The sequence below is a fragment of the Panthera leo genome, chromosome A2 (assembly GCF_018350215.1).
Source record: "Panthera leo isolate Ple1 chromosome A2, P.leo_Ple1_pat1.1, whole genome shotgun sequence".
Classification (NCBI taxonomy): domain Eukaryota; kingdom Metazoa; phylum Chordata; class Mammalia; order Carnivora; family Felidae; genus Panthera; species Panthera leo.
Genome location: NC_056680.1, coordinates 95,186,542 through 95,399,093, shown reverse-complemented (window position 1 = coordinate 95,399,093; position 212,552 = coordinate 95,186,542). Strand labels below are relative to the sequence as shown.

General features: G+C 37.5%; 1 long non-coding RNA gene, 1 other non-coding gene and 2 pseudogenes across 8 annotated transcripts; 3 read left to right on the top strand and 1 right to left on the bottom strand.

Moving 5' to 3' along the window:
- The first annotated feature begins 16,439 nt into the window (after window positions 1-16,439).
- LOC122213170 lies at window positions 16,440-32,557 on the top strand (annotated as a pseudogene).
- A 6,991-nt stretch (window positions 32,558-39,548) lies between these two features.
- LOC122207711 lies at window positions 39,549-201,200 on the top strand. 7 transcript variants are annotated; one of them, XR_006196979.1, is made up of 6 exons: window positions 39,549-39,681; window positions 59,722-59,861; window positions 103,063-103,177; window positions 170,734-170,815; window positions 188,181-188,288; window positions 200,285-201,200. It is a non-coding gene; the product is annotated as an uncharacterized LOC122207711 (long non-coding RNA). The 7 variants fall into 7 exon arrangements; XR_006196980.1 differs by lacking the exon at window positions 200,285-201,200 and adding an exon at window positions 197,017-197,067; XR_006196983.1 differs by lacking the exon at window positions 170,734-170,815.
- On the bottom strand, window positions 101,491-102,031 carry LOC122207702 (annotated as a pseudogene).
- On the top strand, window positions 196,264-196,372 carry LOC122214629. The gene has a single exon (XR_006200009.1). It is a non-coding gene; the product is annotated as a U6 spliceosomal RNA (small nuclear RNA).
- Window positions 201,201-212,552: the final 11,352 nt, after the last annotated feature.

Below are 212,552 nucleotides of genomic sequence, written 5' to 3'. Positions count from 1 at the left end.
GATAAACAAATTGGGAAATACTGACAAAAACAGAATACTATTCAGCAATAAAAAGGAGCAAACTAATGATACATGCAACACTAGGACCAATCACAATGACATTACATTGAATTTAAAAGAAGCCAGTCACTTGGGGCGCCTGGGTGGCGCAGTCGGTTAAGCATCCGACTTCAGCCAGGTCACGATCTCACGGTCCGTGAGTTCGAGCCCCGCGTCAGGCTCTGGGCTGATGGCTCGGAGCCTGGAGCCTGTTTCCGATTCTGTGTCTCCCTCTCTCTCTGTCCCTCCCCCGTTCATGCTCTGTCTCTCTCTGTCCCAAAAATAAATAAACGTTGAAAAAAAAAATTAAAAAAAATAAAAAATAAAAAATAAAAGAAGCCAGTCACAAAAGAGTTCATACTATATGATTCCTTGTATATGAACATTTGGAAACTAATCTATGGTAAAAAAAAAAAAAACAAACAAACAAACAAAAAAAAACCAGAAGAATGGTTTCCTCTTCAGGGGGTTAGGAGTAACCAGGGAGGGACATGCTATTACAGAAATGTTCTATGTCTACATTGGGGTGGGGGGATGCTACAGTTTGTCAAGCCATTTGCCAAAACTTTACATTTAATAAACATGCACTCCAATTCTATCTCAGGGAAGCTATAGCTAAAATAAGAGTAGGAAAAGTGAAAAAGAGAGAGAATAGCAGAATGTTAATAGCTTTGAAGCTGGGTGATATATACAAGGGGGTTCATTATGCTATTTTGTTTACTTGGTTTTTATTTGAAATTTTCCAAAGAAAAAGGTTTTAAAATTATGCTAAAAGTCTGTTTAATGATGTGAGAAAGAAGCTATATTTTGCTGAGTAGAAAAACACAATATTGAATGGCCCATGCTTCTACTGTTGGACAAATATTTGCCTACCCATAAAACACTGGGAGATTTTACACAAAAGTGTTAACAACTTTGAATGGGGGTATAAGATCCAGGTGTCTTATGTTTTTCTTTCTTTCTAGCTGTTTCTGATTTTTTTTAATTGAACACATATTAGTTTTTCAATTAAAAAAAATAGGCCATAGGGGTACCTGAGCGCTCAGTCGGTTAAGCGTCTGACCTCAGCTCAGGTCATGATCTCATAGTTCGTAAGTTTGAGCCCTGCATTGGGCTCTCTGCTGTAGGCAAAGAGCCAGCTTTTGATCCTGTCCTCTACTCTCTCTGCCTCTCACTAGCTCATTCTCTCTCTCTCACACACACACACAAAATAAATAAATAAAATTTAAAAAAAAAAGAAAGAAAAATACACAGTAAATGTTACGTTAAAAAAAATAACCAAGATGGGAATGCAATCTGGTGTAGACACTCTGGAAAACAGTATGGAGGTTCTTCAAAAAACTAAAAATAGAACTACCCTATGACCCAGCCATTGCACTACTAGGCATTTATCCACGGGATACAGGTGTGCTGTTTCAAAGGGACACATGCACCCCTATGTTTATAGCAGCACTATCAACAATACAAAGTATGGAAAGAGCCCAAATGTCCATCGATGGATGAATGGATAAAGAAGATGTATATACATACAATGGAGTATTACTCGGCAATCAAAAAGAATGAAATCTTGCCATTTGCAACTACGTGAATGGAACTGGAGGGTATTATGCTAAGTGCAATTAGTCAGTCAGAGAAAGACAAATATCATATGACTTCACTCATATGAGGACTTTAAGAGACAAAACAGATGAACATAACGGAAGGTAAACAAAAATAATATAAAAACAGGGAGGGGGACAAAACAGAAGAGACTCATAAATATGGAGAACAAACTGAGGGTTACAGGAGGGGTTGTGGGAAGGGGATGGGCCAATTGGGTAAGGAACACTAAGGAATCTACTCCTGAAATCATTGTTGCACTATATGCTAACTAATTTGGATGTAAATTTTAAAAAATACAAAAAAAAAAAAAAAAAAACAAGAACAACAATGGAAAAAAATTAAAAGTATTGTTCCTAGATACTCTCAAACAATAAGAAAAGAGGGGAAAAGAGCGACCAGGACCCTTGGATAAAACCTGCCTCATAGGCTAAGAGGATTCTTGGTATTGTAATTTGGCAATACTTCCTTCATCAAAGAGAAAGAGGAACATGATAAAATGTAAAACCTTTGGTGGTTTGGTTCCTAAGATAAATTTCATATAAAAACAAGAGAAAGTAATAACAGCAAGAGATATTCTACAAAGTCTTTCTTGGTCATGAAAATTTTTTCTGTGCTTGCTATTTTATAATAATTTTATCAACAAATAGGGAAAACACCTCCTCACACCATCCCCACAAAGACCACAAGTGAATTAAGAGAAAAACATTGAAAAGATGTTATCCAGGGAGCTTAACTTTAAGTAATCTTCTTTTAAGAAAGGGGTCCTCACTGTCTGGATTATGAAAATAATTTCTTTTTTAAAAAAATATTTATTTGGGGAGGGAGCCTGGGCAGCTCAGTCAGCTGAGATCTCACAGTTAGTGAGTTCGAACCCCACATCAGGCTCTGTACTGACAGCTCAGAGCCTGGAGCCTGCTTCAGGTTCTGTGTCTCCCTCTCTCTTTCCCCTCTTCCACTCACACGTGTGCATGCTCCCTCTCTCTCTCAAAAATATACATTAAAAAAAATTTTTAGTATTTATTTTTGAGAAAGAGAGAGAGAGAGAGTGCAGGGGAGTGGCAGGGGCAGAGAGGGAGAGAGAATCCCAAGCCGGTTCTGCGCTGTCAGCATGGAGCCCAACTTGGAGCTCCACCTCACAAACCATGCTATCATGACCTGAGCCAAAATCAAGAGTTGGACACTTAACCAACTGAACCACCCAGGTGCTCCTAGCATTGACTATATTCTTTATGCTATGCTTTTTATTCCTGTGACACATTCATTCCATAATTGGAAGTCTGTATCTCCCACTCCCCTTCACCCATTTTGCCCATTCCCCCATACTCCTCCCCTCTGGCAACCATCAGTTTGTCCTCTGTAATTATAGGACTGATTCTGCTTTTTGTTTATTAAAAACATGGGCAGAGGATCTGAGTAGACATTTTTCCAAAAAAAAAAAAACCATACAAATGGCCAACAGACACATGAAAAGATACTCAACATTTCTAATCATCAGGGAAATGCAAATCAAAACCCAATGAGATATCACCTTAGACCTGTCAGAATGGCTAGTATCAAAAACACAAGAAACAAGTGTTGGCGAGGATGTGGGAAAAAAGGAACCCCCATGCATTGTTGGTAGAAATATAAATTAGCATAGCCACTGAGGAAAACAGTATAAAATTTCCTCAAAAAATTAAAAATAGAAATACAATATGATCCAATAATTCTACTACTGGGTATTTGCCCAAATAAACAGAAACACAAATTCAAAAAGATATATGCATGCACCCCTATTTTTATTGAAACATTATATGCAACAGCCAGGATGTGGAAGCAGCCTGAGTGTCCATCAACAGACAAATGGATAAAGAAGATTTAATACACACACGCACACACACACACACACACACACACACACACACACACACACACACCGAGGATATTACTCGGTCATAAAAAAGGATAGACTATTTTTAAGAGCAGTTTTAGGTTCACAGCAAAATTGAAAGGCAGGTACAGAGATTTCATATACTTTCTGCCTGCCTCCCACACACATATAACCTCCTCCACTATCAATATCCAGCACCAGGACAGCACGCTTGTTACAATTGATGAATATACACTGACTCATCATTATTACCCAACATCCATATTTTACATTAGGTTTCACTCTTGGTGTTGTATATTCTATGGGTTTTGACAAATGTATATCATATATATACATATACATATGTGTGTGTGTGTGTGTGTGTGTATAGGCATGAATCCACCATTATTGTATCATTCAGAATAATTTCATTATCTTAAAAATCCTCTGTGTTCCACCAATTCATTCTTCCTTTCCCCACTAACTCCTGGCAGCCATTGATCCTTTTGCTGCCTTCATGGTTTTGCCTTTTCCAGAATGTCATATAATTGGAATCATACAGTAAGCAGCCTTTTCAGATTGGCTTCTTTCACTTAATAATTTGCATTTAATATTCTTCCATAGCTTTTCATGGCTTTACAGATCAATTCTTTTTAGTATTGAATAATGTTCCATTGTCTGGATGTACCACAGTTTATTAACTCATTCATCTACTGACGTTTGCTTCCAGGTCTGGCACTTATGAATAAACCTGCTACAAACATCAGTGTGCAGGTTTTGTGTGGACATAAGTTTTCAATTCCTCCGGCTAAATACCAAGAATTGCAATTGCTGGGTTGTATGGTAAGAGTAGGTTTACTTTTTCAAGAAACCAACAAGCTGTCTTCCAAAGTGTCTGTACCATTTTGCATTCCCACCAACAAGGAATGCGAGTTCCTGTTGCTGTACATCCTTGTCACCATTTGGTGTTATCAGTGCTCTGGATTTTGGCCATTTGAATAGATGTGTAGTGGTATCTTGTTGTTTAAATTTGCAATTCTGTGGTGCAACGCATAATGTTGTCCTTTTTATGTACAAATCACAGATATATAGTATATCTGTAGTATTAAATTTTCAAGGGGGTAGGAGAACAACTAGGTTGTTCCTTAAGTGGGCAATAATGAGATTTTTAAAAAATTAATAACTGGCCTGGTGGTCAGAGAGGCAGCATGAGGAAAAAGACACAGGACAGAAGAGAGGGCTAGCTCATGCTGAAGGCCTAGGACCTGGCATCACAGGGAGTCTGAGCAACTATATATAAGGTACTGGCATAAAACTCAGTATGGAGAGCAGAGCAGAAGTTAATTTTCATAACTTGATTGTATTACTCAGGGTTCTACAGAGAAACAGAACCCATAGGATAGATAGATAGATAGATAGATAGATAGATAGATAGATGTGTGTGTATATATATATATATACATATATACATACATAATATATAAATATGTAAACATTAAAAAATTTTTTTAATGTTTATTTATTTTTGAGATGGAGAGAGAGATTGAGACAGAGCACAAGCAGGGGAGGGGCAGAGAGGGAGACACAGAATCCAAAGCAGGCTCCAGGCTCCAAGCTGTCAACACAGAGCCTGATGTGGGCCTCGAACTCAGGTGCTGTGATCATGATCTGAGCCAAAGTCAGGTGCTCTACCAACTGAGCCACCCAGGTGCCCCAATACATAAACATTTAAACACACACACACACACACACACACACACACACACACACACACAGAAAGAGAGAGAGAGAGTCACATTATTTAAGGTCTCTGTGCTTCAGCTTCTTCTGCTATAAAATGGAGATGATAATAGCATCTACCTCAGAGGATTGTTGTGAACAGTAAGTGCATGATAAATGTTTAAAAACCATGTAAAAACAATGTGAATCAACAGTGGAATGTGGAAACAAAAAGCTAACTGAGCACGCACAATAAATGCTAGTAGCACTTGGTGTTAATTTTTTAAATGGTGACTATTTTTGTCACTCTCACTCAGGTAATTCTCTACCTAACCTGGATACTGACCTTAAAAAGATAAATGTCTGGAAAGAGCGCAAATGTCTATCGACGGATGAATGGATAAAGAAGATATGGTATATGTATACAAGGGAGTATTACTTGGCAATCAAGAAGAATGAAATCTTGCCATTTGCAACTATGTGGATGGAACTAGAGAGTATTAGACTAAGCAAAATTAGTCAGTCAGAGAAAGACAAATATATGACTTCACTCATATGAGGGCTTTAAGATGCGAAACAGATGAACATAAGGGAAAGGAAGCAAAAGTAACATAAAAACAGGAAGGGGAACAAAACATAAGAGACTCTTAAATATGGAGAACAAACAGAGGATTACTGGGGTTGTGGAAGGGGGGATGGGCTAACTGGGTAAGGGCCACTAAGGAATCTACTCCTGAAATCATTGTTGTACTATATGCTAACTAACTTGGATGTAAATTAAAAAAATAAATTAAATTAAAAAAAAAAGATAAATCCCTGCCATGTGGCCATCTAACCCTGATCTGCCCTACAGAACTAACCTAGATATCTTAGCATTTATAGGGAGCTCAAAGAGTCCCTGTAAGCCATTCCTTCATACTTGAAAACAGAGATGGATGATGAGTCCACTGTGGAAGGCCAATGAAATACCAGCATAAGCTCTTCTCTACCCGGAGCTCCACAAGCTTTCAAGAGCAATAAAACTCATTATTCCAAAGTATTCCAGATACTCAGAGTATCTGGGAGTTTGTCTGTAGCCAAGACAATAGGGCTCTCTGCAGTCCTCAAAACTCTCAAGTAAAGAAGAGATTTTAAATTTTGGATTTTTGACCAAACAGACCAGACTGTGGTGGAGCAATGACTTACCAAAAAACCATTTCAGAGAGAAAAGGCACTTCTATAAACTCAGATCTAGGAAAACAAAACTGAAATCAGCTTCCTTCCCCCACCTGCCAGTTTTCAACACGCTCATTTCTGAGACACACCCTGGAGTTTCCGAGCCAAGTGAGAAGCAGAGGATAAATAAACTTTCGTAAAAGCTAGAATGAAGAAAATATTTTTCTCTAACATTGAAGGAGGAAGGAAACACAAGATATTAGATGTTCTCTGCACTGAAATACATGATTTTCCCCTCATTTATGTAGAAGAAATTTGCAAGACAATCTGGGTTAAGTATAATATCTACTATTAATATTATTGTTACTATCACAGCATTTCGTTGAATAGGGAGGAATCTACTTTTCTGTTAGAGGATTGAAATATACCCCAAAACAAAAACAATATTTTGAGCCTAGAAATTCTAGACTATTCATTGCTGTGACAGGAGTCTGCTTTGTATTAGTTGAAAAATGAGTCATAACATTCCAGAAAAGATGTCATTGAAAACAAGAGGCATTTTTATTGATGAAATCCCCCAAGGCATTAGCAGTATCTTCAGAAATAACATATGATGAAAATTTAAAAATGTACTTTACATTAATCAAACATATCTTCCACCATCTACTCTAAGGAGTAGGCATCTGCCATAAAATAAAACTCAGATGTTAGTGTCAGGTGATATATAGAGAGTGACAGACAGAGGCAGAGGCAGACAGAGACAGAGACAGACAGACTACCACAGGAAGTCCTTGAAATTATGGCAGCTTTCTGTTCCTGGTAAAAATCCTAGGTTTATGTCTAACTTCCCCCAAAGGAACAAGGTGCAAGAGAGTATACGGAGGGGGGTTACATTTCTCAATAAAGGCCTGATTTTCAACTGTCTTTAAAAAGCTAGCAAACCCTACAATTAACACTACAATTAATAAATATATGTGTGTGTGTGGGCGGGGCAGAGGGGGTGGCGCTGGGTCACTCAGTTGGTTAAGCGTCTGACTCATGGTTTCCGCTCAGGTCATGATCTCATGGTTGGTGGGTTCGAGCCCCATATCAGGCTCTGCGCTGACAGTGCAGAGCCTGCTTGGGATTCTCTCTCTTCCTCTCTCTCCTCCCCTCCCTCACTCACACTGTCTCTGTTTCTCTCAAAAACAAATAAACTTAAAAATATATATATGCAGTTATGTAACAAATTGTGTTTCCTTTTTTTATACTCATTGCTGAGCTCAGAACTAAAATTTCAGGCCATTATAGTAAAGCATATATAATTGAAAACAATTATTTTAGACACTAACTTTACTCCATGTTTTCACCTTTCTTTCCCCTCTTACTTTTCTGCCATTAGCCTTCCCCCGATTTTGTTACCCGAGGGCTTTTGTATATGTGTGATCCCATATCACTTTCTAAACTATGCAATAAGCCATTTCTGGAACAAGGGATGGTATAAAGAGATCACGACTATGTGAAATAACGAATGGTGGCATAAATGGAGAAAACTCAGATGTTAGCAGTCATTCTTCCAGTATATATTCACCCAGGGTGTCATCTTCAACAATTTTTTGAAAAATTAAGTTATTGAAACATACTCCTATCAAGACTCTGACAAAGGCTATAAGATAAGCCATGTGAAAGTGAAAGCTGTTTGATCACAATGTAAAGATCCATAATCTGGTAGAGAAAATCATCGAAAGTCATTCTTTTTTCACTTGTTCACATTCCCGACCATTCAGGACTAGCTTCCCACCTCCCAATTCTTATATGAGAACCTGGCTTTTCATTTGTACATGTGTATGGTGTGCAGCTTGTGCATAAGGGCTGAGCTTGTATAACTGTGACAGAAAGTCAGAGAGACCCCCAAGAGAAGTATACTGGCAGGATGGGGCAAGAGATTAGGCATGGCGAATTCAGGAGCCTCAGCATAGCTGGCATCAGAGTGATCAAGAACTCCTGATTTAAGTGTTACATTGGTGTGGGTGCAACCAAAGTGAGCTGCACTTTTACAGGGTGGAGTAGATGGCACATAGTGGATCTCATGGATACATGAAAATGACTTAGACAGTAGAGTAACTGGAGGAGAGTCTGGTAAAAAGACATTGAATCAACAGTGACATGTGAAACCAAAAGCTTTCCCATAATCTGAGGCTGCAGTTGTAATTCTCCAATGAAACTTTTAGACTTCACATGCCCAGAATTGAATTAATCACTACCCTTGATTGCTAATACACCTTCATTTTTTTTAATGCAAGTACCTCTTTTATTCATCTGTTTATCATGTATCTTGAGGCATCATTTCCTTTCAAATGAAGTATAATGTTTATGAAAGGAGCAAATCATAAGGGTACAGCTCTATGAAATTTTTATGTGTATTCATCAGCATAACCAGTAACAAGATCCACACATAGACATAAATATTTTTATCCTATCAGTTTTCCTTGTGTCCCTTCCCAGAAAATATCTTCCTCCCAAAGGTAACCACTACTTTGACTTCTGCTGCAATAAATTAATTTTGCCTGTTCTTAAACTTCGTATAAATGAAGTCCTACAATGTTTTCTATTGTTACTGGCTTCTTTCACTCAACATCAGACATGCGAGATTCATCCATGTTGTTGCCTGTAACACTCTAATCTGTTTCTTTATAATTGCTGAGTCATAGGATCAGTGTACATTTAACTTTATTGAAACTGAATTGTTTCCAAAATTGGCTGAAACAATTTATATTCCTACTAACAATGTGTGAGAGTTCTACTGACTCCACCTTGCCACCAACATTTGGTATTGTCAGTCTATAATTTCAGCCATTCTTCTGAATAGTATTACCTCATTGTAGTTTTATTTTGCATTCCCATAATGCTTAAAGATTTGGGAGCACTTCTAGATTCCAATCCATCATATCCACTCATGTGACTGTCAAAAGCCCCACTGGTTTCTCTTCCTCCCAGTAGGCCAACTCTGATTCTCAACTCCAGCCCAGAATCAGCAAATGCTTCCCTAGCAAGGGATCTTCCCTCTCTGGCATTTTAGCTCATCCAGTCCTTATCATCAAGTCTAGCTACAACTGTATAATAACTTCAAAAATAACTTTTATAATTTATCTGATTTTTTTCTATTTGTTGCAGTGGGAGTGTTGGTGGCCTGCTGTGATCTATGATATCACATGGGTAAGTGGGAACTTTTCCATTTCTTCTTGGGACATTTTTAATAAGTTATATTTTTCAAGGAATGTTTTCAATTTATTTCAGTCTTCATATTTATTCAAAGTTGTCTGCAATTTCCTCTAATCCTTAGAATTTTTACAGCATGTGATATTGGTTAGTTTTGTCATCATTTTTAGTTCTTGGTTACTCTTCACAGGTGTGTCAATTTTATTATTCTTTTTTAAATGTTTTTATTTATTTTTGAGAGAGAAAAACATAACGCAAGAGGGAGAGGGGCAGAGAGAGAGGAAGACACAGAATCCAAAGCAGGCCCCAGGCTCCGAGCTGTCAGCACAGAGCTTGACTTGGGGCTCGAACTCACCAACTGTGAGGTCATGACCTGAGCTGAAGTCAGATGCTTAACAGACTGAGACACCCAGGCGCCCCAATTTTATTACTCTTTATCAAGGACAACTTTTGGGTTTCTTTGATTCTATTATAATTTTTGTTTCTATTTCATAGATTTCTGTTCTCATCTTTATTTTCTCCTTCCTCTACTTCCTTCAAGTTTATTCTATTCTTCTCTGAATTTATTCAGTTGATATTTAGTTCATTCAATTGAAAGATTTTCAGTCCTTCTTCTAATTTTATAAAAGCATTTAGGCCCTAAATATCTCTCCAAGTATTGTTGACACTGTATCTTTCAAGTTTTCAAATGCAGCTCGCTTGCTTGCTTGCTTGCTTGCTTGCTTTTTCTCTTTCTTTCTTTTAGAAAGAGAGTGCGCATGCAAGGAGGGGAGAGGGGCAGGGAGAGAGAGAAAATATTTTTTATTAACTTTTTAAAAAAATTTATTTATTTATTTTGAGAGAGAGTTGGGGGCAGAGAGAGGAGAGAGAGAATCCTAAGCAGGCTCCACACTGTCAGCATGGAACCCAAAGCAGGGATCAAACTCATGAATTGTGAGATCACAACCTGAGAAAGTTAAGAGTTGGATGCTTAACCAACTGAGCCACCCAGGTGCCCTAAGAGAGAATCTTAAGCAGGCTCCACGTTCAGTTCAGAGCCCGACACAGGGCTCAATCCCACGACCCTGGTGGGATCATGACCCAAGCCAAAATCAGGAGTTGGATGTTCAATTGACTGAGCCACCTAGGTGCCCCCAAGTGCAGCATTTTAAATAAAAATTGTATATATTTAAAGTGTTAAATATTTAAAATCATATTTAAAATCATGTTGTCATGATGAGTTAATATGCATATACGTAGTGAAATGACTATGACAGTCAAGCTAATTAAATATCATCCATCTCTTCACAGTTACCATTGATTGTGTGTGATAAGTGTACTTGAAATCTATCTCTTAGATTTCAGTGTTCAATACGGCATTATTAGGTACAGTTTTCATGCTTGTACATTAGCTCTCTAGCTTATACATCCTGGAGAACTGCAAATTTGTACCCTTCGACCTATATCTGCCCATCTCTTCCCCCTCCAGCCCCTGGTATCCATCATTCTATGCACTTTTACCTTGTTTTGTTTTGTTTTTAGAGTCCACATAAAGGTGAGATCAGACAGTATTTATGTTACTCTTTCTGGCTTATTTCACTGAGCCTAATGTCCTCCAGGTTCATCCTTGTTGTCACAATGGCAGGATTTCCTTCTTTCTCATGGCTGAGTAAGATATAGCACATCTTCTTTATCCATTCATCCACTGATGGACACTAAAGTGGCTTCCATATATTGACTATTGCAATGAGCGTGGGGGTATAGATGTCTCTTCAAGATCTTGATTTCATTTCCTTTGGATATATACTTAGATGTGGGACAGGTGGATCATATGGTAGTTCTATTTTTTATTTTTTGAGGAAGCTCCATACTTTTTTTCATAGTGATTGGACCAATTTACATTCCCAGCAACAGTGCATGAGGATTCCCTTTTCTCCACCGCTTCACCAACACTTGTTATCTATTGTCTTATTTCTTTTTCTTTTTCTTTTTTTTCCTACCATGGTTCTGGGGCAGGCCGTATGCCTGGGTCCATGGGAGCCAATCTAGAGTTTGGGTCTTATGGGACCTGGCCCACATTGGGGCAAGTTGAGAGTCTAAGTCCACAGGATCTGGCCCGGTACTGGAATGAGGCAGGAACCTGGGTATGTGGAAACCCACCTGGGTCTACAGGGACTTTGCTATTAGGATTAATATTACATTATAAAAATGAACTGGGAAATATTCCCTCTTTTACTGCTTTCTAGAAGAGATTGTGTAGAATCAGTGTTAATTATTTAAATGTCCAATAGAATTCTCCAGTGAACCTATCTAGGCCCGGAGATTTTTCTTTGGGGGAGTGTTTTTTTTTTTTTTTTTTTTTTATTAAAAATCGAATCTTCTATAAAGTTATGGGACTATGCAAAGGATCTATTTCATATTGAGTGAGTTGTGGAAGTTTGTGGTTTTTGAGAAATTGGTCCATTTTAATTGAGTTGTCCAATTTATGTGTTTGAAGCTGTTCATAGTACTCCCATATTGACCTTTTGATGTCTACAGGGTTTTAAATAATACCGTTTCATTTCAAGTGTTGGTAAATTGTGTCTGCTCTTTTTCATTCTTTGTCAGTTTTGGTAGAGGTTTGTCAATTTTAATGATCTTTTTTAAGAAAGCAAATATTTGTTTCATTGATTTTCTCCATTATTTTTCTATTTGCAATTTAATTAGTTTCTGCTCTTATCTTTATTATTTCCTTCCTTCTGCTTGCTTTGGGTTTATTTTTCTCTTCTTTTTCAAGCTCTTCTAGATTTTTGAAGCAAGAGCTTACATGATTTTTCTTCAACTTTTCTTTTCTAATATACACATTTATCACTAGAAATTTTCCTTTCAACACTGCTTTAACTGTGCCCCACAAATTTTGTTATGTTGTATTTTCATTTTCACTCGTTGCAACATATTTTTTAATTTCACTTGAGACTTTTCTTTGATCCATGAATTATTTAGGAATGTGTTGTTTTAGTGTTCAGCAATTTTCCTCTTAATTTTCTGTTACTAAATTACTAATAAGATTCTATCATGATGGGCAAACATATTCTGTATGATTTCAGTTCTTTAAATTGTTGAAATTTGTTTTATCATTTATCTTGTGCACTTGAAAAGAATGATATTCTGCTGTTGTTGGATGAACTATCCTATAATTGTGGTTTGGAAGGTATTGGTTGATGGTGTTAAATTCTTCCATATCCTCAGTTATATTCTGTCTAGTTGTTCTATCAATTGTTAAGAGAAAAGTATTGAAATATCCAACTATAATTGTGGGTTTGTCTAAGATAGTAAGTTCTATCACTGTTTCCTTCAACTTCCTTCTTTGATGCATACACTTTTAGGATTGCTATGTCATCTTGTTAGATTGACTTATCATTATATAATATTCCTCTGGTTATTTTTTTCTCTGTAGTCTACAATCTTTATCTGACATTAATATAGCCATTCTTGTGTTCATTACATATCTTTATCCATATTTTCACTTTCAACCTGTCTATATTATGTTTCGAGTGAGTATCTTACAAAAAGGATATAGTTGGGTCATATTTTTAATTCACTCTACTAATTCTGCCTTTTAATTTCTATATGTAGGCAATTTATATTTAATATAATTATTCATATGTTGGGACTTATATCTACCTTTTTTTTTTCTGTTTGTTCTCTCTGGTTTTCATTTCTCTGTCTTATTTTCCTGACCTCCTATGGTAACTTGAAATTTTTTTTACAATTCCACTTTTATCTACAGTGTTTTTGAGTGTATAATTTCATATAGCTTTTTCTAATAGTTGCTCTAGATGCTACATTATACATACATAACTTTCAACAATCTAATGGTGTTATTTTACCAGCTTGAATGAAGTGGAAAAAATCTTACTTCCGTTTTCACCCCCTTACCCTACCCCACTTATAATTATCCATATATATCGTTATCTTAAATATGGCCACTACATACATTTAGAACCATATCAGACAGTGCTTCAATAATCAAACATAATTTAGAAAACCAAACAAGAGACAGCTTATTATATTTACTAACATTTTCACTTAGTGTATTCTTTTTTCCTTCCTAATGTTTCAAGGTTCCTTCTCTTATCATTTCCTTTCTGTTTGGAGAGATTCCTTTAACCATTCTTCTAAGGTAAGTTGTGTAGATTATACCATTTAACATTCTTATCAACAGTGCATAAGGGGTCCCTCCAGTTTCTCAATACCGTAACCAAGACTCATCATTTACTGTTTTTTAATAGCAGTCATCATAATGGATGTGAAATGATACATCATTGTGATTTAGGTTTGCATTTCTCTAATGATTAGTGATGTTGGTCATTTCCATATACTTGCCTGGCATTTGTTTATCATCTTTGGAGAAATGTTTATTCAAGTCCTTGACTATTTTTTAATTGGGTTATTTGTGTTGTTGAATTGTAGGAAGTTTTTTTATATATATTCTGGATATTAACCCTTATCAAATATATTTGCAAATTATTTTGCAAATATTTTCTCCTATCCCATAGCTTGTCTTTTCATTCTGTTAATTGTGTTTTTTGCTGCACAGTGTTTGAATTTAATATAGTCCTACAAAAGGCTACTTTTAAAGTCCTACTTTAAATCTAAAGCAATTTTCCCCTTCCACTCTTTTTCTCTTCCCAATTTATTTTATTTTTATTTTTTTTAATGTTTACTTTTGAGACAGATAGAGCACAAGCCGGGAAGCGGCAGAGAGAGAGGGAGACACAGAATTTGAAGCAGGCTCCAAGGTCTGAGCTGTCAGCACAGAGTCTGAGGTGGGGCTCGACCTCGCTAATGGTGAGATCATGACCAGAGCCAAAGTCAGACGCTTAACTGACTGAGCCACCCAGGTTCTGCTTCCCAATTTTTTTTAAATGTGAGCATCTCAATCTCTAAAGGCTAAATTATTGAAAGAAATTTCACCTCACTTTTTTTAGAAGGCATTACATCTTCTAGGTTTCTGGTTGTCATAGTGTTGTAAAGAAGTGAAATTTCTGCCAATTTTGCATATCTTTGCCTATTTGGCATTAATATAGATGTAAGGTATATTTTATTCACTCTCTATGCATACAGGAGTTATTAACCAAAAAAATAATAGGCTTAACTTTGGGCCATTGCTGTGTCACCTTTATGTCTGGAAAGGAAGGTAAATCCAAATCTGAATTTGTGTCTACCACTCTGAGGCAATATTCCTATGTATTATATCACAGAAGTGGGCATATATTATCTACTTGCCATAATTCCCCAGGCTTGTCTTCTCTGTTTATATGATTTATTCCATGATGGTTTCACTGGAATGGTTCACATTTTTTTTTGGAGCCATTTTTGGATCATACTTAGAGCTGACTATCATTATTTGGAATTTATTTTTTCTAACCATTAGTATGTTTCTATAACTCAGATTGCCACAATTTTCCAGATGTGAGATTTCCAATTTGTAGATCAAATAGCAATTATTAACCAGAAATCAGTCGTTATCTATTATTATGTGAAAAATCACTCTGATATAATAGTAGTCTCCAAGATCACTACCCAGGAAGCTATCTCAGAAGTCACGGAACAAAATGACTCACAGATCAAATTAAGATGCTTAAGGAAAATACCTTATTAAATCAATTAAAATACACAACAAAAAGTAGAGGGGAAGAGATGGGTAACATGCTTTGGATAAGGCACAAGATGGGTAGAAAGATCTTATTACCTGAGTTATGCAAGTTCATATATCCTCTCTCTGCTATATCAGCATTCTCCACTGATTGTGTAATTTTGAGAACCAGAGTTGAGGTCTGTCCAAGGCAGTTCCACAGCGGGAGACACCCTGGGTTGATACATACATTTGCTCTAATCAGAGAGATGCAGAGGGACACATATGCCTGACCACAGCTATAGCTCATCAATTAGCCTGACAAGCAGCTGTAGATCTTGCTTGTGTTCCTTGAGTAGAGGGTACAAGGGATCAGAATGGGTATCACCACTGGGTGACCCAATTATGACCTCAAAGTATCAAATGCTTCATGTGTGTTATGAATATTTGATATCTATTTGGTCCTTCTATTCCTTCCTATGTTTAACACTCATATGCTCTATTTACTTTATCTACATCTATCATAATATAATTCACAAACCATTTGCTTCTATACTTAGTTTCTATGTCCTCCTTACTTCATTCAACCTTCTCTATTTAGTTTCACACATCCTTTGTTTCTCTTATTTTCCACAGCTGAAATGAATATTTTTTAAAGTTTATTTACTTATTTTGAGAGAGAGAGAGAGACAGAGACAGAGACAGAGACAGTGTGTGAGTGGAGGAGGGTCAAAGAGAGAGGGAAAGAGAGAATCCCAAGCAGGCTCTGCACTGTCAGCACAGAGCCCAACATGGAGTTCAATCTCACAAACCATGAGACTATGACCTGTGCCGAAATTGAGTTGGACGTTCAGCCCACTGAGCCACCCAGGTGCTCCTGAATTGAGTATTTTTAAATAATACAGTTAACACACATTATAGCAAACAGCCATTAATGAGGATGAAACATCTCTCTATATATTGACCAGCAGTATCCCGAAGATACAGTTAGTGAATAAAGCAAGTGAAGGAAATTGTGTATATTATGTTGCCCTTTGTGTGAAAAAAAGTGCTTATGTATTTGCTTGGAAGTATTTTTCTGATAGGATATGGAAGAAACTGGTAATGGTAATTTCCTCTCAGGAGGATAATTAGATGGCATGTGTATCTTTTTAAACATTCTAAATTTTATATGAAATTTTTATAATTTTATATATTTTTATATAACCTTTTAAAAATTAGTTGAAATTTTACTTATAAAAATACTAAATAATTTTTCTTTTTCTATATACAGCTATCAGAATGGCAATGCCACTGAACCTACCAGAAAATACAGATGACTGAACAGAAGATATAAATTGATGTTTGGAAAGTCATAGAATTAATCAAAAGCACAGGGAAATCTTGACTGCAAAAGATATGCATAGAGTAATCTTGGAAGTGGTTAACTAAAAATCACCTTGTTGATATGGGCATAGCACATGGATGAGCTATCCATATAGAACAGCTATTCAAATAATTGCAGAAAACATCCTCTGAAGATCTTGGTCAGACATGTAAGAGGGAAAAGGTAGTAAAAATGTTCCTAAAATACAACATTTGATGTAAGAAGAAAATGGAGAAACTTCAAAGCAAAAGCAAAATGATACAGAGAAATCAGTTATGGCTAATGCCTCTACAGTGGGTACAGTCACTAAAAACTGAGTTCATGGAAGATGAAATAGATGACACAAAGGAAAGGCAGCCATCCAGAGAACTGACATGTGTATCATATTTTTTTGATGAATTTGTAATCCATATCACTACAAATCGAATTTTAGTCTACAGCATGAAACAGGACCACCACTCAATCTCACTGATCCAACAAATTAATTCAAAACCTATTTGTGAAAATAGAGAAACAGCTGCAGAAGAGATGTTAAGGTGAAATTTAGCAATGAAGTTTTCCAATTTGCTTCAGGTTGTATGAAAATTCACCTACTAATGGCACCAACCATTCATTTTGGAGTTAAAGGCAAACCCTATGGAAGAATTCTTTACATGAAAGTCACCAATTTCACCAAAGAAGCCCTCATTGACCATTTTAAATTGATGATCCACCAGTATTTTAAAGACCATCAGGTCCAAAAAGCAAAGAAGTACATTTGAGAGCCAAGATTTGTAGACGTTTTACTGCTAAACCGTAGGTATCCTGACAGATTTGTATTGAAGCGAAGGTCATTACAAAGTACTCTGAATATGAACAAGATTATTTCCATACTAAAATGCAAAATCACAACAACAGAACATGGAAACTAAGTCCAAAATATTCAGTCTTCATGTGAGATGGGCCAGCTCTAAAGACATCATGAAAAATAATGCAGATTTCAGAGCATTTAGATTTGAAAGCACTGTCAGAGTCTAGAAAAGAGGCAGAAGAAACATGCAAAGTAAAAACGAATAAAAAAGAGAGTAAGGGACCAACACTTGCTAAATTATTGACAGGAAATCAGGATTTGTTTGATAATTCATTCAAACCACGACTAGTACACATTCTTGTGACAAATAAATGCCATCTGAATCAAATAAAACACTTAGATTCCCTAAAGGAAATTTAATGACTTGCTGTGTTGGAGTTTAATCCTAAATCTGTGAGAAGGGGGGTAGTCAAAGCTTACAAAGAAAGCCAAGAAGCAAATCTTCACTTTCCAAATCTGTATGTGTAGGGGGAAAAAATACAAAATGAGAAGATTTCTAGTCTGAATCTTTATCAACAGCCCAGCTGGATTTTCAGCAATGGCAGGTTAGACCTTAACAGTGAAAAATATAAACACTTAGATCCAAGTTCCTTGCAAAGAGAAAAACTGTTTCTCTTTATTATTCTATTACTCTCTTCCATGGATGACCTAAGAGACCTCCTCCTTGAGACCTTCTGTGCTTTCTACCAAGATCTCAAAGGAATGAAAAATACATTGTATATTTGTGTATACTCACATATGTGTCAAGGATAGAAAGGCCTACTCAAAACAAGACTAATAAACCAGCAAAATGAGCTATCAAGCTAATGTGTTTCTTTTTTTTTATTTTTTTTTATTTTTTTTTTATTTTTTTTTTTAACGTTTATTTATTTTTGAGACAGAGAGAGACAGAGCATGAACGGGGGAGGGTCAGAGAGAGGGAGACACAGAATCTGAAACAGGCTCCAGGCTCTGAGCTGTCAGCACAGAGCCCGACTCGGGGCTCGAACTAACGGACCGTGAGATCATGACCTGAGCCAAAGTCGGCCGCTTAACCGACTGAGCCACCCAGGCGCCCCAAGCTAATGTGTTTCTGACTTAAGTCTTGAAGAAATAAATGGTACTATTCTTCAACTAAAATCTGTCACTCAATCTTTTTGCCATCTATTGGTTCATCTAACTGTCCTTCTAAAAAAAAAAGGAAGAAGTTGTCATGACTGTTCTGGAAATTCTTTGTTAAAGTGAATATGAAGACACTGTCTTAGAGGACAGAAACAAAGTATTTGAATTCTAGGCATCAGAAGAGGAAGACTTCTATCGAGGTGGGAAAGTATCATAGTGGAACTTCAACTTTTTTTCCATCAAAAAGGATAAATATGAAAAACTTGAAGCGGTGGTTCAAAACTGGGCAAATTCTTCTAAACCAATATGTGCCAATAATATTCATTCATAGCATCATCCAGGTTGTGGTGGGACTACCTTGACTCTGTGTATTCTTTGGGAACTAAGGAAGAAATTCAGATGTGCTATGTTGAAAAACAAGACAGGGGATTTTTCTGAAACTGGAGAATAAGTGATTAATTTAAACACCTTTGGGGCAACCAACCATCAGGAAAACTTACTTGAACTGCTCCTTATTGATGATTTAAAGAACAAAATTATGTCTATTTTCTCCAGGCCTCTATTAGCAGTAGCTAATAGTACATTTGATGTGAGAAACCTCCAGTGATCCTAACTTGCATGAAATCACAGACTCCTGTAAAAGGTACAAAGATCTTGGATGGTAATGCTCTAATACAACAACTATCTGTCAAAGAACAGAGCTTAAATTGAAAAAAATTGAAGTGCAGCATAAAAACTTTAAAGATTTTTGTTTCTTCATGATTGTGAAAAGCAATTATAATAGAAAGTACATAGAAAATGTGGCTAGGAATATCCTGAAAAGACAAAATACTTCTACTGGGAAACAAAGCTCTTTTCTTTCCTGACTCTTCCTAATTCATATATGCCTGATACAACCATTTTACTATCATAGTGTGAAAAATTCTTAAGAATCATAAAAAAGAAGGTTTTCTGGGGAACAGAAAAACTTGAAGGCAAGATAGCACCAACTCAAGGCATTAAGGAATCTACTCCTGAAATCATTGTTTCACTATATGCTAACTAATTTGGATGTAAATTTTAAAAAGTAAAAAATAAAAATAAAAAAAAAATTTTTAAAAACAGGAAGGGGGACAAAATAGAAGAGACTCATAAATATGGAGAACAAACTGAGGGTTGCTGGAGGGGTTGTGGGGGGGGAATGGGTAAATGGGTAAGGGGCATTAAGGAACGTACTCCTGAAATCATTGTTTCACTATATGCTAACTAATTTGGATGTAAATTTTAAAAAATAAAAAATAAAAATGAAAAAAAAATTTTTTTAAAAGCACCAACTCTACAATTCAGATAAAAACAGAGGTGGTGGAATGTGGGAAGTACTATGGAGTGCATATTATTCATCCTTTGTATGCCATTTGCTCACTGGAAGAATTGAAGATAAACTCTCTCTCCCAGTTCACCTCTCTGCACAGCCTATCTGCTGAGTTCTGTAGCTCAAGTTATGCGGATTGTTGTGTTAATCCTCAGCTCAATTTTCTAGGTGTTCAAAATGGTTCCGTGCTGATCTAGCTGCGTTTCAGAGATGAGACAAGCTCAGGGACTCCATGCTGCTCTGCCATCTTAATTTCTCCTACTGTTGTCCATTTCTGATCCTTTTTTAGAAAATAAGCATTGGCTAAAACAATGTCCTCATATCTGAGGTCATTTTGATCTTCTCTAAAAATTCCATAACTATCAAGGAAACTGCAACTAGGGCTGGTATTTGCTTGAGATTGTGGTAATTTATTGTCTAGAGATGAGGTCTTACCAGCTTCAAGTAATAAACTTATAGAGATTCACATTCTCTGACTGTAATGCAAGTTTGAAACGGCTAATGAAAATAACCGAATAGAACCACCTCTATATATTTAGAAGTTATATATTTAGAAGTTAAAAAACAAACTCATGAGCTAAAGAGAAAACCAAAAAAGAAATTTCAAAGTGGTTATAGTTGAATAAAAATTTAAACATTACATTTCAAAACTCGTGAGATGCAGTGAAAGTGTTGGATGGTAAGAAATGTATGGCCTCAGGCACCTGGGTGGCTCAGTCAGTTAAGCATCCGACTTTGGCTCATTCATGATCTCACAGTACATGAGTTCAAGCCCTATGTCGGGCTCTGTGCTGACAGCGCAGAGCCTGCTTGGGATTCTCTCTCTCTCTCTCTCTCTCTCTCTCTCTCTCCCTCTCTTTCTCTGCCCCTCCCCCACTTGCTCTCATGCTCTCTCTCTCTCAAAATAAATAAATAAACTTAAAAAAAAACTTAGAAAAAAAGAAATGTATGATCTTAATCACTTATTCCAAATAAGAAAAGAGTGAAAAGTAAACAGGTATAAACTTCAAAAGTTATAAAATAGACAATAAACTCAAAAAAAATATGTGTAATTAAAAAAACAAAATGAGGGGCGCCTGGGTGGCTCAGTCGGTTAAGCGGCCGACTTCAGCTCAGGTCATGATCTCACAGTCCATGAGTTCGAGCTCCACGTCGGGCTCTGTGCTGACAGCTCAGAGCCTGGAGCCTGTTTCAGATTCTGTGTCTCCCTCTCTCTCACCCTCCCCTGTTCATGCTCTGTCTCAAAAATAAATAAACATTAAAAAAAATGAATGAATAAACAAACAAACAAATAGCAGATCAGACCTATAAATACAGTGAACAAACTAATAATTGCTAGAGAGAAGGGGGAGAGGAGATGGGCAAAATGGGCAAAGGGGAGTGGGAGATACAGGCTTCTAGTTATGTAATGAATAAATCACAGGAATAAAAGGCACAGCATAGAAAATATAGTCAATGGTATTGTAATAGCATTGTATGGTGATAGATGGTAGCTACACTTGAAGTGAGCATAGATAGCATAACATAGAGATGTTGAACAGCTACGTTGTACACCTGAAAATAAAATAACACTGTGGTCAACTGTACCCAAATAAAAAATCATTATTAAAAAAATTGTCTTTCTATAAATGAGCCACAAACACATGGACATCAAAATAAAATATCAATACCTTTTGTAATCACTTAAAAAAACCTGAAATGCTTAAGTGTAAGTCTAACAAAACATGTGCATAACTCTTATATTGAAAATTACAAAATGCTAATGAAAGAAATCAGAGTTCTAAATAAATGGAAATACACGCTATTTTCATGAATTAGAAGACTCAATATAGTAACGGTATCTATATATTTTTCCCAAGTTGATATATAGTTTTAATGCAATTCCTATCAAAATCCTCACAAAATTCTTTGTAGATATAGACAAAATTGTTGTAAAATTTATACAGAAAGGCAAAGGAAGTAGCATAGCTAAAAACAATTTTTAAAAAGAAGAATAAAGTGGGAAGAATATATTTGACTTCAAGACTTAGTGATCAAAGCCATGTAGTGTTGGCAGAGAGATAGATACACCAATCAATGGTACACAATAGAGAATTTACACATAGGTAAATACGCTCTACAGATTTTTGACAAAGTCGTGAAAGTAATTCAATGGAGGAAGGATAGCCTTTTTGACAAATGGTGCTAGAGTGATTGGACATCCATAGGTTAAAAAAATGAACTTCAATTTAAACCTCATACCTTATGCAAAAATTAACTCAAAATTAACCAAAGGTTTAGGTTTAATAATAAATATTTTAACTTTATAAAATTATAAACTTTAAGAGAAAAAAGACAGGAGAAAATCTTTGGTATACAGGCAAAGCCTTCTTAATCTTGACATCAAAAGCACCATCCATGAAAAGAAAAATTGATAAACTGGACTTAATCAAAATAAAAAACTTAGTATGAAACATCCTATATGAAGGTGAAAAGACAGGATACAGAATAGAAAAAATATTTGCTAACCACATTATCTGACAAAGGACTAATATCCAGAATATATAAAGAATGCTCGAATCTCAACTGTTAAAAACAAAACAAAACAAAACAAAACAAAACAAAACACCCATTCCAATTAGAAATGGGCGAGGGACATGAAAAGACATTGAAACACTTCATTCAAAGAGGACTATAGATGGCAAATACGCACATGAAAACATGCTCCACATCATTAGCCACTAGGGGAATGTGGACTAAAACCACAATGTGTTATCACTACATACCTATCAGAATGTCTAGCATTAAAAAAAAAAAAATAGTGCCAATACTAAATCCTGGCAGAATGCAGAGAAACTCATGCATCACAGATGGGATATAAAATAATATAGCTACCCTAGAAGACAGTTGGGCAGTTTCTTAAAAACATAACTGTGCAACTAGTATGCAACCCAACAATTGCACTCCTGGGAATTTATCCCAGAGAAATGAAAACTTACGTTCATCCCAAAACCTGCACATAAATGTTTAAAACAGCTTTATTCATAATATTCCCAAACTGGGAACAACCCAGATGTCCGTCAACAGGTAAATAGCTAAACTAGAGAACCCTCCATATGATGAAATATTACTCAGCAATAAAATGAAACAAACTATTTACACACTTAACAAATTGGAGAATTGGCAGAGTATTAAAAAAACCTGATCCCAAAAGCTTATATACTGAGTGGTTCAATTCATGTAACATTCTTGAAGTTATAAAATTATAGAATTGGAGAACAGGTTATTGGTTGCCAGGAGTTAAGCCCCAGTCTGGGGAAGTAGAAAGAAAAATGGGTGTGATTATAAAAGGGTAATAGAAGTGATCCTTGTAGAGATAAAATTATCTGTATCTTGACTATATCAATGGCTCTCTGTATTATTTCTTAACAGCTACATGTGAATCTGTAATATTCCCCTCCAAAGTTTTTTAATTTAAAAAAAGTTAAGAGAATACTATCAATAATTCACACCAACTTTGAAAACAAACAGTAAGTTTATATATAAATTTATATTTACAAATTTATTCACATATATATGTTTATATACATATATATAATTAAGTTTCCTGAAATTGTATGTAAGCCTGTTTGGCTTAACAGTTGTCTTAGTAGAAAGGCTTAAAACCATGATTTCAGTTTCTTTTTATTTTTATTTATTTATTTATTTATTTGAGAGAGAGAGAGAGAGAGAGAGAGAGAGCAGAGGAAGGGCAGAGAGAAGGAGACAGAGAGAATTACAAGCAGACTCCAGGCTGGCAACACAGAGCCCAACACAGGGCTCAAACTCACAAACCACAACATCATGACCTGAACCAAAAGGAAGAGTCAGATGCTCTGAGCCTACTGAGCCACCCAGGCACCCCTCAGTTTCTTTAATAGTGATAAGACTTTTCAAACTTACTTTTTTAGTCAATTTTGTAAGTTTTCTATAATTTAGGTAACCTTGAATAAATGAATTAATATATACGTATATATATGTATATGCACATATGTATGTGTATAACATACATATAATACATATGAAATACATGTATAAATAATATATATGACTTAAAATAACTGTTAATAGCCCCTGGAATGTTATAGCACTGCAGTTCCTTTCCTCTGTGGTAAACTTGGGTGGGATACAGTGAAAAGAGGTGTACTTCCCGGTTTCATACTTCTGGCATTTACAACTTAGAGGGAAAACAGTAACTATAAAGCTCATGGAATTAGTCAGTGCTTGCTAGGCTCTACTGATGGAATGAAGAGAATGACATGCTCAGGTCACTGCAGGGTCTTAGAAGCTAGAGTTCACTGTCTAACACCCCACGGCTCAGCAGTTCTCTAATCTGAACCATTGTTGAAGGTTTTAGAAAAATGAAGAATAATTTCCTCCTCTACTCTATGTTTAGTTCATTATTTTGCATTAGCCAGCATCCAAAACATGTTTGTTAGTTGGTAGATTTTATTCTCCAAAGGTTTTTTATGGTTCTAGTAACTTCCATTTGTCCATGGTTCTGCTCTCCACCTTCTTCACTCTCCTTTCTGCCCAAGATGCTCACCTGTGTGGACCACATCAAAGGCATACTCACTCTCTGGCTTCCAGTTGGGGTTGGCTGTTTAGGAGGCCTCAGTAAGAAACTAAAGGGAAGGGGAAGAGTAAGATATTTATTACCCTGCTTCCTCTTTGCAAAGTCACCTTTCACCTCTTTGCACATCTTTCTGGTTGTGCTCCTGACTAAAGGTAACTACTTCTTCCTAAATTTTTTTTAATGTTTATTTATTTCTGAGACAGAAAGAGAGACAGAGCATGAGTGGGGGAGGGGCAGAGAGGGAGGGAGACACAGAATCAGAAGCAGGCTCCAGGCTCTGAGCTGTCAGCACATAGCCCGACGCGGGGCTTGAACTCACAAACCGTGAGATCATGACCTGAGCCAAAGTCGGTCGCTCAACCGACTGAGCCACCCAGGCGCCCTTTTTTTTTTTGTTTAATTTTTTTTAATATTTATTTATTTCTGAGACAGAGAGAGACAGAGCATGAGTGGGGTAGGGGCAGAGGGAGAGGGAGACACAGAATCGGAAGCAGGTAGGTAATTACTTCTTTCTAGTGAGACTGCTTGACAAGACTCTCTCTCCTTTTGGACTCTAAAACCTCTCCGTGTATTCATTTCTGTAGGCCTCACGGGGAACAACTCCACTGCCATTAAGCTCAGGACAGTGCTTATGGTTTCCTGCACTAACACTTCTGGGTATATTCCCTTAAATTATCTTCCCCAAATTATACTAGTTTGCATGTGCCATCTATTTCCTGCTGGGATCTTACTGATTTATGTATGCTCTTGGCCTTGTCCTGAAGCATCTCCTAGGGGCTGGATGTGATTAACTTGGAATGAGGTCAGCCAGTTCCAAAAGAGATGCAAACCTTAAGGAAACGTCTCATTTTTGGTACTATGAAGCCTAGAGTCTCAGGCTCTCCAAAAATGAGAAAATGGGAAAAATTTGCATCTGCCTCCTTTCTTCTTTCCCACTCCTCAGGTCAGAAATTCTGTATAACCCTCCCTTTACTGACTGCTGACAGTAATTTTATGGAATGTTTTCTAATCCTTGCCCTGAAGAACCCAAAATTTTAGTGGAGGGTCTTTGAGGAAGAAAGTACAGTGAAAATGAAGACAATCTCAGTAGGTACAGCTTTCCATTTTTATCCAGAACACTTTTCATTTTGTTTACAAATGTATATGCTCTTGTCCCATATAAATTTTTATTTGAAAAAAATTTTCATTCCACCAATTAAAAAAAATTTAACCACTGATTTAATTCACTTAAATAGGTAACCACTAACAAATCAAAACACTTTAAGTTTCAAAAAGAAAACTCTTAATGGTAGAACTTCAGGTAATAACAGAACTTCAGGTAGAATTGGTAACACTGTGGAGATTTAGAACCAGGTTATTCCAGTCCAATGTACTTCATGTTATATCTAGTTACTAGGAACAGCCACTCAAAACCCCTGATGATTCATTTCTTTGTCGACAGGGAGGCCTCCTTGCTTATTTACAAATCCCAACCTCCAACTGAGTCAATCTTTATCCATTTATTTTGATCTTCCTCTAGGAACCCTACCCAGGCTATGTGGTAATCAGCCTTCAGCATATGATATCTGGTATAATTTAGTGGCTTTCAATTTGTGAGTCACAGAATCACAGAAACGGAGTTGGAAGAGGTTTGTCAGTGTCACTTAGCCCTGCTCTAATTTCCCTGACAATTCAGGTGGTCACTCAGCCACCTGAATGCTTAGCAGGTAACAGGTAAGGCCCTATTTTGCCAGGCACTCTACGTGTGAGAGAGTTTTCCCTGTATTAATTTCAAAATGCATGTCCCTGTGCATGACACCAGTTAGTGCCAAGCATTCCTTCCAGAACAAAGAATAGGTCCCCTCACTATTTACAAGACAGTTTAAATATTAGCCAACAGTAATCATGTCTTCACTTAAAATAATCCACAAAATCACCCATCATCACCAGATCTAAAATTATGAGGACATGTGATCGTTTCCAGACCCATCGCTATGCTTGTAGCTCATTCCTGGCTGTGCTCCAGTTTTCACTTCATTCTTAAAATTCATGCTCAGGGTAGAACAATTCAGGAGACATGTTCTAACCAGTTGAACCCATAGGCTACTGTGCTATATAAACGTTAAACTGCCTAATGTCACCAAGACTATACCTGTCTTCTTTTTACCAGTCAGTAGACACCATGATCCTGACTGATATTGAATCAACTACAACACTCACATTTTTTTCACGTGAATCCTTACAAAGCCAGGTAACTCCTGTCCTATATTGATATCTGAATTCAAATCTCACAACGTAGACACACTCATCCTAGTATTCAGGTGGGGAAAACTGCACTCAGAGAAGCTAAGTATTTTGCAAAGGTCACACAATTAGTAAGTGGCTTAGCAGAGATTAACTCCAGATCTAAATCTGTATATTTTCCTCATCCATTTACTCCTTATGTGTCAGACATTATTCCAAGCCCTGAGGATAAAGTGCTGATGAAGACATGTCCCTTATGGAAATTATATTCCAGTGAGCAATATGACTTACAATCACAAAAACATTTAAATGCAAGTAGGAATGATACCAAAAAACACAGGAGAGAAAATGAATAGTCAAAAATGTAAACAACCTGGGTGTCTGGGTGGCTCAGTCAGTTAAGTGACTGACTCTTGATTTCAGCTCAGGTCATGATCTCATGGCTCATGAGTTTGAGCCCTGTCCTGTGGGGCTCTGCCTGCTTGGGATTCCCTCTTCCACTTTCTCTGCCCCTCCCCGGCCCACATGCCTGTGCACTTGCTCTCTCTCTTCTCTCTCTCAAAATAAACTTAAAAAATATAAACAGCCAAAACATATCAAATTTTATACTTTAAATGTATACAATTAAGTGTGTGTCACTTAACCCTGAAGTTAAGGGGGGGAAAGTGCAAGGGAGTTCCACTTCCAGTTTAGATGTAGGATAGACCATCCTATGCATGCTAGCAGGAAAACACCAGATAAATTTAAAAGTATTCTTTTCATTAAAATTATAAACAGCAATGGATGCTTTTACTCTGAATGAAGTACATTCTTCAGAGGAGTAAGCTCCTCATACGTGAGCAAAGAATAGCAGTCACTTCTACACCTGGGGGGAAATGATTAGGCCAGGTACAGTCAGAGGAGCAAACTTTCCAAGGACAGGGAGAAACGAATCCCATTTTCAATGACAATGTGGAGGAACATGGCAGATCAGAATCTGGAAGACCTCCAAAAGCAAAAAAAATAAATCGTTTAACCTGTGAATCCTTCCCCATGGTAATTTTTGCTGAGTAAGTGGGACTGGGAACTAGAGTAAAGAACAGACAACAATTTTTCAGTCTCTTGTAGTCTTGTAGTGTTTGAATTCCTGACCCATACTGAACTTGAACTCCATTTTTTTGGTAGTAATAGCATTAAAATTTATTATCTTAACAATTTGTAAGTACCTTGTATCTGTTGAGGTACATTCCTTCTATACCTAATTTGTTGACAGTATTTATCATGAAAGAATGTCAAACTTTGTCAAATGTATCTTTTTCTATATCTATTAATATGTTTATATGGTTTTTATCTTCCATTCTAATATTGTGGTATATTTTATTTTTGATTTGTGTATGTTGAACCATCCTTTCATCCCAAGGATAACGCCACTTGATAATGACGTATAATTCTTTTAATGTGCTGTTGAATTTGGTTTCTAATATTTTGTTGAGAATTTTTACACCTATGTTCATCAGGAATATTGCCCTGTAGTGTTCTTGTAGTGTCGTTATCTGGCTTTGGTATCAGGATAATGCTGGCTTTGTAAAATGAATTTGGGAGTGTTACCTCTGCTTCAATTTTTTGGAAGAGTTTGAGAAGAATTGGCATTAATTTTTCTATACACGTTCAGTAGAATTCACCAGTGAAACCACCTGGGCCTGGATTTTATTGGGGGCTTTCTGATTTTTTACTCAACTCCTTACTCATTATTGGTCTGTTAAGCTTATTTATTTCTTCATGATTCAGTTTTCATAGGTTGTGTGTTTCTAAGACTTTATCTATCTCTTCTACATTATCCAATTTATTGGCTCATAACTGTTTGAAGTAGTCAACTTATGATCCTTTGTATTCTGTAGTACCATTTGTAATGTCTCCTCTTTCGTTTCTGATTTTATTTTTTTGAGTCTTCCTCTTCTTTTCTTAGTCTAGCTAAAGGTTTGTTAATTTTATCTTTCAAAATAAATAAAGCTCTCAGTTTTATTGTTTTTCTGGTCTCTATTTCATTTATTGCTACTCTGATTTTTTGTTGTTATTATTTCCTTTCTTCTGCTAATGTTGGGGTTAGTTTGCTCTTCATTTTCTAATCCTCTGAGGTGTAAAGTTCAGTTATTTTTTTGAGATGTTTCTTTTTTCTTAAGTCAAACATTTATTGTTATAACTTCCCACTGCTTTTTGCTACATATCATGAGTTTTAAATTTTTGCATGTTGAATTTTCAAATTTGCATATTGACTTTTTGGATTTTTGTATGTTGTGTTTACAATTTCACTTGTCTGGGGATATTTTTTATTCCCATTTTTATTTCTTCTTTTACCCCTTGGTTGTTCAGGAGTGTGTTGTTTAATTTCCACTTACTTGTGAATTTTCCAGTTTCCTCCTGTTATTGATTTCTAGTTTCATACCATTTTGGTCAGAAAAGATACTCAGTATGATTTCAATCTTTAAATTTGCTAAGACTTGTTTTGTAACTTAACATATGCTCTATCCTCAAGAATGTTAAATGTAAACTTGAGAAGAATGTGTGTTTTGCAGCTGTTGGATGAAATGTTATGTATATTCCTGTAAGGTACATTTGATCTAAAATATATTTCAAGTCCAATGTTTCCCTATCAATTTTTGGTCTATACGATATGTCTATTTTTGAAAGTGGTATATTGAAGTCCCTTACTATCATTGTATTGTTATTTTTCCCTTCAGATCTATTAGTATTTGTTTAATATATTTAGGTGCTCTGGTGGCAGATGAATATTTAGAAAAATGAATTTCAGGGGCACCTGGGTGGCTCAGTCAGTTAAGTGTCTGACTCTTGGCTTTGGCTCAGGTCATGATCTCATGGTTCATGGGTTCGAGCTCTGCATTGGGCTCCATGCTGACAGTGCAGAGTCTGCTTGGGAATCTCTCTCTCCCTCTCTCTCTGCCCCTACCCTGCACAGTCTCTCTGTCTCAAAATAAATAAATAAACATAAAAAAAGAAAAATGAATTTCAAAATAATAAAAATTTTTTTAAAAAATCTATGAAAGTAAAAGTACAGTCTAAGTGGGAGATAATCCTAAGACAGGATATTAGAAGCTATAAAAGAAAATATGCATACATTTGTCTATGTAAAAGCAAAATAGGTTTTTACTCGTTCCAAGACTGTTGAATTCCTATTCTGCATTAGTTCTAGACGGTAGGAATGTAACAGTGAACAAAACACAAAATTATCTGCCCTCTCAGAGCTTGGATTTTACTAGAGGGAGTCAGAAAATAAACAAATAAGCTTATTATTTAGTATATCCCTAGTGTAAGCCTAAGAGAAAAATAAAGCAGAGAAAGGATATAAGGAATGGCAGGCCGGAGAGTGTGGATGAAAAGTTCATTACAATTTAAAACAGTAGGTTCAGGAAAGGTGTCACTGAAAAGGTGATTAAAGTAAACTGAACCCTAGCTTTGAAGGAGATAAGGGAGCAGGTCATGTAGAATCCATCAAGCAGAAAAGACAGTAAGCACAAAGACCACGAAGCAGGAACAGGCTGGAAATATCTGAAGAACAAAAAGGAAGCCAGTGTAACTGGAGCAGAATAAGCAAGTGGGAAAATGAAGGGCATGAAGTTGGATGGTAGATGGAAGCCAGACCTGATGAGTTTGCATAAACCATGATAGGACACTGGATTTTACTCTGGGTAAGATAGAAACCATTGAGTCCCTCTGCTTGCTTTTATCAAAAATTATCACATTAGCAAAGTTTTGTTGAAAGCAGCAATCTTTTTTATTTTCTCAAGACTTTGAGAGTAGACTAGGGGTAGAGGAGAGGGTGGGCAGGAACAAGGAGGGAGATAGGGAGACAAGCTATGGGCCATGGGCCATTGTGATTATCCAAGCCAGAGAAGATGGTGACAAAAAGTAGTCAGATTCTGGTGTATTCTTAAAGTGTAGTCGACCGAATTTACTGCCAGATTCAATGCTGGTTGGGAGAGAATGAGAACAGTAGATGATGATTCTAAGAGTTTTAGCCTAATTGGAAAGATGGAGTTTCCAGGTATTTATTTTGAAAGAGAGAGAGCACATGAGTGGGTTAGGGCAAAGAGAGAGAGAGAGAGAGAGAGAGAGAGAGAGAGAGAGAGAGAGAATCCCAAGCAGGTTCCACACTGTCAGTGCAGAGCCCTGCTAGGGTCTCAAACTCATGAACCATGAGATCATGACATGAGACGAAATCAAGAGGCAGATGCTTAACCAACTGAGCCACCCAGGCACCCCAAGATGGAGTTTGCAATAACTGAAATGGGAAAGACTGCAAATAGAGGTGATATTGAGGGAAGATCAAGAATTTCATCTTGGCCATAGCAGGTCTAAGATGCATATAAAAGCAGAGACATCCAAGTGAAGATGCTGAGTAAGCAGAGGGATAAATGAGCTCTATATATGTAAATGTTTGTATATATGTAAAAGTATGATACAGGAATATTTTATACATTGACAAGAACAAGACCCCCCCTCCAAAAAAATCCAGTATAAAAAGGGATGAATGAAACAATAAATTACAGAAGGAGAAATCAGAATGTTCAACAAACATATGAACAGATGCTCAAAGTCAGTAGCAGAAAGAAAAATGTGAATCTCAATATAACAAAGAGATAATGAATCACACCTATCAGATCGGCAAAATTTTTGAAAGATTGTCAGTAGTACGTGTTGGCAAGGACGTAGAACAAAGGGAACACTGGTCCACTGCCAATGGAAATGAAAATTGGAACAAGCACTAGTGCAATCATTTATCAATACACTACAAGCTGAAGATGTGCATGTTCTAGTCCAGCAATTCCACTTCTAATTATATTCCCTTCAACCACGGATCTTCAAACCAGAGTACCTGTGTTTTTGTGGGGTAGATGGAAGCCTTTCAATGCATACCAGGGCATGGGAAAATAAATGAGTTTTAGACTTTTAATTTTCATATCTATTCTTTCCTAAAAGTGATCTACATAAAAACAATGCCTGCTCCATTCACTCTAAGACTCATATAATTTGTTCTGTTCGTCCAACCCTTTTCACAAACATCCTTCCCACTCTACAATGCTCAGAGTATTGACTTACCAGAGCAAACCACTCCAGAGCCCTGTTTTCCTTTGCTACAATAACTGGTAACACCCCAGATAGAAGCAGCTCTTTCAGCCTGGGGCCCAAAGTGGAGATAATGTACAGCAGAGCCCAGCTAATCCAAGAATGCAGGTTGAAAGATAATGAAACTTTGTTGTTTGAAGCCACTGAAATGTGCGGGTTGTTTGTTACTACAACATAAATTGCCTATCCTGGCTGATACAGAGACATGGCTCTTCCCTTTCTAAATTTTATTATGGGGTCCAGCCCAAATGTAAAAACCTCAGGGGCACCACATAAAGAAGCAGTTTGAGTTATTGGTTTCTTCTTTAATGATTGACTAATGTACTGTAATCCAAAGGTCTTTTTGTGCCTTATGCATATTTGTTTTAAGATAGAGAAGCAGAGTGTTAAGAACAGGATATTTTGGCCCATGCTAGAATGTCATGAACTTACATAGTGGTGTAGGAAGATGGGATAAATGACGTTCATTTTAATGATTTCATCCGTTTGGCCACTCTCCTGTTACCGCACAATCCTTCCTGAAGAAAGTCCCATAAGAGTCATGCAAGGAGAACATTAGTAAGAAATAATGAATGCCAAAAGGGGTCTTCCCACATATTTATGTGTAATTTACTCTTAGCAACTAGTCTCAAAATCCTCGGAGGTGCCTTCATTTGAAAAGAAAGGAGTCTTTAAACTGAAAGCTGAAGCAGAGCAAGGAAGTGATGCTGCTTCATTTACAAGAAACCGGAAAGATGTTCAGAACTACTTCACGTTTCAAAATTTATGGCATGGAATTAGGAATGACAACTGAATGGCTATCTTTCAGGTTCGATGTACGTTGTTTGATATAAACTTACTGTGCCTCTTACTACCTGTGTAAGTGTTCAAGGTGCTTCTCTGTGCCTTGGTCTCCTTGGCTATAAAATGGGGATAAATTGGGGCACCAGGGGGTTCAGTTGGTTGAGCGTCTGACTTCGGCTCAGGTCTTGATCTCATGGTTCATGGGTTCGAGCCCCACACCAGGCTCGCTGCTGTAGGCATGGAGCCCGTTTTGGATCTTCTGTCCCCTCTCTCTCTCTCTCTGCCCCTTCCCTGCTTGCACTCTCTCTCTAAAAAATAAATAATCTTAAAAAAAATGGGGATAAATTACAGGAGGTATCTCACAGGATTGTTATGAGAAATAGATCAGTTAACATTTGCAGAATACTTGGAACAGAATAAACACTATTTTTATTAAACAACCAATAAATTAGTAAAGAAATATTCCATGAGATGGTGAAAGCATATTTATCAAATTGTATTATGTATTATTTATACCACTTATATAATTATATACCACTTAGTAATAATTATATAAGTTTATATAAGATGATCTGATGTCACCTTACAAAATGTTTCTGGTTCCTATTAAATTGTGGTTCAATATATTTACAGCAAATATACCTTTATTGTTTTAAAGACAGATATGATGATGTCTTTGAAAGCATTAAAATTATTTTAAGTTTTTTACGTGATTTCCAAAAGATAAAAAAGAGAGTTCAATAAGCAAACACACACACACTTTCTTACCAAAAGAAATTCCATGTCTTTGCTTACTGCTTTTCACATATATCATGCTATTTTGGCTACATATTGTGTATTTCAAATTAAATAATGAAAAACAGTACTACTTACTACTTACAAAAAGAATATTTTATATTAGAGCTATATATATCACAGTAACTTCCTCTTTTTCAATAGAAAAAGATACACTTTTATTTTTCATTGGCTTTCATAATATACCTTGAAATGTGTATTAACACATGTTTGAATTTTAAAAAATGAAGTCACGCTTTTTCTTTTTTTTTTTTTAATATATGAAATTTATTGTCAAATTGGTTTCCATACAACACCCAGTGCTCATCCCAAAAGGTGCCCTCCTCAATACCCATCACCCACCCTCCCCTCCCTCCCACCCCCCATCAACCCTCAGTTTGTTCTCAGTTTTTAAGAGTCTCTTATGCTTTGGCTCTCTCCCACTCTAACCTCTTTTTTTTTTTTTCTTCCCCTCCCCCATGGGTTTCTGTTAAGTTTCTCAGGATCCACATAAGAGTGAAAACATATGGTATCTGTGTTTCTCTGTATGGCTTATTTCACTTAGCATCACACTCTCCAGTTCCATCCACGTTGCTACAAAGGGCCATATTTCATTCTTTCTCATTGCCATGTACTACTCCATTGTGTATATAAACCACAATTTCTTTATCCATTCATCCGTTGATGGACATTTAGGCTCTTGCCATAATTTGGCTATTGTTGAGAGTGCTGCTATAAACATTGGGGTACAAGTGCCCCTATGCATCAGTACTCCTGTATCCTTTGGGTAAATTCCTAGCAGTGCTATTGCTGGGTCATAGGATAGGTCTATTTTTAATTTTCTGAAGAACCTCCACACTGTTTTCCAGAGTGGCTGCACCAATTTGCATTCCCACCAACAGTGCAAGAGGGTTCCCGTTTCTCCACATCCTCTCCAGCATCTATAGTCTCCTGATTTGTTCATTTTGGCCACTCTGACTGGCGTGAGGTGATATCTGAGTGTGGTTTTGATTTGTATTTCCCTGATAAGGAGCGATGTTGAGCATCTTTTCATGTGCCTGTTGGCCATCCGGATGTCTTTAGAGAAGTGTCTATTCATGTTTTCTAACCATTTCTTCACTGGGTTATTTGTTTCTCGGGTGTGGAGTTTGGTGAGTTCTTTATAGATTTTGGATACTAGCCCTTTGTCCGATATGTCATTTGCAAATATCTTTTCCCATTCTGTTGGTTGCCTTTTAGTTTTGTTGGTTGTTTCCTTTGCTGTGCAGAAGCTTTTTATCTTCATGAGGTCCCGATAGTTCATTTTTGCTTTTAATTCCCTTGCCTTTGGGGATGTGTCGAGTAAGAAATTGCTACGGCTGGGGGCGCCTGGGTGGCTCAGTCGGTTGAGCGCCGACTTCGCTCAGGTCACGATCTCGCGGTCCGTGAATTCGAGCCCCGCATCAGGCCCCTGTGCTGACAGCTCAGAGCCCGTGTCTCCCTCTCTCTGACCCTCCCCCATTCATGCTCTGTCTCTCACTGTCTCAAAAATAAATAAACGTTAAAAAAAAATTAAAAAAAAAAAAAAAGAAAGAAATTGCTACGGCTGAGGTCAGAGAGGTCTTTTCCTGCTTTCTCCTCTAGGGTTTTGATGGTTTCCTGTCTCACATTCAGGTCCTTTATCCATTTGGAGTTTATTTTTGTGAATGGTGTGAGAAAGTGGTCTAGTTTCAACCTTCTGCATGTTGCTGTCCAGTTCTCCCAGCACCATTTGTTAAAGAGACTGTCTTTTTTCCATTGGATGTTCTTTCCTGCTTTGTCAAAGATGAGTTGGCCAAACGTTTGTGGGTCTACTTCTGGGGTTTCTATTCTATTCCATTGGTCTATGTGTCTGTTTTTGGAAGTCACGCTTTTTCTATCAGAAGCTTTAATTTGGCCGATAGCTTTGCAAATTAAGTTTTAGGCTGCCATTCTAAGTGGACTCAATTATATAAATCTATAGTTCTAAGATTTTGATGAAAATATCTTTAAAACATGAGATTATGGATGTTTATCAAAAATTATCATATATATGACTATATATATATATATAATATAAATATATATATATATTTAACAATATATTTATTTTCCCCAAACTTTCTAGTTATATTGGTTTTACAAGACGCCTCTAAGTAAAACAGCAACAAGTATAATTTTTCCATAGGACTGCTAAAGACTTTTTGGTGTATTTCCCAGAATCTGAGAAAGTGAATGACTATAATATCTGCATGACAGAACATTTTGTAAATCAGGTTGTTTCCAATCTTTGCTTTCAACAAAACTGAAAGCAGATCTAATTGAGTTGTCAGCTGACAGGTTATTAACATTTATGATAGATAATTACATTATTTTTTACAGTATGACTCATTATAAGTTCAAATAATTGACATGGTTCTAGCAAAATACTCTATTCTCATCCATTTTTTTATATGAACAATATTCTCAGCAGCTTCAGCTATAAAAATAAAAAGCAGGAATAGGATTGGTGCTGCACTCATAGTTTTCTAGCAATAATAATTATTTTTCCATAGATACATAAACTAATTGAAAAACACTCAAACATATTTTACCAAATATGGTTTTGGTAAAATTTTAATATTTATGCTTAATAACCATTCACCAAAATAATTATGTTGCCTTGACCAATTTTGTACTGCTTATAATGGCACAAATAGCTCAATTCAGAATGAAATGTTTTACCACTCAGAGTCTTTTGGCCACAGAGAAAAAATGTCTACATTTTGATGTATATTTTGTTGTAAGGAAATATGATAGGGCAATAGAGAAAATATTTTCAAATATCAAACAATGCATTAGGATAAAACTCTGTAGAGTGTATTGGAAACCCGCATTGAAGCTGGAAAGGGAACAATGTAAAATTTCAGACTACTACATAATAGAACTTCTCATGTAACTTTATACTGATGGTGTTGGTGCCTATCAAACTCCTTTGATATTTGTATTTTTTGAACAGTTATATTTTAAAATATCAATATTTACAATAAACCAAATATCACATCATTTGCTACAATTCAAATTTTAAATGAAAACATTTAAATACTATCACTAAAGAGTGCAAGAAATTACATAGTTTGTCAAGATTATTTTAGGGGGTACATCAACAAAAGAGTTGCTTTAAAGAAATTCTTACACCTGTGCACATGGAGAAATCGAAAGAACATCATTCTAACATTGTTTGAAATAAGAAAAACTTAAGGAGAAACTAAATATCCATCAACAGGAGAATAGGTAGGACAAAAATGTATATATGCACATGGAATACTACTGTACAGGAATTAAAGTGGTGAACCAGATGCATGTCAACTAACACGAATGGATGTCAAAACCATAATGTTGATAAGAAAGATATATTATTCATATAGATGTTTAAAATAGCAAAACATTTAAAACTAGAAAATACAGAAAAAATGTTAAAGCAAATATGGAATTAATAAACATCTAATTCATAACAGAGGTGAATCCTTGAGAGAAAGAGAAGGAAAACTGAGATTGAGGAGGGATACACAAAGACTTCAACTGAATCTGTCCTTTTTGTTTTTTTCTTATTTAATAAACCTGAGGCAGTTACAGCCAAATTCTAGGGTTAAAACTTCTTAAAGCTGGGAGGAGGGCACATGAGTGGTCATACACATACTTGCACAGTTGAACGATTTCATGATAAAAAAGCTAAAAGAAAATGATAGTACAATGTATCCTAAAATAGTGGAGAGAGGAATATACACATATATATATACTGTATATATATGTTATATATATATACAGTATATATATATGTGTGTGTGTATATATATATACATATACAATGGATCATAATAAAAAGAGAAAGAAAATACAGAGAAAACACAGTAAATTTAAAAAAACACAAAATGAGATTGTGGAAGTAAGTTTAAATATATCAATAATCATAGTATTTGTAAAGAGAATAAACTCACTATTGAAAGACAGAGATTCTCAGATTTTTTTAAAAAATTTTTAACATTGGGGCGCCTGGGTGGCTCAGTCGGTTAAGCGTCCGACTTGGGCTCAGGTCACGATCTCACGGTCCGTGAGTTCGAGCCCCGCGTCGGGCTCTGGGCTGATGGCTCAGAGCCTGGAGCCTGCTTCCGATTCTGTGTCTCCCTCTCTCTCTGCCCCCCGCCCCCCGTTCATGCTCTGTCTCTGTCTGTCTCAAAAATAAATAAACGTTAAAAAAAAATAAAAAAAAAATTTTTTTAACATTGTATTTTATTTTTTGAGAGACAGAGAGTGACAGAGTGCAAGCAGGGGAGGGGCAGAAAAAGGGAGACACAGAATCTGAAGCAGGCTCCAGGCTCTGAGCCACCCAGGCGCCCCAGACGTTTTTAAGCCAGCCATGTAAGGCTTACAAGGGAAACAACTTAGACAAAAGGACACAAAAAGGTCAATAACAATAAAAGGATTTAAGAAATACCCAGCAAGTAATTTCCCAAGGGAAGCTATTGTGGCAATACTAATGATATATAAAATGGAACTTAAGGCAAAAGGCAATAATGAGGACAAAGAGAGACACTACATAATCTAAAAGACCATTTCACTAAGATTGAAAAGCCATGAATTTATGTGCATTTAACAGTGTATATACAGAAAGCAAAAAACCTGACAGAAGTATAATGAGATGGTGACAAACCACAATCATAGAGGAAGATTTTTACCTTATTTGTATCACAATATAATAAAGTGAGTAACTCCCTCACGCCTCAAATCCTTAAGATATAGAAAACTTGGGACAACCAAATTCACACTTATATATAAGAACTCTGCAAAAACCAAAACCAAACCAAACCAAAGTATATTTTGTTTCTGTTTGCACATAGAACAATGACAAAAAGCTAGCAAGGGCTGGCTTTTAAAAGAAGTTTCAACAAATTCCAAGTCACCATCACACAGATCACATTCAGTTGGCAAAATAAAATTAAATTAGAAAACAACAATAAAATAACAATTTTTAAGTACTAACATATCTTTGAAAACTTTTTTTTAATGTACTCTTAAAATAAGGAGAAGGGACTCTCAGGTCCTATCAGTCCAGTGTCTAAAATAACTGATGTTAACTTTGAGTTGATGTTAAATTTGTTAAGGTCCACCCCAAACAACGGCAATAACATGTAGAATCCACTAGATGTCAGTGTTACCTTATATTTATTCTCAGTTGCTTGCATGGTGGAGTCCAATTACAAAGACCGACCAGTCCAAAGAATTAGATTTCAGACGCGGTCCTAAGCCCCTTAGAGTTCACTCAAATATCTATAAATAATATTTGTAGTAAATAATTTTAATGTGCTATACAAATGTAAATTTTTATCACACAATATTTTCGTAAATCTCTTTCTGTGTGCTTCCCATATTTTTTTAGCTTGCTAAAGCAGTTTGGTATAATTTTATAGGCCTTTAAAGAGACAAAGGCAAGACAAAAAGTATTTCCCATTGCTTTGGGAACGAAAAAATCCCTGTAAATTCTTTAATTCATAGATGGGCATAAAATGAGTTCCTCTTAGAAACAGCTTCTGATAAAAGTAATCCTAATATTAAAAGAGATCTTGAAAAACCATCTATTCTAACTGCCTGTATCTTAAAAACTGATAAACGGGTGAGTATTCTATTTTTAAGGCCTGCTGGGAAGGAAATCATCAGCCAGGAAGTTCTTCTTCCTGTCTAATCTAAATCCCTCCTGGTGAAGTATAATCCCATTTCCTTTAGTGTGAACCTTTCTGGTGAGGATGAACGAATAAACTGCCCATCATCCTCATGTAAAGAATAACCCTTTACATTCTAGAATACGTGTACGTTATACTCTACCCACCCCTTAACTGTGGGGGATACGTTCCAAGATCCCTGGTGGATGGCTGAAACTGCTGGTACCACTGAACGCTATATATGTTTTTTTTCCTGTACATAGATTCCTATGATAAAGTTTAATTTATAAATTAGGCAAGGTAAGAGATTAACAGTAATAACTAATAATAAAATAGAACAATTACAACAATATACTATAATAAAAGTTATGTGAAGGTAGTCTCCTTTGCTCTCAAAATATCTTATTGTACTGTACTCACCCTCCTTCTCGTGATGACACGAGATGATAAACTGCCTGCGGAGATGAGATGAAGCGTGGTGAATGACGTAGGCGTTGCGACAGAGCGCCTCAGAACGCCGACCATCTACTTCCGGACCATGGTTGCGGGTGGGAAACGGAAGCCGCAGAAAGCGGATCCGGGGATAAGCGGGGAATACTGAATGTGAGGCTCTCTTGAACTATAAAGTGGATCTCAACAAGGCGAGCAGCGAACGAGCAACCGTCAGGTAAAGTAATAACAACCCCAAAGTTACCGTTGTCACAGAGACTAACAGAAGCCCTGTAATGTAGGGTCCTTGAAGTAAAGAGATGAGTTCTTATCTCCGCTCTACTCCACTAGCACTCTGGGTTACCTTAGAGGGTTGGATTAAATATATTCATGATTGAGGACTTACTATGAGCAAGGTGTTTTAATTAATCCTAATAACTCTTTTTTATGTTAATGTTTATTTATTTTTGAGAGAGAGCGTGAGCGGGGGAGGGGCAGAGAGAGAGACAGAATCCGAAGCAGGCTCCAGGCTCTGAGCTGTCAGCACAGAACCTGACGCAGGGCTGGAACTCACTAACCAACCGGGGGGTTGTGACCTGAGTTAAAGTCGGGAGCTTAACCGACTGAGCCACCTAGGCACCCCGAATTCTTACAACTGGCCCGCAAGGTAGGAGGAATTATTATCATCATTACCGTTATGGTTGTAATCATTTCCAAATGAGGAAACTGAGGTTTAGAAAGCTTAACTACTTTGCCTACAAGTACACAGCTGACTCCCAGGCTGTGCCTGTACAGTGTACCTCCGTTCTTCAAGTTATTCCAGCTTCACAGTGGTGGGCTCTAAAAAGGGAAACATAACAATGGGAAGTGGGGGATGGGTTTCCTTATCAAAGTCACTGCGCCTCCCCTAACCTTATCATGGGTAATTGAAAGTTAACGCTGTGTGTTAATATATGATGATCAGCTGTTCTGTTTCTACACTCGGGACAGAGATACTCAGAAGAAAGTAATATCTCCATGTCAAGATCATTACAAATGAAAATGGTTACCAAGGGAAGTGGTGGTGTCTACTATTCTGTCTTTAAAAATAAGAAATATTCGCAATTGTTTGGGGTCGAATCTGGTCCTACCTGAAGTCATTCTTCCAAGTCCTGATCAATCATGAACGCTGATGATTAGGTGGTCCTTTGGCTCTGCAGTACAGATAACTGTTGTCTCCTTCCCTCCTTCCTTCCTTCCTTCCTTCCTTCCTTCCTTCCTTCCTCTCCTTGTCCTCCTTTCTTTTTGAAACAACCAGAGGTGAGGTGGGGCCAGGGAGAGCGGGTGATAGGGAAATGAATGAAGGTGATCAAAAGGCATAAACTTCCACCTATAAGATAAATTAAGTTCTTGGATGTAATGTACAGTGTGGTAACTCTGAGTTGCTAAAAAAAATAGATCTTAAAAGTTCTCATCACAAGGAAAAAAAAGTTTGTAACTATGTGAGCTGATAGATGTTAACTAAGCTTACATGGTAGTCATTTTGCAATACATACGTATATCAAATCATTACATTGTACACCTTAAACTTATACAATGTTATATGTCAATTGCATCTCAAGAAAATTAGGGAAAAAATGTTAATTACAAAACAACCATACATTCATTGAGAAGAAAAATTAAAGTATAATAGTCATACAGAAAGTAAAAAAAAGGGGAGGGGTCTCTGGGGTGGCTCAGTTAGTTGGTTAAGTGTCGACTTTGGCTCAGTCATGATCTCACGGTTGGTTCATGGGTTCGAGCACAGGCTCTGTGCTGACAGCTCAGAGCCTGGAGCCTGCTTCAGATTCTGTGTCTCACTCTCTCTCTCTGCGCACCCCCCCTCCCCCCCCCGCTCATGCTCTATCTCTCTCTGTCTGTAAAAAAAATAACAAAATGTTAAAAAAATTATTTAAGAAATTTTAAAAAAAGATTAAAGTTCTCACTTGCCAACTTTCCACTCCCTTTCTCCAGGTGGTAACCACTGCTAATAGTTTGATGTGTATCCTTAGGGCATTCTCAATTCATTTACAAAGAAAAAGGAAGGACAGAAGCAAAGAGAGGAATAAAGGAGTTATTTTTACAGAAATGAGATAATATCAGGGCACCTGGGTGGCTCAGTAGGTTAAGCATCTGACCTTGATTTCAGCTCAGGTCATGATATCACAGTTTGTGAGATCAAGCCCTGTGTCAGACTCTGTCTTGGCAGCGTGGAGCCTGCTTGGGATTCTCTTTCTCCCTCTCTCTCTCTCTCTCTCTGTCTCTGTCTCTACCCCCCCCCCCCCGTTTGCACGCTTGCATATGTTCTCTCTCTCTCTCTCAAAATAAATAATTTTTTTTAAAAATGAGATATTATTATTCATGTTCTTCAGTAGCCTAGTTCTTTCACACAAAAGTATTTCATACACATTTAATATTTATGCTTTCTTTTAACAGCTACACAATATTTATTAACCCAGATGGCCATAATTTGTTAACCATGGCCCTATTGATAGACATTTAAATTGTCTCCAATTTGTTCTTATTCTAAGCCATGCTACAGTGAGATCATTGCCCACATATCTGTTGGCACTTTATGTGAATATTTCTAGGGACAAGGGGGAGAGCTGGGTCAAAGTTATAGCAATTTCTGTTTTGATAGGTCCTGTCAAAGTGTCTTTCCAAGTCTCTAAGAAGTTACATGTCTACCAGTTATTAGTTTAGGTTTTTTTTTTTTTTCTAATTCTTTATATGTATTAGAAACAATTCTTACTTCCACAAAACAAGCAAATAGAAGTAATGAATAGGGGCACCTGGATGGCTCAGTCATTTATACCTCTGATTCTTGATTTGGTTTCAGGTCATGATTTCATGGTTCCTGAATTCAAGTCCCACATCAGGCTTTGTGCTGACAGCATGGAGCCTGCTTAGGGTTCTCTGTCTCCCTCTCTCTCTGCATCTCTCCACTTGCTCTCTCTCTGTCTCTCTCTCTCTGTCTCTCTCTCTCTCTCTCTCTTTCTCTCAAAAATAAAGAAACATTTGAAAAACGAGTAATGAATAGAGCATATACAAAGGCTTAAGGATTATCATTTAAGGATACTTTTACATCCTTCTTTCAATTTTTTATGAAATTGTGATTTTATCTCATAGAGAAAAAGTAGCAAGCATGAAGTTGGGTTTTTTTCCTGGCTTTTTTTTTTTTAAGACATTTTCTTCAGAGTAATTTCAGGTTCATAGATACATAGATTTCCCATATACTCCCTGCCCAGTAGACTCTCCCATTGTCAATAGCCCCAACCAGAGTGTTACATTTGTTACAACTGATAAACCTACATTGACACATTATAATTACCCAAAGTCCATAGTTGACATTAGGGTTCACTCTTGGTGGTGTATTTTCTATGGGTTTGAACAAATGATAAATATCCATCATTATAAAGTACCCTTCCCTCCTCCCCAATCCCTGGCAACCATTAACTTTTTATTATCTGCAGAGTTTTGTCTTTCCCAGAATATTATATAATTAGAATCATACACTGTGAGGCTGATTTCAGACGGCTTCTTTCACTTAGTAATATGCACTCAAGGTTCTCCCATGTCTTTTTGTGCCTTGAGAGCCCATTTAGTTTTAGTGTTAATTAATATTCTAGTTTCTGGATGTACCATAGTTTATTTATCCATTCACCTACTGAAAGACATTGTGGATGCTTCTAGGTTTGGGCACTTATGAATAAAGCTGCTATAATCACCTTTGTACAGGTTTTTGTGTGAGCATAAGTTTTCAGTTCCTCTGGGTAAATACCAAGGAGTGCAACTGCTGGATCATATGTGAAGACTTGTTTAGTTTTGTAAGAAATCACCAACTATCTTTCCTAGTGACTGTACCATTTTTCATTCCCACCAGCAATCAATGAGAGTTTCTGTTGTTCCACCTCTTCCTTGCCATTTGGTATTGTCCGTGTTGTGGATATTAGCCATTCTAATAGGTATGTAGTGATAGCTCATTGTTGTTTTAATTTGCAGTTCTCTAGTGACATATGTGATATGGAACACCTTTTCAGGTGCATATTTGCCATCTGCATGTCTTCTTCCATGAGGTATCTGATAAGATTTTTCTTATCCCACCTTTTAATCAGATTGTTTGTTTCCTTCTTCTTGAGTTTTAAGGGTTCTTTGTATATTTTGGATACAGTTCTTTATCAAATGTGTCTTTTGCAAGTATTTCCTCCCAGTCTCTGGCTTGTCTTCTTATTCTCTTGACGTTATATTTCACAGAGCATAAGTGCTTAATTTTAAGGAAGTTCAGCTTATCCATTATTTCTTTCATGGATCATGCGTTTGGTGTTGTATCCAAAAAATCGTCACCATACCCAAGGTCATCCAGGTTTTCTCCTATGTTATCTTTGGTTTTATCATTTCACATTTTACATTTAGGTTTTGACCCATTTTGAGTTAATTTTTGTGAAGGGTGTAAGATTTATCTAGATTCTTTTTTTTTTTTTTTTTTTTTTTTGGCATGTGGATGTCCATTTGTTCCAATACCATTGGTTGAACAGACTGCCTATTCTCCATTGTATTGCCTTTGCTCCTGTGTCAAAAATCAGTTGACTCTGTTTATGTGGGTCTACATCTGACCTCTCTATTCTGTTCCCCTGATCTGTTTTTTCACTAACAGCACACTGTCTTGACTACTCTAGTTTTTATACTAAGTTTTAAAGCCAGGTAGTGTCCATCCTCCAATTTGTTCTTTGATGTTGTATTGTCTATTCTGGGTTTTATGCATCTCCATAAAAACTTTGTAATCAGTTTGTCAGTGTCCACAAAATAACTTACTGGAACCTTGACTGGGATTGCACTGAATCTCTAAATCAAGTTTGGGGAGAACTGATAATGTTGTGGGTTTTTTAAAAAAAATTTTTTGAAGTAAAATTCATATACAGTGAAGCGCACATATCTGAAGAGTACAATTCAATGAGTTTTGATAAATGTAATAGAGAATATTTGTATCACCTTAGAAAGTTCTGTTTCACCCACTTTCAGTAAATCCCAACCTCTATAATATTCTCATATACATTTTTTTTGTGGACATATTTTCAGTTCCTTTGAATAAGAACCTAGGAGTAGAATTACTGAGTGATAGCGTAGTTGTATATTTAACTTCATAAGACATTATAATATAGATGGTACCATTTTATATTCCAACTAACACAGTATGATAGTTTTAGGTATTCTATGGTCTCACCAAGATTTGGTATGAAATGATATATTGCTACGGTTTTAGTTTGCAAATCTCGACAGTGAATGATGTTTGAGCATTTATTCTTGTACATTTCTTTTGTGAAGTATATGTTGTAGTAGTGTTTTGTCCATTTTTAAATTCTTGTTTGAGTTTTACTTGTTGATTTGTAGATATTTATGTATTCCCTATATAGCTCTTTTCTCAGATATACATATGCATTATATTTTCTCACAGTCTGCGCCTTATTGTTTTATTTAATTAATGGGTCTTTTAGATAAACAGAAGTCTTAAAATTTTGATAGTCCAATTTATAAATATCCCTTTTATGTTTAATGTTTTTGTCTCCTAATAAGAAATATTTGCCAACCCATGGTCTCAAAGATATTATATTCTCCTATGCTCTCTTCTAGAAACTTACTAGTTTTAGATTCTAGGTTTGGATCTAAAAACATCTCAATTAATACCTGTGCGTGGTGTGAGGTGGGAGCTATGGTTCATATGTTTCAAAAGGTTTATCCAATTGTTCCTATACTATCCATTAGCATAAAGGCATTACTCCCTTATTTTTTATTATCATTTTAATGTTTATAGGACCCATGGTATTATTCTCTATTTCATTCCTGATATTGGTAATTCGTGCTTCTCTTTTCTTCTTGATCAGCCTTGCTAGGAGTTTGTTAATTTTATTTAATCTTTTCAAAGAAACGTCTTTTGGCTTTTATTAATTTCTTCTATTGTTTTGTATTTTATCAATTTCTGCTCTTTAAAAAAATGGTTTTATATACAGAAATTATATATATGGCCTAATTTCTTCTTTTAGAGCAATTTAAAGTGAAATCTTACATCATTGGTTTTATATCATTGGTTTTAAATGATATCAAAATATCATTTAATGTGCCCACTTCGGCAGCACATATACTAAAATATCGTTTAAAGTTTATTCCCTCTAAACACCAATTTAACTGCATTCTGCAAATTTTGATACGTTATATGTTCACGATCACTTACTTTTAAATGGTTTCTGAGATGCCTGGGTGGCTCAGTTGGTTAAGCGTCTGCCTTCGGATCAGGTCATGATCTCGTGGTTAGCGGGTTTGAGCCCTGCATCAGGCTCTCTGCTGTCAGCATTGGGCCCACTTTGGATCCTCTGTCCCCTTGTCTCTCTGCCCCTCCCCCACTCATGTTCTCTGTCTCTCTCAAAAAATAAACATTAGGGGTGCCTGGGTGGCTCAGTCGGTTAAGTGTCCGACTTTGGCTCAGGTCATGATCTCATGGTTCACGAGTTTGAGTCCCGCGTCGGGCTCTGTGCTGACAGCTCGGAGCCTGGAGCCTGCTTCTGATTCTGTTTCTCCCTCTCTCTCTGACCCTCCCCCCATTCATGCTCTGTCTCTCTCTATCTCAAAAATAAATAAACATTAAAAAAAATATTAAAACAAAATAAACATTAAAAAAATGTTTAGATGGTTTCTAATTTTCCTTTTTTATTTTTCCTTTGAACCACAGTTCCTTTTGCAGTCTTCAGGGTTCTTAGTGTTGTTAAGTTCTACTATAACTCCACTGTGTAAGGAAATAACTTTGTAAAATTTCAATCCTTTGAAATTTGAGACTTATTTTATGGCCCAACATACAGCCTATCCTGATGAATATTCTATGTGTGCTTGAAAAGAACATGTGTCCTGAAGTTTGGGGGTATAGCATTTTATAAAAGTCCATTAGGTCACACTGGTTGATGATGTTCAAATCTGCTAGAGTCTTGATTTTTCATCTAGTTTTTCTATCAGTTACTGAAACCATGATGTTCAAGTCTCTAACTGTGATTGTGGATTTATTTCTTTCCTTGGTTCTGTCAGTTTTTGCTTCATGTATTTTGAAGCTGTTGTTAACTGCATAAACATTTATGATTATTATGTTTCCTATTGAAATGAACATTTTATCATTATGGAATGCCTTTAAGTTCTAGTCATTCCCTTTGCTCAAAGCCCACATTTATGTTGGGTTAATATAGCCACACCGTATTTCTTTTGCTTAGGGTTTGCATGAGTTTTAAATCTATTAGTCTCCTTGTAGCTCTTATAGATTGCATGTTCTTGAATCTTGCTTTTTTATGCTATTTGCCATAATTTTAATTGGTGTTTAGTTTATTTACATTTAATATTGATATAGTTGAACTTAGGTTTACCATTTTTCTATTTGTTTTCTATTTGTTCCATCTTTTTTCCTTTGTTTTTCCTTCCTTATGCTATTTGGGTTAATCACATATTTAGAATATTCATTTTAATTTCTCTGTGGATTTAAACTCTACCTTTTTGGATTTTTTAAGGTATTTTCTAGGTATTTTACAATGCATTCTTAACTTACTGTGGCCTACCTAGTAGAGTGAATATTTTACTCCTGCATGTAAAATGTAAAAATCTAGCAACAGTAAAATTCTATTAATGCCCAGTCACATATATATGCATGTATTGTAAATAGTAAAATACAGTGTTATAAACGTTGCTTTAAACAGTGAGCTCTTTTTTTTAATTGGAAAGAAAATATTTTACACATATCCACTTTTGTGTAACAATTTCTGGTGCTATTTATTGCTTCTGTTGATCTGAGTTTGTACCTGCTATCATTTCCATTTAGCCTGAAAATTTTTCTTTGACATATCTTTAGGAAGTCAGACTTTACCTTCATTTCTGAAGGATATTTTTGCTGGATATAGAATTCTAAATGCACTGAATTTATCTTTCAGCACTTTAAAGATGTTCAGTTGTTTCTGTTGAAAAGTCAGTGATAATCACTCTCCCTTTATGTGATGTCTTTTTCCTTTGACAACTTTTCAACTAGTTTTCAGAAACTTGGCTTAATTGTGCCTAGATGTGGTTTGTTGTTGTGGGGTTTGTTTGTTTGTTTGTTTGTTTGTGTATTTGGGGTGTTTTTTTTTTGTACTTACCTTACATGGGTTTGCTGAGCTGCTTGGCTCTATAACGACGTTTTCTACCAAATTTGGGAGATTTTCATCTATTTACTAATTTATTTTTCTCTTTCATTTTCTCTCTCCTCTTCTTCTGAGAACCCAATTAAATGATTTTTAGATTGACATTTTCCCACAGGACCCTGAAGTTCTTTTCACATACTTGTAAAACATTTTTTTCTGTCTGTTCTTCAGATTGTCTGAAGAATCTGAAGACATAGTCTCCACTGATGTCTTCAAATTTCCTGAATCTTTTTACTACTCTTAAGCCTATCTGTTGAATTTGGTTTTAAATATTATACTTTTCAGTTCTATAATTTCCATATCTTTGCTCTAATTCCCTACATGTCTGCTCATTATGATCATCTTATCCTTCAAGTCCTTTTACAAATATATAATAGCTGCGTTAAAGTCTTTCATACATCTGAGTCATCTTGTGTCATTTACTATTTGGTCACGTTTTCTGTTTCTTCATATGTCTAGTAATTGTTTAATGTATACTAGACATTGTAGAAGGTTCCTTATAGACTCTGGTTTTTGTTATTTTCCTCTGAATAGTAATGAATTTTGTTCTAGTTGGTAGTTACATTATTGGCTGATCACCCTGAACTTGTAGAGACTAGGTTTGATGCTTTGATGGAGTCCATTTCAGTTTTGTCATTAGTCCCAGGGCAAATCTCTTAAGTATGATATCTAGTCTCTATGTCTAAGGCACGACTTTTCTAAAGTTTAAGTAAAAATCTTGAGAAATCACCAAGCTCCTCAAACTTGGCAGGACTCCGATTCTAAAGTCTGTCTCTATGCAGTGGGCAGAAGCTGGAATCTCTGTTCTATTCTTTCAGTGTCCTGGCTGTAGTTTTCCACAGGGCAATTTGGAATCTCCCCTGCACGTGCATAGTTCAGAGGTCAGGCAAGGATTTGAAAGGATGATATAAGTAGTTTTGAGGCCTATTCCCTGCGTGGTCCCTCTTTCTGGGATTTTTACCCCTTAATTTTCAGTCACTATGATAGCTCCCAAACTTCATCCTCTGAACCCTCAGGCCAATAAGACTATGACTTTCTGTTTGAAGTGAAGTTGTCTTGTCCCAGGTGGACTCTAGAGCATCCTTGGGGAAACCCATAAACATATTGATCTTATCCAGAATGGTTCCTTATTTCAAGGATCAAATTTCCTCTGGTTTCTGCCTGCTTTGGTCTCTGTCCAGTATGTTTAAATAGCTGTCCTTTAATATTTTGTCTAGAGCTTATAATTGCTTTCTATAGGAAGGATAATCTGATACTTGGTACTCCATTATGGCCAGAACCACAACATATAACTAAAACTTCTGCATCTGATTTCACCTAAGAGCTGCCTTTCTTTACTTGCAGCAAAGATTGTAGCAGTTTGAAATTTGAGATGAGCCTTTCATTTTTCAATCAGTGGTTTCCACTTCTAGATCATCATTGCTTTACCAAAAGGTAGATGCTCCAAACAGAGAAACAAATGGTTGCCTTTCTTGAGACAATCTCAAGAGAAGTATCAAGTCTGCTTTTGCTTAATTTAGTATGTGTAATAGGAAGCAGCTTAGGACCATCACCTTCTAAACTCTTCAGCTGAAAGATGCGAGTTTACTGTCCATGTGGCCTCTCCATTTTACAAATAATCCTTTGAAAACATCTCTGTGACTGACCATTCATGTAAGTAAGGGAAATCTTTGTTTTAACTTTATTGAGTATGTAGACAAATCAAGGGAAGGAGAGCCAGATAAAAGAATGTAGTAAGCTGGGAAATATTGGGTGTTTACTTTGTAGGATGTGGTTTCGAGATTCCTGGTTGGAATGGCCCATACCATAAGAGTTCTGGGTGGGTGCCATGCCACACAGGAAACAATTGTACCCTGCCCCTGGGAGTAAGCCAGAGAGCTAACAAATTCAGTGTGCATTGAAATGCTTCATCAACAGGCCTTCTGCAGGGCCTGCCCTCTCTGCTGGGTCACTGACCTTTATAAGTGCACAGTCATGGCCACCGCCTGACAGACATGAAAAGAAGACAGACAATGGACGAGAAGGAGACATGCACAGAGGGGGAAAATGCACTCATTCAAGGGATTTACTGGTCAGGGATGTCATGTCCTATGTCCAGCTCCAGAATGCAAGTGACGGTATTTAAACCATGCATATCAGGCCAAAGAAATATAAATGATTTTTATTAACATAAAATATCTCTGAGAATCATGATCAGTTTTGTGGTAGCATAAAAAAAGGTAGAAAGTTGTTCATTGCTATAAAATTTTTTTACCAACTTCTAAAAGCTGTAGATCATTAAAATTGATTAGAGTGTCATACAGCGTGATTTCAAAGGCATTCCAGACTCCAAAGACAGCATCATACGGTAGCTTGAAAGTGGGGGAAAAAATGAATTTGGGTCCTGAGTTTGTCACAAAGTAGTATAACCTTTGGTCACTTACTGAAAACCCTCATTCTTTGTCTCTGTATTTAGTGTGTGTTCTTATAGTAAAATGATCCAATTTCCCTAATATTTTAGGACATCTGTTTGTTACTGTCCTGTTGCATTCTCAGATGACTTATACAACTTCTTGTTCAGGAAATTTAAAAATCATATTAACACAGTGAGTTTCAAAACAAGCTTCTGGAACCCTAAATTTTTCCTCATTCAACAAGAGGCCCTACTGTTATTTTACATATTAGAATTCCACGTAGGCCTATATTTATCTTCATTTTATTTTTTATGTATTTTTTTAATGTTTATTTCTTTTGAGAAAGAGAGCGAGAGTGCTCAAGCAGGAGAGGAGTAGAGACAGAGGGAGAGAAAGAATCCCAAGCAGACTCCGTGCTGTCAGCGAAGAGCCTGATGTGGGGCTCGAACTCATGTACTGGTGAGATCATGTCCTGAGTTGAAATCGAGTCCGACACTTAACCGGGTCACCCCGGTGCCCTTAAAATTTTCCTCATTCAGTGAGATGCCCTAGTGTTATTTTACATATTAGAATTCCAGGTAGGCCTGTATTTATTTTTATTTTATTTTTTAAGGGAATCCACTACTAGGGGAAAAAAAACATTTGAAAACCCATTCTCAGGGATGTTCTTTGTACTTCCAAAGGCCTATAATTCCTGTAGTGAAAAAGGGATGCAAACATTTGTACCTTTTATTGATTAATTTTCAGAGGCTTCTATCGGTGGTAATAAATTACACAGCTGTACTATTCTTGGCCAAAATACTATTCTGATAGAAAAATGATGTACTATCAATGCGTATAGGGAGAGACACGTGTTCTGAGGAGCCTAGTCTGGAACAGGAGCCCTGTGTTAGATTGCCTTTACACCCGTTCCCACTACAGAGACAGTTCTCATAGAGTGGTGTTGTCAGCTGGTTCTCCACATTTCATGGTCTCTAAGTGCATGTAACCACCCTCGTCTGGTTACCTTAGCCTAGGGGCATCTCAAAAATGGCATCTTGCCTGGGATTCCACCCCTAAGTGCCTAACAACCCATCTTGATTCTTGGAGAACTTCTCTCAATGATCAGTTATTCAGGGAAAGTGATCTAATTTTAACATTAACTGAACCCAAACATAATCATGTGCATATGTCTGCAGAAAGAACAAGCATATGATGCATTTTAAAGCCAAATACAAGCGATTCTATTATTGATCATCAAGGAGTAATCTTTCTTACTACCCCCTTCTACAAATACAAGGTAACTAAAGAGGTAAAGTGTGTGAACAATCTGCAAGTGGGTTCCTAAATCCAAAGCACATAGCTGATATTCACAGTAGCTTTGACTCAAGAACCTACTCCCATATGAGGTGGTAATTCTTTTTATTTCCAATATGCAAAAATAAAGAAATTTAGTTCTGGAAAGGATGACATCAAAGCTCATTTTAAGTCTCTGCTAAAGAGACTGAGCTCTCTATTACTTGGCAATCAAGAAGAATGAAATCTTGCCATTTGCAACTGTGTGGATGGAACTAGAGGGTATTATGCTAAGTGAAATTAGTCAGAGAAAGACAAATATAATATGACTTCACTCATATGAGGACTTTAAGATATAAAACTGATGAACATAAGGAAAAGGAAGCAAAAATAATATAAAAATAGGGAGGGAGACAAAACATAAGAGACATTTAAGTATGAAGAGCAAACAAAGGGTTACTGGAGGAGTTATGGGAGGGGGGATGGGCTAAATGCGTAAGGGGAATTAAGGAATCTACTCCTGAAATCACTGTTGCACTATATGCTAACTAACTTGGATGTAAATTAAAAAAATTTTTTTTAATAAAAAAGAAGAGACTGAGCTCTCTGTGACAGAACAGAAGTGTCTGATTAAGGATTATGGTGAAAGCCTTTTCATCTTCTGAAAGAAGAGAGTGATACTTCCTTGTTAGTCTCTTTGTGGTTGGAATAGCCATTCCCAGGGCTTCATGAGAAATACTGGAAGAGCAATCATTGTGTTTAATATATTTACTCCCCAAATACAAAGACCCTATAGGAGCATTTATTCTGTTGCATGAAGACTCTCGTAACATTCATGTAGCAAGAAATATCACAGTCATATACTGGACATTTGACACAATTAGGTTTTTTAGGTACATTTTTAGTTTGTTCTTGATTTCTCTATTCCTTTTTTGATTTCTTTATTCCTGAAGTTTTTCTTGCTGGCACAGAGGGGGAGACACATTTAAATGTAATGGAGAGCACTGTTAGAATTCTGAGGGAAGTGAGTGTGCTAACCCCACCCACGTCATGAAGAGAAGCTTCCTCTGTGAGGTGGGATTTAAGTCATATTAATTTGTCCCAGACCACACCAAAATTAAGCTGTTCACATCCAAAACATTCCATGAATTCAGTTGCGAGGAGGAATTTGTTCAGCCATGTTATGGATTCATATTTCTCTCCTCTCCCAAGAAGGTCTGGGTGTCCTTATAAGGGAGAACGCCTCTGTTTCCCACAGTGTGGAGAGCTAAATAAATACTCTCTCACAGTCAATGCAGAGGTAACTTTTTTTTTAATGGATTAAAAAAAAAAAAAAGCAGTTCTGAGAGCCCATCACTGTTTCAGCATCCCCATTCAGAGAGGGGGCTTTTGTCTCTCTCTCAGTGGGAGCTGCCATTTTAATGGGGCCTCCAGCGGGGCCTAGTTTGATGATGTGAAGTAGGCCTGGAAGAATTGAGGACTTTTTTTTAATTTAGATTTTGGTTAATTTAACTATACTAGCTTTCAAATGAACTGAAATTTTAAAAGTAAATACATGGTAAGTGTCCCTCAAAAGCTGCTGCCAGATAATTTCAACCATTTCTCCTTTCTGAAGCTCTCTCATGTGAAAACCAATCCCTTGAAGTTCTAACAGGCATTAGGGCACCCCCCTCCCATCTATTTGCAAAAGTGAAAATCAAGAGTGTTCATTCTTAAAAATAGACCTACAGTAAACACACACACTTGGACGCAAGTATGCACTAAGTGCTAGATGAAAGCATCTTCCGAAAATTGCTTTTAGCTGATTGGTGATGCCAAGCCAGAATTGGGATGACTTTGTGGTAATTCTGGGGTTTCCCTGTGGCTTGAGTCAAGAGCACAAAGGTACATGGAGTACTCCCCAGCTCCATAGCCTCAGGAGTGCCAAAGTTACTCCCGTGCCCCACGTGGGGGATTCCAACCTCCCACAACACACTTTCTAGATAAAAGTATTGTTCTCAGTAACAAGTAGAGTCTATAGAGCCAAATAGGCTGTGGGCCGCTTTCTGCAGGCCTTGGCATCAGACCTGCCCTCCCCTGGCTCACCCCAAGGCCTCAAGGCCACACACTGGCTGCTCCTGGCAGCTGTGCACCCAGATGGCAACCACTGGAATGTGTTTTATGTTCCTGAGTCTCTGCCAGGCTGGCCTCCGGGGAAGGCGCTTCCCTGGCCTTGCCGGTTCCAGTGCTAGGCTGTGGCAGCAGGCAGCACTGATGTGAAATCAGTTTACAGACGAGCCTTTCACCCTTAAAGGAACTGTCTGCCTACACAAATTCTGGGCAGGAGGTACACACTGAGCTCCTTTATAGGGCTATAGGACCACAGCTCTCTTTCACCTAGATTTCTCTAGTAACTGACTCACTGCATGGGCCTGCTATACCATCCCAGTACCAGGAGCGTGTGTGTGTGTGTGCGCGCGTGTGTGTGCGTGCGCACACGCGTGCAGGTGCACGCACACCTGCACACACATACAGGTATGTGAGCTCATGTTCATACATAAAGGGGCTCACTGTTTGCAGAGATGAATGAATGGATGAATGAATGAATTGTTTAAAAATATAGTTGACACATAATGTTACATCAGCTTCAGGTGTACAACACTGTGATTCAACAACTCTAATCTCTAATTTTTTTAATGCTTATTTATTTTTGAGAGAGAGAGAGACAGAGCATGAGCAGGGAAGGGGCAGAGAGAGAGGGAGACACAGAATCCAAAGCAGGCTCCAGGCTCTGAGCTGTCAGCACAGAACCTGACGCGGGGCTCGAACTCACGAATGGTGAGATCATGACCTGAGCTGAAGTCAGACACTCAACCAACTGAACCACCCAGGAGCCCCTCAACAATTCTATATACTATGTTGTGCTCATCACAAATGTTGTCACCATCCATCACCATGCAACACTACTACAATGTCATCAACTATATTCCCCGTGCTGTACCTTTTATTCCTGTGAATGAATGAATTCTTAAAAAGAGGATGGAAGAACTGATACATATCTGAAGAAGCAAATATCTGGGAAAGTGCAGCAGGCCCATATGTGTTTTTATAACATATCTATCCATCATTCCATTATTGAGGAATTTACATAAGATATCTTATGGTCAAGCAACCAGCAAACAAGAAAGCACTCCTTGATTAAGTTGGAAGGGGGAGAGAAAAAAAAGAAAGAAAAATTATCCCTGTGATATCATTTGAAATTCAGCTTTGCATTTTTCTCAGTAATTGTGTTCCCAGTAGCTGGGGGATGAGACTGGGACTGGAAAAACCCATCAGTCTTAGTTCTGCGCCTCTCAGAAGTGACTGTGAAGTCCTGCAGGCAGTCTGTAATTTGTGTTTGTTTCACACATGAAGTTCTAATTCTTCATATGTAATAAAATTTGGTATCATGTCATTCACTGGCAAGTTGGTCCAAAGCTTCTCCTGCCTGCTGGTGTAGCCCTTTGGAATATAAAAGTTTGAGACCTTCCACCACCAAGAGCTTGGATGATGATAAAAAATCATTTTACCTCTTTTTGTCTTTTCTATGCTACAAAGAGAAAATGACAATGGCAGATCCACGACGCTAGGAAACATCTGAGCCTGAGAGAAAAAGTCAGGCACTGCAGACCCAGTTTTACACATACTTCATTTTTGGAGATGGCATGTAACAGTGGCCCTCCACTTAAAACATACAATCTTGACAGCAGATATGCTCTAACTTCAAAAACAAAAAATTAAATTATAAATGTATTACCTTCTTGTAAAACAAGAATACAATCCAGAAATGTTTAGAATAAAAAGTGTACATTACCCTCATTCCTTCTCCCCAGAAATTATCACTTACAAGGCTATGAGTATCCTTACAGTAATTCCATACATGCACATAATATGTATGTTTCTATAATGTGTACGTGTGTTACATACACATGTAAAAGGAAATAGATACTTAATATATCTACATAGAGGAGATCTATTCTCTTTCAAAGGATCTTGTTAAATATATTGTTCTTCTTTTCACTCAAAAATGTATATCAGGGACAAGTTTTCATGCCAATATATACATTTTTATGTGGGTCTATAATATTCCAGAATATCAACGAATTGTGATTTATTTAGTCCTTCTTAAACTTATGGTTATATCAGTTATCCCAGTTTTTTTCAGTAATACAAAAATGCTATGGTAACTGTTCTTGCATATATATCATCAATTTTAAGCATGCCATATTTGGATGCAGCTGCACTGCGCAAATTTGTCGATTGAGCAGGCAGGAGTGAAATATGGGTGTTGCATAAAGTATAAATCTGCAAGCTGCAAAGCAGTGAGTTGCTACTGGCTTATAGAAACAGTAGACTCATTAAAAGTTGCATTTAGGGGGACACCTGGGTAACTCAATCAGTTAAGCCCAGGTCACGACCCGTGCTTCGTAGTTCGAGCCCTGCGTCAGGCTCCGTGCTGATAGCTTGGAGCCCAGAGCCTGCTTCAGATTCTGTATCTCTCTCTCTCTCTCTGTCTCTCTCTCTCTCTCTCTCTGTCTCTCTCTCTCTCTCTCTCTCTCTCTCTCTCTCTCTCTCTCGGCCCCTCCCCTGCTTGCACTCTGTCTCTCTGTGTCCCAAAAATAAATAAATATTAAAAGTTGCATTTAGGTATAAATGTATTATTTTTCATAGTCAAGAGACTGTTCTCACAATGTCTTCATAAGAGAATATATCTGTAGGCATGCAGAGCTGTCTCCAACTTTACAACTAAAGGAGGTGTGGAATTGGCTCTACCCTATAACTTTGAGATAATGAGAAGGGCAGGAATAGGCATAGGATTCCCTGCAGCTGAAAAGACCACTGTTTGCTACAATACAACCTATAGCTGTATTTGTCTCCATTATTCAATGCCTGAATTTGAAAATTACAATTTATTTTTCCTGCAGTTTGATATCCTCTCTAGTCTACCTTCTTTTATTGTATATTCTTTTTGAAAACCCCTCACGCCTTTATTAACTGGATCTAGAGTCATCCTTTATTCATTCAATTATTGATATACATCAGGATACACTAGAGCTCAACAATCTCCAGTACAGCAGGAAAAAGTAATCACCATTCACCATCTGGGCCAATGAGCCCTTTTTATTAATTCATTTTTTAATATTTTTAAGTCATTTACAAATAATTTATAGAAATAAAGGGATAGTAAAATACAGATTGTATTTAAAATTTTAATAAGAATTTAAACATAGCAAATTCAAATTTATATTCCATATTTTCCTATTTTTGAAAGTATACATGCTCCAGATAGGCAGTATCTTAAAAATACAACTAACTGTCCATCACCTGTCATGCAGGAGCCTGGATCATTTCTATACTATAAATACTGATTTTGGATTTTAAACACCTCTTCAGTAGGCTTTAGCTTCTCATCATTTCTGGTTTGTGTAGTGTTTGGCATTATCAAAATGTAATACAGTTCTGGAACATACATCTAAGATGAAATCGGGCCATCACATTAGTTTCTGCACTGGAAAGAAATGGAAATTAACTGGTTATTGTTTGCACATTCTTGAAACCAAGTGTCATGTATTTCCAGGAATCATCCAGAATCTTACAGTGCTTAGCAGTTTTAGTTTGGGTATGGGTATGAGTACAAAGTTTTAAGTTTCAGTGAGCCTCCTATAAGAAGTATGTGAACGTTAATGCCCACTCTTTTCACAGTGAAGAGTTCTGATACCAACTTTAGCAGCATTTCCAGTATAAATGTTTATAGGGCCTTCAGGAGCCTACAACATGCAGGTAACCGGGTCCTGAGCATGGTCTCTCTCATTCATATGGGAATTTCTCATGGTAATCGGAGTATCTTGCTCCTTGCTGCTACACCAAAAGCTTGTTATTCTCTTTATTTGTTGCTCTTTGCCCACCCTTCTCCTTTTTTTTTTTTTTTTTTCTTTTTCCTTGCAACCCAAGATTCAGATCATTAAGGGATTTGGTGGTTTTGTCATACAAAGGTGATTCAAACTCCCTTCACAACCAGACCAATTGCTTCCATGGAATAACTTCATCCACATCATTTGCAGACTGTAAATCGTCAGGGAATGAACTATAAGCCATTTTCAGATAAAAGTCAAAATCTAAACTGCCAAGATTATTAGCCATAGAGTCTTTGTACTGCCACCTGGCCTAGTGAACAAAACTCTAGGCTGGAGGTACAGATGCTGCTTCTTCCTTCTACTAGGCAGATGACTTTGACCCACTCTCTCAACCTCTCTAAGCATCAGTTTCCTATCAGTAAAACAAGCATAAAATCTACCTCACTGGGTGATGTCAATGATTAAATGAGATTAAAAGAGAAAAAGCTCTATAAACGTGCCTACCACAGTGCCTGGTCCACTGTAGGAGGAGTTATTAGTGTTAACGAAATCTAAATCCTTTGAAAAAATATATCGAAAATAAAAAAACTACATATTGCACAAAATTATTAGCCCTTCCAAACCTCCAAGATTTTAACTTATAGTAAAAGATTATTTGCTTATAAAAATCCCATTTTAAATGAAATATGCTTTTATACAAAGTAACTGGTAAAAGTTTGTTCATAAGTAATTTTGTGAATATTTATATAATTTCATTAGGTTTTTGTAGATCCTAATTTAATAATAGAGGGAAAAGGAAGTACATGCATTTGATTACTGAAGGAGAAGAGAATTTTTCCAATTAAGTTCTTAAGAGCCAATTTTCATTTTCCAGAATATACATTTTTATGGAATGACTCTAGTCCTGAGTCAGATCATAAAGGCATGGTTTACTGAATTTTAGACCCAACTACTTTGGGGAGCTGGTGTGCAATCTTGAATTTCAATCAAGGGAGCATTTGAAATTAGGGCTGCTTATGTGTGATTGTTCTCATCCTGTTGGAATGATCTTTTACTTAGAATTTAAGTTGTTCATTTAATCTTTCCCTTTTAATCCATTTTTCACTATCTTTCTTCCTAATCCCCCTAAAGCTCTGTTCTCTATTTCCCATACTACACAGTCACCAATATTTGAAATCCCATTATCATTTTTTGGTTTGTTAGATTCAAAGTTCCACAAGTACAGAGATTTTATCAGCTTCTAATACTACTATACATATAGTGAGGACTTAACACAGTACCTGACATAAAGTAGGTGTCCAAAATGAGTTCCTTGAATGAATGAAACACTTTTTTAAGTTTGTTACCATGATTTAATAATGCAAATACCTTCAGTAGTAACATAGTCTGCAAATCCATCACTAGAACCTTAACGGACTCAAAGTATTTAGATGTCCACTGTATGCCACAACTATGCTAGTACCTTAGGCACAATGCACTTAGCAGCTATGATAAGTAATTGCTTTTCTGAGATCAGGTTTTATCTGGGGGAAGGGAAAGGATGTATCTAGGACATAGGGCATCTTGGAAGGGAGAATTCTATAAGGGAAAACCAATAATAATAATGGCTTTCATTTACTGCGTTCTAACTGTAGAGCAGACATTATCTCATTCAACCTTTATGCCAATACTATGAGATTATTTCCATTTGACAGATAAAAAAATTGAGGCTTATAGGTGTTAAGGAACTTCCCCAAGGTCATGCAGCAAGGCTAAGCTTTGAAACCGTTTTCTTACCCCAGAGCCTTGTTTCTGGTCACAGTGCTTCTGGCCTTTTCTTCCACAGGCAGGTTCTTGGGATAGGGTGAGGTGGGGGTAGAAGCAAAGGGAAATGTGAGCTGGTGGTGCCACCAGACCAGCCTCATCTATATCATAATGTTGTTTAGAGTAGGCTTTGTTCAGGAGGAAAGGTAACTAATACTCATAGAGTTTCATTATCCAATTTTACTCTTTCTTACTAAAAGTTCCTTGGGACAACACAGGATCCTAGACAACATTCCCACTCTTAGAGGCTCATAGCTGAACCCTAGAATGTGTGCAGGAAATACCAGAGATCCCAAGATATAGATCTACTTTAGCAAGTATGCATCAGCCATAATGTGAGAATCTTAGGTTCTCTACGTCTGAAGTTAACTCAACTGCTTACCTCAGCTGTTTCCCAGTCTTCTGAGAAAGAAGTGGCAAATGCTAGAAAGCTACATGTATGACGGAAGTGAGTACAAGGTGTCTCATGCTGTCTACACAGATTATGGGACTTCAAATCAGGCCAGTAAATGCCTGCATATGATAGAAGACCCCAGAGGCAGAGACGTCTGACTTTCCACACAGTGGGATATAGATGTATTAGCCATGTCTAATGAACCAGTAGAGCTGGTCTCAGGAATTCGTTTGTGAGAGGGTTTGTGTCTGAAGAACCAGAGAGAGTGGGCTTTTAGAGGGAGAATGCAGAGAATAATGTGATGTATGTCATTGATTCTAGCTCCTGACATCAGCCCCCATAGACTCATGTTTGAGACCTGAGGAGGCAAAACCTGATGGAAGAATTTTCCTGAGAAGCTCTGTGAGGCTGGAGGCAGGTCCCATAATGCCTGGGACCTGGTGACCAAGTAGGACAGCCAGGTAGGAAGAACTATTCTCTCCATATTGGGGTTAGCCACAGCAGCATTCTCTTTCAGAGAGCTCTGGGTGCTGCATCCTGCCCTGGGCATGTTAAGGATTGGCAGCTTGAAAAGCTCTGAAGGACCTCTATCCCAGACAAAGGCATCAGTGCCCACAGGTGGGCAGTGGCCATGGAATGGTGGCACCATCCAATGCCTTCAGAGGTGGCTGAAACCAACAGAGAAGCTATAGAAATATCACATGAAGATATTGGATGTGAATTCCCTTTAGATACCCCCCCCCCCACAGCCTTCTGTGAATAAATTCCAATGTTTGCTGAAGATTCTGTGTTTGAAGGTAGTTAAAAGAACTAGATGCCTTAAATGATTACTTAAAATGTGACCCAAAAAGGCTTGTATTATCCAGAGAATGGAATTTTATACTACTAAAAATAAGTTTTGAGAATCCCAGACCCACTCATGGAAAAATGGCCTGGACCTTTTACTTCCTTGCTCTTCTTATCGGCTCCTGCCCCCTTCTGTCATCCCAGCCTTTCTTCTTGTCCTGTGCTATCCACATGCTGCTCTTCCCTGATGATGAATATGCTGGGCTTCTCCTAATTTGACCTTTCTCTTTCTTGAACACTGTTGACTTGTTGACTATAGATTACCCCTCCCCAGTGTTGGCCCCTGTCAAGAGCAGCCCCATTCCTCTGCCTAGCTTTGCCTGCCTCTCACAAGTGGAGTCAAACATAGAGAAAAACTCTTTCCACACTAAGGTTTAGTGAAAACAGACAGCAAGTACTTGAGACCCTCCACATAAATGCAAAAAAACAGACATCTGTAGTTTACATGATACATGTTTCTAGGTTAAAGGACAGTATATTATAAACATAAATGACACTTTCAGAGAAGCATATTGTATATATTATAATTCCTAGCATTGTAAAACAAGAATGTTAAAGTCCCCTAAAGAGAGAAGAGACCATCTGTGGTTTTATGGCATGAAGCAGATGGAACAGTATCTGAGAAGGGCTTAAGTTTCTCTTCCTGATATTGTCATCAATTCAGTCATAACTTGAATAGTCTGAGAAGGATGTTTTCAAATTTTAAGGTGACATAGTATTTAGGAAGCACCATGTAAATGATGGAGTACATCAGAATTCACCCCAGTGACTGAGTATCAACTGTGTTCCTGGCATACACCTCATACCACATGTTATCAAATGTAACCCTGTTACATACCCAGGCAATGCAGTTATGAGAACCAAACTTTTTCCCTCCTAGTTTTTCCCTGATGGCATTATTTCCATTATTGTCTGGCACAAGATTATTTCAAAACTTTTCCACAGCATTCCAAGGTCTTCCAGTGGAAAGAATCAAATAAAGGAAGCAAATAATTTCACCCTTCCATCTAAAAGGGCTTTGGCTCTATGATACAAATTATGGCTGTCTTAAAGCACAACAGCTACCAACTCTATTATGGGCCCTCTGAATGAGAGCCTCGAGAGGCCTTGGAATCTGCATTTTAACATACTCCACAGGTATTTTTTTGCGAAATTTGAGAACAAATGCCCCCAGCATATCCTAGTTTGCTACAAAAATATGAGAAAATGCTCCACAAACACTATGTTCTTCATATACTCTTAGAGGTTGAAATGAATAGAATCAGGATGCCTATTTTGTTTGTGAGGGGGTTTTGGGGTTTTATATTTTTGGTTTTTTGTTGTTGTTGCTGTTGTTTTTTAAGGAGTGAAAGATATGCAAATAGTTGAACAGGAAAGCATGTATGATAAAGATCTACAGAAACGAATTATATATGTCCTCCAAAGAGGAATTAATACAGTAGGACTTACACATTTTTACAACCTGGATTAAGCCTAATCTATGGTGTCATACAATTAGAATTTGTGAAAGAAGAATTACTTCACTCCCAGTGAATCAAAGCAAAACAGCTTTCAAAATATCATATGTCTTTTCCCACAGACATAATGCACAAAAAACTATTTAGGCAAATTCACCCAGTGGACACTGTTTATTACAACATACTTTCAGTAAAGCCTCTTTGGACTAGATCAGCTCATAGCAGCTTGACATGGAATGCCCAAACATTGGAACAGCTGCTCTATAAGTAAAATATCTTCTTACATTTTCATTAACTAACCTACTATTCAGAATATCTTGTCAGTGTGTCTCACAAACATATGAAGTCTCATAAGACTATTCAAAATCTACTAAAACCCAAGAACAAGAATGTATATTTCTCCAAAGAAGACCAAAGCAGGAGGCATCACGATCCCAGACTTTAGCCTCTACTACAAAGCTGTAATCATCAAGACAGCATGGTATTGGCACAAAAACAGACACATAGACCAATGGAATAGAATAGAAACCCCAGAACTAGACCCACAAACGTATGGCCAACCCATCTTTGACAAAGCAGGAAAGAACATACAATGGAAAAAAGACAGTCTCTTTAACAAATGGTGCTGGGAGAACTGGACAGCAACATGCAGAAGGTTGAAACTAGACCACTTTCTCACACCATTCACAAAAATAAACTCCAAATGGATAAAGGACCTGAATGTGAGACAGGAAACCATCAAAACCCTAGAGGAGAAAGCAGGAAAAGACCTCTCTGACCTCAGCCATAGCAATTTCTTACTTGACACATCCCCAAAGGCAAGGGAATTAAAAGCAAAAATGAACTACCGGGACCTCACGAAGATAAAAAGCTTCTGCACAGCAAAGGAAACAACCAACAAAACTAAAAGGCAACCAACGGAATGGGAAAAGATATTTGCAAATGACATATTGGACAAAGGGCTAGTATCCAAAATCTATAAAGAGCTCACCAAACTCCACACCAGAGAAACAAATAACCCAATGAAGAAATGGGCAGAAAACATGAATAGACACTTCTCTAAAGAAGACATCGGGTTGGCCAACAGGCACATGAAAAGATGCTCAATGTCGCTCCTCATCAGGGAAATACAAATCAAAACCACACTCAGATATCACCTCACGCCAGTCAGAGTGGCCAAAATGAACAAATCAGGAGACTATAGATGCTGGAGAGGATGTGGAGAAACGGGAACCCTCTTGCACTGTTGGTGGGAATGCAAATTGGTGCAGCCACTCTGGAAAACAGTGTGGAGGTTCCTCAAAAAATTAAAAATAGACCTACCCTATGACCCAGCAGTAACACTGCTAGGAATTTACCCGAGGGATACAGGAGTACTGATGCAAAGGGGCACTTGTACCCCAATGTTTATAGCAGCACTCTCAACAATAGCCAAATTATGGCAAGAGCCTAAATGTCCATCAACTGATGAATGGATAAAGAAATTGTGGTTTATATACACAATGGAGTACTACGTGGCAATGAGAAAGAATGAAATATGGTCCCTTGTAGCAATGTGGATGGAACTGAAGAGTGTTATGCTAAGTGAAATAAGCCATACAGAGAAAGACAGATACCATATGTTTTCACTCTTATGTGGATCCTGAGAAACTTAACAGAAACCCATGGGGGAGGGGAAGGAAAAAAAAAAAAAAGAGGTTAGAGTGGGAGAGAGCCAAAGCATAAGAGACTCTTAAAAACTGAGAACAAACTGAGCGTTGATGGGGGGTGGGAAGGAGGGGAGGGTGGGTGATGGGTATTGAGGAGGGCACCTTTTGGGATGAGCACTGGGTGTTGTATGGAAACCAATTTGGCAATAAATTTCATATGTTGGGAAAAAAAAGTCATAGAGGGAAAAAAAAAAAAAAGAATGTATACTTCTCTGAAGATGTTTACATTGAGTCACAAAGCCCATCCCAATATCCTTTGCTCAGGTTTACAGAATGAATTAGCTCACTTATTTATTTATTTATTTATTTACTTATTCATTCATTCATTCATTCATTTCACCTAGGACTACAACTAGTCTCAAAAGCTCTTGAAGCTCCCTGTAATGGTCGAGCCAGTGCCTTGGTCCTAGGGGGCCTACCAGGCCTGAATAACATCTGATTTCTCCTGCACCAAATGATCTCACCATATAATTCCAAATCCAGAAGATTTAGGTTGCTCTTGTAGAAAGCTCCTGGAAAGACTATGACTACCCAGGTGACCCAGTTTACCCCTGAGCTTTCCTGAGAAAAAGACTCTAAATGTACTAACCATTAGCCAAACCAGATCTAGTCCCTTCTTTTCTGCCTTTTGAAGTAATTGTAACCTAATGCAGAAATCCTTAACAAGGGCTTCATGGATGGGCTTCACTGATTGCATAAAATGCTTAAGATTGTGTGTGAAGATTTTCTATGTAAATGTGCGTATGCATTTCCCTAAGGAGATTGTCTACAGAGTCCTACGTTTTTTTAGAAAGGTCTGTGACATTAACGGTTATGACATTCACATCTTAAAGGTTGGTAATAGCCCTGAGTTAGAACCTATTCCTTATGTTTATTGACTTACTTTATAGCAGGAGCCTTCACTTCTTTGTGTCCTGTGTACTACCCATGTACTGAGAAAAGAGCAAGCAGCTTGCATTCTGTATCAGTCAGGAATTGGCTTTGCCTGCTAATAACACAGATCCTGTCACAGTGGCTTAAACAAATTAGGGATTTATTCTTTCTTGTAAAAGAAATCTGGGAAGGGAAACCCACAGTCTTTATGCAGCCACTGAGACGCCATTAGTGACATGGGCTACTTCTACCTTCCTACTCTGATATCATCAGGACCTAGCTTTGTACTTTACAATGACAAGAGAGCTGCCATCTGTCTGTTTTTCTTTTTAGGAACTTTCCTAGATGTTCCACCAGATAAATTTACTTTATATCGTATTGGCCAGAACTTAGCAACAAGGGAGAAATGAGAAATAAAAGCTTCATTGGCAATTTGCTTCTCCCACACCTCCCAAAATCAGGTTTTTGTTACTAAGGAGGAAGGGGAAAACATGTTCAGTAGGCAACTAGCAACCTCCTTTATCTTTCCTGAGAACAGATGTTAGTGAAGTGCTTATTTTTTGCTTAGGTTTCCTCAGGAAGAAGTTCTTTGTAGCACCTATTCATTCAAGGACGCAGAAGCATGTCTAGAAAATACACTGTTCTACATGTTTGTGAATCTCTCGCATTCCTTCTGTCTTTCCGCCTTTTGGTGTCTCTCACAAGCATGTGCATGCTCACACCCACATATACACACACGCATACATTCACAGCACCGACTAGGCTTCTGAAGCTGATTAAAGAACCACTGGCAGAACCCAGCATCCGTATTCACCTGTCGCAAGCACACCTCCCTCACACTTCATTCTACCTGCTGCTACACACCACTGAGTGAAGAAGGGGAGACTCCCCTCTTCCTGTTACTCTGTTTCCCTGTCTTGGAGACAAATGAGCAAAGAACCTGTCTCTGCCATTGGAGTATTCCTTTGCTTTTCTCCCCACACCATGGCTGCACCTCAGCCTTTCCTTGAATCTGAGCTTCATGATGAGTTGAGTTCACTTTATTCAAACCCAGTTCAGCCTCTTTTTAGGACGGGATTGGAATCCTGAACTCTGGATCTCTCTCCATATTCTGCCTCACTTACTGTGATTTACATGGTGGACCAGATGGGCTGCTTTCCTGTCTTTTGTGAGAAAACACCCAGAACCCCATTTATCTTTTTTCCCCTTAAAGGATTCTGATTTATTACCCAGAATGAGTTCTCAAGATGACATCAGCCAGTCCATGGGAGCAGGGTGTGCATATCCTCCAGCGGTCGGATGGAATAGGGGTGTTCTAAGGACAAATATTTCTGTGTCCTTGAGCAAATCACTTCTGTTCACTGTCAGTAAAATGGCAGTGATCATATCTGCTCCAAAGGTGGAGAAATGGAACTTTCTCACCTGAAAGGTAGTATTTTCCACCAGTGGTTTCATCTTTGTAGCTCCTTTAGTGTGAAGAGAGCATCCTATTTGAGTGCAGGCCCCAGTGCTGTGGAATTTGCACTGTAGAACTTCACTTCCAGTCCTTGGAAGTAAGAGGGGCTTTGGGTCCTTCTGGGGAAACAGGGGAGAGGTCAACCCCTAATCCACCGGGCAAATGACAGAGAGTGTTCTGACCTCCATGGATGGTCTATTGTGTCTTCTCAGCCAGGAAGCTAATGGCTGCAGGATGAGCTCTGAGCTACCTGAGAGGTGCAGTCAGGGGAGGAAATGGTACCCCCAGGAATGATGTGGTCATCCTTAGGACAAATTGGGAATGTCTTTCATCCAGTATGGTTTCTCTATTTGGTTTTCTGCCTTGAGAACAGCATGTGTAAGGGTCACAAATGCTGTGTGGAAGGGGCTCTTTAAAAACAATTAAACTGGAAGTCTGTAGATGCTTCTGGCTGAGCAGTGTCTCTTCTCTGCCTGCCAGAGAATGCAAGCCCTGTCTGATTTCCTGTGAAGCTAGTCAGGGCAGAACATCTTTTCTCCGGACCCTCTTCCCCGTAGCAGCCACAGCAGTAAATCTTCAGAGAGGCCTCATTAGGCAAGTTCCTTTTTCAACTCCCTCCACCCTCCAAACCTCTCAAAACCACCACTGCCATTCTGGCATGTTATTATTTTTCCTCCTAAGTTTGCATTTTCCTCAATCCTGGCACCTAGGCCTCCCCATACTGCTCTCGCTTTCCTTAACGGACTCTTCTCTGGCTGGAATCTTTCCAAAGGGTGTGTTTGGGCAATCAAAAACTTCCCTTTTTGTTTTATCGCATCACTGAACATACCAGATAAGGCTCAGCTAAGGGAGGGAGAGAGGGAGAGAGGGAAGAATCTGGTTGGTTTGGGCTGGGGGGTTTGGGGAGGGGCAGGTGAAGGGACCACAGGAAGAAAGCAGAGGAAATCTTCACATCAGCTCTTAGGACCACGTAGGGACAGCAGACAGACATGTGAGTATGGCCTCTCCCCAACCCCAGTTGCCTCTCAGCAGCCTGCATACCCACATTCAAACCTGCAGCACATGACCACAACTTGAAAAGAGCATATAGAACAAACCAGACACAAGATACAGTGAGACACAGACACCAGGGCATTAAATAGTTAATTTTTAGCAAACCCAAAATTGCATTTCCATCATGTGCAAGCAGTCAGCTGCTATTGTAGGTCACCGAGATACAACGCATTATTTCTACAGTTTGTGGAAAACATTAGGCAGCTGTAATAAAGTCAATGGTATTTCCTTCCTTACTGAAACATGACTTCAGTAAATCCCTGTTTAAATTTTTTCCCTTTCTAAACATTTCTCTCCATCTGCACGATAAGTCAATAAAAGAAATTAAAAGTTAAAATGCCTAATGAAATTTTATCAGGCATGAAATGGCATTTAAACCAGAGTTGCCACCCAGGCTTAGATGCATGAAAGCTGACCCGAACTTGAGGAGTTTATGAAAAGCAGGGGGAGGGTAATAGCAAGTTTCAGTGGCCTTTATGTATTGCAGCCACTGAAAAAGAAAATCATTCCAAAGAGGCATTCCATAAAACCGAGACTCTCAGAGCAGTTGAGATTTTTACAGGAGGTACCTCATTTCTGTAAACCTCTGCATGCTTTCAGGCCACCATTCTTTTTTCCTTATTCACTTCTCTGTACTGACATGCTTATTCTGAAATCAGTCTTCACGTGTGTATATCTGTCATGATCCCAGGAACAGTGGTGGGAAGAAAGACTGAGAACTTTTTTAAGAAGAAGAAACAGATGGGATGGGTAGGGCACTTAATCCTTAATCTTTCTTAGAGAAGAGAACCGGGATGTGTCACATAGGCTCAGAAAGAGTTTTAAATCAATGGGCACAGAGGGGGAAAAAGTCACCCGTCCTTGTATAAAATTGTGTATTTTAATAATTCCAATCACCCCATACTTAGCTCATAATAGACATCTAATTTCCATAGGAGTCTGGAAAGAAAAGGAGACATCCAATGGATGTGTGGATAGTTCCCAGACTTAACAGTTTAAAACATTAAACTCTTTGAAAGCAAATCCCAGAGTCCTCCTTCATGCAGAACACCCACTGAAGTCAAGGGACATTACATCTAAGAAGGGACAACAGTGTCAGACTCTGAATGGAGAGCATATTTGGAACTTTCCAGAAACGTCCTATAGCTTGTAGCCAGAGGGCTGTGTTTCAAAGAGGTTGGCCTTAGTGATCGCCTTAGTGGAAGAAAGCTGTTGTCCAGCCTGCAGAGCAGGGAGAGGCAGTCTGTCCATTTCCAGTGGCTCTGAAAATCAGCATGGAATAGTGGTTTTCTCACACTGTGTTCCATTCAGCTGCACTTGAAAAGCCAGCTGTCGGAGTGCTGAGCCCAAGCAATGTGGACAAGAATCCTTGCCTCTATCAGACACTGGTATTCATGTAGATAAGGAAGTTAAGTTTGTAAACCGCAGGCAACATCACAGCACCACCACGATTATGAATGCATCTTACCAGCACCCACTTCAACAGTATTAAAATTCCCTCAATTCTGACAAGACGATACAATTTTCAAGTATTTGCACAGCTATCAGTGTCTCCCAATCAACAAAGAAAGCTGGGTCTGCAAGTCCAGAAAGAATGTGTTCACTGTTGTTTAAAAAAAAAAAAAAAATCCTGACTTTCTGTAAGAACAAAATAATTGGCTTTAATTTTCAAATTTTTGCCTTCCCAGTCTAACCCCAGATATCCTGTAGTATTAGACGTTCAGTGACACTTAAACACACAAAACACTGGTAATATTGGGAGGGACAGCTGACCCAAAGAAAAATAATTGTGAATTCTATGCAACAAGTACACACAGCTCCAAGGATGAGAAGCACTTGCGATTTGCAGATATGCACAAGTCTCTCATGTTTAACAGCCGTCCACCAAATCCCAAACAAGGCTATAACCCATCTGCACCAGACCAGATATAACCAGAATGCCTGCGTTGTTGCCTGCTTCTGGAGAGAAATATAAGAGATAGATAGACAGGTCTGACACAGGGAAATTCAAGGGAAATCCTCTTTGGATGGACACATCATGTGAACTATGAGGCAACAGTAGTGTCAGAAACAAAATCAAGCCAGACAAATGGTGGGAAAAAAAGGGTAATGTTTAGATGTGTGTGGTGTGGAGAAGACTGAGGCTCACAAATCTGCCATTTCTGTAACACCTGCCACAGGTAGAAACCCCATTAATAACCTCTGAGCAAAGCCAGGTCTTGTGGACCAGAGCTTGCATAATATTGGGGCCTTCTTTAAGAAAAAAAAAAACATTTAATTTTTTTAATGTTTATTTTTGAGAGAGAATGCATGGGCGGGGGAGGGGCAGAGAGAGAGAGGATCCAAAGCAGGCTCTGTGCTGACAGCAGAGAATCTGATACAGGGCTCGAACTTGTGAACCCCGAGATCATGACCTGAGCTGGTCAGATGCTTAACCAGCTGAGCCACCCAGGTGTCCCTGCTTCTAAATCATGACATTCTACTTTCATTTCTTTACTCAGTAGCATTAGCAGTTAATCCACTCCCATTCAACCTAACAGCAGTAGGAAAATCTTGATGCTGCAACTGCCTTTGATATGAATATTCTAAATAGCATTTTATTTACTAGAAAGTGGCAAATAAGCTTTTTACTTTTTGAGGAAAATTAGACTGATGGTGCCCCTAGTCCCTGGAGAGGGGATTTGAGCTGGGTGGGCACAGATGGAACACTTAACAGCCTTCTACACAAAGCTAGTTGCCTGGAAGTTTGGCCCCCAAAGCTGGTGTGGCCAGTGGTCATAACAAAGAGAATAACCATCTCTTCCACAAGGAATTGGGGCATCATTCCAGGGTGATATAACACATTTCCCACATTGCAGAAAGAATTATAAAGTTGCCAAAGTTGCTATGGTCACTACCTATCAATACATGCAAAGTCTATGTTTTTATTTTTGTTTTTGTTTTTTCATTAACTCAACTAACATTTATTCAGGGATTAGAGGTATGTAGAGATCTACAGATATGTAGAGATACTCTTGAGGAACTTAAAATACATATTATATGTATATATCTATGTGTTTATTCCTCTCACATATTTAACCCACAGACACACACCAGACCTTCCTGCGTGCGCGCGCGCACACACACACACACACACACACACACACGGTTATTTCCGGAGATTTAGCTATCTATGACAAAGCCAAGAACCTCTGAGTCACTTGGGGAGGGAAAACATGTCACAAAGTTTAATGAAAAGAAATTATGAACTCATAAGAGAAGCCTCTGGCCCCCACACAGAACCCATGTGCTCCTACTTCTCTCACAGTTCCAGCAAGATCCATTATCTCATTCCTAATACAGCAGTTTGCAAATAAAAGGCCAATACCAACAGGACAGGAGGGAAGCTATTAAATGAACGCAGGAAGTAAAAAGTACAATCGTTTCGTACGGGCGCAAACAACACTACGCCTCCAATAGTGCCTGAGTTACCAGGGGAGATTAAATTTGTTCAGCAGATTCCATTATGAGCACAAGGAAGTGTACAATTCATTTAAGAAAAAATGTTTTGTTTTTAAGCTTGTACTTTGTTACATTTCTTCAATAATATTGCTAAACAAATGAACTGCTATTATGCAAAGACATTTGTCACTCACTGTGAAACTCCTATTTATCAAGTTTTGTCTGTCACTAGTTTGGAGAGAGAAAATTACAGATAGGAAAATAATTATAGAATGGTAAGTGGGATGTTATATACACTTTTTCCACTGTGAAAATACTCTAGCAAAAGAAGTGTCTGTCCAAAAAAATCCCTTTGGTGACAGAGGATAGGTTCCTGCATTCGAAAAACAAGGCTAGGGCTCTGTCTTCAGCATAAATCCCCTTGATTTGTGACATAATAGTTTGCATGACTAATGTTTTTGATTCCTTATTTCCATGGACTGAATTGGTGAAAGTGATTCTACTTTCCCTGGGATTCCCAAGACTTAAAAGTGAGCTCTTTGCCATTTCAAATGCAACCTGCACAACCTGTTTTCAAAGCCTCTGAAGTGAGGTGCCAGGCTCCCATGCATCAGGAAACCATGGGAGAGCAGGATAACTTGACAGTCTGAAAAGTAGAGCTGTTCAGCAATGCCGCCCACTTGCCTCCCATGGTGCTGGAGACCTGGTATTTATGACCTCCATGACAAATTACACACATCATGGACATGAAGGGATTCATTTAGGGGGTTCATTTGCAAGGGAACATGAAAGCAAGAACTTATAATGAATTCTTAGGATATGTAAGGCTTAATAGCAACTGATGTAAATTATTATAAGAAGCAAAGGGATGCTTCCAAAATATGTACAAGTGTTCAGAGTACTTATGTGAGAGAAAGTTCCCCTCTTGGTTTTTCCAAATTTGATAACTCTATAAAGAATGTAGTGAAAGCTGGAGGTTGTCCACCATCTGATTTCAAGATTTAGGATAAAGCTATTATAATTAAAGCAATGTGGTATTTGCATAAGGATAAACAGAAGAGAGTCAGAAATAGATCGACACATATATAGCTGATTAATTTTTGAGAGAGGCTATTCAATGGGGGAAAATAGTCTTTTCAATAAATGGTTATGAACAATGGTCTTTGCCACCATAGCAAAAACTAACTCAAAATGGCTCAGAGAATTAGGTATAGGTGCTAATATTATAAAACTTATAGGAAAAAAAGAATAGGTGAAAATCTTTATCATCTTTCTTAGGACATAGAAATCAAGGAATAAGTTGGTAAATTGTACTTCATTAAGTCACTTCATTAAAAATGCCTCCTCTTAGGGGCACCTGGGTGGTTCAGTCGGTTAAGCGTCCAACATCAGCTCAGGTTGTGATCTCATGGTTTGTGGGTTTGGGCCCGGTGTCGGGCTCTGTGCTGACAGCTTGGAGCCTGGAGCCTCCTTCGGATTCTGTGTCTCCCTCTCTCTCTGCCCATTCCCCCACTCACACTCTGTGTCTCTCTGTCTCTCTCTCAAAAATAAATAAACATTAATTTTTTTTAAAAAAATACCTCCCCTTTGGAACACAATGTTAAAAAAATTAAAAAACAAGAAACAGATTGGGAAAAATATTTATAAATTACATATCAGATAAAGGAATTATATCAGGATATATAAAAGATCACTCAAAACTTATATAAGAAAGCATAGGGTGCCTGAGTGGTTCAATCAGTTAACCGTCTGACTCTTGATTTTGGCTCAGGTCATGATGTCACAGTTGTGAGATTGAGCTCTGTGTCAGCCCCCACATCAGGCTCCACATCAGGCTCCACGCTGGGCATGGCACCTGCTTAAGGTTCTCCCTCTCCCTCTCCGTCTCGCCCTCCCTGCTTGTGCTCTCTCTCTCTCAAAACAAAACAAAACAAACAAACAAAAACAAAAAAACCTCATAAGAAAGCAAGCCACCCAGTTAAAAAATAGGCAAAAGATTTGAATAGACAGTTCACTAAAGAAATATAAATATGGCAAATAAGCATATGAAGAGATGCTTGTTGCAGAAATACAAATGAAACCATTGATGTGATACTATTATACAATCATCAGAGTGGCTAAAACTTTAAAATAGTAAGTGTTGAGGATGTGGAATAACTGAAATTCTTTTTTTTTTTTTATTTTTTAATGTTTATTTTTGAGAGAGAGAGAGTGTGAGCAGATGAGGGGCAGAGAGAAAGAGGGAGACACAGAATCCAAAGCAGGCTCCAGGCTCTGAGCTGTCAGCACAGAGCCTGATGCAGAGCTCAAACTCACAAACTGTGAAATCATGACCTGAGCTGAAGTCAGACGCCTAACCGACTGAGCCACCCAGGCACCCCAACATGGAATAACTGAAATTCTTATACGGTGCTGATGGGAATGTAAAATGACACAGCCATGTTTGAATGAGTTTAGCAGTTAAACATTAAATTTCAACATAAACTGAACATATAGCATAGCCATTCCATTTCTAGGAATTTACCCAAGAGAAATAACATACCTCCACACAAAGATCTATGTATAAATGTCTGTAACAGGTTTGTTCATACCCACCAAAAGCTGGAAACAGCCTAAGTGCTCAGCAACTGGTGAATGGATAAATAAATTTTGGTACATCCATACGATTACTCTGTAATAAAAAATACTCTGTAATAAAAAATGTACTACTGATATGCACAATGGTGTGAGTCTCAAGAGCTTTGAGCTGAGTAAAAGACAGATTTAAAGGCTTCCCACTGTATGATTTCATGCATTAGCCTCTTAAACATAATTAAAATTGCCACATAACACAGAGGCATATTGCAGATTGTAAGGTTTTGTGTGCATTTTCTTTCTTTTTTTAAGTGTTATGTTAGAGAGAGAGCGCACAAGCAGGGAAAAGGGGCAGAGGGAGAGGGAGAGAGAGAGAGAGAGAGAGGGAGAGAGAGAGAGAGAGAGAGAGAGAGAGAGAATCTTAAGCAGGCTCCATACTCAGGGTGGAGGCTGACTTGGGGCTTGATCCCACAATCCTGGGATCATGACCTGAGCCAAAATCAAGAGCCAGCTCAACCGGCTGAGCCACTCAGGCACCCCTTGTGCATTTTCTGTTTGGTTAAATGTACAGTTTTTTCCTTCTTAACTGAATTGCTTATCAATGGAAGTTAAAGAGCTTCTCTTGAAAGTAAGATAAAAATTTTTACCATCAGATATTCAGTACTTAAAATTAAATGCCCTGGCTCTGCACTGACAATGCATTGCGCCTCCCCCACTTGCTTGCACGCGCGCTCTCTCTCTCTCTCTCTCTCAAAATAAATAAATAAACATTTAAAAAAGAAGAAGAAAAGAAAATGCCCTGAATTCTACCATATTTCTGAATCAAATCCCATTGAAGAAGACAAGTGGGGACAATATGATTGATAAGATTTTGGAAGAAAGGAACTTGAGAATTGAGAAGAAAGATGGTAGCTGGTACAGATTGGAACTTCACAATTTAGAATAGAAATATCTGGTATGGTAGTGGTACTTGTCATCCACCAAATCTTTAGTGAACTATCTATTTCTAGTTAATGTGTTATACACTTTAACCCATTTCTCAGTTTAACCCATTAAGCACTTAGTCCTTCTTTAACATGGGAGTAGAGGAAAATGAAGGTTACCACTATGGTATAGTCATGTGCCGATTATAAGAATAATACAATTTGCTGCTTTAAATTATTTTGGGAATTAAATAAAGATAATTGAAGTATATTGTACAATACCAGGCACTCAATATATGTTAACCAAATTTTTATTTCCTTTCACTTCCTGTAGGAAAAGGAGAAAAAAGTCAATGATGTGCCTGAGTAGCATGGCTGGGGGGGGGAGGGGGGGTGGATATGTTATGCCAAACATAATTCTAGTCAGACAGACCAAAATTCAAATCCCTCACTCTCTTACTAGCTGTGTGGCTATATGACTTTGAGCAAGTTACTTAAACTACCCCCCCACAACCCTCCTACCCTTGGAGTCTTCAAAATAAGGATACTTTAAGATTTTGTGAAGATCCAATATGATAATAGGAAGAAGGCACTGTGATCGCTGTGCTTAGAATATAATAGCTACTTTTATAATTACCATTTATTAAGCTGTACATACATATTTTATATATTTTATATATATTTGGCATAGTTCACAATAAAAATTATTCAAGCAAAATTGCTAGATTGGAGGCAGACTGGTGAGGATCTTGAATGCCAAAATGTAGAGTTTGGATGCTAACTTTTATTCTATAGTTATTGGGGAGCCATTGCTATCTGCACAGTGTTTGGGGTCCTGAGTCCAGGAACCTCTTTCTCAGTTCCCTTAAAAACTACCTAGAAAATGTTGTAGCATATGATTTCCTATAGGGTCAAGCACACATTAACCAACACAGGATGAACTGACCTGCCTCCTCTATGCATCTTCTCCTCCCTCTGCTCCAATCTTGACAGAGAAGAAAATTAGAAGTTATAATTCTTCCCATTGATCTACTTTGTGGTGTATGAGAAATAAACAGGCATCAGACACAATCAGAAATAATTCCTACCCCATCACTTATTGATTAGCAGAATGGCCTCATCCAAATCAGTCAACCCTTTCTGAGGTCTGTACAATAGAGATAATACCAGGGTATGGTCTTAGAATTAAGACTCTAGAGATTACCTGTTATAGGAGATGCTCAATACCTATATTTTTATTTTTGAGTTCATTAGAGCACTACCCTTAAGTTTTATGACTCCTAAGTCCCTGGAGTGCTCTTTCTCACACCTATCATAAAAATCTTGTGACTAAGTTTCAGAAGACTGTCCAAAATTGAGGACCAGTCACATAGACCAACTTTGTCTAGAAAAGTGTTCTGCCAAAATATCTTAGACAGTTGACACCTGAGTGAGTCCTATTCTTACTCAGCCTTCCATTTGACACCATGTAGGCTGTAGTCTTAAGGTTCACCCATTTCCTTGCTCATGCCTTTAGAACCTGTAGATGGGTGTTATCTGCTCCTTCTGTTTGGTCAACTTCAAGAGCTTCTAATCTTTTTATAACCAGTTCTGTTGGCTGTTATCTGGATTCCTTGTAATGCCTTGTCTATTGTACTGTTTAACAGCTCTCCACCCCCTTCCCTGGCAATGAGAAGGGCAATATAATTACTAAACAAAGTGCTAGAGTCTTCTATCAGATAAGCTCCTTAATTGGACCTTTACATCCTTTGCTGTGTGTGTGTGTGTGTGTGTGTGTGTGTGTGTGTGTGTGTGTGTGAAAAATATCACCTGAAGATTTTTCTTAAAGTTGGATTCTTACACAGTTTCCTGGGCTAAATACCAGATAAGGACCCAAAGCACCCTTCTGTCAATAATTCCCCCTCCTCCTTTCTCCATGCTTGGAGAGACAACTGTTACTTCCTATAACCTGGAAAAATTAATCAGACTTATTATTTTATTTTCACAGCTCTGTCTTTATATAATCTTACCACTCTTTTTATTCTGGTGTCTTCACCTGTATGACTCCATAGACATTGAAATCTCCAACTCCATACCTAATCACAGGATAATGTAGGATACTGGAAAAAGTGATAGACTTTGGGTCAAGAGAGTTAAGTTTTCATCCAGGCTCTGCCCCTAATTATGTGACCTTGTCAAGACAGTTAACTGCTTTGGCTTTCAAATTCCTTATTAATAAAATACCTAGGAAATACATACTCCCCTTCAGGTTTGTGCTCTGTACATTCTCAACTCTGAATCACCCATCCTCACATTTATGGGTTTTCCCATTCATTTCCAGTCACCCAACAGAGAACTGCTTTTACCTTATTTCAGTATTTGACTCTTAATTTTTGCCAAATTTCTACTCATATACTCTTTTGCTAGCTCCAAGTGGCTCAGCTTAAACTTAACATAAAGCACCTCATAAATTTTTCTGAATATTCGATATTATTCACTAACCTATAGTTACACCTATTAACTATTCTCTGTAATTTAAAAATTTAGCCATAAAATTTTTTTAAATAAATAAAATGTCAGTGATCTAAATTTAAGAGTAGAATTCATAATTTAAAACTGAAATTGTATATTTCTTGATCAACTTGTGAAATTATCAGCAACATTTTTTCTTAAAAGAAGTGGTGGGGCACCTGGGTGGCTTAGTTGGTTATGTGTCCAGCTTCAGCTCAGGTCATGATCTCACGGTCTGTGAGTCTGAGCCCCACATTGGGCGGGCTCTGTGCTGACAGCTCAGAGCCTGGAGCCTACTTTGAATTCTGTGTCTCCCTCTCTCTCTGCCCCTCCCCCACTTACTTTGTCTATCTCTCTCTCTCTCTCTCTCTCTCTCTCTCTCTCTCACTCTTTCTCTCCATCCCTCTCAAAGATAAACATTAAATTTTTTTTTAAGTGGAATGATGGAGGAGGGTTAGCTATAAACTAGGTTTTTTTACCCTCATCTATGCAGGATGAATTAGGAGGCCAACAACCAGATGCATTATGTTCATGGAAAGGCAAACAGTAAATTCTAAATGTGAATTTGAAGACCCTCTCAGTCATTCTTGAGACTTCAAGGGTTCTTTTCTCCTCAGAGCCCAAGTTTCTCCCTGTTTGCCATTTGGAGAAGAGCTGAGTATAGCAATAGAGCTCAGTGTTCAAGGAAACTCCCCTAGGGTCTGGGCAGGAGCCTTAAGACAGGAGGTACCTACAACTCTATTTCAAATCCTTGCATTATCAGATACCTCCAGCCAGGGTGAGGACCAGCTAACCACAGTGACATGCAAAAAGCAGCCACAAATTTTACTGACCACAGGCTGCACCCAGCTTTGGAGTAACAGCCTCCTTCCCGCTATCCCATGGTTATTCTAGGGGAAACAAAAGGAAGAGCATCTCAACTTCAAAGGTGAACCTATGTTAATATTGAGAAGAGGCTAAGTGTGTCATTGGTAGTGTTTTCCTTTGAATATAAGTGTATGTCACAAGTTAAACCCTGTAAACTCAAGAAGACATGCTGCAGAAGCTACTTCTTGCTGTGGTTGATCTCCTCTCCAGTCCCTCTTTCTTGGCTAGATTCAAGTTCCCCCATCTCATCCAGACCACCTGTAGTGCTAAAGTAGTCATCCTGTCTTCAGCCTCACCTTGCCTGCAGGGTCAAAGCACTAATCCTAAAAACTATAATTCAAATGGAATTTCCCCTATAGAAAGTCCTTCACTCACTCCCAATCACCCTCAGGATACAGTTGAAGGTCTTCACCATTAACCTCCCTAAAGTCCTCCATAATCTTAACCCTTCATACTTATCTTGCCTCACTCTACATTCTTCTTCTCCCTCTGGCATATTAAACTCGAGCAGTGTTGAACTTTTCATGTATCTCTGAATACAAAGTACTACTTCAAACTTCTAGAGTGCCCTTTTCTTGGATCCTCACCCTCTTACCCACTTGATTAATTCACATTCAACTCATCTGATAGATGGATCAATAAAACTCTAATGCAACCTTCAAAACCCAATTCATAAGAAGTTAGTGGGAAAAATAGTATTTCATTGCTATTTGTAGTTGCAAAATTTCTTAATACTAATAACATTCAAGTTTTTCCATGTTTATCAGCCACTTACATTAATTTGAATAACTTAATTCTTAACTTTTATCTATTCTTCTATTTTTATAGTATTTTTTAAAGGCAGTGCATATATTTCTCTATAAAGGGGATCCATTTGTTTGTCATGTATGAAGGATGAAACTTCTTCCAACTTACTGATTGTCTTTTAATATCCTATTTAGTGAATAGTTTTATTTCACTGAGAAGAATTTGCCTATACTTAAATTATATCAAAGTTCTATTGCTGATGTTAGCTGTTTTGAATTATTGATTATAACAATAATAAAGAAATTATTTTCTGATTTTTAAAAAATTGATACATTGTACTTAACAAGAACAATAACAAAACCCAGTTTATAAGTCAAAGCCCCCAACACAGAGTAGGTGTTCAGTAAGCAATTGCTGAGTGGATTAATGCACAGAAAACCAGAATCCAAGCAGTGAAGTTACAACCTTTCTATTTTTCAGTCTCATCTTTCTTCTGACTTTAATGGCTTCAGAGGTATCAAATACAAGATACAAAAAAGGTATCTAGGCAAGTACCATTTTACCTCCAGTTCGTAGTCTCTCTCTCAGAGGATGACTGCCCCATCTGGAAGAGACCTGAGAAAACCAACCAAACCTTAAGTTTTCTCCATTCTGGAAGAACACAGGGAAGGACTATTTTAATTTTACGTGGACGGGTCAGTCAAATTGTATAGACATTTTACTTGTTCTTTTTATTACACTTAGTCCAGAACTCCTAAAGCAGCAGTTACCAGTACCTGCCCCCAGACCTACTGTGATAGTCTGGCCTCTTGAGCATCTACATAGTTAATTTTGGGCTAACTCAGCCAGAATTTTTAGGGCCATTTCCATCCCAAACACTACCAGAACATTAGTCCTGCATTAGGTGGTGACTGGTGTCCAGACTGGGGAGGAAAGGAGGTTCAATAGTGGTCTCTGGTCTCAGTTTTTCTCATGTGATATATTGCTTAAGGTCCTGAATTGTATTTCCCCAAAACCTTTCATATAATGTGAGAGACTAGCTTTTCTGGGGGAAATTTAACATTAAAGATATTCACAAATTATACCAAACAGTATAGAAAACATTTTGGAGCCCATATTAAAGATGATACAAAAACATAATATTCATGTAATCACCAGATAGGTATTGAGCACTTCTCTGGGGATAGAGTAGATCTGGAGATACATAGAGCATAGATACTTGTAATAAGTCATAGTAAATAAGTATAAAAGATTAAAAGATGAAAATAAAAAAGCTAAAACTTTTAAAGTATAATAGCTTAAGAGTCTAACGTTAAAAAGGTAACTCAAAAGGTTGTAATATAATCGGGTTTTTGTTTTTGTTTTGAGAGAGGGAACACGCGTGCAAGCAGGGGAGAGGGACAGAGGGAGAGAGAGAGAATCCCAAGCAGCCTCCATGCTCAGCACAGAGTCCAACGCAGGGCTGAATCCCACCACCCAGGGATCATAACCTGAGCTGAAATCAAGAGTTGAACCCTCAACTGACTGAGCTACCCAGGCACCCCCATAATATAATAGTCCTAAGAGTCACCTTTTTATAAGAAGTGACTTCACCAATGATATACAACAACATGGCATGCCACTGTGTGGATCTAACCCAAATTCTTATCCAGCCCCTGCCTCTCCCCTAAACTCCAGACTCCCTGAGGAATCGAGTCTGTACTCCACCAAATGCTGCCTTCTCCACTTGGGAGCTTCATAGGTTTCTCAAACTTGCCACACCCGAAATCTGCATCCTAACACTTGTTCCTCCAGTTATCTCCTACATCTCAGTTAACAGCTACTGTCATTTTCAGTGTTCCATAAAACAAAACCTTATACTCTTGACTCCTTATCCTCTTTCTCTCTAACATCCAATCCACCACCAAATCCTATATACCTATGTTTAAAGTATGCCCATACCTCTCTCTTCCTCCACCATTATCATCCTGGTCCAAGTTACTTCATCTTTTTCTTGAACATTGCAGTCTACTCTTAACTGATATTCTTGCTTCTGCCCTTGCCTACTATAGTCTATTCTTAACCCAATAATCAAGGTGATTGCTTTCAAATATAAGCCAAGTAGGGTGCCTGGGTGGCTCAGTCAGTTAAGCATCTGACTTTGGGTCAGGTCATGATCTCATGCTTCATGGGCTCAGGCCCCGCATTGGACTCTGTGCTGACAGCTAGGAGCCTGGAGCCTGCTTCAGATTCTGTGTCTCGCCCTCTCTCTCTCTCTCTGTCCCTCCCTTGGTCATACACACACACTCTCTCTCTCAAAAATAAATAAACATTAAAAATAAAATATAAGTCAGGTTATACCACTCCTCTACTCTGAACCCTCTTGTGGTTTTCCATGTCACCCAAGTTAATGTCCAATGTCCACAGCCTACTTTGACGCCCACTACCTCTTGAACCTATTTTACTCCCTCTCTGCTTTATGAAGAACTAATGCAATCTTGATATGTTACCAGTTTCTAGAATATAAAGTTAGTTTTTCAACTAAGACTAACCATATAGCATACAGTTGCATATCAGAACAAGAAACACATGTCAACTGAAACTAACACTCCTAGTATAGGAGGATAAATAAAGTTCTATCTTGTATTATCTAATAACGTACATCCTGCCAAATCAAACTTAACAGGGACCTTCAGAGCTAGATGGGAAGAACTCACAAAATTGTACTACGGCTTTTTTGGAGGAAAGGGACAGTGTCATCTACTACTTTATACACACACACACACACACACGCCATTTCTTTTTTGTGGTGGGCACTTGTAAAATGTTTAGAGATTTTGAAGTATGTAATACAGTATTGTCTATAATCAGTGTGTTATGTGTTAGATCTTAAAAATATATTCATCTTATCATTGCAAGTTTGATCCTTTCAACATCCTCCCAGTTCCCCCAGCCCTTGTTAACCACCATTCTATTCTGCTTCTGCAAGTTTGACTTTTCTATAAGTTCCACATATAAATGATACCATACAATATGTGTCTTTCTTTGGCAGGCTTATCCCACTAAGCATAATGCCCTAAAGTTCCATCCATGTTTTTGTTAATGGCAAGATTTTCTTTTTTCTCATGGCTGAATAATGTTTCATTGTATATATACCACATCTTCTTTATCCATTCATCCACTGACAGACATTTAGGTTGTTTCCATATCTTGGCCATGGTGAATAATGTTGCAATAAACACAGGAATGCAGATTTCTTTTCAATATCCTATTTTGATTTACTTTGAACATATACCCAGGAAGGGGATTGCTGGATCCTATGGTAGTTGTATTTTTAATTTTTTGAGAAACCTCAATAACATTCTCCATAGTGACTTAATCAGTTTGCATTCCCAACAGCAGTGCACAAAGATTTTCTTTTCTCCACATCCTCACCAACACTTGTTACCTCCTCTTTTTGCTGATAGCCATTTTAATAGGTGCCATTTTAATTGTGGTTTTGATCTGCATTTCCCTAGTAATTAGTAATATTGAACATTCTTTCACGTACATGCTTACCATTTGGATGTGGATGTCTTCTTTGGAAAAATATCTGCTAAGTCCTCTGCCTAATTTTAATTAGATATTTGTTTTGTTGTTGTGTGTTATCGTATGACTTCTTTATATATTTTGGACATTAACCCTTTACCCAGTATGTAGTTTGCAAATATTTTCTCTGGTTCTATAGGTTGCCTTTTAATTTTACTAAATTTTTTCTGTACAGAAGATTTTTAGCTTAATGTAAAATCCCACTTGTTGATTTTTGTTTAGATTCCTTGTGCTTTTGATATCATATCCAAAAACTTATTGCCAAAACTAATGTCAAGGAGGTTCTTCCCTCTGTTTTCTTCTAGGAGATTTACATACTAGATCTTTCTTACACATAAGTCTTTAATCTATTTCAAGTTAATTTTTATGAGTGGTGTTAAGATAAAGGTACATACTTTTCTATTATCCTCCTTTTATACAATCCTTCCTTCCTCTTTCCCTCCTTCTTTCCCTCCCTCTCTCCCACTCTTTTTCTTGTTCTTCTTTTTGTCTGTAAATCAAAACCGTGTGTGTGTGTGTGTGTGTGTGTGTGTGTGTGTGTGTGTGTGTGTGAGGGGGGGGTGGGCTTTTTAAAGGAGTTTTCCAGTATTTACTTTATGAAAACATTTTTTTAAAGTTTTCTCTAACTTTTAATGAAAGCCAAATGTTAGAAATAGTAATTAAAATGTTTACATTGAAGTAGATTGCTAGATCTGCAGTGTAGCCAAGCCTGGCAGCTTTTGATAAATTAGAATGAACCACACAGCCTGGTCTTTTTTTGCTAAAATGCCACAGTGTCCAGAAAGCAAATCTACCCCACACACCACCGCTGTTTCAGATCAGATGAACTGAGCAAAGAAAATGCCTCTTAACAGGGCAAAATACCCACTGTATCAAAAGAAATTGGAAGATGTTCACAGTGGGAGGGATGGCTTTGGAGAACAGGTAGGTTGGGATTTTGATGTAAAGTTTGATCTTTGGGTTTCTACCAAACTGCCCTTCGTTAGGGGAAGCATCATTCCGGGTCATTCATGCGACTTTCATTATACCTTGATCAGTTTATGTACCACTGACATATTTCAGAAAATAAAAAAGGGAGAAGAGGAACCTTTTCTAGCTCATTCTCCCTAAGTGCTCTTATGTAAAAAGCTTTCCCAGACCCCCAGAAGCACTTGTTTCATATTTTCCTGAGTGGACAAATCTTCTGTAGTCTGGAAGCATAGCATTTTTAAAAGTTTTCACACTTTTTGGTGGCATAAATGTCTGGCAAAATATCCATGGAGCCGTCACATAACCCCCCATGCAGGAATGCCTTTTTAATGAAATAAAGGAATTGCCAGTGAGCAAATCTTGCTGATTGCCTCCCATATTTAAATCAGGACTTCTGATCAAGCAATAAGTCATTCCACATTTCCTCAGAATTTGTAATATATTTAGAAATTATCATGCAGATCTGTGATGCTTAACACTGGCCACACAGAGAGATTATCTGGAGAGTTTTAAAAAATATTGTTGCCTATGTTCCACACCTAGAGACCTGGGAAGGACTGAGCATCAGTATTTAATGGAAGCATTCACACATACCCTCCCACTAATTCTAATAGATAGCTGGGCTAAGAACCACTGACTATTGAGGAATTCTGATTTTTAGAACTCAGTGTTTTCATTCTTAAGGGATTTTCTTTATTGTAGCCCACCAACTTAATCTTCTCACTTGGCCAAATAACTTATTTTGTATGGTAGGGTCAGAAACTTGAGACTGTTGTTTTTCAAGTGATCTTTAGGTATACATGTCATTACTGTGTCTATGGAATGTTCTAAGTTTCTCTAGTGGTAGCCAGGTTCCTCAAAGGAAAGATCTATAACTTGATTGTTTTGGAAATATTCAGTAAGTCCAGGTGTTAACATATAAATAGTTCTCAAGGCCATGTTTAGCACCTTAAAAATCTATCATTAGTTACATTAAAAAAAAAAAAAAATGGCCAAAGACTCATTCCCAGATACTAGAGAGCTTCTTCTCTTAAGGAAATGCAGTAAGAAAAACACGGATTTTAGTTTGCTTTGCATAAATGTGTGTGTGTGTGTGTGTGTGTGTGTGATTTAGATTTTCTTTAAAAGAAAAAAAGCCATATCAGCAACATCCACACTTTTATAAACATGAAAAAATATATAGTCTTATGAAAGTAAGAGTCATACAAATACAATGTGTGTTAATGCTGCTTTTGCTACATTTGTGGCAGATTAATTAAATAAACCCTGCCAATATATTAATGCTTACGCAAAACAGAAAATGGTTCTTTTCCCCACCAAAATCATAATCCTTTTCAAATTCCATTTGAAAAGCTATAAGAGAAAAAATTTTAAGGCAAAATTTTAATGAAATAAAAGGGTTTTTTTCCTTGTAAGGCTACTACTAAACAAGAAACTCAGTCAAGTTCTTATTCCCTTGTCTGTGCATATGTATTTCCATGCAATAAATAAACCGGATTGTACAAATCCCCAGAATAGAAATCTCCCAGCATCAAGTGGCTTTTTGCTAAGTGAGGAATAGGTCACATGAAGAACAATTTTTTACAATAAAATGAGTATGTCAATTCTTTTCTAGGAGTCTAGAAGAAAGAATATTTTCCATTGATTTACCAAGAAATCAGCAGTGTATAATCAATACACCAAGTTTCCATTACATAGTAATAAGAGAAAAAAAGGAAATCATGAATGAGGTGAGGCAGTGCCAGAGACAGAAAAGGAAAGGTGACAGTTGTCAGGGTAGTGGGAAGTCCTCTCTAACATTAGCTTTAATTTGTACTCAAGGGTGATTTTTATCTATTTGCCATGAGAGTTGTGCTTTACACTCATGACATGAAGGGCAGCCACCCCCCCACACATGATCTTCCACAGTAGATCTTGTAGCTCATACTAAAACTCAAGTCCAGGGTCGTACCTTACCATGATGTTAATTTAGAAAATGGCACTTTTAACTATATAATGAAAACTTCCATGTTGCAATATTCAGTCACCATCCCATGGTGAAAAAGCAAACCCTGGAGCCAGAAAGACACAGGTTCAATTTTGTTTTCATAAGTAACTATCTGTATGACTTTGAACAAATCATTTTATCCTTCAGAACTTCACATGCCTTATCTGTAAAATACAGACATGGTGCCCACTTTGTAGAGATAGTACGTCTGTTTCAGGATTAGGAAACTGCCCAGCACATAACCGATACTCAATAAATGGTAGCTACTATTTTTTTATAACTTCTTTAAAGAAAACTAACCTGGTGAATGGCTTATAGAAGGTACTCAACAAAACTAATTAGCTGTTTCTTTTTTTCAAGGTTTATTTATAAGAGATAGAGTGTGTGCATATGTGTGTGCACAAGTGGGAGAGGGGCAGAGGATCGAAAGCGGGCTCCATGCTGATAGTGAAGAGCCCAACATGGGGCTCAAACCCACAAACAATGAGATCATGACCTGAGCTGAAGTCAGATGCTCAACTGACTGAGCCACCCAGGTGCCCCACTAGTTAGTTGTTTCTTAAACAACCTTTGTCTAAAATATTTATCCTTTCTGAGTCTACCATTTAAATCTAAGTTAAACTTATGAATAACTGACCAGATAAACCATTTTTTTTAAATATGAAATCATGTAAGTGTATATTTTGTACACTTACATGATTTCATATTTTTAAAAAAATAAAATATATATTTGATATATAAATCAATATATATATTTTGATTTATATATGTTCACAGTATAACATGAGCTATGATGAAATTGAGTTTATGTGGCAGAGCTTGAAAATCAGCAAAAAGATGGGGTGCTTGGGTGGCTCAATCAGTTAAGCATTTGACTCTTGGTTTCAGCTCCGGTCATGATCTCATGGTTCATGGGTTCGAGCACCATGTCGGGCTCTTCACTGTCAGCATGGAGCCTGCTTGGGATTCTCTTTCTCTCCCTCCCTGGCTCAGGCATGTGCGCTCTCGCTCTCTCTCTCTCAAAATAAATAAATAAACTTAAAAAAAATCAGCAAAAAGAGGTGAATTTCTGACTCTCTCTTCTCTTCCCAGCTATCCCACTGGTCTGTGATATTAGACTAGGCACAAGCAGTCCCCAAAACCAACAAGCAGACAAGAGCTTCAACTTGCATCTAAAAAAGCCACATGAGGGAGGTGCCCACAGGTGACTGAAAGCCTGGAACTGGAAAGAGTAATCATGATGACCAGACAGACAGAGAAAGAGAAGAGAGGGAGAGAAAATTAGGAAACAGGGAGAAGGGGAACTGACTGAAGCAGCTAATAGGTACCCTTCTCATTCTGGATGCCTATTTTTAAAATTTTGTCATGGTAAAATAAAACACAGAAAGAAAAACTCACACAAATTCATAGGTTAGTGAATTATTATAAGGTGAGCACCCTGTAACCACCACCCAGGTCAAGAAAGAGAACTTTGCTAACATCCTTGAAGGACCTCCCTCTATTCCATTCCAGTCTCTCAGCGCCTCTCTCTTCCCAGATGTAAGCACCAACCTGACTAGCATCATAACTGTTCCTCTGTTTCTTCATCTTTTTATTACCCAAGAGTGTACCTCCAACACTCTAGTTAAGACTTGCTCTTTTTAAAAAACTGTATCTCTTTTAAGTCATTTTTATTCTAGAGACTTCCTCTCTACCCATGTCTTTTCTTTGCAGTTTATCTGCTGAAGAGCCCAGGACATTTGACCTGTAAATATTCCCACGGTCTGAGTTTTGCTGATTGCACACTCATGCTGTAATTCAGCATTTCCTCCGTCCCCTTGTATTTCCTACAAATTGGCAGCTGGATCCAGAGGCTTGGTCAGTCTCCGGTTCCATACCTTTGGCAAGTCCATAGGTAGTGATGTATTCTTTCAGCGGGAGGCACATGATCTAGCTCTCTATGTGATGTTAGTAACCTTTGATGCTTGATGCCTAGATACATTAATTGATTAGGGATTGAAAGATGGTGATATTCTTCTAATTTTATCATTTCTTTTACATTTACATGGCTGAAATACTTATATAAAGAGATACTGCTTTTATCTACTTTAGATTACTCAGTATAATTCATACAGAAAAGACAGGATAATTGCTTGATTCTTTCATCTTATTTACCAGTGTTCAAAATAATTAATTGCTTCTTTATCATCATTTAAAGGTGACTGATTAGAGGTTTTGTTCATATCACTATGAACTCATGAATTTAAACATATTTGATGGTTCAGCTGTTTTTATCAGACTGCTCCCCATGTGTACCAAGCTACCCTCCAGTGTTTTAAAGGCAATGATTGATACCAAATTCTAGATAAGTATCTATTTCTTACACCTTTATTTGTATGTACCATCAGAAAGTTGGAGTTGGGTAGATTTTCTAATCCCTGAAAACACCACTTTGCTAAAACCTAGTTTTAGGAACCTGTCCATTACATTTGTGCTAAATAAAACGACAACACACCCAAATACTGGAAAACATAAAATATTACAAATTCACTCTAAGCTGATCACTTTACTCTCTAAAAAATATACATAATTTTCAACTTTACCAAAGTAAACACATAAATCCATTATTAACTAATTAATCAATCAATCAATCTTAGAGCCTGGGAGTCATGGAAATAGAAATATGATCCACTCAACCAGCAGAGGGAGTACAAGTTATCTGACGAATCCAGTCTCCCAAACTCTGCTTTCCTATTGGTGAAGTCACTGATAATGTTTTGGAGAGAAGGAAGATACCAGCAACAAGACAGGACATATCTGTACTTCTCTGTTGTCTGTTGGATGCAGAGAAACAACACTGATTCTTAAATGAAGGGAAAATACAACAGTAAGGGGAAAAAAGTATTCCCATGAATTTTGTCAGTCTTCTTTGCTCAGAATTTAACATGTCATTGTCCATAGCCTGACTGACAACTGTCTTGGTGGATAAGAAAGGAGGAAGATATGATTACATCACTCTCTGTAAATTTAAAAACCAGAGGCATCCAGAGGTGATATGAGTTGTCTATAGTCACATCAATTCAGAAGTAGAGGCAAAATTAGTATAAATCATCCAAGTCCCATTCTGACTTTTCACACGGGACCTTAGTCAATGACAACTATTTTAAAGGGAAAAGAAGTTACAAAAGTATTTTGCAGTTTTTCTATTTGCCTTTGCTAATAATGATCCAGTCAAGAAAGAATAAGAGCTCAAGAATATAGAACACCCGAGCATTCCCTGATTTCTTTGCAAATTTTCCTCTAGGGTTGGTGCTTTAATTTCCAATCAGTCTGAGTCAATAACGTATGGTTGTCAGTGCCATTGTTGACTCTCACAATTTCTTGTCTCAATCCCATAGTTCCTAAAGCTTAGGGCTTAGGGTCACTGACAGGGGTTTTGGTTTGGAGCTTTCTATGTTTACACAATAGGGCAAGTCAATATCTCTCCTGTATCAGTGAATTCTGGACTAAACTGATCTATTAAGCATTGTAGACAAATGAAGACCTTTAGGGGTAGAAAGAGGGCTCCCTGGAAATCTCCTCTGCTTTTACATTTCATTAAATCCACAGACTCCCACTTGCTCCCCACAGAGATCTGAATGCAGTTGAATAAGAAAGGAAGAAAAGTCTCATGAGAAGAATGGAATGCTCTTACAATATTTTTAGGCTGCAATGTATACTGAATTCCATTCACACGGTCCTGCAGGAGGTTTGGCCCATCTTCACAGAGCATGCCACAACTCCTGCTTATTGCAACAGATATGTACATTTCTCAAGGACTGACAATAATTAAAGAAAAAACAAACTGGGAGGTTCTTTGCATAGGATTGTTGAGGCAAGCTTTCCCTTTTTCTTTTGTTGATTCCTGTTCTATAAAAAGGATGATGAACTGGTGTTGGAAAGTTCAAATTTTTCTCCAACTTGTTGGACTCCTAATTGTGTACCTGATTCAAACCAGTTTTGGAGATAACGGGGTTACCTCTAACTTTCAAAGAAGCTAATAAAAAGACCAAGAAGTTTTTGAAAAATCTATGATTATTTTTAAAGAAATAAAATCAATATGGAAATAAACTTTTTATGAGAAACATGAAAAATTTTCCTTGGAGACACAGGTTGAATAAATGAGGACTTCTTGATGGTGGCCACAAATGAATGAGTTCAGTTTTTGCTTTCATTGAACTCAAAGGGCGCACGTTTCTACTTGCGTGTTCATTTGCTTTTATTCTGTGAATCTAATCTGTCTATCCCACATCAACAGACAGAAGGGACTCTTGAAGTCTGTTCCTTCTCAGCCCAGGAGCCTTCAATGTAGAGGCAAGACTTTAATGACTTCTAAGTGTTCCAAAACACCCAAATCTGTGCTAAGCTCCTTTAGCTATGTGAAATACTGAGTTAATGAAGGCAGGGTCATTGATTCAGATATATATACGATGACTCTGCAAATCTTGTCCTCCTAGGCGTCAAATAAACACATTATTACCAAACATATCTATCCCCATTGGCATTATAAATCCATTACTCACTAAGAGGAGAGGGTAGGTAGATATGGATGGAGGCAGACTGTACTAAACTTGTCTCAGCCATTTCATAGCTGTGTGAACTTATGTAGATTTCTTCAAGCTTCTATTTCCTCACTATAAAATAGGAATAATAATAGCAGCTACCTCATATAGTTGTTGTAAGGATTTAATAGATTATTCATGTTATGTGTATAATGCAATGGCAAGTAATAAAAAATGCTCAACAAATGTTATTTGAATTTCAATTTAATGCTGTTGGTATTGCTGTTGTTATTATTGTTATTGCTGTTGGACATTTTAAAGCACAAATTCCATGATGCTCGCTGAACGTATGTGTTACAGCTTAAGTTCCTTTGGCATTGGTACATATTGGCTTTAAAACTCAGATACACAAAATATACAGAATCCAGAGAAGCCAACACACCTTCATGAAAGCACAAAAGAGGCAGTAAACCTCTACTCTCAGCACCACTTCACACATCACACACTTAAATCAATTAACACAGCTGACCAGCAAGTAACTCATTGGTGCTCACTGTGACTTTTCAATCTGCTGAGGATGTCTTCTAGTGATGAAGCTTAAACAGATGTTTAGTAATGAAGGGTGTGGGTATAATTATAGACATGAAAAATATGGTCTCCTCTCCTAAAAAATCCAGAGTGCAGTCATTTCTCTATTTTTGCTTTTTGGAAGAAAATAAGAAATGAATTAAAAGAGTTTTCTGTTTTGTTTTCATTTTTCCTCTTTTTAAAATAAAACATGTCATTAGTTCTACACTGCAGAAGTCCAACAAAGGAGTGAATAATTCCCTGATGGGTTAGAGAAATATCAATATCTATTTAAGATCATCCCCATACCAATTTCAAGTGCACATCTATTCAACTTAAATGCAGTTGATAATTGTTTACTCCTCTTAAGCTTGTGTGTGTAGCCTGAGAAGTATATCTTTACGATAGATGCAAAAAGAGAATGTTCCAAGTACTTGTTTACACTTTAGTAGATGCAATGACAAAAAGGGAACAGTCATGAATAATACTAAAAACACCAATTTCTAGGGACACCTGGGTGGCTCAGTTGGTTAAGCATCAGACTCTTGGTTTCAGCTCAAGGTCATGATCTCATGGTCATGAGATTGAACCTTGCATTGGGCTCTCTGCTGGGAATGGAACCTGCTTAAAATTCTCTCCCTCTTCCCCTGACCCTCCCCAGCTCTCTCTCATTCTCAAAAAAACAAAAACAAACAAAAAACAAAAACAAACAAAACAATTCCTAGACAACTCCTCTAAGTGATTCTGATTCAGTACGAATGATGTCGGATTTAGGAATCCCTGTTTTCAACACCTGTTCTGGTGATTCTTATGATCTGCCACATCAGGGACATTGATCATCTGTTTTTTCTACATGCCTGACATCTCTTCATTCTTCTGATAAAAGCACCTCAATTTTCCTTTTAGAAAGCACTCCTCCCCAGCTCTCTGCTCATGTGGGTGGTTGGGGCTGATTCCACCACCAGCTCCATAGTGGGCCTTGGTCCCAGGCCTGTTCAATCATTGTAATCAATCATTATCTCTGGTCACACTGATTGGTTGAAAGATTGGTATGAAACCAAATCCTGGGATGTTGAAACCATTGGAAAGAGGAGCTCTCTTTCCTCTGGGTTTAGGAAAATGTAGCTACCTGAAAAAGAAGCTAACAGTGAGATGGAATAAATGGAAAAAGGAAAGCAGAGAGATTGATACACAGAGAGAAAATATGAAAATGAGAATGAATACCTAGATGATTTCCTTTAGATTCACACATTCAGGCAATTTTTGTTTGTTTTGAGGGAAAAAAAACACAACCTATAATGACAGCAATCAAAGGAACAAAATGGAGACACAACTCAAAGTTTAAAAATTCAGATGGAAATGTAAAAGACTTAAGCTACATGACCTGTTAATGACTATTTTCTAAGGGTTTATTAAATTAGGCATAGGAAACTATGGTGGTCAGATATACAATAGAAGAATGAGTGTACTGTGGGTTCTTCATAAATATTTTTTTAAGTTTATTTACTTATTTAAGTAATCTCTACACCAACGTGGTGCTCAAACTCATGATCTGGAGATCAAGAGTTGCATGCTTCTACAATTGAGCCAGCCAAGTGCCCCAAGACTGTATTGTGGTTTTTATAGAGTTTTTAAAATAAGAAAAGTGCATTTAAATAAAATGGCACAATACAGGTATAATTGTGTTTAAAATACATCCCCACCAAATGTACCCAATAACAAAGTTCCCAAATACATGAAGCAAAAACAGATAGAAATGAAGAGAGAAAAACACAGTTTAACAATAATAATTGGAGATTATAATACCCACTTAAATAATAAATAAAACAAATATATAAAAGATCAACAACGAAAGAGAAGACTTAATGCTGTACACCAAATAGAACTAACATAATCTCCAGAACAATCTATACAACAATAGAATACACATTATTCTCAAGTACTCATGATATTCTCCAGTATAGACCATATGTTAGGCCACAAAATAAATCTAAATAATTTCAAAGGATTGAAATAATCCAAAGTATGATCTCCAACCACAATAAATTGAAATTAGAAATTAGTAACAGAAGAAAATCTGGGAAATTCACAAATATGTGGAAATTAAATAACACACTGCTAAATAATCAATAGGTAAAAGACTAAACCAAAAGAAAAATTAAAATACTTTGAAGTGAATGAAAATGAAAACAGAACATACCAAAATTTATGAACTGCAGCTCAAGCAGTGCTAAGAAATTTATAGCAATAAGGGCTCCTGGGTGGCTCAGTCGGTTAAGCATACAACTTCAGCTCAGGTCATGATCTCACAGTTCATGAGTCTGAGTCCCACATCAGGCTCTGTGCTGACAGTTCAGAGCCTGGAGCCTGCTTAGGATTCTCTCTCTCTGTCTCTCTCCCTCTTTCTCTCTCTCTCTCTGTCTCTCTCTCTCTGCCCCTCCTTCATTCATGCTCTGTCTCTGTCTCTCAAAAATAAATAAATGTTTAAAAAATTTAAAAATAAAAGAAGTTTATAGCAATAAACATTGGTTTAAAGAGAAGAAAAGAATAGGGCGTTGGGTGGCTCAGTCAGTTGATCATCTGGCTCTTGATTTCAGCTCAAGTCAGATCTCACAGTTCATAAGATCAAGTCCTGTGTCAGGCTTCTCACTGACAAATGGAGCCTTGAGATGCTCTCTCTTCCTCTCTCTCTCTCCCTCACCTGCTCATGTTCTCTCTCTCTCTCTCTCTCTCTCTCTCTCTCAAAATAAATAAACATTTTTAAAAAGAAGAAATTATCAAATCAGTAACCTAACTTTCCACTTCAAGAAACTCAAAAAAGCAAACTAAGTGAAAACAGAAGGAAAAAAAAATAATGATTAGAGCAAGAATAAATGAAATAAAGAATATAAATACAATAAATAAAATCAGTGAAAGTTTGTTCTTTGGAAACATCACAAAAATTGGAAAACCTTTAGTCAAACTACTAAAAAAAAAGACTATGATAACTAAAATAAGATTTAAAATAGTGATTAGTTTCTGATCTATAGAAATAGGAAGAATTATAAGGGAATACTGTGAATTATTGTATGTCAACAAATTAGATAATCCAGTTGAGATGAACAAATACCTCAAAGGGTACAAACTACCAAAACTGACTCAAGAAGAAATAGAAAGTATGAATGGATCTATAACAAGTAGAGATTGAATTAGAACTCAAAAAATACCTCACAAAGAAAAGCCCATGCCCAGATAGTTTCACTGGTGAGTTCTACCAAACCTGAAGAAGAATTATCACCAATATTTCACAAATTCTTTTAAAAAATAAGAAATTTTCCAAATTAATTCTACGAGGTCAACATTACTCTGCTATGAAAACCAGAGAAAACTTCAGGAGGAAACAAAAAATTCTGCAACAAAAATACCAGCAAACTGCATCCAGCAACATGTAAGGATTATACACCATAACCAAGTAAAATGGATCCCAGTGATGCAAGATTGGCTCAGCATATAAAAATCAATCAACACAATGCATCATACTAATAGAAAAAAGGACAAAACCACATAATTATCTCAAATGATAAAGAAGTATTTGGCAGCGTTCAACACTCTTTAAGGATTAAAAAAAAAAAAAACTCAAAAAATTAGAAATAGAAGGCAGCTTCCCCAACCTGATAAAGAGCATCTGTGAAAAATCCACAGCTAATATCATACTTAGTGGTGAAATCATTTTTGCAGACCTTAACTCCCTCATACAATACATTGAAAATGCTACAAGTCCTGGAGTTTTCTACGTCCATATTTCAGATTTTATTCTGATCTTGATGAGAAGTCATCAGAGGAATTTCAAGCAAAAGAAGGTTATGATTTGATTTTTATTTTTAAAAAGTACTGTTGTTACCACATATCTATTCCACTTAGATTCTATTTGTACTGGGAGTAGAGAATAGGAAGGAGCCTTGGTATGGTTAGCAGATTATGTAAGTAGTCCAGAAGAGAGATTCTGGTGGCTTGGAGGAAAGTGTAGTGGTGGAAACAGAGAAAAGTGGAAGTTTTCAGAATACTTTTAGAGGTAAAGTAAGTCAGTGGGATTTGCTAAGTGTTCAGATATGAAGATGAATGAGAAAAGGAGAATCAATGTTGACTCCTAGATTTTTGGCTTCAGCTACTGGGTATATGGTGATGCCATATACTGAAAAGAAGATACAGGGACACCTGGGTGGCTCAGTCGGTTAAACATCCAACTTCAGCTCAGGTCATGATCTCGCAGTTTGTGAGTTTGAGACCCATGTCAGGCTCTGTGCTGGCAGCTCGGAGCCTGGAGCCTGCTTCAGATTCTGTGTCTCTTTCTCTGCCCTTCCCCCATTCACATTCTGTCTCTTTCTCTCTAAAAAATAAACATTAAAAAAAGAAAAGAAAAGAAAAAGACCCAGTGGGGTTAGATTTGGGAAAGAAAGATAAATGTTTTATTTGGCATACATTAAATTGGAGAGGACTGTTTAAAATTAATGTGAAGATGTCTGATAGGACTTGGGTATATACTTGGGAGCTCAGAAGAGAAGTTGGAGCTGAACATAAAGATTTGGAATTCATCAGCATACAAGTGGTATTTAAAACCATGGGATTAAATGAGGTTTATTTTAAAAACTATTTAAATAGAGCAAAGAAGGGAGACCAAGATAGAGCCCTGAATTGCTCATACCTATAGCATTGAGACAGAGAAGACAGAGCTCAGAAAGAAGACTAAGGAAAGCAGCCAGTGAGATAGAGGAAAACCAGGAGACTATCTTGTCATGGACTCCAAGAAAAATAACTGTCTCAAGAACGAAGATGAATAATTTCTAGGGATCTGCTGTACAACATTGTGCCTATATGTAGGCACAATACCCTATAAATAACAATATTTATATAATATAAATAACAATACCCTATCATATACTTTCAAAATCAGTTAAGAGAGTAGATCTAGTGTTAAGTGTTCTTACCACAGTAAATTTTCTTAACAAATAAATCTTTTTTAGAAAATAAGAAAGAAGTAGTGATCAACTTTGTTGAATACTGCTGAAGGGGCAAGCAAAAAAGGAATGATAGAATGGCCATTAATGTTTGAAATACAGTGATTATTAATAATCTTGACAATCATGAAGTCAATGAAGTTATAGGGACAGATGTCCTATTGAGGTTGGTTAAGAGAGAATGTGAGTTGAAAAAGTAAGTACAGCAATTATAGATAAATCTGAAGAATATTTTAATGAAGAGGCATAGAGAAATGGAACAGAAATTCAAAGGATAGGATCTGAGAGCAAATAATTACAGAAACTAAGTCACTGGCAAGGATCTGGAACACCATGAAAGTCTTTACCAGGTTGTCTTTTGACCTGGGCCAAGCCACATCATCCACAGTACAGAGAAGGAAGTTGAAGAGGAGTCATGAGGCAAGTTTTCATGGGAAAACATGAGGAATTTCCTGTCTAAATGTTTCTGCTTTCCTGGTAAATATAAGCTTATAGTGAGCTGTGAAGGTAGTGGAGAGACCAAGTAATGTAAGAGTGTCAAAGAGAAGGAGTGAAATTATCACTTGGGAATTACAATAGACTGAATTGTGTCTCCCCCCAATTTTTTTTTACATTAGAGAGAGGGAGAGACAGACAGCATGAGCAGGGAGAGGGGCAGAAGAGGAGAGAGAATTTTAAGCAGGTTCCACACTCAGCACAGGGCCCAACACAGAGCTTGATCCCACAACCCTGGGATCATGACCTGAGCAGAAATCAAGAGTCAGATCCTCAACCAACTGAGCCACCCAGGCACCCCACCACCCCCCTCCAAATTTTTATGATGCAGCCTTAACCATCAATGTGATTGCATTTGGAGATAGTATCTTTAGGAGCTAATTAAGGTTAAATGAGGCCATAAAGGTGAGGCCCTGACATGATCAGACTATGGTTTTGTAAGAAGAGGGGGAAGGAGAGAGAGAGTGAGAAAAAGGGAGAAAATCTCTGCCATGTGAGGACATAGCAAGAAAATGGCCATCTGCAATCCAGGAAGAATGCCCTCACCAGAAACTGGAATAAGCCAGCATTGATCTTAGACTTCCTGCCTCCAAAACTGTGAGAAATAAATTTCTGTTGTTTAAGCCACCCAGTCTATGTTATTTTTTTATGGCAGCCTGAGCCAGAATGTAAGATGGTGAAAATATTATTAAAGTTGAGTAAGATTCTGGACATGATGAGTGCCCAGCTGAGATTTGTGGCTATGGAACTTAAAGAGAGACCAGACACACAGTTGTGGGGTTTTTTTTCCCCCCCAAGCCATTTCAGCTGCTCAGATGCCCGCATAGTGTCAGTAGACAGATGGATTTAACCCAGGTCATGACTTTGGAGGCAAGTCCTGCCAAGAGAATACAGAGAATTAAGGGTATTCATAAGACAATGTTTAGGTGAGATGAGACAAATAATATTGATGATGACAACTTTAGAAATAAAGTCCTTCTGCCTCCTCTCTGATATGAAGATGAGCTTCCTTAAGAAAGATTAGGCTAGGGGCGCCTGGGTGGCTCAGTCGGTTAAGCGTCCGACTTCAGCTCAGGTCACGATCTCACGGTCCGTGAGTTCGAGCCCTGCGTCGGGCTCTGGGCTGATGGCTCAGAGCCTGGAGCCTGCTTCCGATTCTGTGTCTCCCTCTCTCTCTGCCCCTCCCCCGTTCATGCTCTGTCTCTCTCTGTCTCAAAAATAAATAAACGTTAAAAAACTAAAAAAAAAAAAGAAAGAAAGAAAGATTAGGCTAGATATTCTTTATCCATGTTTGCAGTGCAGTATATAAAATTTCGAACCCTTTTCATTCATATGTGGATCCTGAGAAATTCAACAGAAGTGGGGAGGAGTGTGGGGAGTCTCCTCCCAGTGGGGAGGAGAAGGGGGAAAAAAAAAGTTACAGAGAAGGAAGGAGGCAAACCATGAGAGACTCTTAAATACTGAGAATAAACTGAGGGTTGATAAGGGTTGGGGGAGGGAAAAGTGGGTGATGGACATTGAGGAGGGCACCTGTTGGATGAGCACTGCATGTTGTGTGGAAACCAATTTGACAATAAATTTCATATTAAAAAATTAAAAATAAAAAATAAAATAAAATTTCGAACCCACTGCTATATCAGTATCAAATAATGACACTACAACTGGTAGTGCATTGCTTTTAAATAATCATTGATGCAATTCATGTGTATTTTGTACCGTAAACTTCCTAATAAACTGGAGATCCATGTAGACAAGAGTCAAGTGAGTACATGTTTGTTTAAGAAAGTCTTTCAGAATAGAACTTAGGGTAATTCTATCTCTCCTAACCCATTAGATTTTTCATTTCTAACACTATTTTTTCCCTCAGAGGTTAATATGTTTGATTTCAGACTGATATTGGTATGCATAAGAGGAAGTGACATTTTACAGATGAAATTTTGCTTTGGAAATTAAACTATGTTCCAGTCTTCCTTCCTGTCCAATTTTGAGCTAAAATCCTGCAAACAAAAACCATTTCTAGACTCCATGAATGCCCTAATCCTAAATTCTTCCTGAATTGTGAAGTGGAAAATTAAATCATTTTTGTTGGAATACTCCCTATTCAATGGGTCCAGATCAGCACTCAGATGATGTCAGCAAATGTTACATTTTTTTCCAATTATGAAATGAATTATGGGGCGCTAGCTAACCACAGTCAGTCATTAAATAAAGCTATTTTTGCTGATACATTGTTGTCCTGCCAGAAAACACAGGTGTTTTGTTTTTAAAGAAGTTTTTAAAAATTGCTGTAAGAAAAGATTGCATTAACAATCCTTCAGCACAAGCAATATAGGAGCATAAATAAGAAGGTGCTATTTGTAGAGTTTGTGTGGCAAGGGTAGAGACTGTGTTTTCACATACGAAATAAAGAGTTGCTTTATGTCCAAGGAATTGAAACATTTGGGCTATGATGTATGAAGACAGTGATATATGACCATGCATATTTAAACACATCTATACACAGAGTCTTAAGAGTTGAATGAAAGGCACCTTATAAACATGAATTATTATTGTGAACAAACTTTCTTGCACTGGTATTTTTAAAGAATGTTAGTTCATTCATTCTTTGACGATTCCCAAAGGTTTTAAACTCATAGTCTCAAAAATGACGGCATGTACATCTGTCAATATCAAACATGTACTTGTTAATAGAAGACCTAGAGCTGTGCTTTCACTTGGAGGCAGTTCCTTGAAAAACAAATGAGCATAAAATATTTTAATTGGTCTAGTAGTCATAATGATGATTTTTAATCATTTTGCGTTTTCAGTAATAGCCTTACACTTACTCATTTTCTTCCTCTCTTTCAATCAACTGTCTTCAATTTACATATCTTCAAATCATTCCTAAACTAAGCAGCTGCTTTCAGTTGATTCATGTAGGAATTTGATTATCTCATCCAAACAATGACATCTTGGATCATGCATTAATGGCATGCTTATGGAATGAAGCAGTTTTCTGTTTCAAAATGACTTTTTTTTCTCTGTGTGTGGAAAAGAGTATAAATGGTACCTGTCTATAAATCTCAGAACTCAAAAACTAATGCAACAATCAACTTCTCATCTGGGTTAAAACTATGTTTAAAAAGAACAATGATTGGGGTGCCTGGGTGGCTTAGTCAGTTGAGTGTCCAACTCTTGATTTTGGTTCAGGTCATGATTCCAGGGTCATGGGATTGAGGCCCATGTTGGGCTTCATGCTGGGTGTGGAGTCTGCTTAAGATTCTCTCTCCCTCTCTCTCTCTCTCTCTCTCTCTCTCTCTCTCTTCCCCCCTGTCCCTCTCCCCCACTTGTGCACACACTCTCTCTAAAATAAATTTTACAAAAAGAACAATGATCTATTGACAAACATACCTTAATAAACTGTTGTTGGAAATAAATCATAGCGTTTAAGTGTTGAAAATGGCATTTTAAATATATTCTAAAATTCATTTCCAAGAACTAAATTGCCCAGGTTTTATTTCAAAGTTCCTAAATTCTTTTATTTCAGACTTTAGAAAAATCTCCTCAAAATAATTATGGACATCTCACCTTTGAATACTGATATATATCAAGATTCTTAAAATTTTCAAGAATGCCTTAAAAACATATTTTAATCAACAGTCCATTTAGAATTTCACTAATTATTCACAAATATGTGGAATTCCCTTGGGGTACAAAAACAGTTTTTAAAACTACTGAAAGACTTAAATTATTTATGAGGCCACTTTTGCCCACACAAAATTGAATGATTCAGTAACTATGAGTTATTGTTCAACTAAATGTTAAGGACAATTCATAAAATGAGAGAACTCAGATCAATGATCACATTTTATACTCTAGAAACATGATTTTTAAAAACATTTTATCTATGAACATATAACTCCTACATCACTTCATTCATTCAATTTTAAATGTGGCAAATCCTATTATCCAGGGTAATTGCCAATACATTGTTCTTAATCAAATGTTCAGGTTAAATGGTTGGTTCAACGAAAATTCTATACAAAAATATAGCATATAACTAGATACATAATACATATATAACATATATATGCACATGTATATAACAACTTTCAAAGTTCAGTGCCCAGGTGAGCCACTAAAACTCACTTAACCACAAACAGTGGTTAAACATCATCACCATAGCATTCTAGAACTTAATTACATGTATGACATTTCCAAGGAAAAAAGCATATATAAGTTTTGTCTGCAATGACTAAAACTTTGTTCATAGATAGAAGACCTTCCTTATTCCCTGTTACACTTGCTACCCCTGACCCAAAGCAGGCAATAAGGACTGCATTTCCATAGTTTTACCCAATGATGGTAGCCTCTGTGATCTGATGGTCCAGTTGAGGAGATATAGAGGCTAAGGGTAAACTCCTGGAGGCTGAAGAGCTATGCTGGAGTGACCAGAAATCTTCCTAAAAATTCTAGGGAGGTTTGGGTGGGGGACACACACAGAACACTTAACTACCTAAAGATAAATTTGCAAGCTGATAAATTAAAGGGTGAAATTATTCCCATAGCAAAAGAATTACAGTGGGTCCCAGGAACATTTGAAGAAATACATTTTCAAGTGTTTGGTTATAACTCTTTAATTAACAAAGGAAGACATTAAAAGCAAAAATTTTATAACATACTGCTGATTTTCAGATGTAGAAGTTCACATTTTTTTTAAGATGGTGAAAGTTATTCTTTATTTTTTCAAAATTTGTGTTTTTTTTTAATTTTTTTTTAACGTTTATTTATTTTTGAGACAGAGAGAGACAGAGCATGAACGGGGGAGGGTCAGAGAGAGGGAGACACAGAATCTGAAACAGGCTCCAGGCTCTGAGATGTCAGCACAGAGCCCGACACGGGGCTCGAACTCACGGACCACGAGATCATGACCTGAGCCGAAGTTGGCCGCTTAACCGACTGAGCCACCCAGGCGCCCCTATTTTTTCAAAATTTGTAAGAGAATATGATTCAGGTGTTATTTTTCAGCTTTCTTTTCGTTTTAATTTTTTTCTTTCAAGATTTTATTTAAATTCAAGTTAGTTAACATATATTGTAACATATAGTGTTGGCTTCAGGATTAAAATTCAGTGATTCATCACTTACATTTAACACCCAGTGCTCCTCCTTAAGGTCCATCACTCATCTAGCCCATCTCCCATCCACCTCCCCGTCAGCAACTCACATATTCATTTTTTAAAATATAAAATTATTAACCACTGTTCACCACTATTTACAATAAACAATATATAGTTGGATAGCATTTTAGTCACTACAAAGTTATGTTTTTCCAGGCTTCCTTTGAACCAGTCACCCAAACACTGAAAAGATTGAGCCTTACATGTAAAGAATGAGTTGTGTGTAAAGAAAAACATGCAAATTGATAGTTTAGATTACCAAAGTCTGTTTACCCATTTACTCCAGCAGGTCCTAAATTGCCAACATCTCTAACCATCTGATTAGGTTTCTATGAACAAAGTCTTACACATTAAACTTTTAGTCAATATAGTACAGATTTTTCCAACTGCCTGTAAAGGAAAGCTTTGCTAGAGGAAACCTTTAGATGTCCATTTAACTAAGTCCTGCTTGGCTAATGAATACACACCAGGATTTGTCTAGTTTTCTCATCTAGGTGGGGAGATGGTTGATACTGATAAAAGTTTTCCTGTTAGGAGTTTTGCAAATGGCATTAAATGACAATAGATATACATATGGATTCTGATATGGCTGTTTTGAAATTGTCCAATTGGAATTGTCTAAGTTGTTTACAATACATTTAAATTGTTCAATTAATGACAGAATCATCTATTTAATTTAAAATGTTAAATTAAAATATTAATTTAAATTAATTCTAATTTAATTTAAATAATTTAATATAATGTAAATTTTAAATAATTTAATATTAAAATATTAATCTAAAATATTAAAATATAGTTTAAAATATTAAGATATTATTTTAATTAAATTAAAATATTTAATTTAAAATATTAAATGGTTTATTTCATGGGTTGCTTAGAATGATGGCCTTCCAGAAACACAGGTTTATCCATGGTTGTGAAATGGTGTTTTTGTTTTTCTTTTGGTGAAAGTTAAAAAAAGAAAACCATTTATGTAGGTATTTTATGTGTATGCACACGAGAAAACAAACAAAAAAATCTCAGACTGGTCATTAAGCATTTATGAGTTAACCAGAAATTCTGATTGAGTAATGACTATGGAGATCTTCCCCCAACTTTTAGAAAAGCTGTTCTCTAATGCAAAGGAAATAGTAAACCATGATATCAAATGTTCTTTCCTGATAAAGGAAGCAACTAAGAAAGCCTTATTTATTTGTTCAAAGCTACCAGTGCTGTAGATAAAACCCCAACTTCCTCAATACTACTTCAAAACAAACATATCAAATTTGATTCTCATTAGAATGTGGTTATTTCTTCACACTAATAAATCAAAAACCAAGACACAGATTTTATATATATGTGTGCATATATATGTATATATATAATTCTATAATATAATTGCATATATAGTTGCAAACAATTATTGAGCTTCATTTTCTGTACAAGAATGCCAAATTAGTCTCTTTTCATAAAAAGGGATTGCAATCTGACAACACTTCATATTTTTGCCTCTTTTGCCAGTACCAAGTCTGCCCCATCTGAATCTTTCCATTTCTTGAGAAGTATTAATTCTCCACTACTGTCTGCAGCACTGATTATTCATGTGAGATCTAGACCTCTGGCAAAACCTCTTGGTTTGCCAGCAGTAGCTCTTTCCTTTGATTTGCTATCAGATTCACTGACAGACAAAGATTTCCTTTTTGTACCATCTTTTTCTTTACCAGCTCTTTGAGAATTAAGAAATATTTCTGTTAACTCCAGACAACGTAATTTTTCTTCAGGTTGCCAATATTGTCAGCATGTGTATTACCTTCCACTCAGGAAGTACTCCTCTGCTTTCCCAGTCACTATGCATCAGTCATGTGCTCTTTCCACCACAAATTCTTTAGGCTCTGCCTCTGACTTTTTTACACTTTCCATTCAGGTTCTTTCCTTTGCAATGTAGTTTTGTCAGAGGCCATTTTTTTTTAATGTTTATTTATTTTTGAGCGAGAGAGACAGAGTGCAAGTGGGGGAGGGGCAGAGAGAGAGGAAGACACAGATTCCGAAGCAGGCTCCAGGCTCTGAGCTGTCAGCACAGAGCCTGACGCAGGGCTTGAACCCACAAACAGTGAGATCATGACCTGATCCAAAGTCAGATGCTCAACCGACTGAGCCACCCAGGCGCTCCTCTCAGAGAGCATTTTTTATTACAAACCTGGAAAGCTATTATCCACCTTCTCCAAGATGTCCCCAGATGTTTCACTTCTCCAGCGCATTGAAGCTCAAGTTCCATTTTTTATTTTTAATTTTCATGTTACTGGACACTTTATTTTTTTAATGTTTATTTATTTATCTTGAGAGGGAGAGTGCACAAGCAGGGGAGGGGCAGAAAGAAAGAGGGAGAGAGAGAATTTCAAGTAGGCTCAATGCTGCCAAGGCAGAGCCCATCATGGGGCCTGAACTCATGAACTGGGAGATCATGACCTGAGCTGAAACCAAGAGTCTGACACTTAACTGATTGAGCTACCCAGGCACCCATGGACATTTTATTTTTAATTTTCATGTTTTAGGCTGTAAGATGCAATCCTAATGTCCTGGCAAAGTGAGCTATGAGGGCTACCTTGGGTCTCCCCATGTCTCCTCTGGCCTTGGCCCTACTCCTCCTGCCACATCACACATCACTGCACACAACATCCAGTCACTGCGTTTCTCCACAAAGGCAGAAAAGCAGAATGGAGGGCTCTCAGGACAAATGCCCCTCATATTTTGGGGACAGTAATAAAGTCACATCTTTGTCCAGAGAGCTCTCCCAATTCTTCAGACACCTTTGACCCTCATTTTCACAGGCCTTCCTTTCTCTGCCCTCACTCTGAAGGCCCACCTCTACCCTGATTTTCTTTCTGATTCAAGGAGGAAAGAAGTCAAATGTATTTAAGGCTCACCAGTGACTGAGGAATTACCTACATTTGACAAGAACACTCACATATGACTGCTTTCCTTTTCTCATCAGGGCATCTTTGGTGATCATTTCCTGACAGAGCAGTGCTGGGAGCTGCCTGGGGAATTTATCTTTCTTGTCTTTGACCTTGTTTTATCACGAGACTGCTAGTGGTCAAATGATAAAGGTAAGCGAACTCCTGAAGTTTCATAAAACGTATTTATAAGGAAGTTCTTTCCTGCTTTATTGAAGATTAATTGACCATAAAGTTGTGGATTCATTTCTGGGTTTTCTATTCTGTTCCATGGACCTGTCTATTTTTGTGCCAGTACCATACTGTCTTGATCATTACAGCTTTGTAATATAACTTGAAGTATATAACTTGTGATATAACTTGAACTGTGATGCCTCAGCTTTGCTTTGCTTTTTCAAAGTTGCTTTGGCTATTCAGGGTCTTTTGTGGTCCCATACAAATTTGCACTAACTCTGTGAAAAATGCTGTTGGTATTTTGATAGGGATTGCATTAAATGTGTAGATTGCTTTAGGTAGTATAGACATTTTAACAATGTTCTTTCAATCCATGAACATGGAATGTCTTTCCATTTCTTTGTGTCATCTTCAATTTCTTTGAATGATATTTTACAGTTTTCAGAGTACAGATCTTTCACCTCCTTGGTTGGGTTTATTCCTAGGTATCTTATGGTTTTTGGTGCTGTTGTAAATGGGATTGATTCCTTAATTTCCCCTTCTGCTGCTTCATTATAAGGAGGCATTTCTAGGCTGTGTATCATAGGCTGGCTGCTGGCTGAAGCTGCTATAACCACCTTTCTTTCCAGCACATCCACCATCCCAACTAAAACCCTTCAGCATTTAGCATCATGTTTCTCTGCCAGAAGTGCAAGAGAAGATGCTATATGCCTCAGAGTGATATTTTCTAAAAATGTTTGTACCAATGAGTTCCCTGTGTGGAAAAGAATCTTTTAAAAGAGGATTTATTAGGTTTTAGTCTGCTTGCGAAAGTAATGGAAGCTCAACTTTAGAAAAGCCCCAGAAGCATAAGGAAAATAAAAATCATACGCTATTCCACCTCCCGGAGACAATTAATGTTAACATTTTAAGGTATTTCCTTTCAGCTTGAGAGACGAGAAAGAGAGTTACCACAACTGGGATCATGTTAAATTATATATGCATTTTTTGTATCTTGTTTTTTTTTATTTAGCACTACAGAATTCATTTAATATTCAACAAATATGAAATTGCTAAAATTGCTGAAGGGGTTTCTGTTATCTGCACCTGAACTCTGAATGATCCAGCCTCCTTCTATACTTTATCCTCCAAGAGGACTAAACAAACTCTTTGCACTGCCTCACACACCATACTGTCTCATACTTTTCAAGCTCTGTTCACGGTGTTATTTCCACCTGGGAGGCGTTTCCCTCCCTATTTGCCCAGGTTACTTTAGTGAGATGGGAAACTGCACACAATTAAGGAACTGTCAAAGTCCTGTCAAAGAACTAAGGCATGTAAATGTGTCCTTGGGTTTGTAAAGCCAAAAGTTCCTCTGCAACATTTCTCCTAAATCTTTCTCCTATGCCTGATTTACAAAATGTATCACCTCAATCATCAATTCATTACACATCCACAAAATTCTGGCTGATTTCTAGCTAAGTACCATTCATTACTATCTCTTCTTTTTAAAAATTGTTTTTAAATTCCATTTCTATTTCTCCATCTCAAATTCCTACCAGCAAAGCAAAAATAAAAGTCTGATAAATACCCACTCCCCCTTCCCCAAGAATCCATTTGCTATGGTATTCATGGAAAGCTTCTATAGCACAAGAAAAATAGAAGTGATTAGAGGCTTTTCGGAAAATACAAAATAAATTCTTTCATTCAATTCCCTGTGACCATGAGCCTGAAGATTTTATTCCTGTGAGGAGCTAGATGTCTCAAGATCATGACATGGTCTCTGTTGTATGCGGAATTAAAATTGATTTTTCACTAAGTAGTAGAACATTAGTGCTACAAGGAATTTTAGCAACCATCTCCCTCCCTCTATGGATGAAGACACAGAGACCGAGAAGAGAGAAATAGCATACCTATAAAGGTCTGACATATTTATGGCAGAGTTGTGTCCCATAATGAGAATTAAAATATCATTTTCACTATTTTTCAATGCCTTTCTTTTCCAACATTTCCAATACTGATTAACGGTCTGCAAGAGTCAGTTGTTAAATTGTTCATTTTGGAGCAACTGAGAAATGGAGAATTTTACACAATGCAAGTGAAAGTAAAGAACAGAATATTCAAAACAGGAAGCCAGATTAATCTTTTCAAATAATCACTCATTCTATACCAGGCTGGGAGGGAGCAGAACCTTGGAGAATTAGTACATGATACAATTTAATTCAATTGTTTCTTATATTTCTGCCGAGCCTAAATAGTCAGACTTTGTGGTGACTGCTTAGATTCAAAGCTCTCCTTCGTATGCACTAAAGCATGAGTCTATGACTTCTCTCATTTCAAGTGTATTTTGGGCTTTCCACAAGGGTTTCCAAATATGTATTATTTCTCAACTGAGCTAACATAGCCATCAGTATGTGAGGCCTCTTGCTTAACCAAGTATAAAGTAAATCTCTTTCAAGCAGACCTGTTTTATTACTATTCCCATTGCCTTATTTTGGAGCTTCCTAACTACCTAGATATCAAGACAAGGTCTATAATAATTTGTGAACCTCCACAAATTAAGAAACTGGAAAATAACTAGGGAAAATATTGGCACTGTCCCAGATGCTCACGTGCAATCTCATACATATTGGTCCCTTAGAGGGTCAAGCCTGAATTGCCATCCCAGTGCTGTTGGGTAGGTCACCATCAGACTCCAATTCAGATAGCAGTTTTTACAGATCTAACTACTGTTGCTCAACTGGGTGTCCATGGAAACTAAAAAATTGGTTTGTTGCCTAGAGAAGTGGAAAGAAAACCAAGTCATTTGGTTTCTATGTGGTTTCTATGAAGCTAAGGAAATTTTTTGGCAAATGATAAAAATAAGGATGGCTAAAGCTACATGATTCCCTTGGTCAATTCTTGATCTTATCAAGAAATATTCCCTATGTTTATTACTCAAAAATAAGAAAATATTCTAAATGAAGGCATACCAGATTCTCAGGTTATTTCATTCTTGGCTGGATTAGAAACAATTCCTTAAAAGAGTGACCAATATATGCAACGAAATCTAATAGGTTAAAAAGTCCTTGGATTCATTACATATGGAAAATGTTTCTCATCCACAAATTCAACATAGTTCCAAGTATGAAAGAAAAAGCTAGTATTTAATAAGGGCGGAGGAGGCTGAAACACCTATTCATTAATCCTATGGAAATATTTGTCACTCATATGTGGTTTAGGGAATTGGGTAAAAATAGCAACTTCTTAAGAATTTTTTCATCTGGGCATAGACTTTTATCTGAGCAAGAAAATATGACATAATAGTAGACAGGGGACTTGTACAATGAAATCCCTGATAAACAGGGATGCAGAGGTGACAACTTGGCACATGTTGGCATGATTTGACATCATCTGTTGGCTTGCCATCAGATCGAAAACAACTCCTGGCAGATACCCTGTCTCAATGAATACACAAAATCAGCCAGGCCAAGAAAGGTGGTATACATGTGTTATAACCAAGAGTTGGCCTGACCTTGGGTTTTCAGAACTTAGGATAATTAATGCTGCTTTTTAGCTTGTCGTAGAATACTTAGAAGAAATACCTATAAAAATTCAAATTCAGATAGGAAAAATAGAAATTGGTTTTATCCATGAGTCATAAGCTAAAATGTCTACAGGGCCAAGTAAGGAATGAAAATCAATATATGGAACTGACTAGAAGCAAAACAATAGCGCTAGTGTGATAATAAACATCATTGACACACAGACTCAGGGTCAGAGAATAGCAAGAAGTAATGATGACAACTGTAGCCAAGTATGGAACACATTTATTCTCAAAAGGGAGCAGTCACTGTTCCAGTGTAGATACTTGATGCCATGTCTTCACCTATTGCAAAAGAGGCTAAGTTTTGCTTGTCTGCATCTTGCTGGAGTCCCTACAATGATCTATTAATTTAAGAAAAGAATAGTAAAAGCATGGGGATACAACCAACTATAACAAATTCATAAATCATTAGAATTGCTGTGTAATTTTGTACAAATCACAAATTTGTATAAAAAATGTATTTTTGTATAAACTTAACACACTGCTAAAAGTACATATGTACATGTGTGTGTGTCTCACACACACACACACACACACAACACACACACACAGGTACATGGCCTAGAGATAAAGGAAAGCTGACTTGCTTAAAATAACAAAAACTGAAACATGGGCTCTGAGTCCAATGTGGAGAAGGAAGGTGTTCTCCGGCTCACTTTCTTCCTTTGGGCTCCTGGGCCATCTCCTATGTGTGTTTTGGGTTTAAGTCATCAAGAGGTTACAGTAAAGGAGCACCTGGGGTGATTGCTTACTTCTCCTCTGCCTATAGAAGAGTTATTCATTATAAGTCATCCCATGTCACTAATGTTAATTTCCAATCAAAGATCTGCTCAGTACCTTTGAAACAAAGTCCCATTTTTTTTTTTTTTTTTGGTTCAGGTGTCAATGAGCTTCCCGTATGTAGTCCACTGCACACACACCCTCAGTTTTCACCTGACCCTCCTCTTTACAATTCCCATAGCCTACTGCCACGTTGCTCTCTTCTACCTTAGTGTAATACTTTTACTCTGTTCTCCATCAAACACCTAAGATCCACTTAAAATCTTACCATATGTAAGACCAATGCAAGGTGATGTCTCTCTCCTCTAAGTTTTACATGGAATCTCGGGCGCCTGGGTGGCTCAGTCAGTTAAGTGTCTGACTTCGGCTCAGGTCATGATCTTGCGGTTTGTGGGTTTGGGTCCCGCATTGGGCTCTGTGCTGACACCTCGGAGCCTGGAACCTGCTTCAGATTCTGTGTCTCCCTCGCTCTGCCTTCCCATGCTCATGCTCTGTCTGTCTCTCAATAATAAATAAACATTAAAATAAATACATAAATAAATACATTTTACATGGAATCATAATAACAATGATGGTGGTCCCAGCTGGAATCTGTGCTAAATGCTCTACCTGCCTTATCTTATTTACTCTTAGCTCCTGATTCTCTATGAAACAAATACTATTATTCATCTTCATTTTACAGGTGAATAATAAGTGAGGATTCTGGGACCCGGAGATATATAAACCAGAGATCTTTTTACTGATAGAAAAATAACAAGGAGGGATCTCATTGGACAACTTGGATTATTTGCTCATCCCTGAACCAATTATTGTGGCCAGGCCTTGAGACACATATTGATGCTATAGGAGTAGGATGAACCAAACTCCAAATCATACTGACTGACATCAGAGGGGAGAGAAGGTTCCCAAAGGAAATCTGGGGGTCACCTAATGTGAGAAAGAATGCTGGGAAGGCAAAAACAAATGATCCACTGTCCTTACTTACCTGGAGAACTGTTAGCTCTCTCTAGCTTCTGCTGCAAGATTACCCCACCCCCCAGCTTTCCTTCCTTAAGTAAAATGAAGACTTCTTGTCAAGATGATGCAGGGAGTCCATTCTTTCACACAGCCCCTCTGCTCCAACCACTTAAAAAAGAAAGATAAAATCGAAAAGGATTTAAAACACAAAGCTCTGAGCAGTGCTGGAGTTAATGGACACATGACAGTTTTAGTATGTAAAGTTAAAGAGCAAGTTGGGCCCTCTCCCCACTTCCATTCTCAATCCTCTATATTATCAGTCCCTCTGACCATATGATCTGTGACCTGTGACAGAAAACTGGGAAAAACTATTAGTGACCAATGACTAGGACTATGCTCTTAACAAGGTGAAAGTCTACAGACCATATACAGCTTCTTGATGAAGTCTCCTGCTGGCTCACTAACTGGATCTGTCATATCTCCAGCATCATCTTTTAGGGCAAGTCCTCCAAATGCCATTATAAATTCTGGTTCTTGATAGAGGTACATGGTGAACAAAATGAAGCCACCACCAAATGTTAAACAGGGAGATGTGAGCACAGTATAGGAAAGGTCTTAATCACATACCTCCAACTGAAAATGAGCCTACACACTGAAATTACAAAATATCTGAGGAAATATAATATTAAGAAACACAAAATAATTAGAACATTAATTTACCCCAGATGAAAATAATTTATGAAATAGTCTGATGCAGACTTTAAATAAATTTATACTGTTCAGCTAAAAGAAAGGGGGAATTATTTTCACTTTAAAAAGAGCAAGAAATGGTGAAACAAAAATAGACAAACAAAATTAGTACTGAACACAGTTTAAGAACTTCAGTGAGATCCCTCTTTATCCCAACTAGAATGACAAAAATTTTAAAAGTCAGATAATAACAAGTATTGCCAATGACATGGAGAAAGTGGAGCCCTCATATACTGCTGGTGGTAATATAAAGTGGTGCAACTCTTCAGAAAATAGTATGCACTTCCTCAAACAATAGAACATAGAGTTATCATTTGACCCAGTAATTGTACTCCTAGATATATACCCAAGAGAAGTGAAAACATATGTCCACACAGAAATTGTACATGAATGTTTATAGCAACATTATTCATAGTAGCTACAAAGTGGAAACACCCCAAATGTTCAAGAGTTGATGCATGGATAATTAAAATGTGGAACATACATCCATACAATGGAATATTATTTGACCATAAAAGGGAATGAAGTATTCATGCATGCCACAACATGGGTACATTTGAAAACATTATACTACATGAAAAAACCTAGTCACAAAAGACCACATATTATATGATTCTGTTCTATGAAAGTCTAGAATAGAAAAGAGAGACAGAAAGTAAATTAGTGTTTGCTTAGGGTAAGCGGAGGAGGGAAGGAGAAGATAAAGGAATAGAGAGATAATAACTAAGGAGTACAAGGTTCCTTTTTGAGGTGATAAACATGTTCTAAAATTGTGGTGATGGTTGCATATGTCTGTGAATATATTATACATTGAATTTTACATTTTAAATTCATAACTTTTATGATATATGAATTATATCCTAAAGCTGTTTAAAAATGTTTCTAAAAGGTCAACCCCTCTAAAGTGTTTTAGAAACTTTTAATTTGGAATTTCCACTTCATTGAAAAAAATGCTTAAGTGTAATATAAACATTTGTTGGGATTATCTGGATGACCAGCCTATCGCCACCACCAAGTAACATTAGTGCCCATACTCTAGTTTACAATCTCATTCTCACCACATGAAAAGCCAAAAGGCCTCAAGGCAGATAGCACAAATTAGAGGTTCAGAGTCATTTAAGTACAGAAAAGTGGTGGGAAAACCCAGCCATCACACAATGTATGGTAATAAAGGGAAACCAGACTCTTAAGAACCCACCCACAGCAGCCAGGACCACATTTACCATCTTGTATGGTATTAGCAGTGGAAGTAATAGCAAACCTACTGCGAAGGATTTGTTATAAAACAACTCTAGTAGAGTTTTCAATATTGTTTTGGGGTGCATTCAAATGATTGGGTCAATCTTAAAAACAAGATCATTAAGAGGAAAATTAATGATACCAGTAATGATAATGATTCAAACTTTGGTCACAGTGCTCAAAATCAAAAGAATCAAGTTAGGGGTGCCTGGGTGGCTCAGTCACTTAAGCATCTGACTCTTGGTTTCAGCTTAGGTCATGGTCTCATGGTTCATGAATTCGAACCCTGAGTCAGGCTCTGCACTGACAGCACAGAGCCTGCTTGGGATTCTCTGTCTCCCTCCCTCTTAGCCTCTCCCCTCTTCAAAAATAAAGAAATAAACACTTTTTTAAATTAAAAAAAAATAATAGTTGACCTCAGCATTAGAAGTCCCTGTAAATTATTTTCCTCTAAAAAAGTTCTGTGCATTTCAGAGTGCACTTGTTGTAAGGATTTGATGAGGCAGTTTATAAAGTGCTCAGGCAAGAAATGCAGATTTTAGACTCAGGCCAATAACTCATGACCAAAATGCTCATAGTCTGAAACCATGACAAAGCTATAGACTTCAGAAAAAGCAGAATATAGTCTCAATTAACTAGACTGTTGGAGGCTGATGTTTTGAATAACCAGACATTTATTTTTCAGTTTCAAGCCTCCTTGACAATATCTGTTAAGGTGTTATTGGGATACTTTTCTCATTATAGAAGATAATTTCACCTTTATTTTTTGACCTAGAAACTGCCAGTGCCTCAGTTTTATCTTTCAATAATAAATTCATACTTATAGATCCATAATTAAAGAAAACAAGAAAGAAATTAGTCTTTGAAAAAATACAGGGTATAAGGGTTTTTTATGCAACTTCCTTTTTTTTTAACCAGTGGAGTGTATAACATGAGATTTCTCACGTTGGAGTCCAGTTAATTGCAGTTTTATTGTGCATATATGGCCACTTTGATGTAGGATTGATAGGCCTAACTGCAGTGGAGGGGAGGGAGGGAAAGGAGGTGAGTCATTTGTCCCTATGTGCAAAGCAGTGGGGAAAGTTTATATTCCATTTTATACCCTTAAAATTGAATGGCTGCTATGGAGGAACCTGGGGGAGGGATAAAGAGAGACATAAAGAAATGAGTGAGATACTGTCACCAACTTCTTAGAAGTTTATGGCCAAAAGAGAAATCGAAACTTTGTAATCCTGTTGCTTCAGTGGACCTGAACATACAGTCACAGTGATTAACCCTGAGGCTGAGAGATTCCGGATTCCAACATCATCCACAGTGGTGGTGACAGCTCTGTCTACTAGAAAGTAACCCTGTCAACCCATCTAATTAATGGACTGATGTCAAGACAGGGCCAGTTCCTGAGGGAATGCCACAGGCTCTGCGCAGAGCCCTGTCCTGCTACCACTTTTTTGAAAACTGAAAATAAAAAGATATTTTGCAAATTTATCAGATTTGCAGTTAAAACAAAACAGAAAGGACAGCAAACACAGGATGAGACTCAGGAGCCAAACAGCTGAAACATTTGGCTGAATTTAACAAGATGATTACAAAGGGGAAAATCTAAGTTCCTGCACTCTGACCCATTAAAAAAAAACAAAAAACAAAAACCACTGTGCACAAATACAGGATGGGAGAGGCATGGAACAGTGGGTGTGTGTGTGTGTGTGTGCGCGTGTTAAAGAGTCAGACAAACTGGCTTGAACTGACGACCATACAAAGAAGACATACAAATGATTAATAAATAAACAAAAATGTTTATCCTCATTATTAATCAAAGAAATTAAAATTAAAACAGTAATCCCTCAATCTACCAAATGAGTAAAGATGACAAAGAAAGAATGATAGTCCTCACTGCTGAAAAAGATTTGAAAAAGTAGACATTCTCATATACTTCATGTCAGAGTATGACCTGATAAGTCCTTCTGCAACAATTTGGCAATATATATCTAAAATCATAATACTGTGCAAACCTTTTATCCTAATAATTACAGTTCCAGGAATTTTCTTAAATAATTAAGGATACACTGGTGATTAGCTACTAGAATATTAATCACAGTATTTTTTTAATGTTTATTTTTGAAGGAAAGAGAGACAGTGAGTGGGGAGAGGTACAGAGAGAGAGGGAGACAGAGTCTGAAGCAGGCTGCAGGCTCCAGGCTCTGAGCTAGGCCCGAACCCAGGAGCCGTGAGATCATGACCTGAGCCAAAGTCAGAGATTTAACTGACTGAGGCACCCAGGAACTCCTAATCATAGTATTTATTTTTTCCAGCTTTATTGACATATTATTGACATATAACATGTAAGTTTAATATATGCAACACACACACATATATAGATACACATATGTGTTATATACATTGTGAAATGATTACCTCAATAAGATTAGTTAACACATCCTCACCTCATATTTTTTTAGTGATAACATTTAAGATTCACTCTCTTAACAACTTTCAAGTATATAATAGAGTATCGTTAACTACAGTCACCATGATGTACATAAGATCCCCAGAACATATTCATCTTAAAACTGGAAGTTGGGGAGTTCCTGGGTGGCTCAGTCAGCTAAGTGCCTGACTCTTGATTAAGGCTCAGGTCATGATCTCACTTGTTGAGATCAAGCCCCACCTCTGGCTCCATACTGGGTGTAAAACCTGCTTAAGATTCTGTCTCTCTCCCTCTCTCTGTCTCTCTCTCTGCCCCTTCCCCACTCATGCTCATTCTCTCTCTCTCTCTCTCTCTCTCTCTCTCTCTCTCTCAAATAAATAAATAAACAAACAAATAAATAGATGCAATTAAAAATAAATTAAAAACTGGAAGTTTGTATCCCTTGACCAACATTTCCCCATTTCTCCCAACCCCTAGCCCTTGGCAACCACCATTCTACTCTATATTTCTATAAGTTTGGCCTTTTTAGATTCCACATAATCTAAATACATACATACTGTATGTAAACATACAGTATTTGTCTTTCTCTGACTTACTTTTAGCATAATGTCTTCAACATCTATCCATGTTGTCACAAAAGGCAGGATTTCCTTCTTTTTATGGCTGAATAATATTCATATGTATATGTATATGTATATGTATATGTATATGTATATACACCACATTTTCTTTATCCATTCACTTATTGGTGGTCACAGGTTGTTTCCATATCTTTGCTATTGTGAATAACACTGCAGTGAACATGAGCGTACATATTCCTCTTCAAGATCCTGTTTTCATGTCCTTGTATATATACCAGAAGGGAGACTGTATATACACTGGATCATATGGTATATGTATTTTTAATTTTTGAGGCATCTCCATACTGTTTTCCATAGTAGCTGTACCAATTTACATTCCACCAACAGTGCACAAGTGTTTCATTTTCTCCACATCCTCACCAACACTTAGCTCATCTTTTTAATAATATATATCCTAACAGATATGAGGTGATATTTCATTGTGGTATTGATTTGCATCTCTCTGATGGTTAGTGATGTCGAGCCTGTACCTGTTGGCCATTGGATATCTTCTTTGGAAAATATTTATTCATATCCTCTGCCTATCTTTAATAGGGTTATTTGAGTTCTTCTGTTATTGAATTGCCTGAGTTCCTTACGTATTTTAGATGTTAATGCTTTATCAGATAGATGGCTTGCAAATATGTTCTCTCATTCCATAGGTTGCCTTGTCATTTTATTGATTGTTTCTTTTGCTGTGCAGAAGCTTTTTAGTTTGATATAGTACCACTTTTTTTTTTAATTTTTGCTTTTGTTGAACATTTGGTGTCATTTTCAAAAATTTATAGCAAAGATCAATGTCAAGGAGGTTTTCCCCTATGTTTTCCTCTAGGAATTTTACAGTTTCAGGTCTTATATTTAAGTCTTTAATCCATGTCCAGTTAATTTTTGTAAGTATGTAATATAGAGGTCCAATTCCATTCTTTTGCTTGGGAATATCCAGCTTCCTAGCATCATTTATTGAAGAGACTATCACAACGTTGTTAATAGTGGCAACACATAGCAGACACATATACACTTGTACACACATAAATATCCCGAGTTAGGAATGAATATACACATTGTGGTTTTTTACATATGCAGCAATTTCAAACAGATTTGTAGAAATAAGTATATTGAAATTGGTGAAATGCAAATAAGATCTATAATCTAGTTAGTGGTATACTAATATCGATTTTCTGATTTGAATAATGTATTATTGTTAGGTAAGATGTTACCATTGGGAGAAGCTAACTAAAGGGTATACAGGACCTCTCTATAATATTTTTACAACTTCTTGTGAGTCTATAATAATTCCAAAATAAAAAATAGAAAAAAAACTTTTTAAAAAAGAAACCTGGAGCACCTGGGTGACACAGTCAGTTGAGCATCCGACTCTTGGTTTCGGCTTAGGTCATGATCTTACAGTTCATGAGTTCGAACCCCACATTGAGCTGTGGGCTGCTGGCATGGAGACTGCTTGGGATTCTGTCTCTCCTTTTCTCTGTCCCTCCCCTGCTTGTGCTCTCTCTCTGTCTCTCTCTCAAAAATAATAAATAAACTTAAAAAATTTTAAAAATAATAAAAAATAAAAAAGAAAGCTGTTCACAATGTATCTTTGAAAAAAAGCAATAAATCAGAAAGTTTAATTCTTTTTTTGTAAAATATACATGAAATTCATATAATTATGATGATAATAGAGTACCATTTTCTGAAGTCATGTTTTGTGGTTTACAAACAGTATCTCATTTAAATCTCACAACTAATAAGGTAAATGTTATTATTTCACTTTCCCAGTGAGGAATGCTGTTAGGAGAGATTACACAATTTTTCAAATGTTAAACAGCTAGCCAGTATTTCAGAATCCAGTGACTATCTTCCAAAAAACTTACTACATGATTTTTTTTACAGTCTAGAAAGGTACATACCAAAATTTTTACCATAGTTGTCTCTACAGTGAATATTGGAAGCATTATTTTTCTTTTTTCTTATCAGATGTGTGTCATTTGTGTAACTAAAAATAATATTTATTTTAAGAGAATTTAGTATTTTAGTTTAAAGCAAGGTCAGTCTGAGTCCGTAGGCTGAAACAAGTGTCAAAAAACCTAAGTTTGGCTACGTTAACAGAAAAATAGTATGTAAAATAAGGAGGCCATTGTAGTATTCAACAATGCAGAGATAAGATGTGATCTGGCATGTAGAACCTCATTTTGATAAGGACATTGACATAGAGACTGAAAGTTATTTACAGAAGAGCAATCAGAATGGTGAAAGAATCCAAAATCACATCATAATACAGATGGTGGTGACAATTGAGGACATCTAGTTTAGAAAGAAACAGACTCAGAGACAACATTATAGCTGTCTTAAAATTTTGAAAGGGTCCACACTTATAATAATAATTGTAAACAGCTACCATTTATTGAGTGTTCACCATATACTGAGTACATACAATCCTCACCACAAACCTATAGGGTATCTAGGAAGGTATTAATATTATCCTCTTTTTACAGATGAGGAAACTGAAGCTCAGAGAGTTTGGATAATCTGCCCAAAGTCACACATGCATCAGTGATAAAGCCAACATTCAAGCCTGGAACCTTTCTGAGCTGTTAACCATCTCATAGGGCTATCTCACATCCCAACAAAGGAAAAGGGACTGGGCTTGTTGTGTGACTTCTCATGAGTATAATTAGGAACACAGAAGAGAGATTCAGGGACACAAATATCAGCTCAACACTGGAAAGATTCATCTCAGAAAAACCAAAGCTGTCCAACTGTGGGATGGATTGCCTTGGAAGATAATGAATGCCCCTCTATACATTTAATGTAGGTTCAGTGACATTCAACAGTGATGTCAGAAGGATCTCAAACTTCAGTGTGTATCAGAATCACCTGGGAGAGCTTTATCAAACACAGATTGCCATGCTCCACCTCCAGAGATACTGATTTAGGTGTCCTGAGATGGTTAGATGCGTGAATTTACAGTTCTATCAGGCTCCCAGTCAATGCCAGTGCTGTTTGTCCATGATCACATACTGAGATCCCTTCAAACCCTAAATGTCTATTACTTTTTAAAAATCATACTCTATGGACTGGACAAATTTTGTGTCCTTCACAACCTCTCTCACAGAATGGCAGCCATAATGCCCCTAAAGCATACAACAAGGTTTGTTTCTTTGTTTTTTCCTATTCAAGTTACCAGTCAGTAGAATGTCCTACATCTTTGAAAATAGACTTTTATAGCTATTGTTTTTTATTAATTCCCAGAGTTTGCTAATATACTAGAGACAGGTCTTTTGGGGTTTTGTTGTTGTTGTTGTTGTTGTTGTTGTTGTTGTTGTTTAGAAACTCACCTATATTTCTGATGGAGAGAGGATGAATACAAGCAAACTTCATTAAATTGTGAGATAAGAGTCTGATAAATCTTAGCATGTTCAGACTATCCAAGAGGAAATGTACTTTCCTAATATGATTCACTCTTCAGCTGTCTAGCTCAATTTGGAATGGGAAGTGGAAATGCTATTGCTTGCCAAGAAATAAGGACGATGGCCATATGTTATAAACTATGCTTTGTTATTTTCAATATTGGCAAACTTAGCATATAGTAGTGTTAATTTTTCAGAACTTCTGAACTCTGTTCATGTTTACCTTAAGGGCAGCTTTTTTCCCCCCACTTTCTGATGAAGTTAAAATCGCCAAGTGTTTTTAAAGTAGGCCAAAACACTCCAAAATCAAATATTAAGAAAAAAGAATAGCTTTCTGTGGACTGCCCCACTGGCCCTCTGCTTTCTGGAAGGCAGCTGATACAAGGCCCACAGCTGCTTGACACCTAGCATTGTCCCCAGCCAACCTGAACAGCCAGCATCTCCATATAAGAAGCACAAGTGGCTTTGAAGGTGATAAGATAGAGTTTCACTGCTGTATTTTATGACATAATTCAGTCGGTGTTTCTTTACAGAGTGCCACTGGCTGCCTAACTTTAAACAGTCATAAACATTGGATTGTAGAGTAATTTAATTTAATGATTTATTTGATCTTCAAATCACAAGAGGCTGTTCTCAAAACACTTTGTTGCCATGCTGATCCTCTCTTAACCTACAGGATTAATAATTGATGTTGAAATACAGTTGGAAAAAAAATTGACAATGAACTTCTTTCTAAAGGAAACAACACCTGGATGAAATAGAAGATTTATACAATGACTCCCCTAGATAACAAATACCTCTATGTGAACAAACTTTTAAAATCACAGGCATTTTGGATTGAAATCTTTCTATAGTGTCTTACCTGCTTTCTTACCATCTTAAACAAAGTAATAGAACATACTTAAACATCCTCTGGTAAATCAACATAATCCTTATAAACAAGTATAATTCTGTAGTATAACCAAATAGTATTCTCAGAGGGCACGGTCAAGATTTGACCAACATTTTGCCTCTAAAATGCCTTCAGAAACGTATATACCATGTTAGTCTTTTATTGAATTTTTATAGTATTACACTTTGCTTTTCACTTAAATGTACTGACCACAATTAATTTTTCCTTGCCTTTAAATTTGCTGTTAAATTTGCTGTGCACTAGAAATTGAGGTTACTAAATTTACTGGAAGTGTGTACAAATGGGTAAGGGGAGTCTTTGTGAGAATTGTCTGTGGCAGCTACTGTGTATAGAACTTGTGCCATAAATTTTCGCCTCTTAAGGAGTTTATTTTTAATTATTCCTGCTTCTTTTCTATTATCCTATAAATCAGGTTGCCAGATATGTGACCTGCTAGTTAAGAAAAGTCTAACTGTGGTCAAGTGATGATAATGGCTGATACTTGTTCTATCACCATGCTACTCCAGTGAGGCCAACTCTTTGTATTCAAATCCACATCTTAGAATGCAGTACCCACAATGGCAAGTGGAATTGAAATTACTTTTCTTTGTAAAACCTCCCATTCCCCTGTCCCTTTATCCTTTAGACCTGAGAAATGAAACCAAAGTAAGAGAAAAAGACATGACTTCAAGCAGGCATTTTGTAACTCAGCCCTTAATTCCTCCTGAACCGAAGAAAGTCCCTGAATTGTAGTTTTTCATCTTTCCTAATCTCATAGATTAAGGAAGGAATGGGAATAGGAAAACAAGGAAAAGCATACCATTTTATTTTACCTCCTAAAATCGTGATTCTTTGAGATTCTTTTCAAGTACATATTCTGTGTGCTACTGTGAGAAATGGCTTTCATCAAGTTAGAAAAAAAAAGTTCTAAATCTGGCCTTCAAAGGCCTTTACCATATGTTTCAACCTACCTTTCTAAGCCCATCTTCCACTGCTCTACTTCCGCTAGACCAAAATCCTCCATAGAGCCCACATATCTTTTGCTTCTCTGCTTTTGGAGCACTTATCAGGTGCTAATATGTGCTCCTCAAAGGGGCAAAAAACAGGGTGGGTGTTACATGGTCAAATAAATTTGGGAAATGTTGGATTAACCACTATAAAGACAGGTTTCTTTACTAAAGTACTTCTCAGAATCTTTTAAAATCCTAATGTTCATTTAAATCTCCAAAAAGGCATTATGGTATAGAAAAAGAGTAACTACTCATCTCAGTTTGCCTGGGACAGTCTCAGTGGACACCTGTTGTTCTGGCGTAATTAACAGTATCTCTTCAGCTTTTAAAGTGCTTCATGTTGTACAACATGGTTTTCCTACATATATTGCTTGCTAAATTAATCTGACCACCATACCCATTTCTCATTGTATATCTAAGTATCCTGTATAACAGTTTGGAAAATATAACTTTTGCTAGCCATCAACATCAACCTAAATCTCAAATCCTATCCCAAATAATTGACTCTGTGGTGAAGTTTCCCCTATTATTGGTCCTCCACAACTGGAATCACTTTCTCCCTCTGCTGAAGGTCATAATACCTCCTCTGTATCTTTCCCTTGTGACATTTAGCATGTTCTGCCCTATTTTATTTTGGGGGTTCAAGCCTTCCCTCCTCTACTGTACCATTCACAGTAAAATCCAGGTAGTGTTTCACTTAGTATTCCCCTACAATGCCAAACTCAAAAAATATCTTTGAATGATTAAACTTAGTTGTACCTGAACAACTCTTTTTCTCATTACACAGAAGCAGACCTTCAACGCAGGCCAGGTGACCCCACCACTGCCCTCTCCTACTTTCTTGGAGACCTCTGCTGATTATCACCACATCCATTTCTGTCTCTGACAATCTCTTAAACATACTCCAGATTCTCCCATCTTAAAAAAAGCCTGTTCTCAGGGTGCCTGGGTGGCTCAGTTGGTTAAGCATCCGACTCTTAATTTTGGTTCAATTCATGATCTCATGGTTCATGAGTTCGAGCTCCATGTTAGGCTCTACAGTGGCAGAATGGAGCCTGCCTGGGATTCTCGCTCTCCCTCTCTCTCTGCCCCCCATTCCCCCATAAATAAATGGAAAAAAAGAAAGCCTTTTCTCAACTTTTCTCAACTTTCTTTCTCCCATCTTTCAGAGTCCACATTCTCAAAAGACTTGAGCAAATGGCTGTCTCTACCTGTTCACTTCCATTCACTGGCCAGCCCACTGTCATCTAGCCCCCATGTCCACCCCTTCACCCAAACTGCTCACATCAGAGTCACCAATCACTTTTTTCTTTTTTTCCTGAATCCAATTGGTACTTCTCATTTAGGTTTGAAAAGCTCAGTATTCTAAAACAAGTTGGCCTCTGTGATCTATACTCTTTAAAAGTTTCCAAAGTTTCTCAAAAAGTTAAACATAGAATTATCATATGATCCAGCAAGTCCACTTCTAAGTATACACCCAAAGGAATTGAAAACAAGGGCTCAAATAGATACGGTCATGGTAGCAGTCACAATAGCCAAAAGGTAGAAACAACACAAAGAGGGGTACCTGGGTGGCTCAGTTGGTTAAGTGTCCGACTTCGGCTCAGGTCATGATGTCGTGGTTCATGAGTTTGAGCCCCATATCGGGCTTTGTGCTGACAGCTCAGAGCCTAGAGCTATTTTGGATTCTGTGTCCCCCTCTCTCTCTGTCTCTCCCCTGCTCATACTGTCTCTCTCTCTGTCTCTCTCAAATGAAAGTCTAATACATGCAACAACATGGGGTGAACCTTGAGGACGTTATGCAGAGCATAAGCCAAACGCAAGAGGACAAATATTGTATGATTCCACTTATATGATGTACCTAGAAACAGCAAAGTCATAGAGACAGAAAATAGAATAGAGGTTACCAGGGGCCAGGAGAAGGAGTTATTGTTAAATGGATATAGAGTTTCTTTTTGGGATAATGACAAAGTTCTGGGAATGAATAGTGGTTAATGGTTGCACAACATTGTGAAGTATTTAATGCCTTTGAATTGGACACTTTAAGACACTGGTTAGAATGATAAATTTTATATTGTGTATATTTCATCACAGTATGGGGGGAAAAAAGAAAGAAAAGAAAGTGCCCAAAGTATTGAAGTCCCTGAAATTAAAAACTTTTGCAGTACATAGAACTGCAAAATCAGTTTCATAGCACCATTCTGTTCAACTCTAATGTCATTCTGGGGGAAAACCTGCTGTGGGGAATTCCCAACCCCGGTAGGCGTCCTGAGTAGGTATTTTGGAAAGAGCTTTCCACTTAACCTTATCTCTGGCCTTTCTGGTTACACAGCCACACCTTATTTTACCAAGACCGATGTTTCTGTAAAGTAAGAAGCTGAAGCCTATTTTCCCAATAACTTAGGTTATATAGTTAAAGAGGTTTTATGTCATTTAAAATTGCTCTTCAGGTGGCATTGCTTGAAAAGTTTTCCTTTCAGGTTTCCTCCTGTCCCCTCCTACTCTTCTGCAACGTCTCCTTCTCTTAGAGGCTGTGATTGTAACAAATAGATGGATAGGCAAGGAGAGAACCAGCCACTTGTAAAATCAAGTAAAAGAAGTACATGCAATGTGAATGGTTGTGGGTAGTTGGGAAAGGGCATAAGAGTCCACTCCTGCATGCACAAATTAAATCTCATTGAGCATGTGCTCGCTTTGGCAGCACATATACTAAATCTCATTGAGCATTAAGTTATCAATGCTCAGGTTTCCTGCTCATGGTATATTCTGTATTTGTGCGGTATTTTCTGTCAATAATGAATGGCCTGCTCCATATGCCCAGATTTGTAACAACAGAAGACCAAATACATGAAGTTGATTTCTCTGGCTTTTCACAGGTAACACATTACTTGTTAGTCTTTGTTGAGGATGTACCCATTGCCTGATATGAAAGTCCTTATTCCTAAACCTTATAATTCTCAACCCACAAGTAAAGCATCTTGGTCCCTCACAAAGTTCGCTGTAAGTCTGTCACTGGAAAAAGCCCCTAGTGTTTCAAAGTGTGAGCTTTAATTTGGTTTGGTAGCACTTGGGAGCTCCTTATAAAATTCTCACTTAAAGGGTAAGTGGGATGTCCAAATCCCCGCCTGGGGTGATTTTTACTGTTGTGAATTCGGTAGATTTGAGGGAGGACAGATAAAAGCACTGAGGCTTTTCAGTATGCCGAGTTGCTAAGGCCTGACTGTGGGCTGTGGTAGTGGAAAAGGAATGATTCCAAAAATATTAAAAACATGAGAAAGGAGGGTACTTGGTATCTGAAACATTCGTTTCTCTGAGCGTCTTATCCTTAGCTTTTCTGAGCTACCTGATAACGTGGGAGAGAGTTCCCCCTTAGAATAAAGTTACAGGAGGCCTTTTCTCACTTTTTTCTCCCTAAAAAAAATTGCCACAAAGGTTCTTTACTCCCATGGAATTTCGAGGAGATCCCATGAAACTGTGCGTGAATTGTACCTCCTCCAAGGACACTCCCTCATGCACACGACGCTGGCCGGATTTTGTAACTGCATTTATGACTGATTTACGGAACTTTTACTTGGCAGGCCCTGCTGTTACTGTTAGCTGGTTACTATGGATCTTTCAACATGCCACTCTGGCATGTTGCATTAAAAATAACCTCCCAAGACTGTACAGAATGCATAGAACAACGGGAGTACAGTCATAGCCGCGGACTCCAGGCTCCACTTTGGTGCCTATGTATTCACATGTGCTCCTATATAAAGCAACTGCAGGGGAACAATTCAAACACCTTCTAAAATGTCTGGTTGCATTGTAATTTTCCGCAGCTTCCCCAGAGCAGAAGTTCTCAGAGATCAGCAACATCCCAGAAAACTGTAGGCCAAAAGAACAACAAAACACAAATTATAAGTATCTGTTAAGGGCACAGATCCAAACACAGACTGTCTGGGTTTGAATCCTGACTCCAGGACTAACTAACTCTGGGATCTTAGCAAGTTCTACCACAACCACAGCTCTCTCATCTGCAAAACAGTGACATCATCAATCCCCAATGGGTCCTTCTGAGGGTTAAGGGAGATACTCAGGTAAAAGTTCTTCATTCAGTACCAGCACACGGAAGGTGATCAATAAATAGATTATTATCCTTTGAATACCATCCTTTTAGTACAGTCTTTATGGCAGTTAACAACACGCAACTTCAGTTACAGTGCCTGGCAATGGGTAGGTGCTTAACAAATATCTGTTGACCGACCGAGTGATGCCCGGTTACTTATGCACACATTTGATACTCTTTTCTAGATTATATACTTCTTAAGATAAGAGCTCTGTTTGATTCATCTTTGTATTCTCCACAGCTCCACGGTGTGTGCTGAATAAACATTTGTTGAAATAAATGGAAAGAGAAAAGCTGTCACAATGTAAGAGGCAATAGTTAGTATGTAAACTGGTAGTAAAAAAAAAATTTTTTTTAATCACAGGCTTCAAGTGCAGAGAGAATCTAATGCCAAGAAAACACTGACATTCCCTGAAACTAAATGAATATATCAAGCTACATATGAATACAATATTTGTAATGCTGGGTCTGGTTCTAGCTGGGTACTGCAGAGGGGAGGAAAGCTTTTAACTCTATCCCACCACTGGCCTCAGCCCATGACTGAAGGGAAGACTTGCTTTCCCAGAACCAGACACCATGGTCCCCACAAGCAAAGTAGTTTCCTTATGCCACTTCAAGCATCACTGGATTCAGTGGCAGCAGAATAAGCAGAAGACTTGTGAGGGGCCAAAAGAATATAGACTCTGCCCCAGTTTCCACCACTAGTGCTTGAACAAGTGTGAACACAGCTGTGTCCACAGAGTGGTGAGAGAGGGATATCTCCTCCTGATCAGAAAGCCAGCAGGCCACTGTGGATCCTTAGCAGAGAAAATAGTAACATGGTTCTGTGACTATAGGCTCATGTCTGATCCCCAGAACAAAAGTAAAAATAGTAAATCTTTGTGTGTGTGCACGTGTATACACACACAAAGGTATGAAGAACACCATTTCCTTCATTCTGACAGTATGTCAGCACTCTCCAACCAAAAGCTAATAGGAACATACCTGTAGTCGACCTAGCTGGGTTTATTACTTGGTACAGGAAGGGATCGCGTTCACTATGGGGAAACCATGGGGCATCTTAGTAAGACGATGTTCTAAAGAACCTATTATAGAATTGGGGCTTTGGATGAGTGATTTGGTGAAGGCTCTAGAAAAGTGGGATTTATTCTAGATTGGATACTATCAGAGAGCAGGGATAGTTCTATGATTAGGTATCTGTAGATAATAAATCTTATCTACAGAAAGGACAGGCTAGAGCGAGGATAAAGCTATAATTGACAAAGCAGCAGCAGTTACTTAAATTTGCTGGGAGAAGGGAATGATTGGTAATTTGGGGATTGGACAATATTCATGTTTTCTCTGTGTTCAGACATGTATTTCAGTAGTATTTCAATAAAGTCTCTTGGAGTTTGGTACAACCATATAGCATTTTAATTGATTGATGATGATAGTGAGAATTGATTATCAGGTTGAGATCAACCTGTGTTATTTACTGGTTTGCCACAGGCACCACCCTTGGTTATATCTTATCAATTTGTTTATCACTGAAGGCATGTGATCAAAATCTAAACATATAGTAAATATATTAGGGTAGCAGATTTTGAATGAAAAAAAAAAAAACCTCCACAGGCCTTAATGATGGCCTGAATCAAATAAGATGAAATTTAATAACAATTAATGAAAAGCAGTTAATTTGGGTTCCAAAAAATCAGTACCAAAGACAGGATGGGAAAGACCTGACTAAGAAGCAAAAGAAAGGGGGGCAGAGACTAATGTTTGGCTGACTGTAAGTTTTATTATAGTCAACAGTTAAATAAACAAGCAATAACGTAATTTTAAACTACATTAATGTAAGTATGGAATCATTAATGAGGGGATTGACAATCCGATCTATTCTGTACTGATCTGACAATACCTAAAATACTGTGTTCAGGTCTGGGCATCACAATTTTGAAGAATATAATTCCTCAGTCAGAGAATGTTACTGACTGCCCCACTTCACTTAGAAACTAAAGATGGGTCATGTCAAACAAAACAAAAATACAGAATCAGAAGGAGTGACTGATGAAGTAGTAGACATTCAACCTGGAGCCCAGGAGATCCAGGGGAAACATGAAAACTATCTTCAAGTATTTTAAGGTCTGTCATGTGGAAGAGGAATTAGACCATTTTTGTCTGGTTTAGGGACTTAGGATCAGTTAAAGTTAAAAGCAGGCAGATTTTGCTTTTAAGAGACACATACATGCATTCACATACATGACATCAGAAATCATCTTTCTCTTGAGGAAGCAAATTCCCCATCATTAGAATTTTGCAAACAGAGGCTAAAGGACCACTGGTAAGGATATTATAGGAGGGTATCAAGTGGAGAAGATTGAATTTTTAACTCCTTGATGAGAGCTTTTATATAATAAATACCTGTAATATGATATTCTCTTGTATCTTTCCAGATTCTGAATCTACTTGACATCTCTAGAAGTTATTTTTTTTTTAGGCACAGATCCCATTCAGAACCTTGTAGAACAGCCTGCATGCTTATCAAATTTATATATAACTCAGCAAGAATCCTAACAGGAGCTTAAGTTTGTTCTCAAACAATCCAGTGATTTTGGACTTGGTTAACTCATTTGGCTCTATTCCACCTGACTATTTGGCTCTATTCCACCTGACTATTTCCACCGATTTATATCTTAAATTATTTGCTTTGTATCTGAATATTAAATATTCTGAGTTACAAATTCTACTTATTGTTTTCATAGCTACACTGATCTGTGCTACCTCATACTCTTGTGTAATGATTAGATTTGCCTTCACAATATAGTTCTAGTTCTGTAGAACTTGAGAGTTATAAACTTTTATAGGATTTGAAGGTCCCTGAAACTCTGTATCCTTCCCAACTTGATAGTGAGACATTGCCAAATACAAGCAGGAATCCTTTCTGAATATGCACAATTGTCTCTTAATTTATAAGCAACTAAACTGATATTCTTTAAGTTTTCTTAATGTAAATCTTGCATACAACTAGTATTTTTAAACCTTAAATAAGCTTGTAATATACAAGCTTGTATATATGTGTGTGTGTGTGTGTGTATATATACACACACACACACACACATATATACAAGCTTGTATATATATGTATATAAAGCAAGCAACACACCCAATGCCTGGGTGGCCTCAGTTCAGCTCAGGTCATGATCTCACAGTCATGATTTCAAGGTCATGAGATCGAGTCCCCATCGGGCTCTGTGCTGGGCATGGAGCCTGCTTAAGATTCACTCTTCCTCCCTCTCTGCCCTTCCCCCCTACTCTCTCTCTCTTAAAAAAATAAAAAAGTAAAAAAAATAAATAAAAAGTATTGCATGTTCTACTGACTGAGCAAGCCATGCACCTAAGCTTGTATAATATTAATTCATCTTGCGGGCCACCTGGGTGGCTCAGTCAGTTAAGCATCCGACTTTGACTCAGGTCAATATCTCGAGGTTCATGAGTTCAAGCCCCACATTGGGCTCTGTGCTGACACCTGGGAGCCTGGAGCCTGCTTCAGATTCTGTGTTTCCCTCTCTGTCTGCCCCTCCCCTGCTCATGTTTGTTCTCTCTCTCTCTCTCTCTCTCTCTCTCTCTCTCCTGCTCATGCTCCCTCTCTCTCTCTCTCTCTCTCTCCTGCTCATGCTCCCTCTCTCTCTCTCTCTCTCTCCTGCTCATGCTCTCTCTCTCTCTCTCTCTCTCTCTCTCTGTCAAAAATGAATAAGCATTAAAAGAAAATTAAATCATTTTGCATGAAGGCTTCTTTTAGTCTGGGATCTCTAGAAAACACAGCCTAATCTCTGATATGTTGATATCTGTGATATTGTGATATAATAAGAAATACATATTTGAGGTTTTATCCCTGGCTCCTGGCCAGAGCTCCTAAAACCTTCCTTAAGCAATAGGGGTGCTAGGGGCATCTTTTGTTCTAACATTTGGTCTTTGACCCTGGTTCCTGATACAAAGCTCTTAAACCCCTTGAAATGTCCTGGGTGATAGGGGAATCTTTTGTTTTAATGAGGTAACTCTTGATAGGCTCCTGGATAGCTTCAGAATGGGTGTTGATCACCAGAAAGACTAAGCCATGATTAGAAATTTGGAATTTTCAGCCCAATCCCCTATCCTCCAAGGAGGGGAGAGGGACTAGAGATTGAGTGAGTAATTAATCATACCTATGTAAGGAAGCCTCCATAAAAATCCCTGATCTGTGGGGTTCAGAAAGTTTCTGGCTTGGTGAACACATCCATGTGCCAGAAGGGTGACACATGCCAACTCTATAGGGACAGATGCCCCGGTTCTCAGGACCCTTATGAACCTTGTACTACATATCTCTTCACCTGGCTGTTCCATATCCTTTATCACAGCCTTCATTATATGATAAACTAGTAAATAAAAGTGAGCATTTTCCTGAGTTCTGTGAGCTATTCCAGCAAATTACTGAACTTGAAAGGAGGGTCATGGGAACCCAGAATTACAGCCAGTGTGTCAGACGTACAGGTGAAAACCTGGGACTTTCACGTGGCCTCTAAAGTGGGGGCAGTCTTGTGGGACCGAGCCCTGTACTCATGGGATCTGACAATAACTCAAGGTATATAGTGTCAGACAGAACTGAACTTAACTGCAGGACATTCAGTAGGTGTCCACCAAGAATTGGAGAAGTGCCTAATGTGTGGGGAGAAACCCCACGTGTTTGGTGGTCAGAAGTATGAGTATGGTAGTACTAGAAAGTAAAGTACTAGAGGAGGAAACTTAGGTTTTTCTTGCAATGTTTTATTTGGGAATGTAATCCCAAGCCAGCAAGAGTAGGGGGAAAAGAATATGAATCAGGAAAAGATGGGGAGCCATAGAAGGTGAAAGATTTCCATGCTGGCCACTGCTTTACAATGGGCCAGATGCAGCAGGTCTCCTGACTGACCTTCTGGAAAAACTATGCCTCAAGGAAAGGAGGAATAAGAGGGAATGTATCTGCCTATTTCACTCCTGACTCCTGTTTTCCATTAGTCAAAGTTTGACCCACAGACAGTTAGCTTCCCAGTCCTTCCAGGTTGCCACACTCAGCCCCTTTGGCATCCTCTTGGAAAGTCATATTGCACACCCTGCTGTGCACATTTCATCCAAGTTCAGAATACACCAGAGAAGCTCCACAGTCCAGCACTCCCAGTGACTTGTCAGCCCCAGGTGCTAGAACCACTTAGACTCTAACCAAGACCAAGGCAGAGCAAGTGGCTAGGAGACCAAGAGACACTGGTACAGAATAACTCTGAGGAAGCACTAGCCATTTCTGATACACTTTCTCTGCCTCTCTAAGCCTCTGTCACTTTCTACCTTTAGTGAGCTTTTAGCACTTAATCGTTACTCTTCATGCACAGATGTCTAGTGTCTCCCACATGCAAATGTCCTCTCCCTCCTAGACACACAGGAAGATTACACTTCCTGCCTCCTTACTGTCAGGTGGAGCCATGTGACAGGTTCTGACTAATGGTCATGAGAGGAAGTGCTGTGTGTGCTCCTGGGCCAAGGCATGTTAAGAGACAGCTTAAGTTCTCACATTCTTTTATTGCTGCAGCAACCTTGGAAGTCAGGCTCAAATAGTGGAGCCCAAGGTGGAGAGAGACTGAAGCCCTGAGACAGCATGTGTGGAAAAAAGCTATATTTGAACTTCATTAATTAGACTTAGCTGATAAGCAACAGAAATCTTGCTCTAAGTAACTCAGGCAAAATACAAAGGGAAGCTGGAGAAGCAGAGCCAGAGAGCAGGCAGGAACCAGAGATGCAACAATAAGAATGACAGTCAAGTTCAGGCCATGGGAACTTTCTGGCTAATATACTGCTGCTGACCACACCATCCCTACCCTAACAGATACCACTACTACTGGACTCTCTACGCTGCCATAAATAATTTCTAAACAATCCTATGTCTTTATATTACAGCTTTCAGAATAAAAGTACCAAGGGGAGAAAAGATCTCAGCCTACATCATCATGTCTACACCCTAGATACAAGAAAGATTCTTGTTCCATCCTACCAATACCACATTCCATTCTTCTTTCATCCTACCAATACCACACACTAGGGCATAATGAATGAAATATTTGTGATTGATGAAGAGCTGAGTAGTTTAAATTTAACTGTATAGGAAATAAATGGGAAGCTGCAGAATTCAGCACCTAAATCCTGTTTATTTCTGATGAGCACAAATCAGGATTTAAAAAGAGAATGAGGGGCGCCTGGGTGGCGCAGTCGGTTAAGCGTCCGACTTCAGCCAGGTCACGATCTCGCGGTCCGTGAGTTCGAGCCCCGCGTCAGGCTCTGGGCTGATGGCTCGGAGCCTGGAGCCTGTTTCCGATTCTGTGTCTCCCTCTCTCTCTGCCCCTCCCCCGTTCATGCTCTGTCTCTCTCTGTCCCAAAAATAAATAAAAAACGTTGAAAAAATAAAATAAAATAAATAAATAAATAAATAAATAAATAAATAAATAAATAAATAAATAAAATAAAAAGAGAATGAAAGTTAGGAACAGAAGTTGCTAAGTCAATGTAACTATTGAGATACCTCTATAGTTGCCTTCCTCACAGGTAGAGCTTTATCAATTCTATGTGGGCCTAGATATCTCCTTGTTTTTCCTTCTGAAGTCCTATTTTCTGGGAGAAGCAGAAATCACCCGATCAGCGTTTTTCTCCCCACTTCTTTGTTGAAATGAACACGTGATCTCAATTATCACGCAGCTCAAGCACCTCTAACTTCCATGCCTTAGGTGACAGTCTCCTCTTCTCTGGAAACCTTGAGATTAACTAAAAAAAGATCCATATCCTTTCTCCTTTGAGACTCTCTCTACCATAAAATATGTGACTATCTGTATCAAGAAACCAATGTGAGGAAACAAAGAAATTCTAGATAGTAAGCAATAGGTTATTAGAAGTTGTTGAAGATAACTAAGATATTTTCATAATGTTTTGAGACTCCCCATATAATTTTCCTTGATGTAGAAACAAAATACTTATATGGATAGACCCATAATCTGACAGGTTAGCACATCTTATCTCTTCAATTCTTTTTTAAAAACTTGCTTTTTAAATGTTTATTTATTTTTGAGAGAGAGGGAGCAGGGGAGGGGCAAAGAGAGAAGGAGACAGAGGGTCCGAAGCAGGCTCTGTGCTGACAGCAGAGAGCCCAATGTGGGTCTCAAACTCATGAACCGTGAGATCATGACCTGAGCCAAAGTTGGATGCTTGACCAACTGAGCCACCCAGGCTCCCCTATCTCTTAAATTCTTGAAAGAAGTAATTAAATACTGAACTCACTATTTGAGGAAGATTTTCCTGGTTATTTGTGTGGAAAGAACTGGAACAAGGTCAGCAAATGTAGGTAATAAAAACCTAGATGTGGGCTGTGGAGATTTAAAAAGGACAGCATAAATCTAAGAAAATTCTGGTGTCTTGTCCAGCGTAATTTGTATGATAAATACCAGGAGAAAGTAGTACCACTAGAAGCAAGATGGCTTCAGATAGACAAAAGTCGTGGCTCCCTGGTGCAACACATGGTGACATCCCCAGAGTGAGAGCTAAGACAGTGATTGTTTTGGCAATAATCAGCAGGGCAACAGTTGAAAGCAACATGCCCCAAGGAAACAACCTGAAATGTGCTCACTGCTTACTTATTGCCTTAAAAATATATGGAATGGTCTGAAGTGTCCTAATTCAGGACAACCAGAGGACAATTGGAGTTTTTCCCTTAATAATAACCATCATTGAGTAGCCACCGTACAAAGTCTACTATATTAGATACTTGACATATACTACCTCCCATACTGTTTCTGTCATTCTTACAGATGAGGGACTGAGGCTCAGAGAGGTTCTAGAATTTTTCGAGAATCACATAGAAAAAGTGGCAAAACTAGGAACTGAAGCTAAGAATGCCTGATTTCAAGTGCATCCTCTCTTTACTGAACTATGGTGTCTCAAAACAAATATGCTAGAAGAGAGGGCATTTGACTTATGGTTTAAAAAAATGCCGTTGTGGATTACATTGATGGGTGATTAAAATATTTCCTTCGGTGGCATAGTAACTCACCAATGATAAAGCAAAAAACAGTTTCATGGTAATATTGTCATAATTTTTAAAATAAATGTAGGGACTATTTGTCAATGGTACTGGGAATTTCCAGATATAACTCTTTGACAAGCTGATCACTGTTTTATAGATATGTATCCTTTATTTAACATGAAACTTCTGCTTGGAAAAATCAGTTTATAGCCTACCACTTAAATGTCTCCAGATAAGGTTAATTAGACACAATTAGATCTAAACACTGCTACTTCCCTAAGAATGTGTTTGCCTTTTCCTTATGGTAATGATAATGTGATTTTTTGTGTTTCTGTTTTTTTCCTAGCTTCCAGAACCAATATATATACATATATATATATATATAACTTGCTTTCTCTTATTTTCTTTGATTTGATTCTTGCTATAACATATATATACATATATATATATATCATATATATGTATATATATAACTTGCTTTCTCTTATTTTCTTTGATTCTGATTTTTAATAATTTACTTATTCAGTAACTATTTGAGTACCTAATATGTGTCAGACACTTTGCAAAGTACAATGCATATAGAGATGAACACAGCTTGATTCCTACCTTCAAGGACCTCATAGTCTAATAAGAAAACTTAAATTAAACAGCTAACTGTGAGGCCATATGATAAATGCCATAATAAAATTATATGCATGGAACAGCAGTAGGACAAGATAGAAGGGTCAGATTGATGAGGAGTTTTGAGTTGGATCTTTAAGTATGTATGAGTTGAGTTTAATGGGTGGTTGACTGGGGGCAAGAGGTTAGGGAAGAGCATTGTAGGTAAATTTGTAATTATTTCACTTTTATTAACCTTTTTGGGTAGATATATTTTGTTTAAAATTGCTGAGATCCTTTTGGAAAAGAAATAGGAGGTGATAAGCAAATTTCTATGCCAAAGGAATTCTATCCAGTTGGGGCAAAAAAAAAAAAAAAAAAAGAGGCAGGCAGCCAATAAATCCTGATCATAGACTCAAGAATGAAAGGTCCATCCATGTTGTCACAATTGGCAAGATCTCATTCATTTTTATGGCAGAGTAATGTTCCATTGTATGTATATACCACAACTTCTTTATCCATTCACCTATGATGGACACTTAGGTTACTTCCATATCATGGCTATTGTAAATAATGCTGCAGTGAATAGGGGTGCATATATCTTTTCATATTAGCATTTCCATTTTCTTTGGGTAAATACCCAGTAGTGGAATTACTGGATTGTATGGTATTTCCATTTTTAATTTTTTGAGGAATCTCCATACTGCTTTCCAACAGTGGTTGTATGAATTTATATTTCCACCAACAGTGTATGAGGATTCCTTTCTCCACATCCTCGTCCACTTGTCTTTCAGATACTAGTCTTTCTGACAGGTGTAAAGTGGTATCTCATCGTGATTTTGTTTTAATGTTTATTTAAGAGAGAGCACGCCTGTGCCCCTGTACACACAAGTCGGGGAGGAGCAGAGAGACAGGGAGAGAGAGAATCCCAAGCAGGCTCCAGGCTGTCAGTACAGAGCCCAACATGGGCTTGAACCCATAAACTATGAGATCATGACTTGAGCTGAAATCAAGAGTCAGACACTTACCTGACTGAACTACCCAGACACCCCTCATTGTGATTTTGATTTGCATTTCCCTGATGATGAGTGATGCTGAGCAGTTTTTATGCATCTGTTGGCCATCTGTAATAGCATTATATGGTGACAAATGGTAGCTACACTTGTGTTGAGCATAGCATAATGTACAGAGTTGTCAAATCACTATGTTGTATAGTGAAACTGTATAACTGAAACTAACGTAACAGTGTGTGTCTACTATCCTTCAATAATTTAAAAATGGAATGAAAGGTACATTTATCTGCAAATCCAGAGCTCTTAATTGTCCACTTCTTGAGGAAGGTTGAAGCTTTTCCTGTTCATCTTTCCTCATTGCTCTTTTTCTCCATGGTCACACCATATATATCTGCTGCCTGGTTGCTCTGCCTGTACATTAGCATAAATCTCAACTGACTTTTCTTTCTTTATATACCAGTGGTAAATGCAATTCACTTCAATCATTTAACTTACCAGCAGTGACTCCACTTTTTCTCACGTAAGGTAATTTACTCCCTTAAATGCTGAAGTCTTTGCATTGGATTGTTGCTGAGGGTGTACAATTAGCCTATGTTTTAATTCTCCTGTTTCTCATTTCTTCATGTTCTCTTTGCTTTGTAGGGAGTGCAGAGGAAAAAGTATAAACTTTGGAGTCAGATCTGACTTTGAATTCATGCTCATCCACTTACTAGCTTCAAGGTACCTAACCTGTCTGAGCTTCCACATATGTAAAATGATGACACTAAAATTGGCTTTTTGGAATTGGTGAAATAACATATACAAGGAGCTAGTACATTGCATGTGGTAGCTTCAACACGTTGTGGCTGCTACTGAAGTACTAACACTTCTTCACTATTCATCTTATCGTTGTCACAATCCGATTCATTTTTCTTAACCTTTTCCCTTGCTCTCACAAAGTCTTTTCAAGGGCATTATACTGACTAAACATCATGCTTACTTTTAAAGGATTTCTTTAAAAGTCCTCTATTCCCTCCATATTCCCATCCCCACTTTTCCAGAGACTTCAACTTCCCTTCTCTCCTACCTAGGCAGCCTCTCCCTATCTGCCAAGTCTTCCCCAAGCCAAGATCCTACCCCTTCTGTTCTGTTTGTCTGAATTGGAATATAAACTCCCCAGGGCAGGAAACTTGTCTTTCTGCATATTTGTCAAGTATCGTGTGCATGTAGAGAGCTAAGTAAATAACAACTATTACACAGTCAGAATGAATGTGTTTGATAAATACCTTAGGTATTATCTCTAAGCTCTAATTACATGAAATCTATGGACATGAGATGGAAATATAGGGCTGGCTACAGAGTAATAAAGTTACATCTTTGGCTGCTTTTTGTTGGTAACAGCCTGTCAATGTGGATGGGTAGCCAAGGCGTTTCCTATCCTTTACTCCTAAAGAACAGAGCCTTAGCTAGCGCTCACACCAGGCATCATACTCAGAGGGCTAGCCGTTGCTCAAAGGCTAGCCCAGGACAATTTCCTTCCCCTGTGACATCGCCCACAGCCAAGCTGCTGAAACCACTCAGGTCAGATTCCTCCAGCAGGAGCAGACTGTGCTTCACAATTCCTTGCCTGCATCTATGTTACTTCCTAATTGCTGTATAGGTCTGGCTCTGTCTCCTTACTAATTGCTAGGCTCCTAGAAAGTACCTTTCCTTCCCTTTATTCTCTCACAATATTGAGCACTTAATCTGTGTTAGAGAAGTACTTTGTTTTCATTTGCAAAGCCACAAAAATGATGGTCCCTCTGTGTAAAGTTTTGGCTAGTTTCTCATTTGTTTTGAATGTTTTCAAGTTGTGTATGTAAAATATTTCTAACATATAGATAAGAATGAAAACATATGATATTTATGTACCCAGTACCTGCGTTAAACAAACATTCATATTTTGCCATATTTTTATCCACCCTCTCCTTTGTATTTAATGGTACAAACACAGACAAAATCACCCTCATTCCTTCTCTCTCCCTCCTATCTTTCAGTCAATCTAGTTCATTCACATCTAAAATTTTTAACTACTATATGTATAACTATCTGTAAACTACGTATTATTGTTTCGTGTGTTTTAAAATTTTACATCCTTGGTGTTATTGTGCATATCTTGCTGTACCTTGCTTTTTTTCATACAGGAATCTATTCTTGAGATTCATCCATCTTGATATTTGTGAGTCCAGTTCATTCCTTTTAGCTCCTGAATATTAGTCCATGGGTAGATTCAGCCATTTGGCTTTGGAGAGGCAGTGAAGCCATTCACACCTTTTGGTTTTCTAAGCATTGCTGTAGTGAACATTTATAAACATTGCTTCTGGGGTGTGAACTTCAGAAAGTTTGGCGGATAACAGCTGAGGCTTTGACGCCCAATTGCCCACTCTAGATCCAAGCTCCATCTTAAAATCCCAACAGTGTGATCTTGGGGATGTTTCTTAATTTCTCTGTGCCTCCTTCAGGAAAATTAGGATAATGACAGCACTTTCTTCAAGAGAATACAGCAGTGAAAACAGAGTCTTACACAAACCAAGCACTCAATATATGACAATTATTATTAGGGCAACCACCTAGGTAGGAGGAGGGTCTGAGCATCTTTGCTTTACTGAATTTACCAAATTGATTTCCAATTGGTTGTGCCAATTTACATTCCTACCAGCACTATATGACTTTCTGTTCCCCACATCCTCACCAGGACTTGGCATTAACAGTGTGGCTTCCTAATCCTTTCAAATATAAGAAGATCCAAGAATGAGATGAAGGAATAGGAGGACTCAGAGGTGTGTTGGTAATGAGTAATCACAGAGATCAGGTGGCCAGCAGGAAGGAAAGGAATCAGTGGGGAGGTTTGCAAAAGTGGAGGAAAGTGAATTCTTTTAGGTAAGAAATTTAAAAATCATTTAGAGTCAGACTCAGTGGAAATTGGAGATTTACAGAAAACAAGGAGGCATGGTACTAAGGAAAAATGGCCACATACGGAGTATGTAATGTGAATAAAGGAGAAGCTCAGTGGACAACAAGCCTTTTGGGAACCTGTTGGTAACTTCTCAGAGAGGGTCCATTAGGTGGTATAGGTAGTGACAGGATAACTTTTTCTGAAAAGGGACAAGGCAAGAGAGAGAGAAAGAGAGAAAATGTCAGGGTTTGTAGAGTAGCCAAGGTGAGGAGATGGAGTTTCAAGGAAAGAATTCAGTTGGAAGCACTATTTTTTTCTGGAGGCCAGAGGACCAGAGTCACCTGGATGATGCAGTGTCAGCCTCTGCAGGGCCTTTCTGATTTCTTTCTTCCACTCAGTTTCTGCATCCACTGCTGCACTCCAGATGCTGATTTCATCACACCCGTGTGACTACAGTGGCCATCAGTGGTGTGCTGAGCCATTCCTGTTTATGAATGCAAGAACTAAGGCTCAGACAATGCACTGACTTGCTCAAGATCACATGTCTTAAAAATGGCGAAACCAAGACGAGAGCCTAGGTGTTCTGATTCCAAGTCTAGGGCTCTTTGTCTCAAAAAGAATTCATGGTCATCTTAAATCTTTATTCTCAACTCTAAGGAGGGCTCCATTTTTCTCCCTAGAAAATCGCAAGTTCTCTGTTTGGCTTGCAAGAAATTCCACGAGTTGGCACTTGTCTCTCAGTCCTATTTCCCAATATACTCTGGACCATACTCTCACGTCCCCACCCAAAGCATGTCTTGGCTGATTTGTGAGGTCACCAAGTGCATTCTCACCTCTGTGCCTTTGCCCATCCCATTCCCCTTTCATACAGACACATCCCTCTTTTCTCCATCATTTCTCTAGGCCCTGTTCAAGTCTTACACATTCTGCTATGGCTTCAAACCACACTCTTTGGACTGCCATACTGGTTGTTTCATCATGAAATATCATTCCATTGTTCATTCTCCTGAACTGTCCTCAAATTGTTACCCCGTGCAACAAAATACAAAGCAAGTCACTGCAAGCAATTGTTTTCTTGCTTTGTATTTTCTTACCAGTTATTTCTTGTTCTATAGGAATTGTTCAGTTGCCCTTAGCCTAATGCTGAACATATATCAGGCCCTCCATAAATACTTGATGACTGATGAAGTATGGAAGAATCAGGATTAATAGGAAATATGAAGTATGAAGACTTTGGAAGTTATAACAAAATCGGTAATCAAGAAAAAAGTCTATTGGGCATGATAGAAAATTTAAATGACGAGGTTATAAGGCAACCTGGTTAAAAAGATGCAGAGACAGAAATCATCGCCAGACCAAACCATAGCGTTTTCTGTTCCTTCTATGATGACTCTGGTTTTCTGGCACTCTGCAAGGGAAGTGACTTCTAATCACTACTTAACAAACAGGCTCACTCATGTTCAGAAATAATCAGTATTATCTGCAAATGATGATCACATTGTACGTCTGGGCAACCAAAGGTGTATTTAACATTTTATGATGTGATGCAAAAGATTGTGTGTATTCAACTTTTCTAATTTAATGAACATCTTGTTGGTGAAGAGATATCAAGAAGATCATGACCCCAAGCCCTTGGGGAGCTGAAAACGTGTGTAATTAGGGTAAAGTACTCCTATCTATGCACAAGTAAATGGATCCTCTGTAGAGCAACATGTAAACAAATCCAAGTTAACACAACTCTGTATGTATTTCCATGTTGAGGTGATACTGATAAAAAGGAATAAAAGGAATTATGTAGAAGATTTCCAAAATAAAGTCTGTAAAAAAGATGAACTTAATTTCATGGAGAGGAAAAGGGAAACATTCTAGTGTGTGCAAGGTCACAGAAGTGGAAGCAAATACTTTATCACAGTGTACCTGGTATAATATGGTAGTAGTAGTAGTCGTAGCAGTAATATTCCCATTGAATAATAGGAGATGGCTGGACACTTACATAAACTTTCCCTAAATCAGATAGCAAGTTACTGGCACAGCTAAAACAAGTGGAATTTTCGGAACAATTTGCATCATGAAACACTGAGGCTGTGTGTTTTTTCAATACATGCTAGTACTCCCACGTACTTCTTGGACAACAATGAGTAGAAACTAAAATGTATGCTTAAAATGCCTACTTCATAAACATTGCAAATTACAGGACAAGGAGCCTTCTTATTCTACTACTTCAGGAAATCAGAGTATTAAAAAAAAAAAAAAGAATCATTAACAATATTTCCTGAGGGAGAATATGGACTTCCAGCCTATGCCAGAATTCCACGTTATTACCTGAATTCAAAGATTATGGGTGTGTTTTGCCCACACCCTACATTTTTGGGAACACAGGCCCTGCCATTATGTAAGGTCTACTGAGAAGGATAACATGACTCGTCTCTTCACGACAGAGCCCTTATTCTAATCCATATTATATATTTTTTAAATGTGCTCCATTAGCCAAGCTGACAGATTATCACCCAGACTGACACACATCTATTCATCTCTATGGCTGCCCACTCCTATAAATGGTAGCACTTACACAAGACAGAAAAATCTCTGGGAATGACCGGTATATTTGTTTTAATTCTGCAGAACCATAAAATGGGGAGGACTCAGAGTAGAGGAATGGCTGGTTTTAAATACAATATAATTTTCCTCCCAGACCACTGCTGAGAGCCCAGCACACTACTATATAGTATGAGCCTTTGTTGAGACTTATATTTCCCACCTGTATTTCTTTTTCTTTTTCCAGCAACAGTCTGTCTTTGTGCCAGCTCCTAAATAACCATAAATTTTGTTCTTATAAACCTTAATGAATGCCTGGCCAAGATGCTGTAACTATTGGCTTCTACACTGGAGCATAAGTGGAAAGGAAAAAAAAAAGTGTGCATAGTGAAAAACTGGATAAAATGGAAAAAAGATCACAGCAAACCCAAAGTCGCAATTTGCCTTTAATGTGAAGGAGGCCTTGTTTTCACGGTGTGGCAGCTTTCAGGGGTTTTAATCTCAAAGTGGCTGATCAATTTAAGGTAAGTGGCAGGCATTTGGCCTGGTTCCCAGGCTTGGCTTTGCTGCTCTGAGAAAAGAAAGGATTCAGTCAGACACACAGACAACAGGCATCCTCGGCGGCTCCCACATTCCAAGCATTTTAACACAGATTAGGTTGGCATGATTCTACTGTTTACTGAAATCTCCTAGGTGTTGCATTTTTCCCTCTCCTCGCGTGGTTATCCAAGATGGTTTTCTCAGGTCAGGACCTTCATATGCCAAATAGCTTGTAGGGCTGTGAAGGGAAAAAGAAGAGCATGGGTCAAGACTTCTGATTTAAATTCTATTTTACTTGCTCATTGCAAAATATGAGACTTCAGAGAGCAGGTAATTGAGCACTGAACTTTTTGCCTTAGGCATACATCGAGACAGGAACTGTTTTACATGCATTCCTGAGGGGGGAAAAACGAAGATAATTTCTTTAACAAGGACAAACTTAATTCAGCTAGAAATGCCCAATGGATTAACAGGGTGATTTGTAGTTATTTTCTCTCCAGATTTTATAGGCATGAGCCTTTCACATATGTTGAGCAGTATTGCAACCGAGACAGTCCATTTTTTAAATTAACATTTTCACGTTAAATATTTATTTTTTCAAAGCCATTAATGTTAAATGAGGCTCGACAGATCCCTTACCACTATCTCATTTTTTTATTTTAGCAAAAGAAGATTTTCTTAATTCATTTGACCTAAGTTAAGTAAAATATGCATTTGATTGATCAAACTCCCCAAAAACCTGTTAGTTGTCTCCGCATGTGCTTTTGGCTATATTATGCTTTATGGAAATTTTATATTTTTTAAATACATTGTCACAGTTTTAAAAATACTTTATTTTACTTTAATATAGTCAAGAACCCATTTCCTTTAGTCATCCTCATGGCAGATTTCCTCATTTTTTTTCCTAAGAATTTTATTAAAATAAATAATTAATATAGAGTTAAAATTTTTTTCCAGCTATCAAACTTTTCAAAAGCAATGTCCAAATTATTATACTTAACTACACCCAGAAATGCCTTCTTAACATTTCATAAATTTACATTAATAAAATTCTTCCAAAATTAACATTGTTGCAATTGAGTAATTATATTAAGACTGTTTTCTTGTCTGTAAGGGTTAGCTTAGAAACTAATGCAATTATATATACAATTATATGCATTTATAATCCAATTATATGCATATATATAATATATATAATCCAATTATATGAATTTATTTTAATTTCTATTGTTATATATGCAAGTGTGGTTTTGTAAAAAAACAATAGGTGATTCTACATTGATTAGAGAAAGAAAAAGAGATAAATGAGAAACAGCAACCATCCTTCTGCAGCAGCCAATGTGTCTTGTCGACATGGGATGCCTGGAACTGCAATAGCCGTCTTGCAACCATGAAGAAAGCTAACCCAACAGACCAAGCTGGCATTCTAGAGAAGGCAGACAGGGAAGATGAAGAGAACCTGGCTCTCAATTATGTCTTTGAGCCATAGAACCAACAATCCTGCAAACACCCAACTCAGGACTTCATCTTATATGAAATAATAAATTCCGTTTCCTTCACTCAGCAATATTTGTTGAGCACCTACCAAGTGGGATGCTCTAGTGTCCTGTTCTAGGTGCTTGGGATATCTCAGTGAACAAAGTACATAAGAGCCTTGCCCTTTTAGAACTCACATTCTAGCCAAGAGAGATAATAAACCAAAACCATAAATAAGAAAATTCTATAGTATGTTAAGAAGTAGTAAGTGGATAAAATGTAAAAGTAGAGCATGGTAAAAAAGGATCTGGAGACAGGTGTTGGTGTTGAATAAAGTGAAGGTTGGTCAGTCTCACTGAGGAAGTGAGATTTGAACAAACACTTGAAGGAAATGAAGAAATTGTTCTTTAGCCAGTAGGAAGTATGTTTTTTGGTTTTTAATTTTTCTTATTATTGAAAATCCTCTAAATGAGAAGGTAGGCAGAGATAGATGGATATTTGGAATATATATGATGCCAGTTCCACTCATTTCTTCCTAGTTCCCGTAAGTCAAAACATTTCTTCCTTAGTTTAAGTTTGAGTTGGGTTTCTGTCACTTGCCACTGAAAGAGACAGACTAATAAATTTGAAGTTGGTGACAAATAAAGTAGCTATGGTTCCACAAACAATGAGTCCAAATAGATACTGGATTGTAATTCCATCCTCTATGTAATGAGTTTGACTTTCCACACTGGGGATGTCTAGGCATCCAAAAAAACATGATTTAGTAATCTGGACAGAGTGGTATTGATGAAAGAAGAAATAAGTCAGTGGAACAGAATAGAGAGCCCAGAAATAACCCCCATAAATGTAGTTAACTGATCTTTGACAAAGGAGCAAAGGCAATACAATAGAGAAAAGACAGTCTCTTCAACAAATGGTGCTGGAACAACTGGACATCCATATGTAAGAAAAGCAAATCTTGACACAGACCTTATATCCTTCACAAAAATCAATTGAAAATGAATCAGACAGCTAAATATAAAACAAAAATTATAAAATTCCTAGAAGATGACATAGGAGAAAACCTAGATGACCTTGGGTATGTCAGTGGCTTTTTAGAGTCATTATCCATGAAAGAAATAATGGATGATGTGGACTTTATTAAAATTTAAAACTTCTGCTCTATGAGAGACAATGTCAAGAGAATGAGAAGACTAGCCATGTACTGAGAGAAAATATTTGCAAAGGACATGTCTGATAAAGAACTATTGGGGCACCTGGGTGGCTCAGTTGTTTAAAGGTCTGACTCTTGACTTCAGCTCAGGTCATGATCTCACAGTTCATGGGTTTGAGCCCTGCATCGGGCTATGCACTGACAGCGTGGAGCCTACTTGGGATTCTCTCTCTCCCTCTCTCCCTGCCCCCCACTTGCACTTGTTCGCTGTCTCTCTCTCTCTCTCAAAATAAATAAACTTAAAAATTTTTTTGAAGAACTGTTATCCAAAATATACCAAAAAAAAAAAAACCCTAAAAGTCAACAATAAGAAAACAAACAACCTAGCTTAAAAATGGGCCAAGGACTGTAACAGACACTCTACCAAAGAATATAGACAGCTGAAAAATGAATATATGAAAAGATTCTCCACAACACATGTCATCAGGAAAATGCAAATTAAAATAGCAATGAGCTACCACCACAGAACAATTAAAATAGTCAAAATCCAGAATATGAATAATACCAACTGTTGGCAAAGATATGGAGCAACAGGAGGTTTCATTCATTGCTGGTGGGAATGCAAAATAGAACAGCCACTTTGGCAACCAATCTGGTGGTTTCATACAAGACTAAGCATATTCTTATCATATGATCCAGCAATATACTCCTTGGGGTTTTTTTAATGTTTATTTATTTTTGAGAGAGAGAGAGAGAGTAAATGGGGCAGGGTCAGAGAGAGGGGAACAGAGGATCCAAAGCTGGCTCTATGCTGACAGCAGCAAGCCCAATGCGGGGTTCGAACTCATGAACTGTGAGATCATGACCAAGTGAGCCACACAGGTGCCCCTTCTTGGTTTTCACCCAAAAGAACAGAAAACGTATGCCTACACAAAAACCTGTCCACAGATGTTCATAGCAACTTTGTTCACAATTGCCAAATCTTGGAAGCCACCAAGGTGTCTTTCAGTAGGATGAATGGTTAGATAAACCATGGTACACCCAGTCAATGAAATGTTATTGAGTGCTAAAAATAAATGAACTATCAAGCCATTAAAAGACTTGGAAGAACCTTAAACTCATATTACTGAGTGAAAGAAGTAAGTCTGAAAAGGCCATACACCATATGATTCCACCTATATGACATTCTCGAAAAGGTACAACTATGGAGACAGTAAAAAGATTAGCAGTTTCCAGGAGTTGGAGAGAGATGAAGAAGTGGAGCACAGGAAAATATAAGGGAAGTAAAACTATTCTAAAGGATACTGTAATGATGGATAAATAGCATTATGCATTTGTCAAAATGAAAAAAAAAGTGTCCAACACTTCACAAAGTGTTCACACTTTTTCACAAAGATGAACCTTTATGTAAACTAGGACTTTAGTTAGTAGTAATGTATTAATATTGGTTCGTCAGTTTTAACAAATGTACCACACCAATGCAGGATGTTAATAATAGGGGAAACTGGGGAGGGGGAAGAAATATATGGGAATCTCTGTTCTTTCTACTCATTTTTCCATAAACCTAAAACAGCTTTTTAAAAAATAAAGCCTAATAAAGAAGTTGTGGTGTGTGTGTGTGTGTGTGTGTGTGTGTGTGTGTGTGTATGGAGTACTGCTTGGCAATGAAAAAGAATGAAATCTTGCCATTTGCAACACATGGGTGGAACTGGAGGCTATTATGCCAAGTGAAATAAGTCAGTCAGAGAAAGACAGATATCATATGTTTTCACTCATATGTGGAATTTGAGAAACTTAACAGAAGACCATAGGGGAAGGAAAGGAAAATAAAAGTTACAAACACAGAGGAAGGCAAACCATTAGAGACTCTTAAATACAAAGAACAAACTGAGGGTTGATGGGAGTGAGGGGGTAGGGGGGCAGGGAAAATGGGTGATGGGCATTAAGAAGGGCACTTGTTGGGATGAGCACTGGGTGTTGTATGTAAGTAATGAATCATGGGAATCTACTCCCGAAGCCAAGAGTACACTGTTTACACTGTATGTTCGCTAACTTGACAATAAATTATATTTAAAAAATAATAAAATTTTAAAAAGTTTTAAATAAAAAATGAAGTCTATTTGGGCTCCTTGCTGGCTCAGTCAGTAGAGTATGCAATCTGATCTTGGGGTTGTAAATTTAAGCCCCACATTGGGTATAGGGATTACTTAAAAAATAAAATAAAATAATAAAAATAAAGTCTATGTTTTTTAAAAAGCACTAAACATATGGGCACCTGGGTGGCTCAGTTGGTTAAGCATCCAACTTTAGCTCAGATCATGATCTCATGGCTTGTGGGTTTGAGCCCTGCATTGGACTCTGTGCTGACAGCTCAGAGCCTGGAGCCTGCTTTGGATTCTGTGTCTCCCTCTCTCTCTGCCCCTCCCCCACTCACACTCTCTCTCTCTCTCTTCCCAAAATAAATAAACATTAAAAAATGTTTTTAATTTTAAAAAAGCACTAAACATAATAGGAAAGATTGATCATTTAGACTTACTACAATTTAAAAACCCTATTAATCAAAAGACATCATTAAGAGAATGAAAAGGCAAGATGCATTGTGGGAGAAGATACTTTACATATATAAATTACACAAAGAACTATGTCTAGACCATGTAAATATCTCTTATAAATCAATAGGAAAAACATAGACTCAATTACTTTTAAGAAAGGGTAAAAGACATGAATAAGTTTTTTACAAAAGAGAATATCCAAATGGCCAATGAACATGAAAAGATGCCCAACATCATTAGTTATCAGGAAAATGCAAGTTGAAAACAAAACAAGATATCTCTACACACACCCCAGAATGGCTAACATTTAAAAGGTTGACAATACCAAGTGCTAGGATATAGACTGTAAGAAACTCATACAATGCTGTAGGAGTGCAAATTGGCAAAACTACTTTAGGAATTGTGTTGCCAGTAACGTTAAGCATACACCCACCCTATAATTCAGCAATTCAACACCTAGGTGTAAATCCAAAAGAAATGCATACATATGTGCAGAAAAAGGTAATTACAAGAATGTCTTTAGTACATCATTCTTAATAGAATCAAACTAGAAGCTACCCAAATGTCCATTAGCAATAGAATGGATAAATAAAGTATACACATTAATATATGCACAATGTAATAATACTATACAGCAGCAAAGAAAACCATTCCTATGTGTAACAACATGGTTGAATCTCAAAGATACAACATTCAACAACAAAAAGAGTACATACTATATAATCTGGTTTATTTAAAGTTCAAAAGGCAGGCAAAACTAATTCTCCTCAAGAGATATCTGTGTAGTGATTACCTTTGGAGAATGGGAGCACAAAGTAGGCCTTTGTAGTGTTAGTACAATATCTTGCTTTCTGTGATAATCAAGCTATAAACTTAAGATTTGTGCCCCTTTCAATCCATATGTTAAACTGAAATAAGTAACACTAAAGACACGGTTGGCTAAATCAACCAACCATAAATTAAAGCCATGAGCCATAAAAATTCCTAGGTTATTGGGGCGCCTGGGTGGCTCAGTCAGTTAAGTGTCTGGCTCTTGATTTCTGCTCAGGTCATGATCTTGAGGTTCGTGGGTCTCAGGCTTTATGGTGACATCACAGAGCTTGCTTGGGATTCTCTTTCTCTCTCTGCCTTTCCCCTATTTATGCATGTGCTCGCTCTCGCACTCTCTCAGAATACATGGATAAGCATTTTAAAAAAATAAAATAAATTTTAAAATTAAAAAAAAAAAAAGATCATTGTATAACTTATAGAATCGCCAGCATGGTGGAATGGTGGATTGAGGACTCTGCGGTCATGAGCAATGCCCCAAATCAAGTCATGGATAGTTAATGACCAGCACTGAGAAGTGCCACCTAGTCTGCCAGCCAGGAACCCAGATGCTGCCATCAGCAGAACCACTGCTGCTATGCTGGAGCTTGCTGTAACCTCTGCCACTGTTGCACCGAGGATGCAACAATCACAGTAAGAACACACAATTCATGTCCTAGGGCAACAAAGAATGATATGTGCACACTTCTAAAATCAGAAGTCCAGGGATGGCAAGTAGGGATTTGAACCCAGTCAGCTTGGCTCCAGCACCCAGGGTCTCAACTACTATGCTAGGCTGCCTCCAGATGGGTGATATTACTGGACCGTTTTAAGAACCAGATGAAGCAAAACACCCAACAACACTTCATGCCACCATATCATGTAGGTCAGAAAGTTTCAACATTTGTTGCTTGACTAATTTGGAAAGACAGAATAAAACTACTCATATGTAAATTGGGCTTCTAAAATCACCAGCTGCTTTAATAAAGGCAAGAAGAGTGCGCCTGATATGACAGCTCATCGAGAGCCATCATGCACCATGTGGGGCCATGTGGCTGCATGCTGACTCAGATTGGTGGTGGAGAAGGGGGGCCACTTCTGAATCACCAACACCACATCCTGCCCCTCCCTCATTTTTTCCCCTGGAAGCTGCCCATCAGTCTTCTTGCTGAGATCTCCACCCAGCACATGGGGCTCAGGTATTTGTAGCAAATGTCTATGAAGCTAAGAAGTCCCATTTTCCAGGAACATTTGGCTCTGGTTCTTTCAGTGTTGTCTGCGTGTGAAGTTGACTGTGACTAAGTGTGAAACTGATAGTCTGTGCATGAAGACTCTGGGCTCAATTCCTGTCATTTCTTATGTTTCACTGTGTTGTGGTGGGCACAACATAACATCTAACATCACATATACTTGCCTTTGACACATCTCTTAACATATTTAAACTAAAAGAAAATTTGTAATCTAAACACATAATGCTAACTAGATAATGACTTGGGAGAAATGTGTTCTTCCTGAAAATTGTGTCATAGACACATATTCATTATAGCCAAAGTCTAAGCAGGCATTTCATTCTGCTCTGATTCATCTTAGAAGAACGTGTGGTAAGCAATTCAAAATTCTCCCCCATTTGCTCTCAAATAAAGAACAAGAGGAAAGGTCTTTTTTTTCTTTTTTGGTAAAGGCAGTTTAGTAAAATTAGTATCTGTTGGGGCTTTTGTTTTGTTTTGTTTTGTTTGGGATTTTTTTGGCTTCCACTGAAGACAGTAGTAGGTGTCAGATGACAAAGGCTGAGGTCTAGGTATAGGGAGGAATTTGAATATGGAGGAGTCTGACCTTTATCCTGTAGGCAGGAAGTAATTCAAATAGATTTTTAAAATATAATTTACTTTCAACAATTTTTAAGTCAAATACAACGAACAGAAAAGTAAATTTAATTTAGAAAATTATCAATCAGAATCTGTGCAACCACCACATGTAACGAGATGTAGGTGGTAGCTAATACAGTTGACCCTCAAGCAATGCAGGAGTTATGGGTGCTGACCACCTTTCTACAAACCCCGATTGCCCACACAGTCAAAAATCCAAGTATAACTTTTGATTCCCTCAAACTTTAACTGCTAACAGTCTACTGTTGACCAGAAACCTTACCGATAACAGTCAATTAACACGTTTTTTATGTTATATGTATTATTTACTGTATGCTTACAATAAAGGAAGGTAGAGAAAATAAAATTAAGAAAACCATGAGGAAAAGAAAATACATTTATAGGAATATACTGTGTTGAAAAATATCCACATAGAAGAGGACCCAGGCAGTTCATACCTGTGCTATTCAGGGACAACAGTACTAGGGTGATGATCATTTTGCAATTTATAAGTGCATTGAATCAACACAATGTACACGTTAAACTTTAAATGTACACGTTAAACTTACACAATGTTACACATTAATTATATCTCAATAAAGCTGGAGAAAAAAGGGAAATAGGAGACTGCCAACACCTCAGAAAGTTCCCTAGTGGCATTTTTTTAAGTTGCAATAATAGAGACAAAGCATAAATCATCTGTGTTAAGTTTAACATGTTGTCCCCATCAAAGTCAAAAAGTCTAAGATCAACAGCATCCTAGAGTTCTCTTGAATTCACCTCCTCAATCACAACTCCCTTCTTCCCCCAGCTAAGGTAATCACTACCCTAACATCTGGAATAATCATTTACCTCCTTGTTTTTCTTTATGGTTTTACTACCTAGCTATGCATCTGTAAATAACGTAGTTTAATTTTGCTTTGCTTTGAACTTTGTTTAAATGGAATCACACTTTGTTTTCTTTGGTTTTTGCTTCTTTTGTCCAAGAATATTTTTGAGAGTCATCCATGTTAATGTTTGTAATCTACAGTCCTTTCATTTTCTTTATTGTAAATATTCCATTACATGAATGTATCATAAGTTATTTATCCATGCTATATTATTAGACATTTGGGGTGTTTCTAGCTTGAGGCTGTTACAAACAGTGCTGTGGTATGTGGTATGTGTGTGAATGAGTGTGTATGTATGTGTTAGAGAAAAAAAGACAATTAAGATCTATCTAGCAGTAGTGTGCAAGTTGAACTCAGAGAGTAAGAAAAGGACCAGCGAATTCAGTTGTTTGCCTCAGTCACACAAGACTGATTCAATATTAAGAGTAAGAGACAATAGATTCATAGCAGTAGTTCACCAAGTAAAAGTTACGCTCAATTAAAATGTTCATATACTGCTAAGTATCTATTTTAAAAGGCTTTATCAATATCACTCTCAACCAAAAATTTGTGTATGAATGAGAATGCCTAGTCTTCTGTATTTTTGTCAACTTGAGATATTATCCACCTTTTCAAATGTTGACCAAAATTATCAGGAAATTTTTCAACTTTTTAACTTTAAAATTTTAAATCATTTAAAATTTTATTTTCTTACTTCTTGATGAGTTTGAGCATTTTGTTACATTTTTCACCAGACTTATATTTTGCATATGACTTTCCTTTTTTTAAAATTTTTATTTATTTATTTTGAGAGAAAGAGCACAAATGGGGGAAGGGCAGAGAGAGAGGGAGAGAGAGAGAGAGAGAGAGAGAGAGAATCCCAAGCAGGCCCTGAGCCATCAGCATGGAGCCCAAAACGGGGCTCAATCCCACGAACCATGAGATCATGATCTGAATCAAAATCAAGAGTTGGACACTTAACCAAGTGAGCCACCCAGGCACCCCTGTGTATGAGTTTCCTATTCATATTTGCCCATTTTTCTATCAGCTGTTTATTGACTTTTTCACTGATTTCAGGGAACTCGGTAATTTTGAATATTAATCATTTTATTATCTATGCTGTAAGTACATTTTACCTATCTGTTGTCTTTCTTTCTTCACAGTATCTTTTGCTGTACATAAATTTTTAATTTTTGATGTGTCAGCTTGGCTAGGCTATAGTATCCACTTATTCAATCAAATGCCTTGGTTTTGCCGTAAAAGTATTTTGCATATGAAATTAAAGCCCATAATCAATTGACTTTACTAAGGGAGATTATCCTTAATAATCTGGGGGAGCCTAATTCAATCAGTTGAAAAGACTTGAAAATAGAACTTAGGCCTCTCCTAAAAGAAGATACAGTTCCAACCTACCTGTGATATTTCCTTCCTGAAGACCTGCCTTGCTCATTTCAAACTTGCTTACCTAGCTTATCTATCTATCTATCTATCTTCTATCCATCTATCTACCTAATATTTTTATTTATTTATTTTCCCCATTGGTTCTGCTTCTCAGGTTGAATCCTGACTGATATTCAGTATAATATTTTTACATAGCCAGTCTACCATTCTTCTCATTTATAGCATCCAAGTTTCATGTCTTGCTAACATAGGCTTTCTTTCTATAAAGATGTATGTAAATCATGCTTATACAGCATTGGCAGTAATGACTAAAAATTGAAAACTTCTTCACTCTCCTTTACCATCCCTTCCCTATCTAGAGGCACTTATTGTCAATAGGTTGACAATTTGTCTAACCTACTTTTTATGTAAAAAACTGGGAGCCCATGTGTGTGTGTGCGTGTGTGTAAAAGTCTACAAAGTGGGCCAGAAGAATACACCCCACTTTAATGACGATAATTATCTGTGGATGAGGAAGGGTTGGTGGGGAGAAGTAAAAGAGGACTTTTAGGTCTTCTGTACTTTAGGGATTTTGTGATTGTCTAAATCTTATACAATGGGAATATATTCATATTTAATTTGGGAGATTTTTTTTTAATCATCTTAACTATTTTTAAGCCCAGTTCAGTGTGGTTAAATAGAATGATGTTTTTAAAGGCAGAAAAAATTTTACAAAAGTTATCAACAGTGACTCCAAGATTTTAAAGTTGGGTGACCAGGAAATGATTCCATTGAGATAAATAAATATGCCAAAAGCAAGATGGTTTATTACAAGCATCACAGACTTCAAAGCTTTTAAGGGCCTGGCTTAAATGCAGAATAGAAGATAACAGAAATGTTGAGTGTGGTGTCTGCCTACAGAGAACACTCTTGGCCTAAATTTCAAAAGCCTATAGACCAAATAAAATATACTTACAAGCCAAATTTGCCTCATAAACCGTAAGTATATCACCCTTGCAACTATTCAGGAAAAAGTGAGGTTGCTTTTATTATTTTGTTTTTAATTTTTTTTAATGTTTATTTATTTTTGAGACAGAGAGACACAGCATGAGCAGGGAAGGGGCAGAGAGAGAGGGAGACACAGAATGTGAAGCAGGCTCCAGGCTCTGAGCTGTCAGCACAGAGCCCGAGGCGGGGCTCGAACCCACGAACTGTGAGATCATGACCTGAGCCGAAGCTGGACGCTTAACCAACTGAGCCACCCAGGCGCCCCTGTGAGGTTGCTTTTAAACCAAGAATGATAAAATTTGAGCCTTAGAGAAATATTAAAAATGACAAAACTATGACTCTAGAAAAAACAATTGTCAAGTGTTTTTAAGTCTGAGTTGAGCAGGTACAAGAATGGACAATAGCCCACAAATGCAAGGTTGACTCAACAGCCAACAATCAATTAATGTAGGTTGGAAGATGGTGGTGGGGTAGGAGGACCCTAGGCTCACCTCATCCCATGAATATGACCAGATAATCATCAAGTCATCTTAAATATCCCAGAAATTGGCCTGAAAACTGGCAGAACAAACTACACAACTACAGGTAGAGAAGAGGCCACATCCAAGGTAGGAAGTATGGAGACAGAGTTTGGGAGAGAAACAGATCATGACTGCTGCAGAAGGGGAGAGAGATGCAGTCATGGAGAAGGACAAGAGACAGACTAGCATGTAGGTCATGGCTCATGGGGAAAATGAATCACTATAGCAATTGGCGAGGAAAGCAAGAGGGGCTGAATTTTGTGAGTTCTTACAACCAGCAAGCCTGGAGTTTTAAAGGTCAGCAGGCATGGCTGGGATACAACCCAGAGGTCATTGCACTGCTCTTGAAGAGAAGGCAGGCAAACAACCCACAGATGTACAGCATGGAAACAGTGATCTGAAGAGCACCTGGGCACATATTGGGGAGATTATTTGTTCATCTTAGAGTACATCCCAGAGAAACAGCATTCACAGAGAGAACCCTCCAGAAACAAAGGAACTGACCAATGCTATTTCCCTCCTCTGCCCCTCAGCATAAGCATGGGGCCACCTGTGGGAACCAATGCAGTATTAGATATTTACTACCTAACTGTTTACACTAAGCCCTGCCCCACATTCTGCAGTGGGACCACCCCTCCCTGTCATGCTTGTCTCAATGCCAGCACAGCAGGCCCCCTCCCCCAGAAGACTGACCCAAACCTCTGCTCACACCATGCCTCCTGACCCATGAGTTATGCAAGGCCTTTGTTCCAGCAGCAATGGTGACAGGTCTCATTTCACAAGCAGACCAGGGCATACCTAGTTACAATGTGCCACATTCAGACCAAGGACTAAACACTGCCTACAACAGGTGAAAAGAGCTTATGAAGATGAATTGCCTGAAGGATAAAGCAGCCAGGACAAAATAGCAGAGTATATACAGCACACATTGAAGATACTCCTGGAAGCACTAGGCTCTTGAAAACAGAGGACATCAAATGGCAGCACACTACAGGACTTCTTCATAAAGCCATTACCCTCAAGAACAGAAGTAGCTGAAATCCTAAAACTGAGAAATAGGCACAGAGACTTAGACAAAATGAGAAGACAGGGAAATTTATCCCAAATGAAAGAATAGGACAAAGCCATGGCCAGAGATATAAGCAAAACAGATATAAGTAACATGTCTGATAGTAGAAATTTTAAAATAATGATCATAAGGATACTCACTGGACTTAAGAAAAGAATGGAATACATGAGTGAGACCCTTAACACAGAGATAAGGAATAACATAGCAGAGATAAAGGGTTCAATAAACAAAATGAAAAAAAAAATGCTTGATAGAATGAATAGCAAGATAGAAGAAGCAGAGAAACAAACTATGGACTAGAAGACAGAGTAAAGGAGAGTAATCGAGTTGAACAAAAGAGAGAAAAAGGAATTATGCAAAACAAGAATAGATTTAGGGAATCTAAATCTCAGTGACTCCATCAAACCTAATGACATTTGTATTATAGAAAACCAGAAGAAGAAGAAGAGAGAAAATGGGGCAGGAAATTTATTTGAAGAATAATAGCTGAAAACTTCCCTAATCTAGGAAAGGAAACATATATCCAGATCCTGGAGGCACAAAGAACTCTGATCAAAATCAGCAAATGCAGAACCACACCAAGACATATTGCAATTAAATTGGCAAAATATAGTGATAAAGAAAAAAAAAATTTAAAGCAGCAAGACAAAAGCGAATAACTTACAAGGGAAAACCAATAAGGCTAGCAGGATATTTCTCAGCAGAAACTTTCCAACCCAGAAGGGAGTGGCATGATTATTCAAAGTGCTTAAATGAGAAGAATCTGCAGCCAAGAATACTCTGTCCAGTAAGGCTATCATTCAGAATAGAAGGAGAGATAATTTCCCAGAAAACAACAACAAAAAGAAAACTAAAGGAGTTCATGACCACTAAACAGCCCTGTAAGAAATATTAAAGGGGACTCTTTGAGTTGAAAGGAGAGACCACAAGTGATGGAATAAAGGTAGCAAACACAAAAACAGTAAAAATGAATATTTCTGTAAAAAATAAGTCAAGGAACTCACAAAATAAAAAGATGTAAAATATAAAAACATATACCTAAATTGTGGGGAGTAGGAAAGTAAAAAATGGCTTCAAACCTAAATGATCATCAACTTACTATAGACTGCTGTATGTTGAAGAGGTTATATATAAACCTAATGGCAACCATATATGTGAAGAATAAGGAGAAAGAAATCCAAATATATCACTAAACAAAAGCAGCAAACCATGAAGGAGAGAAAGACAATAAAGGACTAGAGGAAATCTTCAGAAATAACCAGAGAACAAATAATACAATGACAGCAAATACATATCTATCCATTAATTACTTTGAATGTGAATGCACTAAATGCTCCAATCAAAGACACAGAATGACAGAATGGATTAAAAGAACGAGGCCCATCTATATGCTGCCCACACGAGACTCTTAGACCTAAAGACACGTGCAGATTAAAAGTGAGGGGATGGATGGGGCGCCTGGGTGGCTCAGTCGGTTAAGTGTCTGATATCAGTTCAGGTCATGATCTCACAGCTCATGGGTTCAAGTCCAGCATCAGGCTCTGTGCTGACGGCTCAGAGCCTGGAGCCTGCTTCGGATTCTGTGTCTCTCTCTGTCCCTCCCCTGCTTGCTCTCTCTCTCCCTCTCTCTCTCTCTCTCTCTCAAAACTAAACATTAATTTTTTTTTTCAAAAAGTGAGGGGATGGAGAAATATCTATCATGCAAATGGCACAAGAAAGCCAGAGTAGCAATACTTACATTGGACAAAATAGACTTTAAAACAAAAACTGTAACAAAAGACAAAGACACAATATGATCATAACAGGGGCAATCCAACAAGATTTAACAATTGTAAATATTTACACACCCAACATAGAGGCACCCAAATACATAAAGTAGTAAGCAACAAACATAAAGGAACTAACTGATAATAATACAATAATAATAGGAAACTTTGACACCCCACTTACTACAACAGAGAGATTACCTAAACAAAAAATAAATCAGCAAGGAAACAATGGCTTTGAATGATACACCAGAACAGATGAATTCAACATATATTTAAAACATTCCTGGGGCGCCTGGGTGGCGCAGTCGGTTAAGCGTCCGACTTCAGCCAGGTCACGATCTCGTGGTCCGTGAGTTTGAGCCCCGCATCAGGCTCTGGGCTGATGGCTCGGAGCCTGGAGCCTGTTTCCGATTCTGTGTCTCCCTCTCTCTCTGCCCCTCCCCCGTTCATGCTCTGTCTCTCTCTATCCCAAAAATAAATAAAAAACGTTGAAAAAAAAAATTTAAAACATTCCATTCTAAAGCAGCAGAATACACATTCTTTTGAAGAATACATAGAACATTCTCCAGAATAGATCACATATTACCCCACAAAATAAGCCTTAACAAATTCAAGATAATCAATCATACCATGCATCTTTTCTAATCACAACCCTTTGAAATTCAAATACAACCATAAGAAAAACTTTAGAAAGACCACAAATACATGAAGGTTAAATAACATGCTACTAAACAATGAATGGACCAACCAGAAAATTAAAAAAGAAATTAAAAATGTGCATAGAAACAAATGAAAACTTGAAATCCAAAACTTTTGTGCTTGATTCAGCAGCACATATACTAAAATCCAAAATCTATGCAATGCAGCAAAAGTGGTTCTAAAAGGAAAGTTTATACCAATAAAAGCCTACCTCAAGAAGCAATAAAAATCTCAAATAAACAACCTAATCTTACACCTAAAGGAAGGAGAACAAACAAAACCTAAAACCAGCAAAAGGAAGGACATAAATATTAGAACAGAAATAAATGATATAGAAACCAAAAAAAGTATAGAACAGATCAATGAAACCAGGAGCTGGTTCTTTGAAACAAAATCAATAAAATTGATATATCTCTAGCCAGACTTATCAAGAAAAAAACGAGAAACAACTCAGGGCGCCTGGGTGGCTCAGTCAGTTAAGTATCTGACTCTTGATTTTGGCTCAGGCCATGATCCCAAGGTTATGAGACCATGCCCCTCATCAGCCTCTATGCTGGGCGTGGAACCTGCATAATATTCTCTCTCTCTATCTCCCTCTGCTCCTCACCCACTCACTCTCTCTCTCCAAAAGAGAGAGAGAGAAAGGACTCAAATAAATAAAATAAAAAGAAAGTGAAAAAATAACAACCAACACCACAGAAATACAATTGTAAGAGAATACACAGAAATACAATTGTAAGAGAATATTATGAAACACTATATGCCAACAAATTGGACAACCCTAGAAGAAATGAATAAATTCCTAGAAACATATAAACTACCTAAACTGAAATAGGAAGAAATAGAAAATTTGAACAGACTGATAATCAGCAAAGAAATTAAAACAGTAATCAAAAAACTCCCCAAAAACAAAAGTCCAGGACCAGATGGTTTCACAGGTGAATTCTGCCAAATATTTTTTTTGTTTAAATGTTTATTTATTTTTGAGAGAGAGAAAGGAAGGGGCAGAGAGAGAGGGAGACAGAGAATCCTAAGCAGGCTCTGCACTGTCAGCACAGAGACCAACATGGGGCTAGAACTCACAAACTGTGAGATCATGACCTGAGCCAAAATCAAGAGTCAGACACTTAACCAACTGAACCACCCAGGTGCCTGAAAATTCCACCAAACATGTAAAGAAGAGTTAATACCTATTGTTCTCAAACTATTCCAAAAAATAGAAGGGGGAAAAAAACTTCCAAATTTATTCTATGATGCCAGCATTACCTTGATACCCAAAACCAGATAAAGACGTCACTAAAAAAGAGAACTGCAGACCAATAGCCCTGATGAACATAGATACAAAAATCTTCAACAAAATACTAGCGAAACAAATTAAATAATACATTGAAAAAATCATTCACCATGATCAAGAAGGATTTATTCCTGGATTGCAAGGATGGTTCAGTATTTGCATATCAATCAAGACACCTCACATCAATAAGAAAAAGGATAAGAACCATATGATCATCTCAATAGATGCAGAAAAAAGCATTTCACAAAGTACAACATCCATTCATGATTACAAAAAAAAAAAAACCTTCAACAAAGTAGGTTTAGAAGGAACATACCTTAACATAATAAAGGCTGTATATGAAACACCGCAGCTAATATCATCCTTAAAGGGGAAAAACAGAGTTCTTCCCTCTAAGGTCAGGAACAAGACAAGGATGTCCACTCTTACCACTTTTATTCACCATAGTACTGGAAGTCCTAGATGCAGCAATCAAACAACAGAAAGAAGTAAAAAGCATCCAAATTGGTAAGGAAGTAAAACTTTCACTATTTGCAGATGACATGATACTATATAGAGAGAACCCTAAAGACTCCACCAAGAAAACTGCTAGAACAGATAAATGAATTCAGTAAAGCTACACGATTCAAAATCAATGTACAGAAATCTGTTGCACTTCTACACAGCAATAATGAAGCAGCAGAAAGAGAAATTAAGAAAACGATCCCGTTTACAATTGCACCCAAAGTAATAAGATACCTCGAAATAAACTTAACCAAAGAGGTGAGGGTCCTGTACTCTGATAACTATAAAACACTGATGAAAGAAATTGAAGATGATACAAAGAAATGGAAAGACATTCTATGCTCACAGATTGGAAGAACAAGTATTGTTAAAATGTCTATACTACCCAAGCAATCTACACATTTAATGCAATCCTTATCAAAATACCAGCAGCATTTTTCACAGAACTAGAACAAACAATTCTAAAATTGTATGGAACCACAAAAGGCTCCAAATAGCCAAAGAAACCTTGAAAAAGGAAAGCAAAGCTGGAGGCAACACAAATCCAAACTTCAAGTTATATTACAAAACTGTAGTGATTAAAACAGTAAGATACTAATACAAAAATACATAGATCAATAGAAAAGAATAGAAAATTCAGAAATAAACTCACAAATGTATGGCCAATTAATCTTCAACAAACCAGGAAAGAATATCCAATGGGAAAAGGACAGTCTCTTCAACAAATCTTGTTGGGAAAACTGGACAGCAGCATGTAAAAGAATGAAACTGGACCACTTTCTTATACTATACACAAAAATAAAATAAAAATGGATAAAAGATTTAAATGTGAGACAGGAAACCGTAAAAATCCTAGAATAGAACACACAGGCCATAACCTCTTTGACATCAGCCATAACAACTTTTTTCTAGCTATTATCTCCTGAAGCAAGGGAAACAAAAGCAAAAATAAACTATTGGGACTACGTCAAAATAAAAAGTTTCTGCACAGCAAAAGAAACCATCAACAAAACTAAAAGGCAACCTATGGAATGTGAGAAGATATTCGCAAATGACATATCTGATAAAGGGTTAGTATCCAAACTATAAAAAACTGAGCTTGGGTGGCTCAGTAAGTTGAGCGTTTGGCTTTAGCTCAGGTCATGATCTTGCAGGTCTTGAGTTTGATCCCCACATCCGTCTCTCTGCTATTAGCACAGAGCCTGCCTCAAATCCTCTGTCCCCTTCTCTCTCTGCCCCTCCTCTGCTTAATATCTCTCCTTCTCTCCCCAAAATAAATAAACATGAAAAAATAAATAAACATTAAATAAATAAATAAATAAATAAATAAATAAATAAATAAATAAATAAAATCAATGACACAAGAAACAAGAGGTGTTGGCAAGGATGTGGAGAAAAGGGAACCCTTGTGCACTATTGGTAGGAATGCAAACTGGTACAGCCACTGTGGAAAACAGCATGGAGGTTCCTCACAAAGTAAAAAATAGATCTACTCTATGCTCTAGCAATTGCACTACTAGGTATTTACTGAAAGAATACAAAAACACTAATTCAAAGGGATACATGCACCCCTGTGTTTATTGCAGCATTATTTACAATAGGCAAGATATTAAAGCAGCCCAATTATCCATTGATTGATGAATGTATAAAGAAGATGTGGCATGTATATATGCCAAAATATATATAATGGAATAGTATTAAGTCTTAAAAAAAGAATGAAATTTTGCCCTTTGCAATGACATGGATGGAGCTAAAGAGCATAATCCTAAGTGAAAGAAGTCAATCAGAGAAAAGACAAAAACTATGTGATTCACTCATATGTGGAATTTAAGAAATAGAATAAATGAGCAAAGGGGAGAAAAGAGAGAAATTAAGGAACAGACTCTTAATTACAGAGAACAAACTGGCGATTGCTGGGGCAGGGGGATGGGCTAAATATGTGATGGGGATGAAGGGGTGCACTGGGTGTTGTATGGAAGTGTTGAATCACTATATTGTACACCTGAAACTAATATTGTACTGTATGCTGAGTGGAATTAAAGTAAAATAAAGAAAATTCTACATTTAAAATGTTTTTAAAAATCAATTAATGTAATATATCAAATAGAATAAAAGACAAAAGTCACATGCATCTCAATAGATGCACAAAAATCATGTCACAAAATCCAATACCCTTTCACAATTAAAAACACACACATACAACTAAAAAACTAATAGAGGGGAAGTTCCTCAACCTGATAAAGTGTATCTGTGAAGAAACCCAGTTAATATTATCGTACTTAATGGTGAAAAACTGAATGTTTTCCCTAAGATCAAGAACAAAATGAAGATGTCCACTCTCAAAACTTCTATATAACATTGTACTACAGGTTCTAGGTGAACTATTTTATGGTGAGGTGGGGGAGTGCTTGAAAGAAAAGAAATAAAAGGCATATAGATTTGAAAGTAAGAGGTAAAACTATATTTACAGATGACATGATTTTGTATACAGAAAATTTTAAGGAATTCACTGAAAAACTGTTAAAACTAATGAATAAATTCAGCAAAGCTATAGGATACAAAATCAACATACAAAAATGAATTGTTTCTATACACTTGTAATGAACAATCTGAAATGAAATTAAAACAGTTCCATCTACTATAGCATCAAAAGAAAAAAAGACTTAGAAATAAATTCCACAAAGTGCAAAATGTGTATTGTGGTATGAAACATTGTGAAATAAAGAAAAGACAATGTAAATAGGTGAAAAGATATGTAATTTTCATGAATTAGATACGATGGATACACCCATGTTCATTGGCAATACTCCCCCCAAATTGATTTAGAGATTCACTTCAGTCTTTATCAAAATCCCAAGTGGCTTCTTTACAGATATTACAAAACTGATCCTAAAATTCATATAGAAATACTAGGGACCCAGAAAAGGCAAAAAAAAGAAAAAATCTTGAAACGGAAGGACAGGGGCACATGGGTGGCTCAGTCGGTTAAGCTTTGGACTTACGCTTAGGCTATGATCTCACAGTTCTTGAGTTCAAGCCCCTCACTGGGCTCTCTGCTGTCAGCTCAGAGCCTGCTTCAGATCTTCTGTTTCCCTCTCTCTCTCTCTGCCCCTCCCCAGCTTGCACTTTTTCTTTCTCTCTCTCAAAATTAAAAAGAAAATAGAAGAACAAAGTTGGAGAACTCACACATGCCAATTTTAAAACTTACTACAAAGCTACAATAATAAAGTAAGGATAGTATTGCCATAAAGATAGCCATGTAGATCAGTGGAATAGAATTTAGAGAACAGAAATAAAGCCTTGCATTTATAGTCAATTAATTGTCAAGACCATTCAGTGGGGAAAGAATAATGTTTGCAACAAAGGGTTCTTGGACAACTGGATAGCCACATGCAAAATAATGAATTGGTCCTTTGTCTCACACCATATACAAAAATTAACTCAAAATAGATGAAAAATCTAAATGTAAGAGCTGAAACTATAAAACTCTTTTTTAAAAAGGCCTAAATTTTCATGACCTTAGAGAAGACCATGGTTTCTTAGGCTTGACACCAAAAGCACAAACAATAAAAGAAAAAAAAAATAGATAAATTGAATTACATCAAAATGAAAAACTTTTATGTTGCAAAAGTTGTCACCAAAAAAAGTGAAAAGGAAACCCACAAATGGGAGAAAATATTTGCAAATCATATATCTGTTAAGGGACTCCTACCTAGAATATATAAAGAACTCTTACAACTCAATAATTAAATAATAACTTAATTTTAAAATGGGCAAAATATCTGAATAGACTTTTCTCCTTAGAATGTATGCAAATGGCCATTAAGCACATGAAAAAAATGTTCAACATCATTAGCTCATAATAAATAAAACTCAAAATACAATGAGTTACCACTTTACAACCACTAGGTTGGCTATAATCAAAAAGACAGACAACAGCAAGTATTGGTGAGGATGTAGGAAAACTGGAAGTCTCATACTTGCCAGTGTCAGTGTAAAATGGTACAGTCATTTTGGAAAACAGAAGAGCAGTTCCTCAAAATGTTAAACGTAGAGTTACCATGTAAACCAACAATTCCACACCTAGGTATACATTCAAGAAGATGAAACCATATGTCCACACAAAAACTTACACAGGAATGTTCTAGAAGCACTATTCATAACAGCCAACAAGTAGTAATAGCCCTAGTGTCCATCAACTAATGAATAGATAAATAAACTGTGATATATACATACAATGGAATATTCTTCAGCAATAAGAGGGAATAAAGTAATGATGCATGTACAACAGAGATGACCTTTGGAAACATGCTAGATGAAAGAAGACTGACACAAAAGATTAGATATTGTATGATTCCATTTACATGTAGGCAAATTTATTGAAACTGAAGGTAAATTAGTGGTTGCCTAGGACTGGCGGGTAGGGGTTGGTGAGAAATAGGAAATAGCTACCAATTGGTCCAGAGTTTGGGGGAAGATGTTGAAAGTATTCTGGAATTAGTAGTGTTGGCTAAACAATTCTATGAATATACTGAAAACCACTGAATTGTACACTTTAAATAAGTAAAGTATATGGATATAAATTATATCTCAATAAAACTTGTTTTTATTCTTTAACTTTTTCAGTCTCTCATTTTTTTAAATTTTTATTTAAATCAAAGTTAGTTAACATATAGTGTAATAATGATTTCAGGAACAGAAGTTAGTGTTTCATCACATACATATAACACCCAGTTCTCTTCTTAATGCCCATCACCCATTTAGCCCATTCCCCCCACCCAACACCACACCAGCCACCCTCAGTTTGTTCTCTGTATTTAAGAGTCTCTTATGGTTTGTTTCCCTCTCTGTTTTTATCTTTTTTTTGCTTCTCTTCCCCTATGTTCATCTATTTTGTTTCTTAAATTCCACATATGAATGAAATCATATGATGTTTGTCTTTCTCTGACTTATTTCACTTAGTATAATACACTCTAGTTCCATCCACATTTTTGCAAATGGTAAGATTTCATTCTTTTTGATCACCAAGTAATATTCTATTGTATGTATATACCACATATTCTTTATCCATTCATCAGTTGATGGGCATTTGGGTTCTTTCCATACTTTGGCTATTGCCAATAGTGCTGCTATAAACGTTGTGGTGCATCTGCCCCTTCGAATCAACACTTTTGTATCCTTTAGATAAATATCTAGTAGTGCAATTGCTGGGTCATAGGGTAGTTCCATTTTTAATTTACCTCTGTACTGTTTTCCAGAGTGGATGTGCCAGTTTGCATTCCCACCAGGAGTGGGAATACTGCTCTTTCTCTGCATCCTTGGCAACATCTGTTGTTGCCTGAGTTGTTAATTTTAGCCATTCTGACAGGTGTGAGGTGGTATCTCATTGTGGTTTTGATTTGTATTTCCCTGATGATGAGTGGTATTCATCATTTTTTCATGTGTCTTTTGGTCATCTGGATGTCTGATTTGGAAAATTGTCCGTTCATGTATTTTGCCCATTTCTTCACTAGATTGTTTTCTTGGGTGTTGAGTTTGATAAGTTCTTTATAGATTTTGGATACTAATCCTTTATCTGATATGTCAGTTGCAAATATATTGTGCCATTCTGTTGGTTGCTTTTTAGTTTTGCTGATTGTTTCCTTCACTGTGCAGAAGCTTTTAATCTTGATGAGGTTCCAATAGTTCATTTTTGTTTTTGTTTCCCTTGCCTCCAGAGACATGTCAAGTAAGCAGTTGCTGTGGCTGGGGTCAAAGAGGTTGTTGCCTATTGTCTCCTCTAGGATTTTGATAGTTTCCTGTCTTAAGTTTAGGTCTTTCATCAATTTTGAATTTATTTTTGTGTATGGTGTAAGAAAGTGGTCCAGGTTCATTCTGCATGTTGCTGTGCAGTTTTCCCAACATCATTTGCTGAAGAGACTGCCTTTTTTCCATTGGATATTTTTTCCTGCTTTGTCAAAGATTAGTTGGCCACTGTTTTTTAAAACACAATAAAATTAAGTTAAAGACTGGATGGCAGAAAGACTGCCCAGTCAAAGCCCTACAGAGAGTGGGATGAGGTAACTATAAAGGCGCACTATTGTTGGACAGGTGGAAACGTGTTAATTCTTACATTCAAATCTTTATATAAAGGCCAGAGATTTCTTAATTTTCTCCTACAGCCCCCTAACCTCACATTGAGTTCAGTATAACACAAGTTAAGTTAGCATAACCAGTGTGTTGAGCCATTCTCTGGGAGAATTGGCACACTAGAAGATCAAACAAGATCATACATAGAAATCAAGGCCAGGCAGACTTTTGGACAGAAGTACCAGGAAAGCTAAAAGGCAAAAAATAAGTCTCAAACAGTTTCAGCCTCTAGATTATAGCTGTATCTGCATAGTTCTACAATCACTTCCCATTGAAAAGACAGTTGGTCAGTATTTCTGATTATGTGCCTACTGTATACCACACACTCTGCCAGGTGACAGAGACATAACAATGAGTAAGCCAAGTTCTCTGCTTCTGAGAAGTTCCCCGCCTAAAGGGAACCAAATAATTACCCTACAGTAATAGACAAATGCTATAGTGGAGGTCTGGACTAAGTGCTGTGGGAGCAGAGAAAAGGGAACAACTGACTTTGCATTAATAAAGCTGAAAAACCTTCCTGTGAAGGTGACCTTCCAGCTGGGTCTCAGAGAATGAACAAAAAAATACTTGCAATGCCATCTAGGCATTTTTTCTATACATATAAGATTCTTGTTATGCTATTAAGCCAGTGTTTATATATATATGTATATATGTATATGTATACACATATACATATATACATATATATGTATACACACACATACATATATATATGTAATTATATATATTTATTTATATATGTTATATATAAATATACCCTTATCTAAAAATGAAGAATTAAATAAATATCCAAAAAGCTATTCAGAGAATAAGACATGAGTATGTGATTTGAGACATTTACAGGCATTCTTTATCCTGCATTTTATAAGAACACAGATAATTAAGAAAATAATCTATTGTAGACTATAATTTATCTGCTAATATTTAAGATTTTTCTGTTCTATTTTGCTCTATCAAACAATAGACTCATTTCTGAATGAAAGACTAGGCTAAACCACAAAATCATTTAATTATAGGGATATGCACTATGTAGCCTGTGCACCTTGACTTTAGACCCGGCTGGGTTTAATTACTCCTGGCTTAAAATATTTCTTTTCTTAAAATAGTTTGGAAGGACTTTCCACAACTTCCCCTGATAATCTGTCTTTTGTCACCTGCAGTCTCAGATGTCATCTGTTAAGTGAAACAAAGTGGAGTTTTAATGTGCAATTACTAGTAAAAACAAACTGGCAACCCAAAAGAATACTAGCATGGGACTTCTCAAAAGCTTGAATTCCTCTGACATAGAAACTTATCAGCAAATGGTCTGTCAACCAGTTTTGGCCCCCAAATATTTTGCTGGGTCTCTGAATGAGCAAAGTGCTTTTATCTCAATATGATTTTGTCAAGCAATTTCAAAGACACCCTACCATTTGATTTCCAGGATGACCATCTCCTGCTGTGATAAAATAGAAATTTCTTCTTTTGAAAGGGGCAAAAATATGATAACAGGAAGTAAAGTTTTATTTTAGGAAACAGTAAGAAACTACCCACTGGGGATCCTGGGTGGCTCAGTCAGTTAAGCATCCAACTTTGGCTCAGGTCATGACCTTAAAGTTTGTGAGTTCGAGCCCCGCCTTGGGCTCTGCACTGCGTGCACTCTCGGAACCTGGAGCCTGCTTCAGATTCTCTGTCTCCCTCTTTCTTTCTGCCCCTCCCTCATCTGTGCTTTCTCTCAAAGTAAATAAACATACATTAAAAAAAAATACCCCTTCATAGAATAGAGTTTTCTTCCTTTCCAACCTTGGATACTGTTAATGTCCCAGGAACAGACAAATACCTTCTCTTGCCTCCTATGCCTGTTTACACTCCAAATTAGCCAAATAAATTTACTACTTATATTTGTGGGTTCCCCATGATTTTGTGTAACTGACAGTGTTATATGGTTTTGTTAAAACTATGTTTGCTGTTTAGAGGTAGGACTCTAATTTCAACTCCTCTCTACTTATTTTCTTTAGATTTAGTTCTTGCTTTAATTTATTTAAATTCAATGTTTCAGTCTCCCCTTCCCACCCCCAGGAGGATTGGCTTTGATATGTTTTTAAAAAAAACAAACCCTACATGTGATTGAAACTCAGGATGAACTTTGAAAGTAGCCAGAAGTACTTGGAAGTCTTTTTCCAATATAATTTGGCCACAAAGCACAAGAGCAGAACAATCAGGGACTTAAATTAGTACTGAAGGTTTACAGACCTTCTACTAGTGGCAAATAATAGTTTCACTAGAAGCCAACTGAGTCACTCGTTTTATGTGAGCAATTTCCTAACAAGTACAAAAGCAGAATGTTATTTCTTCTCAAATGAAAGGTTAATTGTATATGACAGTGTAAGAATTGAACAGAGAATTAGGGAGGAGGCCCAATTAGGGATCAACAGTCCTCTGCCCCCAATTCCACAAACTGTGTCCCTCACCCCAGCCTCAGACACTAGCCATCACTAATCTAACCACTTCCTAGAAGCCCTTGTGACAAGAGCCTTGAAACCAGAGCCTCTCCTAGAGTAAATCCAGACCAAGAAGTTAGTGCATCCTGGCCAACTCCTTCCAGAGGAGACCAGAGGTAGACTCTTCCTCTGAGTCCATGGTTTCTTAGATGTGTGGTCAATCCACTCTTTTCAACAAGGATTCACCCTGGGCTGTTACTATTTCCAAAGTCTGTGGAAAGTTCACGATGTCTTATGGTGGCACTAAGCCTGAGAAACAGTCAATCCTGGTCAGATGAATCCTTGTTGAATAGTTTCAGAGCACCTCAATCCATCATTCGTTCTTTAGGCAAGTTTATAGGTGGCCAGTCCAACCATGCAGCAGTAAATTGAGCTTTGGCAGACCGTGCCAGCTATAAGGAGCCCATCAGAAAGCAGCACAGCAGAGTGATCAAAGGTTTGAGCTCTGAACCCAACTGTATGATCTTGGACAAGTCACATAATCCCTCGGTGGCTCAGTACCTTCATCCATAAAATGGGGATAATAATAGTATTATAGGAAATTTTGAAGAATGAATGAGTTAACACATCTAAAAGTGCTTAGAATAGTGCCTGGAACATGGTAAATGCCACATAAATATTTGTTATTATTTTTGAGCATGGCCAACACACAGAGGTATTTAAAAATCAGTATGATATAATTAAAAACAAATGAAATTGCACTTCAATATTGAATATCATAAACATACATTAAACATACATTTAAAAAATCCCTTAAATATTCAGTGTAAATTCAAAAATTCCACTTCAGCTTTGATTGAATTTCCTGTATGTAGCATGGAGACACATATTTGATTATTATTCAAGAGCAACTATTCAAACACTTCTTAAACTGGTTCTTAACAGGAGATTATTCCAGGAGATGTTAATTAGGTGTGTCAGAAAAAAATTTTCCTGCAGCAAACAAATTTGTTTGTTCATCTAATAAACAAAATTTAACTGATTTCTTGACTCCAGGACTTCTTAGTCTTTTGTGTGATATGTACATTATGAAACACACGAGAGAGATTTGGTATGCAAAGCTTACCAAGTATAATCGAATACAGAAATCTTCATTCTTAGAGTTCTCACACATCCACTAGATTCCCCAAAGGGAATGCTCATAGGTGTTACTTGGCAACTGACAAAAAAACTATTACATCAAATAAATTTAAGTCCTGCCTTCTTAATTCCTAATTGGTATGAACAAATTATGTCAGACTGACAAAAAATATTCACCAGTGTGGAAACCAATGAGCAGTTTCCAGATTTGAAGTTTTCAAATACCAGCAAAATCAATAGGTTGCCACACTTTTATCTTAGCAAAAATGATCACTAAGATAAATTGTCATTTATTATTACCATTCTTTCATAAAAGAACCAATCTCAATAACCGAAAAAGTGAAGGAATAATATAACTTAACAGTAAAGGACAATTATTAAATTTGAATAAATTCAGCTATATGAGAAAACTCACTACATTATTTGCATTTTTGTCATCTTGCCTCAAATCAGGGAAAATTTCTTCTTGATCCATCATCTGGGAATCACTGATGTACACAGCAGCATATGGAGCTTATCAAATTAATACTATGTATGTCAGATTTATTTTATTTTGCACAAGATTTCTTCTTATTTATTGGCCCATTGGTCACTGTCATGGAGTCCTGAATGTGCAGATGACTATCATATATATGTCTGGATAATATTATTATGCAGAGAGATGGTGCTTGGAACTTGCTGGTATGTTAGGAACACTGTGGTGGTAATAGGAATGGACAAGACTGCTCCAGGCATACCACTACCCTATGAACACATCTCCACACTTCTCTGGGCATTTTGTCTAGACTTAAACTATATCCTCTGGAAATCCCTTCTGTAAAAAAGGAAAACCCTCTCTTTTCTCAGAACATATAACACCTTGCCTTAATTAAGACACAGGTCTCCCTTAAGGAGACTATAACTTCTGCAGTCTTTCAAGTAGAAGTTACACATTTCCTCCAATCCACCTGGGTGAAAAAGAGGGGCTGATGTCTTCTTCATTCCCTACTACAATTTCCAAAACCATCTTGCTCCACTTTTAAATGAAAACGACTTGAAACACTCTCTTCTCAGATTTTAGGAGTACTCCCCTTCTCATGGATTTTTCTCTCTCTCCTCCTTCTCAGACTCCTTCATAGGATCCTTTCTTCACCATCCCTCCAAATATGGCATTCCTTGCTTTGGTCTGAGACCCTACTCTTTCTCACTTTATATTCTTTCCCTAAATTTCTCAATCAGTCCATTGGTATCAATTATGACTGATTTGCTAATGAATCTCCGATTTTTACTTCTTGTCCAAAACTCTCTTCTGGGCTTCAGACGTGTATATCCTGTTACTCATTCTCCTTGTACATACCTCACAGATTCCTTGAATTCAGCATGTTTATAACTAACCTCATTTCCTTCACCCAAAACCTGTTTCCTATCTCAGACACTGCACCATCAGTCATCCAGACAATGCTGAAAACTAAGGGATACTTTCACTCTTCTTTTTCCTTCACCTTCCCAATCCCCCAGAGCACAAATCCTGTTTCTCCTGGAAATCAGTTGTTTATTTTCCAAGCATCTATAGAAATCTACCATTTTCTCTTTTTCTGGACCATCTCCTGCTATTATGCAAGGCATATCATCTCTTGCCTGCATCACTAGGACCCCAGCCTCACTCCTTCAGTATTTTCTTCACTCTGCAGAGTGATCTTTCTACAACTCAACTGTGATCACAGCATCTCCAGGCCTGAAACCCTTCAATGGCTTCCCTACCCAACTCTTTAACATGACAGCAAGGTCCTTCATGGTCTGGCTTCTGCTTGCTTCTGCAACTTGTGCTATCTCCCCTCTGTGCCCAGTGGCCCTCAGCCCCCCCATACATATACACCATTTACCCCACACCTCTCTTTGCCTGGCTCATTTTTTTTCCTCTGACTTCAGGCCTCATCTTAGGATCTATGTAACTCTGCAGAATGAATGCTGTTTTTATTAATCATCACATTTCTTTGTCTTTAAATTTCTTTTTTAATGTTTATTTATTTTTGAGAGAGACAGAAAACAAGCAGGGGAGGGGCAGAGAGAGAGGGAGACACAGAATCCGAAGCAGTCTCCAGGCTCTGAGCTGTCTGCACAGAGCCAGACCCGGGGCTTGAACTCACAAACCGTGAGATCATGACCTGAGCCGAAGTCAGATGCTTAACTGACTGAGCTACCCAGGTGCCGCTAATCATCACATTTCTTGAGCTTCACACCTGTCTAGCTCATAATAGGCACTCAATAATAATTCAGAAAAATGAATTAGTACATTTGGTGGTCGTTTTCTTTTTTTTTCCATAGAATCTTAAGAGATCTTTTTTTAGTTTCATTTTTAAAAATATTTTTTAAATATGAAATTTATTGTCAAATTGGTTTCCGTACAACACCCAGTGCTCATCCCAACAGGTGCCCTCCTCAATGCCCGTCACCCACTTTCCCCTCCCTCCCCCCACCCCCTCAACCCTCAGTTTGTTCTCAGTTTTTAAGAGTCTCTTATGGTTTGGTTCTCTCCCTCTCTAACTTTTTTTTTTCCTTCCCCTCCCCCATGGTCTTCTGTTAAGTTTCTCAGGATCCACATAAGAGTGAAAACATATGGTATCTGTCTTTCTCTGCCTGACTTATTTCACTTAGCATAACACTCTCCAGTTCCAACCACATTACTACAAAAGGCCATATTTCATTCTTTCTCATTGCCAAGTAGTATTCCATTGTGTATATAAACCACAATTTCTTTATCCATTCATCAGTTGATGGACATTTAGGCTCTTTCCATAATTTGGCTATTGTTGAGAGTGCTGCTATAAACATTGGGGTACAAGTGCCCCTATGCATCAGCACTCCTGTATCCCTTGGGTAAATTCCTAGTAGCGCTATTGCTGGGTCATAGGGTAGATCTATTTTTAATTTTTTGAGGAACCTCCACACTGTTTTCCATAGCGGCTGCACCAGTTTGCATTTCTCCACATCCTCGCCAGCATCTATAATCTCCTGATTTGTTCATTTTAGCCACTCTGACTGGTGTGAGATGGTATCTCAGTGTGGTTTTGATTTGTATTTCCCTGATGAGGAGTGGGATAGAGCATCTTTTCATGTGCCTGTTGGCCATCTAGATGTCTTCTTTAGAGAAGTGTCTATTCATGTCTTCTGCCCATTTCTTCACTGGATTATTTGTTTTTCGGGTGTGGAGTTTGGTGAGTTCTTTATCGATTTTTTATACTAGCCCTTTGATACAAAATTAATGTACAGAAATCAGTTGCGTTCTTATACACTAATAATGAAGCAAAGAAAGACAAATAAAGATACTGATCCCATTCACAATTGCACCAAGAATCATAAATACCTAAGAATAAACCTAACCAAAGATGTAGAAGATCTGTATGCTGAAAACTATAGAAAGCTTATGAAGGAAATTGAAGAAGATACAAAGAAGTGGAAAAACATTCCGTGCTCATGGATTGGAAGAATAAATATTGTTAAAATGTCAATACTACCCAAAGCTATTTATATATTCAATGCAATCCCAATCTCTTCTCGAAGCTAGAACAAACAATCCTAAAATTTGTATGGAATCACAAAAGACCCCGAATAGCCAAAGTAATATTGAAGAAGAAGACCAAAAGGGAGGCATCACAATCCCAGACTTTAGCTTCTACTACAAACCTATAATCATCAAGACAACATGATATTGGCACAAAAACAGACACATAGACCAATGGAATTGAATAGAGTCTCCAGAATTGGACCCACAAAAGTATGGCCAACTAATCTTTGACAAAGCAGGAAAGAATATCCAATGGAAAAAAGACAGTCTCTTTAACAAATGGTGCTGGGAGAACTGGGCAGCAACATGCAGAAGAATGAGACTAGACCACATTCTTACACCATTCACAAAAATAAACTCAAAATGGATAAAGGACCTGAATGTGAGACAGGAACCATCAAAATCCTAGAGGAGAAAGGAGGAAAAAACCTCTCTGACCTCAGCGCAGCAATTTCTTACTTGACACATCTCCAAAGGCAAGGGAATTAATAGCAAAAGTGAACTATTGGAACCTCATGAAGATAAAAAGCTTCTGCACTGCAAAGGAAACAATCAACAAAAGTAAAAGGCAACCAACAGAATGGGAAAAGATATTTGCAAATGACGTATCAGACAAAGTGATGATTGTTTTCTAAGTATTCTTATTAGTGGATGTATCACTTAGGTTTCAGGAGGAAACAGCACACTCAAAATAGGTTAATTTAATTAATTTAATTAATTATTTTAATTAAAATTAAAATTAAAATTAATTTAATTAATTTAGTTAATTTAATTACAAAGGGATTATATACAAGTATGGGGTATACATACTTGTAGTAATTATTCAATAACTTAGGCTGTTACCACCCTTTGGCCAGAAGCAGTTGCAGAACAGAAAGGAAAGAAAGTCATATAGAGTCAGTCACTTGACAGGAGCATTGGCCTTTGGTTAAGAGACATAAGCCAGCTCAAGGCTACTATATCAGTCAGGATTCAACCAGAGAAACAGAACTAGTAGGAGATAAACATTAAGACATTAAGTGCAAGGAATTGGCTTATGTAATTGTAGAGACTAGCAAGGCAAGGCCAAAATGTGTATAATAGGCTGGAACTCTTAGGCACAGGATGAAGCTCCTGTCCACAGGCAGAATTTGGTCTTCTTAGAAGACTCAGTTATGCTCTTAAGTGCTTTCAACTGACCGAATCAGGCCTGTCCAGATTACCTAGGATAATCTTCCTTACATAGAGCCAATTATAGACTTTAATCATATCTAAAGATTACTTTCACAGCAACATCTAGATTAGTGTTTGATTAAATAACTGGAAAATAAAGCTAAATTGACACGTAAAACTGACCATCTCAGCTAACTTGAAGGAAAGGAGTGAAGGAATGCACATCCTGTCCTTACTGCCCAGGCTCTCCATTGGCTGAGCCCTAGTGGTTGTCAGTCAGAAGACAGAATCTATTGATGGAATTGTACAGGTTGCTGGATTCCACACATTGCCTGGAGTGTGAAGCAAGGAGACAGAGCCAAGCTCCACACCACACTCTGTGGGTTGGAAGTGAGATTTCACCATAAAAAAAAAAAAAAAAAAGTGAATGAGGATTCAGACTGAGCAGTTTTGAAGAAAGAAGCTCCTTGAAGAGGAGAGGAGTCTCAGAATTACAGAGTTAGGTGAAAAACAAAGGTGTTTCTAATCATGGGCTCCCATGTAAAAGGTTTGTCTTTTTTTAATGCTTTTTCTTGGGGCTGTAGGGATAGACCTATGTAGTATACAGTTCCACATATTGCCCTGTTAAGGCAGAAATCCCATTACTCACACCAAGACTTTCTGACAATTTGAATGCACCTCTACAAGTTCTTGTGGCATGTTGTGAGGAATGGAGCCAGCACAGTACAAAGGGATGCGGCCTGACCCTCATCCTTTTTCCTATGCTATCTACATAGGGAAACTGCAGCCTGGTGAACTAGGGCTAACCAGTCCTGATGTGGGTGTAAAGCAGCCAGTTGGACGATACAAAACTGTGAGGTAAGCTCAACTGCCAGTCTTTACCCAGTGCAAAATAATAAGGTGACACTGGAAAAGGGTGACCTGTCTCCCAGCTAATATTTACTTTTCAGAGTTAAAAGTTCAGACTCTGAAATTAAACTTACAGGTGCAAATCCCTGCTTCACCACCTGCTGAGTATGAGATTTTAAAGAGGTTAGTTAACGCATGGAAAGAAAATTGGTATGGAGATTAGATGAATTAGTGAACAGTTCAGAACAGTACTTGGCACATAGTGTCTAATGAGTGCTAGCTATTACTATTGTTATCAAAGGCAAATTGATGTTTTTGATTTCCAAATGCAATAACCTTCAAGAACTCTAATGAATTTAGAGTAGAGATCAGCAAACAAAGCCAAATCCAGTCTGTCACCTGTTTTTGTAAATAAAGTTTTATTGGAAAATAGCCACGCCCAGTCACTTACATATTGTCTGTGGCTACATTCACTCTGCAGAGTTACATAGTTGTCACAGAGATGGTATGACCCACAAAAACTAAAATATTTATTCTGTGACCCTTCATAGAACCCCAGATTTAGAAAATGTGTTAACTTGAAAGAGATTAAGTGGAACTGCTTTATACCCACAAGAATAGATACCCTCTTATAATACATAAAACTCAATTTTTCCCCCAAAGATATGTTATCATTCATTACACAATATTCAGGCACAAGTCTAAAGGATGTTCCCTCCACCCTCCTCTTTTTTTTTTTTTTTTTTTTTTTGCCTTGACTAAAGAGAGAAACCTGAGATAAGATTTCAAAATTGAATTTTAAAATGAAGACCCAGAAAATTCCCTTTCCCTTGGTTCTGTATGTACAACTTTGATCACAATCTGTCTATGGCAAGTCAGTTCAATAGATTAGAGAAGGGTGTTACTGGAACCAAAGTCAAGATTTTCTGAGGCACCTGGGTGGCTCAGTTGGTAGAGCTTCCGACTCTTGATTTTGGCTCAGGTCATGATCCCAGATTGAGCCCCGAGTTGAGCTACGTGCTGAGCATAGAGCCTACTTTAGATTCTCTCTCTCTCTCTCTCTCTCTCTCTCTCTCTCTCTCTCTCTCCCCACCCCCCCCCCCATCTCCAATGCTCTCTCTCTCTCTCTTTCAAATAAAATAAAATATTTTTTTTTTAAAAAAGACTTTGACCTATAACTGGTCAAAGCTGATGTTTTATTCTGTACAATGACCTTGAATTCAGACCAATAGCTAATTCTGGTCAACTCTTTTACCAAGCCATGTACCAGATGCTCACAATGCTATCTCAAGTGACACTTTATCCCTCCAAAATGTATCATCACTACTGATACAGTCAGTCAAGAAATATACCTTCATATGATGGTTCAGAAACATTGTTTATTTGCAACAGGTGATTGGTTTTCATGAACCATACTATTATGGGTCTTCAGCGAAACACATGGATTGACTATATAGGGTCTTATCTGATAGGTGAGGTCAGTTGGGAGATACAAGAATTATTAAACTCCATAAAACCCTCTGTTCCAGCAATCTGCCTATCCTTTGTTGCAATATTTCCTTTAACTTTTCCTACTTTACTGATTACTACATGCTCCTGACCTTGACTTGGCAACCCTTGTTTTGTTTTCTAAGTCCTGATTTAAACATAGCAACTGCTTCTGCTATCCATCTTTCCTAGATTCTCCCCTCCATGATTTTATTCAAACCTAGTGATTTGACCCTTAATTTGTGTTATTTTCTGTTATTTGATTTAAGAGAGAGGGATAAGCCCCTCCACAAACATAAAATAGTCTCCCATTGAAAAGAACCTATCAGTGCAAAACAACATCAAATGTGGAGAAGGTCAAATACTGAGTATTGTTGTTTCTTCACTTCATATTGTACTTGGTATCACATCCATGATCAATCTGCAATAAAATCTACACATGGATTACATGTATGAACAGTAGACATTTGGGAAACGGCTTTATTTTTCAAACACAATGTTCTGTCTCTCAGCCAAGAATACTTATTTTAAAGAGTTGGAATGCAATTAATGTATTTGGAACACATGACTGATTAAAAATAGCAGCACTGTTAAGTTCTAACTTTGTTCTTTTGCCAGTTTTGAAGTTCCATGAGAGCAAAGGATTTAACGATCATAGTAACTAGATAAAACTGATGCTTATGTATGTTTGCCTGCTTTGTCTCCTTGAACATGTCCAAAACTGCATATGTAATCCAAATCAGGTACTGCTACAGGCATACATTTTCAGTTCAGTAGATCATTTACAAACCTGATATCACTTAAAGCTTTCTAAAGTATTTTACATATTAGCTTACTTTATTAGATACACTTACTCTCAGTGGAACTAGATATTTTTATTATTGAAGTATAATTAACATAGAGCGTTATGTTAGTTTCAGGTGTACAACATACTGATTCTACAATTCTATACATTACTAATGCTCACTGCAATAAGGGTAATCATCATTTGTCACCATACAGCATTATTACAATTATTATTGACTATATTTCCTATGTTGCCCTTTTCATCTTCGTGACTTATATATTTTATAACTAGAAGTTTGTACTTCTCAATCCCCTTTATCTATTTTACCCATTCCCCCACCCATCTGTTTTATTGTTTGTTCATTTGTTTTGTTTCTTAGATTCCACATATAAGTGAAATCACATGGTATGTGTCATCTTTCTCTGTCTTATTTCACTAGGTTCAGCCATATTGCTGCAAATGACAAGATTTCATTCTTTTCTATGGCTCCGTAATATTTTCTATGGCTCCATCTATCAATGGACATTTTAGGTTACTTCCATTATCTTAGTAACTATAATGTTGCAATAAATATAAAGGTGCATATATCTTTTCAAATTAGTGTTTCTGTTTTCTTGGGTAAATACTCAGTAGTGGAATTACTAGATCATATGGTAGTTCTATTTTTAGTTTTTTGAGGAAACTCTACACTGTTTTACACAGTGGCTGCACTGATTTCCATTCCCACCAAAAGTGTATGAGGGTTCCCTTTTCTCCATATCCACACCAGCACTTGTTATTTCTTGTCTCTCTGATACTAGCCATTCTGACGGGTGTAAGATAATATCTCATTGTGGTTTTGATCTGCATTTCCCTGGTCATTAGTGATACTGAACATCTTTTCATGTGTCCATTGGCCATCTGTATGTCCTCTTTGAAAAAAATGTCTACTCAGGTTCTCTGCCCATTTAAAAAAATTTTTTTTAATGTTTATTCATTCTTGAGGGAGAGAGCATGAGTAGGAAAGGGGGAGAAAGAGAGGGAGAGAGAGAGAATCCCAAGCGGGTTTCACACTGTCAGCATAGATTCCGATGTATAGGGCTTGAACTCACAAACTGCAAGATCATGACCTGAGCCGAAGCCAGATCCTCAACTGACTGAGCAACCCAGGCACTCCTCTGCCCATTTTTTAATTGGATTTGTTGGGGGTTTTTGTGTGTTGAGTTCATGTAAATTTTTTTAATGTATTTTTGGATGTTAACCCCTTATTACATAAGAGGTTTGAAAATATCTTCTCCCATTCACTAAGGTTGCCTTTTAGTTTTGTTGATGGTTTCCTTTCCTGTGCAAAAGTTTTTATTTTTGTGTAGTCTTAATAGTTTATTTTACTTCTGTTTCTTTTGCCTGAGGAGACACATCCATAAAAATGTTGCTAAGGGCAATGTCCATTGCCTATGTTTTCTTTTAGGAGTTTTATGGTATTAGGTCTCACATTTAGGCATTTATTCCATTTTGGGTTTATATTGTGTATGGTGTAAAAAAGTGACCCAGTTTCATTCTTTTGGATGTAGCTGTCCAGTTTTCCCAACACCATTTATTGAAAAGACTGTCTTTTCCCCATTGTATATTCTTGCCTCTTTTGTCATAGATTAATTGGCCAGATAGGCATGGAGTTTATTCTGGGCAACAGGGTAGAGATATTCTGTTCCACTGATCCATGTTTCTATTTTTGTACCAGTACCGTACTGTTTTGATTACTATAGCTTTGCAGTATATCTTGAAATCTGCAACTGTGATGCCTCCAGTTTTGTCTTTCCAAGATTGATTTGGCTATTGAGGTCTTCATGGCTCCATGTAAATTTTAGGATTATTAGTTCTAGTTCTGTGAAAAGTGTTATAGAGCTTGCATTTGAATCTGTAGATTGCTTTGGGTAGTATGAACATTTTAACTATATTAATTTCTTCAATCCATGAGCATGGTGTATCTTTCCATTTCTTTGTGCTGTCTTCAATTTATTTCATCAGTGTATTATAGTTTTCAGACTATAAGTCTTTCACTTGCTTGGTTACATTTATTGGTAGATAATTTATTTCTTTTGGTGCAATTGTAAATGGGATCGTTTTCTTAATTTCTCTACTACTTTGTTACTAGTGTATAGAAGCACAACAGATTTCTGAATAATGATTTTGTATCCTGCAACTTAACTGTATTCATTTGTTAATTCTAATAGTTTTTTGTGGCATGTTTAGGGTTTTCTATATATAGTATCATGTCATCTGCAAATAGCGACAGTTTTATTTCCTCCTTATCAATTTGATGCCTGGTTTTTTTTTTCTTATCTGATTATTTCAGCTAGAACTTGCAGTACTATGTTGAATAAAAGTGGTGAGAGTGGACATCCTTCTCTTGTTCTAATCTTACAGGAAAATTTTTTCACCACTGAGTACAATGTTAGCTTTGAGTTTTTCATAAATGGTCTTTATTATATTGAGGTATGTTCCCTCTAAACCCACTTTGTTGACAGTTTTTATCATGAACAGATTTCGAATTTTGTCAAATGCATTTCTGCATCTATTGAGATTATTATATGGTTTTTATTCTTCCTCTTGTTAATATGATGTATCACATGGATTGATTTGCAAATATTGAACCACACTTGTATCCCTGGAATGGAATAAATCCCACATGATTGTGGTGAATCATCCTTTTAATGTACTGTTGAATTTGATTTGCTTATATTTGTTGAGGACTTCTGTATCTATGTTCATTAGAGATATTGGGTTGCACTTTTTAAATTTTTTAACGTTTATTAAACATTTATTTTTCTTAATGTTTTTTAATTCATTTTTTAGACAGAGAGAGACAGAGTGCAAGCAGAGGAGGGAAAAAGAGAAAGGGAGACACAGAATCTGAATCAGGCTCCAGGCTCCAAGCTGTCAGCACAGAGCCTGACATGGGGCTCTAACTCGTGAACCTCAAGAACATGACCTGAGTTGAAGTTGGACATTCAACTGGCTGAGCCACCCAGGCGCCTGCACTTTTCTTTTTTTATCATGGTTTTGTCTGGTTTTGGTATCAGAGCAATAATGGTCTCATAGGGTAAATTTGGAGGTTTTCCTTCCTCTTCTATTTTTAAGAATAGTTTGAGAAGAATAAACATTAGCTCTTCTTTAAATGTTTGGTAGAATTCACCTGTGAAGCTGTCCGGTTTTGGACTTTTGTTTGTTGGGAGTTTTTAAATTACCAGTTTAGGGGCACCTGGGTGGTTCATTTGGTTAAGCATCTGACTCTTGGTTTCGGCTCAGGTCATGACTTCATGGTTTCATGAGTTCAAGCCCCACATCAGGCTCCGTGCTGACAGTGTGGAGCCTGCTTGGAATTCTCTCTCTCCCTCTCTCTGCCTCTACCCCACTCACACTGTCTCTGTCTCTCTCAAAAATTAATTAAAATTTTTTTAATAATATAAATAAATTACCAGTTCAATTTCATTACTAGTAGTAAGTCTGTTCAAATTTTCAATAATCATTTTCAATAATTTTCAATAAGCAGCCGACTTTGGCTCAGTTCATGATCTCACTGTTCCTGAGTTCAGGCCCTGCATCAGGCTCTGTGCTGACAGCTCAGAGCCTGGAGCCTGCCTTAGATTCTGTGTCTCCCTCTCTCCCTCTGCCCCTTCCCCACTCATGCATGCACACTCTCTCTCAAAAATAAACAAACATTAAAAAATATTTTTTTAGGGGCACCTGGGTGGCTCAGTCAGTTGAGGGTCCAACGTCAACTCAGGTCATTATCTCATGGTCCGTTAGTCTGTGAGTTCGAGCCCTGCGTTGGGCTCTGTGCTTACAGCTCAGAGTCGGGAGCCTGCCTCGGATTCTGTGTCTCCCTCTCTCTCTGCCCCTCCCTCACTCACACTCTGTCTCTCTCTGTCTCTCTCTCTCTCTCAAAAATAAATAAACATTAAAAAAAAATCAGACTTTCTATTTCTTCCTGATTCAGTTTTGGAAGATAGTATTCTTCTAGGAAATATATCCATTTCTTCTAGGTTGTCCAATCTGTTGGCACATAATTTTTCATAATATTCTCTCATAATCCTTTGTATTTCTGTAATATGGATTGTTATTTCTTCGCCTTCATTTCTTATTTATTTGAGTCCTGTCTCTTTCTTCTTCTTTTTTTTTTTTTTTTTTTTTTTTTTTTTTTTTTTTTTTTTTTTGAGAGAGAGAGAGAGCGTCAAAATCAAGAATCAGACACCTAGCCGACTCAGCCACCCAGGTGCACCATCTCTCTCTTTTTTCTTATTAAGTGTGGCTAAAGGTTTATCAATTTTGTTTATCTTTTCAAGTAATCAGTTCTTGGTTTCATGATATTGATTGTTTGCTTGTTTTTTAGTCTCTATTTCATGTATATTCATTCTAATCTTTATTATTTCCTTTCTTCCACTAGCTTTGAGCTTTGTTTGTTCTTCATTTTCTAGTTCCTTTAGGCGTAAACTTCGGTTGTTTAGTTGAGATTTTTCTTGTTTCTTGAGATAGAACTGTATCACTATAAACTTCCTTCTTAGAACTGCTTTTGCTGCATCCCAAATATTTTGGAGCATTGTGTTTTCATTTTCATTTGTCTTCGTGTATTTTTGGATTTCTTCCTTGACACACTGGTTGTTTAGTAGCATGTTGTTTAGCTTCCATGTGTTTGCGAATTTTTTAGTTTTTTCCTTGTAATTAATTTCCAGTCTCATACCATTATGGTCAAAAAATATGTTTGATATGATTTCAGTTTTCTTAAATGTATTGAGACTTGTTTCATGGCCTGCCATGTGATCTATTTTGGGAGAATGTGGATCTAGACTTGGGTAATAACAATCAGGCATAATTTAGAGGTTTCTCAACACAATAAACTTTTCTTGCCCAAACTATGAACCTTATGCTTCCCCAAATTCTTTCTGAATTTTATCCTCTAGAACAGGTTCTTTACAGAAAAAATCTTTTTCTGTTAAATTTATTTATTTTGTTTGTGGGTTTTTGCCCAAACCTTAAAAAACCATTTCTGCCTTGCCAGTTCATGAGACCAAATGTATCAAAATATTTCTTTCCTCTGCTTCTGTGCTCCTAGAAAAATTAAATTAAATAACTATTAATTGGTTCAATTAAAATTTTGATGGGGCCTTACACTTAACCAAATACACTTCTATTCTCTTTACTTAGCTCCCAGTTATTCTCCATGGCTTCTCTCTCAGACTGAAGTAATGATGGAACCTCTTGCTTCAGAAAAAATACAATCCACATTGCCTCCAATCAACTCCAGACTTCGGTACTATTAGTTACTCTCTCTTCCCTCTTGAAATTCTCACTTTGTTCTCTTCCTTCAGGCTATAAACAGACTTAAGTTTCTCTGAATCTAAAACTTTTTAGATGACTACATAGATATAACATATGAAGAGGAGTGCGTGGGTGGCTCAGTTGGTCAAGCAGCTGACTCTTGATGTCAGCTCAGGTCTTGATCTCAAGGTCGTGAGTTCAGTCCCACATGGGACTCCATGCTGGACAGAAAGCCTACTTAAAAAAAGAGAGACAGAGAAAGAGAGAGGGGGGAAATAAAGCAAGAAGTAAGTCTTGTTTCTTCTGTGCATTCTCTGTCAACCATCAACACTTTCTCTTATTTTTTAACTGGCTTATTAAAAGGGTAATCTATACAGACCATTTAATGTCCAATGAATTCTTAAAATCTGATTTCTTCCTTATAATTCTACACAAATAATCTTGGCCCTCTTTCTCACTAATCTTTTTATTGAATTTGACCTGGTTGAATGCTCCCCAGTGTTGGGAGGGTGCCTTGGTTTCTTTCCGGCTTTATGTTTTCATGTGAAGCAAAGACCACTAGGGTAGTACTTTCTTTGCTCTCCTAGGGAAGGAGTGAATTTTTTGATTGATGAGTTTGGGAGAAGGAGCAGAGTTTGCTTTCTCCATAACAGGGAATGACTTCAATAAATTATAATAAATCCATATGATGCTTCCTCAGCATCTACTTGCATGAGAGCACCACACATTCTTTCTTGCCTTCTCCTTGCTGTAAGTGGAGGTTGTCACTTACTGACATTGGAAAACTAGACAGTTCTGTTAGCTAAGCAGGCTTGCTAACAGCAATATCTGGTTCTGATTTCTATTTGCCTTTCTCCATTAGTGCCAAAGTCATAGGGTAGATAGGTGTTTTTTTATTGGCCCTTCTCCCTCAACTTCAAAACCACCCTCTTTAGCCTCCTCTTATGACTTTCATGTCTTCTCCCTTTGCACATATCTATAGGTGCTATTTTGCAGGACAAATTACATTGCATTCTTAATATTTTTCTAATTCTTAAAGTATTTCTTGTTATAGAAAATGTTTTAAATAAAAAATTATGAAAATAAATGTAAAAATTTATAAACTTAGAACCCAGAGATGTCCACCTTTAACATTTTGGAAGCTTTCCATCTAGTCTTCTTTTTCTGTGTATAATAAAAAAATTATATATATATATATTCAATGTTAGGATCAAACTTTACATACTTTTGTATTCTGGTTATTTTTTAAGTTTACAGTGAATATTTTTCTATGTCATTAAATATTCTTGTAAAATATGATTTTTAGTGCCTGCATAATATTCCATCATAATTCATTTAAACCATTTTCTATTATTGAACAATGTTCCCTTTTTTTTTTTCTGTTAAATACAGTAGCTATTATCCATTCATGTTTATTACATGCCAAGAACTATCTTATGTCTTTTTACAAAGGTTGCCTCATTATTTATTCAAACAATCCAATGAGGAGGTGATGTTATCACTGTCTTACAGAAGAGGAAATTGAGGTTCAAACACTTGATCAACACAAACAGCTGACTGTTTGCCACAAAGGCAGAGTATAATCCCTGTTTCTTCTGACACCAGTACCTATGCTTGGAATCACCTCTCTATACACCATCTCTAAACAGTGATGTGATGAACATCCTAGCACATCAATGATTATAATCTTAAGCTTTTCGAACACTTTTCAGTCACATAAGTCCATCCTTTTCATTGTAAACAATCAGAATATCAGATAAGCACATACTTTTCAAAAGATTCACCCCTACATCACACAATCCTCAAAAACAAAGTCAAGAGGAATTAAGAAGTAAATATTTTTAAATTTTTTAAATGTTTATTTATTTTTGAGAGAGAGAGACAGACCATGAGTGGGGGAGGGGCAGAGAGAGAGGGAGACAGAATCTGAAGCAGGCTCCAGGCTCCAAGCTGTCAGCACAGAGCCTGACACGGGGCTCAAACTCACAAACCGTGAGATCATGATGAATTGACGTCGCACACTTAACCCACTGAGCCACCCAGGCACCCAAGAAGTAAATATTTTAAATATATACAAAATGTGGAAGATAATATGGGAAAATATATTTGTAAATTTAACATTAAATGAGATATAATCTCTAGATGCAATAAAGGAAAGGACTAACAGAACTATAGAAAAATTTAACTCTATTAAAAAGTATACACCAATCAGTGGACACAGCTTGGATTAGTCTGCCCAGTGCTTAATTACCCCCATTTAAGCAACAGCTGATTCCTATTTGGCCAACTACCCTTACCCTACTCTTACCTATTATTTTTCCAATGCAGTTGATTCCACCCCTGGTTCCAGGGTGGTCAGGTGATCTGTTCCTAGTAATAAAAGCAACACAGCTACCTAGCAGTGATTAAGAAATGGACAGAAAATCCAAGTCAGAAATATCAAAGCCAAATTCAATTGCTGGCTCTGGGAGAAGTAGATCTTCCCTCTTCCACTGGACTTGGTGTTGGGATGATGTGAGCTGGGAAATGCAAAGTCAAACCTGAGAGCAAAGCTATCACAATTTAAGGCAGAACACAAACTCCATAGAGACAGGGATTTTTGTCTGTTTGGTTCACTCAGTGATGAAATTTTAGTTCCTAGAATATTGGTTGTACAAATTAGGCACTTAAATATCAGTTAAATGAATGAATAAACTGAGAGAGAAAGAAGTTAAGTCTTGATGACATGATTGAAATCCTGATTCCAGTTGTAACTGGCACCAGTCCATCCCTGAGTTTTTAGATATATTAACAATATATTTCCATTTTTACTTAAACCAGTTTCAGTTGACTTTTCTGTCATTTGCAACTTGCTGTGGTCTGATATTTGTGTGCCTGCTAAAATGCATATGTTGAATTCCTAACCCCCAAAGGTGATAGTAGTAGTTAAGTGTAGTCTTTGAGAGGTGATTGGGTCAGGAGGGTGGAGCCAGTGTGGATGGGAATAGTACTTTTATAAAAGAGATGCCATTTATCGTTGCTGTTTTATACAGTCAATATTAATTTACATTTGCCCATTTATTTACTCTCCCATTTCTCTTACTGTCATTTCTACATCTCTGCTTCCATCTGTTATTATCTTGGCTTTTTTTTTCTCTCTCTCTCTCTTTAGTGTAAGGCAGCTGGTGGCACATTCTCTCAATTTTTGTCTGAAAATTAATTTACTTCATTTTTATTTTTAAAAGATATTTTCAGGGGCACCTGCATGGCTCAGTCGGTTGAGTGTCCCACTCTTGACTTCGGCTCAGGTCATGATCTCACAGTTCCTGAGATTGAGCCCCAAAGTCAGGTTCTGTGCCAGAGATTGCATGCAGCCTGCTTGGAATTCTCTCTCTCCCTCTCTCTGCCCCTTCCTGCTTGCACACTCCCTATCTCAAAGAAGGAATGAATGAATGAATGAATGAACGAGTAAATAAATAAATAAATAAATAAACTTTAAAGGATATTTTCACTGGGCATAGAATTCTAGACTGGCATTTTCTCCCCAACACTTTGAAGACATCATTCCATATATTTTCTGTAGTTCAATGTTTCTGTTGAGAATTCAACTATCATAATTTTTGTTCCTTTAAGTAAGTACTTTCTGCTACCTCTGACTGCTAAGATTCTTTTTCTTGAGAGAGAGAGGGTAAGAGACAGGGAGCGTGCCTGTGCAAGCAATGGGGAGGAAAGGGTAGAAAGAGAGGGAGAGAAAATCCCAAGTAGGTGCTGATGTGGAGCTTGATCCCACGAACCATGAGATCATGACCTGAGCCAAAATCAAGAGTTGGATGCTCAAACTTATAAGAACTTATAAGAACTCAATAAAGAACTTATAAAAACTTATAATCCAGCTTTAAAAAGGGCAGAAGACATGAGAAGACATTTTTCTCAAAGAAAACATACAGATGGCTAACAGACACATGAAAAGATGCTCAACATCACTCATCATCAGGGAAATACAAATCCAAACTACAACGAGATATCACCTTACACCTGTCAGAATGGCTAAAATTAACAATACAGGAAACAACAGGTATTGGCTGATGGGGATGCAGAGAAAGGAGAACCCTCTTGCACTATTGGTGGGAATGTAACCTGGTGCAGCCACTCTGGAAAACAGTGTGGAGGTTCCTCAAAAAGTAAAAAATAGAGGGGTACCTGGGTGGCTCAGTCTGTTGAGCATCCAGCTTCAGCTCAGGACATGATCTCACAGTTCCTGATTTTGAGCCCTGCATCCTTGCTGCAGTCAGTTCAGAGCCTGCCTCAGATCTTCTGTCCCCCTCTCCCTGCCCCTTCCGTACTTGCGCTCTCTGTCTCAAAAATAAATAAATCTTTAAAAAAAAAAAGTTAAAAATAGAGCTACCTTGAAGCACCTGGGTGGCTCAGTCGGTGGTGTCCGAATCTTGATTTCAGCCCAGGTCATGATCTCACAGTTTGCAGGATCAAGTCCCACATTAGACTCTGCCATGATAGTGCAGAGCCTGCTTGGGATTCTCTGTCTCCCTCTCTGTCTGCCCCTCCCCTGCTTGCTCTCTCTCTGTGTCTCTCTCTCTCTGTCTCTCTCAAAAATTAAAAAATAAGCATTAGAAAAAAAAGAGCTACCTTATGATCCAGCAATTGCACTATGAGATATTTACACCAAAGATACAAAAATACTGATCCGAAGGGATACATGCACCCCAATGTTTATAGCAGCATTATCAATAATAGCCAAACTATGAAAAGACCCCAAATGTCTACCAACTGATGAATGGATAAAAAATATGTGATATATATATACAATGGAATATTACTCAGCCATCAGAAAGAATGAAATCTTACCATTTGCAACAACGTGGATAGAACTAGGATGTATTATGCTAAACAAAATAAGTCAGAAAAAGACAAATACCATATGATTTCACTTATATGTGGAATTTAAGAAACAAAACAAATAAACATAGGGGAATAAGAGAAGCAAACCAAGAAACAGACTCTTAAATATAGAGAACAAACTGATGGTTGCTGAAGGGGAAGTGGGGGTGGGGGGATGAGCTAAATGGATGATGGGGATTAAGAAGGGGTTTTGTTATGATGAGCACTGGGTGTTAAAAGTAAGTGATGAATCACTATTCTACACCTGACACTAATATTACCCTGCATGTTAACCAACTGGAATTGAAATAAAAATTTGAAGAGGGGCGCCTGGGTGGCTCAGTTAAGCATCTGACTCTTGATTTCGGCTCGGGTCATGATCTCACAGTTCATGAGTTCGAGTTCCACATTGGGTTCTGTGCTGACAGTGCAGAGCCTCCTTGAGATTTTGTCTCTCTCTGCAACTCCCCCCTTGCACACACTGTCTCTCTCTCAAAAATATATAAATGTTAAAAAAAAAATTGGAGAAAAAAAAAAGCATGGAAAGTTCTAAAAAAAAAAAAATAAGAGAGAGAGATCTCACTTCCAGCCCCTTCTGCCCTATAAAGATACAAGGAGAAGTTTGTGACCCAGAAGAGAGCCCTCACCTGACCATGCTGGTACCCGATCTCTGACTTTCAGCCTCCAGAACTGTCAGCAATAGATTTGTTTTTTATAAGCTACTCAGTCTATGGGTTTTTTAATAGCAGCCCAAACAGACTAAAAAAGAAAATTAGTCCAAAGATGGAGTTGCTGCTTTAACGAATACCTAAAAATGTGCAAGCAGCTTTAGAACCGGATAATGGGCAGAGGCTGAAAGAGTTTTGAGGTGCATGCCAGAGAAAGCCTACACTGCTATGAATGGACTGTAAAGAGCAAGTTTGGCAAGAGCTCAGATGAGGAAAGCTGTAGAGAAAGCCTCCATCTTCTTAGAGAATACCTAAGTGGTTGTTAGCAGCATGTTGGTAGAAACACGGATAATAGAGGTCATCCTGTTGAGGTCTCAGACAGAAATGAGGAACATGTTGTGTTAACTTGAGGAAAGGCCATCCTTGTTATACAGTGGATAAGAGCTTAACTCATTGTGTTCTTGTCCTCATGTTTTGTGGAAGGTAGAATTTGTAAGCAATGAAAAGTAGATATTTGACTGAAGAAATTTGGAAGCAAAGTTCCGAAGGAGCAGCCTGGTTTCTTTTGAATGTATATAGTAAAATTCGAAAAGAGAGAAACAATTTAAAGGTGGAATTATTAATCAAAAAGAATGCAAAAATTAAATTGGAGAATTCTCAGCCTATCTATGTATAAAGAAATAAGAAAGCTTGTTTGGGAGAGAACACAAGGAGTGGGGCCAAATTTGGTAAGGAAATTAGTCTGGATTGACCAACTCAACAGAAAATAGGAGCTATTCATCAAGACAATGGGTAGATTGGTGGGCCTTCCAAAGAGAAGCCAGGACCTATTGTTCAAGACAATGGAAGAATCACCCAAAGGCAGTTCCAGATTGGCCCTACCTTCACAGGTCCAAAGTTCAAGGGCCCCAGGGCAGATCTATTTCAAAGCCTCACAGTGCAGGCTGTGCTCCCCCAAAAGCACGAGCCACACCCCTTAGCCTCCAGGTGCTGTGCAAGGAGGCCAAGGCAATTGACACATAGGAGGGGAGAGGCAGTAAACCTTGGCAGAGCCCCTCCGGAGATCAGAGTACATTAGCCTGAGCAGGGTGAAAGGCAAGGCCAGGTAAGAATCACAGGATTGAGACCTGTTTCAAATAGCTGCATAGCACCAACATTAAATTCATGAATCATTCAGTTTATTGCACAATTTTATCACACAAGTTACTCAACACAATAAAGTTAGAAGGGAATTAATGAACCACTCCAAAGAGGATACAAGAAGGAGGCATCACAGTGTGAGGAGAGAGGCACCGGTCCCATTGTTGTTCCTATAACAAGTGTTGGCCTGGACTGCAGTTAGGTGGCCTTCTGCGCCTGCCAGAGTCTCTGGCAGCTCCTGTGTGGAAAGCCTGTGAACATAACACAGCACAGAAGGTCGGTCAGCCCTCTGGCCGCTGCTAGACAGCTCCTTCTTTTAAGGGTCCACTGAGCTGGGTGTAACGGTTCTGCCCGATGGTCTTTGCCATATCAGCTCAGTCCACTAGGTCTCACCCAAGTCTCTCCGTGGACCTTTCTTAATAAGTTTTACTTATCTATCAGTCACAGAGCTTATCTACAGAGGCACACTCGAAGTCCTACATCTCACGTTGACAACTGTTATGGGAGGTCACATTGGCCACTGTGACTCCATCTTGTCTTACTCTGACTTAGCTTATTCTCTATCTTCTATGACTAGGAATCACATATAAAGTATTTCACACCATGACACAGCCACTAGCCATTAGCCAGTGGGAACATGGATATTTCCACCGAGATTTGGAAGGATGGGGTCTCCCAGAGCAGTGGGCTCAGGAGGGGGAGGGGCCACTTCAGAGAGATCTGACTAGGGCAATGACCCCTGCCCCCGAGAGAGTCATGGGACCCCAATCCATGAGAGCTGCTGTATGGGCTGCACCCAGCAAAGCTGTGGGAGCAAAACCACCTGGAGCCTCGGGGGCCCCAACTTTCACCCCAGTTTGTCGAGAAGGTGGGACCTCTGCCCCATTGGGGTTTAAGATTTTGGACTTGCTGAGGAACTATTACCCGTATCTTCTTTCCTATTTCTCCCTTTTGGAATGGAAATGTCTGTCCCATGCCTGTCCCTCCTTCGAAGCACATAATTTATTTGATTTCACAAGTTCATAGCTGGAGAGCAATTTGCCAAAACATGAGTGTCTCACCCATATCTAATTCAGATGATATTTAGATGAGACTTTGGACTTAGGCTTTTGAGTTGATGCTGGAACAAGACTTCTGGGGCTATTGGGGTGCAATGAATGTATTCTGCATATGAGGACATAAATTTGGGGGACCTAGGGGTGAAATGCTGTGGTCTGAATGTTTGGGTCCCCTCCAAATTCAAATGTGGAAATCCTAATCTCCAAAGATAAAAGTATTAAGAGACTGGGCCTTTGGGAAGTGATTAATTCATGAAGGTAAAGCCCTCATGAATGCATTTCACATCCTTACAAAAGAGGCTCCAGAGAGATCGTTTGCCCCTTCCTGCAAGGGAGGACACACTGAAAGTGCCACCTATGAACCAGGAACCCTCACCTGGCCATGCTGGAACTTTGATCTTGGACTTTCCAGCTTCCAGAACTGTGAGAAATAAACTTTTGTTGTTTAAAAGCCACCCAGTCTGTGGTATTTTGTTACAGCAGCTGAACAGACTAAGATACAACTAATAGAGTCTTATAAACAGATATAGCCAAGTTCAAAGTTAAATGATAAAGAGCAGATGCAAACACTTGCTACAAACATAACAGACATAACAGCACATAAAGTATTTCTTCAAATCAATTAAGACAACTATCTAATAGAAAAAATATGCAAAGGAAATAAGCAAGCAATTTATAGAAGTAATACAAATGAAGCATGTGAAAAAAAGTTCAACATCACTACTAACCTAGTAAATATAAGCTAAAACAACAGTGTGATGTAATTTTGAAAATATAACTAGCAAACTTTTAAAAGATTGACAAGGTCTAATATTAAGATTGTGAGCAAACTGTCTCTTCTGTGAGTAAACTAGTGAAGCCTTTTTTAGAAAACAACATGGCAATATCTATCACAATTCTAGACGGGCATACCCTTCAATCCAGGATTTCTATGTCTAAGTATCAGAGTCCTTGAGAAGCATCTGCATCCAGTATATGACCAGAGACAAGTACAAAGGCATTTACTACAGCATTGTTTATAATAGCCAAAAATCAAGAATGGTCAAATAAATGACAGTAGACTTCTATGCATTATTTAAAAAGGTTGAGGGGCACCTGGGTGGCTCAGTCGATTAAGTTTCTGACTCTTGATTTCCACTCAAGTCACACTCTCATGGTTTATGAGTTCAAGCCCTGTACAAACAGCACAGAGCCTGCTTGGGATTCTCTCCCTCTCCCTTCTCTCTCTGCTCCTCCCCTGTACTTACTTGTGCACTCTCTCTCTTTCTCAAAAGAAATAAACTAAAATTAAATTAAATTAAATTAAAAAGTTGAAGTAGAGCTTTATATACTGCTTGAAAAGATCTCTAAAATATGTATATAAAATAAAAACATAACTACAAAATAATATGTATAAGCAGAAATATCCTATTTATATAATAAAAATTATTTGTGTGGGTAAATATACATACCTATATTGAGAAAAATCAGGAATGATGCACATCAATTCTCAACAGAGTTGATTAACATCTATGAGCATCAAGATATGGACAAAGTGAGATGTTAACTTCTTACCCTATACTCCTAGAGGAAATCTCTGTTAATATCACTTTATTCTTCAAGACCCTTTCTAAGCACTTATTACCCAAATATCACCAGGCTTCAAAGTACTAGGGTTTTTTGTTGGCTTGTTACTACCATGTTAAAAAATGTAAGAACATGGAAAGGAGTTGCCCTTGTGCAGTTGCCCTTGCCCCAGGGCCACGTGTGCTGCTGGAGTCGCTCACCCTCACACAGTTCTGTTCAAGTTTCAGCAGCGCACAGTACAATCCTGGCTCCCCATTTGAACTACATTCAAATGTAGTGCTTCACTGTGCTTCACTCAGGCCGGTATCTCCACTCCAGTGTCACCTCCTCAGCAACTTTTAGGACCTATGCTCATCCTTCCCCTGAAAGTGGACAGGCATATGGCTATTCTTCCTGGGTTAGGCTCTTTTGGGGGGTTTCCATAACAGGGTGCCTTGGGCCCTAAAGTGTTACAGCTCTTTTTAGCTTCACACATAACACATCCTTTCTTCCACCAGGGTGCATCTCAGAGAGAATAGCTAGGTGGTCACTTTGAAATTAACAAAAGCTACTAAAGACTCAGAATTACTTTTGGAGGAATTTATCATGCAGATACTCACGCATAGGTAAGAAATGACTTTTGTGCAAAGTTATTCTCTGTAGCATTGTTTGTAATAGCCAAAGATTAGAAACAACCCAAATGTTGATCAAAAGTAACTGGTTAAATAAATGATAATATGTCTATATCATAGAACATTAAACAACTGTAAAAAAGAATGAAGAAGCTTTCATTATACCAATAGGAAAAGAAGCCCAAGATAAACATACAAACAAAAAACAAGGTGCAGAATGGTATGTAAAATATGCTGCCTTTGGAAGCAAATGAAGAAAAATAAGAATCTATTTGATTTTGCTTGTATATGCTTGAACAAACTGTGGTAATTTATGTAGTAAATTAAGGACAGTGCTTACCAATGGTAGAGACTGGGTAAGAATTGGTTAGATAAATGACAAGAATGGTGGGGAGACATTTTACTGTATATCATTAATATTCTTTGGTTTTTAAACCATATTTATGTTTACTCTATTCAGCCTTCAGATTTTCTTTTCTTAAAGTCAAGTCCTTGCCACAGACCTACGTAAGAAAAATCCTTGCAAGTTGGCTTTCTGGCCCCAATCCTTGTTATATTTTCATTTTGTTTTTCTTCTCCCCAGAGGTTCCTCTAGGAATTTTTTTATTTAATCAATGTAAATGGTTATGGGACAGATAGAGCACAGGCCTTTTCAATCTGATCTCCCCTTGCTCAGGATAAACTCTGTTTTACACACTGAATAGAGTAAATAGAGTGTAAATAGAGTATATAACGACATATGCGTACATAATAACATGTATCGTGTTTGCATAAATGAATACTCTTTGGGTTACAAATACCAGAAATTCAACTCAAACTCTTATAATAATCCTGAGATTCCCCATGCACACCAAGGGCATGAAAGCACTTAATAAAATTCCTAACTTCCAGGGTTGATGGAAATATGAAATAAATTAATGCAGAGATAAAGAGCTTGGTCATGCAGCTACTTCATAGTAAATAGAAAATAAATGTTAGTTATTGTTATCATTTGTGGCCATTTTAAAGCATAATATTCATTCTTTTGTGCCACATGTCTGAGTATTGTTTATAAATGTGCAGGATCTATTATACAAGTTACAAAATAAGTTGTAGGTTTTAGGGTTAGTCTTTTACTTGCACACACAAATTTTTATATGGAAAGACAAAAAAAAGTCCACAGTAAATTTTGAAAAATTTTAAATGGTTAAACAAATTTAATTAAAACTTCCAAGTGTAATTGAGACCTAGAGTATAGGAAAACGCCAAGCAGGAGAAAATAGGGGATTCCGAATGGTGCCTGATAAACACTCATTCAAGATCTCAAATACTCACACAGGGGGAAAGATGAATGATTTGATTGGGCAGCAGTTATTGTTAAAGGAAAATAAAGTGGAAGAAACTGAAATATTTAGGTACCTATCAAGAAGTGATGAAAGCCAGCTGTGGAAAAAGATTCTGTAAGGGAGTTTCTGTATTGCAAAGGAAATAGCTGCACAATGTCAAGAAGGGAATCAGTGAGATACAAAGCAAGGAAACCCACTGCAATAAGATGCCATATTCACAAAAGTATTATTCACACATAATCTCAACATTTTCTCCCTACTGTGCTGTGGTTTGAAAATTTTGCTTCATTACTCATGAATTTACCTCCAAACATTTGTGGCTCTATCTCATTAATTTTAATATTTGTCTTCTAAAATATTTTTATATTTGTCTCTTGGGATCCCAGGAATGTACTGTGGTATGTCTCTTGTTCCACAGGTTGTATTTATTAGTTGAGATGGGAATGGAAAGTGGAATGTCTGTGGTAATTTTCAGAAGATAATATGTCAGTGCTAAAATCTGAATGTCTAGAATGTCTAGATTCCTACACATTTGTGACAACAATAAATCAATGATTTTGAATTATTCTTAACGTATATTTAAATATCGAACAGCTTTTATATACTGGAAGATAGACCTGTTGGCATCACCTTTCTTGTAATAAATATGATCATGGTGATGGTGTTGATGATAGCAAACTAAAATTTTCTGTTTTTAAAAAATATTTTGAGGTTTAGCTATAAGAAGTCCACTGAAACGTTTTGCTGTTAAGATATGTAACAACTAGAATATGAAACTAACTGTACGTGTAGCCACAGTTAATGTTTGTGCTCCTTGAAACTTTAAGTGTTTTGAAGCAGTATTGTGGACTGGAAAACCATAATAAGTGCCCTGAAACTAGCTCATTTTAGACATTCATCAACAACATTTTGATGGTTAATTTTATGTGTCAACTTGAATGGGCCACAGGGTGCCCAGATATTTTGTTAAAAATTATTTCTGGGGCGCCTGGGTGGCTCAGTTGGTTAAGCGTCTGACTTTGGTTCAGGTCATGATCTCACCATTCGTGAGTTCAAGCCGTGCATCAGGCTCTGTGGCGACAGCTTGGAGCCTGGAGCCTGCTTCGGATTCTGTGTCTCCCTCTCTCTCTGACCCTCCCCCACTTGCACTCTGTCTCTCTCTGTCAAAAATAAATAAACATTAAAAAGTTTGAAAAAAAACATTTTTTTCTGGGTGCATCTGTGAGGGTATCTCTGGATAAGGCTCACATTTGAATTGGTAGACTGAATAAAGCTGATGGCCTTCCCCATTGTGGGTGGGCCTCGTCCAATCTGTTGAAGACATAAATAGCATAAAAAGTTAGGAAAGGATTATTTCTCTCTTCCTGTCTTTGAGCTAAAACATTTGTTTTCCCCTGCCTTTGGATTCAGACTTGGGATGGAACTTATACCATTGGCTCTGCTGGTTCCTGGACTCAGACCAGAACTATATGCCATAGTTACAATAACTTAAAACTCATAATAACTCTCTTTTGCGTGTGTGTGTGTGTGTGTGTGTGTGTGTGTGTGTGTGTGTGTTGTATAATTTTTTTTTCTCCAGTTGGTTCTGTTTTGTTTCTCTGGATAACCTTGACAAATACAAACATAAAATGCTCTATTAGGTCTTAAAATCAGGCTAGACAACATGAAGGAACAGACGGTCTTGCAAGATTTCCAGGACTTCCTGTGTTCAGTTAAGGCAGCAATGCCACGAGATGAGCCTTTCTTGTTTATTTTTGTACTTCCACTTCCTGTCAAGTGCTCTTAACCAGTGAATTCAGAGGTGCATGAACATTTAAATAAACTCAAAGAGTGCATAATTATGTGTTTAGTATTTCTCCCCCGCCCCCACCAATAATTTCAATTTCTTTAGAAATTTCTGTAATCGATTGACTGGCAGAATTTTTATTTTAATTCAAAGATGAACACCATTACGTCTCTCACTTCTCTAAGGGCACATGTAAAGGTAGTGTTCTTTCTTGGGTAATAATTATAGTGACAAAAATTGTAACACCACCTATCAGTTTGTTATGGCTTATACCAGTGTTTCTCAAAATTCTGGTCCCAGACCAGCAGTGTCAGTATTACATGAGAATTTATCAGAAATGTAAATTCTTAAGGTCTATCTACTCCAGACCTTCTGAATCAGAAACTGTTTAAAGTTTGAGAACCACTGGTTTATAGAATCACTTCATAAGCATTATCTCATTAAATCTTTGAAACATGAGTTTGGTACTATTATCTGTATTTTACAGAAGAAGAAAATAAGGCTTGGAGAAACTAAAAGGTCTTCCAACGATCACACCAATAAAATGCAGAGCTAAGGCTTGAACCAAGTTCTTGTGACCCAAACCAATGCTCTTTGCACAACATCGTTCTCTCCTGATATAACTCGCGTATGTTCCTAACATGTACCCCCACTGCCATAAAAGACTTGGGGTACTTTACATAATAACTCCACACAGTGGAAACGTGCCTAACCTAATAGGAAAACAACAGTAAGTGGCCCTTTCATAGAACTCCTGTGTGTTTCCTCCTATTTATGCATGGCAATGAGGCACACAGAGAAGCAGGACCTAAAAACATTTGGTTCATGTGAAAACAGTTCATTCTGTCCTACCTTGCCTCCGATGCTCCCATCAAGAGGTTTTCATGTTCTTTCTGCTCAACTCTGATGCAGTATAGTTTTGTAACAGCAGAAGAATGTAAACAACCTCAATGTCCATCAGAATGGAATGGTTAATTAAATTTTGCAGTGGTTGTAAAGCATAAGGCAACTCTATATGGACTCATAAGGAAAAGATCTCTAAGACACCTCAACAAGAGGAAAAAGTAAGGTGCAGACAGTGCATATAGTATGCTATCATTCATGCGGTGAAATGAAGAATAACTAACACACATATATGTTTGTAAATGCAAAGAATTTCTCCAGAAGGATAAATAACTCAATAATGGTGGTTTTGTCCAGCCAAGGGAACTATGGGGAAAGGAGAGGGGAAGGGAGATGGTGATTAAGAAAGGAAAGAGGGGGAGTTACTTTTCATTGTTTTGTATTGTTTGAATTCTTTTAAAGCCACAATTAAAATGGCCTATTAAATTGTATCTTTATTATACATATATATTTATTTATATTTTTTATAGATTGGAAAGGACAGCATTCCATCTGCCCTTCATAATCAGTTATGTTTTCATTCCCAAGAAGCTTCTTATAATTTTAGTCTAAACTACCTCTTTATGTAAATTCCCAATTTTCATCTCATTGGGTAAAGTGGAATTAATTCTTCTTAAACGTGAAGCATTGCTTCCTATTTCTAGCATACTAGGAATTCTTTCTTCATCTTTCAAAAGCTGCTAAAAACTCCCCAATCCAAAATCCTCTTGCAAGCCTGGGACATCTCTGAGCCTAGGGTTCTTCATCTTGATTTTTTTCTAACACAAATTGCTTTCCACCCTGGTTCCTCCAATCTCAAATCCCAACCTGCCTCATACTTTTTAAATGAGCCAATGCCCAATAGATAATTAATGAGCTGTGAAGTGCCCTCACGGCCAGGTGCCTTCTTCCTGTGAGAGAACTAACTCTCCCCAACTCCTCACCCTCTACAAAAAGCAAAAAGGATGAGGAAGGGAAAAAGAAAGAATAAAAGAGTTTTGATAATTACACATAAGAGCCAGCTATAATTATGCAAACCAGGATAAGCAATGGTGAGTTCATTTAGAATGGATGTTAAAAATATTGCAAATAAAGGAGGAAGAATGGCTGTTATATACTAACAAGTAAATGTGTAGTTTCTGGAATGAGTAAAATTTTGAGTGATTCATAAATAAAACTTAAAAGAGTGTAGGAAGCAGGATATGGGCTAAGTAAAAAATGTTTGTATAGGGGTTGGTAATTTATTGGGAAATACCTATAACATATCACAACCTGATTGAAGCAGGGAGGAATGGGGAAAGGAAAGGGAAAAAATATATTGGGTTGGCTGAAACAGCCCTATTTTGCTAAAAGAAAATGTGGAGTTATCTTATTAACATAACTACCAATTTATATTACTAATGATTTAAATCACCTAACTAGGTACTAGAGCATTCACAAAATAACTCAGTTTGTTAGGGCATAGAAAGTGAGAGCTCTGAAGCCAGACTCACCTCAGATTTCTGTTCCAATTTACAGCCCAGGAGCTTAACCATGTTGACTGATTGTTAAACAATGAATAGACATTATCTGTGCAAATCCACAAGGGTAGGCAATGTAGGGGAAGAGAGAAGAGCTGGTTTTCCTTGATCCTTGCCTCCCCCATGTTTCTCCAGTTCACCCTCACACCAACCTCAGCTGATTAAAAATAAGATGCTTTCTTTTGTCCTATAACTTGACAATTATGGGGAAACTCTAATAGGAAGACCCTCTACAGAAACACTATGGTTCTGGGGACTAAGGGAATTTTTAGTGTAGCTTTTAAGTTGGTTTTTAGCATAAATTTGTTAAGTAACTTCAGTTACCTTCTATTTGACTTTCTCTTTTCTAATTGATGAGGCTAATAAATTATTATAAAAATAATAACTCCAGGCTGTGGGATGTTACATATTTATTGGCATGCCAATGCCATGAGTAAGCATTGTTATTGGCATGCCAATGCCATTGGCATGACATGGCTCACTCTTTCCCTTTTAATTCAGCACTCTCTGAGGCTCAGCTTCCCACAAATCAAGATTGTTTTCTACTAACTTAGTGTGATCTGTCTCTAGCAACTGAGATTTTTCAATGATCTCTGCAGGTGGTAGTCATTATAGGTGAATATTCATAGTATATTAATAGGCATTTAAAAATGTATCTTATATAGCTATTCAAAACAAAAGACTAATAAAGACTTAGGGGCGTGACAGATGATTTAACAAACATTTATTTGGTACCTATTGTGTTCTGGGCACTATGCTAACCATTTGGATGGCAATGATGAATAAGATGAGGTCCTTGCTTTGACATACTCTCAGTCTAATGGAAGAAATGGAAAGTACACATACAATTTCAATATAATAGTGCTGTAATAGAGTACATGAATAGAAAATTGTGGCAGGACAGAGGACCACTAATGCTGCCTGAGGCACTCAGCTAAGGCTTTCTGTTTCATCTTGAGGACAAGGTGAGCATCTTTGGCATAGCAGGAAAGGTGAACATGGCTTTAGAAGAGCTAGTAGCCCAGTAGGGGAGAGAGAGTAACAGAAAAATAGCTATAAGACAATGAGGGAAGGACTTTAAGTGGAAGCAGACATAAAATGCTATGGAACCCCAACATAAGAATTAGTTTTGTGACAGCAGTGGGAATGGGGTGGAGGCTGCGGTCAGCAAAGATGAGTGTAATAGAAAGGAGGTGACACTGCAACTCCACATAAAAGTAGAATCGAGATTTGCCAGACAGAAGAGGAGAGAAGAAACATGAGCATTCTAGGGAAAAGGAGCACCTTGATCTTAAGTATGAAGGCACAAATGAGGAACATTCTGGAGTGTGTAAAGGCATATGACGGTGGAAGACCAGAGAGTAATTAGAAAATCAGACTTGGCTATATTCTGAAGGGAATCTTATGCTGCACAAAGGAGGTTGGGCTAAAGTATATCCTGTAGGCAGATGGAAATTGAAGAAAGTTTTTGATCCTGGTAGTGACGTGATCAGATCTAGTTGTATAAATATGACTAAGGAAAAGCTGTATAAATATGACTAAGGTCACCTGGATGTGACCTTCCAGGTGTGAGGTGATGAGCTCTGATCTAGACTGAAGCAGTGGAATGAAAAATGAAGGGGCAGGAGAAGGTTTCTCAAGAGGTAGAACTGAAAGGAAGTAAGGAATTTAGAGGAAGGTCACAGTTCACTCTGGGAGAATGACAGGGTTTTTTTTGGCTGAGCTAGGGAGAAAGGGAGAAGAAATTTCTGTGAACAAATTGTAGGGATAGTGTCATTTCAATTCTTCACCAGATGTTGGGGCGTCTGGGTGGCTCAGTCGGTTAAGCGGCCGACTTCGGCTCAGGTCATGATCTCGCGGTCCGTGAGTTCGAGCCCCGCGTCGGGCTCTGTGCTGACAGCTCAGAGCCTGGAGCTTGTTTCAGATTCTGTGTCTCCCTCTCTCTGACCCTCCCCCGTTCATGCTCTGTCTCTCTCTGTCTCAAAAAAAAAAAAAAAAAAAAAAAAAAATTCTTCACCAGATGTTGAATTTTTAGGTGCTTCAAAGGGAATTCCTTTGAGTAGTTGGAGATACAGATCTACTGATGGAGGAGAAATCAAGCCAAAGCATGAGATTGCCTAAGGGTGAAGGGGACTAGCAGAAGGAGAAGAAACAAGTGAGAAAGAAACCCTAGGGAACCCCAACTTCTAAGGGCTGGACCGAGGGACAAAAAAATAAGGGAAGAGGCAAAACACTTAGAAGGATACATGAGGATGACCAGGAGAGGAAGTGAGGCAGAACTCAGAAGAGAAGAAGACTTTCCCTCTGGAGATAGTAACAGTTAGTGGCAAATGGAGAAGAGAGGCTAGTAGGATAGTGTCCATGGAGTGGTAACTCAATGTTCTTACCCACCTTGGTGACAGCAGTAGGGTGGGGGCAGAAATCCGATGGCAGTGAATTAAAAAGAGAATAGGACCATGCTCCCTTTGGCAGCACCTATACTAAAATTGGAATGATTAACAGAGAAGATTAGCATGGCCCCAGCGCAAGTATGACCCACAAATTCATGAAGCATTCCATACTTTTGTCTTCCGGAGGAGCAGTTCCAGGAGGCCAAGCTTCTTGTGTGCATCACTTCAAGCCCAGGCCGGTGTGGCTGAGTAGATGGCTAAGTGCCCAAGGAGCTAGAGTTTTATCTGAGGAAAACCAAAGCCTGAAAAGGCAAATAAATCTTCCTCCCTCCTGTCTTCGGTCATGTAAAAGAGGTGTTTATTATTCAAAAAAAGAAAAAAGAAAAGAAAAGAAAAAGAAAAAAAAGAGAATAGGACCTAATGAATAGAAGAAGTCATGTAGCCTTCTTTCTTGAGAATTTGATGATGAAAAGGTGAAATGTAAGGCATTAGCCCAGAAAAAAAGGAAGTTGAGCTAAAGAAAGAGTGGTTGTTTTTGTCACTGTTTTTTATTTCTTTAACGTCTGGTGGAGTCTCGAGCACATGTGTCTACCCAGAAGAGAAAGGGTACATGAGAGGAGGGGAGATAACTGAGGAAGCCAGATTCTGGGGGCTCAGGGTGAAAGCCAAGGCTTGGAAAGTGGCGGAATATTTTCTTCTGGGATAATAAGGAAGAAGGAAGCACATGTTGAAGCCGAGAGAAGTCTGAAGATGGTGAGGAAGGCCACATCAGTGAGTTTATCCCTGACGATCTTTTTTTTTTTTTTTTTGACAAGGCAGCTGGTGAGGAAATCTCTGAAGGTGAAAAGAGCGTGAATATACTGAGAGAGGATGTTGTTAATAAACACCAGTGTCTTGTTGTTAATAAACACCATTGTCTTAATAAACACGTTTAAACACATTGCTTCAGTTTCTCCAGTGAGTTCGTTAAAGTCTTATCTCAAGAAAGGTAGTCAAAAATGACTATGGGAAATTCAGATCACAAGCTTCTAGATACAGAAGAATCTACATAGAGCAGGACTAATACTGGGCTTACATAGCTTTGCTTGGGGTTCCACAAATGCTTTTGATAATGCTTCCTTTAAGCAACTTCAAGGCAAATTTTGGGTGTAAGATTTACATTTTATTTGGAGTAAAATATTCTAGTACTAGGTATCCTACCAAAAATAAAAAATATAAAAAGGCACAACAACCAAACCTGGACTTTGCCTTAGTATGGGAAACATCATAAGCCTGGGAGAGAATTGATGTGTCTCTCCAGCCATTTTAGAAACTCAAACTACTGATTATCAGGTCTGGTGTGTGCTGCATGGTTGCCCTGAACAAATGAGCTTCAGACACGACGATAAAAGAGAGACATCAGACTAGACAAACTATCATTTAGAAAGAATTAAGACAGCCATATTGTATGCTAACCATCAGCTCATCTATGGCTGTTCTGGTGTCACTACTCTCCAGAGGCTACTTAATCTCATTGAGACAAGACAGCCAGCCTAATTGATACAGAAAATGAAAGCCCTTTGATCTCATATCAAACAGAGTCAGACTAAGAGAAGGATCCAGCAGGCAAGATGACTGTCTTCCAAAGGAGAATTAACACTGCAGGCAGGAAAGTGGGAAAGTGGTAATATCTTACTTTGGAATTTCATGGACTTGGTTTACTTAAATAATGACTGAAAAGTAATAAATTCATCTCAATGAATGAATGGGGTGTGTGTGCTCTTACTGATAAAGCACTAAGAAATCTTTCAAATTATCAACATTTTCAGTTAGGTGTTATAGTACTGATGAAAAGCACAATAGAAGCATAATAAATGTAAGAACACCTGCCTCTGGGCACTTAACTCTACAGGACAGGTGTTTGCCAATGTCAACCTTTACTGACAGGATCTGCTGCCCCTACTAAATAACTTCCTTGGAAGAGGTTTATTATATTATGATTTAAATAGCATTTGCTAAGCTTTGTGAACAAATTAGGTAGCTACCCATGCAAAATACATGGCTTTGCAATAATCAGAATATCTATGAATATACTAATATGTCTGTAAAGTTATCAGAACACTTATTTGTGTGTCAGGAAACTCATAAAAATTGGTGTTCTCTATTCTAATGCAAAAAGTACACATTTCGACGATCACATCAGTTGTATTTTACATACTTAATATAATGGTGGTTTTGAAAACCAGCCCAAGACTATGCTTATATAAGTAGGATTAACTAAATTATGGTATTTAGAAAGAAAAAAAGGATTACTACAGTGTTTTCCTTTCAGATACAGGGGATTACTCTGAAAAATAACATAGTCTCTAGTTTAGTTGGTTCTGCCAACTGGATCTTATTCTTGATATATGTAAAAGCCTCGAGTATCTGATATTTGGGAAAGCGTATCCTCCCAGTATTTGACATTTTTAAAGCTGAGAAACCATGAAAAAATACTATAAAAGAAGTGTTAGAAAGGAATCAAGACAGAATATAAAATAACATCTTTTTCTTACCCAAGACAGTATCCGTAATGATGAATAATCAAATCAACAACAAAATAACACGTATTTGAATGAACCTAGGAAAAAATGTGGCTGATTGCATATAATATATGGATGTCTCCAAAATAAATTCTGGCCCTCTTGGGATTTTTCTTCCAGTAATTTACAGGGCCAGACTTTAAATTTTTGGGCTGCTCAACTGTCCACTTCTTTTTTCTCCTCATTTAAAATTGACACCACTTCTCTGTTCCACCATCTTAAAGGCACCACAGCTGTTGTTTACTGAACTCACATGAGATCCATTTCCATCTTTCTAAATGAATATAGCACCTGGTTTATGATCTTCCTCCACATCCTCATTCCTCATCACCACTTTCTGACAACTTCAAAATTCATGCTGGGGGACCCATCAGTTACCTCAACTGTAGAGGCTCATGATCTTGTTCCCTGCAATCCTCCAACTCCACCCTACTTCAGCCATGCATCAGCAAGATCATCCCTGAATTTAACCATTATAGGCACTATTTGTTTTTGATGCACAACCCCCATATGTGCTACTGCACTCCTCCCCTTCCCAACCTTCTCCCTGCTTTCTGCTCACTGAGTTTAATAAACACTCAATCCTTCATAGTTTAATCCATCCATAAACACTCTTGCCAGCCTATTATTGCCCTCCCCACTGAGGTCCCTGTCATATTCTTGTGACCCACCATGTCAGTGGGCAAACCTATGTCATACATGCGGTCCAGTGTTCTGTGCATGCCCAAGAGCATTGCTGGAGAAAAGCTGGGATGACTCTGACTCACTGTAACACACACATGCTCCCTACCACTGTGCCACAATGCCAACAACAATCCCTGATTCAGTGCCGAGAATATTCTCCTCCACGGCTCTGCACACATAATTCTCTCCCATGTACCTCAAAATCTCATATAACCTTCCTGTGTCATTCATAGCAGAGACTTCCTGAAGCAATTGAATGTAACAGGTCTCATATCCCCTCCACATCTCAAAATACACCTGTCTCTTCATTTAACTTCCTTCAATTTACATCTGCTTCAAAGGCACTTTTAACACCATTTATCTGACTTCCAATTCTCACCTCAAGGTCTCTCCAGAAGCCCAACATCATATTACAACTTTTTACCTGAGGGGTTCCTGGGTGGCACAGTCATTAACTGTCCAATTCTTCATCTCGGCTCAGGTGGTGATCTCATGGTTCATGGGTTTGAGCCCCACATCGGGCTCTGTCCTGATGGTGCAGAGCTTGCTTGGGATTCTGTCTTTGCTCCTCTGTGCCCCTCTGCTGCTTGTGCTTTCTCTCTCTCAAAATAAGTAAACTTAAAAAAAATAAAAGCCAAAAAAACGTTTTACTTGAAATCATTATTACACTATATGTTAACTAACTTGAATTTAAATAAAATTTAAAAATAAAAAAATAAATAAAACTTTTTATAACATGTCCCCATGCTGAGTACTAAGCTGGCACGTGGTAGGCACTCAATAGATATTTATTGAATGAATGGATAAATAGATAAATCTATACCTGCATGTTTTACTTCCAGTTTGACTCTAGGTAAATGGCATTAACTGGAGAAGAAAAGGATCGTCAAAGAGGAAAACTGCTTACTGCCTCTTCCATTCCAGCTGTTGCTATTACCTTTGACTCTAGTCTTCGGTGCTGTATTGATTTTTCAACAACAGAGCTTTTTTTTTTTTTTCTTTTTTTGGAAGTAATTGTAAGATGGAACCAGGCCCACATATGATTACTCTAAGTGAAATAAAAACAACTTGATTGCACACACGGTGTTTTAAAGGGCAACAATTAAATGTATATAACTTAAGTACACAGCATGCATAAAGTAACCTATTTATAAAATCAAAGGGGCATAACATCACCCCAAAACCATCCTGATCACTATCATACTTCTGCTACATTCAAGTTCTTATAGCCTGATGACTACTGTTTTTGTGTTCTTCAAATGTATAGGATCCTTATGATGGTATAAAAAATAGTCACCCACCACATCGTTCTATATATTTTCCTACATGCTGTTTCTATTATGTAAGCTATTTTAAATTTCTTATGATCTTGTTAAAAATATGTGTTTATAAATTGTAAATTCTGTTTTTCTGGTTTCTACATCTATGATTTTTTTCCCCTCTAAATATGGATGGATTCCAGAAAACCCAGAGACAATATCTAACAAGATCAGAGCAGAGGAAGGAGAGGAATGGCAAATAAACATTTTCCAGTGTCGAGTTAGGAAGATATTCGATCTTTCAATGTGCTCAACAAATGGGTTTAATAATGCACATTTTGGTATAAAACAGTTCACAACAGAAATATTTGCTACTCAGCCCATTTATCCTGGGAATTACACAACATGGACCATTTTCAATAACTCTTTTCATTGTAATGATTTCCTCCTGCTCAAGCAACAGAGATGTACAAACCATTTTGGTCTAGAAATGTAATATATCGAGATACAAATGTATTAAAAAAATTAAATACAATCATTTTCATCACTTTGGTTCAATGTTATATTGTCTTTCTCAAGGTACTTTAGCCTTCTAAACTCTTTCCAATGAGAGTATAAAACTTCTTTTTATTCAGAATCCATACAACTTGACAAAACAGATTTATTTAAAAGTCATAGTAAACTATTGATAGACCAAAACAAGAGATGAATATACTTTTTTAGGAGACCAGTTGGCTTCTCTTAATCTTGAAAGTTAAAGATCTTGAAGTGCCTTTTGAATCATAAGAAATAACATTATGTTTGGTATAATTTTGACTCATGCAAATGTATGTATGTATGTGTATATTTATTTCTTTTGAGAGAGAGAGAGAGAGAGCAAGCAGAGGAGGGGCAGAGAGAGAGGGAGAGAGAGAGAATCCCAAGCAGGCTCCACACTGTCAACACAGAGCCCAACATGGGGGTCCATCTCACAACTGTGAGATCATGACCTGAGCTGACATCAAGAGTCAGACACTTAACCAACTGAGCCACCCAGGTGCTCCTGTAATTTTATATTTTAATGTCAATCCATACATATCATATAGATAGTAACTTTTTTACTTAATTGAATTACGGAAAACCTCTTTGAATATTCTGAATGAGTGGAAGTCTAACATCATCCATTTAATCATTCATTAATTTATTCAGCAAACAGGTATTGAAAGCATATGATGTGTATAGCACAACAGTAGAAACTAGTTCACCGAAGAGTTTAACAATTAAGAGAGAGAATTAATGGGGCGCCTGGGTGGCGCAGTCGGTTGAGCGTCCGACTTCAGCCAGGTCACGATCTCGCGGTCTGTGAGTTCGAGCCCCGCGTCGGGCTCTGGGCTGATGGCTCGGAGCCTGGAGCCTGTTTCCAATTCTGTGTCTCCCTCTCTCTCTGCCCCTCCCCTGTTCATGCTCTGTCTCTCTCTGTCCCAAAAATAAATAAAAAAAAAAAAAAAACGTTGAAAAAAAAAAAAAAAAAAAAAAAAAAAGAGAGAGAATTAAGATATATCTCTATATCACTATAATTTACAGTATAGTAATCCTCTCCTGCCCCAACTTACCCACCAGGGATATGTTCCAAGACGCCCAGTGGATGTCTGAAACTGCAGATATAACCAAGCCCCATTATACTGGTTTTTCTTATGCATGCATACCAATGATAAAGTTTAATTTATAAAGTAGGCACAGTAAGAGACTAACAATAATAACTTACCAAAATAGAACAATAATAATAAAGCTATGTGAATGTGATCTCTCTCGCTTTCTCTCTCTCTCAAAATATGTTATTGTATTGTACTCACCTTTCTTTTTGTAATGATGTGCGATGATAAAATGCCTGCATGAGGAGGCGAAGTGAGGTGAATGACATATGCATTGTGACATAGCGTTAGGCTACTACTGGCCTTCTGACGATAGGTCAGAGGGGGATTATCTGCTTTCTGACAAAGCTTGACCACAGGTAACTGAAACTGTGGAACGTGAAACCACGAAAGGGGGGGTCTACTGTAATTATTGCCACAGAGATATGTTGTAAAAGTTTACAGGATCATTGAGATTTGAGATAATTTTTTTTTTTTTTACTGGCCTGACAATTTAGTCTTACAATTTTATGTTTCACAAAGCTGCATGAATGACAACAACATAAAGCACTGCACTCACTCATGGGTTTATTCTTTCAGCCTTTGTGTACTCAGAATTTTTTACCACATTTGTCTAGTACTTGAAAAGCAAAAATTCAGGAAGCAGGGAGTGTTTCATTATTGAGCATGTATTGTGAGGAAGGCACTAAGCTGAGCACTCATCCCAAACATTAAAAATGAAGGTAGCGGACATGGTCCCTTTGCTCAAGGAGTTCCTAATCTAATAGGACAAAGAGGAAAAAATACACATTTGCACTGAACATGTCTTTCATTCCTTCCTACATTCTCACCATCACTGGAATTGAATTTTATTAGGCATCAAAGTAACCACATTATTTCATCCATGCCCCCTAGGAGCAGCAAGCAATACAATTGGTTATGGTCGATTTTATGGTTAGCCCATGATTGTTGATAAGACAAGTCAGTGTTTTCAAAAGCACTGGATGCTGCTGGTATAACCCACACATGGGTTAAAAGTGCTGAGATGGCATTTCTGATCAACTTGAGCAGCAAACAGTCTTTGATAAAGGGCCTCAGATGTCTAAAGCAGAAGCTGCTTGAAAGAACAAAATTCTACCCAGGAAGTGAGAGCCTGAAAGATTTGCTTCTGGGGATTCTTCCTGGTGACATGACAGGTCTTTTCCCTCCTGTGAATGAGAGCAGAAACAACAGAAGAATGGAGGAGAGGACTGACAGCTAATGCAGAACAGACTGCAATGTATGAGAGAGGAAGTGTAGGAGAAAGTAAGAAAAGGCAAGATTTATGAGAAGAAAGGGAGGGAAGAGGAAGAGGGAAGGAAGGAAGGAAGAAAGGAAGGAAAGAAGGAAGGAGGGAGGGAGGGAAGGAAGGAAGGAGAGAGGGAGGGAGGGAGGGAAGGGGAAAGGAGGAAGAAAGGAGAGAAGAAAGGAAAGAAGGAGGGAGCAAGGGAGCAAGGGAGGGGGAAAGTAAGAAGGGAGAAGACTGCATATATCACTAGTAGCAAGGGATCCAAGGGTGTGGTGGCTGTACCGATTGAACACAGAGTACTGTGCAGTAAATCCTGGGCCAGGTGCCCAGGAAAAAGGACAGTAAAACTCCTAAGAAGTGACAGCTGTTTTATCAGGAGGAATATTAGTAATAATCATAACTAACTATGTACTTTCTGTGTGCCAATCCTGTTAAGTGCTTTACATGGATTAACTCATTAAATCCTCAGGACAACCATAGAGGCAGGGAGTCTTAACCCAGATAAAGAAACCAAGTTTCAGAGAAGTTAAGTAACTTACCAGAGGACACAAACAGCTCAGTGGCAGGACCTGGATTTGAATCACCAAAGCCTGGCTCCTGTGATGCGATTCTTAAGCACTGAGCTACACCTCATTGGCTCTTACCGGGCTTGCAAGACTCTAGATTTGTAATATGGTAGGAAAAAATCATGATGGATTGAGACCTGAATCTGCTCACCTCTGGCTTCCAAACTTCTTCCTACTCTTTATATGAGGAGAGACAAGTATTTTAAACAAAATTCACGTTTGTTATATACACATTCCAGTGTAAGACACACATTCCAGTATAATTTCAATTAACTGAATATACTGACTTTATAGTGGCAATAATTTTAGATAACACTTAATCTGTGGTGTGTTGAATCAAATTATCCTTAAGTAACATTTTTGTGAACAATTTCAGCTGAAGCCCCTAGCAGAATATTGGTTGCATGTAAAATACATAAATTCAGAAGGATTTCCCTAAAGTTATGTATTATAGAGAGTTATTTTCATTAATAAGCTGTCGGCTAGCCAACAATGGGCTAGTTGTGAGGTTGGGTAAGAGGAGAGATCATTTATTCATTCATTTGACAAATATTTATTGCCCACTATGTGCCAAGGAATTATTTTAGTGATACAAGAGAACATAAAACAAATTTTGAGCTCTTCTGTAGATTATATACTGGAGGTGGGGGGAGACTGACACTAAACAAATAAACAAATAAGCCTATAATGTGTTAGAGTATGATAAGTGCTAAGGAAAAGAAACAAAGTGAAATAAGATAGATGGGAGTAGATGCAGTTCATGTAGGGTGGTCAGAGAACGTCCCTCTGATGACTTCTGAGTGAGACCTGAAGGAAGTAAGGAAGACAGCCATGCTTATGTGTGGGTGAAGAGCATTTCAGCAAAAAACAACAACAACAACAACAACAACAACAACAACAACAACAAAAACTCCAGCAAATGCAAACCTCAGAGGCATGAATGTGCTTGGTAGGTCTGAGAAACACTAAAGAAGCTAGTATGGCTGCCGCAGAGGAAGCAAGGGGCAGAGTGATGAGAAGAATCAGAGCAGAAGTGGTGCAGGGCAAGACTGCAATTTTATTCTGAGAGAAATGGGATAACAATGGAGTGTCTGACACTAGTGAGCAGTGATTTGAACTGTGGACATAGACCTGGGAAGTTGAAAAAAAAAAAAAAGAAAAAAGAGGGTAGGATAGGGGAAGTGAGGTATCTCCCCTTGCATGCTTCTAGGGAGAGAGTATGGGATAGGAAATACAAGGTTGTCTAAGGACAAATAAACTTCTGCTAAGCTCAGAAGGCAAGGTTGACAGAGAAGAGATTGAGAGGATGACAAACAGCTCTTAAAGGGAAAAAAGTGGGAGCCAGGGACTGTGGAAGAGTGGGAAGCAACAGAATGCATGGCTTTTAAGACAAATGTCAGCAAGTATGGGTCACACCAGAGCAGTGGGAATGAAGAACGGAGAGCCACATGGAAGGAAAAGGTGAGGAAGACGGTGGGGGGGGGGGGGGGGGTGCTGGGAATAGATGAAGAAGGTTGAGCAGTACTGGGGTAACGTCTCAGGTGAGACAACCCACTCTCTCCTCCATCCGTCACATACCCAGAGACCGTTGTGGTTTTGTCAAAGCCTAAGATGTTTGGTGTGTACTATTTCTGGGGTTGTTCCTCCTGCAATGGGTAGACGTTTCAAACCAGTTTAAAAAAGAAAATCTTGTTGGTCAAAGGGTTAGCTGTCTTTAAAAAGAGATAGAATAGGAAGTGTGATTTCATGAAAGGGATATTGGTTGCATACTAATATTTATTAAAGGTCTGTTAAATGCAAAATGCACAAAGTAGAAAATTAATTCTTACCCCGGTTTATTATAGCAGATAATTGTATCCCTACTTTATGGGTGAGGGAAACTGGGGTTCTGAAAGTTTAGTAACCTACTCCAAGGTCACATTGTGGCCAGGCTTCTGGTTCCAACTGCATAAATGTCCCTGCACATCTAGGGAAGACCTTCAAGCCAACTGTGCGCGAGAGCCAACGTAGTAGAAAACAACACAGGGACCATAGCCTGTTCCTCTGCACACGTTTTGGATCGGCAGTTCTCAGGATTTCTGATATTTCTGGAACTCTTCAGATTCACAGCATACTGCCTTTTACTCTCCCGACCCCCCCACCCCCACCCACCACCACTTCCCACTGCCTCACAGGACACTGGCTGCCACTCACATTTTCAATGGTTTACAGATATGTCACATCTCCCAAAGTTATGCTTCATGGTATCTTTAAAGAATTGCTGTGATTAGCCAAGACTTCTAACCTTTAGTATCCCAGCTCTGTGAGTACTACTGTAATTTACTTATCACATTTTATTAATGAGGGTTGATTGACTTAATCCATCACATTTAGTTTTAGCCCAGTAATTAAAAGCCTGGCTCCTCTTGTCCCACCTAGTGAATTTTTCTAATTTTTTTTCCCCGAGGTATTCATGTCTATTGTCTTGAAAATCCAGAGACTCATGTTAGAGAGCCCCAACATATTTCACATTTGAAGTCCAGACCCCTCTTTGGGTTGCTAACATCAGAGTCCCATCCACTGGCACTGTTCTTATTTAGGGCATTTATAAGAACAGATGTAGAATGATGGTGCCAGACGATAGCATTTTCAAGCTGCAGCAGCACCTATACGAATCGTTGAGTCTTATCATCTTTTTTATTGACAAAGACCTTAAGGTCTTGGGGCTTTAGTGTGTTGCCCAAGGTCACACAGGTAGTTCATGGCCAACTCAGGTTAAATTTCAGGTTTTCTGACCCACAGACCAGCAACCTCAATTACTCTTCCAGATCTTCTCTTGCAAAGGTAAAACTCTCTGTTGCCTCTCTCCAAACTGTTTTCATACCATCTTCCTAAATGATTAGCAAACCCACTTAATAGGCATAGACACTGATGGTCAGAAAGGTTACATGACTATAACTGGGGGTACAGTGAGCATTGCTGTGAGGAAGAACTAGGAATAAAACACAGGCTCTTGACTTAGAAATCAAGGATTCTTTCCTTTCACATACACTCACATAGATATTAAAGACATTGTTCAATAAAATTAGCAATCTTTCTCAGTTCTGGGCTATGTAGTTTCTAATTGATCTCATAATTTAGTACTTGCTCTTTTTGAAGAAAAATTGTTTAACTGGAATTTGCAGGGGGAGGAAATGCAGAAAATTACGTCGGTATTTTTTGCAGGTAAGATTTTAGAATTTGTCTTTCAGTCAAATTTCGAAATTTATCTGAACACATTTTCTTTCAGACAAATATGTTTTCAGTGACTAATATCTTCAATGCAAGAGAAAACATAACAAATCCACAGAAAGTAACAGGACAACCTGGTTCTTTCCTATTTAAGCAAAGTGGAACACTGTCCTCAACTTTTCAGATGTTATTCTATTTATGCCACACTGTTCTGGTCTGTCTGTGCCTGCTTGATTCCATAACACTCATAGAGAGAGACAAGAACAATTGCGGCATTGCATTGATCACCTACTATGGTCAAATGGCACAACCAGGTGCTGGATCATTGCCAAGAGGAACACGGATGGTAAACTCGCTTGGAGAGCTCAGGGTGGTAGAAAGCAGAACATCAAGCTTGTAAGGAGGTAGAAAGCAGATGGCCTCAAGGAGTCAGAGCCGAGAGGGATGTCGTTCAGCTGAGGGGATCTCCCAAGTTTGGAGAGCTGGGCCCTAAAATGATCATAGGATTTACAGAAGAGGAATAAAAGGAAGGGAACTACAGGTAGAAGAGACTGATTCTGAAATCCTGACATCCCTATCCTTAAACTTTGCTGACATTATATAAAAAATTATTATGCTATATCTCCCAGAAGGGAGTAGGAAGAAGTAGTCCCAGAAAAGAGGGATGAAGGATATAAAGCCAACTTTCTCATTGACCAGTACTTACTAGACATAAAATACTTGCCAGTTACTGTGCTAGGCATTGAGGACACTATGATGTGAATGACAACAAATTTATAACAGAGTTTAAAAATAGAACTCTCCAATTTATGGTAAAATGTTTGATCCACAGAGCTATGCTATTATATACTTTCTTACAGAAATTCAAAGACCCCTGCAAAGAATGCCGTTGTATATTATTTTTGGGAAAAACCCATAATGAGACAATGTAGAAGAGTTACATGAATATGGGCACATACATTACACAATCTCATTTAATAAGATGGATTTCAGTGCATAACAGGACAGACACAGAATGCCATTCATCCTAAAAGAATTAGATTGCGAGGATACTCTATACTCAGAGCCCTGAGGCTACATCTCTTGGCCCCAGGACCTCAGCTTATACTTCCTTCACTTGCCCCTATGGTCAGGCCATTCACAGAAGTTTCTCTCAGGTGCCCAAAAAGAAGCTTCTCCCTTTGCCCTTCCTTCTACCTCCCAGATCCCACTTTATCATGATTTACCCCCACTGTGTTGTACCCTCACTGCCTCATCTGCATGGTCTATGTAAAGCATGTACGCACCTTTCAGCTCAACCAAAGGCAGTTATGCCAACACAATTGTTAGGCCATGTGTGCAGCGGAGATTCAAGTATTACCTTAGAAAAGAGATGTTAGAAGTCAGTGAAAACTGTAGGACCCTATAAATCAAAAGGAAATGTAAATATTTCAATGTGATTATCACCATCTTTTATAAGTATTTTTACGGTTATTTTACTGATTATTCAGGATACTAATATAGATGATGAAAGGATCTTAACACGTTTCGAACATGTCACGACAATACGCCAAGAACACACAGGTATTCACACACACATATTACACACACACACACACACACACACACACACACACACACACACACACTAAGCAAAGAGAAGATATGAGTGCCTATCAGAAGGGAAAAAAAGAAAATATGACAATTATACAAACATGAACATAGTACTGACATGTTGCACAGGAATAATTATAGAGCAGTAGAACCCACAAAAATGGAAAGTTCCAAAAAATAATAATGTCTGGGTTTTTTCTTAAATTTATAAGCTACTACCCGATACATTTTTTCCCTCACGACAAATATCAAAATTTGCAAGTTTCACTGCTTAAATCCAATATATTAGATCACATCACATGCAACAACAAAAAGAGAAAAAAAACAGGTGTTTTCCAAATCGACTAGAAGTAATTTATTTGGAAGACTGAATTAAAAAATCCTTTAAAATGCAGAATTTTACAATTGAAGAAAGTTGGTAGTACAATTGAGTTTTCCTAGAATATTTAGTAAATTTTCAGTATTTTAAGGGAAAACCTAAGAAAACTTCTTGAAAATGCCTGAGGAAGAAAGAATGCATTAAAATGCACTGCATTATATTATACTATTTCTGTTAACATTATAATTTTTCACAGTAATTACTCAACAAAGATAACATTTACATACACATATAAATCAAGTTAAAGATGAGGGCAACTGATCTTAAAGTTATTAAACCAAAAAAAATTTTTACCAAAACAATAAATAGATCTTTATAGACAAAAAATATACATTTGCATGAACCTCCAATTAAAATTATTGTATAGTGGATTATAGCAAAACATTATTTCTGAGTTTCTAGAAAATATATTTTATAAATTCAAATAGCCAATATAAATCAGAGATGATTTAAAATTAGATGTACATTATAAAGTTACTAATTTTATATAAATTACTCATTCCTTAAACAAGAGTACAAATTATAGAACAGAATTTTAAATTTCATTTTTGTTTTAGGGAAAACAAAATTCACAGATATCTGATATAAAATGTTCACAAAGAATGCATCTCTTGTGTGACACTAAGAAAACTTTCAGCATAAGCTACAACATCATATTTGAACATAAATACATTACTTCTAATTTTTAAAAGCCTGTAAGATGATTTACAACTTTCAGATACCAGATACATGGCATGCAAATCATAATTCTTGAATGCTCCACATTCATTCATAAAAGATTCCTAAACAAAGGGGTAAGAATTTGGTTCACAGTGTAAAAACTTTGCACAAATTTTGCTATGATAACCTATTACCCACAGAGGAAGTTATCCATAAACAAAAACAATCTGGTATTTACTAATTTTACACAATCCATTGTAAAACTTCCTGGTCTGAAGTTTGAACCAACTGGATTTTATGTGAACCATAACTAGAGAGAGTGAACAATGATAAATTAATAATATCAGAGAAAGCAGATGACATAAAGAGAGCTAACACTCAGGAATTATAATCAAATAAAGTTTCTTTCTCTCCTTCTTTCCTTCTTTCTTTCTTTCTTTCTTTCCTTCCTTCTTTATTTCTTTCTTTTTCCTTCTTTCTTTCTTTTCTTTCTTTTCCTTCCTTCCTTCCTTCCTTCCTTTTCTTTCTTTCTCTTTCTTTCTTTCTTTCTTTACCTCATACAAGTGATATATTAATCTAAATGATGGAATTTCAAATCTATCTATGGTTGTTGTCAAATTCAGTAATTAAAAATGCAACCCAGTGTAGAAAAGACATTTTTCTGTTAATTTAAAAAATATTTATGGCTTACTATCTTTCAAACAAACTATTTACCCAAATAAATTCTTGCAATCATTTGCTGGTTTCTATGACTATTTATTGACAATTATTTCTAAATTACATAAATGTGTTAATTACCAACAAGTAAATTTTGTTTTAAAATCATTGATAAGTGTAACACTTATAAAAATGGAAGATTCTCATTTGTATCTCTGTTTTAAAGTCTAATCATTTGTAGTGATCTAATATTTCATATAAATACAAAATCTAACAATTGGTTTCTTAAGTCTATAAGGTATATGAGGTTATAGATATCTTTACAAATTTTGTTCAGAAATTGAATTTTATTTTAGAAGATATACTCCTAAGCACAAAATGTATTTTATGAATTATCTTAAGTATAAAGAAACACAAATATCCACTTTATCATTCAAGAATAAATTATTAGAAGGGATTGCAAAATATTTGCTAATGGAAATGCAACAATTTTTATTTACCTAACCTGTTACTTCACACTGTAGTATAGAATGAATTTTATAAAGGCAAAATTGATTTACTCTGAAATTAGCAACATGGTTTAATTAAAAAAGTCACAAGATTTATAGAAGTAATATTTCCAATTCAAATAGTGTTTTGCTGGGCTTCAATTTTTCCAGAGAGCACTGAAATAAATAAATATTTTTTTGGCTTTACTTTAAGATATTTAAAAGGGTTTTAAGTATTCTACAGATACAGACTTTAAAGAACCCTGAATTCTTTAAAAAAAACAAACAGCTATTTCTTTCTTCTTCTTTTTTTTTTTTTTTTTGGTTTTGCTCCATTGTAGGAAGTCTTGAAGACTTTGTCTCTTTTTTTTTTTTTTTTTTTGTCCAAAATCTCATTTTCACCTGAAATAATTGTATTCAGGTTTTCTTAGAAGGTAAAGTATACATTCTTACAAGGTTTCAAATTTCAGAATTCCAATAATGCATTTAAACTGAACACCCACTCAATCACGTTCTCTACTCTTTGTGTGTGTGTTCTGTGTGTGTAAATGTGTGTCTATTATCTTGCAGTTCTGTTATTTGTATTAAATTTTAGTCTTTTTAGCTCCCTAGAAATGCCTTAGTGAACCCTCAGCAATTGCTAACCACTTAATAATTGTGAACCCGCCAGCCCCTTCAAGTAGATTGTTAACCACAGAGTGCCTGACAATTTCCAAATCATATCCTCTGTCCAAAAGGAATAGATAGGGCTTTGTGAGGCCGAAAGGAAGCGAAGGAAAACAAAACAAATGTAGCTCATGCTGAAAGTGAAAAGTGCTTGGACAGATTAGTATTTTCTTTTCTGCAAGGCGCCCTGCCAGATTTTTTTTTTTTTTTAATAGAGAAGAGTTATTTTTTGGTTTGATTTTTCAATTTCTTGGAAAGTGTTGGTATTTACCATCCCCACCGGCCCCTCATAATTATGGTTGGTTGTTTTGTGTTTTTTCCATCCGTCCACATCACAGACTACTGATCCCCCCGCTTCACTCTGTCAAAACCCCAACTCTGGGCGACCGTGGGTTTGGAAACTCCGCGGACTCCCGACGACACATCCCACCCTCCCTCTCACGCCTCTCATTTTAGTAGCAAGATCCCCCACTCCAGTTGCAGCGAAAGCCGGAAATTTTCATTTAACTCCCCCCCCCCCCCCCCACACCCCCCACTCGGAGCCGAGAGCTGGGGAGCTGAGAGGCTCAGAGCACAGCCGGGTCTCAGCCGCCTCCCCTCTCTCCGGAAGGCTTTAATTTGCACACTTGCTTGCCGCTGCGCAGCGAGCCCCTAACCCCGCTGCCGGGTGGGTCTCCAGCAGAGACAGCCTCCGGGGGCCCCGCCCCGCCCCCGCTCCCCTTGCGCTCTTTCCC